At 36.9% G+C, this 277,670-nt stretch overlaps 3 protein-coding genes across 5 annotated transcripts; 1 reads left to right on the forward strand and 2 right to left on the reverse strand.

Annotated features, from left to right (window-relative positions):
* Positions 1 to 61,960: 61,960 nt before the first annotated feature.
* LOC102801403 (mpv17-like protein 2) lies at positions 61,961 to 171,368 on the reverse strand. Of its 3 annotated transcripts, none has more exons than XM_085503021.1 (4): positions 171,064 to 171,368; positions 143,937 to 144,098; positions 143,520 to 143,596; positions 61,961 to 62,336 (listed from the first exon to the last, which is right to left on the reverse strand). In XM_085503021.1, the coding sequence occupies exons 1-4, from the start codon at positions 171,311 to 171,313 to the stop codon at positions 62,157 to 62,159; spliced, it is 669 nt and encodes a 222-aa protein (XP_085359147.1). In that variant the 5' UTR covers positions 171,314 to 171,368; the 3' UTR covers positions 61,961 to 62,156. The 3 variants fall into 3 exon arrangements, with proteins under 3 accessions (XP_085359147.1, XP_085359148.1, XP_006815014.2); XM_085503022.1 differs by lacking the exon at positions 61,961 to 62,336 and adding an exon at positions 71,117 to 71,343; XM_006814951.3 differs by lacking the exon at positions 61,961 to 62,336 and adding an exon at positions 134,854 to 135,197.
* An 11,064-nt stretch (positions 171,369 to 182,432) lies between these two features.
* Positions 182,433 to 206,725, reverse strand: LOC100369811 (ATP-dependent DNA helicase PIF1-like). The gene is made up of 11 exons (XM_085503023.1): positions 206,583 to 206,725; positions 192,673 to 193,210; positions 192,232 to 192,475; positions 191,848 to 191,990; positions 191,482 to 191,607; positions 191,204 to 191,310; positions 190,842 to 190,981; positions 186,525 to 186,631; positions 184,456 to 184,543; positions 184,185 to 184,330; positions 182,433 to 182,708 (listed from the first exon to the last, which is right to left on the reverse strand). The coding sequence occupies exons 2-11, from the start codon at positions 193,198 to 193,200 to the stop codon at positions 182,457 to 182,459; spliced, it is 1,881 nt and encodes a 626-aa protein (XP_085359149.1). The 5' UTR covers positions 193,201 to 193,210; positions 206,583 to 206,725; the 3' UTR covers positions 182,433 to 182,456.
* A 19-nt stretch (positions 206,726 to 206,744) lies between these two features.
* Positions 206,745 to 216,525, forward strand: LOC100370545 (tetratricopeptide repeat protein 33-like). Its single transcript, XM_002732535.4, has 4 exons — positions 206,745 to 207,112; positions 207,224 to 207,305; positions 213,098 to 213,229; positions 213,868 to 216,525. The coding sequence occupies exons 1-4, from the start codon at positions 206,868 to 206,870 to the stop codon at positions 214,057 to 214,059; spliced, it is 651 nt and encodes a 216-aa protein (XP_002732581.1). The 5' UTR covers positions 206,745 to 206,867; the 3' UTR covers positions 214,060 to 216,525.
* The last annotated feature ends 61,145 nt before the right edge of the window (positions 216,526 to 277,670 follow it).

Consider the following 277,670-nt stretch of genomic DNA (forward strand, 5'->3'; position numbering starts at 1 on the left):
CTTTACAGTACTTTGCATTACTTTGCAGTACTTTGCCTCCCCTTTTCTGTACTTGCCACTACTTTGCAGTACTTTGCTGTACTTTGCCACTACTTTGCAGTACTTAGCCACCACCTTGCAGTCCTTTGCTACTACTTTGCAGTACTTTGCCACTACTTTGCAGTACTTTGCAGTACTTTGCCTCCAATTTGCAGTACTTGCCAGTACATTGCAGTACTTTGTCGTACATTGCCACTACATTCCCACACATTGCAGTACTTTGCAGTACTTTGCCACTACTTTGCAGTACTTTGCCACTGCTTTGCAGTACTTTGCCACTACTTTGCAGTACTTTTCTACTACTTTGCAGTATTTAGCCACTAATTTGCCACTACTTTGCATTACTTTGCAGTACTTTACCACGACTTTGCAGTACTTTGCCACTATTTTGCAGCACTTTGCCACTACTTTCAGTACTTTGCAGTACTTTGCCACTACTTTGCTTTACTTTGCCACTACTTTGCCACGACTTTGCAGTACTTTGCAACTACTTTGCAGTACTTTGCCACTGCTTTGCTGTATTTGCCACTACTTTGCAGTACTTTGCTGTACTTTGCGACTACTTTGCAGTACTTAGCCACCACCTTGCAGTACTTTGCTACTACTTTGCAGTACTTTGCCACTACTTTGCAGTACTTTGCCACTACTTTGCACTACTTTGCCACTACTTTGTAGTACTTTGAAGTACTTTGCCACTACTTTGCAGTACTTTGCCACTATTTTGCAGAGCTTTGCAGTACTTTTCCACTACTTTGCCGTACGTTGCAGTACTTTGCAGTACTTTGCCACTGTTTGCAGTGCTTTGCCACTACTTTACAGTACTTTGCATTACTTTGCAGTACTTTGCCTCCCCTTTGCTGTACTTGCCACTACTTTGCAGTACTTTGCTGTACTTTGCCACTACTTTGCAATACTTAGCCACCACCTTGCAGTACTTTGCTACTACTTTGCAGTACTTTGCCACTACTTTGCAGTACTTTGCAGTACTTTGCCTCCAATTTGCAGTACTTGCCAGTCCTTTGCAGTACTTTGTCGTACATTGCCACTACTTTCCCACACATTGCAGTACTTTGCAGTACTTTGTCACTACTTTGCAGTACTTTGCCACTACTTTGCAGTACTTTTCTACTACTTTGCAGTATTTAGCCACTAATTAGCCACTACTTTGCATTACTTTGCAGTACTTTGCCACGACTTTGCAGTACTTTGCCACTACTTTGCCACGACTTTGCAGTACTTTGCAGTAACTTGCCACTACTTTGCAGTACTTTGCCACTACTTTGCAGTACTTTGCCACTACTTTGCAGTACTTTGCCACTGCTTTGCAGTACTTTGGCACTACTTTGCAGTACTTTTCCACTACTTTGCAGTATTTAGCCACTAATTTGCTACTACTTTGCAGTACATTGCCACTACTTTGCAGTACTTTGCAGTACTTTGCCTCCAATTTGCAGTACTTGCCAGTACTTTGCAGTACTTTTCCACTACTTTGCAGTATTTAGCCACTAATTTGCCACTACTTTGCATTACTTTGCAGTACTTTGCCACGACTTTGCAGTACTTTGCCACGATTTTGCAGCACTTTGCCACTACTTTCAGTACTTTGCAGTACTTTGCCACTACTTTGCTTTACTTTGCCACTACTTTGCCACGACTTTGCAGTACTTTGCAGTAACTTGCCACTACTTTGCAGTACTTTGCCACTACTTTGCAGTACTTTGCCACTGCTTTGCAGTACTTTGCCACTACTTTGCAGTACTTTGCCACTACTCTGCAATACTTTGCCACTACTTTGAAGTACTTTGCCACGACTTTGCAGTACCGTGCCACTACTTTGCACTACCTTGCAGCACTATGTGCCACTAATTTGCAGAACGTTGCCACTACTTTGGAGGACTTCGCCACTACCTTCAGTACTTTGCAATAATTTGCCACTATTTTGCAATACTTTGCCACTACTTTGCAGTACTTTACCACTAATTTGCCATTACTTTGCTGTACTTCGGCACTACTTTGCAATACTTTGCCGCTACATTGCAGTGCTTTGCCACTACTTTTCATTACTTTGCCACTACTTTGCAGTACTTTGCATTACTTTTCCACCACTTTGTAGTATTTTGCAGTTCTTTGCCACTAATTTGCAGTACTTTGCCACTACTTTGCAGTACCTTGCCACTACTTTGCACTACATTGCCACTCCTTCGTAGTACTTTGAAGTACTTTGCCACTACTTTGCAGTACTTTGCCACTATTTTGCAGAGCTTTGCAGTACTTTTCCACTACTTTGCCGTACGTTGCAGTACTTTGCAGTACTTTGCCACTGTTTGCAGTGCTTTGCCACTACTTTACAGTACTTTGCATTACTTTGCAGTACTTTGCCTCCCCTTTTCTGTACTTGCCACTACTTTGCAGTACTTTGCTGTACTTTGCCACTACTTTGCAGTACTTAGCCACCACCTTGCAGTCCTTTGCTACTACTTTGCAGTACTTTGCCACTACTTTGCAGTACTTTGCAGTACTTTGCCTCCAATTTGCAGTACTTGCCAGTACATTGCAGTACTTTGTCGTACATTGCCACTACATTCCCACACATTGCAGTACTTTGCAGTACTTTGCCACTACTTTGCAGTACTTTGCCACTGCTTTGCAGTACTTTGCCACTACTTTGCAGTACTTTTCTACTACTTTGCAGTATTTAGCCACTAATTTGCCACTACTTTGCATTACTTTGCAGTACTTTACCACGACTTTGCAGTACTTTGCCACTATTTTGCAGCACTTTGCCACTACTTTCAGTACTTTGCAGTACTTTGCCACTACTTTGCTTTACTTTGCCACTACTTTGCCACGACTTTGCAGTACTTTGCAACTACTTTGCAGTACTTTGCCACTGCTTTGCTGTATTTGCCACTACTTTGCAGTACTTTGCTGTACTTTGCGACTACTTTGCAGTACTTAGCCACCACCTTGCAGTACTTTGCTACTACTTTGCAGTACTTTGCCACTACTTTGCAGTACTTTGCCACTACTTTGCACTACTTTGCCACTACTTTGTAGTACTTTGAAGTACTTTGCCACTACTTTGCAGTACTTTGCCACTATTTTGCAGAGCTTTGCAGTACTTTTCCACTACTTTGCCGTACGTTGCAGTACTTTGCAGTACTTTGCCACTGTTTGCAGTGCTTTGCCACTACTTTACAGTACTTTGCATTACTTTGCAGTACTTTGCCTCCCCTTTGCTGTACTTGCCACTACTTTGCAGTACTTTGCTGTACTTTGCCACTACTTTGCAATACTTAGCCACCACCTTGCAGTACTTTGCTACTACTTTGCAGTACTTTGCCACTACTTTGCAGTACTTTGCAGTACTTTGCCTCCAATTTGCAGTACTTGCCAGTCCTTTGCAGTACTTTGTCGTACATTGCCACTACTTTCCCACACATTGCAGTACTTTGCAGTACTTTGTCACTACTTTGCAGTACTTTGCCACTACTTTGCAGTACTTTTCTACTACTTTGCAGTATTTAGCCACTAATTAGCCACTACTTTGCATTACTTTGCAGTACTTTGCCACGACTTTGCAGTACTTTGCCACTACTTTGCCACGACTTTGCAGTACTTTGCAGTAACTTGCCACTACTTTGCAGTACTTTGCCACTACTTTGCAGTACTTTGCCACTACTTTGCAGTACTTTGCCACTGCTTTGCAGTACTTTGCCACTACTTTGCAGTACTTTTCCACTACTTTGCAGTATTTAGCCACTAATTTGCTACTACTTTGCAGTACATTGCCACTACTTTGCAGTACTTTGCAGTACTTTGCCTCCAATTTGCAGTACTTGCCAGTACTTTGCAGTACTTTTCCACTACTTTGCAGTATTTAGCCACTAATTTGCCACTACTTTGCATTACTTTGCAGTACTTTGCCACGACTTTGCAGTACTTTGCCACGATTTTGCAGCACTTTGCCACTACTTTCAGTACTTTGCAGTACTTTGCCACTACTTTGCTTTACTTTGCCACTACTTTGCCACTACTTTGCAGTACTTTGCAGTAACTTGCCACTACTTTGCAGTACTTTGCCACTACTTTGCAGTACTTTGCCACTGCTTTGCAGTACTTTGCCACTACTTTGCAGTACTTTGCCACTACTTTGCACTACTTTGCCACTACTTTGTAGTACTTTGAAGTACTTTGCCACTATTTTGCAGAGCTTTGCAGTACTTTTCCACTACTTTGCCGTACGTTGCAGTACTTTGCAGTACTTTGCCACTGTTTGCAGTGCTTAGCCACTACTTTACAGTACTTTGCATTACTTTGCAGTACTTTGCCTCCCCTTTGCTGTACTTGCCACTACTTTGCAGTACTTTGCTGTACTTTGCCACTACTTTGCAGTACTTAGCCACCACCTTGCAGTACTTTACTACTACTTTGCAGTACTTTGCCACTACTTTGCAGTACTTTGCAGTACTTTACCTCCAATTTGCAGTACTTGCCAGTACTTTGCAGTACTTTGTCGTACATTGCCACTACTTTCCCACACATTGCAGTACTTTGCAGTACTTTGCCACTACTTTGCAGTACTTTGCCACTGCTTTGCAGTACTTTGCCACTACTTTGCAGTACTTTTCTACTACTTTGCAGTATTTAGCCACTAATTTGCCACTACTTTGCATTACTTTGCAGTACTTTGCCACGACTTTGCAGTACTTTGCCACTACTTTGCCACGAATTTGCAGTACTTTGCAGTAACTTGCCACTACTTTGCAGTACTTTGCCACTACTTTGCAGTACTTTGCCACTGCTTTGCAGTACTTTGCCACTACTTTGCAGTACTTTGCCACTACTCTGCAATACTTTGCCACTACTTTGAAGTACTTTGCTTACGACTTTGCAGTACCGTGCCACTACTTTGCACTACCTTGCAGCACTATGTGCCACTAATTTGCAGAACGTTGCCACTACTTAGGAGGACTTCGCCACTACCTTCAGTACTTTGCAATAATTTGCCACTATTTTGCAGTACTTTGCCACTACTTTGCAGTACTTTACCACTAATTTGCCATTACTTTGCTGTACTTCGGCACTACTTTGCAATACTTTGCCGCTACATTGCAGTGCTTTGCCACTACTTTTCATTACTTTGCCACTACTTTGCAGTACTTTGCATTACTTTTCCACCACTTTGTAGTATTTTGCAGTTCTTTGCCACTAATTTGCAGTACTTTGCCACTAGTTTGCAGTACCTTGCCACTACTTTGCACTACTTTGCCACTCCTTTGTAGTACTTTGAAGTACTTTGCCACTACTTTGCAGTACTTTGCCACTATTTTGCAGAGCTTTGCAGTACTTTTCCACTACTTTGCCGTACGTTGCAGTACTTTGCAGTACTTTGCCACTGTTTGCAGTGCTTTGCCACTACTTTACAGTACTTTGCATTACTTTGCAGTACTTTGCCTCCCCTTTGCTGTATTTGCCACTACTTTGCAGTACTTTGCTGTACTTTGCGACTACTTTGCAGTACTTAGCCACCACCTTGCAGTACTTTGCTACTACTTTGCAGTACTTTGCCACTACTTTGCAGTACTTTGCCACTACTTTGCAGTACTTTGCCACTGCTTTGCAGTACTTTGCCACTACTTTGAAGTACTTTGCTTACGACTTTGCAGTACCGTGCCACTACTTTGCACTACCTTGCAGCACTATGTGCCACTAATTTGCAGAACGTTGCCACTACTTAGGAGGACTTCGCCACTACCTTCAGTACTTTGCAATAATTTGCCACTATTTTGCAGTACTTTGCCACTACTTTGCAGTACTTTACCACTATTTTGCCATTACTTTGCTGTACTTCGGCACTACTTTGCAATACTTTGCCGCTACATTGCAGTGCTTTGCCACTACTTTTCATTACTTTGCCACTACTTTGCAGTACTTTGCATTACTTTTCCACCACTTTGTAGTATTTTGCAGTTCTTTGCCACTAATTTGCAGTACTTTGCCACTAGTTTGCAGTACCTTGCCACTACTTTGCACTACTTTGCCACTCCTTTGTAGTACTTTGAAGTACTTTGCCACTACTTTGCAGTACTTTGCCACTGTTTGCAGTGCTTTGCCACTACTTTACAGTACTTTGCATTACTTTGCAGTACTTTGCCTCCCCTTTGCTGTATTTGCCACTACTTTGCAGTACTTTGCTGTACTTTGCGACTACTTTGCAGTACTTAGCCACCACCTTGCAGTACTTTGCTACTACTTTGCAGTACTTTGCCACTACTTTGCAGAACTTTGCCACTACTTTGCAGTACTTTGCAGTACTTTGCCTTCTATTTGCAGTACTTGCCAGTACTTTGCAGTACTTTGTCGTACATTGCCACTACTTTCCCACACATTGCAGTACTTTGCAGTACTTTGCCACTACTTTGCAGTACTTTGCCACTGCTTTGCAGTACTTTGCCACTACTTTGCAGTACTTTTCCACTACTTTGCAGTATTTAGCCACTAATTTGCTACTACTTTGCAGTACATTGCCACTACTTTGCAGTACTTTGCATTACTTTGCAGTACTTTGCCTCCCCTTTGCTGTACTTGCCACTACTTTGCAGTACTTTGCTGTACTTTGCCACTACTTTGCAGTACTTAGCCACCACCTTGCAGTACTTTGCTACTACTTTGCAGTACTTTGCCACTACTTTGCAGTACTTTGCAGTACTTTACCTCCAATTTGCAGTACTTGCCAGTACTTTGCAGTACTTTGTCGTACATTGCCACTACTTTCCCACACATTGCAGTACTTTGCAGTACTTTGCCACTACTTTGCAGTACTTTGCCACTGCTTTGCAGTACTTTGCCACTACTTTGCAGTACTTTTCTACTACTTTGCAGTATTTAGCCACTAATTTGCCACTACTTTGCATTACTTTGCAGTACTTTGCCACGACTTTGCAGTACTTTGCCACTACTTTGCCACGACTTTGCAGTACTTTGCAGTAACTTGCCACTACTTTGCAGTACTTTGCCACTACTTTGCAGTACTTTGCCACTGCTTTGCAGTACTTTGCCACTACTTTGCAGTACTTTGCCACTACTCTGCAATACTTTGCCACTACTTTGAAGTACTTTGCTTACGACTTTGCAGTACCGTGCCACTACTTTGCACTACCTTGCAGCACTATGTGCCACTAATTTGCAGAACGTTGCCACTACTTAGGAGGACTTCGCCACTACCTTCAGTACTTTGCAATAATTTGCCACTATTTTGCAGTACTTTGCCACTACTTTGCAGTACTTTACCACTAATTTGCCATTACTTTGCTGTACTTCGGCACTACTTTGCAATACTTTGCCGCTACATTGCAGTGCTTTGCCACTACTTTTCATTACTTTGCCACTACTTTGCAGTACTTTGCATTACTTTTCCACCACTTTGTAGTATTTTGCAGTTCTTTGCCACTAATTTGCAGTACTTTGCCACTAGTTTGCAGTACCTTGCCACTACTTTGCACTACTTTGCCACTCCTTTGTAGTACTTTGAAGTACTTTGCCACTACTTTGCAGTACTTTGCCACTATTTTGCAGAGCTTTGCAGTACTTTTCCACTACTTTGCCGTACGTTGCAGTACTTTGCAGTACTTTGCCACTGTTTGCAGTGCTTTGCCACTACTTTACAGTACTTTGCATTACTTTGCAGTACTTTGCCTCCCCTTTGCTGTATTTGCCACTACTTTGCAGTACTTTGCTGTACTTTGCGACTACTTTGCAGTACTTAGCCACCACCTTGCAGTACTTTGCTACTACTTTGCAGTACTTTGCCACTACTTTGCAGTACTTTGCCACTACTTTGCAGTACTTTGCCACTGCTTTGCAGTACTTTGCCACTACTTTGAAGTACTTTGCTTACGACTTTGCAGTACCGTGCCACTACTTTGCACTACCTTGCAGCACTATGTGCCACTAATTTGCAGAACGTTGCCACTACTTAGGAGGACTTCGCCACTACCTTCAGTACTTTGCAATAATTTGCCACTATTTTGCAGTACTTTGCCACTACTTTGCAGTACTTTACCACTATTTTGCCATTACTTTGCTGTACTTCGGCACTACTTTGCAATACTTTGCCGCTACATTGCAGTGCTTTGCCACTACTTTTCATTACTTTGCCACTACTTTGCAGTACTTTGCATTACTTTTCCACCACTTTGTAGTATTTTGCAGTTCTTTGCCACTAATTTGCAGTACTTTGCCACTAGTTTGCAGTACCTTGCCACTACTTTGCACTACTTTGCCACTCCTTTGTAGTACTTTGAAGTACTTTGCCACTACTTTGCAGTACTTTGCCACTGTTTGCAGTGCTTTGCCACTACTTTACAGTACTTTGCATTACTTTGCAGTACTTTGCCTCCCCTTTGCTGTATTTGCCACTACTTTGCAGTACTTTGCTGTACTTTGCGACTACTTTGCAGTACTTAGCCACCACCTTGCAGTACTTTGCTACTACTTTGCAGTACTTTGCCACTACTTTGCAGAACTTTGCCACTACTTTGCAGTACTTTGCAGTACTTTGCCTTCTATTTGCAGTACTTGCCAGTACTTTGCAGTACTTTGTCGTACATTGCCACTACTTTCCCACACATTGCAGTACTTTGCAGTACTTTGCCACTACTTTGCAGTACTTTGCCACTGCTTTGCAGTACTTTGCCACTACTTTGCAGTACTTTTCCACTACTTTGCAGTATTTAGCCACTAATTTGCTACTACTTTGCAGTACATTGCCACTACTTTGCAGTACTTTGCATTACTTTGCAGTACTTTGCCTCCCCTTTGCTGTACTTGCCACTACTTTGCAGTACTTTGCTGTACTTTGCCACTACTTTGCAGTACTTAGCCACCACCTTGCAGTACTTTGCTACTACTTTGCAGTACTTTGCCACTACTTTGCAGTACTTTGCAGTACTTTACCTCCAATTTGCAGTACTTGCCAGTACTTTGCAGTACTTTGTCGTACATTGCCACTACTTTCCCACACATTGCAGTACTTTGCAGTACTTTGCCACTACTTTGCAGTACTTTGCCACTGCTTTGCAGTACTTTGCCACTACTTTGCAGTACTTTTCTACTACTTTGCAGTATTTAGCCACTAATTTGCCACTACTTTGCATTACTTTGCAGTACTTTGCCACGACTTTGCAGTACTTTGCCACTACTTTGCCACGACTTTGCAGTACTTTGCAGTAACTTGCCACTACTTTGCAGTACTTTGCCACTACTTTGCAGTACTTTGCCACTGCTTTGCAGTACTTTGCCACTACTTTGCAGTACTTTGCCACTACTCTGCAATACTTTGCCACTACTTTGAAGTACTTTGCTTACGACTTTGCAGTACCGTGCCACTACTTTGCACTACCTTGCAGCACTATGTGCCACTAATTTGCAGAACGTTGCCACTACTTAGGAGGACTTCGCCACTACCTTCAGTACTTTGCAATAATTTGCCACTATTTTGCAGTACTTTGCCACTACTTTGCAGTACTTTACCACTAATTTGCCATTACTTTGCTGTACTTCGGCACTACTTTGCAATACTTTGCCGCTACATTGCAGTGCTTTGCCACTACTTTTCATTACTTTGCCACTACTTTGCAGTACTTTGCATTACTTTTCCACCACTTTGTAGTATTTTGCAGTTCTTTGCCACTAATTTGCAGTACTTTGCCACTAGTTTGCAGTACCTTGCCACTACTTTGCACTACTTTGCCACTCCTTTGTAGTACTTTGAAGTACTTTGCCACTACTTTGCAGTACTTTGCCACTATTTTGCAGAGCTTTGCAGTACTTTTCCACTACTTTGCCGTACGTTGCAGTACTTTGCAGTACTTTGCCACTGTTTGCAGTGCTTTGCCACTACTTTACAGTACTTTGCATTACTTTGCAGTACTTTGCCTCCCCTTTGCTGTATTTGCCACTACTTTGCAGTACTTTGCTGTACTTTGCGACTACTTTGCAGTACTTAGCCACCACCTTGCAGTACTTTGCTACTACTTTGCAGTACTTTGCCACTACTTTGCAGTACTTTGCCACTACTTTGCAGTACTTTGCCACTGCTTTGCAGTACTTTGCCACTACTTTGCAGTACTTTGCCACTACTCTGCAATACTTTGCCACTACTTTGAAGTACTTTGCTTACGACTTTGCAGTACCGTGCCACTACTTTGCACTACCTTGCAGCACTATGTGCCACTAATTTGCAGAACGTTGCCACTACTTAGGAGGACTTCGCCACTACCTTCAGTACTTTGCAATAATTTGCCACTATTTTGCAGTACTTTGCCACTACTTTGCAGTACTTTACCACTATTTTGCCATTACTTTGCTGTACTTCGGCACTACTTTGCAATACTTTGCCGCTACATTGCAGTGCTTTGCCACTACTTTTCATTACTTTGCCACTACTTTGCAGTACTTTGCATTACTTTTCCACCACTTTGTAGTATTTTGCAGTTCTTTGCCACTAATTTGCAGTACTTTGCCACTAGTTTGCAGTACCTTGCCACTACTTTGCACTACTCTGCCACTCCTTTGTAGTACTTTGAAGTACTTTGCCACTACTTTGCAGTACTTTGCCACTGTTTGCAGTGCTTTGCCACTACTTTACAGTACTTTGCATTACTTTGCAGTACTTTGCCTCCCCTTTGCTGTATTTGCCACTACTTTGCAGTACTTTGCTGTACTTTGCGACTACTTTGCAGTACTTAGCCACCACCTTGCAGTACTTTGCTACTACTTTGCAGTACTTTGCCACTACTTTGCAGAACTTTGCCACTACTTTGCAGTACTTTGCAGTACTTTGCCTTCTATTTGCAGTACTTGCCAGTACTTTGCAGTACTTTGTCGTACATTGCCACTACTTTCCCACACATTGCAGTACTTTGCAGTACTTTGCCACTACTTTGCAGTACTTTGCCACTGCTTTGCAGTACTTTGCCACTACTTTGCAGTACTTTTCCACTACTTTGCAGTATTTAGCCACTAATTTGCTACTACTTTGCAGTACATTGCCACTACTTTGCAGTACTTTGCAGTACTTTGCCTCCAATTTGCAGTACTTGCCAGTACTTTGCAGTACTTTGTCGTACATTGCCACTACTTTCCCACACATTGCAGTACTTTGCATTACTTTGCCACGACTTTGCAGTACCGTGCCACTACTTTGCACTACCTTGCAGCACTATGCCACTAATTTGCAGAAGTTGCCACTACTTTGGAGGACTTCGCCACTACCTTCAGTACTTTGCAATAATTTGCTACTATTTTGCAGTACTTTGCCACTACTTTGCAGTACTTTACCACTAATTTGCCATTACTTTGCTGTACTTCGGCACTACTTTGCAATACTTTGCCGCTACATTGCAGTGCTTTGCCACTACTTTTCATTACTTTGCCACTACTTTGCAGTACTTTGCATTACTTTTCCACCACTTTGTAGTATTTTGCAGTTCTTTGCCACTAATTTGCAGTACTTTGCCACTACTTTGCAGTACCTTGCCACTACTTTGCACTACATTGCCACTACTTTGTAGTACTTTGAAGTACTTTGCCACTACTTTGCAGTACTTTGCCACTATTTTGCAGAGCTTTGCAGTACTTTTCCACAACTTTGCCGTACGTTGCAGTACTTTGCAGTACTTTGCCACTGTTTGCAGTGCTTTGCCACTACTTTACAGTACTTTGCATTACTTTGCAGTACTTTGCCTCCCCTTTGCTGTACTTGCCACTAATTTGCAGTACTTTGCTGTACTTTGCCACTACTTTGCAGTACTTAGCCACCACCTTGCAGTACTTTGCTACTACTTTGCAGTACTTTGCCACTACTTTGCAGTACTTTGCAGTACTTTGCCTCCAATTTGCAGTACTTGCCAGTACTTTGCAGTACTTTGTCGTACATTGCCACTACTTTCCCACACATTGCAGTACTTTGCCACTACTTTGCAGTACTTTGCCACTGCTTTGCAGTACTTTGCCACTACTTTGCAGTACTTTTCCACTACTTTGCAGTATTTAGCCACTAATTTGCCACTACTTTGCATTACTTTGCAGTACTTTGCCACGACTTTGCAGTACTTTGCCACTATTTTGCAGCACTTTGCCACTACTTTCAGTACTTTGCAGTACTTTGCCACTACTTTGCTTTACTTTGCCACTACTTTGCCACTACTTTGCAGTACTTTGCAGTAACTTGCCACTACTTTGCAGTACTTTGCCACTACTTTGCAGTACTTTGCCACTGCTTTGCAGTACTTTGCCACTACTTTGCAGTACTTTGCCACTACATTGCAATACTTTGCCACTACTTTGAAGTACTTTGCCACGACTTTGCAGTACCGTGCCACTACTTTGCACTACCTTGCAGCACTATGTGCCACTAATTTGCAGAACGTTGCCACTACTTTGGAGGACTTCGCCACTACCTTCAGTACTTTGCAATAATTTGCCACTATTTTGCAGTACTTTGCCGTACGTTGCAGTACTTTGCCACTGTTTGCACTGCTTTGCCACTACTTTACAGTACTTTGCATTACTTTGCAGTACTTTGCCTCCCCTTTGCTGTACTTGCCACTATGTTGCAGTACTTTGCTGTACTTTGCGACTACTTTGCAGTACTTAGCCACCACCTTGCAGTACTTTGCTACTACTTTGCAGTACTTAGCCACTACTTTGCAGTACTTTGCCTCCAATTTGCAGTACTTGCCAGTACTTTGCAGTACTTTGTCGTACATTGCCACTACTTTCCCACACATTGCAGTACTTTGCAGTACTTTGCCACTACTTTGCATTACTTTGCCACTGCTTTCAGTACTTTGCAGTACTTTGCCACTACTTTGCTTTATTTTGCCGTTACTTTGCCACAACTTTGCAGTACTTTGCCACTACTTTGCAGTAACCTGCCACTACTTTGCAGTACTTTGCCACTACTTTGCAATACTTTGCCACTACTTTGAAGTACTTTGCATTACTTTTCCACCACTTTGTAGTATTTTGCAGTTCTTTGCCACTAATTTGCAGTACTTCGCAGTACCTTGCCACTACTTTGCACTACTTTGCCACTACTTTGTAGTACTTTGAAGTACTTTGCCACTACATTGCAGTACTTTGCCACTATTTTGCAGAGCTTTGCCACTACTTTGCATTACTTTGCCACTACTTTGCAGTACTTTGACACTACTTTGCAGTACCTTGCAACTACTTTGCAGTACCTTGGCACCACTTTGCAGTACCTTGCCACTACTTTGCAGTAATTTGCAGTACTTTGCCAATACTTTACAGTACTTTGCATTACTTTGCCTCCAATTTGCTGTACTTGCCACTACTTTGCAGTACTTTGCCGTACATTGCCATTACTTTGCAGTACTTTGCCACTACTTTACAGTACTTTGCATTACTTTGCAGTACTTTGCCTCCCTTTGCTGTACTTGCCACTACTTTGCAGTACTTTGCCGTACATTGCCACTACTTTGCAGTACTTTGCCACCACCTTGCAGTACTTTGCCACTACTTTGCCACTACTTTGCAGTACTTTGCCACTACTTTGCAGTACTTTGCAGTTCCTTGCCACAACTTTGCAGTTCTTTGCAGTACTTTGCCACTACTTTGCAGTAATTTGCATTACTTTGCAGTACTTTGCCTCCACTTTGCAGTACTTGCCACTACTTTGCAGTACTTTGTCGTACATTGCAACTACTTTCCCGTACATTGCAGTACTTTGCAGTACTTTGCCACTGTTTGCAGTACATTGCCACTACTTTGCAGAACTTTGCAGTACTTTGGCACTATTTTGTAGTACTTTGCCACTACTTTGCAGTACACTGCAATACTTTGCCACTACTTTGTAGTACTTTGCAGAACTTTGCCACTACTTTGCATTACTTTGCCACTATTTTGCAGAGCTTTGCAGTACTTTTCCACTACTTTACAGTACTTTGCATTACTTTGCCGTACTTTGCCTCCCCTTTGCTGTACTTGCCACTACGTTGCAGTACTTTGCTGTACTTTGCCACTACTTTGCAGTACTTAGCCACCACCTTGCAGTACTTTGCTACTACTTTGCCACTACTTTGCAGTACTTTGCCTTCAATTTGCAGTACTTGCCACTACTTTGCAGTACTTTGTTGTACATTGCCACTACTTTCCCACACATTGCAGTACTTTGCAGTACTTTGCCACTACTTTGCAGTACTTTGCCACTGCTTTGCAGTACTTTGCCACTACTTTGCAGTACTTTTCCACTACTTTGCAGTATTTAGCCACTAATTTGCCACTACTGTGCATTACTTTGCAGTACTTTGCCACGACTTTGCAGTACTTTGCCACTACTTTGCAGTACTTAGCCACCACCTTGCAGTACTTTGCGACTACTTTGCTGTACTTTGCCACTACTTTGCAGTACTTTGCCTCCACTTTGCAGTACTTGCCACTACTTTGCAGTACTTTGTCGTACATTGCCACTACTTTCCCGCACATTGCAGTACTTTGCAGTACTTTGCCACTACTTTGCAGTACTTTGCCACTGCTTTGCAGTACTTTGCCACTACTTTGCACTACTTTGCCACTACTTTGTAGTACTTTGAAGTACTTTGCCACTACTTTGCAGTACTTTGCCACTATTTTGCAGAGCTTTGCAGTACTTTTCCACTACTTTGCCGTACGTTGCAGTACTTTGCAGTACTTTGCCACTGTTTGCAGTGCTTTGCCACTACTTTACAGTACTTTGCATTACTTTGCAGTACTTTGCCTCCCCTTTGCTGTACTTGCCACTACTTTGCAGTACTTTGCTGTACTTTGCCACTACTTTGCAGTACTTAGCCACCACCTTGCAGTACTTTGCTACTACTTTGCAGTACTTTGCCACTACTTTGCCGTACGTTGCAGTACTTTGCAGTACTTTGCCACTGTTTGCAGTGCTTTGCCTCTACTTTACAGTACTTTGCATTACTTTGTAGTACTTTGCCTCCCCTTTGCTGTACTTGCCACTACTTTGCAGTACTTAGCCACCACCTTGTAGTACTTTGCCACTACTTTGCAGTACTTTTCCACTACTTTGCAGTATTTAGCCACTAATTTGCCACTACTTTGCATTACTTTGCAGTACTTTGCCACAACTTTGCAGTACTTAGCCACCACCTTGCAGTACTTTGCTACTACTTTGCAGTACTTTGCCACTACTTTGCCGTACGTTGCAGTACTTTGCAGTACTTTGCCACTGCTTTGCAGTACTTTGCCACTACTTTGCAGTACTTTTCCACTACTTTGCAGTATTTAGCCACTAATTTGCCACTACTTTGCATTAATTTGCAGTACTTTGCCACGACTTTGCTGTACTTTGCCACTATTTCGCAGCACTTTGCCACTACTTTCAGTACTTTGCAGTACTTTGCCACTACTTTGCATTACTTTGTCACTACTTTGCCACTACTTTGCAGTACCTTGCCACTACTTTGCAATACCTTGCCACCACTTTGCAGTAACTTGCCACTACATTGTAGTACTTTGCAGTACTTTGCAATACTTTGCCGTACATTACCACTGCTTTCCCGTACATTGCAGTACTTTGCAGTACTTCGCTACTACTTTGCAGTACTTTGCCACTGCTTTGCAGTACTTTGCCACTACTTTGCAGTACTTTTACACTACTTTGCATTATTTTGTCACTACTTTGCCACTACTTTGCAGTACTTTGCCACCACATTGCCACCACTTTGCAGTACTTTGCCACTACTTTGCAGTACTTTGCCACTACTTTGCAGTACCTTGCCACTACTTTGCAGTACTTTGCCACTACTTTGCAGCACTTTGTCACTACTTTGCAGTACTTCACCACTAATTTGGCACTACTTTGCAGTACTTTGCCACTACTTTGCAGTACTTTACTACTACTTTGCAGTACTTTGCCATTACTTTGCAGTACTTTGCAGTACTTTGCCACTACTTTTCACTACTTTGCAGTATTTTGCCATTACTTTGCAGTACTTTGCCACTACTTTTCAGTACTTCCCCACTACTTTTCAGTACTTTACCACTACTTTGCAGTACTTTGCCACTACTTTGCAGTACTTCGCCACTACTTTGTAGTACTTTGCCACTACTTTGCCACTACTTTGTAGTACTTTGCAGTACTTTGCCACTTCTTTGCCACCACTTTGCAGTACTTTGCCACTAATTTTCCACTATTTTGCAGTACTTTGCCTCTACTGTGAAGTACTTTGCAGTATTTTGCCAACATTTTGTAGTACTTTGCCACCACTTTGCAGTTCTTTGCCACTACTTTGCAGTACTTTGCCACTACTTTGCAGTACTTTGCCACCACTTTGCAGTTCTTTGCCACTACTTTGCAGTACTTTGCCACTACTTTGCAGTACCTTGCCACTACTTTGCAGTACGTTGCCACTGCTTTGCAGTACTTTGCCACTACATTGCAGCACTTTGTCACTACTTTGCAGTACTTCACCACTAATTTGGCACTACTTTGCAGTACTTTGCCACTACTTTGCAGTACTTTACCACTACTTTGCAGTACTTTGCCATTACTTTGCAGTACTTTGCCACTACTTTGCAGTACTTTGCCATTGCTTTTCACAACTTTGCAGTATTTGCCATTACTTTGCAGTACTTTGCCACTACTTTCCAGTACTTCCCCACTACTTTTCAGTACTTTACCACTACTTTGCAGTACTTTGCCACTACTTTGCAGTACTTTGCCACTATTTTGCAGTACTTTTCCACTAGTTTGCAGTACTTTACCTCTACTTTGCAGTACTTTGCCACTACTTTACAGTACTTGCAACTACTTTCCAGTACTCTATCACTACTTTGCAGTACTTTACCACTACTTTGAAGTACTTTGCCACTACTTTGCAGTGCTTTGCCACTACTTTGTAGTACTTTGCCACTAATTTGCCACTACTTTGCCACTACTTTGCAGTACTTTTACACTACTTTACAGTACTTTGCCAGTATTTTACCACTACTTTGTTGTACTTTGCTGTACTTTGCCACTACTTTGCAGTACTTTGCCACTACTTTACAGTACTTGCCACTACTTTCCAGTACTCAACCACTACTTTGCAGTACTTTACTTCAACTTTGCAGTACTTTGCCACTACTTTACAGTACTTGCCACTACTTTCCAGTACTCAACCACTACTTTGCAGTACTTTACTTCTACTTTGCAGTACTTTGCCACTACTTTCCAGTACTCAACCACTACTTTGCAGTACTTTACTTCTACTTTGCCACTACTTTGCAGTACTTTGCCACTACTTTACAGTACTTTGCCACTATTTTACCACTACTTTGTTGTACTTTGCCACTACTTTGCAGTACTTTGGCACTACTTTACAGTACTTGCCACTACTTTGCAGTACTTTGTCTCTACTTTACAGTACTTGCCACTACTTTGTCACTACTTTCCCACTACTTTGCAGTACTTTGCCACTACTTTTCACTACTTTGCAGTACTTTGCCACTACTTTCCAGTACTTTCCCACTACTTTTCAGTACTTTCCCACTACTTTTCAGTACCTTACCACTACTTTGCAGTAATTTGCCACTACTTTGCAGTACTTTGTCACTACTTTGCAGTACTTTGCCACTACGTTGCAGTACTTTGCCTCTACTGTTGCAGTACTTTGCCACTACATTTCAGTACTTTGCCACTACTTTGCAGTACTTTGCCACTACTTTGCAGTACTTTGCAACTATTTTGCAGTACTTTTCCACTAGTTTGCAGTACTTTACCACTACTTTGCAGTACTTTGCCACTACTTTACAGTACTTGCCACTACTTTCCAGTACTCTATCACTACTTTGCAGTACTTTACCACTACTTTGCAGTACTTTGCCTCTACTTTGTAGTACTTTGCCACTACTTTGTAGTACTTTGCCACTACTTTGCAGTACTTTGCCACTACTTTGCAGTACTTTGCCACTACTTTACAGTACTTTGCCACTACTTTACCACTACTTTGCTGTACTTTGCCACTACTTAACAGTACTTTGCCTCTACTTTACAGTACTTGCCAGTACTTCGCCACTATTTTGCAGTACTTTGCTACTACTTTGCAGTGCTTTGCCACTACTTTGTAGTACTTTGCCACTACTTTGCCACTACTTTGCCACTACTTTGCAGTACTTTTACACTACTTTACAGTACTTTGCCAGTATTTTACCACTACTTTGTTGTACTTTGCCACTACTTTGCAGTACTTTGCCACTACTTTACAGTACTTGCCACTACTTTCCAGTACTCAACCACTACTTTGCAGTACTTTACTTCTACTTTGCAGTACTTTGCCACTACTTTCCAGTACTCAACCACTACTTTGCAGTACTTTACTTCTACTTTGCAGTACTTTGCCACTACTTTGCAGTACTTTGCCACTACTTTACAGTACTTTGCCACTATTTTACCACTACTTTGTTGTACTTTGCCACTACTTTGCAGTACTTTGCCACTACTTTACAGTACTTGCCACTACTTTCCAGTACTCAACCACTACTTTGCAGTACTTTACTTCTATTTGCAGTACTTTGCCACTACTTTGCAGTACTTTCCCACTACTTTACAGTACTTTGCCACTACTTTACCACTACTTTGTTGTACTTTGCTGTACTTTGCCACTACTTTGCAGTACTTTGTCTCTACTTTACAGTATTTGCCACTACTTTGTCACTACTTTCCCACTACTTTGCAGTACTTTGCCACTACTTTTCACTACTTTGCAGAACTTTGCCACTACTTTCCATTACTTTCCCACTACTTTTCAGTACTTTCCCACTACTTTTCAGTACTTTACCACTACTTTGCAGTAATTTGCCACTACTTTGCAGTTCTTTGCAGTACTTTGCCTCTACTTTGCAGTACTTTGCCACTACATTTCAGTACTTTGCCACTACTTTGTAGTACTTTGCCACTACTTTGCAGTACTTTGCCACTACTTTGCAGTACTTTGCCACTACTTTACAGTACTTTGCCACTACTTTACCACTACTTTGCTGTACTTTGCCACTACTTTACAGTACTTTGCCTCTACTTTACAGTACTTGCCACTACTTTCCAGTACTTTACCACTACTTTGCAGTACTTTACCACTACTTTGCAGTACTTTGCCACTACTTTGCAGTACTTTACCACTACTTTGCAGTACTTTGCCATTACTTTGCAGTACTTTGCCACTACTTTGCAGTACTTTGCCATTGCTTTTCACAACTTTGCAGTATTTGCCATTACTTTGCAGTACTTTGCCTCTACTTTCCAGTACTTCCCCACTACTTTTCAGTACTTTACCACTACTTTGCAGTACTTTGCCACTACTTTGCAGTACTTTGCCACTATTTTGCAGTACTTTTCCACTAGTTTGCAGTACTTTACCTCTACTTTGCAGTACTTTGCCACTACTTTACAGTACTTGCAACTACTTTCCAGTACTCTATCACTACTTTGCAGTACTTTACCACTACTTTGAAGTACTTTCCCACTACTTTGCAGTGCTTTGCCACTACTTTGTAGTACTTTGCCACTAATTTGCCACTACTTTGCCACTACTTTGCAGTACTTTTACACTACTTTACAGTACTTTGCCAGTATTTTACCACTACTTTGTTGTACTTTGCTGTACTTTGCCACTACTTTGCAGTACTTTGCCACTACTTTACAGTACTTGCCACTACTTTCCAGTACTCAACCACTACTTTGCAGTACTTTACTTCAACTTTGCAGTACTTCGCCACTACTTTACAGTACTTGCCACTACTTTCCAGTACTCAACCACTACTTTGCAGTACTTTACTTCTACTTTGCAGTACTTTGCCACTACTTTCCAGTACTCAACCACTACTTTGCAGTACTTTACTTCTACTTTGCCACTACTTTGCAGTACTTTGCCACTACTTTACAGTACTTTGCCACTATTTTACCACTACTTTGTTGTACTTTGCCACTACTTTGCAGTACTTTGGCACTACTTTACAGTACTTGCCACTACTTTGCAGTACTTTGTCTCTACTTTACAGTACTTGCCACTACTTTGTCACTACTTTCCCACTACTTTGCAGTACTTTGCCACTACTTTTCACTACTTTGCAGTACTTTGCCACTACTTTCCAGTACTTTCCCACTACTTTTCAGTACTTTCCCACTACTTTTCAGTACCTTACCACTACTTTGCAGTAATTTGCCACTACTTTGCAGTACTTTGTCACTACTTTGCAGTACTTTGCCACTACGTTGCAGTACTTTGCCTCTACTGTTGCAGTACTTTGCCACTACATTTCAGTACTTTGCCACTACTTTGCAGTACTTTGCCACTACTTTGCAGTACTTTGCAACTATTTTGCAGTACTTTTCCACTAGTTTGCAGTACTTTACCACTACTTTGCAGTACTTTGCCACTACTTTACAGTACTTGCCACTACTTTCCAGTACTCTATCACTACTTTGCAGTACTTTACCACTACTTTGCAGTACTTTGCCTCTACTTTGTAGTACTTTGCCACTACTTTGTAGTACTTTGCCACTACTTTGCAGTACTTTGCCACTACTTTGCAGTACTTTGCCACTACTTTACAGTACTTTGCCACTACTTTACCACTACTTTGCTGTACTTTGCCACTACTTTACAGTACTTTGCCTCTACTTTACAGTACTTGCCAGTACTTCGCCACTATTTTGCAGTACTTTGCTACTACTTTGCAGTGCTTTGCCACTACTTTGTAGTACTTTGCCACTACTTTGCCACTACTTTGCCACTACTTTGCAGTACTTTTACACTACTTTACAGTACTTTGCCAGTATTTTACCACTACTTTGTTGTACTTTGCCACTACTTTGCAGTACTTTGCCACTACTTTACAGTACTTGCCACTACTTTCCAGTACTCAACCACTACTTTGCAGTACTTTACTTCAACTTTGGAGTACTTTGCCACTACTTTACAGTACTTGCCACTACTTTCCAGTACTCTACCACTACTTTGCAGTACTTTACTTCTACTTTGCAGTACTTTGCCACTACTTTCCAGTACTCAACCACTACTTTGCAGTACTTTACTTCTACTTTGCAGTACTTTGCCACTACTTTGCAGTACTTTGCCACTACTTTACAGTACTTTGCCACTATTTTACCACTACTTTGTTGTACTTTGCCACTACTTTGCAGTACTTTGCCACTACTTTACAGTACTTGCCACTACTTTCCAGTACTCAACCACTACTTTGCAGTACTTTACTTTTATTTGCAGTACTTTGCCACTACTTTGCAGTACTTTCCCACTACTTTACAGTACTTTGCCACTACTTTACCACTACTTTGTTGTACTTTGCTGTACTTTGCCACTACTTTGCAGTACTTTGTCTCTACTTTACAGTATTTGCCACTACTTTGTCACTACTTTCCCACTACTTTGCAGTACTTTGCCACTACTTTTCACTACTTTGCAGTACTTTGCCACTACTTTCCATTACTTTCCCACTACTTTTCAGTACTTTCCCACTACTTTTCAGTACTTTACCACTACTTTGCAGTAATTTGCCACTACTTTGCAGTTCTTTGCAGTACTTTGCCTCTACTTGCAGTACTTTGCCACTACATTTCAGTACTTTGCCACTACTTTGTAGTACTTTGCCACTACTTTGCAGTACTTTGCCACTACTTTGCAGTACTTTGCCACTACTTTACAGTACTTTGCCACTACTTTACCACTACTTTGCTGTACTTTGCCACTACTTTACAGTACTTTGCCTCTACTTTACAGTACTTGCCACTACTTTCCAGTACTTTACCACTACTTTGCAGTACTTTACCACTACTTTGCAGTACTTTGCCACTACTTTGCAGTGCTTTGCCACTACTTTGCCACTACTTTGCCACTACTTTGCCACTACTTTGCCACTACTTTGCCACTACTTTGCAGTACTTTTACACTACTTTACAGTACTTTGCCAGTATTTTACCACTACTTTGTTGTACTTTGCCACTACTTTGCAGTACTTTGCCACTACTTTACAGTACTTGCCACTACTTTCCAGTACTCAACCACTACTTTGCAGTACTTTACTTCAACTTTGCAGTACTTTGCCACTACTTTACAGTACTTGCCACTACTTTCCAGTACTCTACCACTACTTTGCAGTACTTTACTTCTACTTTGCAGTACTTTGCCACTACTTTCCAGTACTCAACCACTACTTTGCAGTACTTTACTTCTACTTTGCAGTACTTTGCCACTACTTTGCCACTACTTTACAGTACTTTGCCACAATTTTACCACTACTTTGTTGTACTTTGCCACTACTTTGCAGTACTTTGCCACTACTTTACAGTACTTGCCACTACTTTCCAGTACTCAACCACTACTTTGCAGTACTTTACTTCTACTTTGCAGTACTTTGCCACTACCTTGCAGTACTTTCCCACTACTTTACAGTACTTTGCCACTACTTTACCACTACTTTGTTGTACTTTGCTGTACTTTGCCACTACTTTGCAGTACTTTGTCTCTACTTTACAGTATTTGCCACTACTTTGTCACTACTTTACCACTATGCAGTACTTTGCCACTACTTTTCACTACTTTGCAGTACTTTGCCACTACTTTCCAGTACTTTCCCACTACTTTTCAGTACTTTCCAACTACTTTTCAGTACTTTACCACTACTTTGCAGTAATTTGCCACTACTTTGCCGTACTTTGCCACTACTTTGCAGTACTTTGCCACTACGTTGCAGTTCTTTGCAGTACTTTGCCTCTACTTTGCAGTACTTTGCCACTACATTTCAGTACTTTGCCACTACTTTGCAGTACTTTGCCACTACTTTGCAGTACTTTTCCACTAGTTTGCAGTACTCTATCACTACTTTGCAGTACTTTGCCACTACTTTGCAGTACTTTGCCATTGCTTTTCACAACTTTGCAGTATTTGCCATTTCTTTGCAGTACTTTGCCACTGCTTTCCAGTACTTCCCCACTACTTTTCAGTACTTTACCACTACTTTGCAGTACTTTGCCACTACTTTGCAGTACTTTGCCACTATTTTGCAGTTCTTCTCCACTAGTTTGCAGTACTTTACCTCTACTTTGCAGTACTTTGCCACTACTTTACAGTACTTGCAACTACTTTCCAGTACTCTATCACTACTTTGCAGTACTTTACCACTACTTTGCAGTACTTTGCCACTACTTTGCAGTGCTTTGCCACTACTTTGTAGTACTTTGCCACTACTTTGCCACTACTTTGCCACTACTTTGCAGTACTTTTACACTACTTTACAGTACTTTGCCAGTATTTTACCACTACTTTGTTGTACTTTGCTGTACTTTGCCACTACTTTGCAGTACTTTGCCACTACTTTACAGTACTTGCCACTACTTTCCAGTACTCAACCACTACTTTGCAGTACTTTACTTCAACTTTGCAGTGCTTTGCCACTACTTTACAGTACTTGCCACTACTTTCCAGTACTCAACCACTACTTTGCAGTACTTTACTTCTACTTTGCAGTACTTTGCCACTACTTTCCAGTACTCAACCACTACTTTGCAGTACTTTACTTCTACTTTGCCACTACTTTGCAGTACTTTGCCACTACTTTACAGTACTTTGCCACTATTTTACCACTACTTTGTTGTACTTTGCCACTACTTTGCAGTACTTTGCCACTACTTTACAGTACTTGCCACTACTTTCCAGTACTCAACCACTACTTTGCAGTACTTTACTTCTACTTTGCAGTACTTTGCCACTACTTTGCAGTACTTTGTCTCTACTTTGCAGTACTTGCCACTACTTTGTCACTACTTTCCCCCTACTTTGCAGTACATTGCCAATACTTTTCACTACTTTGCAGTACTTTGCCACTACTTTCCAGTACTTTCCCACTACTTTTCAGTACTTTCCCACTACTTTTCAGTACCTTACCACTACTTTGCAGTAATTTGCCACTACTTTGCAGTACTTTGTCACTACTTTGCAGTACTTTGCCACTACGTTGCAGTACTTTGCCTCTACTGTTGCAGTACTTTGCCACTACATTTCAGTACTTTGCCACTACTTTGCAGTACTTTGCCACTACTTTGCAGTACTTTGCAACTATTTGCAGTACTTTTCCACTAGTTTGCAGTACTTTACCACTACTTTGCAGTACTTTGCCACTACTTTACAGTACTTGCCACTACTTTCCAGTACTCTATCACTACTTTGCAGTACTTTACCACTACTTTGCAGTACTTTGCCTCTACTTTGTAGTACTTTGCCACTACTTTGTAGTACTTTGCCACTACTTTGCAGTACTTTGCCACTACTTTGCAGTACTTTGCCACTACTTTACAGTACTTTGCCACTACTTTACCACTACTTTGCTGTACTTTGCCACTACTTTACAGTACTTTGCCTCTACTTTACAGTACTTGCCAGTACTTTGCCACTATTTTCCAGTACTTTACCACTACTTTGCAGTACTTTACCACTACTTTGCAGTACTTTGCCACTACTTTGCAGTGCTTTGCCACTACTTTGTAGTACTTTGCCACTACTTTGCCACTACTTTCCCACTACTTTGCAGTACTTTTACACTACTTTACAGTACTTTGCCAGTATTTTACCACTACTTTGTTGTACTTTGCCACTACTTTGCAGTACTTTGCCACTACTTTACAGTACTTGCCACTACTTTCCAGTACTCAACCACTATTTTGCAGTACTTTACTTCAACTTTGCAGTACTTTGCCACTACTTTACAGTACTTGCCACTACTTTCCAGTACTCTACCACTACTTTGCAGTACTTTACTTCTACTTTGCAGTACTTTGCCACTACTTTCCAGTACTCAACCACTACTTTACAGTACTTTACTTCTACTTTGCAGTACTTTGCCACTACTTTGCAGTACTTTGCCACTACTTTACAGTACTTTGCCACTATTTTACCACTACTTTGTTGTACTTTGCCACTACTTTGCAGTACTTTGCCACTACTTTACAGTACTTGCCACTACTTTCTAGTACTCAACCACTACTTTGCAGTACTTTACTTCTACTTTGCAGTACTTTGCCACTACTTTGCAGTACTTTCCCACTACTTTACAGTACTTTGCCACTACTTTACCACTACTTTGTTGTACTTTGCTGTACTTTGCCACTACTTTGCAGTACTTTGTCTCTACATTACAGTATTTGCCACTACTTTGTCACTACTTTACCACTATGCAGTACTTTGCCACTACTTTTCACTACTTTGCAGTACTTTGCCACTACTTTCCAGTACTTTCCCACTACTTTTCAGTACTTTCCCACTACTTTTCAGTACTTTACCACTACTTTGCAGTAATTTGCCACTACTTTGCCGTACTTTGCCACTACTTTGCAGTACTTTGCCACTACGTTGCAGTTCTTTGCAGTACTTTGCCTCTACTTTGCAGTACTTTGCCACTACATTTCAGTACTTTGCCACTACTTTGTAGTACTTTGCCACTACTTTGCAGTACTTTGCCACTACTTTGCAGTACTTTGCCACTACTTTACAGTACTTTGCCACTACTTTACCACTACTTTGCTGTACTTTGCCACTACTTTACAGTACTTTGCCTCTACTTTACAGTACTTGCCACTACTTTCCAGTACTTTACCACTACTTTGCAGTACTTTACCACTACTTTGCAGTACTTTGCCACTACTTTGCAGTGCTTTGCCACTACTTTGTAGTACTTTGCCACTACTTTGCCACTACTTTGCCACTACTTTGCAGTACTTTTACACTACTTTACAGTACTTTGCCAGTATTTTACCACTACTTTGTTGTACTTTGCCACTACTTTGCAGTACTTTGCCACTACTTTACAGTACTTGCCACTACTTTCCAGTACTCAACCACTACTTTGCAGTACTTTACTTCAACTTTGCAGTACTTTGCCACTACTTTACAGTACTTGCCACTACTTTCCAGTACTCTACCACTACTTTGCAGTACTTTACTTCTACTTTGCAGTACTTTGCCACTACTTTCCAGTACTCAACCACTACTTTGCAGTACTTTACTTCTACTTTGCAGTACTTTGCCACTACTTTGCCACTACTTTACAGTACTTTGCCACTATTTTACCACTACTTTGTTGTACTTTGCCACTACTTTGCAGTACTTTGCCACTACTTTACAGTACTTGCCACTACTTTCCAGTACTCAACCACTACTTTGCAGTACTTTACTTCTACTTTGCAGTACTTTGCCACTACTTTGCAGTACTTTCCCACTACTTTACAGTACTTTGCCACTACTTTACCACTACTTTGTTGTACTTTGCTGTACTTTGCCACTACGTTGCAGTACTTTGTCTCTACTTTACAGTATTTGCCACTACTTTGTCACTACTTTACCACTATGCAGTACTTTGCCACTACTTTTCACTACTTTGCAGTACTTTGCCACTACTTTCCAGTACTTTCCCACTACTTTTCAGTACTTTCCAACTACTTTTCAGTACTTTACCACTACTTTGCAGTAATTTGCCACTACTCTGCCGTACTTTGCCACTACTTTGCAGTACTTTGCCACTACGTTGCAGTTCTTTGCAGTACTTTGCCTCTACTTTGCAGTACTTTGCCACTACATTTCAGTACTTTGCCACTACTTTGCAGTACTTTGCCACTACTTTGCAGTACTTTGCAACTATTTTGCAGTACTTTTCCACTAGTTTGCAGTACTTTACCACTACTTTGCAGTACTTTGCCACTACTTTACAGTACTTGCCACTACTTTCCAGTACTCTATCACTACTTTGCAGTACTTTACCACTACTTTGCAGTACTTTGCCACTACTTTGTAGTACTTTGCCACTACTTTGTAGTACTTTGCCACTACTTTGCAGTGCTTTGCCACTACTTTGCAGTACTTTGCCACTACTTTACCACTACTTTGCTGTACTTTGCCACTACTTTGCAGTACACTGCCTCTACTTTACAGTACTTGCCACTACTTTCCAGTACTTTACCACTACTTTGCAGTACTTTTCACTACTTTGCAGTACTTTGCCATTACTTTGCACTACTTTGGCACTACTTACCAGTACTTTCCCACTACTTTTCAGTACTTTCCCACTACTTTTCAGTACTTTACCACTACTTTGCAGTACTTTGCCACTACTTTTCCACTACTTTGCAGTACTTTTCACTACTTTGCAGTACTTTGCCATTACTTTGCACTACTTTGGCACTACTTACCAGTACTTTCCAACTACTTTTCAGTACTTTCCCACTACTTTTCAGTACTTTACCACTACTTTGCAGTACTTTGCCACTACTTTTCCACTACTTTGCAGTACTTTCCCACTACTTTGCAGTACTTTCCCACTACTTTTCAGTACTTTACCACTACTTTGCAGTACTTTGCCACTACTTTGCAGTATTTTGCCAACATTTTGTAGTACTTTGCCACTACTTTGCAGTACTTTGCTACTACTTTGCGATACTTTGCCACATCTTTCCAGTACTTTTCCACTACTTTGCCACTACTTTGCAGTACTTTCCCACTACTTTTCAGTACGTAGCCACTACTTTGCAGTATTTTGCCACTACTTTGCCACCACTTTGCAGTTCTTTGCCACTACTTTGCAGTACTTTGCCACTACTTTGCAGTACCTTGCCACTGCTTTGCAGTACTTTGCCACTACTTTGCAGCACTTTGTCACTACTTTGCAGTACTTCACCACTAATTTGGCACTACTTTGCAGTACTTTGCCACTACACTGCTTTACTTTACCACTACTTTGCAGTACTTTGCCACTACGCTGCAGTTCTTTGCAGTACTTTGCCCCTACTTTGCAGTACTTTGCCACTGCTTTGCAGTACTTTGCCACTACTTTGCAGTACTTTTCCACTACTTTGCAGTATTTAGCCACTAATTTGCTACTACTTTGCAGTACTTAGCCACCACCTTGCAGTACTTTGCTACTACTTTGCAGTACTTTGCCACTACTTTGCAGTACTTTGCCACTACTTTGCACTACTTTGCCACTACTTTGTAGTACTTTGAAGTACTTTGCCACTACTTTGCAGTACTTTGCCACTATTTTGCAGAGCTTTGCAGTACTTTTCCACTACTTTGCCGTACGTTGCAGTACTTTGCAGTACTTTGCCACTGTTTGCAGTGCTTTGCCACTACTTTACAGTACTTTGCATTACTTTGCAGTACTTTGCCTCCCCTTTGCTGTACTTGCCACTACTTTGCAGTACTTTGCTGTACTTTGCCACTACTTTGCAATACTTAGCCACCACCTTGCAGTACTTTGCTACTACTTTGCAGTACTTTGCCACTACTTTGCAGTACTTTGCAGTACTTTGCCTCCAATTTGCAGTACTTGCCAGTACTTTGCAGTACTTTGTCGTACATTGCCACTACTTTCCCACACATTGCAGTACTTTGCAGTACTTTGTCACTACTTTGCAGTACTTTGCCACTACTTTGCAGTACTTTTCTACTACTTTGCAGTATTTAGCCACTAATTAGCCACTACTTTGCATTACTTTGCAGTACTTTGCCACGACTTTGCAGTACTTTGCCACTACTTTGCCACGACTTTGCAGTACTTTGCAGTAACTTGCCACTACTTTGCAGTACTTTGCCACTACTTTGCAGTACTTTGCCACTACTTTGCAGTACTTTGCCACTGCTTTGCAGTACTTTGCCACTACTTTGCAGTACTTTTCCACTACTTTGCAGTATTTAGCCACTAATTTGCTACTACTTTGCAGTACATTGCCACTACTTTGCAGTACTTTGCAGTACTTTGCCTCCAATTTGCAGTACTTGCCAGTACTTTGCAGTACTTTTCCACTACTTTGCAGTATTTAGCCACTAATTTGCCACTACTTTGCATTACTTTGCAGTACTTTGCCACGACTTTGCAGTACTTTGCCACGATTTTGCAGCACTTTGCCACTACTTTCAGTACTTTGCAGTACTTTGCCACTACTTTGCTTTACTTTGCCACTACTTTGCCACTACTTTGCAGTACTTTGCAGTAACTTGCCACTACGTTGCAGTACTTTGCCACTACTTTGCAGTACTTTGCCACTGCTTTGCAGTACTTTGCCACTACTTTGCAGTACTTTGCCACTACTTTGCACTACTTTGCCACTACTTTGTAGTACTTTGAAGTACTTTTCCACTATTTTGCAGAGCTTTGCAGTAATTTTCCACTACTTTGCCGTACGTTGCAGTACTTTGCAGTACTTTGCCACTGTTTGCAGTGCTTAGCCACTACTTTACAGTACTTTGCATTACTTTGCAGTACTTTGCCTCCCCTTTGCTGTACTTGCCACTACTTTGCAGTACTTTGCTGTACTTTGCCACTACTTTGCAGTACTTAGCCACCACCTTGCAGTACTTTGCTACTACTTTGCAGTACTTTGCCACTACTTTGCAGTACTTTGCAGTACTTTACCTCCAATTTGCAGTACTTGCCAGTACTTTGCAGTACTTTGTCGTACATTGCCACTACTTTCCCACACATTGCAGTACTTTGCAGTACTTTGCCACTACTTTGCAGTACTTTGCCACTGCTTTGCAGTACTTTGCCACTACTTTGCAGTACTTTTCTACTACTTTGCAGTATTTAGCCACTAATTTGCCACTACTTTGCATTACTTTGCAGTACTTTGCCACGACTTTGCAGTACTTTGCCACTACTTTGCCACGACTTTGCAGTACTTTGCAGTAACTTGCCACTACTTTGCAGTACTTTGCCACTACTTTGCAGTACTTTGCCACTGCTTTGCAGTACTTTGCCACTACTTTGCAGTACTTTGCCACTACTCTGCAATACTTTGCCACTACTTTGAAGTACTTTGCTTACGACTTTGCAGTACCGTGCCACTACTTTGCACTACCTTGCAGCACTATGTGCCACTAATTTGCAGAACGTTGCCACTACTTAGGAGGACTTCGCCACTACCTTCAGTACTTTGCAATAATTTGCTACTATTTTGCAGTACTTTGCCACTACTTTGCAGTACTTTACCACTAATTTGCCATTACTTTGCTGTACTTCGGCACTACTTTGCAATACTTTGCCGCTACATTGCAGTGCTTTGCCACTACTTTTCATTACTTTGCCACTACTTTGCAGTACTTTGCATTACTTTTCCACCACTTTGTAGTATTTTGCAGTTCTTTGCCACTAATTTGCAGTACTTTGCCACTACTTTGCAGTACCTTGCCACTACTTTGCACTACATTGCCACTACTTTGTAGTACTTTGAAGTACTTTGCCACTACTTTGCAGTACTTTGCCACTATTTTGCAGAGCTTTGCAGTACTTTTCCACAACTTTGCCGTACGTTGCAGTACTTTGCAGTACTTTGCCACTGTTTGCAGTGCTTTGCCACTACTTTACAGTACTTTGCATTACTTTGCAGTACTTTGCCTCCCCTTTGCTGTACTTGCCACTAATTTGCAGTACTTTGCTGTACTTTGCCACTACTTTGCAGTACTTAGCCACCACCTTGCAGTACTTTGCTACTACTTTGCAGTACTTTGCCACTACTTTGCAGTACTTTGCAGTACTTTGCCTCCAATTTGCAGTACTTGCCAGTACTTTGCAGTACTTTGTCGTACATTGCCACTACTTTCCCACACATTGCAGTACTTTGCCACTACTTTGCAGTACTTTGCCACTGCTTTGCAGTACTTTGCCACTACTTTGCAGTACTTTTCCACTACTTTGCAGTATTTAGCCACTAATTTGCCACTACTTTGCATTACTTTGCAGTACTTTGCCACGACTTTGCAGTACTTTGCCACTATTTTGCAGCACTTTGCCACTACTTTCAGTACTTTGCAGTACTTTGCCACTACTTTGCTTTACTTTGCCACTACTTTGCCACTACTTTGCAGTACTTTGCAGTAACTTGCCACTACTTTGCAGTACTTTGCCACTACTTTGCAGTACTTTGCCACTGCTTTGCAGTACTTTGCCACTACTTTGCAGTACTTTGCCACTACATTGCAATACTTTGCCACTACTTTGAAGTACTTTGCTACGACTTTGCAGTACCGTGCCACTACTTTGCACTACCTTGCAGCACTATGTGCCACTAATTTGCAGAACGTTGCCACTACTTTGGAGGACTTCGCCACTACCTTCAGTACTTTGCAATAATTTGCCACTATTTTGCAGTACTTTGCCACTACTTTGCAGTACTTTGCCACTAATTTGCCATTACTTTGCTGTACTTCGGCACTACTTTGCAATACTTTGCCGCTACATTGCAGTGCTTTGCCACTACTTTTCATTACTTTGCCACTACTTTGCAGTACTTTGCATTACTTTTCCACCACTTTGTAGTATTTTGCAGTTCTTTGCCACTAATTTGCAGTACTTTGCCACTACTTTGCAGTACCTTGCCACTACTTTGCACTACTTTGCCACTACTTTGTAATACTTTGAAGTACATTGCCACTACTTTGCAGTACTTTGCCACTATTTTGCAGAGCTTTGCAGTACTTTTCCACTACTTTGCCGTACGTTGCAGTACTTTGCCACTGTTTGCACTGCTTTGCCACTACTTTACAGTACTTTGCATTACTTTGCAGTACTTTGCCTCCCCTTTGCTGTACTTGCCACTACGTTGCAGTACTTTGCTGTACTTTGCCACTACTTTGCAGTACTTAGCCACCACCTTGCAGTACTTTGCTACTACTTTGCAGTACTTAGCCACTACTTTGCAGTACTTTGCCTCCAATTTGCAGTACTTGCCAGTACTTTGCAGTACTTTGTCGTACATTGCCACTACTTTCCCACACATTGCAGTACTTTGCAGTACTTTGCCACTACTTTGCAGTACTTTGCCACTGCTTTCAGTACTTTGCAGTACTTTGCCACTACTTTGCTTTATTTTGCCGTTACTTTGCCACAACTTTGCAGTACTTTGCCACTACTTTGCAGTAACCTGCCACTACTTTGCAGTACTTTGCCACTACTTTGCAATACTTTGCCACTACTTTGAAGTACTTTGCATTACTTTTCCACCACTTTGTAGTATTTTGCAGTTCTTTGCCACTAATTTGCAGTACTTCGCAGTACCTTGCCACTACTTTGCACTACTTTGCCACTACTTTGTAGTACTTTGAAGTACTTTGCCACTACATTGCAGTACTTTGCCACTATTTTGCAGAGCTTTGCCACTACTTTGCATTACTTTGCCACTACTTTGCAGTACTTTGACACTACTTTGCAGTACCTTGCAACTACTTTGCAGTACCTTGGCACCACTTTGCAGTACCTTGCCACTACTTTGCAGTAATTTGCAGTACTTTGCCAATACTTTACAGTACTTTGCATTACTTTGCCTCCAATTTGCTGTACTTGCCACTACTTTGCAGTACTTTGCCGTACATTGCCATTACTTTGCAGTACTTTGCCACTACTTTACAGTACTTTGCATTACTTTGCAGTACTTTGCCTCCCTTTGCTGTACTTGCCACTACTTTGCAGTACTTTGCCGTACATTGCCACTACTTTGCAGTACTTTGCCACCACCTTGCAGTACTTTGCCACTACTTTGCCACTACTTTGCCACTACTTTGCCACTACTTTGCAGTACTTTGCAGTTCCTTGCCACTACTTTGCAGTTCTTTGCAGTACTTTGCCACTACTTTGCAGTAATTTGCATTACTTTGCAGTACTTTGCCTCCACTTTGCAGTACATGCCACTACTTTGCAGTACTTTGTCGTACATTGCAACTACTGTCCCGTACATTGCAGTACTTTGCAGTACTTTGCCACTGTTTGCAGTACATTGCCACTACTTTGCAGAACTTTGCAGGACTTTGGCACTATTTTGTAGTACTTTGCCACTACTTTGCAGTACACTGCAATACTTTGCCACTACTTTGTAGTACTTTGCAGAACTTTGCCACTACTTTGCATTACTTTGCCACTATTTTGCAGAGCTTTGCAGTACTTTTCCACTACTTTACAGTACTTTGCATTACTTTGCCGTACTTTGCCTCCCCTTTGCTGTACTTGCCACTACGTTGCAGTACTTTGCTGTACTTTGCCTCTACTTTGCAGTACTTAGCCACCACCTTGCAGTACTTTGCTACTACTTTGCCACTACTTTGCAGTACTTTGCCTTCAATTTGCAGTACTTGCCACTACTTTGCAGTACTTTGTTGTACATTGCCACTACTTTCCCACACATTGCAGTACTTTGCAGTACTTTGCCACTACTTTGCAGTACTTTGCCACTGCTTTGCAGTACTTTGCCACTACTTTGCAGTACTTTTCCACTACTTTGCAGTATTTAGCCACTAATTTGCCACTACTGTGCATTACTTTGCAGTACTTTGCCACGACTTTGCAGTACTTTGCCACTACTTTGCAGTACTTAGCCACCACCTTGCAGTACTTTGCGACTACTTTGCTGTACTTTGCCACTACTTTGCAGTACTTTGCCTCCACTTTGCAGTACTTGCCACTACTTTGCAGTACTTTGTCGTACATTGCCACTACTTTCCCGCACATTGCAGTACTTTGCAGTACTTTGCCACTACTTTGCAGTACTTTGCCACTGCTTTGCAGTACTTTGCCACTACTTTGCACTACTTTGCCACTACTTTGTAGTACTTTGAAGTACTTTGCCACTACTTTGCAGTACTTTGCCACTATTTTGCAGAGCTTTGCAGTACTTTTCCACTACTTTGCCGTACGTTGCAGTACTTTGCAGTACTTTGCCACTGTTTGCAGTGCTTTGCCACTACTTTACAGTACTTTGCATTACTTTGCAGTACTTTGCCTCCCCTTTGCTGTACTTGCCACTACTTTGCAGTACTTTGCTGTACTTTGCCACTACTTTGCAGTACTTAGCCACCACCTTGCAGTACTTTGCTACTACTTTGCAGTACTTTGCCACTACTTTGCCGTACGTTGCAGTACTTTGCAGTACTTTGCCACTGTTTGCAGTGCTTTGCCTCTACTTTACAGTACTTTGCATTACTTTGTAGTACTTTGCCTCCCCTTTGCTGTACTTGCCACTACTTTGCAGTACTTAGCCACCACCTTGTAGTACTTTGCCACTACTTTGCAGTACTTTTCCACTACTTTGCAGTATTTAGCCGCTAATTTGCCACTACTTTGCATTACTTTGCAGTACTTTGCCACAACTTTGCAGTACTTAGCCACCACCTTGCAGTACTTTGCTACTACTTTGCAGTACTTTGCCACTACTTTGCCGTACGTTGCAGTACTTTGCAGTACTTTGCCACTGCTTTGCAGTACTTTGCCACTACTTTGCAGTACTTTTCCACTACTTTGCAGTATTTAGCCACTAATTTGCCACTACTTTGCATTAATTTGCAGTACTTTGCCACGACTTTGCAGTACTTTGCCACTATTTCGCAGCACTTTGCCACTACTTTCAGTACTTTGCAGTACTTTGCCACTACTTTGCATTACTTTGTCACTACTTTGCCACTACTTTGCAGTACCTTGCCACTACTTTGCAATACCGTGCCACCACTTTGCAGTAACTTGCCACTACATTGTAGTACTTTGCAGTACTTTGCAATACTTTGCCGTACATTACCACTGCTTTCCCGTACATTGCAGTACTTTGCAGTACTTCGCTACTACTTTGCAGTACTTTGCCACTGCTTTGCAGTACTTTGCCACTACTTTGCAGTACTTTTACACTACTTTGCATTATTGTGTCACTACTTTGCCACTACTTTGCAGTACTTTGCCACCACATTGCCACCACTTTGCAGTACTTTGCCACTACTTTGCAGTACTTTGCCACTACTTTGCAGTACCTTGCCACTACTTTGCAGTACTTTGCCACTACTTTGCAGCACTTTGTCACTACTTTGCAGTACTTCACCACTAATTTGGCACTACTTTGCAGTACTTTGCCACTACTTTGCAGTACTTTACTACTACTTTGCAGTACTTTGCCATTACTTTGCAGTACTTTGCAGTACTTTGCCACTACTTTTCACTACTTTGCAGTATTTTGCCATTACTTTGCAGTACTTTGCCACTACTTTTCAGTACTTCCCCACTACTTTTCAGTACTTTACCACTACTTTGCAGTACTTTGCCACTACTTTGCAGTACTTCGCCAATACTTTGTAGTACTTTACCACTACTTTGCCACTACTTTGTAGTACTTTGCAGTACTTTGCCACTTCTTTGCCACCACTTTGCAGTACTTTGCCACTAATTTTCCACTATTTTGCAGTACTTTGCCTCTACTGTGAAGTACTTTGCAGTATTTTGCCAACATTTTGTAGTACTTTGCCACCACTTTGCAGTTCTTTGCCACTACTTTGCAGTACTTTGCCACTACTTTGCAGTACTTTGCCACCACTTTGCAGTTCTTTGCCACTACTTTGCAGTACTTTGCCACTACTTTGCAGTACCTTGCCACTACTTTGCAGTACGTTGCCACTGCTTTGCAGTACTTTGCCACTACTTTGCAGCACTTTGTCACTACTTTGCAGTACTTCACCACTAATTTGGCACTACTTTGCAGTACTTTGCCACTACTTTGCAGTACTTTACCACTACTTTGCAGTACTTTGCCATTACTTTGCAGTACTTTGCCACTACTTTGCAGTACTTTGCCATTGCTTTTCACAACTTTGCAGTATTTGCCATTACTTTGCAGTACTTTGCCACTACTTTCCAGTACTTCCCCACTACTTTTCAGTACTTTACCACTACTTTGCAGTACTTTGCCACTACTTTGCAGTACTTTGCCACTATTTTGCAGTACTTTTCCACTAGTTTGCAGTACTTTACCTCTACTTTTCAGTACTTTGCCACTACTTTACAGTACTTGCAACTACTTTCCAGTACTCTGTCACTACTTTGCAGTACTTTACCACTACTTTGCAGTACTTTTCCACTACTTTGCAGTGCTTTGCCACTACTTTGTAGTACTTTGCCACTAATTTGCCACTACTTTGCCACTACTTTGCAGTACTTTTACACTACTTTACAGTACTTTGCCAGTATTTTACCACTACTTTGTTGTACTTTGCTGTACTTTGCCACTACTTTGCAGTACTTTGCCACTACTTTACAGTACTTGCCACTACTTTCCAGTACTCAACCACTACTTTGCAGTACTTTACTTCAACTTTGCAGTACTTTGCCACTACTTTACAGTACTTGCCACTACTTTCCAGTACTCAACCACTACTTTGCAGTACTTTACTTCTACTTTGCAGTACTTTGCCACTACTTTCCAGTACTCAACCACTACTTTGCAGTACTTTACTTCTACTTTGCCACTACTTTGCAGTACTTTGCCACTACTTTACAGTACTTTGCCACTATTTTACCACTACTTTGTTGTACTTTGCCACTACTTTGCAGTACTTTGGCACTACTTTACAGTACTTGCCACTACTTTGCAGTACTTTGTCTCTACTTTACAGTACTTGCCACTACTTTGTCACTACTTTCCCACTACTTTGCAGTACTTTGCCACTACTTTTCACTACTTTGCAGTACTTTGCCACTACTTTCCATTACTTTCCCACTACTTTTCAGTACTTTCCCACTACTTTTCAGTACCTTACCACTACTTTGCAGTAATTTGCCACTACTTTGCAGTACTTTGTCACTACTTTGCAGTACTTTGCCACTACGTTGCAGTACTTTGCCTCTACTGTTGCAGTACTTTGCCACTACATTTCAGTACTTTGCCACTACTTTGCAGTACTTTGCCACTACTTTGCAGTACTTTGCAACTATTTTGCAGTACTTTTCCACTAGTTTGCAGTACTTTACCACTACTTTGCAGTACTTTGCCACTACTTTACAGTACTTGCCACTACTTTCCAGTACTCTATCACTACTTTGCAGTACTTTACCACTACTTTGCAGTACTTTGCCTCTACTTTGTAGTACTTTGCCACTACTTTGTAGTACTTTGCCACTACTTTGCAGTACTTTGCCACTACTTTGCAGTACTTTGCCACTACTTTACAGTACTTTGCCACTACTTTACCACTACTTTGCTGTACTTTGCCACTACTTTACAGTACTTTGCCTCTACTTTACAGTACTTGCCAGTACTTTGCCACTATTTTCCAGTACTTTACCACTACTTTGCAGTACTTTACCACTACTTTGCAGTACTTTGCTACTACTTTGCAGTGTTTTGCCACTACTTTGTAGTACTTTGCCACTACTTTGCCACTACTTTGCAGTACTTTTACACTACTTTACAGTACTTTGCCAGTATTTTACCACTACTTTGTTGTACTTTGCCACTACTTTGCAGTACTTTGCCACTACTTTACAGTACTTGCCACTACTTTCCAGTACTCAACCACTACTTTGCAGTACTTTACTTCAACTTTGGAGTACTTTGCCACTACTTTACAGTACTTGCCACTACTTTCCAGTACTCTACCACTACTTTGCAGTACTTTACTTCTACTTTGCAGTACTTTGCCACTACTTTCCAGTACTCAACCACTACTTTGCAGTACTTTACTTCTACTTTGCAGTACTTTGCCACTACTTTGCAGTACTTGCCACTACTTTCCAGTACTCAACCACTACTTTGCAGTACTTTACTTCTACTTTGCAGTACTTTGCCACTACTTTCCAGTACTCAACCACTACTTTGCAGTACTTTACTTCTACTTTGCCACTACTTTGCAGTACTTTGCCACTACTTTACAGTACTTTGCCACTATTTTAGCACTACTTTGTTGTACTTTGCCACTACTTTGCAGTACTTTGGCACTACTTTACAGTACTTGCCACTACTTTGCAGTACTTTGTCTCTACTTTACAGTACTTGCCACTACTTTGTCACTACTTTCCCACTACTTTGCAGTACTTTGCCACTACTTTTCACTACTTTGCAGTACTTTGCCACTACTTTCCATTACTTTCCCACTACTTTTCAGTACTTTCCCACTACTTTTCAGTACCTTACCACTACTTTGCAGTAATTTGCTACTACTTTGCAGTACTTTGTCACTACTTTGCAGTACTTTGCCACTACGTTGCAGTACTTTGCCTCTACTGTTGCAGTACTTTGCCACTACATTTCAGTACTTTGCCACTACTTTGCAGTACTTTGCCACTACTTTGCAGTACTTTGCAACTATTTTGCAGTACTTTTCCACTAGTTTGCAGTACTTTACCACTACTTTGCAGTACTTTGCCACTACTTTACAGTACTTGCCACTACTTTCCAGTACTTTGTCACTACTTTGCAGTACTTTGCCACTACGTTGCAGTACTTTGCCTCTACTGTTGCAGTACTTTGCCACTACATTTCAGTACTTTGCCACTACTTTGCAGTACTTTGCCACTACTTTGCAGTACTTTGCAACTATTTTGCAGTACTTTTCCACTAGTTTGCAGTACTTTACCACTACTTTGCAGTACTTTGCCACTACTTTACAGTACTTGCCACTACTTTCCAGTACTCTATCACTACTTTGCAGTACTTTACCACTACTTTGCAGTACTTTGCCTCTACTTTGTAGTACTTTGCCACTACTGTGTAGTACTTTGCCACTACTTTGCAGTACTTTGCCACTACTTTGCAGTACTTTGCCACTACTTTACAGTACTTTGCCACTACTTTACCACTACTTTGCTGTACTTTGCCACTACTTTACAGTACTTTGCCTCTACTTTACAGTACTTGCCAGTACTTTGCCACTATTTTCCAGTACTTTACCACTACTTTGCAGTACTTTACCACTACTTTGCAGTACTTTGCTACTACTTTGCAGTGTTTTGCCACTACTTTGTAGTACTTTGCCACTACTTTGCCACTACTTTGCAGTACTTTTACACTACTTTACAGTACTTTGCCAGTATTTTACCACTACTTTGTTGTACTTTGCCACTACTTTGCAGTACTTTGCCACTACTTTACAGTACTTGCCACTACTTTCCAGTACTCAACCACTACTTTGCAGTACTTTACTTCAACTTTGGAGTACTTTGCCACTACTTTACAGTACTTGCCACTACTTTCCAGTACTCTACCACTACTTTGCAGTACTTTACTTCTACTTTGCAGTACTTTGCCACTACTTTCCAGTACTCAACCACTACTTTGCAGTACTTTACTTCTACTTTGCAGTACTTTGCCACTACTTTGCAGTACTTGCCACTACTTTCCAGTACTCAACCACTACTTTGCAGTACTTTACTTCTACTTTGCAGTACTTTGCCACTACTTTCCAGTACTCAACCACTACTTTGCAGTACTTTACTTCTACTTTGCCACTACTTTGCAGTACTTTGCCACTACTTTACAGTACTTTGCCACTATTTTAGCACTACTTTGTTGTACTTTGCCACTACTTTGCAGTACTTTGGCACTACTTTACAGTACTTGCCACTACTTTGCAGTACTTTGTCTCTACTTTACAGTACTTGCCACTACTTTGTCACTACTTTCCCACTACTTTGCAGTACTTTGCCACTACTTTTCACTACTTTGCAGTACTTTGCCACTACTTTCCATTACTTTCCCACTACTTTTCAGTACTTTCCCACTACTTTTCAGTACCTTACCACTACTTTGCAGTAATTTGCCACTACTTTGCAGTACTTTGTCACTACTTTGCAGTACTTTGCCACTACGTTGCAGTACTTTGCCTCTACTGTTGCAGTACTTTGCCACTACATTTCAGTACTTTGCCACTACTTTGCAGTACTTTGCCACTACTTTGCAGTACTTTGCAACTATTTTGCAGTACTTTTCCACTAGTTTGCAGTACTTTACCACTACTTTGCAGTACTTTGCCACTACTTTACAGTACTTGCCACTACTTTCCAGTACTTTGTCACTACTTTGCAGTACTTTGCCACTACGTTGCAGTACTTTGCCTCTACTGTTGCAGTACTTTGCCACTACATTTCAGTACTTTGCCACTACTTTGCAGTACTTTGCCTCTACTTTGTAGTACTTTGCCACTACTTTGTAGTACTTTGCCACTACTTTGCAGTACTTTGCCACTACTTTGCAGTACTTTGCCACTACTTTACAGTACTTTGCCACTACTTTACCACTACTTTGCTGTACTTTGCCACTACTTTACAGTACTTTGCCTCTACTTTACAGTACTTGCCAGTACTTTGCCACTATTTTCCAGTACTTTACCACTACTTTGCAGTACTTTACCACTACTTTGCAGTACTTTGCTACTACTTTGCAGTGTTTTGCCACTACTTTGTAGTACTTTGCCACTACTTTGCCACTACTTTGCCACTACTTTGCAGTACTTTTACACTACTTTACAGTACTTTGCCAGTATTTTACCACTACTTTGTTGTACTTTGCCACTACTTTGCAGTACTTTGCCACTACTTTACAGTACTTGCCACTACTTTCCAGTACTCAACCACTACTTTGCAGTACTTTACTTCAACTTTGGAGTACTTTGCCACTACTTTACAGTACTTGCCACTACTTTCCAGTACTCTACCACTACTTTGCAGTACTTTACTTCTACTTTGCAGTACTTTGCCACTACTTTCCAGTACTCAACCACTACTTTGCAGTACTTTACTTCTACTTTGCAGTACTTTGCCACTACTTTGCAGTACTTTGCCACTACTTTACAGTACTTTGCCACTATTTTACCACTACTTTGTTGTACTTTGCCACTACTTTGCAGTACTTTGCCACTACTTTACAGTACTTGCCACTACTTTCCAGTACTCAACCACTACTTTGCAGTACTTTACTTCTATTTGCAGTACTTTGCCACTACTTTGCAGTACTTTCCCACTACTTTACAGTACTTTGCCACTACTTTACCACTACTTTGTTGTACTTTGCTGTACTTTGCCACTACTTTGCAGTACTTTCCCACTACTTTACAGTACTTTGCCACTACTTTACCACTACTTTGTTGTACTTTGCTGTACTTTGCCACTACTTTGCAGTACTTTGTCTCTACTTTACAGTATTTGCCACTACTTTGTCACTACTTTATCACTATGCAGTACTTTGCCACTACTTTTCACTACTTTGCAGTACTTTGCCACTACTTTCCAGTACTTTCCCACTACTTTTCAGTACTTTCCCACTACTTTTCAGTACTTTACCACTACTTTGCAGTAATTTGCCACTACTTTGCAGTTCTTTGCAGTACTTTGCCTCTACTTTGCAGTACTTTGCCACTACATTTCAGTACTTTGCCACTACTTTGTAGTACTTTGCCACTACTTTGCAGTACTTTGCCACTACTTTGCAGTACTTTGCCACTACTTTACAGTACTTTGCCACTACTTTACCACTACTTTGCTGTACTTTGCCACTACTTTACAGTACTTTGCCTCTACTTTACAGTACTTGCCACTACTTTCCAGTACTTTACCACTACTTTGCAGTACTTTACCACTACTTTGCAGTACTTTGCCACTACTTTGCAGTGCTTTGCCACTACTTTGTAGTACTTTGCCACTACTTTGCCACTACTTTGCCACTACTTTGCCACTACTTTGCAGTACTTTTACACTACTTTACAGTACTTTGCCAGTATTTTACCACTACTTTGTTGTACTTTGCCACTACTTTGCAGTACTTTGCCACTACTTTACAGTACTTGCCACTACTTTCCAGTACTCAACCACTACTTTGCAGTACTTTACTTCAACTTTGCAGTACTTTGCCACTACTTTACAGTACTTGCCACTACTTTCCAGTACTCTACCACTACTTTGCAGTACTTTACTTCTACTTTGCAGTACTTTGCCACTACTTTCCAGTACTCAACCACTACTTTGCAGTACTTTACTTCTACTTTGCAGTACTTTGCCACTACTTTGCCACTACTTTACAGTACTTTGCCACTATTTTACCACTACTTTGTTGTACTTTGCCACTACTTTGCAGTACTTTGCCACTACTTTACAGTACTTGCCACTACTTTCCAGTACTCAACCACTACTTTGCAGTACTTTACTTCTACTTTGCAGTACTTTGCCACTACCTTGCAGTACTTTCCCACTACTTTACAGTACTTTGCCACTACTTTACCACTACTTTGTTGTACTTTGCTGTACTTTGCCACTACTTTGCAGTACTTTGTCTCTACTTTACAGTATTTGCCACTACTTTGTCACTACTTTACCACTATGCAGTACTTTGCCACTACTTTTCACTACTTTGCAGTACTTTGCCACTACTTTCCAGTACTTTCCCACTACTTTTCAGTACTTTCCAACTACTTTTCAGTACTTTACCACTACTTTGCAGTAATTTGCCACTACTTTGCCGTACTTTGCCACTACTTTGCAGTACTTTGCCACTACGTTGCAGTTCTTTGCAGTACTTTGCCTCTACTTTGCAGTACTTTGCCACTACATTTCAGTACTTTGCCACTACTTTGCAGGACTTTGCCACTACTTTGCAGTACTTTTCCACTAGTTTGCAGTACTTTACCACTACTTTGCAGTACTTTGCCACTACTTTACAGTACTTGCCGCTACTTTCCAGTACTCTATCACTACTTTGCAGTACTTTGCCACTACTTTGCAGTACTTTGCCATTGCTTTTCACAACTTTGCAGTATTTGCCATTTCTTTGCAGTACTTTGCCACTACTTTCCAGTACTTCCCCACTACTTTTCAGTACTTTACCACTACTTTGCAGTACTTTGCCACTACTTTGCAGTACTTTGCCACTATTTTGCAGTACTTTTCCACTAGTTTGCAGTACTTTACCTCTACTTTGCAGTACTTTGCCACTACTTTACAGTACTTGCAACTACTTTCCAGTACTCTATCACTACTTTGCAGTACTTTACCACTACTTTGCAGTACTTTGCCACTACTTTGCAGTGCTTTGCCACTACTTTGTAGTACTTTGCCACTACTTTGCCACTACTTTGCCACTACTTTGCAGTACTTTTACACTACTTTACAGTCCTTTGCCAGTATTTTACCACTACTTTGTTGTACTTTGCTGTACTTTGCCACTACTTTGCAGTACTTTGCCACTACTTTACAGTACTTGCCACTACTTTCCAGTACTCAACCACTACTTTGCAGTACTTTACTTCAACTTTGCAGTACTTTGCCACTACTTTACAGTACTTGCCACTACTTTCCAGTACTCAACCACTACTTTGCAGTACTTTACTTCTACTTTGCAGTACTTTGCCACTACTTTCCAGTACTCAACCACTACTTTGCAGTACTTTACTTCTACTTTGCCACTACTTTGCAGTACTTTGCCACTACTTTACAGTACTTTGCCACTATTTTACCACTACTTTGTTGTACTTTGCCACTACTTTGCAGTACTTTGCCACTACTTTACAGTACTTGCCACTACTTTCCAGTACTCAACCACTACTTTGCAGTACTTTACTTCTACTTTGCAGTACTTTGCCACTACTTTGCAGTACTTTGTCTCTACTTTGCAGTACTTGCCACTACTTTGTCACTACTTTCCCCCTACTTTGCAGTACATTGCCAATACTTTTCACTACTTTGCAGTACTTTGCCACTACTTTCCAGTACTTTCCCACTACTTTTCAGTACTTTCCCACTACTTTTCAGTACCTTACCACTACTTTGCAGTAATTTGCCACTACTTTGCAGTACTTTGTCACTACTTTGCAGTACTTTGCCACTACGTTGCAGTACTTTCCCTCTACTGTTGCAGTACTTTGCCACTACATTTCAGTACTTTGCCACTACTTTGCAGTACTTTGCCACTACTTTGCAGTACTTTGCAACTATTTGCAGTACTTTTCCACTAGTTTGCAGTAATTTACCACTACTTTGCAGTACTTTGCCACTACTTTACAGTACTTGCCACTACTTTCCAGTACTCTATCACTACTTTGCAGTACTTTACCACTACTTTGCAGTACTTTGCCTCTACTTTGTAGTACTTTGCCACTACTTTGTAGTACTTTGCCACTACTTTGCAGTACTTTGCCACTACTTTGCAGTACTTTGCCACTACTTTACAGTACTTTGCCACTACTTTACCACTACTTTGCTGTACTTTGCCACTACTTTACAGTACTTTGCCTCTACTTTACAGTACTTGCCAGTACTTTGCCACTATTTTCCAGTACTTTACCACTACTTTGCAGTACTTTACCACTACTTTGCAGTACTTTGCCACTACTTTGCAGTGCTTTGCCACTACTTTGTAGTACTTTGCCACTACTTTGCCACTACTTTCCCACTACTTTGCAGTACTTTCACACTACTTTACAGTACTTTGCCAGTATTTTACCACTACTTTGTTGTACTTTGCCACTACTTTGCAGTACTTTGCCACTACTTTACAGCACTTGCCACTACTTTCCAGTACTCAACCACTACTTTGCAGTACTTTACTTCAACTTTGCAGTACTTTGCCACTACTGTACAGTACTTGCCACTACTTTCCAGTACTCTACCACTACTTTGCAGTACTTTACTTCTACTTTGCAGTACTTTGCCACTACTTTCCAGTACTCAACCACTACTTTGCAGTACTTTACTTCTACTTTGCAGTACTTTGCCACTACTTTGCAGTACTTTGCCACTACTTTACAGTACTTTGCCACTATTTTACCACTACTTTGTTGTACTTTGCCACTACTTTGCAGTACTTTGCCACTACTTTACAGTACTTGCCACTACTTTCCAGTACTCAACCACTACTTTGCAGTACTTTACTTCTACTTTGCAGTACTTTGCCACTACTTTGCAGTACTTTGCCACTACTTTACAGTACTTTGCCACTACTTTACCACTACTTTGTTGTACTTTGCTGTACTTTGCCACTACTTTGCAGTACTTTGTCTCTACATTACAGTATTTGCCACTACTTTGTCACTACTTTACCACTATGCAGTACTTTGCCACTACTTTTCACTACTTTGCAGTACTTTGCCACTACTTTCCAGTACTTTCCCACTACTTTTCAGTACTTTCCCACTACTTTTCAGTACTTTACCACTACTTTGCAGTAATTTGCCACTACTTTGCCGTACTTTGCCACTACTTTGCAGTACTTTGCCACTACGTTGCAGTTCTTTGCAGTACTTTGCCTCTACTTTGCAGTACTTTGCCACTACATTTCAGTACTTTGCCACTACTTTGTAGTACTTTGCCACTACTTTGCAGTACTTTGCCACTACTTTGCAGTACTTTGCCACTACTTTACAGTACTTTGCCACTACTTTACCACTACTTTGCTGTACTTTGCCACTACTTTACAGTACTTTGCCTCTACTTTACAGTACTTGCCACTACTTTCCAGTACTTTACCACTACTTTGCAGTACTTTACCACTACTTTGCAGTACTTTGCCACTACTTTGCAGTGCTTTGCCACTACTTTGTAGTACTTTGCCACTACTTTGCCACTACTTTGCCACTACTTTGCAGTACTTTTACACTACTTTACAGTACTTTGCCAGTATTTTACCACTACTTTGTTGTACTTTGCCACTACTTTGCAGTACTTTGCCACTACTTTACAGTACTTGCCACTACTTTCCAGTACTCAACCACTACTTTGCAGTACTTTACTTCAACTTTGCAGTACTTTGCCACTACTTTACAGTACTTGCCACTACTTTCCAGTACTCTACCACTACTTTGCAGTACTTTACTTCTACTTTGCAGTACTTTGCCACTACTTTCCAGTACTCAACCACTACTTTGCAGTACTTTACTTCTACTTTGCAGTACTTTGCCACTACTTTGCCACTACTTTACAGTACTTTGCCACTATTTTACCACTACTTTGTTGTACTTTGCCACTACTTTGCAGTACTTTGCCACTACTTTACAGTACTTGCCACTACTTTCCAGTACTCAACCACTACTTTGCAGTACTTTACTTCTACTTTGCAGTACTTTGCCACTACTTTGCAGTACTTTCCCACTACTTTACAGTACTTTGCCACTACTTTACCACTACTTTGTTGTACTTTGCTGTACTTTGCCACTACTTTGCAGTACTTTGTCTCTACTTTACAGTATTTGCCACTACTTTGTCACTACTTTACCACTATGCAGTACTTTGCCACTACTTTTCACTACTTTGCAGTACTTTGCCACTACTTTCCAGTACTTTCCCACTACTTTTCAGTACTTTCCAACTACTTTTCAGTACTTTACCACTACTTTGCAGTAATTTGCCACTACTTTGCCGTACTTTGCCACTACTTTGCAGTACTTTGCCACTACGTTGCAGTTCTTTGCAGTACTTTGCCTCTACTTTGCAGTACTTTGCCACTACATTTCAGTACTTTGCCACTACTTTGCAGTACTTTGCCACTACTTTGCAGTACTTTGCAACTATTTTGCAGTACTTTTCCACTAGTTTGCAGTACTTTACCACTACTTTGCAGTACTTTGCCACTACTTTACAGTACTTGCCACTACTTTCCAGTACTCTATCACTACTTTGCAGTACTTTACCACTACTTTGCAGTACTTTGCCACTACTTTGTAGTACTTTGCCACTACTTTGTAGTACTTTGCCACTACTTTGCAGTACTTTGCCACTACTTTGCAGTACTTTGCCACTACTTTACCACTACTTTGCTGTACTTTGCCACTACTTTGCAGTACACTGCCTCTACTTTACAGTACTTGCCACTACTTTCCAGTACTTTACCACTACTTTGCAGTACTTTTCACTACTTTGCAGTACTTTGCCACTACTTTTCCACTACTTTGCAGTACTTTCCCACTACTTTTCAGTACTTTCCCACTACTTTTCAGTACTTTCCCACTACTTTTCAGTACTTTACCACTACTTTGCAGTACTTTGCCACTACTTTTCCACTACTTTGCAGTACTTTTCACTACTTTGCAGTACTTTGCCATTACTTTGCACTACTTTGGCACTACTTACCAGTACTTTCCCACTACTTTTCAGTACTTTCCCACTACTTTTCAGTACTTTACCACTACTTTGCAGTACTTTGCCACTACTTTTCCACTACTTTGCAGTACTTTCCCACTACTTTGCAGTACTTTCCCACTACTTTTCAGTACTTTACCACTACTTTGCAGTACTTTGCCACTACTTTGCAGTATTTTGCCAACATTTTGTAGTACTTTGCCACTACTTTGCAGTACTTTGCTACTACTTTGCGATACTTTGCCACATCTTTCCAGTACTTTTCCACTACTTTGCCACTACTTTGCAGTACTTTCCCACTACTTTTCAGTACGTAGCCACTACTTTGCAGTATTTTGCCACTACTTTGCCACCACTTTGCAGTTCTTTGCCACTACTTTGCAGTACTTTGCCACTACTTTGCAGTACCTTGCCACTGCTTTGCAGTACTTTGCCACTACTTTGCAGCACTTTGTCACTACTTTGCAGTACTTCACCACTAATTTGGCACTACTTTGCAGTACTTTGCCACTACACTGCTTTACTTTACCACTACTTTGCAGTACTTTGCCACTACGCTGCAGTTCTTTGCAGTACTTTGCCCCTACTTTGCAGTACTTTGCCACTACATTTCAGTACTTTGCCACTACTTTACAGTACTTGCCACTACTTTACAGTACTATACCACTACTTTGCAGTACTTTGCAGTATTTGGCCATTACTTTGCCCTCGGGTTTAACAGTTTGCACAACTTTCCCACTACTTTTCCCTCTCGATTCTCACCTTGCACCACTATATCTCTACTTTGCACTCATCTCAGATTCACGCTTTGCGCCACTTTTCCACTACTTTACACTCTAGTTTAGTACTTTGCACCACTTTCCCAATACTCTTCACCTTAGATTCACACTTTACTCCTAAGATTACCATTTTGCACCACTTCCCCCATTACTTTGCACTCTAGTTTCACACTTTGCACAATTTTCCTACTACTTTGTTTTTAGATTAACACTTTGCACCACTTTCTCAATACATTGCACTCTATTTTCCCACTTTGCATACTTTCTCTATAAACCTTGCTCTTTAAATTTACGCTTTGCACAACTTTCCCACTATTTTGCCCCTTCGATTCACACTTTTCACTACTTTTCTCTTCAGATTAACATTTGTTATCACTTTCCCACTATTCCACAACATTCCACTCGTTTTACACTTTGCTCAACTATTCCACTTCTGTACAATATTTCAAGACTTTCCACCACTATTCTACCAGTTTCCACTCTAGTTTTGCACTTTCCAGACGAGTTTCGCGCTTTGTACCTATATTCCACCACTTTCCACTTAAATTTCTCTCTTTGCCACTGTTCCAGCATTTTGCACTCTAGTTTCGCGCTTTGAACTACTATTTCACCACTCTCAACAGTAGTTTTACACTTCACACCACTATTCCAGCACGTCACTATAGTGTCACATTTTGCACCACTTTACATATTAGTTTCGTACTTTACACTACTATTTCACAAACGTGCACTTTAGTTTCGCACTTGCATTGCACGTCAATTCTATTTTTCATTTCACTTTCACACTTTGCACCACTATTCCAATTTGAACTTTATTTTTCTTACTTTGCACCACTATCTCACAACTTTTCCCTCAAGTGTCCTACTTTGTACTCTAGTTTCGGACTGGTGTCCACTCTTTCCTACTTTGCAATACCATTTCATAAATTTGCACTCCAATTTCACATTTCCATTTTGAATCTCAATTCCACTTTGTAGCACTATTTCACCATTTTCCACACTAGTTTCGCACTATGCACCTAAATTCCACTCAGTTTTGTACTTTGTATGTCAATTCCATTTTCCACACTAGTTTCGCACTATGCACCTTAATTCCACTCAGTTATGTACTTTGTATGTCAATTCCATTTTCCACAGTAGTTTCACACTATGCACCTTAATTCCACTCAGTTATGTACTTTGTATGTCAATTCCATTTTCCACACTAGTTTCACACTATGCACCTTAATTCCACTCAGTTATGTACTTTGTATGTCAATTCCATTTTCCACACTAGTTTCGCACTATGCACCTTAATTCCACTCAGTTATGTACTTTGTATGTCAATTCCATTTTCCACACTAGTTTCACACTATGCACCTTAATTCCACTCAGTTATGTACTTTGTATGTCAATTCCATTTTCCACACTAGTTTCACACTATGCACCTTAATTCCACTCAGTTATGTACTTTGTATGTCAATTCCATTTTCCACACTAGTTTCGCACTATGCACCTAAATTCCACTCAGTTATGTACTTTGTATGTCAATTCCATTTTCCACACTAGTTTCGCACTTTGCACCTAAATTCCACTCAGTTATGTACTTTGTATGTCAATTCCATTTTCCACACTAGTTTCGCACTTTGCACCTAAATTCCACTTAGTTATGTACTTTGTATGTCAATTCCATTTTCCACACTAGTTTCACACTTTGCACCTAAATTCCACTCAGTTATGTACTTTGTATGTCAATTCCATTTTCCACACTAGTTTCACACTTTGCACCTAAATTCCACTCAGTTATGTACTTTGTATGTCAATTCCATTTTCCACACTAGTTTCACACTATGCACCTAAATTCCACTCAGTTATGTACTTTGTATGTCAATTCCATTTTCCACACTAGTTTCACACTTTGCACCTAAATTCCACTCAGTTATGTACTTTGTATGTCAATTCCATTTTCCACACTAGTTTCACACTATGCGCCTAAATTCCACTCAGTTATGTACTTTGTATGTCAATTCCATTTTCCACACTAGTTTCGCACTATGCACCTAAATTCCACTCAGTTATGTACTTTGTATGTCAATTCCATTTTCCACACTAGTTTCACACTTTGCACCTAAATTCCACTCAGTTATGTACTTTGTATGTCAATTCCATTTTCCACACTAGTTTCACACTATGCGCCTAAATTCCACTCAGTTATGTACTTTGTATGTCAATTCCATTTTCCACACTAGTTTCACACTATGCGCCTAAATTCCACTCAGTTATGTACTTTGTATGTCAATTCCATTTTCCACACTAGTTTCGCACTTTGCACCTAAATTCCACTCAGTTATGTACTTTGTATGTCAATTCCATTTTCCACACTAGTTTCACACTATGCGCCTAAATTCCACTCAGTTATGTACTTTGTATGTCAATTCCATTTTCCACACCAGTTTCACACTTTGCGCCTAAATTCCACTCAGTTATGTACTTTGTATGTCAATTCCATTTTCCACACTAGTTTCGCACTTTGCACCTAAATTCCACTCAGTTATGTACTTTGTATGTCAATTCCATTTTCCACACTAGTTTCACACTATGCGCCTAAATTCCACTCAGTTATGTACTTTGTATGTCAATTCCATTTTCCACACTAGTTTCACACTATGCGCCTAAATTCCACTCAGTTATGTACTTTGTATGTCAATTCCATTTTCCACACTAGTTTCGCACTTTGCACCTAAATTCCACTCAGTTATGTACTTTGTATGTCAATTCCATTTTCCACACTAGTTTCGCACTTTGCACCTAAATTCCACTCAGTTATGTACTTTGTATGTCAATTCCATTTTCCACATTAGTTTCGCACTTTGCGCCTAAATTCCACTCAGTTATGTACTTTGTATGTCAATTCCATTTTCCACACTAGTTTCGCACTTTGCGCCTAAATTCCACTCAGTTATGTACTTTGTATGTCAATTCCATTTTCCACACTAGTTTCGCACTTTGCACCTAAATTCCACTCAGTTATGTACTTTGTATGTCAATTCCATTTTCCACACTAGTTTCGCACTTTGCGCCTAAATTCCACTCAGTTATGTACTTTGTATGTCAATTCCATTTTCCACACTAGTTTCGCACTTTGCACCTAAATTCCACTCAGTTATGTACTTTGTATGTCAATTCCATTTTCCACACTAGTTTCGCACTTTGCGCCTAAATTCCACTCAGTTATGTACTTTGTATGTCAATTCCATTTTCCACACTAGTTTCGCACTTTGCACCTAAATTCCACTCAGTTATGTACTTTGTATGTCAATTCCATTTTCCACACTAGTTTCGCACTTTGCGCCTAAATTCCACTCAGTTATGTACTTTGTATGTCAATTCCATTTTCCACACTAGTTTCGCACTTTGCACCTAAATTCCACTCAGTTATGTACTTTGTATGTCAATTCCATTTTCCACACTAGTTTCGCACTTTGCGCCTAAATTCCACTCAGTTATGTACTTTGTATGTCAATTCCATTTTCCACACTAGTTTCGCACTTTGCGCCTAAATTCCACTCAGTTATGTACTTTGTATGTCAATTCCATTTTCCACACTAGTTTCACACTTTGCGCCTAAATTCCACTCAGTTATGTACTTTGTATGTCAATTCCATTTTTCACACTAGTTTCGCACTTTGTACCTAAATTCCACTCAGTTATGTACTTTGTATGTCAATTCCATTTTCCACACTAGTTTCGCACTTTGCACCTAAATTCCACTCAGTTATGTACTTTGTATGTCAATTCCATTTTCCACACTAGTTTCGCACTTTGCGCCTAAATTCCACTCAGTTATGTACTTTGTATGTCAATTCCATTTTCCACACTAGTTTCGCACTTTGCACCTAAATTCCACTCAGTTATGTACTTTGTATGTCAATTCCATTTTCCACACTAGTTTCGCACTTTGCACCTAAATTCCACTCAGTTATGTACTTTGTATGTCAATTCCATTTTCCACACTAGTTTCGCACTTTGCGCCTAAATTCCACTCAGTTATGTACTTTGTATGTCAATTCCATTTTCCACACTAGTTTCGCACTTTGCACCTAAATTCCACTCAGTTATGTACTTTGTATGTCAATTCCATTTTCCACACTAGTTTCGCACTTTGCACCTAAATTCCACTCAGTTATGTACTTTGTATGTCAATTCCATTTTCCACACTAGTTTCGCACTTTGCACCTAAATTCCACTCAGTTATGTACTTTGTATGTCAATTCCATTTTCCACACTAGTTTCGCACTTTGCACCTAAATTCCACTCAGTTATGTACTTTGTATGTCAATTCCATTTTCCACACTAGTTTCGCACTTTGCGCCTAAATTCCACTCAGTTATGTACTTTGTATGTCAATTCCATTTTCGACACTAGTTTCGCACTTTGCGCCTAAATTCCACTCAGTTATGTACTTTGTATGTCAATTCCATTTTCCACACTAGTTTCGCACTTTGCGCCTAAATTCCACTCAGTTTTGTACTTTGTATGTCAATTCCATTTTCCACACTAGTTTCGCACTTTGCGCCTAAATTCCACTCAGTTATGTACTTTGTATGTCAATTCCATTTTCGACACTAGTTTCGCACTTTGCGCCTAAATTCCACTCAGTTATGTACTTTGTATGTCAATTCCATTTTCCACACTAGTTTCGCACTTTGCGCCTAAATTCCACTCAGTTTTGTACTTTGTATGTCAATTCCATTTTCCACACTAGTTTCGCACTTTGCGCCTAAATTCCACTCAGTTTTGTACTTTGTATGTCAATTCCATTTTCCACTCCAGTTTCACACTTTGCACCACTATTCCAATTTGAACTATATTTGTCTTTAATTTCACTATAATTTCACATTTTGCACCTGTTTTTTTTCACGCCAGTATCACACTTTCCACATCAGTTTTACTTTGCACTCGAGTTTCACAACTTTTTACCTCAGCTCCACTTTTTACTCTAGTTGGGCACTTTGCACCACTATTCCACCACTTTCTACTCGTTTCACACTTTGCTCCACTATTTCATCACTTTCTACTCTAGTTTCACACATTGCATCTCCAATCCACAGTCAGCTGGCGCATACGTGATAATAAAATAAATACGATATTTACTGTATGGGGGCGCCATCTTGAATACAGCATAAAACTAAATAAAAGACAAGTTGTGAAACACGCTTTTCAGATTCCTACAAATCAGGACAAAAATACCAATCTTTCACAGAATGTCGCTACAATTCCATTTTCACCCTAGTTTCGCACACATTAAACTTTTATTCCACCACAAACCACTATCATTTCACAATTTGCCCCTGTTCCACGATTTTCCACTCCACTTTCCATTCTAGTTTTGCAATTTGCACTATAATTTCGCACTATGCACCTTAATTCCACTCAGTTTTGTACTTTGTACATCAATTCCATTTTTCACTCCAGTTTCACACTTTGCACCACTATTCCAATTTGAACTATATTTGTCTTACTTTGCACCACTATTCTACAAATTTGCATTCTAATTGTGCACTTTGCGACTCAATTCCAATATCAACTCCAGTTTCGGACTTCTCACTCTGCACCTCAATTTCCCACTATGCACCACTATTTCATAATTTTCCCCACTATTTTCACACTTTGCAGGACTATTTCGCCACTTTTGTTTTGCACTTATATTCCATTTTCCACTCATTTCATACTTTGCACCTCTGCTCAAATTTTCAACACTATTTCACCACTTTCCACATTACTTTTACACTTTGCATCGCTAATCACTGGCTACCCTAGTTTCTCACTTTACACCTCAATTCCACAACTTTCCATTCCAGTTTCCCACTTTGCACGTCAATACCATTTCTCACTCCAGTATAACACTTTGCACTCCAGTTTCTTAGTTTTCACCACTATTCCAGAAATTTGCACTCTAATTCCGCACTTTGCTCCTCTAGTCCACTATAATTTCATACATTGCACCTAAATCCCACTTTTCATTCTACTTTCACACATTGTCCCATTATTCCACTTCTGTACAATACAGTTTCGTACTTTGGACTACTATTCCACCATTTGCCTCCACAGATTCACAATTTTCCCCTCAATTCCATGACTTCCCACTCCAGTTTTGTACTTTGCATGTCAATACCAATTTTCACACTTTACACCACTATTCAACTTTCCACTCCAGTTTCTTAGTTTACCACTTTTCCAGAAATTTGCAATTTAAATTCGCACTCTGCACTTCAATGCCACTTTTTCCTCTAGTTTCACCACCATTATTTCACTCTATGCACCACTATTTAACAACTTTATTCTCTAGTTGTGCACTTTGCACCACTATTTCATATATTTGCACTCTAAATTCGCACTGTTCACCTCAATTGCACCACTTTCCACTCTACTTTGCAGCTAAATTCCACTTTTCACTCCAGTTCCACACTTTGAACCACTATTGCACCATTTTCCATCGTAGTTTCACACTTTGCACCACATTTCCACCACTTTGCACACTGGATTTGCACTTTTCACCACTATTCCACTTCTGTACAATCTAATTTCACATTTTGCATCAATATTTCACCACTTTCAATTCTCGTTCCACAGTTGGAGCGGAAAACACACTTTATTTTAAAATACACACATCTTTAATATAGACACCATTTTAAAATACAGACATCATTTTTAAACACATATCATTGGAAAAATACACATTGTTTTACAACACACATCATTTTGAAAATATACACCATTTACAAATATACACACCCAATATTTTTTTGAGATATAAAAAATAAGTACTCCATCATTTTTACATTCTAAAACACAAATAATTTTACAGAGTTTTTAATTATATGTATGTTATATTATTATACATATGTCACTGTTACAGCATGCCGTAATTTTGCGGCATTTTACGGGGTATATTCATCCTACCTTATTAGAAAATACAAATTCCAAATACAGAATGATTACATGCGTAAACGTCCTCTAATAATAAAAACAAACATGGCTGCCACCAGGGTTTGACTAGACTCCAAACAATTATAAGAGGACAATTCATGCCACATTTCAATAGTGAAAGAAACAAATGATCTAAAACAAGTCATTGTCAATGACACGTCCCCGTTCCGTTCATATTTGAGTGACATATACATTCAAAGCAGATCATGACCGAAATGCACCTGCATATGTACAACACATTGTGCTAAATCTGAACAAAATCCATCCATGCATGACTGAGATCCGGTTCTGGAATTGTGAAAATACGTGATTTTGATGCATTTTCGGCCTTAAAATGGCCATCATTTCGCTATTGTTAAGCAGATCATGAAACAAAGGCACATATCTATTTGTGACATGATGTACCATGTGTGTGTGAAGTTTGAACTTGATCAATCCAGACATGTCTTGGATACGGATCCAGAACTGAATTCTTTAACAAAATGGCCGCCAGTCGGCCATTTCGAACTTGATCCGAAAAAAAAAAGATGTGCATCAAGGTCCTATTATGTTTAATGTATGTACCAAATTTGAACAAAATCCATCCATGCATAACTGAGATACGGGTCCGGAATGGTGAAAATGTGCGATTTCAATGCATTTTCGGCCTTAAAGTGGCCGCCATTTGGCTATCGTTAATGAGATCATGATACAAATGCACATACATATTTGTGACATGATGTACCTTGTGTGTGTGAAGTTTGAACTCGATCAATCCAAGCATGTCTCGGATACGGATCCAGAACTGAATTCTTTAAAACAAAATGGCCGCCAGTCGGCTATTTCGAACTTGATCCGGAAAAAAAAATGACGTGCATCAAGGTCCTATTATGTTTAATGTATGTACCAAGTTTGAATGAAATCCGTCCATGCATAACTGAGATCCGGGTCCGGAATGGTGAAAATGTGCGATTTCAATGCAGTTTCGGCCTTAAAGCGGCCGCCATTTGGCTATCGTTAATGAGATCATGAAACAAATACACATACATATTTGTGACATGATGTACCTTGTGTGTGTGAAGTTTGAACTTGATCAATCCAGACATGTCTCGGATACGGATCCAGAACTGAATTCTTTAAAACAAAATGGCCGCCAGTCGGCTATTTCGAACTTGATCCGAAAAAAAAAATGACGTGCATCAAGGTCCTATTATGTTTAATGTATGTACCAAATTTGAATGAAATCCGTCCATGCATAACTGAGATCCGGGTCCGGAATGGTGAAAATGTGCGATTTCAATGCATTTTCGGCCTTAAAGCGGCCGCCATTTGGCTATCGTTAATGAGATCATGAAACAAATGCACATACATATTTGTGACATGATGTACCTTGTGTGTGTGAAGTTTGAACTCGATCAATCCAAGCATGTCTCAGATACGGATCCAGAACTGAATTCTTTAAAACAAAATGGCCGCCAGTCGGCCATTTCGAACCCGATCCAAAAAAAAAAATGACGTGCATCAAGGTCCTATTATGTTTAATGTATGTACCAAATTTGAACAAAATCCGTCCATGCATAACTGAGATCCGGGTCCGGAATGGTGAAAATGTGCGATTTTGATGCATTTTCGGCCTTAAAATGGCCGCTATTCGGCTATCGTTAATCGGATCATGAAAAAAATGCATGTGCATATGTCCCATATAATGTGTGATGTATGAGTGAAGTTTGAACTCAATCGGTCCATGCATGTTCGAGATACAGGTGATCACGGACGCACGGACGCACGGACGGACGGACGCACACAGGGCAAAACATAAGTCCCCGTTTTCGGACTGCGTCCGAACGGGGACTAATAAAAGTTGTATTGGAGATACTTTGAAACACAGTATCACCATAGGTATGCATTACACACAACCACTACCCGGTATTATTTCGAAATTAACCTCCATGTATTGTACTTTCACAACTATGAGGATAGTCAATACTTTTTGTAAATTGTGTTTTGGCAGTGCTTCTACGTTTCAAAATTGTAATATAACATGTTAAATACATTATAAATTTCCATATAGTTTTATCACAGGCAGTAAGAATTTTGAGGATTTGATTTAGACATCAAGATTTTTGTGAAATACAATTTGTTACATCCATCAGCAAATATTCATAGAATAAGGACTAAATTACAGTTAGGAGATTAGTATGCACTCACTCACTATTAATCTTCATTCCTGTGTGACATTTCTTTCATATGCACATATTTATGTCATATCATATGCAAAGGAAAGTCTTCAAACGTTACATAAATTTTGAACGTAGGAACAAATGAAGTATAGCTGACCATAGAGTGACACATGCTATTTTTTTCTATTGTGAAAGCTACAGGTCTAGTAATCAAGCATACAAGAATATCTTCCACAGTACATATTGCAATACTGTTTTGACAAGACAATAAAATGTGGTATTTCAAAAATCAAAAAGTGCATTATCTAATTCATTACAAAACTAATCTCAGCATAAAAATACATCATTATTGCACAAATATTGCTAAATATGTAAAATAAAGTTACGATTGCTGAGAATTATGCCAGGTAGTCAAGGTGACTTTCACAATAATTTGGCTACCTTCAGGTAAGAGACTCCTCAAGTGGCAGCAAAGAACACAATGAACAAAAAAAACTTATTCAAAGTGCATCTATCATACTGCTAATTTATTCAAAGCAACATATGTAATTGGTTCAAAGCATTTTAAAGATTAACAGCCTCCTGCAACATAATTTAGTGCATTCAAAATTTTTTGACAAATTTTGTAAATGTTAATACAATCATTCACTCAAGTAGTTAATCTGTAAGGGCCTACAAGTGGTAAATTCTTCAATATCTACATACAGGATATACAAGTGATATAATATAAATTATTTGTAATAATTTCATCGATAATTAGTTCCCACAATTTACAAATAAAAATATTCCAATTATCATCCCACTATGTTATAGGAAATTTAGGAAAAATTATTAAACTGATCTGTTATTCAAAGATTCTCTTAAAGTTACTAAGCATGCTACTATAACAACCTATACATCATCTGAAAATTTAGATATGGACGAACACAGTAGTGTCTGAGGGATTACCTGATGTACGGCAAGTACTTTTTCTGAGTATATTGAAAACTTGAAAAGTACATGTGAAAGGTAAGCTCGACAATAGCTTCATGGCTTTTACTTTATTCACTTTTATTTTCTAGCTATTACCAATAACTACATAGATGCTACTGACAATCTGTTGTTTGTACCCCGCCTAGTCATTCAGTCGTGGATAAAGCAGATAAAGAAAAACAGAGACATGATCTTCAGCCCACAATATTACGAACATTACAGGACTTTCACGTTACTGAAAGGGTTAAAAAAAAGTTGAAATAGTAAAAAAACAAGCAGCCTGTCGGCTGAGATGGCTCCGCTGTTAGCAATGCACATTTCAATTAAAAAACTGAAGACATCATTAGAAAATGAACAATATGAATAGTATCAAAGCAATCGGACTTACAGTTTTTAACAAGAAGTCGAAAATATCACTTTTTACCAAAAATTACAAAAATATTCACCAAAATAAATTAATTAGAGAATTGAAGATATCATCACAAAATGAACAAATCTGAGAGAGGTCCACATGTAGTACCTATATATGTAATATCAAAGCAATCGGACTTACAGTTTTCAACAAGAAGTCGAAAATATCACTTTTTACCAAAAATGACAAAAATATTCACCAAAATTAGAGAACTGAAGATATCATCACAAAATGAACAAATCTGAGAAAGGTCTACATGTAGTATCTATATATGTAATATCAAAGCAATTGAACTATTGGTTTTTAACAAGAAGTCGAAAATATCACTTTTTACCAAAAATTACAAAAATATTCACCAAAATTAGAGAATTGAAGATATCATCACAAAATGAACAAATCTGAGAGAGGTCCACATGTAGTACCTATATATGTAATATCAAAGCAATCGAACTTGCAGTTTTTAACAAGAAGTCGAAAATATCACTTTTTACCAAAAATGACAAAAATATTCACCAAAATTAGAGAATTGAAGATATCATCACGAAATGAACAAATCTGAGAGAGGTCCACATGTAGTACCTATATATGTAGTATCAAAGCAATTGGACTTGCGGTTTTTAACAAGAAGTCGAAAATATCACTTTTTACCAAAAATGACAAAAATATTCACCAAAATTAGAGAATTAAAGATATCATTACAAAATGAACAAATCTGAGAGAGGTCCACATGTAGTACCTATATATGTAATATCAAAGCAATCGAACTTGCAGTTTTTAACAAGAAGTCGAAAATATCACTTTTTACCAAAAATGACAAAAATATTCACCAAAATTAGAGAATTGAAGATATCATCACGAAATGAACAAATCTGAGAGAGGTCCACATGTAGTACCTATATATGTAGTATCAAAGCAATTGGACTTGCGGTTTTTAACAAGAAGTCGAAAATATCACTTTTTACCAAAAATGACAAAAATATTCACCAAAATTAGAGAATTAAAGATATCATTACAAAATGAACAAATCTGAGAGAGGTCCACATGTAGTACCTATATATGTAATATCAAAGCAATTGCACTTGCGGTTTTTTACAAGAAGTCGAAAATATCACTTTTTACCAAAAATGACAAAAATATTCACCAAAATTAGAAAATTGAAGATATCAACATGAAATGAACAAACCTAAGAGAGGTCTACCCAAGGTACATATACATGTACACCAAGTATCAAAGCATTCAGGCTTGTAGTTTTCAAGAAGTCGAAAAAGTAAAACATTGACACGGATGACGACGGACAATCACTCATATGATAAGCTCCGCTCGACAAAGTCGACAGCGGAGCTAAAAAAGTAGAATAGCAAAATTGGTTATCAGGTAATCCCTCAGACAAACATCGGACACCATATGTACTACCGATTTGTCTACATTTAAAGCCTTCAGGTGATACATAGATTTGTTATGTCTACATTTAAAGCATTCAGGCGATACATTGTTATGTCTACATTTAAAGCTCTCAGGTGATACGTACATTGATATGTCTACATTCAAAGCTTTCAGGTGATACATACATTGTTATGTCTACATTTAAAGCTCTCAGGTGATACGTACATTGATATGTCTACATTCAAAGCTTTCAGGTGATACATACATTGTTATGTCTACATTTAAAGCTCTCAGGTGATACGTACATTGATATGTCTACATTTAAAGCTTTCAGGTGATACATAGATAGTTATGTTTACATTTAAAGCTTTCAGATGATACATAGATTGTTATGTCTACATTTAAAGCTTACAGGTGATACATACATTGTTATGTCTACATTTAAAGCATTCGGGTGATACATACATTGTTATGTCTACATTTAAAGCTTTCAGGTGATACATAGATTGTTATGTCTACATTTAAAGCTTACAGGTGATACATACATTGTTATGTCTACATTTAAAGCATTCGGGTGATACATACATTGATATGTCTACATTCAAAGCTTTCAGGTGATACATACATTGTTATGTCTACATTTAAAGCTTACAGGTAATACATACATTGTTATGTCTACATTTAAAGCTTTCAGGTGATACATAGATTGTTATGTCTACATTTAAAGCATTCGGGTGATACATACATTGTTATGTCTACATTTAAAGCTTTCAGGTGATACATAGATTGTTATGTCTACATTTAGAGCTTACAGGTGATACATACATTGTTATGTCTACATTTAAAGCTTTCAGGTGATACATACATTGATATGTCTACATTCAAAGCTTTCAGGTGATACATACATTGTTATGTATACATTCACAGCTTTCAGGTGATACATACATTGTTGTGTATACATTCACAGCTTTCAGGTGATACATACATTGTTATGTCTACATTTAAAGCTTACAGGTGATACATAGATTGTTGTGTTTACATTTAAAGCCTTCAGATGATACATAGATTGTTATGTCTACATTTAAAGCTTACAGGTGATACATACATTATTATGTCTACATTCAAAGCTTTCAGGTGATACATACATTGTTATGTCTACATTTAAAGCATTCGGGTGATACATACATTGATATGTCTACATTCAAAGCTTTCAGGTGATACATACATTGTTATGTCTACATTTAAAGCTTACAGGTAATACATACATTGTTATGTCTACATTTAAAGTTTTCAGGTGATACATAGATTGTTATGTCTACATTTAAAGCATTCGGGTGATACATACATTGTTATGTCTACATTTAAAGCTTTCAGGTGATACATAGATTGTTATGTCTACATTTAGAGCTTACAGGTGATACATACATTGTTATGTCTACATTTAAAGCTTTCAGGTGATACATACATTGATATGTCTACATTCAAAGCTTTCAGGTGATACATACATTGTTATGTATACATTCACAGCTTTCAGGTGATACATACATTGTTGTGTATACATTCACAGCTTTCAGGTGATACATTGTTATGTCTACATTTAAAGCTTACAGGTGATACATAGATTGTTGTGTTTACATTTAAAGCCTTCAGATGATACATAGATTGTTATGTCTACATTTAAAGCTTACAGGTGATACATACATTATTATGTCTACATTTAAAGCTTTCAGGTGATACATAGATTGTTATAGTTACCTGCTTAGTAACTTTAAGAGAATCCCATGTCTGAATCACAGATTAATTTTTAACTCATTTTACCTCTGTTGCTACATTAAAGTGGTTGAAAGTTACATTTTAAATATGGTACAAACTACCACAAACTTGTCTCACTTTGTGCAGAATGGTACATATGTATGTAAACCATACAGATTTAGTTTTTGGTCCGTTTTACTAAAATTTCTCAGCTCCATAATATCCTTTACATTGAAAATGATTTGCATGTCATTTCAATTGAAAAAACAAGGATACAATGTACAGTGTTATGTGTTAACCAGTAACAATGTAACATTTTAACAAATTTTTTCTGCAGATTTTCGTATAACTTGCCACTACTTTGAATTTACTATGTAGAAAATGATGGGTTTTCAGTGTAAGGACATAGTATTGGCAAATGACATGCAATAGTAAAAACTGATTTAACCCCCCCCCCCCAAAAAAAAAAATTGTTCTAAATGTAAAATAGATATTTCGTTTCAGCTGCTTAAAAAGAATAAAAACTTACACCAGAGGGCGGTGTTAAGCTTACCATATCTGGTCAAATACATTGAATAGCAAGACACAGTTAGGGACTGTGAGCAGGATTAATGATTCTGGTTAAAAATGTGAAGAAGAAATTTGATTTTGATTGATTAAAAATTAAAAGTAAAAGCACTATTCCAATGACAGTTATAAAATTGTAGCAGAAATGTGAACATCGCCCTCTAGTTTTAAGAAAATAGATCAGCACCTTAGTAACTGAATAAATTAGTAGGCAGATATCTCTTGAGGTATCTTTGGTCTCTTGTTCTTTGTTTCATTGTGTTTCATATATGACAGGAATGTGTCCCAACCTAAGCTCACAAAATTCACATAAATAACTCGAAACCGACTTGGTATGAATAGAAAATTGATGCTCTGAGCTGCTGGCCATACACACCAATCTGTCTGTAAAGAGAAAAAGACAACATTGTTAATGAAATGTAACATCCATATAAGGAATTACAGCAAGATTACTACTACCATTTCCTTTTTTATAATTTGTTATATAAATAATAGCATTTGTGAAGACAAATTTATACCAAAGTGATAATACCATTGTACTTTGGAATACTGTGATTTGCGTTGTTTTTTTATGATTGCCGAAGCAACTAGTTTTATTATTATTTGTCTGTCCAAGGACAAACCATTAGTTTTAACCTCTGAAATCCTTCTCTAGAACACGAATTAATGCATCTTGTTAAAGTAAATGTAGCATGATAGTTTTTTGGAATTTTTTCGTTTGTTTTTGTTCAAAACAAGGGATTCTCCTAAAATCTGCTAAAAAACCACTGTTCAACTGAAATATCAACGAAAATCACATATTCCTATCATGACAATGTTTCAACTCTTGGAAAACAAGTAAGTTATTCACTTATGAACCGCAGCATGGCCGGTCTGATTGCGCTACCGTACCATACTAAGCAATACATTTGTGTTTGTTTTTATTTGAAACTTTATGTTAAATAAATGCATATTACATTGAATATACTGAGTAATTTTTTATCATGTGAACAGATTTTTTGATTGACTGTAATTTGTCAACATTTCGTGACGCCTATTTTAGTAAGGCCTTTCACTCTTCCGTGATGCCTAAATTCAAGAGATTGTACGGTGTATTGTTTGTTTTGTGTATGTGTTGAAAAAAAATGACCACGCTATTTAGTAATTGCAATATGTACGTAATATAAACCGTACCCCAAACATGAGCTTTTGATCCCAATTTTTAAATTGATGCATTGTAATATAAACCGCAGTTTATATAAGGATTTTAATGGTAAATGTTTTCACAATGAACATATTTACAATCAAAGAAAGCTTAGAAAGAACTCCCATGTGCTGAGAGTATTGGAGACACATTAAATATAATTCGAAATTACTTAGCTGAAAACTAATTATGCAAATCAGAAAATTAAATATGACCAGATTTGAGTGTAAAACTAATGAGGTCTGCGCAATGTAACAGAACCAAAAAATTATGAATTATTATGCTTATTAGGGAATTAATATGAACAGATTTTTACCCCAAACTAATTAGGTTTGTACATTGTCCTAGAGCATCTTTGTACTAAGTTTCATTGAAATGGAATAATTAACACCGCGAAAACTCCAAAATTTCGACCCCTCTAAAAATTTGACCGCCTATTTATTTGCCGGGTTTCGGTGTTTTATTTACCTCCAAATTTTCGACTCCACTAAAAATTGCCGACTCATTCTTATTCGAAAATTGCGACCAGTTTTAGTTTTCCCCCAAACGAAAAAAAAAACGATGTGAGCGTTCAAACGGGACCTTCCTCAAAGGCATGAATCCGGGTTTCTGGACTGAGAGATTTTTATTTTATTGGTAACGAAAATATATTCTAAATAAACGAAGTTTCAAATAAAAACGAACACAAAAATCTCGGCATGCTGCGTTTCTGAATTGTTGATTATTACTGTACTCAGTAGTGATTATAATAATGTACACAAAATAAATTTGTTGAATGGTTATGAAATACAAATAAAAGTCAACTTAGTTTCATCGTAAGCGAATGATTCCGGTCTCGTATAAACGTTTGATGCTGTAGGATATCCGCCATGTTCTCTTAGGTCAAATAGGTCAAATCGCTAATTAACCAATCAAAAAGCTGGATGATGCGAAAACGGCATGATTTTTTTTAAATAAAAAAATTAGTTGTTTTTAAAAAATAAACTGGTTATCTGAAGAATAATTTAACATTGTTCACAGTGATAACAGCTCATTCTCGAAAGGAAGCTTACCCGCTCACGCTAGTCACGATAAAAATCATACACGTGTACTCTTGAATAGACAGACGTCAATGACTACGGTAAAACTTAGACTCTATTTTAGCCGGCAGGATTGATTGAAATGTCCGAAAAATGACGCCAAAATACACCTTAAAAGTCCCATTTTATTTTCTTAAATCCCATTATATTTTTTAATCCAAGGGCGAATTTACGGCAGAATTTGGTCCCTCAAATCACCGGTACGGTGCTCAAATAAGGGACACGTGAGCTTTGATTCTAACCGGATACATTGCACTGGGTCGGGGAGATCGTTTGCTAAACTTCCATGTATCTTTTGTCCAATGGGTACCTGTACTTCGAACATTCACAAGTTTTCCTGGGTAGTGCGAGACAGCTTTGTCTTTTGACCTATTAGTTTTGTGCTGACCTCTTCTCCACGTCTTGATGTTTTGTTTTGCTTGTCATAATACTCACTGATTGATGACTTTGTTTAGATTTTGAGTTACAACTCGGCCACGACCTTTGCTTTTACCGTGAAACATGAGGAAGTTTACGTCAATTGACGGACATTGCATTTTTTAAAAACTAATGAAGCACACTGTCTATCATCCCCATTTTTTTTTGCTGATTTCTATTCTGAAAAATTCGACCGTCCGAAAATGCACCTTAATTTTGACTCTAAAAACACGTCACATTTCTAACACAAATTATTTAAAACCAGTCGAAATTTTGGAGTTTTTACGGTACTTTAGATATCAGTGTGAAAGATTAAAATTGGTTAATTATGCAAATTAGGTAATTAATATGTACAGATTTTAACCCACAATTATTCAGGTCTGTCTATTGTCCTACAGCATCCATGTACATTCATTGATATGTGATGTATAGTACCTGAGATATCAGTGTGAAAGTTGGTTAATTATGCAAATTAGGTGATTAATATGCACAAATATTTACCGGAAACTAATTGGGTCTGCATAATTCTAGATTCATTGAAATATGATGATTAGTACTTTAGATATCAGTAGAAAAGCTGAAAATTAATTATGCAAATTAGGTAATTAATATGCACAATTATTTACCCTAAAACTAATCAGGTCTCTGCATAGTCCTAAAGGATCTATGTACCAAGTTTCATTGAAATGCGATGATTAGTACTTGAGATACCCGTGGAAAAGCTGAAAATTAACTAATTATGCAAATTAGGTGATTAATATGCACAAATATTTATCGAAAACAATCAATCTCTGCATAGTCCTTGAGTATGTAAGTACCAAGTTTCATTGAAATGTAATGCTAACTACTTATATCAAATGCTGAAAATTAATTAATTATGCAAATTAGGTAATTAATATGTACTGATATTACCATAAAAACTATCAGGTCTGTGCAGTGTCGTATGACATCTATGTACCAAGTTTCATTGAAATGTGATGATTAGTACTTGAGATATCAGTGGAAAAACCGAAAATTGACTAATCATTATGCAAATTAGGTAATTAGTATCCACGGATTATTACCAAAAACTAATCAAAACCTAGCATTAGTTCAGAGCATCTATGTACCAAGTTTCATCAAAATCCAATGAGTGGTTGTTTAGATATCAGTGGAACAGTCATGGAACCACTAAAAAATAGCTAATTATCATGCAAATTAGGTAATTAATATGCACGGATTTTTACCAAAAATTAATCAAATCTGCGCATATGTTCAGAGCATCTATGTACCAAGTTTCATCAAAATCCAATGAGTGGTTCTTTAGATATCAGTGGAACAGTCATAGAACAGCTAAAAATTAGCTAATTATCATGCAAATTAGGTAATTAACGAGCATGGATTTTTACCAAAACCTAATCAAATCTGCGCATTGGCCCAGAGCATCTATGCACCAAGTTTCATCAAAAACCAATGTATGGTTCTTGAGATAGCAGTGGAACAGTCGGACACACATACACACATACACACATACACACATACACACATACACACATACAGACACACTAACTGCAAAGACTCCCATTTTGTGCTTCGCACATGGGAGTCAAAAACCTTGTGTTGTTAACGAATGGAACATTATGTTTAGCATATAGCGGTTTCCAGAAGAGAGAGATCGACATGTCTGGTAGCTTGATTTTGACAAGTTTGGAAAACATTAACATCAGGATTGTGGAGAACTCTGTAGCAATAGATGTTGGCACTTCAACTAACTTTATCGACCACTATATACAAGGGATTGTGCATTACGCCATTGATCACAGTGACCAGCAACACCAGACAGGACATATTTCATATCTAACAAAACCCTATTTATGACACGAGACCTAATATATGTTAAAGCTTATTTATTGGCGGGGTGGGGGGGGGGGGGCTGGACCAAAACCACAGAGCTGTCTGCCAATACAATATTGACCTACGGTCCTGGTGCGGCCCCCATAATGCGACTGCAAAGATATAGAAAAAATACATGACTGATAGAAAAATACACAACTGATTAGGAATAAATTCAAAACAACAGAGTTAGTACAAAGAACGTATAAAGGTTATAGCAAGCTGTGCTGCTGTGAAATTAATAATGAGATGACAAAGGCAGCGTGACTTGATGTTTGAAACATCCAGAGCAATGTGATTGTTTATTGCGATGTTGATACCGCATGAAGTTATTTAATTGATTATAGGTAGTTTCAGCTTGGCAACTACCCAGTAATGATGACAAGGTTACTAGAGAGTTATTAAAATATATACTTGAAAAAACTGTCTGGAGATATCTTATGGCTATATGAGCAAACAGCAATAGCGAAGTACCCATAATGGAACTAATGAAATGGAATGACACCCAAGATATAAATATAAATGAAATATGGTAGTATATTATTTAAATTAAGTCAATAAGCAAAGTAATATAGATAACTGATGTATTACAATAAAATATAAATTAAAAGAAACAAATGAGGTAGAAAGTCAAACCCAATACCCAGATTAAGTGCTATAAGCTAGGGCGGATTGTGCTCCGTAGATGGAGTCATCTGCCTCTCGGATATACCTGTTGTCGGTATCTGAGGTCCAGCGATCTAGAGTTTTAATCATATGGTCCTGAATTCCCGCATGTGCTGCTGATGAGGCTGCACCAATGCGGAAAGAGTGACCTGAGTACTTACGGGCTGCAATATACTGCCCCATGGCAATAACTGGACAAAAACGGTTATTCTTAAAAAGTGTGAGAACTGTCCCTTTTCGTAACGGATCTGTTTTTGATGTTTTTAACTTCAGAAGAACTTTATCCGAAGTACAAAAACACACCACACCTCAAAAAGCCGATAAAGGCCACTGATGTGAATATTTCTTTGCTTAGAACTGAACACATTTTAGCAACAATGTTTGCAGTAAATGGGAGACAGGGCTGTCGATGTTGGCCCATTTCGATCTCGGCCGCCTTTGGCCCCGTGTCTGCTGTTGATGTTTGGATGGTCGAACTACGATGATTTGGTCTATTCATTTCATATATGCATATATAGGAATTCCAGGCTAAATTAGTCGGTAAATTAAAGCCCATGTCTTTCAATTTTAGTTTTAGCTTAGCATTAGTCCAATTAGCGGGGTTACTATAGTCCAGATTCCTCCTAGTTCGGGATGTTCTAGCCACTGGACGTCCTCTCTTCGGGCGGTTGGGCAGTTGCATTTCCAACACTACAGAAGTAGTCACGATTTCTGTCCTGTTCTCCTCAGCCGTGCATTTCTACTCTGCATTCGAGTACCCATAGTGCGTAGATTATTCATAATTAACTTTCTAGAGGTGTTTGATTGACAATTATGAACAAGAGTTGGCAGAGCCATCTCGATGCTGGGAAAATAAAGCGTATTTAAAGGTGTGTTTTGGAGCAATAGATTGGCGAACAGACAGAAAAGCAATTTCAATGACTTCGACTTTGTTTTAATGAAAACTGGAAGTATACATGAGGGTACGTGTTATTATTTATTTTGGAAACTCAATTTTTAACTGAAGGAATTAAACTAAATTAAATAATCATGTTTGTTTATTTTGAACCTTAGAAATGACTACTTTTCAATGTTTAATAGACCATTTTTCGTTCACTGCGAGAATCATTATGCGTTAAATTGAACGTAAAAACAGGACAAACAAAGGTCATAGCATCGTAGTGGCGTCAAACTTCGCGTGGGATTCTACAAATGCGAAAGTATTTTGGGGGACATTTCCATGCTTAATAATGTGCTGTCCACATTTGATGATAGGCAATTTCGATTAAGTAAGGGTATTCGGAAGCAATATTCCACTGTTGAAGATCGGCTGGTCGATGTGAGCTACGAAATAAAGAAATTAGAGTCCAAAATCAAATCGTTTGATTTTTGCGGTAGACGTTCGACGCGCGTCTTTCATGCATCTCGAGAGATCTCGCAATTGTGCGGAAAATCACCTAGTGTACTTAGCGTATGTTACTATGATAATCAACCAATTCGAAAAAAACAGTTGACAATGACTAAATGCATGGCCACAGCCAAATCGCTGTTTAATTGAAATAACAAAAATCAAAGAAAACAGAGAACTCTAAGACAGGAAGAGAAACACGAGCAATGTAGTCGAACAACATGCATTACGGCAGAAATGTTTGTTTCACCTCGATCAATACAGTATTACCCAACAATGCACTATTCCCATAAGCGTGGGTACATGTATGTGGAAGTTCATAGCCGAGCGTACTGCAGTCAAGAACAAGGTAAGAAATTACGTGACAAGACCATCCCGATTTGCCGTCGATTTTCGGGTTCGGGTGCGTTTTATACAAGAAGATCGATACGCACTACACCACCGAGTGTAGTAGACATAATCCCAATGGCAATAGGATGTTCGAAGGAAGCTAATACAGTTGATTTATAACAGTGAAGTAAATGGAAATCACTTTTCAGTTCTAGTTGAGGCACAAAAGTTAGTAAACAAGAGACGGTGGCAACTCCATGTTGTGGCAAATTACAAACTACTACAGTTTACAAACACCACGGTCAGTCACACAAAGTCCCCCAAATTCAAAAAGGATTTTTAAATGCGCTGGGGAACACGAGACGAACAATTGTGCATACATAGATGACGACTCCATGTGAAAATGGCAATTTAAACTTTGCTTGCAGATTCTCCTGGGGCAGATTTACATAATACTACAGTTCGATAACATGGCCAGTCAGACAAAATCCATCAAAAGGGAACTGCAATTGTATAATGCCAAAACAGTAATATGATTTCACAAATTTCAAAATACATTCACTTTTATCAATGTCCACTGTACACCAGTAAATGTTTTCTCGTTCGCAAGAACACAAAGCCTAAACTATTAGAAATTTGTAACACATAATTCGAGTGATGGTATGACAAAATAACTCATCATTTGTAAATTCAATCCATCGAAAAAGTATTAAAAAAAAATTTGTTCATAAACAATTTTTATTATGTAAATACACTTTGAAAAGAAACAAGATTCATAAACATATTCTCAGTACAAATTACACAATACTTATTTTCTAAAGGAGTTCCTTCACAGCATAAACTATTGGAATCCATGCACACGTGTGAGTACTTCGGTGACACATTTTATAGCTACGCCCAAAATAGTCCATCATTTATTGCGCAACTGTGACCAAACGACATCATTCTGTAACATCCACACATTTTCATAAAATCTCCATGCACTTTTTGACCTTTCATAAGTAAAATACACTACAATTTACTTCAGAAAAACAATTTTTTGGTACATTCCTACATTCTTGCATACTAATGAGGGGTTCCAAGCTGAACAATTTTCTTGGACTAATAACAAAGCTGGTCAATCCTTTCCCAGCAATAAAACTGATAATGTTTGACTCAATGAGAATCCAAGCAAGTCTATCTGAATGCACCGCTTAAGACAATGGCGAGAGATCTCGTGGTATAAATACTGTAAAATGATACTCACTTAACATACATCTAAACTTGATAATATATGTTGATTATGGTCCACTCTTCCTCAACGTACAAGTACATAAGTGTCATTTTAGTCAAAGATGAGAAAATTGAATAAGAATGTGCCTTGTCGTTTTTTCACTTAAAAATGTATTTTGTGCTTAGAAACATAAAAAATAATTTTAGGGGGGTGGGGTAAAAATTTATTCATTTGGCTTTTCCGAGACAATTTATAACTTGTTAAACATATAATGCGATGTGCACTTGTAAACAATTATTACCCGTCCCTGTACCAACTTTGAATAAAACTGGATGACACATATCTGAGAAAAAGCTGGTAACAGCTAGAAAAAGCTTGTTTTTTTTTTAGATTTTTGAGGGCAAAAATTGCCTCCAAGTCATAAAAATTTATCCAATCAAACAGGTCATGAATGACACTGCCTTCACTTGTTGTCATTTGAAAGTTGCAACATATAATTTGTCCAGTTTTTTGGCATGGACATAAATTGGCAAACATGATTCTATGGCATTTTCAAGTTTATAGCACTCTCCATTCCGGTCTCAGCAAGAACACCAGAGAGCAACAAACAAGTACAACAGGTAAAATGACATGCAAGTATGCAAATCAGATCGGCAAATATGTTTAAGAGTCAGTGTTGTGTCTGTTTGGATAAACTTCCTTGTACAACAGCTGTATTCCTTATACAAGAACACTGTCAATCACAGAACTGTTCCAGCGAAAAACTTCTGATATTTTAGTCAGTAACAGGGCAAAGATACCGTTTGTCATACAAGTACTAGCACCAGATGAGGAACTGAGAAACTGCAATGATCCTTGGTGTACATTACCTGTGTCAACAACTTTACTTCCCATGTACTTCATGTACAGATCTACATGTAGTTTATGGCCCTGAATTAGTTTCAATATCTCTAAATAAGGAAAAGAGTACTTCTTATATGACAATGATACAAATAAAGTGCAAGAATCCAGAAAAAATATTATCAAGTTTTTATTATCATACATTAATATTAACAAATCGTGTGAAATTGAACTTTTATGTACAGAGAAACACATATTTATGCTTTGGTTGACAGCACTTCACAAAGAAAAAAATGACCTGCAAAACTTTATACAATTGTCAGACATGCAGCGAATAGTATGCTTTTGTAATATATGCAGTTTCAGTGGCTTTGCATTCCAAGAAAAAAATTCTGGCTCTGCACCTGAAAAAAACAAAAAAACATTTAGTCAATAGTAAGCAGATGTTGTAGCATATGTGCTTCCATTAGCAGTCATATTTAATTAAAAAAAGATATTTGTGTACCGTCTTTTCAGTACGAAAAAATATTACTTGATATATTCATACCAGCCAGAAAGAAATTGCAGTTTACACTGAGCAATTAGGAATATACATGGACAACAATTAATGCATGTCGAGCAATATACTGTTTGAAAGGCTGCAAGATGTAATGAAATAGCAACCAATCACTACTCGAGTCAGACTGGCTGGGAAACTGCACAATACATACAAAAATGTATGCAAATGATATATGAGCAGCTCCACCAAATATAAAAATATTCTTTCCATAGTTATGACTCTAATGTGAATGTGATTTTCCACTCCTTAGCAATAGTAGTTAGAGTATTGTATTGTACTGTATCGTACAAGTTTATTGTGATTCTATATGTGTTTGTAATATTATTTAGCTTTATTTAGCATTCTGTTTAGTTGGTTAAATTTACTGTATCTTAATGTAGTTTATTTTATTTTTATACGACCATAGAACAACTCACTGTAGTTTGTTTTAATGTTGAATAAAAATTAAAATCAGTAACTGTATAGTGGTGACATATTGCGGGAAATTGTTGCAAGGACATTAATTTTCTCGATTTGCGCGCCATCGTGCGTCGATAAAAAAATGCATGGAATGGTCGGCAGTATCGATCAAGTTTGTCTAGTGTGACATTCGTGGCTGGCGAAAAGCAAGATGCCGTATAATCGTTTAAATAGGCGTCAAGGAGGAGTGAAAGGCCCTAATTTGGTTCTACAATAGGCGTCATGAAATGTTGGAAAATTACAGTCAATCAAAAGAACTGTTCACATGACAACAAATGATCATGGTACAGTAGCTTACTTGTTCGAAGTGTTGTAATTGTTGATTAGTACTCAGTAGTGATTATATTAACGTACAAAAAATAAATTTGTTGAATTGTTATGAAATGCAAGTAAAATTAAACTTAGTTTTATCGTAAGCAAATGTTTTCGGTTACATGTTAACGCCCGAAGCGATACGATATCCGCCATGTTATCCTTCGCACGAGGCGTGTTTATTGACCAGATAGGTCAAGTCGCTAATCAACCAATCAAAATGCTGGATGGTGCCAATGTGCTCAAATTACAATGAAGCATTTAAATATGAAAGTTCAGCGACCTCATAGTGAAAGCAACACGGAAGATATTTACCGATGTTTCAGTGTGATCTTTTGGCTTCGTTTTTCATGGTGAAAAAGGCATGATTTTTTTTTTAATCGGGCAGATTTAGAAAAATAAATAAACGTACCGTCCCAAATAAGAATGTGCCGGGTGGAATTTTTCTGGGAACAAAATAAACGTACCGTTACGTTTATTTGGGACATTTAGCGTTGTGGGCAAGCTCTCCTGAGTAGCGACATATTTTTCACTTTGCCTATGGTGTGATCAGTGGATTACGTGAATAAACCAACATGTGGTCGCAAATCGTACTAGGATAAACGAAAACACTAGCTTCCTATAGTAATTCTGCATGAGTTTTATAAGTTCCCAATCGATACTAAAAATATAACCTACCGGAATAAATCTTTCTATTTGTATGTACAAGTTCTCGTCAGATCGCGTGCAGACGACGAAGTGCAAAACTAGCAAAAACAAACTAGCAGACCGCGATAACAGTGCAACTTTATACGTTTATTGCGTAACGATTCCTTCCAACAGTTCACTAACAGGTAGGTAAATACAAGATTCAAATCTCCACGTTTGCTGTATAAGCGAAGTGATAAACCGTCTAAATCGAAGAGAAACCATAAAACTACTAGTCCAGTCTTGTAAACAAACTGTCGAGTTCTAGAACAGCTGCCAATAGGAGCACCCCCTAACTAAATGTGATTTCACACTAACTACGCTATATTTGGAACACTTAGGTATAGTAAAAAAATACAATTCAAGAAACGTATAACGCAAAACCAGACAACTGTCATAGTCCTTTAAATTGGCGGCTACACAACACTTTCAATGAGTACATGCCGACCCAACTAAACTTGTTTATGGCTGTTTATGAACAGCGAGAACGCATCTCATAGAACAATAGCTGTGGAAGTCATAAACAAATGTAAATGTTGTGGAAACCAAGCATGGCGATAATGATTTTGAGCGAGGCAGAGTCTGGCAAGCGTCTCAGAGCAGCATTGCGCCGACACCACCACGACATTTGAATCCCGGTGAGAGTACTGCAAACCTTTTAAATCACGATGTAAACTTTCAATTTACACAATACATAATCAGTTCTACAACAATAATAGAAAGGCAGTTTTTCTGGCGAAGCTCTCGCCAGGTTAGCAAAAGTTTCTCACGATCACCAAACCCGAGACACAAACGATAATACAAAGTGTATAAATACCATAACAAGCACAGTTTCTTACCTTTGAAATTGACGAGACACAATTTTGTCCATATAAGCGCAAATAAAGATACAATTCCTGGATACAATATCCTCACACAAAAACGACTGTGATTTCCACCGAGACAAGAACTGCGTTTGCGTCATCAAAACTCGGATTAAACTCGGGTAATTTTGGGAAAAGTCGAATTTTCCAGCAGTTTTGAAGGAAAAATGTTAAAAATAAAAAAAAAAACAGTGAAACTTTGAAGAATCGAAAAAAATAACTTGATGTGCATAATAGCACCATCAATTCCTGTCTCTGTACCAACTCTGAACTGAATTGGATCACACTTGTGTGAGAAAAAGCTGGTAACAAGAAAATGTGCACACACAGATGCACAGACATGACCCAATACCCCCCCCCCCCCGCCCGGATCGCAGATCCGGCGGGAACTAAAAATTGGTAGCTCCTCAATATGTAGTGTGAAATTTATGTACCATACTTCCCCTAGTATAAGCCCAGGGGGCCCGAACATGTAAAATCGGGTAATTTAGGGGGTGGGCTTATACTCGAGGACCACCTCAGAAAAGATAAGTTTTTCGGGGGTATAATTGTAACCATTTTCCCAACCACTAAAAATTATCCAAATTACATTTTTCATTCATAGCGTCGGTCTCGGAGGAATATTACGTCTTTTTGATTTCCACAACACTTTTTAAAAGGAAGAAACAAACGTGTTCATAAAAATACAGTTTACATAATTTATGGTGCAAAATGGGTAGGGTCTGTGGGAAAACAGTCGAAGGCAAAACTTTATCGTTAATATCTTCATTGTGGAATGTTTTCGATCATACGCAAACTCTCGATACAATGCAATTTCCACCATGGTGTCTTTCATGATGATTTGACCTGAACAACTTCCTTTGACCTAACAGGTCACGTCTGTCGTTAACAAATCAAAATGCTGTGTCGTACAGACAAAGTTTTCCGAATATTGACGAAGTCATTTTTTTAACGCAATGCGGAAGTGAATTACCTCGATGTTAAAATGTGATCTGATTTCGACAAAAAACATTGATTTTTATCCCTAAAGCTGTTGATTCTCAATTTTCGAAAGGTAAACTAAGGGTGGAAGAAGTAATTCAACTTTTCACGGTCGCCAACAAGTCATGTCGAAGAATAGGTTGCTTGTTCACATCCCATCCACGATAGTCTCAATGAACACGATCATTCAGAAAAGTAAAACGATGTTCAATGATCAGGTTTCACAACTTGACGATCACATTTTTGGCATTTCTGAAACCACTACTCAAAAGAAATATGGATTGGTTCAGTATTATTTAATTTGAGTTTTCTCGTAAAAGCAGGAACCAAACTATCGTACCAATCACGATTATTATTCAATGAAATAAAATTTTTACATGCATATATAAATGTCATTGACGCCCGGTAAAAACACCCTGGGCCTATACTCGGGGATGCCCTCAACCTGTTAAATGTCTAAAAAACAGAGGGTGGGCTTATACTCGGGGAGGGGCTTATGCTACGATAACAATTACTACGTTCACGTTACAGGATCTTGGCACGTGTCAAAATTTTTAATCTGTTGTGTTTGCAGAGAGATTACAGCAATTGCGTTCACGTTATTTGGGACCCACATAGAACTGACTCGGCTCGTGCCAAAATCATGCCCTCATTCTTCGATCTGTTGGCCCAAACATGGAAAATGATACGCACATGATGATAATAATAATTGTTATAGTGAAATTATATTCATTTGCTGCTATGGTGTTTATCACGAGCCAAGCATCTATCGGGACCGAGATCAAGTTCACACTACAGCTCAGAATTAGCAGTTATTATTCCTGTAAACATCAAACAACCAGAGATCATTGCGCAATTGTAGAGATAAGCACAGGGCTCTGCATATATAATTGAAATCATGTTGGGCCAGTAATTATCCTATATAACCTTTCAGGGCAATTGTATAACATAGTAGTTACATCTGAAAATTAGTACCATTCATCTGATTGGTCTAAGTAAACTTTTGACATCATTAATATCTCAAAGACTAACTGTTGTGCTAATGGACCACAGCTTTAATGTATATAAATATATCAAATTTATAAAAACAGCAAATACCATTTGAGAAAACCACCCAATGGGTCATTAATATTTTTTACATTAATACATGTAACTGTATTGTAGTATATTTTAGATATCTATGTTTATTTTAACACCTTTATTACATTTTATAAACCAAAATAGATATGTAATTCATTCTATTAGGCTGTAATAAAGAATTATCTAATCTTATCTTCTAAGTAACATAAATAGAGGCAGCCATGTCATACTGAATATTCCTGCTCAGAATTCAACAGCCTTGACATCTTATATGAGCTGATCCCAATGTAAGAAACAACCTAATTACAGTCACTATTGGTTCACTCACATGAGAAGGGTTAGGGCTAATAATATAATAATAATAATAATAACTTTATTGCATCCTTAGAAATACAATGTTTCTATCAGTTAATAGTGATAAAGATTAGTTGTGATAACTACTACTACAAAAAAAAAAGTTAGTTGTTAATAGGATAAAGCAAGTGTTACATATCAAATGGCATTTTCATTCCTTGATTGAAATGCGTTATGAATATAATTGCCAATCTTTTTTATTATTACATCATCTTTTGAAGTCATCAAGAACTTAAATTTCTGGAGATCATCCTGTGTTTCTGCTGGAAATGTAATGTCTTGAATGATTTGTTGGCGTATTACTTTATACTGTATTGTGGACATATCATGACAAAGTGCAGTTCATCTTCTATTTTATTCTGTGTACATTGTTTGCAAATTCTATTTTCTATCAGTATTTTTGGTTGCATATGCCTCCCTTTTTCTATTGCTAAATTGTGATTACTAGTTCAAAATTTTGTCATTAAAATTCTTTGCTTCAAATTCAACACATACAAGTATTTTTCAAAATTATAAGAGTCTTTGAATTTTTCATAAGTTCTCAGTTTTGTTTTTTCAGTTATATTTTTTCTCCAGAAATTTATGTATTTTTGTTTGACAACTTTGCCAATTTGCTGTATATATTTTGTTAACAAATCATTCTGTTGTTCTTGTGAAAAATTCATGTTGTTCATCATTTTTTGTATTGAAGAATACCATTGTAAATTGGATTTCTTTTGTTCAAGGTATGCTTGTTTTGTGATATTATTGCCTGGTAATTTACTGATATGAGTCCAGTATTTTATTAAATTGATCCGAATGTCTACTATGACTATGACACATGTGCCAATAAGTAGGGTTTTCAGTGTTGTCATGACCTTGATCTGAATCAGTGACAGAAATGGACCACAGTCTGGTTTAATTTTGTTTGGTTTTATGAAAAATTAATGCAGAAATCTTGAAAAAAGTGGTCAGAAATGTTGTTGTACAGTAAATCTTTAAACTGTAAAAATTGCATTCCATTATAAAGAGCCATCGTACAGTGTATAATATGCTGTACTACTTACACACGTGTATAATGCTGGACTGCTTACACACGTGTATAATGCTGTACTGCTTACACTCATACAGTGTATAATATGCTGTACTGCTTACACTCATACAGTGTATAATGCTGCACTGCTTACACATGTAGTGTATAATGCTGTACTGTTTACACTCATACAGTGTATAATGCTGTACTGCTTACACATGTAGCGTATAATGCTGTACTGCTTACACTCATACAGTGTATAATGCTGCACTGCTTACACATGTAGTGTATAATGCTGTACTGTTTACACTCATACAGTGTATAATGCTGTACTGCTTACACACGTAGTGTATAATGCTGTAATGCTTACACACGTAGTGTATAATGCTGCACTGCTTACACACGTAGTGTATAATGCTGTACTGCTTACACACGTAGTGTATATAATGTGGTACTGCTTACACTCATACAGTGTATAATATGCTGTACTGCTTACACATGTAGTGTATAATGCTGCACTGCTTACACTCATACAGTGTATAATGCTGTACTGCTTACACACGTAGTGTATAATGCTGTACTGCTTACACATGTAGTGTATAATGCTGTACTGTTTACACTCATACAGTGTATAATGCTGTACTGCTTACACATGTAGCGTATAATGCTGTACTGCTTACACTCATACAGTGTATAATGCTGCACTGCTTACACATGTAGTGTATAATGCTGTACTGTTTACACTCATACAGTGTATAATGCTGTACTGCTTACACACGTAGTGTATAATGCTGTAATGCTTACACACGTAGTGTATAATGCTGCACTGCTTACACACGTAGTGTATAATGCTGTACTGCTTACACACGTAGTGTATATAATGTGGTACTGCTTACACTCATACAGTGTATAATATGCTGTACTGCTTACACATGTAGTGTATAATGCTGCACTGCTTACACTCATACAGTGTATAATGCTGTACTGCTTACACACGTAGTGTATAATGCTGTACTGCTTACACACGTAGTGTATAATGCTGTACTGCTTACACACGTAGTGTATAATGCTGTACTGCTTACACACGTAGTGTATAATGCTGTACTGCTTACACATGTAGTGTATAATGCTGTACTGCTTACACACGAGGGGTATAATGCTGTACTGCTTACACACTTAGTGTATAATGCTGTACTGCTTACACACGTAGTGTATAATGCTGTACTGCTTACACACATAGTGTATAATGCTGTACTGCTTACACACGTAGTGTATAATGCTGTACTGCTTACACACGTAGTGTATAATGCTGTACTGCTTACACACGTAGTGTATAACGCTGTACTGCTTACACACGTGGGGTATAATGCTGTACTGCTTACACACGTGGGGTATAATGCTGTACTGCTTACACACGTGGGGTATAATGCTGTACTGCTTACACACATGGTGTATAATGCTGTACTGCTTACACACATGGTGTATAATGCTGTACTGCTTACACACGTAGTGTATAATGCTGTACTGCTTACACACGTAGTGTATAATGCTGTACTGCTTACACTCATACAGCGTATAATATGCTGTACTGCTTACACATGTGGTGTATAATGCTGTACTGCTTACACATGTGGTATATAATGCTGTACTGCTTACACACGTAGTGTATAATGCTGTACTGCTTACACACGTAGTGTATAATGATGTACTGCTTACACACGTAGTGTATAATGCTGTACTGCTTACACACGTAGTGTATAATGCTGTACTGCTTACACACGTAGTGTATAATGCTGTACTGCTTACACACGTAGTGTATAATGCTGTACTGCTTACACACGTAGTGTATAATGTTGTACTGCTTACACACGTAGTGTATAATGCTGTACTGCTTACACACGTAGTGTATAATGCTGTACTGCTTACACACGTAGTGTATAATGCTGTACTGCTTACACACGTAGTGTATAATGCTGTACTGCTTACACACGTGGGGTATAATGCTGTACTGCTTACACACGTAGTGTATAATGCTGTACTGCTTACACACGTAGTGTATAATGCTGTACTGCTTACACACGTAGTGTATAATGCTGTACTGCTTACACTCATACAGTGTATAATATGCTGTACTGCTTACCCTCATACAGTGTATAATATGCTGTACTGCTTACACTCATACAGTGTATAATATGCTGTACTGCTTACACTCATACAGTGTATAATATGCTGTACTGCTTACACACATACAGTGTATAATGCTGTACTGCTTACACACGTAGTGTATAATGCTGTACTGCTTACACTCATACAGCGTATAATATGCTGTACTGTTTACACATACAGTGTATAATATGCTGTACTGCTTACACACGTAGTGTATAATGCTGCACTGCTTACACACGTAGTGTATAATGCTGCACTGCTTACACACGTAGTGTATAATGCTGTACTGCTTACACACGTAGTGTATAATGCTGTACTGCTTACGCATGTGGTGTATAATGCTGTACTGCTTACACTCATATAGAGTATAATATGCTGTACTACTTACACACATACAGTGTACGTATAATGCTGTACTGCTTACACACGTAGTGTGTAATGCTGCACTGCTTACACACGTAGTATATAATGCTGTACTGCTTACACACGTGTATAAACTATAATGCTGTACTGTTTAAACTCATACAGTGTATAATATGCTGTACTGCTTACACTCATACAGTGTATAATGCTGCACTGCTTACACATGTAGTGTATAATGCTGTACTGTTTACACTCATACAGTGTATAATGCTGTACTGCTTACACACGTAGTGTATAATGCTGTAATGCTTACACACGTAATGTATAATGCTGCACTGCTTACACACGTAGTGTATATAATGCTGTAATGCTGACACTCATACAGTGTATAATATGCTGTACTGCTTACACATGTAGTTTATAATGCTGTACTGCTTACACACGTAGTGTATAATGCTGCACTGCTTACACACGTAGTGTATAATGCTGTACTGCTTACACTCATACAGTGTATAATATGCTGTACTGCTTACACTCATACAGTGTATAATATGCTGTACTGCTTACACATGTAGTGTATAATGCTGCACTGCTTACGCACGTAGTGTATAATGCTGTACTGCTTACGCACGTAGTGTATAATGCTGTACTGCTTACACACGTAGTGTATAATGCTGTACTGCTTAAACTCATACAGTGTATAATATGCTGTACTGCTTACACTCATACAGTGTATAATGCTGCACTGCTTACACATGTAGTGTATAATGCTGTACTGTTTACACTCATACAGTGTATAATGCTGTACTGCTTACACACGTAGTGTATAATGCTGTACTGCTTACACACGTAGTGTATAATGCTGTAATGCTTACACACGTAGTGTATAATGCTGCACTGCTTACACTCATACAGTGTATAATATGCTGTACTGCTTACACACGTAGTGTATAATGCTGTACTGCTTACACATGTGGTGTATAATGCTGTACTGCTTAAACTCATACAGTGTATAATATGCTGTACTGCTTACACTCATACAGTGTATAATGCTGTACTGCTTACACACGTGGGGTATAATGCTGTACTGCTTACACACGTAGTGTATAATGCTGTACTGCTTACACACATAGTGTATAATGCTGTACTGCTTACACACGTAGTGTATAATGCTGTACTGCTTACACACGTAGTGTATAATGCTGTACTGCTTACACACGTGGGGTATAATGCTGTACTGCTTACACACGTGGGGTATAATGCTGTACTGCTTACACACGTGGGGTATAATGCTGTACTGCTTACACACATGGTGTATAATGCTGTACTGCTTACACACATACAGTGTATAATGCTGTACTGCTTACACACGTAGTGTATAATGCTGTACTGCTTACACACGTAGTGTATAATGCTGTACTGCTTACTCATACAGCGTATAATATGCTGTACTGCTTACACATGTGGTGTATAATGCTGTACTGCTTACACATGTGGTATATAATGCTGTACTGCTTACACACTTAGTGTATAATGCTGTACTGCTTACACACGTAGTGTATAATGCTGTACTGCTTACACACGTAGTGTATAATGCTGTACTGCTTACACACGTAGTGTATAATGCTGTACTGCTTACACACGTAGTGTATAATGCTGTACTGCTTACACACGTAGTGTATAATGCTGTACTGCTTACACACGTAATGTATAATGCTGTACTGCTTACACACGTAGTGTATAATGCTGTACTGCTTACACACGTAGTGTATAATGCTGTACTGCTTACACACGTGGGGTATAATGCTGTACTGCTTACACACATGGTGTATAATGCTGTACAGCTTACACTCATACAGTGTATAATATGCTGTACTGCTTACCCTCATACAGTGTATAATATGCTGTACTGCTTACACTCATACAGTGTATAATATGCTGTACTGCTTACACTTATACAGTGTATAATATGCTGTACTGCTTACACACATACAGTGTATAATGCTGTACTGCTTACACACGTAGTGTATAATGCTGTACTGCTTACACTCATACAGCGTATAATATGCTGTACTGTTTACACATACAGTGTATAATATGCTGTACTGCTTACACACGTAGTGTATAATGCTGCACTGCTTACACTCATATAGAGTATAATATGCTGTACTACTTACACACATACAGTGTACGTATAATGCTGTACTGCTTACACACGTAGTGTGTAATGCTGCACTGCTTACACACGTAGTGTGTAATGCTGCACTGCTTACACACGTAGTATATAATGCTGTACTGCTTACACACGTGTATAATGCTGTACTGTTTAAACTCATACAGTGTATAATATGCTGTACTGCTTACACACGTAGTGTATAATGCTGTACTGCTTACACTCATACAGCGTATAATATGCTGTACTGTTTACACATACAGTGTATAATATGCTGTACTGCTTACACACGTAGTGTATAATGCTGTACTGCTTACACTCATATAGAGTATAATATGCTGTACTACTTACACACATACAGTGTACGTATAATGCTGTACTGCTTACACACGTAGTGTGTAATGCTGCACTGCTTACACACGTAGTGTGTAATGCTGCACTGCTTACACACGTAGTATATAATGCTGTACTGCTTACACACGTGTATAATGCTGTACTGTTTAAACTCATACAGTGTATAATATGCTGTACTGCTTACACTCATACAGTGTATAATGCTGCACTGCTTACACATGTAGTGTATAATGCTGTACTGTTTACACTCATACAGTGTATAATGCTGTACTGCTTACACACGTAGTGTATAATGCTGTAATGCTTACACACGTAGTGTATAATGCTGCACTGCTTACACACGTAGTGTATATAATGCTGTACTGCTGACACTCATACAGTGTATAATATGCTGTATAATGCTGTACTGCTTACACATGTAGTGTATAATGTTGTACTGCTTACACACGTAGTGTATCATGCTGTACTGCTTACACACGTAGTGTATAATGCTGCACTGCTTACACTCATACAGTGTATAATATGCTGTACTGCTTACACTCATACAGTGTATAATATGCTGTACTGCTTACACATGTAGTGTATAATGCTGCACTGCTTACGCACGTAGTGTATAATGCTGTACTGCTTACGCACGTAGTGTATAATGCTGTACTGCTTACACACGTAGTGTATAATGCTGTACTGCTTAAACTCATACAGTGTATAATATGCTGTACTGCTTACACTCATACAGTGTATAATGCTGCACTGCTTACACATGTAGTGTATAATGCTGTACTGTTTACACTCATACAGTGTATAATGCTGTACTGCTTACACACGTAGTGTATAATGCTGTACTGCTTACACACGTAGTGTATAATGCTGTAATGCTTACACACGTAGTGTATAATGCTGCACTGCTTACACTCATACAGTGTATAATATGCTGTACTGCTTACACACGTAGTGTATAATGCTGTACTGCTTACACATGTGGTGTATAATGCTGTACTGCTTACACTCATATAGAGTATAATATGCTGTACTACTTACACACATACAGTGTACGTATAATGCTGTACTGCTTACACACGTGTATAATGCTGTACTGCTTAAACTCATACAGTGTATAATATGCTGTACTGCTTACACTCATACAGTGTATAATGCTGCACTGCTTACACATGTAGTGTATAATGCTGTACTGTTTACACTCATACAGTGTATAATGCTGTACTGCTTACACACGTAGTGTATAATGCTGTAATGCTTACACACGTAGTGTATAATGCTGCACTGCTTACACACGTAGTGTATAAAGCTGTACTGCTTACACACGTAGTGTATATAATGCTGTACTGCTTACACTCATACAGTGTATAATGCTGCACTGCTTACACATGTAGTGTATAATGCTGCACTGCTTAAACTCATACAGTGTATAATGCTGCACTGCTTACACACGTAGTGTATAATGCTGTACTGCTTACACACGTAGTGTATAATGCTGTACTGCTTACACACGTAGTGTATAATGCTGTACTGCTTACACATGTAGTGTATAATGCTGTACTGCTTACACACGTAGTGTATAATGCTGCACTGCTTACACACGTAGTGTATAATGCTGTACTGCTTACACTCATACAGTGTATAATATGCTGTACTGCTTACACATGTAGTGTATAATGCTGCACTGCTTACGCACGTAGTGTATAATGCTGTACTGCTTACACACGTAGTGTATAATGCTGTACTGCTTACACACGTGGGGTATAATGCTGTACTGCTTACACACATGGTGTATAATGCTGTACTGCTTACACTCATACAGTGTATAATATGCTGTACTGCTTACACTCATACAGTGTATAATATGCTGTACTGCTTACACACATACAGTGTATAATGCTGTACTGCTTACACACGTAGTGTATAATGCTGTACTGCTTACACTCATACAGCGTATAATATGCTGTACTGTTTACACTCATACAGTGTATAATATGCTGTACTGCTTACACACGTAGTGTATAATGCTGTAATGCTTACACACGTAGTGTATAATGCTGTAATGCTTACACACGTAGTGTATAATGCTGCACTGCTTACACACGTAGTGTATAAAGCTGTACTGCTTACACACGTAGTGTATATAATGCTGTACTGCTTACACTCATACAGTGTATAATATGCGGTACTGCTTACATATGTAGTGTATAATGCTGCACTGCTTACACATGTAGCGTATAATGCTGTACTGTTTACACTCAGTGTATAATGCTGTACTGCTTACATACGTAGTGTATAATGCTGTAATGCTTACACACGTAGTGTATAATGCTGCACTGCTTACACACATAGTGTATAATGCTGTACTGCTTACGCACGTAGTGTATAATGCTGTACTGCTTACACACGTAGTGTATAATGCTGTACTGCTTAAACTCATACAGTGTATAATATGCTGTACTGCTTACACTCAGACAGTGTATAATGCTGCACTGCTTACACATGTAGTGTATAATGCTGTACTGTTTACACACGTAGTGTATAATGCTGTACTGCTTACACACGTAGTGTGTATAATGCTGTAATGCTTATACACGTAGTGTATAATGCTGCACTGCTTACACACGTAGTGTATAATGCTGTACTGCTTACACACGTAGTGTATGTAATGCTGTACTGCTTACACTCATACAGTGTATAATATGCTGTACTGCTTACACATGTAGTGTATAATGCTGTACTGCTTACACTCATACAGTGTATAATGCTGTACTGCTTACGCACGTAGTGTATAATGCTGTACTGCTTACACACGTAGTGTATAATGCTGTACTGCTTAAACTCATACAGTGTATAATATGCTGTACTGCTTACACTCATACAGTGTATAATGCTGCACTGCTTACACATGTAGTGTATAATGCTGCACTGCTTACACACGTAGTGTATAATGCTGTACTGCTTACACACGTAGTGTATAATGCTGTAATGCTTACACACGTAGTGTATAATGCTGCACTGCTTACACACGTAGTGTATAATGCTGTACTGCTTACACTCATACAGTGTATAATATGCTGTACTGCTTACACATGTAGTGTATAATGCTGTACTGCTTACACTCATACAGTGTATAATGCTGTACTGCTTACACACGTAGTGTATAATGCTGCACTGCTTACACACGTAGTGTATAATGCTGTACTGCTTACACACGTAGTGTATAATGCTGTACTGCTTACACTCATACAGTGTATAATATGCTGTACTGCTTACACTCATACAGTGTATAATATGCTGTACTGCTTACACTCATACAGTGTATAATATGCTGTACTGCTTACACACGTAGTGTATAATGCTGCACTGCTTACACACGTAGTGTATAATGCTGTACTGCTTACACACGTAGTGTATAATGCTGTACTGCTTACACATGTGGTGTATAATGCTGTACTGCTTACACTCATATAGAGTATAATATGCTGTACTACTTACACACATACAGTGTACGTATAATGCTGTACTGCTTACACACGTAGTGTGTAATGCTGCACTGCTTACACATGTAGTATATAATGCTGTACTGCTTACACACGTGTATAATGCTGTACTGCTTAAACTCATACAGTGTATAATATGCTGTACTGCTTACACTCATACAGTGTATAATGCTGCACTGCTTACACATGTAGTGTATAATGCTGTACTGTATACACTCATACAGTGTATAATGCTGTACTGCTTACACAGGTAGTGTATAATGCTGTAATGCTTACACACGTAGTGTATAATGCTGCACTGCTTACACACGTAGTGTATAATGCTGTACTGCTTACACACGTAGTGTATATAATGCTGTACTGCTTACACTCATACAGTGTATATAATATGCTGTACTGCTTACACTCATACAGTGTATAATATGCTGTACTGCTTACACATGTAGTGTATAATGCTGCACTGCTTACGCACGTAGTGTATAATGCTGTACTGCTTACGCACGTAGTGTATAATGCTGTACTGCTTACGCACGTAGTGTATAATGCTGTACTGCTTAAACTCATACAGTGTATAATATGCTGTACTGCTTACACTCATACAGTGCATAATGCTGCACTGCTTACACATGTAGTGTATAATGCTGTACTGCTTACACACGTAGTGTATAATGCTGTAATGCTTACACACGTAGTGTATAATGCTGTAATGCTTACACACGTAGTGTATAATGCTGCACTGCTTACACACGTAGTGTATAATGCTGTACTGCTTACACTCATACAGCGTATAATATGCTGTACTGCTTACACATGTGGTGTATAATGCTGTACTGCTTACACTCATACAGTGTATAATGCTGTACTGCTTACACACGTAGTGTATAATGCTGCACTGCTTACACACGTAGTGTATAATGCTGCACTGCTTACACACGTAGTGTATAATGCTGTACTGCTTACACTCATACAGTGTATAATATGCTGTACTGCTTACACTCATACAGTGTATAATATGCTGTACTGCTTACACTCATACAGTGTATAATATGCTGTACTGCTTACACACGTAGTGTATAATGCTGCACTGCTTACACACGTAGTGTATAATGCTGTACTGCTTACACACGTAGTGTATAATGCTGTACTGCTTACACATGTGGTGTATAATGCTGTACTGCTTACACTCATATAGAGTATAATATGCTGTACTACTTACACACATACAGTGTACGTATAATGCTGTACTGCTTACACACGTAGTGTGTAATGCTGCACTGCTTACACACGTAGTATATAATGCTGTACTGCTTACACATGTGTATAATGCTGTACTGCTTAAACTCATACAGTGTATAATGCTGCACTGCTTACACATGTAGTGTATAATGCTGTACTGTTTACACTCATACAGTGTATAATGCTGTAATGCTTACACACGTAGTGTATAATGCTGCACTGCTTACACACGTAGTGTATAAAGCTGTACTGCTTACACACGTAGTGTATATAATGCTGTACTGCTTACACTCATACAGTGTATAATATGCTGTACTGCTTACACATGTAGTGTATAATGCTGTACTGCTTACACACATGGTGTATAATGCTGTACTGCTTACACACATACAGTGTATAATGCTGTACTGCTTACACACGTAGTGTATAATGCTGTACTGCTTACACACGTAGTGTATAATGCTGTACTGCTTACTCATACAGCGTATAATATGCTGTACTGCTTACACATGTGGTGTATAATGCTGTACTGCTTACACATGTGGTATATAATGCTGTACTGCTTACACACTTAGTGTATAATGCTGTACTGCTTACACACGTAGTGTATAATGCTGTACTGCTTACACACGTAGTGTATAATGCTGTACTGCTTACACACGTAGTGTATAATGCTGTACTGCTTACACACGTAGTGTATAATGCTGTACTGCTTACACACGTAGTGTATAATGCTGTACTGCTTACACACGTAGTGTATAATGCTGTACTGCTTACACACGTAATGTATAATGCTGTACTGCTTACACACGTAGTGTATAATGCTGTACTGCTTACACACGTAGTGTATAATGCTGTACTGCTTACACACGTGGGGTATAATGCTGTACTGCTTACACACATGGTGTATAATGCTGTACAGCTTACACTCATACAGTGTATAATATGCTGTACTGCTTACCCTCATACAGTGTATAATATGCTGTACTGCTTACACTCATACAGTGTATAATATGCTGTACTGCTTACACTTATACAGTGTATAATATGCTGTACTGCTTACACACATACAGTGTATAATGCTGTACTGCTTACACACGTAGTGTATAATGCTGTACTGCTTACACTCATACAGCGTATAATATGCTGTACTGTTTACACATACAGTGTATAATATGCTGTACTGCTTACACACGTAGTGTATAATGCTGCACTGCTTACACTCATATAGAGTATAATATGCTGTACTACTTACACACATACAGTGTACGTATAATGCTGTACTGCTTACACACGTAGTGTGTAATGCTGCACTGCTTACACACGTAGTGTGTAATGCTGCACTGCTTACACACGTAGTATATAATGCTGTACTGCTTACACACGTGTATAATGCTGTACTGTTTAAACTCATACAGTGTATAATATGCTGTACTGCTTACACACGTAGTGTATAATGCTGTACTGCTTACACTCATACAGCGTATAATATGCTGTACTGTTTACACATACAGTGTATAATATGCTGTACTGCTTACACACGTAGTGTATAATGCTGTACTGCTTACACTCATATAGAGTATAATATGCTGTACTACTTACACACATACAGTGTACGTATAATGCTGTACTGCTTACACACGTAGTGTGTAATGCTGCACTGCTTACACACGTAGTGTGTAATGCTGCACTGCTTACACACGTAGTATATAATGCTGTACTGCTTACACACGTGTATAATGCTGTACTGTTTAAACTCATACAGTGTATAATATGCTGTACTGCTTACACTCATACAGTGTATAATGCTGCACTGCTTACACATGTAGTGTATAATGCTGTACTGTTTACACTCATACAGTGTATAATGCTGTACTGCTTACACACGTAGTGTATAATGCTGTAATGCTTACACACGTAGTGTATAATGCTGCACTGCTTACACACGTAGTGTATATAATGCTGTACTGCTGACACTCATACAGTGTATAATATGCTGTATAATGCTGTACTGCTTACACATGTAGTGTATAATGTTGTACTGCTTACACACGTAGTGTATCATGCTGTACTGCTTACACACGTAGTGTATAATGCTGCACTGCTTACACTCATACAGTGTATAATATGCTGTACTGCTTACACTCATACAGTGTATAATATGCTGTACTGCTTACACATGTAGTGTATAATGCTGCACTGCTTACGCACGTAGTGTATAATGCTGTACTGCTTACGCACGTAGTGTATAATGCTGTACTGCTTACACACGTAGTGTATAATGCTGTACTGCTTAAACTCATACAGTGTATAATATGCTGTACTGCTTACACTCATACAGTGTATAATGCTGCACTGCTTACACATGTAGTGTATAATGCTGTACTGTTTACACTCATACAGTGTATAATGCTGTACTGCTTACACACGTAGTGTATAATGCTGTACTGCTTACACACGTAGTGTATAATGCTGTAATGCTTACACACGTAGTGTATAATGCTGCACTGCTTACACTCATACAGTGTATAATATGCTGTACTGCTTACACACGTAGTGTATAATGCTGTACTGCTTACACATGTGGTGTATAATGCTGTACTGCTTACACTCATATAGAGTATAATATGCTGTACTACTTACACACATACAGTGTACGTATAATGCTGTACTGCTTACACACGTGTATAATGCTGTACTGCTTAAACTCATACAGTGTATAATATGCTGTACTGCTTACACTCATACAGTGTATAATGCTGCACTGCTTACACATGTAGTGTATAATGCTGTACTGTTTACACTCATACAGTGTATAATGCTGTACTGCTTACACACGTAGTGTATAATGCTGTAATGCTTACACACGTAGTGTATAATGCTGCACTGCTTACACACGTAGTGTATAAAGCTGTACTGCTTACACACGTAGTGTATATAATGCTGTACTGCTTACACTCATACAGTGTATAATGCTGCACTGCTTACACATGTAGTGTATAATGCTGCACTGCTTAAACTCATACAGTGTATAATGCTGCACTGCTTACACACGTAGTGTATAATGCTGTACTGCTTACACACGTAGTGTATAATGCTGTACTGCTTACACACGTAGTGTATAATGCTGTACTGCTTACACATGTAGTGTATAATGCTGTACTGCTTACACACGTAGTGTATAATGCTGCACTGCTTACACACGTAGTGTATAATGCTGCACTGCTTACACTCATACAGTGTATAATATGCTGTACTGCTTACACATGTAGTGTATAATGCTGCACTGCTTACGCACGTAGTGTATAATGCTGTACTGCTTACACACGTAGTGTATAATGCTGTACTGCTTACACACGTGGGGTATAATGCTGTACTGCTTACACACATGGTGTATAATGCTGTACTGCTTACACTCATACAGTGTATAATATGCTGTACTGCTTACACTCATACAGTGTATAATATGCTGTACTGCTTACACACATACAGTGTATAATGCTGTACTGCTTACACACGTAGTGTATAATGCTGTACTGCTTACACTCATACAGCGTATAATATGCTGTACTGTTTACACTCATACAGTGTATAATATGCTGTACTGCTTACACACGTAGTGTATAATGCTGTAATGCTTACACACGTAGTGTATAATGCTGTAATGCTTACACACGTAGTGTATAATGCTGCACTGCTTACACACGTAGTGTATAAAGCTGTACTGCTTACACACGTAGTGTATATAATGCTGTACTGCTTACACTCATACAGTGTATAATATGCGGTACTGCTTACATATGTAGTGTATAATGCTGCACTGCTTACACATGTAGCGTATAATGCTGTACTGTTTACACTCAGTGTATAATGCTGTACTGCTTACATACGTAGTGTATAATGCTGTAATGCTTACACACGTAGTGTATAATGCTGCACTGCTTACACACATAGTGTATAATGCTGTACTGCTTACGCACGTAGTGTATAATGCTGTACTGCTTACACACGTAGTGTATAATGCTGTACTGCTTAAACTCATACAGTGTATAATATGCTGTACTGCTTACACTCAGACAGTGTATAATGCTGCACTGCTTACACATGTAGTGTATAATGCTGTACTGTTTACACACGTAGTGTATAATGCTGTACTGCTTACACACGTAGTGTGTATAATGCTGTAATGCTTATACACGTAGTGTATAATGCTGCACTGCTTACACACGTAGTGTATAATGCTGTACTGCTTACACACGTAGTGTATGTAATGCTGTACTGCTTACACTCATACAGTGTATAATATGCTGTACTGCTTACACATGTAGTGTATAATGCTGTACTGCTTACACTCATACAGTGTATAATGCTGTACTGCTTACGCACGTAGTGTATAATGCTGTACTGCTTACACACGTAGTGTATAATGCTGTACTGCTTAAACTCATACAGTGTATAATATGCTGTACTGCTTACACTCATACAGTGTATAATGCTGCACTGCTTACACATGTAGTGTATAATGCTGCACTGCTTACACACGTAGTGTATAATGCTGTACTGCTTACACACGTAGTGTATAATGCTGTAATGCTTACACACGTAGTGTATAATGCTGCACTGCTTACACACGTAGTGTATAATGCTGTACTGCTTACACTCATACAGTGTATAATATGCTGTACTGCTTACACATGTAGTGTATAATGCTGTACTGCTTACACTCATACAGTGTATAATGCTGTACTGCTTACACACGTAGTGTATAATGCTGCACTGCTTACACACGTAGTGTATAATGCTGTACTGCTTACACACGTAGTGTATAATGCTGTACTGCTTACACTCATACAGTGTATAATATGCTGTACTGCTTACACTCATACAGTGTATAATATGCTGTACTGCTTACACTCATACAGTGTATAATATGCTGTACTGCTTACACACGTAGTGTATAATGCTGCACTGCTTACACACGTAGTGTATAATGCTGTACTGCTTACACACGTAGTGTATAATGCTGTACTGCTTACACATGTGGTGTATAATGCTGTACTGCTTACACTCATATAGAGTATAATATGCTGTACTACTTACACACATACAGTGTACGTATAATGCTGTACTGCTTACACACGTAGTGTGTAATGCTGCACTGCTTACACATGTAGTATATAATGCTGTACTGCTTACACACGTGTATAATGCTGTACTGCTTAAACTCATACAGTGTATAATATGCTGTACTGCTTACACTCATACAGTGTATAATGCTGCACTGCTTACACATGTAGTGTATAATGCTGTACTGTTTACACTCATACAGTGTATAATGCTGTACTGCTTACACAGGTAGTGTATAATGCTGTAATGCTTACACACGTAGTGTATAATGCTGCACTGCTTACACACGTAGTGTATAATGCTGTACTGCTTACACACGTAGTGTATATAATGCTGTACTGCTTACACTCATACAGTGTATATAATATGCTGTACTGCTTACACTCATACAGTGTATAATATGCTGTACTGCTTACACATGTAGTGTATAATGCTGCACTGCTTACGCACGTAGTGTATAATGCTGTACTGCTTACGCACGTAGTGTATAATGCTGTACTGCTTACGCACGTAGTGTATAATGCTGTACTGCTTAAACTCATACAGTGTATAATATGCTGTACTGCTTACACTCATACAGTGCATAATGCTGCACTGCTTACACATGTAGTGTATAATGCTGTACTGCTTACACACGTAGTGTATAATGCTGTAATGCTTACACACGTAGTGTATAATGCTGTAATGCTTACACACGTAGTGTATAATGCTGCACTGCTTACACACGTAGTGTATAATGCTGTACTGCTTACACTCATACAGCGTATAATATGCTGTACTGCTTACACATGTGGTGTATAATGCTGTACTGCTTACACTCATACAGTGTATAATGCTGTACTGCTTACACACGTAGTGTATAATGCTGCACTGCTTACACACGTAGTGTATAATGCTGCACTGCTTACACACGTAGTGTATAATGCTGTACTGCTTACACTCATACAGTGTATAATATGCTGTACTGCTTACACTCATACAGTGTATAATATGCTGTACTGCTTACACTCATACAGTGTATAATATGCTGTACTGCTTACACACGTAGTGTATAATGCTGCACTGCTTACACACGTAGTGTATAATGCTGTACTGCTTACACACGTAGTGTATAATGCTGTACTGCTTACACATGTGGTGTATAATGCTGTACTGCTTACACTCATATAGAGTATAATATGCTGTACTACTTACACACATACAGTGTACGTATAATGCTGTACTGCTTACACACGTAGTGTGTAATGCTGCACTGCTTACACACGTAGTATATAATGCTGTACTGCTTACACATGTGTATAATGCTGTACTGCTTAAACTCATACAGTGTATAATGCTGCACTGCTTACACATGTAGTGTATAATGCTGTACTGTTTACACTCATACAGTGTATAATGCTGTAATGCTTACACACGTAGTGTATAATGCTGCACTGCTTACACACGTAGTGTATAAAGCTGTACTGCTTACACACGTAGTGTATATAATGCTGTACTGCTTACACTCATACAGTGTATAATATGCTGTACTGCTTACACATGTAGTGTATAATGCTGCACTGCTTACACTCATAGTGTATAATGCTGCACTGCTTACACACGTAGTGTATAATGCTGCACTGCTTACATACGTAGTGTATAATGCTGCACTGCTTACACACGTAGTGTATAATGCTGTACTGCCTACACTCATACAGTGTATAATATGCTGTACTGCTTACACATGTAGTGTATAATGCTGCACTGCTTACGCACATAGTGTATAATGCTGTACTGCTTACGCACGTAGTGTATAATGCTGTACTGCATAAACTCATACAGTGTATAATATGCTGTACTGCTTACACTCATACAGTGTATAATGCTGCACTGCTTACACATGTAGTGTATAATGCTGTACTGTTTACACTCATAGTGTATAATGCTGTAATGCTTACACACGTAGTGTATAATGCTGCACTGCTTACACACGTAGTGTATAATGCTGTACTGCTTAAACTCATACAGTGTATAATATGCTGTACTGCTTACACTCATACAGTGTATAATGCTGCACTGCTTACACACGTAGTGTATAATGCTGTAATGCTTACACACGTAGTGTATAATGCTGCACTGCTTACACACGTAGTGTATAATGCTGTACTGCTTACACACGTAGTGTATAATGCTGTACTGCTTAAACTCATACAGTGTACAATATGCTGTACTGCTTACACTCATACAGTGTATAATGCTGCACTGCTTACACATGTAGTGTATAATGCTGTACTGTTTACACTCATAGTGTATAATGCTGTACTGCTTACACACGTAGTGTATAATACTGTAATGCTTACACACGTGTATAATGCTGCACTGCTTACACAAGTAGTGTATAATGCTGTACTGTTTACACACGTAGTGTATAATGCTGTAATGCTTACACACGTAGTGTATAATGCTGCACTGCTTACACATGTAGTGTATAATGCTGTACTGTTTACACACGTAGTGTATAATGCTGTAATGCTTACACACGTAGTGTATAATGCTGCACTGCTTACACACGTAGTGTATAATGCTGTACTGCTTACACACGTAGTGTATAATGCTGTACTGCTTAAACTCATACAGTGTACAATATGCTGTACTGCTTACACTCATACAGTGTATAATGCTGCACTGCTTACACATGTAGTGTATAATGCTGTACTGTTTACACTCATAGTGTATAATGCTGTACTGCTTACACACGTAGTGTATAATACTGTAATGCTTACACACGTGTATAATGCTGCACTGCTTACACAAGTAGTGTATAATGCTGTACTGCTTACACTCATACAGCGTATAATATGCTGTACTGCTTACACATGTGGTGTATAATGCTGTACTGCTTACACTCATACAGTGTATAATGCTGTACTGCTTACACACGTAGTGTATAATGCTGCACTGCTTACACACGTAGTGTATAATGCTGCACTGCTTACACACGTAGTGTATAATGCTGTACTGCTTACACTCATACAGTGTATAATATGCTGTACTGCTTACACTCATACAGTGTATAATATGCTGTACTGCTTACACTCATACAGTGTATAATATGCTGTACTGCTTACACACGTAGTGTATAATGCTGCACTGCTTACACACGTAGTGTATAATGCTGTACTGCTTACACACGTAGTGTATAATGCTGTACTGCTTACACATGTGGTGTATAATGCTGTACTGCTTACACTCATATAGAGTATAATATGCTGTACTACTTACACACATACAGTGTACGTATAATGCTGTACTGCTTACACACGTAGTGTGTAATGCTGCACTGCTTACACATGTGTATAATGCTGTACTGCTTAAACTCATACAGTGTATAATATGCTGTACTGCTTACACTCATACAGTGTATAATGCTGCACTGCTTACACATGTAGTGTATAATGCTGTACTGTTTACACTCATACAGTGTATAATGCTGTAATGCTTACACACGTAGTGTATAATGCTGCATTGCTTACACACGTAGTGTATATAATGCTGTACTGCTTACACTCATACAGCGTATAATATGCTGTACTGCTTACACATGTGGTGTATAATGCTGTACTGCTTACACATGTGGTATATAATGCTGTACTGCTTACACACTTAGTGTATAATGCTGTACTGCTTACACACGTAGTGTATAATGCTGTACTGCTTACACACGTAGTGTATAATGCTGTACTGCTTACACACGTAGTGTATAATGCTGTACTGCTTACACACGTAGTGTATAATGCTGTACTGCTTACACACGTAGTGTATAATGCTGTACTGCTTACACACGTAGTGTATAATGCTGTACTGCTTACACACGTAATGTATAATGCTGTACTGCTTACACACGTAGTGTATAATGCTGTACTGCTTACACACGTAGTGTATAATGCTGTACTGCTTACACACGTGGGGTATAATGCTGTACTGCTTACACACATGGTGTATAATGCTGTACAGCTTACACTCATACAGTGTATAATATGCTGTACTGCTTACCCTCATACAGTGTATAATATGCTGTACTGCTTACACTCATACAGTGTATAATATGCTGTACTGCTTACACTTATACAGTGTATAATATGCTGTACTGCTTACACACATACAGTGTATAATGCTGTACTGCTTACACACGTAGTGTATAATGCTGTACTGCTTACACTCATACAGCGTATAATATGCTGTACTGTTTACACATACAGTGTATAATATGCTGTACTGCTTACACACGTAGTGTATAATGCTGCACTGCTTACACTCATATAGAGTATAATATGCTGTACTACTTACACACATACAGTGTACGTATAATGCTGTACTGCTTACACACGTAGTGTGTAATGCTGCACTGCTTACACACGTAGTGTGTAATGCTGCACTGCTTACACACGTAGTATATAATGCTGTACTGCTTACACACGTGTATAATGCTGTACTGTTTAAACTCATACAGTGTATAATATGCTGTACTGCTTACACACGTAGTGTATAATGCTGTACTGCTTACACTCATACAGCGTATAATATGCTGTACTGTTTACACATACAGTGTATAATATGCTGTACTGCTTACACACGTAGTGTATAATGCTGTACTGCTTACACTCATATAGAGTATAATATGCTGTACTACTTACACACATACAGTGTACGTATAATGCTGTACTGCTTACACACGTAGTGTGTAATGCTGCACTGCTTACACACGTAGTGTGTAATGCTGCACTGCTTACACACGTAGTATATAATGCTGTACTGCTTACACACGTGTATAATGCTGTACTGTTTAAACTCATACAGTGTATAATATGCTGTACTGCTTACACTCATACAGTGTATAATGCTGCACTGCTTACACATGTAGTGTATAATGCTGTACTGTTTACACTCATACAGTGTATAATGCTGTACTGCTTACACACGTAGTGTATAATGCTGTAATGCTTACACACGTAGTGTATAATGCTGCACTGCTTACACACGTAGTGTATATAATGCTGTACTGCTGACACTCATACAGTGTATAATATGCTGTATAATGCTGTACTGCTTACACATGTAGTGTATAATGTTGTACTGCTTACACACGTAGTGTATCATGCTGTACTGCTTACACACGTAGTGTATAATGCTGCACTGCTTACACTCATACAGTGTATAATATGCTGTACTGCTTACACTCATACAGTGTATAATATGCTGTACTGCTTACACATGTAGTGTATAATGCTGCACTGCTTACGCACGTAGTGTATAATGCTGTACTGCTTACGCACGTAGTGTATAATGCTGTACTGCTTACACACGTAGTGTATAATGCTGTACTGCTTAAACTCATACAGTGTATAATATGCTGTACTGCTTACACTCATACAGTGTATAATGCTGCACTGCTTACACATGTAGTGTATAATGCTGTACTGTTTACACTCATACAGTGTATAATGCTGTACTGCTTACACACGTAGTGTATAATGCTGTACTGCTTACACACGTAGTGTATAATGCTGTAATGCTTACACACGTAGTGTATAATGCTGCACTGCTTACACTCATACAGTGTATAATATGCTGTACTGCTTACACACGTAGTGTATAATGCTGTACTGCTTACACATGTGGTGTATAATGCTGTACTGCTTACACTCATATAGAGTATAATATGCTGTACTACTTACACACATACAGTGTACGTATAATGCTGTACTGCTTACACACGTGTATAATGCTGTACTGCTTAAACTCATACAGTGTATAATATGCTGTACTGCTTACACTCATACAGTGTATAATGCTGCACTGCTTACACATGTAGTGTATAATGCTGTACTGTTTACACTCATACAGTGTATAATGCTGTACTGCTTACACACGTAGTGTATAATGCTGTAATGCTTACACACGTAGTGTATAATGCTGCACTGCTTACACACGTAGTGTATAAAGCTGTACTGCTTACACACGTAGTGTATATAATGCTGTACTGCTTACACTCATACAGTGTATAATGCTGCACTGCTTACACATGTAGTGTATAATGCTGCACTGCTTAAACTCATACAGTGTATAATGCTGCACTGCTTACACACGTAGTGTATAATGCTGTACTGCTTACACACGTAGTGTATAATGCTGTACTGCTTACACACGTAGTGTATAATGCTGTACTGCTTACACATGTAGTGTATAATGCTGTACTGCTTACACACGTAGTGTATAATGCTGCACTGCTTACACACGTAGTGTATAATGCTGCACTGCTTACACTCATACAGTGTATAATATGCTGTACTGCTTACACATGTAGTGTATAATGCTGCACTGCTTACGCACGTAGTGTATAATGCTGTACTGCTTACACACGTAGTGTATAATGCTGTACTGCTTACACACGTGGGGTATAATGCTGTACTGCTTACACACATGGTGTATAATGCTGTACTGCTTACACTCATACAGTGTATAATATGCTGTACTGCTTACACTCATACAGTGTATAATATGCTGTACTGCTTACACACATACAGTGTATAATGCTGTACTGCTTACACACGTAGTGTATAATGCTGTACTGCTTACACTCATACAGCGTATAATATGCTGTACTGTTTACACTCATACAGTGTATAATATGCTGTACTGCTTACACACGTAGTGTATAATGCTGTAATGCTTACACACGTAGTGTATAATGCTGTAATGCTTACACACGTAGTGTATAATGCTGCACTGCTTACACACGTAGTGTATAAAGCTGTACTGCTTACACACGTAGTGTATATAATGCTGTACTGCTTACACTCATACAGTGTATAATATGCGGTACTGCTTACATATGTAGTGTATAATGCTGCACTGCTTACACATGTAGCGTATAATGCTGTACTGTTTACACTCAGTGTATAATGCTGTACTGCTTACATACGTAGTGTATAATGCTGTAATGCTTACACACGTAGTGTATAATGCTGCACTGCTTACACACATAGTGTATAATGCTGTACTGCTTACGCACGTAGTGTATAATGCTGTACTGCTTACACACGTAGTGTATAATGCTGTACTGCTTAAACTCATACAGTGTATAATATGCTGTACTGCTTACACTCAGACAGTGTATAATGCTGCACTGCTTACACATGTAGTGTATAATGCTGTACTGTTTACACACGTAGTGTATAATGCTGTACTGCTTACACACGTAGTGTGTATAATGCTGTAATGCTTATACACGTAGTGTATAATGCTGCACTGCTTACACACGTAGTGTATAATGCTGTACTGCTTACACACGTAGTGTATGTAATGCTGTACTGCTTACACTCATACAGTGTATAATATGCTGTACTGCTTACACATGTAGTGTATAATGCTGTACTGCTTACACTCATACAGTGTATAATGCTGTACTGCTTACGCACGTAGTGTATAATGCTGTACTGCTTACACACGTAGTGTATAATGCTGTACTGCTTAAACTCATACAGTGTATAATATGCTGTACTGCTTACACTCATACAGTGTATAATGCTGCACTGCTTACACATGTAGTGTATAATGCTGCACTGCTTACACACGTAGTGTATAATGCTGTACTGCTTACACACGTAGTGTATAATGCTGTAATGCTTACACACGTAGTGTATAATGCTGCACTGCTTACACACGTAGTGTATAATGCTGTACTGCTTACACTCATACAGTGTATAATATGCTGTACTGCTTACACATGTAGTGTATAATGCTGTACTGCTTACACTCATACAGTGTATAATGCTGTACTGCTTACACACGTAGTGTATAATGCTGCACTGCTTACACACGTAGTGTATAATGCTGTACTGCTTACACACGTAGTGTATAATGCTGTACTGCTTACACTCATACAGTGTATAATATGCTGTACTGCTTACACTCATACAGTGTATAATATGCTGTACTGCTTACACTCATACAGTGTATAATATGCTGTACTGCTTACACACGTAGTGTATAATGCTGCACTGCTTACACACGTAGTGTATAATGCTGTACTGCTTACACACGTAGTGTATAATGCTGTACTGCTTACACATGTGGTGTATAATGCTGTACTGCTTACACTCATATAGAGTATAATATGCTGTACTACTTACACACATACAGTGTACGTATAATGCTGTACTGCTTACACACGTAGTGTGTAATGCTGCACTGCTTACACATGTAGTATATAATGCTGTACTGCTTACACACGTGTATAATGCTGTACTGCTTAAACTCATACAGTGTATAATATGCTGTACTGCTTACACTCATACAGTGTATAATGCTGCACTGCTTACACATGTAGTGTATAATGCTGTACTGTTTACACTCATACAGTGTATAATGCTGTACTGCTTACACAGGTAGTGTATAATGCTGTAATGCTTACACACGTAGTGTATAATGCTGCACTGCTTACACACGTAGTGTATAATGCTGTACTGCTTACACACGTAGTGTATATAATGCTGTACTGCTTACACTCATACAGTGTATATAATATGCTGTACTGCTTACACTCATACAGTGTATAATATGCTGTACTGCTTACACATGTAGTGTATAATGCTGCACTGCTTACGCACGTAGTGTATAATGCTGTACTGCTTACGCACGTAGTGTATAATGCTGTACTGCTTACGCACGTAGTGTATAATGCTGTACTGCTTAAACTCATACAGTGTATAATATGCTGTACTGCTTACACTCATACAGTGCATAATGCTGCACTGCTTACACATGTAGTGTATAATGCTGTACTGCTTACACACGTAGTGTATAATGCTGTAATGCTTACACACGTAGTGTATAATGCTGTAATGCTTACACACGTAGTGTATAATGCTGCACTGCTTACACACGTAGTGTATAATGCTGTACTGCTTACACTCATACAGCGTATAATATGCTGTACTGCTTACACATGTGGTGTATAATGCTGTACTGCTTACACTCATACAGTGTATAATGCTGTACTGCTTACACACGTAGTGTATAATGCTGCACTGCTTACACACGTAGTGTATAATGCTGCACTGCTTACACACGTAGTGTATAATGCTGTACTGCTTACACTCATACAGTGTATAATATGCTGTACTGCTTACACTCATACAGTGTATAATATGCTGTACTGCTTACACTCATACAGTGTATAATATGCTGTACTGCTTACACACGTAGTGTATAATGCTGCACTGCTTACACACGTAGTGTATAATGCTGTACTGCTTACACACGTAGTGTATAATGCTGTACTGCTTACACATGTGGTGTATAATGCTGTACTGCTTACACTCATATAGAGTATAATATGCTGTACTACTTACACACATACAGTGTACGTATAATGCTGTACTGCTTACACACGTAGTGTGTAATGCTGCACTGCTTACACACGTAGTATATAATGCTGTACTGCTTACACATGTGTATAATGCTGTACTGCTTAAACTCATACAGTGTATAATGCTGCACTGCTTACACATGTAGTGTATAATGCTGTACTGTTTACACTCATACAGTGTATAATGCTGTAATGCTTACACACGTAGTGTATAATGCTGCACTGCTTACACACGTAGTGTATAAAGCTGTACTGCTTACACACGTAGTGTATATAATGCTGTACTGCTTACACTCATACAGTGTATAATATGCTGTACTGCTTACACATGTAGTGTATAATGCTGCACTGCTTACACTCATAGTGTATAATGCTGCACTGCTTACACACGTAGTGTATAATGCTGCACTGCTTACATACGTAGTGTATAATGCTGCACTGCTTACACACGTAGTGTATAATGCTGTACTGCCTACACTCATACAGTGTATAATATGCTGTACTGCTTACACATGTAGTGTATAATGCTGCACTGCTTACGCACATAGTGTATAATGCTGTACTGCTTACGCACGTAGTGTATAATGCTGTACTGCATAAACTCATACAGTGTATAATATGCTGTACTGCTTACACTCATACAGTGTATAATGCTGCACTGCTTACACATGTAGTGTATAATGCTGTACTGTTTACACTCATAGTGTATAATGCTGTAATGCTTACACACGTAGTGTATAATGCTGCACTGCTTACACACGTAGTGTATAATGCTGTACTGCTTAAACTCATACAGTGTATAATATGCTGTACTGCTTACACTCATACAGTGTATAATGCTGCACTGCTTACACACGTAGTGTATAATGCTGTAATGCTTACACACGTAGTGTATAATGCTGCACTGCTTACACACGTAGTGTATAATGCTGTACTGCTTACACACGTAGTGTATAATGCTGTACTGCTTAAACTCATACAGTGTACAATATGCTGTACTGCTTACACTCATACAGTGTATAATGCTGCACTGCTTACACATGTAGTGTATAATGCTGTACTGTTTACACTCATAGTGTATAATGCTGTACTGCTTACACACGTAGTGTATAATACTGTAATGCTTACACACGTGTATAATGCTGCACTGCTTACACAAGTAGTGTATAATGCTGTACTGTTTACACACGTAGTGTATAATGCTGTAATGCTTACACACGTAGTGTATAATGCTGCACTGCTTACACATGTAGTGTATAATGCTGTACTGTTTACACACGTAGTGTATAATGCTGTAATGCTTACACACGTAGTGTATAATGCTGCACTGCTTACACACGTAGTGTATAATGCTGTACTGCTTACACACGTAGTGTATAATGCTGTACTGCTTAAACTCATACAGTGTACAATATGCTGTACTGCTTACACTCATACAGTGTATAATGCTGCACTGCTTACACATGTAGTGTATAATGCTGTACTGTTTACACTCATAGTGTATAATGCTGTACTGCTTACACACGTAGTGTATAATACTGTAATGCTTACACACGTGTATAATGCTGCACTGCTTACACAAGTAGTGTATAATGCTGTACTGCTTACACTCATACAGCGTATAATATGCTGTACTGCTTACACATGTGGTGTATAATGCTGTACTGCTTACACTCATACAGTGTATAATGCTGTACTGCTTACACACGTAGTGTATAATGCTGCACTGCTTACACACGTAGTGTATAATGCTGCACTGCTTACACACGTAGTGTATAATGCTGTACTGCTTACACTCATACAGTGTATAATATGCTGTACTGCTTACACTCATACAGTGTATAATATGCTGTACTGCTTACACTCATACAGTGTATAATATGCTGTACTGCTTACACACGTAGTGTATAATGCTGCACTGCTTACACACGTAGTGTATAATGCTGTACTGCTTACACACGTAGTGTATAATGCTGTACTGCTTACACATGTGGTGTATAATGCTGTACTGCTTACACTCATATAGAGTATAATATGCTGTACTACTTACACACATACAGTGTACGTATAATGCTGTACTGCTTACACACGTAGTGTGTAATGCTGCACTGCTTACACATGTGTATAATGCTGTACTGCTTAAACTCATACAGTGTATAATATGCTGTACTGCTTACACTCATACAGTGTATAATGCTGCACTGCTTACACATGTAGTGTATAATGCTGTACTGTTTACACTCATACAGTGTATAATGCTGTAATGCTTACACACGTAGTGTATAATGCTGCATTGCTTACACACGTAGTGTATATAATGCTGTACTGCTTACACTCATACAGTGTATAATATGCTGTACTGCTTACACATGTAGTGTATAATGCTGCACTGCTTACACTCATAGTGTATAATGCTGCACTGCTTACACACGTAGTGTATAATGCTGCACTGCTTACACACGTAGTGTATAATGCTGTACTGCCTACACTCATACAGTGTATAATATGCTGTACTGCTTACACATGTAGTGTATAATGCTGCACTGCTTACGCACATAGTGTATAATGCTGTACTGCTTACGCACGTAGTGTATAATGCTGTACTGCTTACACACGTAGTGTATAATGCTGTACTGCATAAACTCATACAGTGTATAATATGCTGTACTGCTTACACTCATACAGTGTATAATGCTGCACTGCTTACACATGTAGTGTATAATGCTGTACTGTTTACACTCATAGTGTATAATGCTGTAATGCTTACACACGTAGTGTATAATGCTGCACTGCTTACACACGTAGTGTATAATGCTGTACTGCTTACGCACGTAGTGTATAATGCTGTACTGCTTACACACGTGGTGTATAATGCTGTACTGCTTAAACTCATACAGTGTATAATATGCTGTACTGCTTACACTCATACAGTGTATAATGCTGCACTGCTTACACATGTAGTGTATAATGCTGTACTGTTTACACACGTAGTGTATAATGCTGTAATGCTTACACACGTAGTGTATAATGCTGCACTGCTTACACACGTAGTGTATAATGCTGTACTGCTTACACACGTAGTGTATATAATGCTGTACTGCTTACACTCATACAGTGTATAATATGCTGTACTGCTTACACTCATACAGTGTATAATATGCTGTACTGCTTACACTCATACAGTGTATAATATGCTGTACTGCTTACACACGTAGTGTATAATGCTGCACTGCTTACACACGTAGTGTATAATGCTGTACTGCTTACACACGTAGTGTATAATGCTGTACTGCTTACACTCATACAGTGTATAATATGCTGTATAATGCTGTACTGCTTACACATGTAGTGTATAATGTTGTACTGCTTACACACGTAGTGTATCATGCTGTACTGCTTACACACATTCAAGAGATGGGTTCATTGCCAATAGTGCTAGCAAATTTATTGACAGCATATTATTTTACTATAAGTAATTTTACTGAGACTTTAGTCTTTTATGTATTTTCTTTTGTCTCGTGGGTGTTCTTGTGTTTTATTACCTTGCCCGTACCATCAAAGATGGAAGGGAAAGGTATATTAAGGGAAAAATGTTGTCCGTCGTTGTCGTCGTCGTCGTTGTAGTCGTCGTCAATAATTGTTATTGTGTGCATGATAACTTTACTAATTCTATTCCAAACTTCATCAAACTTGGTCACCTTGTTCATCAGTATAAAGTCTTCCCTGAGTTTGAACAACAGATGTCCTGTATGAAAATATCATGCAAAAATTGAGGAAAACTGATAAAATATTTTGACTGTTTCTACTTGACTGATCACTGGTGATACACATCAAAGGTCACTGATCTCAGTGGAAATATGCATTGTTGTATGTGTTCAATGAAGCAAATGATTTATCTTGTAATAATATCCTTGGTAATGTATCCCTTACTGGGTTTCAAAACCAACTCATGGAGAGATTGCACAGTCTGATACACATTTGCAAACCTACCAATGAATCTTTACAGAAAACAAGATGTCAGAAAATCAATATAAGCACTCCTATGAACTGGGTGCCAAACTTTGATCAAGATCTGAAGCTAATAGAATATCTGTTTAGTTCAAAGTTATCAAATCAAAAACAATACATAAAAAATACATAAAAAGCAAAACATTTCATCCACATTTTAAAAAGAAAATTGTTCTAAAATATATGTATTCTGTATTTGACAAACAGTTCATTCGACAAATGAAAACTCACAGGAATATGTTTCAGCTATTAGAACAGAATGATAGAGTTTTTATAATACTAGTTTAAAAACGCACTTCAAAGATTGCAGTGTTTGAAGATGTAGATTCTCAGGAGGCAACAGTACTGTTGACTTCTCCCTCCACTGGACACCAACTAACTATTTAAGTTGATTTGCATACAAAGCAGAGCTTGCAACATGATAGCTATTCATAAAGGGTTTTTTTTTTTTACTTTTCATATAATACAGTAGTCACACAATGAGGCAGTTCATATTTGTCTCAGTGAATCATTAATTTTTTACAGACACCTGTACAAAATACTTGGACTAAAGCCAGCTAAAATTTTCTGTTATCTTGCATGTTTTATGAATCTATTCACATCTAAATGCAGCACTTTTTTTTCAATGAGACATTTGTTTTTATACTAAAATATCTGAATTACTTTGAAGAAAGCTGGAAATTATGTCCCTTAAAATAATTAAACAAATAAGGCACCAATGTTTTTGTAAGATATTTACATCTTTTAAGGACATTCGGTAGACTGATTCCCCACTGTTGGTTCAACCCCAAAACTTGTTTGTATTCATAATTAATTATGACAATGCATATTTATATTGAAACAAACTATGATAAAGAGAATTATATTATATAACAAAGGGCAAGGTCACCAGAGTTCAACTATGTTTATATTTAATGTCTTTTAACCACAGATAATGTAACAAAATACATTATTTAGTGTCAAATAAAATATACTATACTACAATAAGAAACAAGGGGCAGAGCTTCTATTCTGGGGTATAACTTTATAATAATAATAATATTTATTCAACCTTTGTATCGGCAGCATGAAAACAGTAATACATATATTTAAATTACATTCATCATTTCTTTTCTATATTGCCATAAATCAGTTACATATTTCCTAATTAAAGCTGATGAGGTATTTCCCACATTTTCATTTATGTTCCATAGTGTATCACCAAAAAGGAAATTGAACCTATAATTCAACCCCCCTGAAAGAAAACTATTCATTAGTGATGAAGATTCAACATTGTTTCTCAGTGAGGTTTATAATGCTAAATAAAATTCCTTTCTAATATGATTAGATGACGTACAAAGATAAAGAAAGTGGTAAATGTCTTCTTTGCCCTGATTGCAGACTCCACAAATTCCATTACCCCTGTAATTTTTCCATCCCATTTTGTTACCTTCAAGATCTAAAGAGTTTGACCTAGTTTTAAAGACAAGGGAGATACCATGATGATCATAAGGATCCATTATGTAATTTTCTTTTTTAATGTTTCTTTTAATCCAACAGTAGTGTTTTAATGATTTCATCTTTTCTAAATTTTGTGTAAACATGTTTATTTCATTTTCTTTACTGATTTTGATAAAACTTCTTATCCATTTTGGATTTGGGGGTATTTCATTTACATAGATATGATCCATGCCATTAGTCACTAGAATGTTTTCTACATATTTAGGCCAATTCCAAGCCAGTTTAACTTTGTTTTTATACTGAGTATTCATTTCTTTAAAAACTATTTTAGTCCATCTATTGTTTTTCATTTTCTGAAGTCTATCCAGGTATTGAATCCGCACTTTATCTTGGATGTAATTCAAGTCTTCCCATCCTAAGTCCCCCAACACTGCAGTTCCTGCCACATTTCTGTTTACTTTGAATAAAAATTTCCCAAATTGGTACTGAATACTTTGTAATTTCTTTTTAAACTCTCTGCTATCCTGAAACCATATTCCACACCCATAATTCATTGATGGCATGATTATGCTATGCCATAACACATCACCATACTCAAATCGATTAAAACTGTTGTGTTGGTTAATTATTGATTTGCCATATGCTAAGATTGTCATTCCTTTTTTATAAACTTCAGTAAATTGTGTATGATCATTCAATGTTTTTGATATGGTTATGCCTAAATATTTGTACGTTTTACTTTCTTTTAATGTCAAGTTTCCTAGTTTCCAAATTGTGTCCTTTTTGTGGAGTTTCTTGCCAAAATACATTATCTGTGACTTGGATTGGTTATAACTGAGTTTCCATTTACTAGCGAACTGAGCTGCTATATCAAGCATACTTTGAAATTCACTTGCATCATTTGCTATTAAAGCTACATCATCTGCCCAAAAAAGCCCTGGAATTATTTGTGTTCCTATCCTCACCCCTAGTTTTGATTCAAATAACATTTTTGCAAATTCATTTATATAAATTGAGAAGAGTAGGGGGCTTAAAACGCATCCTTGTTTTACACCTTCACTGGTTTCAAAGTATTCAGTCTCAATATCATTAAAATTGACCTTATTAAAAACATTCTCATACATGTCATCTATAATATTCCATAATTGTCCTTGTATTCCTGCTTTCCACAAGGATACTCGCAAACCATCCCTCCAAACTCTATCAAACGCTTTTGAGAAATCAAGAAATGCTACATAAGTAGATATACTATAATGTCTTAAGTCACTACCTATAGAAATGCAAATTTAGATCTTCATTACTTAGCACTTGGTGCCCATTTAAAATTAGCAGGCGAGACGAAAATCACAAAATGGACCAGACAGAAGCCAGTGCTGTGATCACGCATCTCTATATAAAGGGAATGACTCCTAAAGAAATCCACGAAGACATGGTCACAACACTTGGTGAGGACTCCCCTTCTTATTCCACTGTAAAGAAGTGGATTGCTAACTTTAAGGTAGAGATGCAGTTTATTTGGCTTGCTTTTTAATTGAGTAATTGGACAATGAAGATGGTATTATATATCCAACATGTTATATATTTTCTGAAAGCTTATTATACAAATTTTGTAAAACTTGTCTTTATTTTAATTATCCAGAATGCGTTTTTAATTTTGGGTCAAAAATATGTCTTTTTGGACAAAAGTGGTTTTAAAAAAAATAGCTTAAAAACTTCAAGTCCGTTTGTGGGTAAAATTACATCACTGGATACCTTGGTATACTACTAATTCAAATGCGTCCACTCATCTCTCTAACGGCTTTCATGTTTTGATGGGGTCGGTAAAAACACGTGGCAATGGCCAGTAAATATGACGTCATCTCATGAATTATTAAACAGGGAGCGGTCCTAGGAAGGTGACCTTTTATCATGATCAAAACATCATGGCTTCTCTTCGATGTATTTTCAATAAAAAATCTACGAGTATTTCAGAGCCTATGGTTTACCGTGAAGAGTACAAAGTAGGATATTAAATTATTTATCCTCGATGATTTTTATGTAGTATTGAGAACCAACTCCAGGAAGCGAACGCAGCATAATGAATAATCGCGTAATCCTAGAATCGAAACGCGAGGCACAGAAGTTTTGTTCATCGTTTCAAACATATTTGTTAAAAGAAATATTTGAATTCTGTTCGTTTTTTAAGGAGGCAATTTTTTATTTTTTCCGATTTTGGTAACGCCTTATTCAGGGATTTTCTAAGACAGTCGCAGACAATCAGCGCACGGATGTATGTACAAAACATGCTGTTGTACTACCGGAGACGGTCGCCTGCAAGAAGAGAGCTCCAGCTCCTAACGTAAAAGTTTTAAAATTTCGACCGGTTTTAAATAATTAGTGTTGGAAATCTGACATGTTTTAAGAGTGCAAAATTAAGGTGCATTTTCGAGCGGTCGTTTTTTTCTGAATAGAAATCGGCAAATTAAAAAAATAGGAGTGCTAAACAGTGTGCTTCGTTAGTTTAAAAAAAATGGAGTGTCCGTCAAATTTACGTAAACTTCCCCATTTTTCACGGAAAAAGCAAAGGTCGTGGCAGAGTTGCAGGCTAAAAAACTTAAAAATCAAAACAAAATCATCAATTAGTAAGTATTATGACAAGGAAAACAAAACATCAGACGCGGAGAAGAAGCGGTCAGCGCGTCAAAAGAGTTGTTAATGTATCAAGTTACCGCTCTCTGTGATTTATTTTTCATTGAAATTATTTGCTTGTTTTCAATTAATTTTAGCGTACCTCTGCAATTTATTTTAGCATTGTCAGTTGTTTGCTTCATTGAATTAAACGGAGTTCGTCCGGTTGCAAACAAAGCTGTCTCGCACCACCTAGCAAAACTTGCGAATGATCGAAGTACAGGTACCCATTGGACAAAAGATACACGAAAGTTTGTATCTCCCCGACCCAGTGCAATATATCCGGTTAAAATCAAAGCTCACGTGTCCCTTATTTGAGGGACCAGATTCTGTCGTAAATTCGGGATGGGATTTAGAAAAAAATAAAATGGGACTTTTAAGGTGTATTTTGGCGTCATTTTCGGACATTTCAATCATTCCTGATGCTAGCTGTGGAATCATAGCCCTATGTTGCCGACCGCATTATTTACGTGAACTGACTCTGGCCGGCCCATAGGGCTATGGGGCCTTGTGCGACTGAATACCGGTTAAAATCCACATGCCAAATTTGGTCGTCGCGAAAATCACATTTTAAGACCTTCGAAAGTACTCGCTATGTTTATTTACTTCCAAACAATGACCAGAACCTATTTGCGCTGTGAAATGATGACGGTGGTCATAAAAAATTGACTTTATTTATCGTACACAGAGTCGCAGAAAAATAACAAGACGAAAGACGCCATTTTGGACTACAGAGTTACGCGAGACCTATAGCAAATTACGCGAGACCTATAATTTTGTACCACGTGACCGAAATCAGTAGATAAATTGCGTTTATGCAACTAGTTTCTATTATTAAACAAAAATCATACAATTATAAATACTGTATGTGATTGCTTTGTTGGAACAATTAGAATAACGGGAAGAGTGAGTTTTATTCTTCCACCACTGTATCACATGACCGCCAAACGAGATTACATTTATTCTGCGCTAGGGAGTGTGGGATGTCAATGGCTGTCGTTTTCTCGTAATTTGCTTGGTTTCCGCGGTAATTGTAAAATATCACAAATTATTGCTTATTTATAAACACAAATTGCAAACAAAAGTTTGTATGTTATTTATCCAGCTATCAATTCACAATAAAGGTATGTCACACCATCGTAATCGAAAGCAAAAGCGATTAATTTACGTATTTCTGTTTTTAAACGGTTATAGATCCCGTAGCTCTATGTTCGACGTACAACAACAAAATTAAAAAAAAGACGTCCAAATGAAATTGTTAGGGCGAAATTCGATTGTAGGTCGCACCAAAGAGCTACGGAACCGCAGCTATCCTGATGCCTAAAATAGAGTCTAAGTTTTACCGTAGTCATTGACGATGAGTATGATGTTTATTGTGACTAGCGTGAATGGGTAAGCTTCGTTTCGACAATGAGCAGTTATCACTGTAAACAATGTTAAATTATTCTTCACATGCTCAGTTTATTTTTTGAGAACAATTATTTAAAAATAAAATCTCTCAGTCAATCAGAAACTCGGATTCACGCCTTCAGGGAAAGTCACGTTTGGACGCTCACATCGATTTTGTTTTTCGTTCGGTGGGCTGATGCCTTCAGTGTAGCTTTTGCCTCTTCCGACATAGAAATCATTTGAATCTTCTTTCTACCTCTCTTTCTTTTCACACCACGCATAATGTAATGATAAAAACTAAGAAAAAACGCTGAGGAAATATAATGTTTGGTTTGCTAGCGAGCGATAACTGATAATTGCACATGCGCGTGAATTGAATGAACTATGACCCGTACAATCCGATTTGCATATTGTCAATCAAAAGTCCTGTTATTTGATTACTCGTGCAAATTAGGCAATTGGACATAAACATTGCCACGTGTGAGTGTTTTTAATTTTTAACCAGAAAATAAACAGCAATTTTAACGGTGTTCCAATAAAAATTCATTGGTCAAATTTTCACAGAATGTTCTTTAGATAAAAATCTATATAAAAAACGAAAAAAAATATTTTTCATTGAAATTCACAAATAAACTGCATCTCTACCTTAAGCGAGGCAAGGAGAGCACGAAAGATGACCCAAGGTCTGGATGTCCAAAATCTGCCACCACGGACAATTAGGCCATCCATAGCATGGTAATGAATGACAAATGTGTCACTATCAGACATATTGGGCATTCACTAGGCATCAGTTATGGTGCAGTTCAAAATGTTTTGTTGAACATCTTGGAAATGAGCAAGCTGTCTGCAAGGTGGGTTCCCCGAAAGTTGAACAGATTGGAAGTTTCAGGGACGCTTTTGACCATTTTCCAGTCAAATCCTGGCAACTTCCTCAAGAGATTTGTGACCCAAGAGAGACATGAGTTCACCACTTTGATCCAGAATCAAAAGAGCAGAGCAAACAATGGACACAAGGGTTCACAGCCGCCTAAGACGTTCAAGCGAGTGGCATCAGTCAACAAGGTGATGATGGCCTCTGTGTTCTGGGACAGCAATGGAGTCATCATGATTGTCTACTCAATCAATGGAGAGTACTATGCTTCAGAACTGTGACAGTTAAGAGCAGCAATCAAAATCAAAGAGAAAAGGAGAGGAAAGCTTTTATCTGGTGTGCTGTTGCTCCAGGACAATGCACCTGTCCACACAGCACAGGTGGCAATGGCAGCAGCAACCAAATGTGGCTATGAACTCTTACCTCACCCTTCCTACTCACCTGAATTGGCACTGTTAGACTTCTACCTGTTTCCTAAACTAAAGTCCCACTTGCGTGGTCACCGTTTTGAGACTGATGATAACGTCATCCAGGCTGTTGAGGCCTATCTAAAAGATCAAGATGAAACCTTCTTCCAGCAGGGAATAGGAAAACTGGAACATCGATGGATAAAGTGCATTGAATTTAGAGGGGACTATGTTGAAAAATAGCGCAAGAAAAATTTTCCTTCTATAACGTTTTATGAGAAAGGCCAAGAACTTATTGATTACCCCTCGTACATGTATGTGTTCCATCATTAACTCTTGACACTTTAAGTCAGTAACACAATTTGTTATTTTACAGGAAAATATTATTTTTAGACTGACTTTTAACTTAAAATTTATGCTTGGATGAGGAGTAGTGAGTGAAGTGTTGGTAAAGAGAAATAACGATGATGGGAAGATTTCCTGTTATGTATTCAAATGTAAATTTATTCTCAATTTACAGATCTTAAATATACTGAGAAATAGTGAGTGGCATACACAGCACTGAACACCAGCTGTGTCTCATAAAATTATTTTTTTCATTCCTCACTGTGTTAGTTTCCTTTGAACTAATAATATTTTATTGCTGCTAAATTTAATCAGTCATTTCTATATCTTCAGCAGAATCTGATTTTAAAGTTACCTAATGTTGTGCTGCATGCATGATTCATTACAGTAGATGGAACAGATTGTACTACATAATTTGTTTATATTTAAAACATGGAATGGTTTCCACTTCTGTAAATTCAATACTCGAGAGTGTGAATTACATATCACAAAGCATATTTGTTTTCTTTTGATATTTGTTCATTTATGCTATGGTAGAATAAAGTGTGCTTCCATCATGATTTTTCTTGAAAATTTACTCTAAAATTCTGACAAAAAGCATTAAAAAACATTTTGACATGTGCCATGACTTGAAACATGAAATTGTTGGTAATTTCAATGGAGCATGATGTACATGTACCCGGTACATGTAGAATGTGGGTTGATGTCACCATTTATAAACTTATTTTTGTATGTTTGTGAATCTTTATTCGACCGAAGTCTCAACATTAACCCTTGGCAGATTTCGCCACAATTTACTGTATGTCGCACGCCCTCAAACGATTATAAGATTCACTCGGGCTCATTTGCATTACCCAATCAGAACTCACGATATAAATGACGCATACTTGGTAAATTTATATTATAGAAATCAACGAACAATGAACAAGCTTACTGACCATCAAAAGAAAGCGCTTAGTGCTGTATCTGAGGGAAATGATGTGTTTGTTCATGGTTACAAGAACTAGAACTAGTAACCGTGGTTTGTTGCGACGAAGACCAGATCGGGCAAGTCGATAGGTTATCAGTTTCGATAGTTTAATAAAGCACGATTTGCACAAATGTTTAGAAATTCCATCGTCTTCATTCAATTGCCCACAAGCAATTTTCAACGTTGTAATAAAACATTTTGAAAATGTGTCAACAAACTTTTTGTTCTTGACTAGCAGTGAATTAGTGCAAAGCCTGCAAGCCACCATTGTTTTAATCTGTGATGACCCCAGACGTTCAAATTTATGATACAACAACCCTGATTGGTAGTGCCAGCTCCTTGGCGCATCCAATCAAATGACTCAATTTAACTGCTGTGAAATACAGGTTTTCCTAACATGATCATGCAGGGGTTCGTGGGCCGATTATGAATGGCCGGCTTTAGCAAAACCGTGCGCTTCAGACGATGATGTTTGTGTTAACTTAATAATTTAGGCAATAATATGAGGTTATTACAAGGATACCACAAAGTATGCAGAAAGGTAGTACGATGACCTTAATGGTATGTAGCAAAGGTTGATGCATTGCTCATTACTTTGTGGTATTGCGGTGTGGAACGTTTGTGTTCAATGATGTGAAAAACATATACACGTACCAAATAGTTAGTGGTTTTCAAGAAATCGTCAAGTGACCTCACGGCCAAACCTCACAGCCAAAATAGCTTTGTTGTCTTTGTATTGTGTCTTTCTCAAAACAGCAAGTTGATAATGTTCTGTACGATGAAATATTAACTATTTGCCATGGTTATTGTTCCCACAATCTTCTTCCCATATCACAACTATACTTATTACTAGTATGCAGAAATCAGACAGAGGTCCACCCATGGTGCCTACATACCAAGTATCAAAGCAATTGAGCTGGTAGTTTCCAAAACAAAGTCGTAATAGCATTTTTTTATTAAAAATTACAACAACGTTCAATTTTACATCACATAGTGGCATGGCAGAATCAACTGCTATGTGGTAGGGGTGTGAAAATTGTTCTGATATCTCACACCCAAGATTTTTTACTATGATTGATTGCCAGGGCTTGAACTTCATAGAGGCACTGAAGGCCCTTGCTTTGATGCACAATACATTTGCCTTGGTGCACATTAATTCTAAATTTTGGCCTGGAAAATGGTTGCCATTTCAACTCAAAAATTCAAGCTCAGACATTATACATTGAGCAGTGCATGCAAGAAAACTAGGTACCCTTGAAGTTAAGAAAATAACTGGGTCACATCAATCTGTGATGACCTCAAGGCACAGAATGAAGTTAAAACAGGGGGAAAAACTATATAAAAAATACATCAGTGTCATAATAAATTGGGAGTAATTGAATGAAAGAATTAAGTTAATAGAAAGCTTGACTTCTATAAATAAAATAGCAATTGTACCCAAGTAAACAAGTCATTGTCAATGACACGTCCCCGTTCCGTTCATATTTGAGTGACATATACATTCAAAGCAGATCATGACCGAAATGCACCTGCATATGTACAACACATTGTACTAAATCTGAACAAAATCCATCCATGCATGACTGAGATCTGGTTCCGGAATTGTGAAAATACGTGATTTTAATGCATTTTCGGTCTTAAAATGGCCATCATTCAGCTATTGTTAAGCGGATCATGAAACAAATGCACATATCTATTTGTGACATGATGCACCATGTGTGTGTGAAGTTTGAACTTGATCAATCCAGACATGTCTTGGATACGGATCCAGAACTGAATTCTTTAAGAAAATGGCCGCCAGTCGGCCATTTCGAACTTGTTCCGAAAAAAAAAAAATGACGTGCATCAAGGTCCTATTATGTTTAATGTAAGTACCAAATTTGAACGAAATCCGTCCATGCATAACTGAGATCTGGGTCCGGAATGGTGAAAATGTGCGATTTCAATGCATTTTCGGCCTTAAAGCGGCCGCCATTTGGCTATCGTTAATGGGATCATGAAACAAATGCACATACATATTTGTGACATGATGTACCTTGTGTGTGTGAAGTTTGAACTTGATCAATCCAGACATGTCTCGGATACGGATCCAGAACTGAATTCTTTAAAACAAAATGGCCGCCAGTCGGCCATTTCGAACTTGATCCGAAAAAAAAAATGACGTGCATCAAGGTCCTATTATGTTTAATGTATGTACCAAATTTGAACGAAATCCGTCCATGCATAACTGAGATCCGGGTCCGGAATGGTGAAAATGTGCGATTTTGATGCATTTTCGGCCTTAAAATGGCCGCTATTCGGCTATCGTTAATCGGATCATGAAAAAAATGCATGTGCATATGTCCCATATAATGTGTGATGTATGAGTGAAGTTTGAACATAATCGGTCCATGCATGTTCGAGATACAGGTGATCACGGACGGACGGACGCACGGACGGACGCACGGACGGACGCACACAGGGCAAAACATAAGTCCCCGTTTTCGGACTGCGTCCGAACGGGGACTAAAAAAGGCAGTCTTAAAATATGTCAATTGCTAGCATATATGCATAATGAAAAAGTAAAGTGAAACCCCTATCTAAGGGACTGACAAAAGTGATGGAAGTATTCTATTATAAACAAATGCTTTCTTGTAAAAGGCCATGTTTTAGTGCATTAGGAAAATTAAATAGAATGACAAGTAGTGAATATTTTGACAGATATAAGTTTCCATTAGAACAATGCAGTACTGCCATGGCAACAAGTAAATGTGATTGTTTTTTCCCCACACTGAAGACTTGTGTTATATACTAGGAGTAATGCATATACTGACATGAGGTACTAAAAGCAGCTAAAGTATTCAGAATTACACTGAAGACTATAGTGTTATATAAAACATGTTTTTTTCGCGAGCATGTCTTTATAGCGAATTTAGCGAGAGGACTGATTCGCTAATTCAAGATGACTTTAATATGAATTCAAAATGGCCGCCAAACAACGTGTTTTTTTTTTCTCCACACACACTTTGTAAACAACACAAAAAAAAACGTACTGACATGATAGATACACTTTATTGAAAAGTGAATTAACACACAAAATAAACGTACTCATTGTGGTCATTATTTCAATGAAAATAAATAAATAAAAGTGATACTAATATATTATTACGTAAATTAGTAGTACTTAGTCATTTTTGAGTCCCAATATAAAAGGTCAATGTTCTGGATGTAATGAAGTAACGATACCTGCTTTTTCAAATCCCTGTTGAATCAGATTTTTATCATGAATGAATGAACTTTGTTGTTGTTGTTCCCATGTAAAAAAGAGTAGGTTACATAGGGTGTTTGCAACAATAAAGAATTTTTGTTAAAAAGATAATTTTTTGAAAATAACTAGAATGAATGTACTTAAAATTCACAAATAAATAAATATGTATGTATAAAAAATAAATACACAAATAAATTATTAAAGAAATCTAATCTCTAATTTTGGTCACAGCTAAAATAAAGTTTGATATCTCTTGTTGAACTAATTTTATATCTTGATGTGAAAGTAAATATGTGAAACAAGAAATGTTATTGTCAGCCGGAACTTTAATTTTATGTAAAAGGAAATGGATCTCATCTTCAATGCAATTATTACAAAATTTACAAAGTCTGCTATTTATTGGTACTTTAGGGATAGAATGTCTGCCTTTTTCAATAGCTAAACTATGATCGCTAACCCTGAATTTAGTGAACATTTTTCTATTTTCACCATTCAAATTAAGTAAATAAGGCTCCAAATTGTACTTTGTTTTAAATTTTGAATATGTTCTTGTTCACATACCTGCTTTGTAAATTTGATTGTAAAATTTTACAAATTGTTGCTGTTTGTGTTTTGAGGATTTTTCTTTTCAGAAGAAAATCTAATGATGCTTCTTGTAATATGGTTTTAAGATTAATGAACCAACTATTTGATATAGATGACTTTTTCTATTCATAGAATGCTTGCTTAGTTAGATTATCATCTGGTAATTCTACGATATGCAGCCAATATTTTATTATTTGTTTTTTGATGTCAATTAAAAGAGGATATTGCCCCAATTCTGCTCTTGCTGCTAGATTACATCAGGTCTTGTTAATCTGCAAGATTTGCTTACAAAACTTCAAATAAATTTTTTCTATCGTGTTTTTTTCCCCATTTGTTGTCGTTGATGAAACTTTGTCCCCATACCTCTGATCCATATAGAAGGATGGGTTTTAAATAAATGTAAAGAAAGTTTAATATTTTTATTATCCAATAGTATTTTGTTCATAGCAAAAAGTGCTTTTTCAGCTTTCTCTGCTATATTTGCTGTTGCCTCATTGAAATTACCATTTGAACTGAAAATAATCCCTAAATAAATATACTGTTTATTACATTTAAGGTAGCGAGACTATTATTTGTGTTGAAAATTACGATTTTCACATTTATTTATTAATTGATGAAATACACTATAAACTTTCATGTGGTAAAGTCAACATAACATAGAATGTCATGTAAATTGGTTAAAATGTAGATTTTCTGAAGGGAAGCAAGGCAGCCTCAGTAGTGTTTTCCAAAATCAACAACACAGGTTTAATCTGTGTGCCTATAAGTTTCAAAGATAAACTCAAGACAAAGCAATGTTAGGATGTGTTATCAGTAGCTATCTGAAACACAATGAGTGTTTCCAAACATTTGAGTGGTTTGTCTCCGCCCCTGTTTGTTTCACAGATTAGTCATTTGCATATGAATGTGTCAGACACAAGGTCACACAGCCACTGAAAAAAAATCATTGATTTTGGTGTTTTCATATGCCGGATTTATCGAATTATAGCTATCCCACTCCTTTATTAGCTCCGCTGTCGACTTTGTCGAGCGGAGCTTATCATACGAGTGATCGTCCGTCGTCGTCGTCGTTCGTGTCAATGTTTTACTTTTTCGACTTCTCCTTGAAAACTACAAGCCTGAATGCTTTGATACTTGGTGTATATGCACCTTGGGTAGACCTCTCTTAGGTTTGTTCATTTCATGTTGATATCTTCAATTCTCTAATTTTGGTGAATATTTTTGTCATTTTTGGTAAAAAGTGATATTTTCGACTTCTTGTTAAAAACCGCAAGTCCAATTGCTTTGATACTACATATATAGGTACTACATGTGGACCTCTCTCAGATTTGTTCATTTCGTGATGATATCTTCAATTCTCTAATTTTGGTGAATATTTTTGTCATTTTTGATAAAAAGTGATATTTTCGACTTCTTGTTAAAAATCAATAGTTCAATTGCTTTGATATTACATATATAGATACTACATGTAGACCTTTCTCAGATTTGTTCATTTTGTGATGATATCTTCAATTCTCTAATTAATTTATTTTGGTGAATATTTTTGTAATTTTTGGTAAAAAGTGATATTTTCGACTTCTTGTTAAAAACTGCAAGTCCGATTGCTTTGATACTATTCATATTGTTCATTTTCTAATGATGTCTTCAGTTCTTTAATTGAAATGTGCATTGCTAACAGCGGAGCTATCTCAACGGATAGGCTGCTTGTTTTTTTGGTTTCCAGTAGCTTTACACATTTGGATGTCCTTACACATGTTAAACAAGCTTGAAAATCTGTGCTGTTACTTCATGGACGTTTTCTAGAAGTTTATGTTTTTCAAAATACAAGGTCTTTAACAAAAAATAACGTATACTTATTGTCGTCGGATTAATATCAAATTTTCACAGCTTTAAGGTGACAGTGAGAGGAACTTGAATGTGTGCAGACAAACTATTTCGATTATTTACCAACGAGTTGTGGTTTGAGTTGGGGCAATGCGACTAAAACAGTAATTGAAATTCAGCACACTATTGTTTAAAACATGTTGCTTGAATAAAACTGACCAGACACATTCATTTTACCAGACTATTGAACAACTAGGAAAAGTGAAAAAATACTTCTTATCGCCAGCATAAAAGCGTAATTATTTTTTTTACAGAAAAAGTAATTTTTCACCTTTGATTGAGTAACGCGTTGTAGAATGCAGATACAGGCATGCAAAATACACTTGTGAATAGCTTGAAGAATGGCGATTCTAAAAATATATACTTTCCTGGGTCTATTTGTAGTCATTTAGTCACAATTAGAAGATGAAAACAAGTATGCAAATAATAGTCCCGCTACCTTAATGCATTGGTTGCCAATAGTAAAAAAGTATCTTTTTTGCAGTGGTGATTTATTGAAAATAACAATTTCAGTTTAAGATATGTTTATTTTAAGTTGCCAATTTGAGCAATATTGTTCAAGTTCATTCAAACTTTGTTGAAGTTCATCTGATGTAGTGGAAATGAGAGTCATGTCATCTGCATATATTAATGAGTTTACTGGTGTATTATTCAATGTTGGTGGTTCTGAGTTTGTTTTGCCAAGGCGGTCTTTAATATCATTAATGAAAATATTAAATAATGTTGGACTAATCACACAGCCTTGTTTATTTATTATGCTACAAAACAGTTTACCAATACAACTAGATACAGATATTCCTCTGTAGTTTTGGGGATCATGATTGTCACCTAATTTTATATAAATGTGTAATTATACTGGTATTCCAAATATCCGGAAATATTGAAGATTCATGAATTATATTAAATAATTTAACTAGAGGATCAATTAAGAAATTACAACTGTATTTCAAAAGTTCAATACATAAACCATCCAAGCCTGCTGCTTTTTTAGTTTTTTGCATTTTCAATGCATTAACAATGTCTTTTTGCGCAATTGTTTTCAAATCTTAATAATTCATTTTTAACACTATCATGAAACGTATTTAAGTTCATGTTATCTGAATTCATATTATTATAGTACTCAATCCATTCAGTGCCCGAGACATGGTTAATATTTGTCTTGTCTTGTCAATTTTGCAGTTGCTACAAGATCGTTTTTTGTTAATTTACAATCACAATCAAACCATCTATGATTTTTATTTCTAGTTTTGTCTGTACTTTTAAATGTTTGCTTCTTAAAGATTCCAGTGGCAGCATGGTTGATAATATCATTAAATGAAGAAGTGACTTGGTTAATGTTCTCCTGTGTTTTACTGTAAGTAGTCTTATTAAAGTTATTAATTAGAAATTGGGTATCAGTCGATTTAAGTTTCATGTGATAGTTGAAAACAGATAACTTATTCCATTTCCATTTTGAAGGGGGCAGGTTTAAATTGTTATTTCTGTCACTCTTTTGTTCCAAATAACCAACTTTGAGTAATGTGGATATTTGACAATTATTTGACAAATTATTAACATGAAAGTATTCAAATTCTGACATAATATCATTGGAGGCAATAGCATAGTCTACTGTACTATTCCCATTCCAGTGATAACAAGAAAATTTTCCACATATATCACCAGGTAATCTGCCATTTAAGATACAAATATGGCAACTTTTACAAATATCAATCAAATGTTTTCCAAAATTATTTTCCTTGTTATCCATATTACATCTATTTGTATCAGAATCTACAAAATAGTTTGAAGAAACTGGGATATGAATGGAAGTATCATTTTTGACATAATCAGGAAGAAGACCAGTTCGGGCATTAATATCACCCATAATTAGAACTGAACCATTAGAACTATAGCCAGTTATCATTTTTTCCGAATGATCAAAAAAAGACTGACTGATTAATTGAATTTTCTGGTGGATTATATATAAAACAAATATACAAACCTTTGTCAATATCAAAGAACTGTTTTTCCAATTTACACCAAATCATATCAGCACTGTTAGAATTAATAATTTTTTTGCCTTTTTTTATTGATTTTTTGATGAGGATTGAAACCCCGCCTCTCTTATTATTCTTTCGTACAACTGAGTAATCATAGTAACCAGATAAATTTAACATATTCTTGTTCCCAGTAGTAAGCCATGTTTCTCCAAGACCTATGATGTCATGATGATTTTTGAGGAAATCTGTATCCTGAAGTTTATTTATAATACCCTGGACATTCCAGTAAGAAATAGAAATGGATTTTGTTTACATTTGCAGGGGATCATAAATTTGTTAATTTAGTTACTATTTATTTAAAACAAATTATTGTACTGGGTAGAGTGATGTGTTCCTGATATCTTTGCTCTTTCTTCACTGTAGTATTGAGGAAATTTTTTATTTACAGAGCGGTGTATTCTATTTATTCCCAGTTTTGGACCAATAACATCTTTCTGACTAATAGAGCTGTACCTCTATCATTAAGATGAACTTCATCAGATAGAAATATTTCTATTGTGTATAAATACCAATTTAGTATTTCCATCACACATGGTTTGCTGTCTTGCGTTTATATTGTTAGCTATGATATTAAAGTTTACTTTATTTCTTCGCGGTAGTATTTCGTTGACACAGATTCAGTTAGACGATTGTACTCTTTCATTATGGCATCTGGAGAAATATTACTATCAATGTCATTTGTGCCAACATGTAAGACAACATTTGTTGTATTTGAAGATTTGACTGACATAATATAGTCTGTAACTTGTGGAACGATGCTGCCTCTAAGGGTTCTCGCATGCGTATTTCTGTATACTCTGGATGGCTTTATATTTTGCAGAATCGAGTCACCGACAATAAGAGTTTCCATCTTAGAATGGGACTTTATCTTTGGTGATCTCCACTGATTTGTGTTACTTGCTTGAGTGGTTATGGTGTTATTGACTTGATTTGATTCCTCATTATTAGTCTCATTTATTAGTGGAGTGAAGGGATTTGTTGAAACTAGTGGTGGTGGATTATGGTTGTTCAAAGATTGTTGTTTATTGTCCTCTGCTTCTTTTATTTTAGCTTCAAGATTCTCATTTTCTTTAGTTAATTTGTTTATCTTCGTTTCTGCTAATAATAGTTCCTCTTGTACTCTTTCTTTGTCTTTTTCTGATTTCTTGAGATGTACTTTATATTCACTAGACAGTTTAATAACTTCATCAGTCTTGGCTTGGGTGTGTTGTATCATTTCTTTCATGTTTAGGATATTGGTGTCTAGCAGATTGATTTTTATGTCTTCTTTTAGTTCATTGGAGCTGTCGGGTGATGTCGACTGAGTAGATTTCTTGAACATATCTTGGGTTTTCTCTGACAATTGCAGTAGTTTGTTCATTTGCTTGTTTTGTTGGTTAAGATTCGATTCAACAGAATTCATCCTATCCATCAACTCCCTGGCATTGCATTTATTTCGTATTATTCAACAGTATTTATCTTCAATTTGTTGAATTGTATCGCTGGCTTACTCTGACATGTTTTAGGTTTGTGTTAGTTTGTGGCATTTAAATGTCTAGAAATGATACTTATTCTTGCTTGATTTTATTCATTCTTGTTTTATATGTATTATCAAATTACTGTCTTTCTTAATTGATTTACTTGATTAAGCATTGTAATGTTCGTTAGAAGTTATACGCATTTCAACATGTTTTACTAGTGTGTTTACCTCAACTTAACATTGAACTCTACGGCAAAGAAACACACTTCCTGTTAATGTATGCCATTATTAATTGATGATTACATTATTGGTCAGTTTATAAAGGGATTATCTTTCAGCCAATCATTGTCTTAGTACAGGATTAGGAAAGTTTAACTTTTGGATTACTGACCATGCCTTAAATAAGTCCCTTTTAGCACCTTGTGTTAGACCATAGACCCTTGAGGGTCTATGGTTAGACTGGACCCAAGCAAGTGCCAGTATACTATGCTTATTGCTGTTCCTGTAACTTTGTTTTTAGCTAGTTGTAAACTCTATGTAGTACTGTTCCAGTAATAAAGATATCCTGCTGTGAGTATCTCAAATGGTTAATTTGTATCCAGTTCCTTATGACTTCATGGTTGTGATATATGATCTCACAAATCAGTGTTGACTACAACGATCCCCCCACAAATTGTTTTGAACATGTTGGTCAGTGTGGTTGCCATTTCATTGGTATGCTGTAATGCATTATTTGATTTTATTGATATTGGAGTTGAACAATTATTTGGACAGTATCTTCTTGGGATTATGGATGGAGTGTTTTCCTTTAGGGTGGATTTAGTAGATTTTTGGTTGAATTAGTTGAATTATTCAAACAGTTCTGTGATAATGTTGCTATTGGTTTACTGCTAATACTGGTAGTGGGTGAAGGATTTGTTTCTATATCTGGGATTATAGCCTCTACTGCGGAATTATCAGCTTGTGTATCTTCTAGTACATCCTTCATAGATGTCAATGCTGAGTCCAGGTTATGAATTAACCAATCTAGTTAATTCCCTTGAAACATTATGATGCCTGTTGTAAGGTATACATTGACATTGAGATGTTGCTGATTTTCAATTTTAAATTTGTACTGGCGATGGTCTTTGCAATCAATGATTGATTCAGGTTGCATATTTGATAACACCTCACTCCATGCATTTGAGAAAGAACCCACTGAACAACTAGATGAATTGAATTTCAGTCGTAATGGTGACTGTTTAGATTTGCCCCCATTCTACGATGATGTTCAGTTTATGTTTCTCCACAACATTACGAATCCAGGCTTTGTTGAAGTCAAGTTTATCTGATATTGAATGTAACTTGTCACTTTCATCAGAAAAAGTTTTCATACTGCAGCTTACCGTTTGTGTCAGTCAAATTTACTTGTGACATCCCGTTTCGGTCTAAGAGTACCATCCAATTCAACCATCTTATTCTTATTGTGAACAGAATCAAATTACACTTGACAGTTTTTCTTTGTTTTTATGGAGGTGATAACTGCGCATTTGTTTTGGCCAGAAACAGACAAATATTGTGAAAACAGTAAATCAACAATGACAAGAGCCTAAGGGATTCACTAAATCAACATTTCGCTATTACGTCATTTTACCACAATTCACTAAAATTGCATGTCGCTTTTACTACATGTTTTATAGTAGTAATAACGCATACACTGTCATGAGATGTCACATACCACCTGTTGACCAAATGAAAACTGGCATTATTTAAAGTTGAGATGCTGTGTAATGATAATAATAATAATAATGTGAGGTTTACAAGGATACCGCAAAGTATGCACAGAGACAGTGCAACAGAAGTATCAACCTAGGCGCAGCAGAGGTTGATGCGACAATGTATATTTTGATATTGCAGAAGGTAATAATCAAAACAAAAAAAACATTAGCGATCGTGACCGTAACAATACATACATGCAGCTATGAATATTTCAATAAGAGAATTGAAGATATCATCACAAAATGAACAAATCAGAGATTGGTCCACCTAAGGTATATGTATAGTACATATACCGTACATGTATGTGTAATATCAAAGCAATAAATCAAATGACGAAAGTATTCATCAAAATTGAAGTTATTATCATCACCAAATGAAAAATGTAAGAGAGGTCCACCAGAGGTACAATGTACTTATATGTACCAAGTATAATATCAAATCAATCATAGTTGAAAATATCACTTTTTACCAAAAATGACAAAAATATTAATCACAAGCCATGCATGGCACAGTCCCCGTTAGTTATCAAATTTAAGATATATAGTTATAGTAATATAGCTGGAATATAACCATGTCAGGAATATGATTTTTTAACATTAAAATGATTGACATTTGTATCTGATGGTCAAACAAATACTTGTCCATATTGAGAGATATTGCTCTGGAACAGCATTCAAAATCAGCCATTTTGAATACATGTACATATACATGTATAACATGATGTATAACAAATACCGGTATATAAAATTTGAATATAATCCGTCAAAGCATTTAAGAGATATGGCTCTCAAAGCCCAATCATTAAAACAAAATGGCCGCCAGACAGCCATTTTGAATCTGATCTGAAAAATAAATGATGTGCATCAGGAACCCAGAATGTCTAATATATGTATCAAGTTTGAACGAAATCCATCCATAAATGCCATAAATGCTTGATATTTGATGATTTTTTAGCACAAAAATGGCCGCATTTCGGCCATCTTGAATCAGATCGTGAAACAAATTGACGTGCATATGTATAATATCATGTACGATGTATGTATGAAGTTTGATTGTGATTGGTCCAGGCATTTCTAAGATACAGGTCCGGACGCACGCACAGACCCACGGACGCACAGACACACGGGGGTCAAAACATAAGTGCCCGTTTTTGGACTACGTTCGAATGGGGACTAAAAATTAGAGAATTAAGACATCATGAAATGAATTAATATGAGAGAAGTTCACCTGAGGTACCTATATATATATAATATCAAAGCAATTGGACTCTGTATTTTCAATAAGTCAAAAATATCACTTTTTACCAAAAATGACAAAATTATTCATCAAAATTATAAAATCAATAATATATCATCACAAAATGAACAAATCTGAGAGAGGTCAATACAAACCAAGTATCAAGGCAATCAGACTTGCAATTTTCAAAAAGAAGACAAAAAAACAAGCCATGCATTGCACCGTGCTCATCAGTACCGGGTAATCAAATTTAAGATATACACGTATAGTTTTGTTTATAGTAATATACATGTAGTTGGAACATAAACATGTCAAAGATATGGATCCAGAAGCTAATGTTTGATTATGATGATTTTTTTTAACATTAAAATGATTGACATTCAATCATCTTGTATCTGATCTTCACATGAGTACTTGTCCATATTGAAAGATATTCCTCTGGAACAGCATTAATTAAAACAAAATGGACACCAGTCAGCATTTTGAATCCGATCTGGGAAACAAAATGATGTCCATCAAGGAGCAACAATAACTAATGTATCTACCAAGTTTGAACAAAATCCATCCATAAAAAAACCAAGATCCGGAATGCCAAAAATGCTTGATTTTTGATAATTTTTAGAACACATTTTAAAAAAACACATTTGGTCATTTTGAATCAGATCATCAAACCAATATATCTGTATATCTAAGACATCATGTATAATGAATATACTGTAAAAAAAGCAACATACTAATTCAGCGGGTTGTGGTAAAATGATGTAATAGCAAAATGTTGATTTAGCGAATCTCTCTTGTCTTTGTTGATTTCCTGTTTTCACAATACTTGTCTGTCGCCTGCCAAAACAGTTGCGCAGTTATCACCTCCATAAAACCAAAGAAAAAGTCCAATGTATGTTCCAAGTTTGAACACAATCTATCTGTAAACAGCCGAGATCTGGTTCCAGAATGCCCGAAATGCTTTACTTCAATGATTGTTCAGCACAAAAATGGCTGACATTCGACCATCTTGAATCAGTTCAAGAAACAAATTGATAATTAACAAATTGTATAATACTACGTATGATGTAAGTGTAAAGTTTGAATGTAATCGGTCCAGCCATGTTTAAGATATAGGTCTAAACACACGTACAGTACTCATTCCGCCCAACCTCCCGCTTTTATCGCTTTTTTTCCGACCGCTTATCGCTTAATTTCCGACCGCTCGCTGCTTTCCGACCGGAAACCGACCGCTTTTTTTCCGCTCGCTCGCGTTCGCTTTTGTTCGCTCGCTCGCTCGCTTTTGTTCGCTCGCTCGCTCCTTCTATGACTGGCTTCAGAAACACCGTCCGCTTGCCAACCGACCGCTGGAGTAACAATGATCGTACATTGTATGTATAAACTTAAGTTTTTATTCCTAATAAATTTAGGTTTTAATGACGATTCAAAATACAACGCCTATTGCTTCTCTGTTTTGGAAAAAAGACGCCTTCAAATCACTTGACACATTGTAACGTTTGCTAGGCAAGTCGAACTGTGACCTGTATTTACATATTTACGTCCTTGTGTGTGTAGTTCAAGCAGCTATATGACTGGTCAATCGCGATATTATTGAGTACTAGTATTTGTGTGTTGTGTGTGTGTGTTTCTGTGTGATTTTGACTAAATTTATTCCGAACGGCGCTCAAAATAATTTGACACTTTGTTATTTGCGACGCAACTCACATTATGACTCTTACTCAATTTGCACAAGTAATACGAATGCTGTAGTTCAGAAAATCTATTGGTTAACTTTTGATGTGTCTGGGTGCGCAAAACAAAACTGCACATATAATTATCACATAGCTGAATTTCTACAAATCAATTGGACTTAAACTACTAGTATAATGACTGTGACGATTAATCGCTTGTCTGATTACATGCGACGACGAATTATTGGATTGGCAGCAGCCGGACGAAAAATGAAAGAGATCTCGGAACAGTTAATTTGTTGAGGAAAACAAAACAAACGCAGCCAGTGATACATTTTGAAAACAAAAATACAAAATAAACGCAATCAGAGGCGCCGACCACGCGCGTTGGAAATAAATAAAACATCTGTTTTAGTATGTTGTGACAGTCTCACCAAACTCTTTTACTCGCGCAATATAATTATGTTATTTCCCAAAGCACTTATATTTAATACATTGACGAAAAACACCGCAAGAAAAATGTAAATCAGGATTTTGTAATTACTAGTAACTCTACTCGAACGCAATGTTGATCACTGTAAAAGTGGATAAATTCGAACCGTCATCAAATTCAAAATTCAAGCGATCTCGTTGAATGTCAAAAATAAACTCGATGTTTAGAAAGACAAAAACAACAACATATTAGAGTGCAAAAAAGCTAGCAGCAAAGAACGAGAAGTGCATGTGGGAAAGCGATGAGTGAATTAGAGAAAAATTATGCTGATGTGAGAACAAGCCATATACCCGCGGAGTACTCGCTAAAACATCGAAAAAATGTGCCATTTCAAAGAGCACCCTTACAAATAATGTCTGCGATTGTGTGAACATGATAACGTGCAAACAAGGAACAGAGCTCGTGGTCCACCAAGGAAACTTAGCGATGACGCAGTTTTAGATGTATACGGCTGTTGAAAACAGAGACTCCTTCGATCTCATATAAGCAGGTTCACGTGGATGTATCATTTTCAACTTTTACCAACAACGCTATGATAATAAAGACATTGTGAAATTCTTTTGTTTTTATGTAGAAAAATACAGTAATTTTACCAAGTAAAATCATATTTATTAAAATTGTTGTTCATACATGAGTTGTCGAACACACTACATAGTTTGTAATTTCATCCAGCTCCTTTCAGTCACGATTCAAGACAAATAAAAGGCACAAATATAGATAATATAGCAAATTATTTTTTTCTGTAATATTCGTGTGTAATCAGTAATTATGGAATACATTTCGTTATGAATTATTCTTAATATCAATTTCTAAATTATCTTGTCAAAATCAGTTTTTTTTTCAGGGTTTTTCCCCCAAAACGAAAGAATTTCATAATGTCGGAAACGAGAAGTTTTTTTTTTGTTATTATTATTATTTATTGGGAACGGAAAGTCTTTATCGTAGTGCTTCGCCTCGGTTGACAATGAGCTCTTCGGGTCGCTAAAACTGTATGTGCACCTCTGTTGGGGTGAACATTTGTATTATTATACTGAATAAATCTTAGAACAGAAATGGTGGCACTCAATCATGGCAATCTTCCAGGTCATCGTTAGAAAGATTTTCGGAGGCAAATTTAATCTTGAAGGATTGCAGGAAATTGACCCTTAACGATTCATATTTATGAATTAATCGGGATTCAGGTACCATAGTGTTTGTAACAGAAAAAAAAAAGGTTTTCGCGGGGAATTTTTCATGCAAACATTGTGAATGGTTCCCCGACACTGATTCCTTTTTAACTTTCAATTTTTCCAAGACGCGGCAAACCCTGCTCATGACCGGAGACGTCGTCGAGATGCAGGTGCGATTCCTCTTAGCAACGCGTTCTATTTATTTCCTAAGCGTGTGGTCGGCGCCTTTGATTGCGTTTATTTTGTTTTTTTATTCACGTAATCTATCACTGGCAGCGTTTGTTTTGTCGCGTCTCACAACTTAATGTCCAAGCTGACTTTGTTTTGGCTGTAAGTGAACTACGTACAGCTCATGAAAGTATTTCGCCCAGAGTTCGCAAAAAAAGGAATACCCTGCAAACTTTGAATCCTTTATTTTATAACGAGACATTGGGCGCAAAAATAAAAACATAATTGTAATTCAACAAGTTTATGTAACGTGTTAGTCCGCTTGCCAGCCGCCTAGTTAAAAAACGCGATCTCCATTGATGTCGGCTTCGACAACTTCGGACAAGTAAGATGGGCGCTGGCCGACATTACATTTGCAAGTATTGTATTTGTTTGACAAATTTTACACTGCTGTCATTCTATAACAATCGATTGGTCGTTTTTTTCACAGTCTTACTATTCCTGCAGATATTCTTCAATTGTTATAGGTGCCATAGATTTACATATCTACAACTTGACCCGCGTTAAACCCAAACCATGCGTGCATGACAACCGTCACCCTATACACGGTTACTCAATGAATACCATACTCTACAGTAGACATTTTTAGCTCTCCACCAAAAATTGAATGGTTTTATTTCATATTAGTTGTGTCTGTGTCAGTCTCGTATTTGATTTCACATGTTTGGTTCGATCTTGTTTATGGTGGAAATTATTGCTACGCGTATGTATTATTACCAATTTTATATGGCCGTGTGATCCACCGTATTTTTTCAACGGTCGTTCTATAAAATTTTGATTGTATTTATTCTTATTTTAACATCATAAAAACAAAAATGACACACTTGTACATGAAACAGTAGGTAATGAACTGTAAATGCGGGCGGTTGCTCTGTCAGGCGAGCGAGCGAGCGAGCGATTGCGCGAGCGGATACTTCCGGATTTGCGCGGTCGAAAAAAAAGCGGAAATTGCGCGGTCGAATTGAACAAAGCGAGCGAAAAAAAAGCGATCGAAATCCGGAAGCGGGCGGGAGGCTGGGCGAAATGAGTACTGTATGCACAGAGGTCAATCCATATTTCCATAGACTAAAAAGTTGATGCAGATGCCGAAAGACATTCAGTAATAAGATAAGCTTCGCTCAACGAAGTCAAGAGTAAAAAAAAAATGCATAAATTTTCTCATCACAAGACTATGACCATATTATTTATACTGCTGTTATGTGATCAGAATTCACAATAAAACGCTATTTGTCATTGATAACATTCAGCTCCATGGACAATGTGAGGACATCATTATATATACTGTCCCAGATTGTCAGACACAGACAAAGTGATTTGATAATTAAAATAAAGAAGTCCACATAAGTGAAACAGAATTAGATTTACTGGTAAATGTAAATCTATTTAAGTCTGAATCAGACAACTGCCAAACTTCATTTTACTGAGTAAGTTCAACAAATTAATAGTTCCAGAGAGCAGGGATATGTAGGAAAGATGTATTCTGACGTAATCAACCAAACAATACATTTTACTGTACAACTGCATTTCATTATGACAAACATGCAATCAAAGGTCTTTCAAATGTTGTTTATTACATTTCTGCTTGATTCCTTCACATATTCAAATTAAATGGTAAAATATAATACAAGATTATACAATGTATCATGCTACCCAAGTACAGACAGTATTCTTGTGATATTAAACATTATTATTAAAACGTCTTTTCCTGTTTAATGATTTTTTGGGAAATGTCAGTTCACATCACTAATTTTCACTGTTTCACATATAGACGAAAAGAAAGTGTTTTAAAGCAATATAAACATGAACATCTATTAAATTCTATTATTTTCACTGATGCTCTTCAACTTGAATTCTAAAAGCTTGTACTGTAATTTTTTCAGGATTGAATCACTATAAAATGCAGAATAGAACCAAACTCTGTGAAGCAACTTGAATTATTGTGGTTTGGTACTGTATTGCACACATCTGAGTTTATTTTATTTGGCCTTAGGATAAGGATAAACATATGTTAATTACATAATTCAAGTTTCAGTCAACATTTTAACAACCTGAATGAGATACTGCATTTTCTGATAGTGTATAGCAATAACACATATCTAAATATGAACAAAGCTATGTTTCTTATAATCTCTAAATGAAACCAAGGTGAAATTTTAAAATCAAGATAAATTTTACCACCTTTATTTTATTTATTCTATTAAAAAAAATGATTTCAGCATATAGTCAGGAACCAGAAAGTGGAAAATTTTTAAAAAGGTATGAAAAACTAAAATGTGTAATTCTCGGCTTTTATGCCAGTGATCAAGAAGACTTGATTCTTTTTTAAATAGAAATATACATGTTTTTGTGAGTAACAATATATAAGATAAGAATATGGGTTAGTTGCATGATTCTGTATTCTCCAAACTTAATCAATTTAATAGATGCTGCATACTATACAGAAATTGGAGACAGTAATAGCAGCTGTAATGACAATAATGAGACAAAAATTGGCTGAGACAGTTGCTCGGCAACAGTAGATATGCAATCGCTATCACAAAGTCCTGTATAAGTAACAAGGTTTATGGCTATTTTCCCATTTTTTATGATGCATATAAATCATGTATGTGGTATGAAAATGTTAATATTACAATTTCTGTTATCCCCAAATCAGTATGCAAATTGCAGTTTATCTTTTAAAAGATTCTTTATTAGGATATACATTGTACTTCATTCATTAAAAATATTATCGTCTTTCATGCTATAACATGTGTTATAGATTGTCGCATTCCCAACATTCACAGAAACTTGATATAGTGTATTGTTAAGAAAAGCCATGTTTTTTTCTCAAAAGAGCAATACATATATTATTGACATTTCATTACATTGTGAGTGGCTATGAGTTGTACTATTTACAATTTTTTTCATGTTTTATGTATAGGTAGTTTCTGGGCTTTTGTTTATTTCAATAATCGTCAATAATATGTCAAACACCTACATAAATAGTAATCTTGAAAGAATGCATTAAATAAATACCCCACAAATGTGTAACTACTCATCTATGTGAATTATCTGTTATCAAGATGCAAAAATGCAGAGAAAAATTAGCATTATGATAATTATTATATACAGATTTGTACCAACAAATTCATTACATACATCTTGCATTTGGCATTTTGTTAAATCGTTTCTAAATTTTAATGAATTTGTTTTTTTGTGATATTAGTTAAAGAAAGGAATAAAGAAATATGTGCAAATAGAAAGCTATTAAAACAAATATATTGTTCAACCATAAATTGCATTATCCAATGGTAGAAAAAATCTTTTATACAAGTCATCAATATGCACAGTTTGTTAGAAAGACACTGAATGCTCCCTGTGGCTATATGACATGACTTTAATGATGCTATATTTTGACATTTTGATGCTCAATGACAAACACAATACTATAGCTTTGAGGTAGAACTGCATACGGGGTAAGATATCCAGTTAAAGGGCAACTTTGCAGTACATGTGAACAAAATGAGTACCCAACTCAAGGATTGCACAATTACAATAAGTATGTTTTAAGGCAATAAGCCAACAAATTAGACAAAAACAGTATAGTGAATGATTAAACAGAAAATGGAGCAGAAGAAGCACTAAAGACTTTTCATAGCATTTAAATTAGCTTTGTTAGCTTGTATACAACAAAATGAATCATGACTCCTAGAAATGTACTCTGCTATCTCCCTTAGATATACATGTATATATAAAACCAAACCTGGCTTATTTTTTGCAGAAATTGTATTGTCACAAGAAACATGTGCATAAAACAAGCAATTCACACATTTTGATTTTTGTGGACTCCATCATTAAAACAATAAAAAATATGTACTTTCCAACACTAAAATAGAAGTACAAGTGTACACAAAAGTCATAATTGTATAAAATTGAAGCATAGAATGCATATTTCCACATTGTGAAGTAATACAGAAAAGATCACATATTTTGACTATGCACATGGCAGATTCTGAAATATAACATTTGTGCCACTTAATTTAATTATTTAAAATTTAATTCATCAATTTAAAACATTTTGATTTCCCTAATTTCAGTAATGAATCATTTTTGTTCTGTTTTTTTTCCATTATGCAGTAATTCAAAATAAATGAATCTAAAAAAAAAAAAATGAAATACCCTAAGAAAAAAAGGGTTTTACTTATTTATCTGTTTTTATAATCGCCTGAAGGGGTGGAAAAGACAGCATCAAATCTATTTAGAAGTTTGGTTTCATTATTTGAGTACTGCTATTAGGAATGACATCTGTACGATGTGTGACGGCATACTGCATGGAAAACACATTTATTAGGGATTGACTATTTGATACTCAGTCAGGGAAGAAGAGAGAAAAAAGGAAAGGGTAAGCAAGAAAAGGAGAGGAAAAGGGGAGAAAGAGAAGATGTGCGCCCACCCCCCTGTTTTCACAAAAGTTACATGTTGGGGACATCCTCGGTTAAACGCCCAAGGTGATTTTTAGCCAAGAACGGGGTCAACAATAAAGTTTTATTCGTCAAAAACGAACGAGTTTGATTTATTTAAATAGTGTGTTTGTTACGGTAGTTCTCTTTTTGGAGTGTGTGGTGGCCCTGAAAAGGGCAGTTTTGTTTGTGTTTTTACGTAAAAACTCATTGGAACTTAACGACGCAAGATGAACCACGTAGCATCTCTTCATTCACGATGAATCCAATATTGCAACAATCCATACCTTGGTGAGTGGTTTGAAGCACTTAGCTTTGGTTTCAAAACGTAGAATTTCGCTGACTGTGAATCCATAACGGGAGCTAGCACTTTTGAGACATCACGTCATAAACTTGCTACTTTCTTTCCATCCTTCATCACAGCTATGGCATTACGATGTAGTCATGTGGATTATTTTTGGGACGTTGACGAAAAAACATTTTGCCGACCTCAAGTCCATTACGATAACCATAATGAGGCATGCCGATGATGGGAACTTGTTGCATCATCGTTATTTTTGTAATTTTGTCATGTGTGTGGGTGCGTGAATAAATCATGTTAATGAGGTCGACCAGAGTTTATTTTCAGTCTGTTTTTTATGTATCGCCATTTGGATATGTTTGTAAACATTTCACATCAGTAATAAAAGGTTTATTTGTTTCATAACCCTGTCTGCTAATCTTCAGTAATTACGATGCGATGTATCAATACGTGCGTGAACAAAATTATGCTAATGAGGTCATCGCCATCTTGGATTACAAGCGGTAGTTTTTCCCGGCCGTTTCGACTTGCACTGATCACGGCTACTAAAAAGGTAACCGTGCATTGATTACAATACTTACCATACTTTGTAGCCAATTTAATACAACTTCATTCGCTGACATAAAACAAGTTTTATTCTTGAAATTCGACCCTGTATCTTAGTATTTCCACAGTTCTTGACCAAGTGCTCACGTTTATAAATCAAGAAATAAGTACGTGTACAAAGTGTACGAAAGCATTCCTTTATTTGACCTTATCATACGATCACAAAAACAACTTTTTTAAATCTTATTTGGGGTGGTCCTCGGGTAAGCGCCCACCCCCAATTTTTCCCGATTTTGTACATACTTTATTTAACATTACAATATCTCCATTTACACTTAAAATTACATTGTAATACAATTGGGACCGAATACGAAAATATGAGTTGTATACTTGTGTAATTCCCACACAAAAATCTTGATTTTCCGGCACTCAGACATAACATCATTTAATTTCCTTTTTCAACAACATTATTCTGAAACACAAACAAAGCAAGAAATGTTACAAAAGTAAGTTCATTCAAATACAATTTGTCTCGAACAACCAACACAGGGAAGAACAAAATTCAAATTTGCCAGCAAGTTCAAAATGGTCGGCCTCTGCCTCGCGTAGCAACCATCTTTCTGATTGATAAGCTTGGATAATCATAGTTTGCTGAGTAAAATCTTTGTCTGAATCATATATATTAATATACAACCTGTATAGATTATACAAATATTCGACCACTTACCATGCGAAGAATGAAAAAAAACACAGCAACAGTTACATGTACATCCACGAGTTTTATAGATGCAGGAAAGCCAGTGGACTGAGCATGCTCAGTACTGAGCTTATGGTCCATACCATTTTTTGGATAAGGGTGCAAAGATAAAAACAGTATTTATTTGCAATTAAATGACGCTATAATAACGTTTTCATCAGAAAAATAATAATATTATTTAACAATTACATCTTTAAAATATAATAGAGTGTGATTGACTTAACTCGTTGTTTTTAGAAATTATGTGCCTACACAGCTAAGTAAACAGTGAATAGATGCTAATAAATTACGTTATAATAACGTTTTGGAATATTATACTATGAAATAAAACATGATTTCAATATAAGTCGTTACAAAACACTAATATAACAGTTTTGTGAAAATTATGATTTGAACGTAATACAATTATGCTATAATAACGTTTCTGTTTGAGAGCAGTATATAGAATTGCATTATCAATGTTTTAAAATAGTTCATATTGAGCCTCATTTTATTACGTTATCATAGCGTTTGAAATAAAAATATCATAAATAAGTTATATAAAAACATTGGCGGAGAATTATTTAATGATAGTCCAATACTAACATTTTATAACATTGTAGAAAATTACGTTATAATGATGTAATTATAAAATGTTTCGATGTCATGTTTTTTCAGATCGTTTTTATGACGTCTCAAAAATACGTTGTATAACTATAGTTGTAAACATCATAACGACGTTTTCAAAAAACGTACTTTCAACATAACAAAAAATAACAGTATAATTACGTAATTAATTACATTATATTAATGTTTCATGTGATAACGCTATAATTACGTTTTCAATCAACAACTGTGTACAATGTTTTTGTTTATGTATAGAAGTATTAAAATATTAACATTATTTTTAGTTGGAATTCAAAGATGAAACATGTTTTTATTTAGTTTCTCTCAAAAAACTAATTGATAGTGAATTTAAAAAAGTCCACGGAGTTGACCCTTATTAAAACGATTAATTATATTTGTACATGAAATATTGTCACTGCTATATTCACTAAAATGTGCGAAAATGCCAAAAACACAACATTCTACCTTAATCTACAGGAATTTACTTTTTTTAGATCACACTAATATTGATTTTGAAATATCAAAACTAAAATACTTGAATTCGACGACAATCTCTATTTATATCAAAGCCACTGACCTGAGGTGACCCTATATACCGGTACGCATCATAGACTCAAGACTCTATTTCAGTTTTAGTGGTAGGATGTTTCTGTAGATGTCGCCGTTTAGCTTTTCTTACTCTTGGATATGTTGGCTTCATATCCGTATTTACATATTTGCAAAATTCTATTGCGTTTTTTCACAAACCTCGCGCAAACCACCGGTATCTCTAACTTTAACACCAAAAAACGTGCTTGAAATTTGTGATTTTCGGAAAGAAAAAAAAAACTTAATGCAAAAAATAGAAAGTTTTTGATCGCATGAATGACTGTAAGATGACAATTAAAATTTTATTCACGTTAGTTAAATTATTAGCCCCTGCTAATAATAGGAAAATACAAGTCAAGAGCTTTCTAAACATATATAGATTGTATGGTTTCTTGTAAAATTTATTCCGATTATAGGTGTTTACATTTTTCAAAAAAACTATTCTGCTACCTTAATTAGTTCTAATATAAACACATGCACCATAAAAGTAAACTAACTGCATTTATTGTATGCTGGATCATTAAAATAGGATTTATTAAGACAATAAATACACCAGTTATTGACAGAGACACAGGCTCTACTAGTGGAAATAATAATTAGTCTCTCTCAAGATTTACTAAATATCGATGTTGAAGTATTAGGAGTACTTTAATATCACTACAAGTTTAACAATTCTTCATACACATTTCAGTAGTATGTACAAAATACTCTTTATTTTCTAGGCTATTCACAGCAGATTTTCTTAGCTTAATCTATATTTACACATGTCACAATTTCAATCATTGTTTTTAATCAATAAGTTTGAGCTTGTTGCCAACAATTCCAAGAGAATATAATGCTACAGGAAAAATATTCTGTTGGTCAGTTTTACAATGTTGGAATATGTAACATAGTATATTCACTGATTATTTTGAGTTTTACAATCCAGAATCAGGTCCCCACTAAAAATAGATGATGGGAACATGTGGCATTTGGTGACTAATCTCCACAAGCTCATTTCAGTAATCAAATGAACACATCTGATCAAGTTTATATCATACGGATGATGTTATTTTGTACTGGCACCTATCTAAGATGTACACACATTATTGAAATGAGAATAGTCAGAATGCTTGGATATTTTTTTTACGCAGCTTCAATATATTTTTCTATGCCCATAATTATGAATGCAACAATTCCCTACAGTTTATTTTGTAATGCCAAAGATTCTCTACCAAAAACTAAACAGAAAATACACATTTCTTTTACAAAAGAGCAGTATAATATTATGCCTTGAGTAACAGCAACATTTTTCATATTTATGTCAAAATGGGATATACACAAACATTATTTGGATTTATTTACAAATCAATTTTATCTGGTTAATTCTATTTTATCTGGTTCAGTTCATTCATATTTTACAGCTCTATATCACCCACTGTATTATAAAACCCAGGTTTATCCCATTTTTTGAGCTCTGTGATAAGTTTTCTACTCTACAGTTGTTAAAATGCTTAATCCAAACTCAATTCAAATCAAGGAATATTTTAGCACCATTACAAGACGCTTTGCAATGAGCGTCTTTTGTGGTCAATAATATTTACGAACATTTTTTTTCACTATTGACGATCCGTTCCACTAGGATTGCCCTTGAAATCAATTTTGTGTAGCGTCGTGCCAAATGTATCTCCTCCTACGAATTTAGGATAAAACTCCTCAGACATAGCTCATTCTACTCAGCTTGAGTGTGGGCACAAAGTTACTATTTGAAATTTTGATATCTTTTTTTCATTACCGACAAATTTGACTTTTCTGTGAATTTTTTGGCTGGGCCGTTTGGTTCAAACTTGGTAGGCAAGTCATACCTTTACTCTAGTTAGGTTGTAAAATCTGAAAACAAATTCTGGCCCACTGTTTCCATGGCAACTGCCAAAAAACTGATTTGTTTAATACCTTCGCGCCAAATGTGTCTCAACCTACAATTCTAGGATAAAGTAGCTCATTCTACTCAGCTTGAGTGTGGGCATAAATTTACTGGTTGTTTTATGTCTATTTTCATTAATACCAAGAAACTTGACCTCAAAGTCGGAGTAACTTTTCACCTGTGGCTTTTAACTGCTCTGTGGGTTTTTTGGCTTGGTTGAATTTGTTCATACTTGACAGGCAGGTCGTACTATCACTAATTGAAAAAAAATCTCACTCACAACAGCCAAAAACTGATTTTTTAATACTTTCGCCCCAAATTTATTACCTCCTACCAGTTTTGTATTATAGCAGTGTTCATATGATCATGTTTTATTTATTTTGGCTAGGAGATCACCAGCGCCAACATGATTGTTACACTGTATCAACTATAAACTATAAATGAACTGTAAATGCTGCCTTCGATCTAGAAAATACTATCGCAAAACGGTTGGAAGTAATAAATTTAACAGCAGAATACCGTCCTAGCAATAAAATAAAGTGACTTCTAAAGACTGAATGTTTTTTTGCAAACTTCGTATACGGGGCCTGGTTTTAGTTATAAATCGACGTTAGTTTCATGTTCATGTCATACCACGGCAACAGCCGAAAACATGATGTTGCTTGTTTTTGAGCGGAACGGGTCGCCAACCGGATTGTTTTATAAACTGGCTTGGTAATTCCCACCACCAATTAGACCATGTCACAGCATTTTGGCTACTTTTCCAACAAAGTAAAATCACTCGATAATTTTGTTTACTTTACAAAATGTAATGTAAAGTAAACAAAATTATCGAGTGATTTTACTTTGTTGGAAAAGTAGCCAAAATGCTGTGACATGGTACTATGATTAACATTTTAAATTTTGATAATTTTAATGCATACATGTACACTCACAAAAATACCCCCAAAATAAGAGAATTTAGTATATAGCCTTGACAAAGGCTATATTTTTCCTTGTCTTAATATTGCATTTTTTTTCTATCTGTGTAACTTCATGTGGTAATCCTGATAAGATTAAATTCAGTTCACAACTAATGGTTTTGCAATATTATATATAGGCTGTGAAATTGTCCATAGAGGCTGCAAATTAATAAATATTGTATCCACTGACATTTATTTTGTATTTACATTTGCCATGAGTTCCACAGTATCTTTTTCTGGTGTGGCTACAGTGACTGTGTAGTGTTTTTGTTTTGTCGATTGTTGTCAGTTGTTCGTTTTGTGTTCTTGGAATTTTGTACAAAAATCAACAACGGTTAAATAGGTATGTTATTTCCATTTTGCAGTATATCATAGACAGTACTTGTATACTTTGTTATCCAGCATAAATATTGGATTGTGCGGAAGCATGAGATTGTAAAATGTAAATTTCGTTCATTAATGTTGTAAGATGACTTGCATATTGACTATGTCCCGGCCTGTTTACTTACTTGTTGTCAGTGTCTGAGTGGTATATACAAAATACGACCAAGTAAACGTCAGAATATTAAAAAATCAGTTGCCCATGCCAAGAGAGTCGTAGAACCAAAACAATCTGTCAGCAGTCGCCGTCCACAGCAGCGATATGATTTTACACATCGAAATTGAGAATCGCAGGTGTACACATATTGCATAGAAATGAACACTAAATACATCTATCCCGGCCAGCATTTCCTGGCATAACTGGCATTTCCATCTATTTGCTTCTATTTCCACTATCCTAAAACGCTCAAGTGAATGTTGTCAAATTCACGAGTGTGCGTACATACAGTGGCGTAAACATTGCTACAATCAATGACGCGCTGAACAGAAAGTCAATTCTGGGCTAGTACCATTGTCAAATTCTGGGGAGTAGAGGACTATTTATATGGGAGACGTTACAATAAGGAACTATTAAAATCGTTCAATTTGCATATCAAAATTCTTTATTGGAACAGAACATGTTCTATATTCACCAAAAAACAAAGTTGTTATTTTTCTAGACACACACCAGACTTGAAACAATAGAAATCGTCCGATTCAAGCGACCTGCGTTCTTGAAAATCGAGTCTTATTGCCCTTGCATTTCCGAGCAAAAAATGTTGAGGCCAAATCTTCCATGAATTTTTCATAATTTAGCTAATTCAATCCAGCGGTTAGATAGGGTATTTATTAGAGACGCCCGGAGAACCAAAATTTGGGATGTGAATCACTCCGGCGACAAAAAAATCGGCGAAAATAGCCAAGGGGGTGAGGGACTGCATTTCAAAAACATGTTTCATATATAGGGTATATAATCATGACAACCGGACAGGGCGAAGCATCTACACAAATGTATACCACCTCCCCACATAGCATAATACATTGGCAATACATGCCAGCATTTTGTGGTACCACATCATTCTGTAAACACAATACACTGAAATAAACCAATTCTGGAACTACCGGTATATATAATATTTTTTTTTTTACATACTCAAGCATTGATTGGACATTGCAACACTAATAATGGCTGCATGGTGTAACTATGGGTGTCTGGACAAAAAGTACCCCTGACAAGTCACATGTTCTTTACACAACTGAAGACTATATATATAGAATTACTGTTTGTAACAACTTTGTATAGCAAGGGTTGAAGTAATTACACTTATAGATGTCAGGCAGTTAATGATACTACACTGTATCAATATTAGTATGTGCCATATTGCTGGCAGGTGACTGTTTTTTATGAATTCAATGCTGGCACATACAATTTTCAAAGTGAAATTATTCAAAACAAATTCAAAAGATTTGAATATACTGTATTTACTCTTTTAGAATTTATTTGATTACGTAAATGACAGGTGTGTCTATGATCATCATGGCTTATGTCAATAATACTACATTAGTAATAAACAAGCCATGCATAGCACAGTCCCCGTTAGTTATCAAATTTAAGATATATAGTTTTGTTTATAGTAATATAGCTGGAATATAACCATGTCAGGAATATGATTTTTTAACATTAAACAAATTGACATTTGTATCTGATCGTCAAACAAGTACTTGTTCATATTGAGAGATATTGCTCTGGAACAGCATTCAAAATCATCCATTTTGAATACATGTATATATATAAATGATGTATAATGAATATATAAAATTTAAATATAATAAGTCAAAGCATTTAAGAGATATGGCTCTAGAAGCCCAATCATTAAAACAAAATGACCACCAGTCAGCCATTTTGAATCCAATTTGAAAAATAAAATGACGAGCATCAGGAACCCGTAATGTCTAATGTATGTACCAAGTTTGAACGAAATCCACCCATAAATGCTTGATATTTGATGATTTTTTAGCACAACAAATGACCACCACTGTCTATCTATGACATGATGTATAATGAATATTTAAAAATTAATAATCAGTAAAAGCAAGTCAGAGATATGGCCCGAGATCCACATTCATGAATACAAAATGGCCGCCAGTCGGCCATTTGAAATCTTATCTGAAAAACAAAATTATTTGCATCAAGGTCCCATAATGTCTAATGTGTATATACCAAGTTTGAACAAAATCCATCTGTAAATAGCAGTGAAATGATTGATTTTTAGAATATTTTAGCACAAAAATGGCCGCCATTCGGCCATCTTGAATCAGATCATAAAACAAAATGATGTGCATCAAGGTCCTATAAAGTTTAATGTATATACCAAGTTCGAACAAAATACATCTGTAAACAGCCAAGAAATGCTTGATTTTGATGATTTTTAGCACAAAAATGGTCGCCATTCGACCATCTTGAATCAGATCGTAAAACAAATTGACGTGCATATGCATAATATCATGTATGATGTATGTGTGAAGTTTGATTGTGATTGGTCCAGGCATTTCTAAGATACAGGTCCGGACACACGCACACACGCATGCACAGACACACGGAGGTCAAAACATAAGTCCCCGTTTTCGGAGTGCGTCCGAACGGGGACTAACAAGCCATGCATGGCACAGTCCCAGTTAGTTATCAAAATTAAGATATATAGTTTTGTTTATAGTAATATAGCTTGAATATAACCATGTCAGGAATATGATTTTTTAACCATAAAAAAGATTGACATCTGATCGTCTAATAAGTACTTGTCCATATTGAGAGATATTGCTCTGGAGCAGCATTCAATATCAGCCATTTTCAAAACATGTATATATAACATGATGTATAACGCATATATAAAATTTGAATATAATCAGTCAAAGCATTTAAAAGATATGGCTCTAGAAGCCCAATCATTAAAACAAAATGACCGCCAGTCAGCCATTTTTAATCCAATCTGAAAAATAAAATGACGTGCATCAGGAACCTGTAATGTCTAATGTATGTACCAAGTTTGAACGAAATCCATCCATAAATGCCAGAAATGCTTGATATTTAATGATTTTTTTAGCACAATAATGACCACCATTCGGCCATTTTGAATAGGATCGTCAAACCAATATATCTGTTTATCCATGACATGATGTATAATGAATATTTAAAATTTGAATATAATCAGTCAAAACAAGTCGGAGATATGGGTCTAGAAGCCCATTCATTAAAACAAAATGGCCGCCAGTCGGCCATTTTGAATCTTACCTGAAAAACAAAATTATTTGCATCAAGGTCCCATAATGTCTAATGTATATACCAAGTTTGAACAAAATCCATTTGTAAACAGCCAAGAAATGCTTGATTTTGATGATTTTTAGCACAAAAATGGCTGCCATTCGGCCATCTTGAATCAGATCGTGAAACAAATTGACGTGCATATGTACCGGTATAATATCATGTATGATGTATGTGTGAAGTTTGATTGTGATTGGTACAGGCACACACAGACGCACGCACGCACACACGAACACACGGAGGTCAAAACATAAGTCCCCGTTTTCGGACTGCGTCCGAACGGGGACTAATTAACTCACCATGTAAACCCTGAGAAACTTCTCTGTAAATACATTCACACTGCGCTCTAATTTTTCACCTTCTAGAGCTCCCATCCCTGATAAACAACATATTAAGGCATTGTTTAACATTAATAATAATTAAGAACTGTAACCATAAAGGGAACAATAAGAAACGTGGTGCACAACAATTTTCCCAATGTGTGCAATCACCTATCTGGCTGTCTCGTACAGGTAAAATCTATAACTATAAACATCTACATATATATAAATCTTCCAGTCAAGTTGGTATTTATTTATCTATCTTAGCTCTGACCTAAAGACACTGCAGTATCCAAGCAAGCATGTCATGACGGAGCACTTAAAAGCTATTAAACTATTAATTTAAAAAGAGTCAGGAGTGTGTCCAAGATAAGAGAATAATGGATTGCTACTTACCGATAAAATATGATGCTGCAAAGAATGGGGATGCTACTGTTTGATCTAGAAGAATCTTTCGTATTACAACTGCAATTGTTTTGGCTGGTAGAAGTCTGTCTAAGAACCCATACCAGTAATGATTGAATGGACCCAGTACTAAACCTATTGAAAACATACGAGCTGAAACAAATAACACAAATATGTCATTGTCAATGGCATGTCTTTTCAAAATGACATGTACTAGGTTTGAATCAAGATGTACTGTTCACACAATAAGCTTTAGTGTTATCCTGCTTGTTTTGTAATAGTACAGCCAACTACATGTATAATGTTATATTAGATTTGATTACAAATTCATAACACACAGTAGCATAGTCACCTGCACTAGCATACCCAACTTTACAAGACAACACAACACACAGTGGCACTGTACATGTAGCTCGTCTTATAAACCCAAGTTTGTTCAATAAAAAAAATGTTTTGTTATTTTCAGGATTTTGCAGTACTTCAATCAGGCGAGCAGGCGAGCAGAAAATCTGACTCACCTGCCCCATGGTCAATAAACTTTTTTTATAGTGAATTTTATTCACAAAATATAAAATACCCATTTCCTAACAAATATTATAAATTAAAATAAAATATGAAACAAATTTATTAAAAGTTATGTTTGAAAGTGAATATGATTCAGGATGAGCTAGTTCTGAAAATAAATTATTTCAGTGAGACAGTTAATCAGTTTTTCTCGAGGATTATTAGCAGATCTCAAAAAATATTTTATCTAATATTTCATGAAAGCAGTCTGTTTAACATGAATGTAATTAGTAATGTTGATGCAAACACATACAGGTAAAATATTTGAATACAGAGGCAAAACTTGAGAACTTAAATTAATGAAAATACTGCATTTGCTCTATTGATAGAGCATGTGCTTACATAAATGTTTTTGGTTAAGTCAGGTTATATTTTTCATAACAGTAAATTTAATTTGTTTGGATTATATATCTTCTCTAATAAAATAACCAATTTCAAGATGGCAGCATTCTATTGCCCACTCATGCAGAAAAGTTTTGTTTTCTTTATTATTGATAGTATTATTGAATTTTCATCACAGTGAAGATAATTGAGTTAGTTACTCATTTAATCGATTAACCTTAATGGTTGCCATGATTCTGCTTGACCATCAACACCAAGTCCTATAGCACTATGCCTCAGACACAATCGTGTACACAGCAATGGATGCTAACCAGCATGTTTTGAGTTTAACAAGAGATAATATGACATAGCCTACATTCAAGACAAAGTACATGTAGTGTGTGAATTAACAGGAACAAGTTACTTTCTAATTTGGCTAGAACAATAGGAGTGGATCAAGACAAGACAAATTTTGTGACCTAAAATGACCATTTTTCACCCAAAATCCCCCTGAAACATGCTTGAACCACAAAGTTTTGTTCCTTTGAAGTAAGTATATATTCTATATTTAAATGAAATCGGCCAATGCAAAGCTTAAACATTGAAAAACATGTAATTGTATTACAGAGTCCCTTAAGTATAAGAAATATAAAATGGCCACCAGTTAGCCACTTTTAGTCCGATCTGACAATTAAAGTATTGTGCATTAAGGTCTCATAATGTCTTTGGACTAAGTTTGAACAAAATCCATCCATACATAACTGGGATTCTGTTCCAGGGTGGCAAAAATGCTTGATTTTGATTAATTTTTAACATTAAAATAACCGCAATTTGGCCATCATGGATCGGATAACCAAATGAATTAATATGCACATACATGTATGCAATATGATGTATATGTAAAGTTTGATCAGTCAGGACATGTTGAAGATACAGTTGTATAGCTCTGGAACTGCATTTATTAAAACAAAATGACAATTTTGAATCTGATCCAAAAAACAGACGTGCATCAAGGTCACATATTGTCCAAAATGTACATAATACATGTATGACCAAAATCGTCGTTAAATTCACGTTTAAAAACGTTTTTGACCTTTGTGAATTGATGATAACAAACAATCATGGTAGATTGGCCCCGACTTTCTGTCGATCGGAAAGGCAAGGGAGATACATGTAAGACTCGATTTTCATAGATGCAGATCGTTTAGAACGGACGGTTACTTTTGTTTCAGGTTCGTTGTTGTTTTGGGTGAATATAGAACATGTTCAAGCCCAAAATTGTAGCATTATAATGTTCACGTTGCTGTACGTTAAAACACACTCTCGAACTTGACAACATTCACTTACGAACCACTAAGATTGTTGATTCGATTGCTGACCGGGATAGTCATTTAATGTTCATTTCTATGCAATATAAAATCATATCGATGCTGTGGGCGGCGAAGGCTGACAGATTGTTTTGGTTCTTTGGCCGGCTCTCATGGCACAGGCAACTGACATTAGCTGACTTTTTTTTACTATTTTGACATGTTCTGGGCTGTATATAACAGTTAGACACTGACAAGTAAGTAGGTTGGTACTCGTAAACAGCGTGGGACATAGTCAATATAGGAGTCTGAATCAGTTAGAAAATAGCGTCATCGCACAGTATTCCATTAATGACTGAAGTTCACATAACAATCTTATGCCTACAAATCATCCCATAATTATTGACAAGTTGTTACTAGCTTATACTAAAACAAGTTGGCGATCGGCTCCGCTCGAAAACAAACAACATGTTTTTGGCTGTCGATATCAAAACCGCCTTGGCTTAATTATTTGCTTGGGGACGGCCGCTTAGGTAGTGCTTAGCAACTTGCAGCACATGAACCTGAAAAAGTTAGGTAATCAAATTCACAGGAAGTTGACAATCGCTAATAGTGCTAAATCGCCAGTTGTGAACTTTATCAGAATTCCCATATGAAGTTACACATCATTCTAGCAAGGAAAAATATTGATTACTTTTATATATTAAAATATGAAATAATATTTCATTTTTGTTAGAATATCTTCATTTATTAATATGTTTTATTAATATATTTATTTATATGGGGTGGGTTTTGCCAAGCAAGTTTATAAAATTATAAACAAATATTTTCGTAAATAACACTGACCGAGAAATACGCCTTTTGAAAAGTATTACTGATGGGATATTTTATATTGCAATTTCTTTCAATTTGAATTAGTTGTATTACAATGCATTAGTAATAATGTAAATATATACATGTATATATATATACATTCCTTTATTTCATTGTTGAGACATACAGTTTTGTAATAAAATAAAATAAAATAAATTCAATTTAGAATGTGAATAGTCATCAGTGTTACTCCCTTCGTAAGGGGCTTGAACTTCGGCAAGAGTTATACCCGGTACCAGCATATAGGGACACAAAAAACAAATTTGAACATGATAATTAAGTGACTAGTCAGAACAGATAGAAATGGCACTATATATGGATAGAAATGGCACTATATATGGATAGAAATGGCACTATATATGGATAGAAATGGCACTATATATGGATAGAAATGGCACTATATATATGGATAGAAATGACACTATATATGGATAAAAATGGCACTATATATGGATAGAAATGGCACTATATATGTCTCAATTATTAATTAAATTAACAAACAATTACATGTACATTAAGTAGCAACAAAAGACAAATTTCATTGGTGTTCAGAACTTAAAGAAGGTAATATCTTGTCATACAAGAAGACAGCTCATCAATCTGAAAACAGATTTTAAAACCTAGACTACAAAAATCAGTTGAATGTAAGCATAGAAATTGTCTTTCTTGTTACTGTAGAAATATGTTTTTATATATATTTTTTCTTGTGAATTCTAATCATGTGTCAGATATATAAACATGATGGCAGTTAAAACAGTGCTTAATCTCAAGGTATATTGTGTTAAAGAAGGAAGCTCTTGGGAATGTAATTAGAGTTGATATATATCATGTAGTACTCTCCATGGAAGCAACATATGTTGCAGTAATTACTAAATGGAGTCTCTAAGATCTAAATAAATCAATGCATGCAGGGGGAAAATATTGATTAAAAACACAGTAAATTTAAGTTACCAACAATGCAGTACTGAGTTTAGGTTTTTGAGAAAGGTCATTTTCTGTTTAACAGGTTATGTAGGCAAGCTCAGGACTGTTTAAACTAACAGTTGACTGAGATTATTTTAATAGCGAAGATAGCACAGAAGATACAGTGGAAATGATTATTACAAGTATTTCATACAAGCATACAAGCAGCAGGAGTACTAATGTAACGAAATGTAAGGTACGTACCCCATCTGGGAATGCACATGTACATGTACCTCAGACATTTTTGAAATATTTATTGATAAGTCGACAACAATTTCATAAAATAATTAATACAAAACCATTTAATAAGTTCAAATATGATTGAATACATCAATAAATGGAAAATATAAAAAGCGACTGGTTTTAATCAAAATAGGATAAATAATATGAGGTTATTACAGTACCAGAATACTACAAAGCATACATTTAGACAGTATGTGATTGTATCATTGTCATTTTCACATGCTGCCGTCAGCAGCTTCAGTTTCCAAACTTCACTACCATTTTGCACAGATCTGTGATTGTATCATTGTCATCAATATTTCAAATTATTATTTAAATTTATTTATGTTAGCCCAGACTTTTTTTTATTCCTTGTTTTGCGAGTTTTTATAAGGCAATTTTTTTGAGGCTGAAAAAAATAAAATTATTTTTTTTTTCCATTAGATTTGTGTAATTCTCAAAGAATTGTAAGTGAGATCATTGATCGGAGGGAAGAAATAAAATGTTATTCCATGTATAACCTTGTTTCTCATCTGAGCGAGACTTCGGTACTTTGATCATGATACTCCCACGAAAATTTTTTTAGCATTTTTTTGCGCTTACAAGTCAGCGGGCGCAAGAAATTACGCTGAAATAAAATTAAATTTTTATTTCATTTTCGGCTCCTGTTCATTCGGCGGGTTTGCGAGACAAGGGATAATAAAAGTCTGGCCTTACTAAAATGGAAGGCAGATATTCAATTCCTAAGAAACCTACAAACAAAAAAATATGCAATAACTGACACAAATTCAATTGAAGATGAAGAACATTTTTCTATTGCCCAAAACATAACACACACAGGGGGGAAACTTCATCCAAAAAATTATGATACTACTTTCATCCAAAAATAAAATTATAAAACTCACATATTTACTCTCAAGCAAAGATCCTGGCATAATTATATAACTTGCCAAATATATTTATCCAACTCAATGATTTATTTAACATTTAAATCCTAGCTACGTACTTTTTTTTTGCTATATGTAAACCTTTTATTTAGTTATTATTATTATGAGATAAATTTAGCTAAATGTTGAGTTATGCTTGGATCATACTGTGTTCAATAGCCAAAAATTACAGAGGAATTTGTTTTGGAGTTATCTCAAGTCATCGTATTACATGTGAGATTATCTGTTCAATAATTGAAGATGTACTATATTATAAAATCCATTTTCTAAGATTACTGGAGATGCACACCAGACTCTTGTTTCTTGTGTTTACTGCATAAAAGCAAACATTAAACAATATACATGTACAGGTTGGTTGTGTTTAGTGCGCACTGAAGTGGAAGTCAAACAGTAATAAGTAGTAGTTATTGAAGTGAAACCAAATAATAATTTACCTAGTCAATAAATATGCGAGTTTTTGATTAGTATAACTCATGAATGCCATAATTTTCAGATTTGATTTTTTGGCCAGTTGTAAAGCAAGTTCTACATGTATAATTCTTTTATCAAATGATGTAACACATGCAAACAAGGTTTTGTTCATATAATTTTCTTTTATTTGATGGCTAGCATAAAAAAATATATCCACAAAAAAATAGAGAAATAAAAATATCATTATGAAAGGAACAAATCTAATGGAGGTATCAAGTATCAAAGCAATGATTGAGCTGGTAGTTTAATGTAAGCAAATTTGACATGATTGTCAGGTAAATTAAAAGTTTTCATATTCAATTTTACTGAAGAGTGTCTTCCTGGTTTCTCTATAAAAAGTGTAGTTTATTATGTAGGGTACTCATCCTCCATTGCATTTGTATCACATATGTTATCATCTAAACAAGTCGCTTCGTGATGAGCGTCTTTTGCGGTCAGTAATATTTACGGACATTTTTGTTCATTTTTGACGATCCACTCCGCTAGGATTGCCCTTAAAATCAATTTTGTGTGTCTGTGTGTGCGATTTCCAGTGTTTTCACGTATTAATTCTTCTGTGATTGTTTTGGCTTGGCCTATTTCCCTCAAACTTGGCAGGCAGGTCACACCATCACCCTAGTTATTAGGTAAAATCTGAAGAGAAAAACCACCGTTGCCATAGTAACAGCCAAAAAACTGGATAGCTTCGTGCCAAATGTATCTCCTACAAATTCAGGATAAATCAATTTTGTGTGTCTGTATGTGTGATTTCCAGTGTTTTCACATATTAATTCTTCTGTGAACTAGTCCATAGAGGCTGCAAATTAATAAATATTGTATTCACTGACATTTATTTTGTATTTACATTTGCACAGTATCTTTTTCTTACTGGTGTGCCTACAGTGTACAGTGACTGTGAAGTATTTTTGTTTTGTCGATTGTTGTCAGTTGTTTGTTTTGTGTTCTTGTAATTTTGTAAAAAAAAATCAACAACGGTTAAATAGATATGTTATTTCCATTTTGCAGTATATCGTAGACAGTACTTGTATACTTTGCTATCCAGCATAAATATCAGATTGTTCGGAAGAATGATATTGTAAATTTCGTTCATTAATGTTGTAAGATGACGCTTTCTCCGGGCCTTCAGAGTTCCATGTTGACTATGTCCTGGTCCCTTACTCACTTGTTGTCAGTGTCTGAGTGGTATATACAAAATACGACCAAGTAAACGTCAGAATATATAAAAACAGAAACCTAAAAATCAGTTGCCCATGCCAAGAGAGCCGCAAAACCAAAACAATCTGTTGCCGTCCACAGCAGCGATATGATTTTACACATCGAAATGGAGAATCCCATGTGTAGACATATTATATAGACACACACTGAAATAGACACTTAATACATCTATCCCGGCCAGCAATCGAATCATCAATCTTCATGAGTGATGTAACTGGCATTTCCATCTATTTGCTTCTATTCCCACTATCCTAAAACGCTCAAGTGAATGTTGTCAAATTCGCGAGTGTGCGTATTTTCGTACAGTGACGTAAACATTGCTACAATCAAAGACGCGCTGAGCAGAAAGTCCATTCTGGGCTTGTACCATTGTCAAATTTCGGGGAGTAGAGGACTATTTATATGGGAGACGTTACAATAAGGAACTATTAAAATTGTTCGATTTGCATATCAAAATCCTTTATTGGAACAGAGCATGTTCTATATTCACCAAAAACAAAGTTGTTATGTTTCTAGACACACAACGGACTCGAAACAATAGAAACTGTCCAATCCGAGCGACCTGGATTCTTGAAAATCGAGTCTTATCGCCCTTGCATTTCCGAGCAAAAAAACGTTGAGGCCAAAAACGACCGATTTTTGCCCAATCTTCTATAAATTTTTCATAATTTAGCTAATTCAGTCAAGCGGTTAGATGGGGTATTTAATAGAGACGCCAAGAGAACCAAAATTTGGGATGTGAATCACTCCGGCGACTAAAAATCAGCGAAAATGTCCAAGGGGGCGAGGGACTGCATTTCAAAAACATATTTTATATATAGGGTACCTATATAATAATAATCTGCTAATAATAGATATAATCTGCTACTGTGTTTTTTGAGTGTACAAATAATTTGTCTGCCAGAAATAATCCACTAGTTTGACCTTATTCAAACACAAATTATTAAAGGCTACACTATTGGTCCTTTTCTGAAACCCCCATATAAGGTATTTTTTATAAACCCACTCGGGGTAGCTAAGGGGATATATTCTCTGAAAAAATAACTTACACATGTAGTAGACTTGTCTGCATCGCATGACAAACCAGGCATTTCACGTCTCAATGAAGTGAGTTGGTAAGTGATTCATACATGTACATGTGCAAGTTTGATATGATGAATGCATTTGGACAAATCTCTTGGCATCTATTCATCTGGAATTTGCATGGTAACAAATGGAATGGCTGCTATTATTTCTTTGTTAGAATAGTTTTTGCCATGCTGTCTATTGCAATTTGCAGGATTGCCAAGCATAAGTATGGTGTACTTTTTGTCATGTACTTGTTAAATATGTTAAATGATTTATTTTTAACTGCATGTGGATGCCAATGCATTCAATATCAGCTATGTTTTATATTAAAGCATATAACTGTGAATTCCACACAACAACAGGAGTATCTTGCTATTTTGCCCAATGCTAGAAATATGATGAGAAAGAATTGTTCATGCTTCTCCAAGAAAACTGTAACTTAAAAAGATTTATTATCATAGTTGGTACACCTTCATTTTGCTGCTAGGGTTATTTTGGCTGGAAGGTCATTTTTCTCCCACATGCTGCTGTATTGGAGGGTATGTACATTTTGCATTATCAAGATCGTTGGTTTTGAAACAAATGACTGGCAGAATTAGATAAGGGAACAGCAAGATGAATTATCAATGGCTCTTCTTGAGCTGTACCCTATTGTTGTGATGGCAATGCTTTCGGGTTTCAATGGTTCTCCCCAACAAATTTGTTTTGATTGTGACAATCTTTTTGCAGTACCTATCATCAGGAAGGAAGGAGCATTCTCTTGTTTCTAGGTTCTAAACACACCCATGCGAAGGTTAAAATTAACAGATACACAGCATAATTTCACTGTTTAGCCCGTGATTCCCTGGAGCTAAGGCGTCTTTGACTCTAAAAACATCTAAAACAGATCCCTTTCGTAATACCTAGGGGTATAACTCTTGCTAGCAATTTTTACATTTACGTCTGTTAAGCCACTATTTTTGTATTTGCCACTATTTTGGTACCCTCGAAAATTAAAACCAATGTTTTCTTGCTTTTTGTTATTATTTGTCTCCACAAATCAATAAATCTCATAATCCTGAATAATTATGGACAGTTTGTATATTATTTGAAGTAATTTGTCATGTTTAATTTAACGTTTCTTTGCTTGCTTTCTTTCCCGACCGAATTGTCATCTTTTTTACTCGGTCACAGTGACACTAACTTAGGGGTATTAAAGTCAGCTGTCCTAGCAGCCATAGTTAAACACGTCGTACTTATAAAAATTAATTGTATACATGTAGCATATACGTCGCCATTTGGAATGGTGTTAGTGCATCGAAACTGTTCGGCAAAGCTGCTAGGTAAGTATATGACAAAGGAGTCATGAGTGTGGAGTGAGGTCAGTGGTAGAGATAACAGCTCAGTACAACTTGTATTTGGTCAATTATAGCCACTCAACGATTTGTGAATTTACGACATCATTATGCCATTGGAACTTCGTTCAAAATCGAAAATTCATTCACCTGCAGCCGGTGACTTTTATTGACAAAGAAGTAACTAATGTAAAGTCCAGGCTTGCCGAGCTTGGGGAATTCATATTGGAAATTGAACAACAGTTACTGTCATAAGGTTCGTTATGGTATACATGTTGGGTTAAATTTAGGGTTTGGAGAAAAGGTATATTATAATACAGCCAGAGGTAGGATTATTTCACAGCCGAGCTAGTAGACTTTGAAACACTTACACACCCCAAAACTCCATTCATAAAGAGACGCGTGCCATACGTGTGCCGGCTATTGATTACAAACACCGGTAAGTGACTACCAAGAATGATAGCACCAGTGTATTGTGTAAGCAGATTCCAACTATGTTCAGTTGCCATGACAATGATTCCAGGTGGGGGACGTTATAAAAGGTCAAGGTAGACGCAGCCGCGGGGGGAGAACATTAAGAACTGAGGCAGCGACAGCAACCAGAGCCAGCCTTGTGTTATGAGTGAACGGGGAGAGTTAGTTCATCCCCACGTGGTGTGCAAGCTACTCGCCTAGTCGACGGACGTTGTGTAGATACAGTGGAAGACTGGACTCCTTTTCTACGTGCTGTTCCATGGAACTTTTGTTTCGACACGAATCCTACAAGGTATCCTACGAGAAACTAGGCCTGAGTATCGAACTGAATCTACATGTAGCAACGTTTCTACTATAACCCAACAGAAGCCGGTAATTATCACGCTCATTACACGCACATTAGGCTAGGGACCATTGGCTGTGTTTTGAATGTATTTTGGTAACTATTTGGCTAATTTAGTGGTTAAATTATTGTATTCTTATTTGAAATTGTAACAGTATTAGTTTAATTGTATTTTGTGACAGCCCGTTTCCTGCTTCAACGTTTCGCGCGCCCGTCGGCGCAGTTAAGTAGCGGCGTCGTTCCATACGTAAAAGATGCATTGCCTATTGTGAATCATCATGGTTTCGGGTTGAGTAAACTGGTTATTCACGGGACGCCACTGCTTTATCCTGCCCTGACATGCGTGTTAATTTTTCCTATTGTACAGCGACTTATATCTTTGTTACGTTAATTCATATCAGCGAATTCTGTGTATCATAAACGGTTGTACAATTAAACCATTCTTTACGATATTATTGTGCATTTCATTGTGTGCGAGTGGGTCTGGTGCTATAATAAGTTGTACAGGGGACAATCCAGGCATTAGCTGGCTTACTTTCGATATTTCAATCCGTAGGGTGTCAAAGAACCCACAACACGAGGTGAAGGCATGCCTCTTATCACTTTGTGGTCGGATGCTAGCCTACCCCGTGACAGTTACCTAATAAATAATGAATATATTGAATTGATTAAAAATTATTTACAAAACTGGGAGAAGGAATAACCCAAACAATCCCCAAGACCTATGGGAGTTTATGAAATTTAAATAAAAACTAATTCTATTTTATTTGGGAAACGCATGGCAAGAAAACGACGAGAGTCGAGGAATTTACTTGAAGCCAAGCTGGAATCTCTTGAAGTTAAAAGTTGAAATCGCAAACGTTCGTAGAGATTTGGATTTGGAGTACGAATATTTGGCTAGGGGGCCCTCATATGCACACGTGTAAATTGGTATGAACTAGGGGGAAAAGAACACAAAATATTTTTTAAGTTTGGAAAAGCACAACGCAAAAAAGTCCCAGATTACCCAACTATTTGATACGTCGGGAAATTTAACAACAGACCACCATGCTATTCAAACCCAGATTCGTAATTTCTTTTCCAGTCTTTACACTACACAAAGCCACCCCAGAGACTACGAAATGACTCATCTTCTTTTCCAGCTCAATGACATTCCCAGACTCTGGAACAATGACAAGGAACTTTGTCTTACGTTGCAGGAAGCGTTCAACGCCCTTAAAAGTATGAATAAAAATAAAACCCCTGGAAATGATGGCCTAACGGTTGAGTTCTATTTGACATTTTGGCAGTGACTTGGTTCTTATGTAATTAACTCTCTAAATTCGGCCACAGAACTTAGTTACATGTCCAGTAGTCAACGTCAAGGAGTTATTACCCTCATTGAGAAAAAGGACAAAGATAAGAGGTAGAGTATCTGTCTAACTGGAGACCAATTACCCTGCTTAACACTGACTACAAAATTGCTGCTAGAACCCTTGCCAAAAGATTAGAACAAGTAGACAAGTTAATTGGGGAATCACAAACCGCATTTATTAAAAATAGATCAATTGGGGAATATGTTCGTGTAATTGAGGGTGTGATGAACTACACGAAAGATAATAACGATACTGGCATACTTCTTGCTGTCGATTTTCAAAACGCCTTTGACAGCCTAGAGTGGAATTATATGATCCAATGTTTTAAAATATTTAATTTTGGTCCTTCCGTCCTACGTTGGGTACAATGCTTTTATATAGATCCAGTGAGCTGTGTAATGAACAGGGGTGAATCAACTGGATTTTTCGGCCTTTCTAGGGGGGTTAGACAAAGGGACCCCCTATCCCCAATACTTTTTATTTTGTCTCTGGAGCTTTTATTACTTAATCAGAAACACAGTGACGGGATTAAAGGGATATCTATGCCTATGCCGACGATCTTACCTGCTTTGTTGCAGATGTAAAATCGGGCAAAAATCTTCTCTCTCTTTTTAACAAATTTGCACTGGTTTCAGGGTTAAAGGTCAATTATGACAAAACTGAAGGTATTTGGTTGGGCAGATGGCGCTTCCGTCAAGACAGACCGTTCAGGGTGAAATGGCCTATGTCTCCTATCAAAATTGTGGGTGTTTTCTTTTCCTATGATGCTAAAGCAGCATATGAAATAAACGTAAATATACCAATAAAGTGCTTAAATAGTGTGTTGCAATGCTGGTCTAGACGAAGTTTGACAATTATTGGCAAAATTCAGACTATTAAAACTTTTGTTATTCCAAAATTACTATTAATTTTCAACCATATTACAATTCTACAACGGGATATTAAACTCATAAATATTAAAATATATACATTCAATGGCAAGGACACGATAGAGTAGCACGCAGCACACTGATAGGAGACATAAGCCAAGGAGGTTTGGGTATGATTGATATACATGCAATGCAAAAAGCCATTAATGTTGGGTGTGTAAAACGATACCTATCTCCTAAATTTCACCCTTGGAAATTATTTTTTACCAATTACCTGGAATATGTGGGAGGAGATTTCATTTTTAAATGTAATTTTTCTGTTGACTTACTCAATGTTATACTCCCATTACTCTATTACACTTTACTAAAACAGTGGATTGAAGTCGGGCCTAATAAAAACATCTCGCATGAATATGAAATCATATGGAATAACAAAAATATCCTCATTCAAAATAAAAGTATCTTTTACAGAGCGTTTTTTAATGCAGGAATAATTTGTATTGCAGATATATTTGACACAAATGGGAAAATTAAAAATTGGGCTAATCTCCAAGCACTAGGGCTCAATTATGTTCAGCTACTTCAGTGGTATGGCATTATCTCTGCACTGCCATTAGACTGGAGGAATAGCCATGCAATTTGTGTACGTCCAGAGCCTCCTATTAGTCTAGTCACCGGTGAACAAATAATTGTACTTGAAAATACCACCCAAAAACAATTACGTAAACTGTTCACCTCCCATGTTTTTACAACACCCAAAAGTCAACTCTTTCTTAATACTTTGTGTAATCTGGATAACAAGGATTGGGAATTTCATTATTCCATGCCTTTTTTGGTAACTCTATGCAGCAAACTACGGGAGTTTCAGTGGAAATTAAACCACAACACAAACGAAATTTTATTCCATATGAATTCACCATTAGTATCGTCAGATTTATGCTCATTTTGTCATGGTACCATGAGAACCTAGTGCATCTTTTTGTTGAATGCGAGTCTATTAAAGTCCTCTGGACATCAATTTTTAATCTATGGGGAACAAAACTAGGATGCCCAAGAACATTGTCAGCAAAACAGATTATATTAGGAGACAAGTACTGCTTCCCTCTACTAAACCATATAATTGTAATTGTTAAAAGAAATATCTATACGTGTAAATTAAAAAAGGAACTACCATGCTTTAATCTCCTAAAATCTGAATAAAGGATAGTTTAAAAAAAAAAAAAAAAGTATATGATGATTACATACTGATATTGAAAATGTGTTTTTACTAGCAAGCTATCGCACTATGACTTGTTGAGAGTGCCTGCTCAGACTGCTGCGGCGTCTTGAGTCGTCCATTTGATTCTATCACTTCATCATGTTGTGCTCATCAATTCCAATTTTGAATGTGTTAGTGCATCGATTTCTTAAAACAGTGATTTATAGACATGTATAAAGTTCATCTGACTCAAAAAGTGGTAGTTTAAACTTCATGTACATGTGTAGCATGAATTTAAATAATCTATATGCTACGAAAGCCGAGAAGGGCCTTCCTACTTCACAGTTCCAACTTCCGAGTTCCGACTGCTAACTTCCGAGTTCCAACTTCTAACGTCCGAGTTATTATTGTTGCAAACCGCAGGAGCAAAAAAGTACAGTCATCTGTTGGAACCGTGAAGTAGGAAGGCCCTTCTCAGCTTTCGTAATATGCCAACGTTGAGCAAGCCGACAACAACAGAGCCACCGAGCGATAATTTAAAAAAAATAAATAAATAAAATATCACATCTATTTGCCGTTTTGTGTTTTCTCCCATTTGAGATGCATTTCTGTAAAATATTCCGTATATCAAATTACAATTACAAAAGCCTTATGCTTCAAATTAGCAAACTCACAAATTAAAAATTATTTGCCCTCGGCTTTCTAGAATTTGCTGGTATTGTCAAGTGGTAGCATCCGTTTTGGAAAATCCATATTGTAGCAGCTATTTATTTTCTTGAAATTAAAATGTTTTAATATTTTAAAGCAAGAATTACAGTAATTAATGAGGGGTCGGTGTTAGTAATTTATATCCATAACCTGAATGTTATTCTTGTATAGAACATGTCAGTAACTTTCTTATTTTATCGTATTTTTTTCTGTATAACATGCTTGATAGAACAATTTGTATAATACATTACCACATATTTGCTATTTCACTTGCGTAAATGACAAAAGTGTGTCAGTAGTCAATAAAACAGCCTAGACAATACTATAGACATTTAGAAAAGACATACAATCTTGCTATTAATCTCATTATACACTTGTTATTAATCTCACTAATAACAACCATTCATGATTATTTCAATCTTTGTATTACATTTTAATTTGTTTAATAAGTTTTACAATACAAAAACCATCTTTATTATTGCTGCATTGTGAATATAAATGTTGCTCCAGAATGTGAAATTGGAATTCCTACTGAATTTTGGGACGCCATCAATTTACTGAAATGCTTGTGCTAATTTCATTTCCAAATACTTGCTGTGATAGACGAATGTTTAAACTATCATTTATACATGTACTATAAGTGAATAAATAATATTACTAACAAAATCCTTTGAAAATCAAAAAATTACCATTTAATCTATTGGTATCTAACTACCTTGGCCTGACTCACTGCACTGATGACCAATGGGACAATTGTTTCATATAGGGAAGAAATGTGTTAACTCCATATTGGATTTTGCAAAGAATTGTGAGATAGAAAATTGAACTGAACAATATAACCAATTTTTAAAAATAACTTGCTCACTTCTTGAAAAAAGAAGAGCTAAAAAGCTGATTTTAATATAGGGCTCTATGGAAAAGATGTGAGCACCCCCCCCCCCCCAATGCCCTCTAGAATTCAATTTTCTATCCCACAACCCTTTGCAAAATCAAATATGGAGTTAAAGGGGATCTGATACTATAAATAGGGGCAAGACGGCCACCGAAACTATTATGCTAATCCAAACCAAGCAGCTCACATCGTGGCGGGGGCTTCGGTAAATGTGTCATTTACGATGTTTGAAGATCAAGCTGCAATTCCAAATACATTTCTACGGGGGCATGAATATGTACGCTAGCGATTATACTCATATGGTTGGGCTTTTGATGTATAAAAGTTGTTGTTTTCAATTGAAACGTGCCGCGACAAGTAAAAATCATGCGTTTAAAATGGCGACTAATGTATGCAAATTGCCTGACGATCACAGTTTGAGTAAACGAGCATAATAAGCATTCATTTACTTACTCATAATTAGGAATAGGTATTATTAATCGCAGAGAACATCACCTGACTCACTGCACTAACTATAAAACTAATAATAAAGTATCATTATTCCCTTAGAAACTAACCTGACTCACTGCACTAACAACCAATAAGACATTTGTTACTCATAATTAGGAATAGGTAGTATTAATCGCAGAGAACCTAACCTGACTCACTGCACTAACTATAAAACTAATAATAAGGTATAATTATTCCCTTAGAAACTAACCTGACTCACTGCACTAACTATAAAACTAATAATAAGGTATAATTATTTCCTTAGAACAACCAATAAGACATTTGTTACTCATAATTAGGAATAGGTATTATTAATCGCAGAGAACCTAACCCGACTCACTGCACTAACTATAAAACTAATAATAAGGTATAATTATTTACTTAGAACAACCAATAAGACATTTGTTACTCATAATTAGGAATAGGTATTATTAATCGCAGAGAACCTAACCTGACTCACTGCACTAACTATAAAACTAATAATAAGGTATAATTATGGTACCCAGACGTGTGACGCTGCAAAAAGTTCTTTTACTAGAATATTAATAATTTGACCATCGCAAGTAACAGCAACAATGTGACAAACAAGTCTTATAAATCACAAATGCTGCATATGTCTGGAAGATGTAGTGATTTGGTACACAGCTCTTATTTGCAGTTCTTGATACTTGGTGGTGACACTAATTACCAAAAATAAAAAGTGAAATTAAGTCCCATTGGAAAGAAAACTGTAAATAAATCTAAACAAAAATTATTCAACTGCAGAAGAGATCGCCGAGGATAAAAAACGAACCCTGACCTCAGGAAATACTTCATTCATAGAGTGCCCTAGTACCAAAGAACACTGTTCTAACTAAGCCAACATCATGCATGTTGTGACATCACAATCAAGGTATGCTAGGTTAACAAGGAGGATTCTGATCGAAGTAACACAAATGGTGGGGAAGAGTGCATGCTTTTCCGTGATGTTTGAAAACAACATCTTGTTACCGATTTTGATGTAATGTCTAAGATCAGACTGACAACGCTATTGTTGAGAGGTGTCAATCTGCCTACTGGTAATCCCAGGCGAATGTGTGTCTCGGCTACGCTGGTGGCTCACGCTTTGCCAAATTTATTTTTATTACACCAGATTTATTTTCACTGCTATTTAGTTTGACCTGCAACTGAATTTTGTATTTCATGTTATATTTTTACCCAGACCTGTTTTATGAATGTCTGTGGGCCTGCGAGAATCAATGTAAGGTAAAATATGAAACTTCGGTCTGAACTTTCGCATCATTTCCTGTTGAAACACCATAGTTCCTCGCTAAGTGACTTCGTGGACATTTTCTTTTCAACCCCAGTTGTTTATAAGATTAAAACTTTAACTCGAGACACATGTTAGATCAAAAGAAATATCTGCATTGCCAGTCTGTTTATTAGTGGTTCTAAGATAATCGCCATTTTAATTAACAAAACATTCTAAATTTCTTCAATGCAAGAATCTTACAATTCAGCAGACAAGGTTAAGTAAGGTGATTATAGCATTACACATAAGGTATACACAACTAAATTATATATTCCACTATTTTGGTACCATCCCTTTAGTGAAGTACCGGTATATCAGTTCCCAACAACTAAATTATATGTGCCACTATTTTGGTACCATCCCTATAGTAAAGTATAGCAGTTCCTGACAACTAAATTATATATTCCACTATTTTGGTACCATCCCTTCAGTGTAGTTTATCGTTTCCGAACAACTAAATTATATGTGCCACTATTTTGGTACCATCCCTATAGTGAAGTATAGCAGTTCCCGACAACTAAATTATATATGCCACTATTTTGGTACCATCCCTATAGTAAAGAATAACAGCTCCCAACAACTAAATAATATTTGCCACTACAGTCAAACCTGTCTATAAAGGACAGTCAGTGGACTGAGCCAAACTGTCCTTTATAGACAGGTGGTCTTTATATGGAGGTGGCCTAATTTATTCATTCAAACATGAATATTAATTCGGACGGGAATTTTAAGGGAGATCATAGGCAAAACAGAAAAACAAACCTACACATTGTACAATGAATACCGGTAGATCTTTTTTAATAAAAGTCACTAATTTTCATCTGGATAATTACACAGCTTTACTTTTTTACTACAAATTATATCATGTAAATTCACTAAAACCAAGTGATTCTGCCCATGGATTCATTGGTGCATTTAATGCATAAGAACGATTGTCAACGATCGGCCACATTGGCGTTTCAGCTCGGACTTTTACACTCTCGCCATGCAGTCTTATTCCCCAGTCTCTTAATACACATATTCCATCACAGGCGGTAATCAGTCCCATCGTTAGTATTGTCGATTGTACACTGTGACAAAATGCACAGGCAAAGTTGCCGTGTTTGAAAAAACAAACAAACAAGCATTAAAAATGAAGAAGCATTGGTAATAAACAAAATTTACCAAACTCATAACGATTGCTCCAACTCTCTGTGTTGAATCAGAAAGTTAAACGAACCGAAAATGAAACACGATGATCGTACATGCAATTTTACAGTTATTTGTTGCAAGCATCAACAGGTCAAAACTGCCCAAACGAAACAAATTTTCTCGATTGCGAATTATTGATATTACAGTTTATAAAAAAAAAAAGAGAATCAAAATAGAAAACATCTTTCGTTGAGAATAACCCTGAGATGACCCCTCAGTAACAATACGTTCTGCCAAATTTTTTATGAGCTAGCTTCATAAGCATAATTTATAACAACAAACATCATGGCGGCCAAAATACATGTAGGTCGGGATTTTGCAATCCCACGATGAAAACGAAATAAACCAATGTTTTATTCATTATTTTGTTTGGATATTTCATGTCGACAAGGTAAATAAAACATCTCTCATTTAATAAAACTGGTTCATTTTTCTTGTTTTCGAGACGAGAGGAATTCGCTCTTTATGTGCGAGACAGTCCACAGAAGTGCCGCTGGCCAGCTGGGGATCGATAGTATAGTACCATTTCAAACTTTGAATGAAACTGTTTTAATTTGTTGTTAAAATCATTCCAGTTTCCAGATGTTACATTCAGATGATATTCAACTTATTTTTTTTTACTTTTTCGCAACTTCACAGACTATGTTGTGATAGTCACCCCTGTCTATTAGCCCTAAAGATTGCATACTCGATAATCCGAGCGTAACATATGGCCATTTTCCTGTTAGCGATTCGCAAGTAGCTCTTGTCTTTTTGCAGAGACCATCTGATGGAAATATTGGTGGTCGTTATACAAAGGTTAAAGTGTGAATAGGTCTACAATAGGGTGGTCGCTGGTCGCGTTGGACAGGTGGTTGCTATATCCAGTGTCTTTAACGTGTAAATTGCGAAGGGACTGTACGGTCGCTATGAGCAGGTGGCCGCTCTGCACAGGTGGTCGTTAGCACAGGTTTGACTGTATTTTGTTACCATCCTTATAATAGTTAAGTATAGCAGTTCGGCGCTTCGCAGATCCCGACAACTAGATTATACATGCTACTATTTTGGTATTTGGTATATTTTTTTTATTCTCGTGCCAAGCGTTGTTATTTTTACCATCCACCCCAGGGTTCTCCACGGTTTGAAAATTAAACAGGGCGCGCCAATGTGAAGTGGGCATGGCACGTGTAACGTGCATCATTGGCAAGGATGTTGAAAAATGGAAACCAAAAAATCTATTAATCTACATATTATTACATATGCATAATATATATTTATTATTACAAAATGAATAGGAATTTTGAAGAGCTATATAAAGTAAACGTCAGCACGTACAATCAGCTGATTTTAGCTGCACGATTCCTCAAGCGGTGACATCAGTTGTTTACAAGTAATGATTGCGTCCAGAAAAAGGTGTAACAAGTTTGTTAATTTATTTTCTCAAATAGATACATACATGCTTTATTTAATTTTTAGCAAAAATTTATATTTATGATTTATATTTATTTGGACGAAGCAAAATAAAATGTATGTTGCACAAACGATCGTAATTGGTTCATTAAAAAACTTGCATGAATGGCACCAAAAACCAAGGTGATCAAACGAAATAAAATGTACACAATAGAAGATTTTCGATCTGCAGTTAACAGTTACTATCAAAAATAATAGAATTAGGTATAAAAAAAACAAAATACATACTTAAAAGAATAATTTTCATTCGAATCGAAAGTTTGTTGATGTCTGCTTCGTTGAAAACAGCTATGACCCGGAAACAGTTCATTCTACTATGTGCACCCTGATACTATGTAACGATGCTTTTGATTGGCCAAGGCACGCATTGACGCGAAAAACAACCAATCAGAATATTTGTTTCAAAGGAACACAAGTAAATTTATTTCCTCCATTTATGATGCTAGTTGAAAGCATGGCCGTTTTACCGGGGTTTTTAAATCGTGATTTAAAGAAAATTCAACTTTAAATAGTGACATTTAAATATAAACATTTACATGTCCAAGCAAGCATTCGTGTGGACTTCTTGGTGATCAGCAATGTCGGTTATGGTACGTCGGCTGCGCTGGTCGTTTACCGATCATGCAAGTGCATAGCTGCCCGGTTGCTGCCTTTGTTCCACTCAGCGGTGACGATGTTGCCGCTACCAAGTCACGGCATGAACTTTGTTTTAACCATAGACCTTATGTTTAACGAATGGTTTTACCGATAACGATTTTATATATTTGACGTCACCCTGGCAGTAAAAATATGGGTACGGTAATACACTTTTCTAGGCCACATGTTCATTTTTAATCGTGTTGAAAAAACCTGCAACTTTTTGTTTGGTGGTGTTATCACCTCACGGTGACCTGCTACAATAACAAACCGGAATTTTCACAGTTGCACCTTAAAACAATGAACCAGTTACCCTGAGCACGGTGAATCATCTTCGTAAGACAATGTGTTGGCCTGTTTTGTAAACAATTCTTTGTCTGGGAGCATGCAGGGTGCACAGGAAATATAACAGGGCGCTGACAATTTAAACAGGGCGCCAATTTCAGATAACAGGGCGCGGCGTAAAAACCCCTCGTGGAGAACCCTGCACCCATGTACAAAAAAGTTCAAAGTATTTTGGTTACTAATGGCGGCCTTTATTGTCGAAAGTAGTTATTGACCGCTTGCTCATTAGTAGTATTCAATGGGCTTTACTGGCACCTCCTAGGCCGCTCATTATTGACACGGTACCAAAATAGTAGCGAATACCAAAATAGTGGTTTAACATACATCATCTATTGGTTAAATCACAGAATCCTTTATACATTTTTGAAGACTGCTAACCTTTATCATGCATTATTTATGATTTACTTTTTGATGTTAACTCTACTGCAGCTCTTGCTGCGCCAACGTCTAACCAAAGAATCACATCCCTGCTGTGTTTCATCATGCAGCCCTCGCTGCCTTGGTATCTGCAGCTCTTGCTGTGTCTACCGTACATGTTACCTTTATTTAGTTGCAAATTTCAGCACTTTGGATTACTGTATCTTATCTGCTCTGCTACCTTATCTGCTTGCTTTGAAGGAGCAACCTTAACAGGTTACTTTAATCCTGTTTTATTTGTCTGCGAGTCTTGTCCACAGTGTGCCCCGTTTTGTCAAAGAAAACATAATGTCATATACTGTAAATTAAGTCTATGTCATAAATGCATGTTTAATGTATAGTGTTGAACAGTATTTTTGACACGGCTAAATCACACAGCTGGTCACATGACCCTGACGTGACTTCATTGCCCGATCCGATATGAAAACCAAAATGATGTGCATCAAGGTCCCATTATTTTTACTGTATGTTCCATTAAGCTTCAAATTTATTCGCTCATACACAACCAAGATCAGGTGCCAGAATAGCAGAAATACTTGATTTTGAGGAATAGCGTAGTATGAACATGCATATGTATTCAAAGATTGGTTATTCTGGTAAATGTGCCTAAGGATTGGTTATTCTGGTAAATGTGCCTAAGGATTGGTTATTCTGGTAAATGTGGTTAGGGATTGGTTATTCTGGTAAATGTGCCTAAGGATTGGTTATTCTGGTAAATGTGCCTAAGGATTGGTTATTCTGGTAAATGTGCCTAAGGATTGGTTATTCTGGTAAATGTGCCTAAGGATTGGTTATTCTGGTAAATGTGCCTAAGGATTGGTTATTCTAGTAAATGTGTCTAGGATTGGTTATTCTGGTAAATGTGCCTAAGGATTGGTTATTCTGGTAAATGTGTCTAGGATTGGTTATTCTGGTAAATGTGCCTAAGGATTGGTTATTCTGGTAAATGTGCCTCAGGATTGGTTATTCTGGTAAATGTGTCTAGGATTGGTTATTCTGGTAAATGTGCCTAAGGATTGGTTATTCTGGTAAATGTGTCTAGGATTGATTATTCTGGTAAATGTGCCTAAGGATTGGAGTTTCTGGTAAATGTGCCTAAGGATTGGTTATTCTGGTAAATGTGCCTAAGGATTGGTTATTCTGGTAAATGTGCCTAAGGATTGGTTATTCTAGTAAATGTGTCTAGGATTGGTTATTCTGGTAAATGTGCCTAAGGATTGGTTATTCTGGTAAATGTGCCTAAGGATTGGTTATTCTGGTAAATGTGCCTAGGGATTGGTTATTCTGGTAAATGTGCCCAAGGATTGGTTATTCTGGTAAATGTGCCTAAGGATTGGTTATTCTGGTAAATGTGCCTAAGGATTGGTTATTCTGGTAAATGTGCCTAAGGATTGGTTATTCTGGTAAATGTGCCTAAGGATTGGTTATTCTGGTAAATGTGTCTAGGATTGGTTATTCTGGTAAATGTGCCTAAGGATTGGTTATTCTGGTAAATGTGCCTAAGGATTGGTTATTCTGGTAAATGTGTCTAGGATTGGTTATTCTGGTAAATGTGCCTAAGGATTGGTTATTCTGGTAAATGTGCCTAGGATTGGTTATTCTGGTAAATGTGCCTCAGGATTGGTTATTCTGGTAAATGTGCCTAAGGATTGGTTATTCTGGTAAATGTGTCTAGGATTGGTTATTCTGGTAAATGTGCCTAAGGATTGGTTATTCTGGTAAATGTGCCTAAGGATTGGTTATTCTGGTAAATGTGTCTAGGATTGGTTATTCTGGTAAATGTGTCTAGGATTGGTTATTCTGGTAAATGTGCCTAAGGATTGGTTATTCTGGTAAATGTGCCTAAGGATTGGTTATTCTGGTAAATGTGCCTAAGGATTGGTTATTCTGGTAAATGTGCCTAAGGATTGGTTATTCTGGTAAATGTGCCTAAGGATTGGTTATTCTGGTAAATGTGCCTAGGATTGGTTATTCTGGTAAATGTGCCTCAGGATTGGTTATTCTGGTAAATGTGCCTAAGGACTGGTTATTCTGGTAAATGTGTCTAGGATTGGTTATTCTGGTAAATGTGCCTAAGGATTGGTTATTCTGGTAAATGTGCCTAAGGATTGGTTATTCTGGTAAATGTGCCTAAGGATTGGTTATTCTGGTAAATGTGCCTAAGGATTGGTTATTCTAGTAAATGTGTCTAGGATTGGTTATTCTGGTAAATGTGCCTAAGGATTGGTTATTCTGGTAAATGTGCCTAGGGATTGGTTATTCTGGTAAATGTGCCTAAGGATTGGTTATTCTGGTAAATGTGTATAGGATTGGTTATTCTGGTAAATGTGCCTAAGGATTGGTTATTCTGGTAAATGTGCCTAAGGATTGGTTATTCTGGTAAATGTGCCTAAGGATTGGTTATTCTGGTAAATGTGCCTAGGGATTGGTTATTCTGGTAAATGTGCCTAAGGATTGGTTATTCTGGTAAATGTGTATAGGATTGGTTATTCTGGTAAATGTGCCTAAGGATTGGTTATTCTGGTAAATGTGTATAGGATTGGTTATTCTGGTAAATGTGCCTAAGGATTGGTTATTCTGGTAAATGTGCCTAAGGATTGGTTATTCTAGTAAATGCGTCTAGGATTGGTTATTCTGGTAAATGTGCCTAAGGATTGGTTATTCTGGTAAATGTGCCTAAGGATTGGTTATTCTGGTAAATGTGCCCAAGGATTGGTTATTCTGGTAAATGTGCCTAAGGATTGGTTATTCTGGTAAATGTGTATAGGATTGGTTATTCTGGTAAATGTGCCTAAGGATTGGTTATTCTGGTAAATGTGGTTAGGGATTGGTTATTCTGGTAAATGTGTCTAAGGATTGGTTATTCTGGTAAATGTGTATCATTGTAAATAAAACAATTTGAAGTACAACCTTGCATTTGAAGGGAATGATCATTAAAATTTGATGGCATAAATACTTAAAATTTGGCCATCTTGTCTTTGTCTTGTATGATATGATATATAATTTATGTGTGAATTTTCAGTGTGATTGGTACAGACATTCAGATATCCAAGATACAGGTGTGGATGCATGGACTTTAGGAATATACATTCGAGCAGAAACTAAACACATATTGTGCCAGACATTTCAAATTACTAGTTTTATCATGGACGCAAGAATTGTTAATTACAACAATACTAGACATACCTCATCTCTGATAACATTACAGGCAAAAACATAGTGAATTACGTAGGTTGAAAAGTACTTGACACTCATGAATTGTGCAAGAAATATGACAGTTGTTAGCATATAGTGAATCAATAATAGCAGTCTATACAATATATGCATGTATTTGTAAACACTAGTCTCACTGTGTGCTTGATGGATCAATACTGTCATGAATTTAGGGAAACAATTACTACATGGTTATATACTAGAAAGCAAATACATATACAGTATATATATTCTATAGCATGTGACAAAATATGAATGGAGTATTGAACAATAACAAACTGTTAGGTTGGAGCCGAGCCGAGCCAAGCTGTTATATCGCTACAAGTATGTGACGTATCGCACACGATTCATGCTCTGACCCTTCATCAGAACAAAAGGGTTTTTACGTCATGTGTACCCAGTCATTTATGCCAACATAAAAGTATCCAATACAGTCAACAACTTTAATATATGTCCACCTAAATGTATGGAATGTCAACAGGGTTTTATGCGTACAAGCCAATGCACAATAAAGTTCATTCTACTTTGTATTATGCTATAAGTAGAAGTATCATTAAAGATGCTCTTCCTACATGACAATGTCATCCTCACAAATGTCATTAAATTATATTATTGAAAATATTAAAGGAGTGACAGCAAATAAACACTTAAAAAGGGTCATAACCTTTAACCACTTGAGATTATCAGCTCTTACGCTATCATCACATTCAGGTGAAACGTCAAAAACAAATTTGCAATTTCAAAATGTTTGAATAGTTGCCCCAAATTATACAAACTTTCAACAACTTTTAAGAACAAAAGCAGGATATATAGAAGCAGCTAGTGTTGTACAATTATAACTAAGTGTACCAAATATCATACTGAGATTATCGGATCACCTGAGTTTTTACATGACAGGTATTTGTCAGATGGCCAAAGAAATCGGCATTGAATGGTAACAGAACAAACACTAGTCCAAAACAATCTGGTACAAAACAACATGACACAAATTAATAAGTGTGTGAATTATTAATGTATGTTATTCAGGTAAAGGTCCTTGACAGCAAGTCAACTTTAGTCAAACCTGTACACAGTGTTACTAGCCTATATATGTGTTGAAGGTTAAAAAGACCAAAGAGTTTACAAAGCTTCAGGTTCTACCAAAGCAGAGCTGGTCTCGATATTTTATCATGCAAATTGATTTAGCAACAGCATTGCACTATAATCGAATAATGTAAACAGTTATTCATGGACACATTGATGAGTATCAATAAAACTAAAAAACTAAGACAAAGTAAGTATTATGTGTTAAATAAAGAATAAAACTATAGGTACAATTACATGGTCAGATACCAATGACAGTATTACACAAATCGTTTTGCTGTGTATAATTTAGTTTAACAATTAACACAATATTTTACATTTATAAGAATTTTACTGTTCGGATGTATCGAGGAATCATTTCAGTTACCTAACAGCTTGAAAATACTGGGGCCAGTTTAGAATATCTACCACTACTATGCTACTACTACAAAAGTGTACAAATTAGAATGTATGAATTTAACGATTTGTCAATATAATACTGCAGATCCATGGCATTTATTTTGTATCGGTCTTACAACTTACAAGTAATCAGTTGGTCTCCGCAAGCAATGAGAAATTATGTACATTTGATTCCAAATTAGAAATACATAGAAATGTACAAAATGTTGCAATGAAAGAATTGAAAGTGAGAATCATAATGGCTTTCACAAACAATGCACAGGAACACTCCTCATGTAACATTCGATTTCATTTCTAAAAATGTTGCCAATCTAAGCAACTGTTAATCTTCTTGAGATTGAGCATTTATTTAATGGGAAATGAAATAAGCTTGATACTAGCACAGCAGTACAGCTAATAATGCAGGCATATTGTGCACAATAAATTGTAAACTATATTGTACCATTGGTGCCAATTGAAAGCATGTTAGCACATCCTTGGCACATTGGCAAGCAAGTGAAACAACAGATACCCTTATCACCTCAAAATTAAAAAAATTCTCAAAGCATCCAATTGTATGACACACTGTCTGATTTAAACAATTTGGTCACCAATTATTCTACAGTACGGGCAGGTACTGGGTAAGCAATGTGTAGATATGGTACACTGCATTGTGCAAACACACTTGTTGATTATAACAAGCAGGAGTAGGCAGTACCAGCATTAGTACTGAGTAAACAATAGATATGGTACATTGCCAATACAATGTTGATAAGGATTAATCTCATAAAACGTGTGTGATAATCCAGATACAAGCACCATATAGTGAATTATGTTTAATTTCCATCATCAAATTAAGACCAAAATAAATTGAAGTACAAAAAATGAATAATAAAACCAAAACACTTAACAATTATACCACATTCTACCAAGCTGTAAAATACTTTATTTTCGCTGAAGGAATGATTTAGTGAAAATAAAATCCAGCAAATATATCTTTTTTCCCCTATTTTACATTCAACTTGTCAAAAATCAGTAAAAACAAAACACCCAAAAATAGAGTTTTGTTTGTCAACATTGCTACATGTAACACAACAATTAGTACAAAATGACATATCAAAGCAAGATGGTAGAGTGCACAAGCATTATTTCATGAACACTGTAAAGTAAGGAAATGGAATGTTTAACTACTAGTAAGGGGAAGGAACAATTCATAGGGAAAATAAAACAAAAAAACAATAATTTGACATGGCTCAGTCTTTGAGAATGCATAATATTATCAATCAAGGATTGTCCATTCACATCTATAGATACGTACAGTGAGAAAAACGCCACATCTATGACGTGCGTAAGTACGGCCAGCAATAGTGACTTGTGGTGTATTATTAGAATTATACATGTAGGTATACACCGTAAACCGAGACACTAATTGCCGGTAGACTGCACTTGATATTGTTATTCAGCTCCATATACATTTTTGTGATACATGTTAAAACACTAACCTGTTCGTCCCCAGTCGTGGCGAAGTGTCACTGTATTACGACTACCTTCAGCGGTCTGACCATGAATTTGTCCGGATGCAATCAAAGACGCTCGTTGAGACCGGTGTTGTTGTCTTATGTAATTCCTTTCACGGCACTGTTGAATGTAATCACCGAATGCAAGCAGACCGCCAAACGTTAAAGTGTTGGAAAATAACAAATATTTAGGAGAAAAAAGTTTATCAAAAGTAGTTCGCATTACGGACAGCATAGTACTCTCGTAGTTAAGGTGTCGTTACCTGACGATCATCGACACGACTGTATGAATTGAATGAACCTAGTCGTGAACAGTCAGACAACAATTCAACCACTGCCGCGAGAGTCAAGTCATAGATAAATAGCGCATGCGTATATATGACACCTACCTAACTTAGTTAGCAGTACACTCATACCACCCAGGTTAGTAGAAATACTCAATTAAGCTTTTCATACCAGTAGTAGATTGTTACTTTTTGTTGTTGACAAAATAGGTTATTTCTCTCACCGTTTTAATTAAACCTGTGTATTCACACAGGTTTAATACAAATGTACCTTAGTTTCGCAAAACATTTGGAAACGTAAAACGTCCATAAAAACTACAAAATGTTCACATACGAACACTGGTAACACTCAGGCTGGCATTTGGCCTTCATAGAAAAAGTTCGACAAATAATTGTAAAAGTAACGACAAATATTACTCTACATTTGTATTATGCAATGTATTATATATACTGTAGACGACAGTCGGAAATATTAAGAATGTCGTAACTCTCTCAAAAAAAATTACCAATTTGAACAGAAAGAAACAGCTTTTGAGAATTCGATCGATCCTCACTGATTCCATTTCTGATTAGAACACGGAAGCGACGGTTGTCTTTTTCAAACACGTAAAGTACTTTATTTTCATTTGAAATTTATTTTCGCTATTTTTTGCTGAAAGGGTATTTCAGTGAAAATAAAACCCAATAACCTTTTCCTCAATATTTTTCATTTAACTCCATACAAAACAACCAAAATGTCTTTTCAGCGAAAATAAATTACATGTAACTCATAATTTTGATCTTTATTTACTTGTATATTTTATAAAAACCATTTCCCCAAGTCAACAGTTTTGCAAATTTGATAAATAACTGTTGGAAACGATGCCAAACACAAAAAAGTGGACCCGTGAACACACTGGCGTGAAGGAGCCGTATCGGCGCTTTCCGTGAAAGGTCCAGAATCGCTTGAATGCCCCGGGATTATCATTTAACTCTGTCGAAACGATCCCAATAAATCACAGAAACTTCTGTCGGTTTCAGCACTGATTGGATGTCTCCATGACTTCAGTATATTACCGTGGAAACTCGCATGCGCAAACTGATCCGCACATAAGGCCCACTCACAGTCCTTCAGATCGATTAACTAGCCTATTATTCGTAGATTTTCCAGTCTTCCAAACTTACCTGGCCCTACTGCGAACAAAGGCAGTAAAAACTGACCTTAGACCAGTTGTGACGTCACATAGCAGCCGAACCGTTGAAATTAAGTTTATCAAAACAACCATGAAAGTAAAAAGGCGTCCATAATAAAACTTGATAGAATTCAATCACTGCTCTTGAACTCTTTCAACTTGTACATTTGTGTTCATACATGCATTCGGGTGGGGGGGGGGGGTATTTTCGTTCAACGTAATTGCAATATTTTTTTGTTCGTACAACGTAAATTGAAAAAATAAATTCCGTAATTCTGTAATCACAGGCTAGGCGTACAACGTAATCAATCAAATATTTTTTCGTACACTTTAAAAACGTGTCATTTTTTTAGTATGTACAAGAATTTTCTAGGTTTTCTTTTTTAATCTTTTTTCTTTTTTCCGTAAAATGTAAAATAACCTTTGTTTTCTTTGTAAACTGTAAACATTCAATTTTCACTGTAAACTTTAAAAACGTCTTTTTTCCTTGTAAATTGTAGAAAGCCCGTAAAACTGTACCAGCTGCCCCCTTGCTCCCCCTCATTCAGCTCTACAAGCGTGAACTGAAGTTTGCCATGATTGAGTGCCACAATTTCTGTTTTAAGATTTATTCGTTGGGGTGTACATTTGTATAATGTTGTATTCATCAGAATATCTTAATAAATATTACACAATATGCTATTTTAGCAATTGAGAGTATACATCGATGATTCTTGGATGTTATGTGTCATGGATGTCATAAAAAACAATAATGTTCTCATCAGGTACTTTGAATCTCGAGTTGATCACTAAAATGGATTTACATTTACATTTATTCGTTACACATTGATTGTTTTTGTTGACCTGACAACATTGTATTGGCTGTTTGTAAATTTTAAATTCTTTGCATCTTTTCAATAGTCCAGTGAGTGGAAGCTTTTATTAATATATTTAATGCAGCATGACTCAATTACCCCTTTGGGGCTCTGAATTTTAAAATAATAGCTCGTTTGTGAATCTTGAACTTGAAACATACTTTCCATCAGATAATCACCAGCATGCAAAGTATTAACAAATGTTTTGAAAAAGCAATGAGTTTATTGAGGTTTGGTAACAATCACATTAAAATAGCAACGTTCAGTTTTGGAATTTGGAAAAATTATAATGTGACAAGAGTAAAAAAAACGTCTCATGTCATGCTGAGTACCCCCCCCCCCCAAAAAAATCAGCTATGGAATGGCCCAACGTGTTTTTTTGTTGTTTTTTTTCGGGGGGGGTGTTTTTGTTGGGGTTGGGCGTTTGAAAACCTAGTAAGACATGGACATTTCGGGAAAACGTGTTTACCAAAACATAACCAGCATGAATAAAATTATGTGTAAAAAAGCGGGAAATTACAACAACAAAAATTACACACATTATGTCCGCCCCTATATTTTGAAATGGTCGACCCCGTATTTACAACATCGACGTTTTGGCTCTGATGGACGGTGCATGTACCTCGGGCACTACATTTATTCGATACCATGCTGTCAGTGACAGTCTGGGTGTACACTATGTACATCGAGCCTCGGCCAGATGCACCGTGGAGCTAGACCACATTTGTACGTTCTGGAAGGACCTGATTGATGATTGAAAGCAAAAAGAATAGGTATATTTGAACATTAAACGATCACATAGTAGCTAGCGTACAGTGGAAATGAACTGGGCGAATAGCCACTTCATTCATAAAATCCAAAACATACATACAAAATAATTAAATGTTCGGATAAACATCATGTAAAAATATAATGTTGTATGGCAAAAATCGGATTATCTGCAACCTAAATTGTGACCCGACCCGACCTGCGTAATGTACCTACCGCACGCACACTCTGGGTGAATCTATATAACAGTAGGGGACGGTTGTCATACTTAAGTTGGACGGCGTTTTCGCTTTCAAATACTATTACACCAGGGAAAGTGTTCTATTTTCTTCGTGTAATGAGGTGTTCATATACTATTCTTTATGGACTGGATACGGCTTTTGCGACCCGAGGTCGTGCGGCGGAAGCGCCCGAGCTTGCGAGGGCGCGTAAGCCGTACGATCGAGGGCAGCAAAAGCCGTATTCAGTCCATAAAGGTTTTATCATATACCTTATATGAAAAAAAAGTCTTTAGTTATGTTATTTTTCGCTCGTCTGGCCCAAAAGAAAACCTATTCGATTTCATCGGGGTTTCGATACGGGCCTTTTTACTGGTGCGGATTTATACAATGGATTCTAAATGACGCAAACGCGTCAACATCTCTCAAGCAATAGACCGGTACCGCATGACAGGGATCTATAGACAAACTAATGTCACCAAATATATCCACAAATTACGTTTTAATGAGACAGCAAATGAACATAAATTTATAACAATATTTTAACGGTAATAAACACGAACTCATTATAAACTTTTTTTCTTAAGAATGGACACTACAGTCCAGCTAAGTTGGTCATTTACTGACTGTCCGACAACGGACGATTTCTTGGAGCTGATGTTGTAGCCACAGGTAAAGACGGGTAAAGACACGCTAATTTCACAGTTGTTAAAAACCTTAGTCGGTGAACGAGAAAAAATTGCTTGACAAGAAGCAGTTTGGTTTACATATACCTTATATGAATATTATTATTACAATATTCCAGATTCTGGCGTAACCAAGAATATCTGAAATGCGCCGACGATCTTCCGTTGAGATGGCATCGGTGTCGCTGGGTGTATCCCGCGACACCGATGCTAGCTGAATGCGAGTATCGTAGTGCTGTAAACTTGACACGTTTTTGTGACCAGTTATATTTATGATTGGTTGTGGTGGAATGCCGGCTTTCGTCAGGTTAATAATGAGTCCAACTTGTGTTTTCGGTATATTTTCCATCCACAGAATAATATCGTCAGCCATTATCGAAGCGCAGACGCAAATTACGCGCGTTGTTTATAAACAGAAAGTAGTTCCAGGAAATAGACGCGTTTATGGTAAACGGGGCCCGGGCGTGATATGGAAAATTATTGCACGGCTCGCGCATCGGGATTCCCATAGCGTTACGAGGCCGGGCAATACGAGGTATATGATAAAAGGGATTGTCTACGCAAAAACGATGAATGAAGTTGTCGGAGTAATTTCTTAATCATTTATCTGTAAAGCATTAAAATTGAAACATGCAATATTTGTTAATCGCTTTATTAATTACGTTTAATACTGTATTCAATAATACTGTATTCTGACTTATACATTGTTGCAAAATACGGATTTTGAAGAGACACGACGCCATGAATGCGAACGTGATAGAAACCACCGCAGTGTGCTCTGTTGTATATCAAGGGCATACTGCCAGTTCTGCATTATTCTTACAACTTGTGTTATATCGTTGATATCGAGTACGCACAGAACTGTGAATTTGCCGAAAATTGAATTACCAACATTTCGGGCAATGTATTGGAATGGATCACATTCTATGACACATACAAGTCTACAATTCATGGCGATGAAACACTTGGAGACATTCAACGATTCGCATATCTCAAGGGGGTATTACGATATAGATATTCTAATTGGCTTAGAATATTTTTGGGAGATGGTCGGAGACCGTGTCATTCGAGGGTCTGGACCAGTAGCTGTGAATTCTATTTTTGGGTATATTTTGTCTGGGCCTAAAAACAATGGCCAACCTAACTCAAATGCTCAAGTTTTGCATGTAATCACTGATACTCGGTATGCGGAGAATGCTATAGCCTCATATTGGGACTTAGAAACTATTGGCATATCAGCTGAAGAATGTTGACAGACATGACAAACACATTGACTATGAAACATACAAAACCACACACTTACGACTTGGTGGTGGTCATTATGTAGCTAAGTTGCCATGGAAACAAGAACATGATGCACTACCTGTCAACTATGAGGTCACTCTGAACCGCACACGCAACATAGTACGACGCTTAGGAACGACGTCAAAAGATCGATGTCGGATAAAAAACTTAATTCCTTTAGTTTTTTTCCAAACCCCCTACCCCCCACTGAAACTTAATTGATAAATATATTGGTCATGGCGTCAGACTACATTCACCATTAAATACAAAATGATAATCGAACAGTAGTATTGCATAGCAGTTGGTTGTCGGGTGGGTATAAAAAGATTTTACAAATGCACCTAAATTGACGCACAGATTTACACTCGAAACAAACCATTTTTCTGTGTTTTTTCCTTTTTCGGTTATTTCTGTCCATGATTGGATAGAAAAAAACGAACTACAAATACTCCAAGATTATTTTAACTTCATTAAAAAATAAAATCGTTTTTGTAGGATGGAAACTTTTTGAGGTCAAAACCCCCCACCCCCAAACTAAAGGAAATAAGTTTTTTTATCCGACATCGAACTTTTGACGTCGTCCCTTACCTAGTGACATACTTACTGTGTATGTTAGACTAATTCGTTCCTACCACACGATCAAGTGGCTAAACAGAGCTCCACCAATTCGCATTGTGTGTCAGGCTATTAGCCAGGAATTTGCAACTGCCAGTCCAAAACAATTCAACTTCATGAAAATGTAGATGGGTTTTCAATATATTTTGGTAAAATTATCAAAGAACAATAGAAAAAAAACAAAAAATGGGGAAAAGTTGCCAGTCCAAAATCAAAGTTGTCAGTCCGTTTGGTGGGTGGACTGGTAGCTGGCTAACACCCTGTTGTGTGTGATTGTAGTTGTAGAAAGTCAGCTAAATCACCCAGTCTAAACGACTGCCTAGATAAAGGCCCTCCCATGTTGAATGACTTGACATCAATATTGATTAAATTTCGTTCAAACCCTTTGCTATCACTAGCGACATAGAAAAAGCCTTCCTTACAGGTGAAACTAGAACCTGAGGAGAGGAAATTCACCAAGTTGTTGTGGCTCTCAGATTAAAGCGATACAGAGAGTGAATTCGATACACATCAGTTTAAATCTGTTCTTTTGGGGGCGACACCCTCCCCCTTATTCTTAATGCTGTTGTAAGAGCTCATTTGGATACTTACAACACTTCGGTCATTTCCAGGGATTTACAAAACAATATTTATGTTGACGATGTCATTGCTGGTGTAAACAACACCAATGAGTCTATTGATTACTATACACATGCAAATGAGATGACGTCAGGTGGTTTCAATTTGAGAAGTTGGTCAACCAATGACAACACACTAAGAGAGATTGCCACCAACGACAACAAACATTCTGAAGATGTAGAAGTGGGAATGCTTTGAATGAGATGGAATACTGAGACTGATGTACTTTCATATAAACACGTAGATATGCCACCTGTGAATCAATTACTTACAAAGAGATATGTTGTAAGTGCCACAGCCAGCATTCATGACCCCATTGGTTTGCCGTCACCAGTTCACATTCAGGCAAAATTGTTTATTCAATCTATTTGGCGATCCAAAATTGAATGGGATATATCTCTTGATGATACTTGCCTTACTAAGTGGAAAGGTATTGCGAGTGAGCTGCATCACCTGACTGACATTACTATAAATAGAAGTTATTTTGGTGGGAACTCCATGCATGCATGCAAACAAGCAAACCTATCAACTACACTCATTTCAGTCATTTGCCGATGACAGGAAATCTGCATATGGAGCTGTGATATATCAGATGTATGGAAACACTGGTATAGTTGCTTCTAAGAACCGTGTATCACCCACCACAGCGATCACCTTGCCTCGACTTGAACTTTTAGCATGCTTGATTGGTACAAGACTATGCAAATTTGTTTACAACCATTTGAAGCCAAAACTGAACATTGATTCGTGTACATTATGGAGTGATGGCTGTCATGGATCACAAGTGACAAACCACAACCTGTTTTCATTCGAAACAGAACCAAGGAGATAAATTAGTTTAACCAGAGTTACAGATACGTGCCGACAAAGCAGAATCCGGCTGACCTACTGACTAGAGGAATATCAACGAAAGAGCTGAAGTGCAGCAAAAAGTGGTGGAATGGTCCAGAGTTCCTGGCAAATACTGCATATTGGCCACAAATCACATACAACATGCATTCTAATGTGACAAATACTGAAAACACACTTCTACCTATTTCTGACTCTGATGGAGCAGTTAACAACATACCTGACTTTGATACAAATACCACTACATCCATTATTTATATCAGACACTGTATGACCATAGCATTCCCTACCCACACACTGACGACGCCCCGACTATGACAACTTGTATGCATATGGGTCCGGGAAAAATTGATGCACGTGGCAAGATAAAGGATTTTGCCAAAAGTCTGTTGTAATAACAACCTGAGCCAGACTGTACTTTGTATACGTGTTATGAACATTACAATTTTGATAACCCTTATATGGGACAATAATTTCTAATCATAGATAATGTATCAATTTGACTCATTACATCGTGGGCGCCCAAGTATGTCTGAGTATTTTCTGAATCATTTATCTGTGGAGCATTGTAATTGAAACATGCAATACTTGTTAATCGCTTTATTCATTACGTTTTATACAAGTAATAATACTGTATTCTGACTTGTACATTGTTGCAAAATACGGATTCTGAAGTGAGACGACGACGACATGAATGCGAACGTGGTAGAAACCACCGCAGTGTGCTCTTTTGTTTCAATTTTTATATTTATCCAATTAGATGCTTTCCCACTAATTTTCTTACACGGTCAAAAGTTTATTGATGTATATCAAGGGCATACTGCCAGTTCTGTGTCATTCTTACAATTTGTGTTATATCGAGTTGCAAGTCTCCGGATTGCCAGCGGGTTTTCAGTTAGTGAATAAATTCAGTTAATAAAGTTTTCATGAAGTAGTTCTTCTGTGGTGAATGGTGCTGGTTGCGTAGCAGATAATTTTGCATACTATATTTCATTATATTGCCATAACCGCAACATATCGTCCGCCACAGAAGTCGAATTTTATTCGCGGTTGGTTTAATCGCAGTCCCTCTATCTAGAGGGACTGTGGTTTAATGTTACCCCAACGAATCATTTGGATGTGAACATTTATTTTCTCCATGATTTGTAGGCAACTGTTTCTCAACTTGTCCTTTTATATTTAGTTTCAATCAGTGGTCAAGATGGCTACCCCCATATAGTAAATATCGGTGTGGCAATCTCATTTATCATATTATCGCTTTACACCAGCTGACTGTGGTCATTCTCAGGCTAACCAGGGTAACTACTTCCACATTATCACGCCTCGCCAAGAAAATTATTCAGGGGAATCCAGAAATGTTCTCTAATGCAATATAGACTCACCCAGAGTGGACTTCTGAGACTTGCTGTAAAACTTCTGAGGTTTCACTGCAACACCACAGGGTTCATCAAGATCATGATGGCTACTCATAACCATTAATTATGCAAATGATGTGGTGTATAGACTAAAAGCATGAATTCTGAATTAAGTAATTTTATTTTTCTAAAACAAATAAAAAATAAATAGCTATTTCACATAAAAGCAGTCTTAGTTTGTACTCTCAGAAAAATATATACACATTATATTAATACTAACCATGGCAGTGGATACATTTCGAACAAATTATTCATTCAGAAACATGCTAATGAGTAGTACGATTTACAAGCAGTCTACTAGTTCCTGGAATAGAATGCACTCTGATATAGGGACTTGTCTTTACCTAGAATGCACTATGATTGAGGAAATAGGGACGTTGTCTTTGCCTAGAACGCACTCTGGTTAAGGAAATGGGGACATTGTCTTTGCCTAGAATGCACTCTGGTTAAGGAAATAGGGACATTGTCTTTGCCTAGAATGCACTCTGGTTGAGGAAATAGGGACGTTTTCTTTGCCTAGAACGCACTCTGGTTGAGGAAATAGGGACGTTGTCTTTGCCTAGAGCGCACTCTGGTTAAGGAAATGGGGACATTGTCTTTGCCTAGAATGCACTCTGGTTAAGGAAATAGGGACATTGTCTTTGCCTAGAATGCACTCTGGTTGAGGAAATAGGGATGTTTTCTTTGCCTAGAACGCACTCTGGTTGAGGAAATAGGGACATTGTCTTTACCTAGAATGCACTCTGATTGAGGAAATAGGGACATTGTCTTTACCTAGAATGCACTCTGATTGAGGAAATGGGGACATTGTCTTTACCTAGAATGCACTCTGGTTAAGGAAATAGGGACATTGTCTTTGCCTAGAATGCACTCTGGTTGAGGAAATAGGGACATTGTCTTTACCTAGAATGCACTCTGATTGAGGAAAAAGGGACATTGTCTTTACCTAGAATGCACTCTGATTGAGGAAATGGGGACATTGTCTTTACCTAGAATGCACTCTGGTTAAGGAAATAGGGACATTGTCTTTGCCAAGAATGCACTCTGGTTGAGGAAATAGGGACATTGTCTTTACCTAGAATGCACTCTGATTGAGGAAATAGTGATGTTGTCTTTATCTAGAATGCACTCTGGTTAAGGAAATAGGGACATTGTCTTTGCCTAGAACACAATCTGGTTGAGGAAATAGGGACATTGTCTTTACCTAGAATGCACTCTGAGGAAATGGGGACATTGTCTTTACCTAGAATGCACTCTGGTTAAGGAAATAGGGACATTGTCTTTGCCTAGAATGCACTCTGGTTGAGGAAATAGGGACATTGTCTTTACATAGAATGCACTCTGATTGAGGAAATAGGGACGTTGTCTTTACCTAGAATGCACTCTGGTTAAGTAAATAGGGACATTGTCTTTGCCTAGAACACACTCTGGTTGAGGAAATAGGGACATTGTCTTTACATAGAATGCACTCTGATTGAGGAAATAGGGACGTTGTCTTTACCTAGAATGCACTCTGGTTAAGTAAATAGGGACATTGTCTTTGCCTAGAACACACTCTGGTTGAGGAAATAGGGACATTGTCTTTACCTAGAATGCATTCTGATTGAGGAAATAGGGACATTGTCTTTGCCTAGAACACACTCTGGTTGAGGAAATAGAGACATTGTCTTTGCCTAGAATGCACTCTGATTGAGGAAATAGGGACGTTTGTCTTTGCCTAGAACACACTTTGGTTGAGGAAATAGGGATGTTGTCTTTGCCTAGAATGCACTCTGATTGAGGAAATAGGGACGTTTGTCTTTGCCTAGAACACACTTTGGTTGAGGAAATAGGGACATTGTCTTTACCTAGAATGCACTCTGATTGAGGAAATAGGGACGTTTGTCTTTGCCTAGAACACACTTTGGTTGAGGAAATAGGGATGTTGTCTTTGCCTAGAACACACTCTGGTTGAGGAAATAGGGACGTTGTCTTTGCCTAGAATGCACTCTGGTTAAGGAAATAGGGACGTTGTCTTTGCCTAGAATGCACTCTGGTTGAGGAAATAGGGACATTGTCTTTACCTAGAATGCACTCTGATTGAGGAAATAGGGACATTGTCTTTACCTAGAATGCACTCTGGTTGAGGAAATAGGGACGTTGTCTTTGCCTAGAATGCACTCTGGTTAAGGAAATAGGGACGTTGTCTTTGCCTAGAATGCACTCTGGTTAAGGAAATAGGGACATTGTCTTTGCCTAGAATGCACTCTGGTTGAGGAAATAGGGATGTTTTCTTTGCCTAGAACGCACTCTGGTTGAGGAAATAGGGACATTGTCTTTACCTAGAATGCACTCTGATTGAGGAAATAGTGACGTCTTTGCCTAGAACACACTCTGGCTGAGGAAATAGGGATGTTGCCTTTGCCTAGAACACACTCTGGTTGAGGAAATAGGGACGTTGTCTTTGCCTAGAACGCTGAATCACTTTGGGTGAAACTTGCTATTGTTAATTAATGGCAAGATTAGAATTCTGTTAGTTAGTTTCATTGTTGTCTTTCATTATCAGCCTTAATGAAAGGCATGTCTTCAGTTTTAATGTCCAGACAAGTTGGTAATTGACATAACTGGCTGATAGTTTAATAACAATATTGTGAGTTTTCTTTGTCATAACCACTGTAACAATTCAAATTACTCTGCTTCAACAATTTGGTTTCCACTCGCAATTTTTGGTAGAATTTCAACACTTCAGAATCAGCATGAACACAACTTTTTTCAAAGTCAATAACTCTGAGTCCTTCCAAATTTCTTGCTCTTGACAATGCTACATATGCCTGACCACATTCAAAGACTCTAGATAGTGATATCTCAACACAGTCAAGTGACAGACCCTGAAATCAGTAAAAAAAATCAAAGAATGTTATGTGCTGAGGGTATTTTGGGGTATCTGAAAGAGAATTAGAAATTAGTTAAAAATATAAATTAAAAGCCTTTAAAACAAGAGGCCTTGTGACTAAAATAGATATGATTTTTGCGATGTGCTGTGACATACTTTACACACAACACTTGCACTTCAGGAGTCGGGTAAGACGTAACACAGTTGCGTGCGTGTGTGTGTGCGTGCGTGCGTGCATGCATACATACATACATGTACGTTCTATTACAGAACTTCATTCAGACTACATGTATAACACAACATGATCATACCACACTGTCAACAATCGTGCATGTGTCAACCTAATAAAAGTCAACAAAGTAAATTCCCACAATTCAGTTGATAGTCTGGCAGCCAATTGTATACAATCTGGATGTATATCCGATTGTAAGCCATCTCTGGAAGTCTTTGTAAAGACACCACTTCTGATCTTGTAAAAACCAAGGTGCTTTCTCCTACACAACTCAGCCTAGCACAAAGGGGGCATTAATAATAAAAATTTGAAGGGTAGTGTTCGTTGCGCCGCACTGTGTTCCGATATAGGACTCATAGCAGCATATACAATGCAGGTAAAATACATTGTTTACATAATCGAACATCATTCTTTAAGAGCACTAAAGACATTTAACATAAGCATTAAAATTTAATGATTAAATATGCAAAAATCTGGGTGTACCTCCGAAACTGGACTAAGGTCTCATGCCACTAATTAACCAATGGCTGCCCGTAGCCCTCAATTTAAATGCCTAGCAAGAACCAATGACATTTTTAAATATTTTTTTTCTCAGGTGCTCCCTGTTTGAGGGCGTAATCACCTGGGTCAGAGGTGAGACCAACATGTGGTCTTTTGTTTACTACTTAGCGGCTGTGTACCTGTGGGTTTATTCTGTGTGTATTTAGATGTTCTAATCTTGGTGTTTTTCCAGTGATTTCTCTTGGTGCAATCCAAGTACATTAGGTGTGTCTTGTTTATCTGAGATTTGCAAGAGTTTGAGCTGGCCAACATGTTAGTTTTTTTCATATGGTTGAATACTGGCATGTTGATTTCCCATTTTTGAGCCATATTTTCAACTTTCGTCATTTTTATATAGCAATCTCGTCATATGTTAACATTGTCGTCTATGGAAATTCAATTAGTGGCATGAGCCCACTAGTGGAGAGTGAATAATAAAGTTCATGACACCATCGGTCACAACAGGCAAAATATTTGTTTTAATCATGTGACCAATTATGATTGCCAATAAAACAAACTCATTTTTTTTAACCTAATTATTACAAGCTATAAGCTTTTTCACCATTCTAAGTAAATTGGTGGACAAACTGTTTAAACATGTATAAAAGTGATATTTAGTGAATATTGTGATGTGACTGTCCATGAATATCTATCTTTCTGGTGTTCCCTTTATAGAAATTACATTGTATGTACATTTACCTGGCTTTTGTGAATTGAAATAGCCCATGCCAACTGCAGCGGTAATTGACGTCTCATTAGAAATGCACCACCTCCTAACTTTATTGTCCATCTTTCTGGAGTAATTGTTTGTTCTACACCATTTAAAAACCTAATAATTGGAAGACCTATAGAAGAACATAAAATAGCAACTATTAAATGTATTATTGAGTGCAGATAAGTAAGCAAAAAATGTAACATGCAGCTTTGCGATGGTACTATAAATAAAGTCATAATCATAAATTATTCTTACCCTTTTCCGCATTGTTGAATCCAATCACTACTCCTCTAGCACCGTTTACCAGGCCTCGTTGAACTGCAAGATTTTTGGTAAGCATTACCTAACATGTGATTAGAATAAATATAATATAATAAATGTTTGAATAAATAAACTGGATTATAATTCCATCCACACCTTGAACTGTTCTCCCCAATGACAGTGGCCAATAAAATGACAAAAATGTTTCATGAGACAGCTCATTGGATATTTATATCCCACCCTGATATCTAAAGGGCTATCAATGGTCAATGCATGTATAAACTCAAAATTGGGACATCATCTCCAAAGATGCCAAAATACTTGGCGATGACTTTTTAACTGTTTGAAAAATGATAAATATTATGGTTTCCACTATATACCAATAATTTCAACAGCGTGCGTTTTGATGTTTGAATTGCATATACGAACTTCGCCGATTAATTTCCCAGATTGTAACAGTTGCAAAATTCTCATAAAATGTATAAAAATCTACTGATAGAATTACTTCCAAAGTTAGTAAAAATGTAATCAATGTTTAGCATAGTACTATAGACTGTATTCAAGGAATACCCTTCCTCTATGCATTGCAACTCAAATATATTTATGTCAACAAATAGCTGCACAACCATATTGTGGATAGATGGGATGAACTGCACCTCCAATTCATGAGTGTGTGATCTCCGGAGAGAATACCCAACATTTTCACATATTTAGATTTGAATTATTCTGTGTAATGGTTAAACTATACCATTCGTCCAGTAACAAATGTTTTGTTAATGACGTATACAATGCCTGAAATTTTAGCATGCAGAGAATGCTGGGAAATATACATCATCTTGACGTAACGATGTAGATTCATAATTTCAGAGAAAGTATGCAATGATTAGGTATACTGCACAATGTTGGGTTTCAGGAGGATTTCATTTTGGATTCCAACGTCAATTTATCCATTCATGAGGTGTTCTTATTGTTTATTTACAACCAAGTTTCCCTACAATACCAGTAGTTGCCAAATGACATAGCAAGGGATTGAAAGATGCAATGGGCCATTCCAGTTTATATCTGCACCCCCTCTGTTGATGAGGACGGATTTCCAGCACTGTATGATGGGGAAAATACCCCGGATTTCCAACTATATATGGAGAAACAGAATATGGAAATCCAGACGAGTATGGAAAAAAAAATTCTGGAAATCCAGGCAGTTATGGCTACTAAATAAAATATGGCCTAGCTTATCTCACCACATACCGGTTGATGAGGTTGGATTTCCAACACTATGACTAAAAAAACTTGGAATTCTGACTGTATTGGGCCAGTATGAAATAGATAATGATGGTGGGACGAATGAGCTCATCAACACCGTGAATCAGGACTAGTTTTGATTAACAGATATAAAATTTTGAACTTGGTAAATTAGCATATGATGAGAGTTATATTTGGAATCCCTTCTCTGTATGGTGTCACAAAGGAACTCATCAACACCATAAGTAGGAACTATAGTTTTGGATTTCCATTACTGTATGGTGAATGGTGATTTGGAAATAAAACTTTGTATGACTTATACACCCATGGAAATTATACTTTGTATGAAGTAAACACACAAACTCATCAACAGGGGGGGTGCAGATATAAACTGGAATGGCCCAATGATATATCTTCACAGTTAGTCATGATATCCTTCCTTTTTATAAAATATGGTTAAAACCTGAGGTACACTATTATCCCATCAGTTTCCTAAAGCTTATAAAATAAGCATATTGATTTCAGAATACAAACTAGTTCAGTTATTTTTAATATGTGCCCCACCAAAAAACTAACACGGTATATACCAGACAGTGAGTGAGTGTGCATCAAATCATAAACAGACAGCGAGTTACTGCATTACTCATGTTACTGCATTAAGATAGTTGAACAGGTGCCACAATGAAACAGCTGTCCAACTGTTCTTTATCACATTTGTTCTTGCTTAAAATTTGAACCCATTTGCTTCACCAGATTTTTGTATATTTTGTAAGTTTTTATCCGATACCTATTCAAAATTGTTACAAACAAGTTGTACTTACTTGAGTGCCTCTTTTCAGGGTTATTTTCGCTTTGACGGAACACTGGTTATTTATCAATTTCACTAATGCTGGATCACTGTCAAGTGCATTAAAAATGCGAGTCTCACCTGAGAAATCAATAACATGGGAAGATATAAAAATTTATTATTTGACACTAAAAGATTTGGAACACATGTGACATCCAGATATGAAAACCACTACGTTGTCTTTTTATGCAAACATGTGTGACTGTTTGACTAACAAAACGAATTGGCAGCAAACAAAAAATTCTACTGCTCCCAAAACAAGTAATTTTATGCCCCAAAACAAGTAATTTCATGCCCCAAAACAAGTAATTTCATGCCCCAAAACAAGTAATTTCATGCCCCAAAACAAGTAATTTCATGCCCCAAAACAAGTAATTTCATGCCCCACAACAAGTAATTTCATGCCCCAAAACAAGTAATTTCATGCCCCAAAACAAGTAATTTCATGCCCCAAAACAAGTAATTTCATGCCCCAAAACAAGTAATTTCATACCCCAAAACAAGTAATTTCATGCCCCAAAACAAGTAATTTCATGCCCCAAAACAAGTAATTTCATGCCCCAAAACAAGTAATTTCATGCCCCAAAACAAGTAATTTCATGCCCCAAAACAAGTAATTTCATGCCCCAAAACAAGTAATTTCATGCCCCAAAACAAGTAATTTCATGCCCCAAAACAAGTAATTTTATGCCCCAAAACAAGTAATTTCATGCCCCAAAACAAGTAATTTCATACCCCAAAACAAGTAATTTCATGCCCCAAAACAAGTAATTTCATGCCCCAAAACAAGTAATTTCATGCCCCAAAACAAGTAATTTCATGCCCCAAAACAAGTAATTTCATGCCCCAAAACAAGTAATTTCATGCCCCAAAACAAGTAATTTCATGCCCCAAAACAAGTAATTTCATGCCCCAAAACAAGTAATTTCATGCCCCAAAACAAGTAATTTCATGCCCCAAAACAAGTAATTTCATGCCCCAAAACAAGTAATTTCATGCCCCAAAACAAGTAATTTTATGCCCCAAAACAAGTAATTTCATGCCCCAAAACAAGTAATTTCATGCCCCAAAACAAGTAATTTCATACCCCAAAACAAGTAATTTCATGCCCCAAAACAAGTAATTTCATGCCCCAAAACAAGTAATTTCATGCCCCAAAACAAGTAATTTCATGCCCCAAAACAAGTAATTTCATGCCCCAAAACAAGTAATTTCATGCCCCAAAACAAGTAATTTCATGCCCCAAAACAAGTAAATTTATGCCCCAAAACAAGTAATTTCATGCCCCAAAACAAGTAATTTCATGCCCCAAAACAAGTAATTTCATGCCCCAAAACAAGTAATTTCATGCCCCAAAACAAGTAATTTCATGCCCCAAAACAAGTAATTTCATGCCCCAAAACAAGTAATTTCATGCCCCAAAACAAGTAATTTCATGCCCCAAAACAAGTAATTTCATGCCCCAAAACAAGTAATTTCATGCCCCAAAACAAGTAATTTTATGCCCCAAAACAAGTAATTTCATGCCCCAAAACAAGTAATTTCATACCCCAAAACAAGTAATTTCATGCCCCAAAACAAGTAATTTCATGCCCCAAAACAAGTAATTTCATGCCCCAAAACAAGTAATTTCATGCCCCAAAACAAGTAATTTCATGCCCCAAAACAAGTAATTTCATGCCCCAAAACAAGTAATTTTATGCCCCAAAACAAGTAATTTCATGCCCCAAAACAAGTAATTTCATGCCCCAAAACAAGTAATTTCATGCCCCAAAACAAGTAATTTCATGCCCCAAAACAAGTAATTTCATGCCCCAAAACAAGTAATTTCATGCCCCAAAACAAGTAATTTCATGCCCCAAAACAAGTAATTTCATGCCCCAAAACAAGTAATTTCATGCCCCAAAACAAGTAATTTCATGCCCCAAAACAAGTAATTTCATGCCCCAAAACAAGTAATTTCATGCCCCAAAACAAGTAATTTCATGCCCCAAAACAAGTAATTTCATGCCCCAAAACAAGTAATTTCATGCCCCAAAACAAGTAATTTCATGCCCCAAAACAAGTAATTTCATGCCCCAAAACAAGTAATTTCATGCCCCAAAACAAGTAATTTCATACCCCAAAACAAGTAATTTCATGCCCCAAAACAAGTAATTTCATGCCCCAAAACAAGTAATTTCATGCCCCAAAACAAGTAATTTCATGCCCCAAAACAAGTAATTTCATGCCCCAAAACAAGTAATTTCATGCCCCAAAACAAGTAATTTCATGCCCCAAAACAAGTAATTTCATGCCCCAAAACAAGTAATTTTATGCCCCAAAACAAGTAATTTCATACCCCAAAACAAGTAATTTCATGCCCCAAAACAAGTAATTTCATGCCCCAAAACAAGTAATTTCATGCCCCAAAACAAGTAATTTCATGCCCCAAAACAAGTAATTTCATGCCCCAAAACAAGTAATTTCATGCCCCAAAACAAGTAATTTCATGCCCCAAAACAAGTAATTTCATGCCCCAAAACAAGTAATTTCATGCCCCAAAACAAGTAATTTCATGCCCCAAAACAAGTAATTTCATGCCCCAAAACAAGTAATTTCATGCCCCAAAACAAGTAATTTCATGCCCCAAAACAAGTAATTTCATGCCCCAAAACAAGTAATTTTATGCCCCAAAACAAGTAATTTCATGCCCCAAAACAAGTAATTTCATGCCCCAAAACAAGTAATTTCATACCCCAAAACAAGTAATTTCATGCCCCAAAACAAGTAATTTCATGCCCCAAAACAAGTAATTTCATGCCCCAAAACAAGTAATTTCATGCCCCAAAACAAGTAATTTCATGCCCCAAAACAAGTAATTTCATGCCCCAAAACAAGTAATTTCATGCCCCAAAACAAGTAAATTTATGCCCCAAAACAAGTAATTTCATGCCCCAAAACAAGTAATTTCATGCCCCAAAACAAGTAATTTCATGCCCCAAAACAAGTAATTTCATGCCCCAAAACAAGTAATTTCATGCCCCAAAACAAGTAAATTTATGCCCCAAAACAAGTAATTTCATGCCCCAAAACAAGTAATTTCATGCCCCAAAACAAGTAATTTCATGCCCCAAAACAAGTAATTTCATGCCCCAAAACAAGTAATTTCATGCCCCAAAACAAGTAATTTCATGCCCCAAAACAAGTAATTTCATGCCCCAAAACAAGTAATTTCATGCCCCAAAACAAGTAATTTCATGCCCCAAAACAAGTAATTTCATGCCCCAAAACAAGTAATTTTATGCCCCAAAACAAGTAATTTCATGCCCCAAAACAAGTAATTTTATGCCCCAAAACAAGTAATTTCATGCCCCAAAACAAGTAATTTCATGCCCCAAAACAAGTAATTTCATGCCCCAAAACAAGTAATTTCATGCCCCAAAACAAGTAATTTCATGCCCCAAAACAAGTAATTTCATGCCCCAAAACAAGTAATTTCATGCCCCAAAACAAGTAATTTCATGCCCCAAAACAAGTAATTTCATGCCCCAAAACAAGTAATTTCATGCCCCAAAACAAGTAATTTCATGCCCCAAAACAAGTAATTTCATGCCCCAAAACAAGTAATTTCATGCCCCAAAACAAGTAATTTCATGCCCCAAAACAAGTAATTTCATGCCCCAAAACAAGTAATTTCATGCCCCAAAACAAGTAATTTCATGCCCCAAAACAAGTAATTTCATGCCCCAAAACAAGTAATTTCATGCCCCAAAACAAGTAATTTCATGCCCCAAAACAAGTAATTTCATGCCCCAAAACAAGTAATTTCATGCCCCAAAACAAGTAATTTCATGCCCCAAAACAAGTAATTTCATGCCCCAAAACAAGTAATTTCATGCCCCAAAACAAGTAATTTCATGCCCCAAAACAAGTAATTTCATGCCCCAAAACAAGTAATTTCATGCCCCAAAACAAGTAATTTCATGCCCCAAAACAAGTAATTTCATGCCCCAAAACAAGTAATTTCATGCCCCAAAACAAGTAATTTCATGCCCCAAAACAAGCATCAAAACACTTCTAAGTAGTAGTGCCTTAACTCAAATGGCAATCAGTTAATAATGATAGACTAATGGTTTTCATATAAATGAAATTAACAGAAGAATCGTCATACATTGTATAACAGCCATAATTGCCTAATTGTTTCAAAAAAATAAGATGTAATATTTGCAGTTTTCTCATCAATGATCATAACAAATTATACACAAAAATTACTGCATTCAAGATAAAAAGCAAAAGATGGAGATATTACCTGATAGTTTCTCTAATTGCACTACATTAATTTGTTCCACATCTTCTTTATGTGTGCACAGTCTTGTTGCTAGGATACCAGCTGTTTCTATCTTATTGCTGTTGGTTGATACAAGCTTCTCACACATTTCTTTTGGACATCTAAAGACAAATTTTAAATGTTAATCAGGAACCCATTGGTACACCACAAAACAGCAAATAATCTCTTCGACAATTTATGATATTTACATGGAATTTTGTTGTTGTTATTCCTCAACAGGCAAAGACTTGCAGTCTCAGCTCTTGTATAGATTGAATTGAAAGACAGGAGTATGGCAGACAAAAATCCACTAAATCCAATGAAAACTTGTTTCTGGTTCTTACCTTCCAATTCGTATGTGCTGTAGTATGTTAATAAATTCTATGTCTGTCTGTCTTCTGACCTCTGTTAGTTCAAAGGTCATCTGAATACAGTTGTGCCAAGCTGAAGACTACAAATTAAAATAACAGACTAGAGTAAGAAATATACACTACAAAACATGACAATAAAAAAAAATATTTACTCAAGCTGGGCTGCTGTGCCTCAGTTAATGTTTTCACTGCAACATTTACTCAAAGTGTAAAATGAATATGAAGGTGGTGCTTAGATAGATGAAATTTACCTGAAAACAAAATAGTCTCTTTTGACCCGACTTTGTGACTGGTGGTAGTTGTAAAAAATCTCCACACAATATTAGTTGAATGCCCCCAAATGGCAGGTCTTTACCACGGATCACCCTGGCTACATGCTATATAAAAAGGAAATGAAATTCATTTCAGAATGAAACATCATTTCTTCATAAGTCATGTATTGAATCAAATTGTAAATTCATTTAAAACAAATGGTGTGATTACCAAGTTTATTTTACAATCCTGAGGGTGAATTACGTGCTGCAACACAAAAATACTATGATAATACTCAGCAAAGTGTAATGAACTGAATGTTGCTCTAAATATTTTAAAAATAAATTAAACTTTTTTTTAAATACCTCTATTTTGGTGAAAAAATCAGCATCTAACATGGATACTTCATCTACAATTAAATGTTTACACCTTTTCCATTGTTTTGTTCTGGCTGGTCTTGAAGCCAACTCTATGCAAGTTTCTAATGACTGTGTCCCAGAACCAATACCTAAAACAAAATAATCAATTATAAAACTTATTAAGTTCCAAAGAAAATTGTCAAAGGAATCTTTATACAAGTGCATATACGAGAGTTGTATGTTCAGCAGCAGATGTCATTTATATTAAATTGTTGTATGTATCAGATCACCACATCAAAGACAGAAATATTGACAAATAAACTTGGCGAGCATGCTACACTTTTTCAAGAAGAGTATGAAGTAATTGAAGTTCTGACAGCAAATTATTACCTGCAAATTGATGTAATGTTATTCCATTAATATGACAGGCAGCAACACCAGTACTAGCGGTGGCAAACGTAGAATCTGGTGGCAGTGTTCCAATGATCCTCTTTAACAAGAATGATTTACCAGTTCCGGCACTGCCAGTAAAAAAGATGTTTTGTCCGCTCAAAACTGCTTTTAAAATTCGGTTCTGTTCATGTGAAAGGCGGATTGGGTTTGAGACAGTCAATTTTTTCCTTGCAACCGAATCCTATAGTGAAATGAGAACATTGTACATGTATCAATGTAGTTATATGTCATTGCATGGCAGTAATTATTTTAGTTTGTACGTATACTTATTAACATGATTTTGTTATTTTTGGAAGATTTTACTCCCATAGATTTATGATTTTATTGGCTGTGTTTAATCAAATAGAGACATTGATTTAATGGATAGGGAATACTTACTTCTTGTGAATGCATTCTATTCCTTTTAATACCTTTCTTAGCGATTGCACTTGGTGTGGTAGCTGTTCCGTTTGATTCAGCTTTTTTACTCCTGATATTATTGATTGTATGTAGGTTCTTATCAGTCAGTGGGCTAATGTTATCAAACGAACTTGACTTATCAGAAAACATTCTTTGACGATCAGTCACCTTTGCCACCATTGATTTATTTATTTCTAACTTCATTGAGAGACACTTTAGAAACCTGATCAGCTGATCGGGAGGACAATTTGCAAGCATAAAACGTACTCTATGTTGCTGTAAATGTATTGTTGCTTTTCCTTCTTTCACAAAGCGAGTGTGTAACTGTAGTTCCTGTACACGATATTTCAAGCTTACTTTGCCGACTTCAACATTAAGGACGATATCTCGGAATTCATTTCGGCCCATTATGAGGCGAGTGTTTCGATGAACTGTACGCTTTGACACTGCGCCAGCGGTTGTCATGGTTTCCAAGGTAACTGAGCACTTCAATTCACTCATATCCATTGTATCTAAACTAGAAATAAAAATATGAATACAGTTTATTATTGTTATGATTTATGAGTTGAGGATATCACGGAATTACACCCAGGGTATTGTGATATATGACAATTGCTAAAGTATATTTAAATATTCAGAGATTTTTGAAGATTGTACGATAAAGTATTCTGATTGGTTAATTACTGACTAGACCTGTCAGATTAAAGTCAATGCAGAAATGCATCCTAATGGAAATTGCTTTGTATCAAGAGTTTGCATACAATCGAAAACATTTGACAACAAAGATAATGATGAAGATCTTGACTTTGACAGTTCGCAGAGATTATTACATTTTACATAATAAATTCAAGTGGTGGGCAAATAGTATTGTAATAAATTGTGTACTTTTTGTAAACATTTTTGACTCTTCATTGTAAAAGTATTGTGGAGATCAATGACGACAACTCATTTTGTGATTTTATTTTCCCCAAAGGAAGGTAATATTCCCCCTAATCCAGTGAACGAAAATCGCTATTTGGATAATTTTTCAAGAGGGTGACATAGTCACTTATTTTTTTAGTGGTACTTGTGTCGGTAAGCGTTTCTTGGAACCTCTCATCCATAACTCCAAGCTAACCCTGGCCCTCCAGTACTAATCCATTTTATTTGTATATACACTTCTATTGGTCACCTATAATTATTTGGAAGGGCATAATGAATTACATTTGGAGGGCTAAATGTTAGGGTTAGGGTTCTGATTAGGGGTGAGGGGGCGTTAAGGAACTTTTTCTTTTGGGTTATACCGTTATGCCACCCCTTACTTTTCCTGATTTTAAGTATGGATACTCTGAGCTTATGCCTAGAAGTACAGTATATACATAGTCCTACGAGTTGTAAAGTTCAAGAAATATTAAAGTTTGAACATGAATTAACAGTCATAGCATGTCAGAAATATGGCTGTGGAACTGTATTCATTAAAACAAAATGGCCACCAGTTAACTATTTGAGTCCAATGTGCATCATAGTGCCATAATGACCAATGACATAGAACCTGTTTATATTATATTAATCTACATGTATAAGACCAGTGTACTCCACAATGCAAAATTGTTGGTGGGTGTCCTAATTTAGGCGAGGGTTCTCCGAACCCACCTATTCACATAGTTCATACCCACCATAGACTCCGGTCAGTCAAAATGACTATTTTGAACTGGAGGCATTAATCAGCGATTCTGCCGGTGACGGAGAGATAGAATCTAGGTCAGGGGAAGCCCCATGACCTCAAGATTCTTTTACCCCTTACGTCACGAACCCATGTGACCGAGGCCACATGGAAACGCCATAGGTAGCCGTCCATCATTCTGGTTCCTTTCTCTCCACCTCGAGGACTTAGACCAACGCGACGGAAAGAGTGGGGAGGTTGGGGGGGGGACCCGGAGTCTATGGTGTGTATGAACTATGTGAATAGGCTGGTTCGGAGAACCCTCGCCTAAATTCACTATGTTCAATTACCCACCATAGACTACGGTCAGCCAAAATGACTATTTTGAACTGTAGGCAGAGTCAGACACCAATAGGTGGCGGGTTTTTCCGAGCAAACAGAAAAAAAGGAAAAGTCCGGGATGAAAACAAACTCAAAAAACCTAAGTTAAGACCCAAGAAGGGTGGTGTCTTACCATGCCTGTGCTGTCCCCGAAGCAAGAAACCAATGCTGCTGTTGTGACAGGGTTCGGTGCGCCCGAGAAAGCTAGACCCAAGCCGAATTCGGGGGTGATAAGCTTGAAGTAGGACCGAAACAGTTCGCATGAGGGCGTAGGTCGAAAGAAGCGAAACCTGGGAGCTTCCAGGGAGTGCTAGAGGTACAGACAATCTGCCCGCAAGAATGCCGAGACTGACTTATCGCCTATGCGCAGGGGCCCCTGCAGTCGTACGGGCTGGGTCAGCAAACAAAGCCTGACCCGTTACGACGGGGCCTAACCTGAAGAGACCCTGCTCAATAGATTGGGCGTCTCTTAGGTAGTAGTTGATGAAGACGTTCTGCGTTCTCCAGAAGCCTGCCGTCAAAATGTGTTCGAGAGGGGCGCCTGACGCTAGCGCTAGTGAGTTAGCAATCGCACGGACCTCATGTGCTCGTACTTGGTGTCTCTGCAAGGTCTGTGTTGAGGAGGATAGTGTATTATAGACCTCCAGTACAGTCGCAGTAATCCACCTGGAGATGGAAGTCGGGGAAGCCGGCTTATCTTGTTTGCCAGGGCCGTAACACAAAAACATGTGTTTGGTTCCCTGTCTGGAAAACCTGGTACGGTTCTCGTAGCAACTCAGCGCTCGGACCGGGCAGAGAAGCAATTCCTCCTGAGATTCCGGACCGACAATATTTGACAGCCGGGGGATGACGATCAGTTGAGGATCGTGTCCTGGGATTTGGTTCTTGGCGAGAAACCCGATACGTGTCTTTAGTACAACTTGATCGTCCATAAAGGTGGCACAACCGTCCGCAAAGAACAGTGCGCCTAGCTCTGACAGGCGCCTGCCTGAGGCGAGGGTCAGTAGGAAGACTGTTTTCCACGTCAAAAACTTGAGTGGTGCTGAAATGAGTGACTCAAAGGGAGGTCTGCTTAGGACTGATAAAACAACCGACAGGTCCCAATCGGGCGGTTCCCTTGAACGGGCCCTGGGCCTCTGATTATGGAAAGCAGTAAACAGTCTCCTAATAATGGGACAATCGGCTAAACTTGACCCCAAAGAGTTTTCTATGGCAGGGGACAAGGCTGACCTGTAGCCAACGATCGCTGCGTAGGACAGACCCACTTCGTCAAACAAGTGTACAAAGAAGTCTGCTACCTGGCCAATAGAGGGATGGTATGGATCAATCTCCCTTCCACTACACCAACCGGTGTATGCTCGCCAGTTCGAGTCGTAGGCAGCGTTGGTGGAATCCCTGTTCGCCCTGGCCAGGACGTTGGCAGCCCGCTTAGATAGACCTTTCGTCTGCGCGAGTCTACTGAGAGCCTCCATGCGTGTAAGTGGTACACTGCTGGGCTTGTTGGTAGTGTGCCGTCCGGCTGGGACAGCAAGTACGGTATGTCCGGCAGTACTACCGGTGTTTGGACTATCATTTCCAGCAGGAGCGGAAACCAGGCCTTGGTCGGCCAATTGGGCGCCACCAGAGTTAATATGCAGGTGGGCTCTTGTCGAAGTTTCTCCAGTACCCGATGAATTAGCGGGAAGGGAGGAAAGGCGTACGCATCCATGTGGGACCAGGGGATCGATAAGGCGTCCACGGCCCACGCTCCTGGTGTCGGCAGGAGTGTTACGTATGTCGGGAGCTTGGCGTTCCGCGAACAGGTCTATCTTTGGACCGTCCCACAGCCGAAACAGTCTGGAGGCTACCCACTGGGGGATCTGCCACTCCGTGTTCTGGAGACTGAGGCGCCTCGAAAGGGTGTCTGCCAGACAGTTTCTCACCCCTGGAAGGTGGTGTGCGGTTAGCTCCACATATTGTATTCCAGGCACCAAAGGAGAATTTGCTCTGCTAGGGCCGACAACGATGGGGAACGCGTCCCCCCTCCTTGTTGATGTAGGAGACCACCGCTGTGTCTGCGCGGAGCAGGACTCTGTGGTCTCGAACTTCGGGTCGAAAGTGTGAAAGTGCTAGGTGCACTGCTTTCAGCTCGAACCAGTTGATATGGTGGTCCCAAACCCATTGCGGGGGCCATATTCATTGGGCTTATTTGTCCAATAGATGCGCTCCCCAACCTTGGAGGGAGGCGTCTGTTACCAGAGTCATGGTTGTGACGAGTGGGTCCAAGGGGACCCCCTGTCTGAAGTTGGTCAGTGACGACCACCAGGACAGGGTTTCCTTTACTTGGTCCGGGATCAAAACCCGTCTGCTTAGTTCCCGTAGGTGAGCTCGGTATTCCAATAACAAGCGTTGGACCGGGCGGCTGCATAGTGCGGCCTGGGGAACTACCCTTCGAACAGAGGTCATCATTCCGATGAGCCGCATTAGTTCTCGGATAGACACTGAAGATACGCTGATTAGGCGTTCTGCTAGGTTGCTTAGCGCTAGGCAACGCGCTTGAGATGGGTGAACCAGGCCTACTTCGGTGTCGAACTCCATGCCCAGAAACACCAACTGTTGCGTAGGGTCGGGATGGGACTTTTTGTGATTTACTAAAAAGCCCAACTGGTGAAGTAAATCCTGTGTAAGCCTTACATGCCTGGCTAATAACCCCTTGTCTGGGTTGTGTATCAACCAGTCGTCTAGGTACGGATTGATGTGTACCGACATTTGGTGGAGCAGCAGCACTACCTGATTCATCACTCTGGTGAATACGTAGGGCGCTGTGGATAACCCGAAGGGGAGCACCCGAAATTCGAATACGCCCAGATGAGCGAATCAAAGGAGAGGGCAACTCGCTGGGTGCATCCGTATGTGCAGGTAAGCGTCGCATAAGTCTAAAGAGGCTAGCCAGTCGAGCCGGTGGATGGAGAGTAGGACACTGGATGGTGTCTCCATGCGGAACCGATCGAGAAGCACATTAAGTCTACTTAGGTCCAGAACCGGACGCCAGCCGCCTGTAGATTTTGGTACTACGAATACATTTGAGTAGAAGCCTGGACTTAGTGCCGGCTGAACTATTCTGTGTATGGCGCCCTTTCTTAGCAAACTGTCTACTTCCTGTCTCATTGCTTCCGCCTTGCGGGGATCCCCTGGTAGTGCCCCCAACGGGGGTGGGGGGCACACTGACAGGGGCTGAAGAGATGTCAGTTGTATTCTGTAACCGCATGTGACCACCTAGAGCGTCCAGGGATCGGTTACCCGCTGCCTCCAAGCCAGAATGCACCGGCGCAATCTGCGTGCGTCCGGGATCTGTGGCCATGGGTTCGGCGGTTGCAAGAGGGGGGGGGGGGTTCTCCTCTACCGTGAGGTAAGCCTCCTCGTAGATCACTGGGGTTACTAAGCTTTAGCCTGATTTCTTGCCGAACGCGTCAAACATGCTTACCCTGCTGTCAGGGATGATGACCACCCGAGGAGGAGCTACCACCTGGTCCTCTCTTTTGTGGAGGCGCGCCGCTACCCTTCCCTCCCGCGGATGGGTACGAGCGCTTGCCTCCTGGCTGACTCTATTTAGCGGAGCTAGTCCTAGGGCGTTGTGCTTTCTGTGCTTGGGGCGCCAACTGGCTAGCGGATTTGAATTGGACCATTTGGTTTGTTACACCCCGAAGCTCTGCGACTTTCCCCACTATCTCCCCATCAAAGAGGGTGGAGGATCTCCTGTCTGCGTAACTGAGGCGGTGGCGTACCCCCTGACTCAGTTCGCCGGTGAAAACACACGCGTCTAAAACCGCGTCTCGCTGCACAGTAGTAGCCCCGGCCAAGAGAGCCATATGACACTGGAGGATATCGCACATAGCCGTACAGTGGCCTACCATTAACTGTGTCGCCTGCTCTAGGAGGCAAGTGCGTTCTGCATCTGAGGTCTCAGAGTCCTGGGCGCGCACAAGAATGCGCTCCAGTGTGGCGCCCACAAATTCAAGGATAGTCTCAGAATGGGTCGATGAGAATGACCATGGAACGCGGCCATCCCCCTTCACCCGGCTGGCAAAACAGAAGTTTGTGGTACCAGGGTCCGGGGAAGGAGCCTTGGGGTCCGGTCGGGGACTTCTGGTTTCGTCCCACGAATTGGGGTCCGAATCAGAGATTGCCCCGATGGGGTAGTGTTTAGTCCAGCAAAAGGAGTTATGCAAAAGATTACGCCAGCCCGGGGCTTTCGGCGTTACTTCCTCCACGGCTGACCAATGACCGCCTCTCAACACCGTCTGCACGCTGTCCCCCACGCTCAGCACTCGGCTGGACCAGGGGAGACGTGCGGATGGGGTCGATCTGGATCCCGGCGCCTGTGATCCCATCAGCGTAGAAGCGACCGTAAGCGGCTACTTTAGGATCGAGGGTGGGGGAATATACATAGCGTCACCTGGGCTGATAATATTCCGCATCACCCCAACGGCGTGGCTCATTACGCAATGTGGACTCTGAATCGACACCCCCACTATCGGGCCCTTTGCTTGGTATCCCGGTATGAGAACCGATAACCGAGCGCGAGGACTGGTCATTCATGCCAACGCACAACTCACTCATACCCATGCCGGTAGCACTTGCCGCGCGACCTTTTCGCGAACTAGCGACGCGGTCAGTCTCTGCTATTTTGACAAGCTGCTGAAACGATTCCCAGGCTTCCGAACCCCAGTGATTACACATATTCTCTGGGCAGACACCGAACCCCGAACACACGTGAAACAACGATAACACTTTGAATGTGGGTTCCATTCCTGCAATAACTGCGTACACCGAGTACAAATCCGCCTCATAAACTGAGGAGACAATACCGGCGGTGAGCCTCTGGCATTGCCAGTGCATCTGTCCATTTCTAAATACATTAAAAATAAAAGACGACATGCATGAGGGAAAAGAATTACAGTTGTAAAAGGTGCCGCCATGAAATCAACATGTGACTACATAGTGGCGCCAGGTTTGATTTCTTTGTTGTGGAAAAGCATAACACACAAAGGGGAAAACGACACGAGGGTAAAAAGACAAGAAAAACTTATCCTACCAGCTAGAATGTCGGATGCCGCGGCTGCGGCGACGACCCACGCTAGAAACCCGGACAGGAAAAAGTAACAAAGCCAGGCAGAGCCGCTCAGAATCATTCCCCGACGAGGCGGAGAGAATTGAAGAGTGATGGACGGCTACCTATGGCGTTGCCATGTGGCCTCGGTCACGTAACGTAAGGGGTAAAAGAATCTTGGGGTCATGGGGCTTCCCCTGACCTAGATTCTATCTCTCCGTCACCGACAGAATCGCTGATTAATGCCTACAGTTCAAAATAGTCATTTTGACTGACCGGAGTCTATGGTGGGTAATTGAACGTAGTGAATTTGCATATACTTTGTATACAATATTCTAGTATTTACACATTCAGGTATTCACTATTTTTTTTTATTTAATTGAAACATGTTTACAAATTACAATACAAACAAGTTCATATTATAATTAACATTCATGGCAATCAATATCAATATACCGTATTATGCAATGTTTTGATAATATTTCAGGATTTGTCCATGGAGCCACAGTCACTCTACTAGGATGGTTAGGAAGCGCCATGTCGTTCTATTGTAACTACCTTGTCTCCATAAACATTGAAACAAAAGACTTTTTAAAGAGGTGTTAACGAGCTAAGAAGTCATTAGCATAAAACTGGCGACGGAAAAATTATGAGACAGTGCGAGAGTTGCATCATTTTTACCCACAAAGCATTGCAATACATGGCACTTTACCCTTTCACCGAAGAGCAGTCTCAAACCCGGAAATAAACACGCTTTGTATATACATATTTTACCCTGTCTCGACTGAATCAAAAAGCAGTGCGAACATGCTGAAATAAACCGTTCATAAAATTGTCACAAAGCCAGTGTTCTCCCCACATAGAACAAAGCATGGCGGTACCGCCATGCTTGGCGACCCGGCCGCCACGCTTGGGCTCGGACCGCCATGCTTACAACTTCACCGCCATGCTAATAGGATGCATTGTTTACATCCTTTTGACCCGCTCACACGTAGCATTGCATAAATTATCACCGTCTACGCCACGGCGGTTTGAACTTGCCGAGACGAATTAAACAGTCCCATTGTTAAACACGTGTGAAGTACAGACGCTGTCAATGGGGAACAAATTGTCACTCAAGTTGCAAACACCGAGATCTATACGACTAAACATGTAAAGGAAAAATAGGTGATGCCGCCCGGCTAAAACGTACAATCACCGCTAGCACAGCACAGAAACGGAAGCGTGTAGAAACACGGAAACGGCGTGAGGCTGGTTTTGATGAATCGTGGAAAAAGACATTTCCCTGGTTAAGGTCAAATGTTCAGGTAAGATTTCGTAATTTTAGAAATAAAATGCCAGTGTGTGTATGTTTTGCCGATCGTAAGAACACCGAACATGGTAGGCCTACACCGATTTCAATCAACATCTTAGACACGAGGCTGGTATAGACACGACATGAAAAAAAAAACATCACTCGTTACTGTCAACTTTTTTTAGATTATTTATGGATATCTTCATAGATTAATGGGTACGCGCATGTTATAATTTGTCCAAGCAAAAAAAAAAAATCGAATTTTGTAATCTTCCGGTCACATGTTGACCTGTGTAGGTATTTCCAAGATGGCGGCCTGTCAACGTCTTGCGAACGACAGCTGCTATCATCACGCGCTATGATCGATGGAATCCCGATTTGTATACATAATTCTATCACAGGGAGCCCAGGAACTATAATCAACTGTAATACACAGTCTCTATGGGGGGGGGGGGGGGGGGTATCGGCTGGTATCTAGTGTAAGAAATAGACAAGGGATGAAGGCTCCAGCCAGCTCACATTTTTTAAACTCGAAAAAACAGACGAAAAGAATGAAAAATAAAATATAAAAAAAATACCAGGTTGAAGAATATTAGTTGCTCCTTCGAATTTCGCCAAAGCCTTACCTTCATTTTACCGATATCTGCAGAATAAATAAAGAAAACTACACAAATTGACTCCATTTAGGAATTCCTAACGGTTAGTCCGAACGCATGACACCGTTGGAGGCGTGGCCTGTTCAGCATTTGTCAACAACCAATCACAATCCTCATTGTTTTTTTTTATTATTTTTCATTTTTTCCCACTAGGAATGTTGTGCAGTTAATGCTCAAAGCACGTCTATGACGAGTTTAACTACAGTAAGGCAGCCACTGTTTGGAGCACAACAAAGTCAGAAGGATTAGTTTAGACTAAGTTTTATGGAACAGTTCACATTAAATGACGATCTTGTCAAATTATGGTATATTATGTAAAGTATTATGTAATTTAAATAAAGTCTCTCATACATTTTAATACTGTCTTGTATGTTTGTTTTTGTGAGAGTGAATCCTGAAAAATATGCAAATTAGCATGCAAATTAGTATGCAAATTAGCATGCAAATTAGACCGCCATGCTTGCCTCTGAGCCTGGGGAGAACACTGAAAGCAAAATCATAACAAAAAAATATTCAAACGAAACTAAATTTGGCTCATAGCACTGATACAGCTGAACGGGATATGTATCAGTCGTCAAATAAAGCGAATGGAGGAATATGAAAACACAACAATCAAAAATCTTTCGTCAAATTACTTCCATTGAAACCATGCAATAAAGCAACATGGCGACCACCTCCATAGACTACGAAAACATGCAAAATTTCACCATAAAGTGACTATTAAAACACACAAAAATAGCGAGAATGGACAAAGGAATATTGTAAAGGTTTGCAGACATCAATGTTTTTAGCGATAAAATTGTTTTTAAACTGACGTTTATTTTACGGACCGAAAGACTGTTAGAGATTGAGACAAAGACTGTCAATAAAACATCGTTTTTCTCGAGTAAAGCATCTTCAAGATTGCAAAAGAACGCTCATCTGTAAAATACAATATCACTCCTAGTCATAGTTCAGTTGAGATTGTAGTTTGATGTAAAAATAAAGCACAATTTCAAAAATTCACGGTCGTCTCGAGCAGCATCGAACGCAATGAATAATGGAGAAAAATAGTGCCCACCGATGACAATTACGTCATAGTTTTGAGACCAGCGTAGGTTCTCAGAAGTTGAAGTCCTAGTAGAGTGACTGTGATGGAGGCAAATAAAAGATTTGTGAAAATAAAACATTTTTTTTTTATTTTTGTCATCAGTACAATACATCATCACTCACCCATGTTGACAGACGGTACAAGACATTTACACATGTACAGTTTTTTAAGGTCAGCTATGATGCGTTGCGTTGCGTTTTCACACAAAGTTGTGGAATTCAAGTAAAATGTACGTTTATTAATTTGTCCCCAATTTTCCAACTATTCCCCTTGTTGATTTCAATAAATAAAATTTCAGTGACGCAAGTTTACAAAAAAATACAAGAATTTAATTGTAGCCATTTTGTATGAAGCAACAATTAATTAACTGAAAAAACAAAACTGAGAACTTATGAAAAATTCAAAGACTCTTATAATTTTGAAAAATACTTGGATGTGAATTTCAATGACAAAATTTCAAACTAGTAATCACAATTTAGCAATAGAAAAAGAAGCATATGCAACCAAAAATAGCTATTGAAAATAGAATTTGCAAACAATGTAAACAGAATGAAATAGAAGATGAACTGCCCTTTGTTATGATATGCTCACAATATAAAGTAATAAGTCAACAAATCATACAAGACATTACATTTCCACAAGAAACACAGGATGATCTCCAGAAATTTAATTTTAATGACTTCAAAAGATGATGTAATAATAAAAAAGATTGGCAACTACAGTATATTCATAACTCATTTCGATCAAGAAATAAAAATGCCATTTGATATGTAACACTTGCTTTATCCCAACAACTAACAACTAACTTTTTTTGTAGTAGTAAACTTGTCGTCTCGATCTCTCTATTCCGGATTTCTACCCGCAACCGACTCAACTCACGTGCCCATGCGCACAATCAGCTCATTATGGAAAGTTTGGGCAGTCTGTTAGAAAATGACACAGCCCTGGCTACTGCATCACTGAAATCGACAACTATTGCCGCCCATGCAGCGTTCAGTATTTTATGTTTCACCCGAGATGACTCCGGCAGTCTGTACTTTGTTAGAAAATGACACACGCGGTGGTCAGTCAGTTCGCCCCAATGCACATTCGCCCCAGACCAGTTCGCCCCAAAGTCGGTTCGCCCCAAGTTTACTGGTGTTCGTTTTCGCGGTTATGCGTGCAAGGAAATGTGGTTTTGAAATATTTTAAAAATTATACTTAAGTAAAAACCACATCGAAGGAGGCTGATCGCCGCGATTGTAGCATATCGCCCGAAGAGTCGAACCGGTGTCGTGCCATATGCGTCGTGATAGCGATACTTTGCCTTTTTTTGCCATGCGCTGTGATAGTGATTTTTTGCCCCTTTTTCGATTGACTTATCTCCCCTGGCTTGCCTTACAAACATGAATGAACCAACCAGTCAATCGGTGTTGTGTGGTTTCGGCGTTCCAGTTTTAACGCACGGATTAAAAATACGTTAAAAATATAGTCGTTACCTGTTCGTTATTTTAAGAACTTCGATGTTATGTATTTTATAATCGTTACATTATCGTACATTTAAGAACTTTGATGTTATGTATTTTATTGTCGTTACCTGTTCGTTATTGTAAGAACTTCGATGTTATGTATTTTATAATCGTTACATTATCGTACACTTAAGAACTTCGATGTTATGTATTCTCGTACTTTCGAACAACCAATAAAGTTAGAACGTAAAAGCACTGTTTGATAGGAACATCATGAAGCTCACTGGTTTCAGATACAATATACTAGCCAAGCCGACACAACCCCTATTGCTCAATAGAATAATCCAAGATGGCGATGTTTGAGAAACGGTTCGTTGAAGATCGATTCGACCTTTCGATAAACCACAGTCCCTCTATCACTATGATAGAGGGACTGTGGATAAACTATTCAAAGCTCGTCCAGTTTACGGATCTCATAGAAGCCTGAACGGAAAGATTACTGGCTGCTTTGACCTGTGAACGCCAATTATAAAATCTATCGGGTCGGAGAGTGTCGTACGGACTAATAGGTCAAACGAGTCTGCGATCATAGCACACGGCACAGCACGGGTTCGGGTGATATGCTACAATCATGAATCGCGGCGATCAGCGTCCTTCGATGTGGCTTTACTTTAGTATAATTTTTAAAATATTTCAAAACCACATTTCCTTGCACGCATAACCGCGAAAACGAACACCAGTAAACTTGGGGCGAACTGACTGTGGGGCGAACTGGTCTGGGGCGAATGTGCATTGGGGCGAACTGACTGTGAATCACACACGCAGCCCATTACAAACACCCATTCACAAACCCAGTAACACATAATCCAGACGAGTTCGACCGCTACGAAACTCTGTCGCAGTTAAATCGACTATTGTCTATTTCAACGGCCCATTTCTTACCTTAGTAAATTGTAAAAATATACATTAGAGACATTAAGATGCGCATACGAGAACGGATACGTCACTGCTTTGTGCATGACCTCCGCGCGAACCAATGACGTCATCGGTTGCCTGGTCGTTCGGCAGTCGTTTTGAACGTGATCAAGGTGACTGACTCGTAGTTGATTTCCGAGAGCTTTTCTCGCTGTCAATTTTGAATAATTTCCATTGACATTGATAACACGTTTTATATTAGAGTGTTTTTGAATACTTATGATGAAATAAGAAATATTGGATGCATTTTAGCTGACATTTATACCCAATGAAAACGCATGATATTGTTCTGCGAAAGAGGATTCGGCAAACAGGCCTAGGACCTCAGCAGAGTGGATGGAAATAGTGAGAGCTCTGTCAAATGTCTGTGAACTAACTACTAATTCTGATTCCGGACGTGAAATGACATAACAAATTTTATTAGGTAGTTATTGTTGCCCAATGAGAGACGGATTGACATGGTTCTGGTTTCAGTTACGTTCCCGTTGTGGGCGCTTGAACTTAATCGTTTTCTGACACCCGAGAACGTAACGCAAACGAAATTAGAACACCACGTTACGTTCCCGTTACGTACGCAAATCTTAAACTCTCTATTAATAAACATTCTTTCCAGTCGCTAAGTTTATTTCATTCAAAACAGAACAATTCACGAGTATTCCAACAGATTCTACAGATGAGAACAGAAATCGAGTGTTGCTGACACAGTTATCATCACTGACTTGATTTGTAGTTGCATTTAGCCCTGAGTACAGCCCTGTAGGTTGGCCTCTTTCCGCTGATCATTCGGACCCCACAGTCCTGAGAAGTCGCATTGACCGAGGATTCGACACCCGCCTACAAATTTATGGCGGAGAACCGCTCTGCAGTTTTCATGATTGTAACCAGCTAAAACATCTATCTCCCGATCTAGCGATCACAAATACCTTTTTTGTGGCCGAAAAATGAACCTACAGTACCGTTGGCGAAAGCTAGTTAAGGTATTTAGAATAGATAGACGTATCGACTGCTTATTTTTTAACTGCAAAGCTGAATGCCTATTAAATCGCCCGATACATTCCTTCAAATAGTGTCGAATTCCCGGTCTATGCGACTTCTCAGGACTGTGGAGGCCGAACGATCAGCGGAAGTAGGCCAACCCACAGGATTGTACTCGGGGCTATAGTTGCATTCAAAGTGGGGATTTAACCTGGCGCTGGTAATCTGCATCTCCCTTAATCTGTCATAAAAAATAAAATAGAGTTCCCGCAAATGGCAACGAAATAAGCATTCCTGTCTTAAAAATGTGTATTCTGAATTCCAAACAAAAACCCTTACCTTTTAACGCAGCAAGTGCCAGCAAGTAGCAAGAACAAAGGGATCCAAATGAAAATTTCAAATGCGGCTCTCAACTAATTTATGCAATGACCAATCAGAATTTGTTTTATCAAACAAAGTGAGTCTCAACCAATCACCGAAGGGTTCATAAAATTACAATAAGGTCGCAGATATCTATTTCCGGGTCATACGATCAGCTGGACGACCAAACAAGTTCAAGAAGGAAGTGTTGTTGTTTAAATTTATTACATCATTAAGAAGTGAAGTCATGATTGTTTTCAAAATATGACTTATTTTGGATGGAAAAGAAAAATTGGCACTGCTGTTAAAAAGAATTGTACTCAAATATTTCAAGATAAAACGGGTGTCAGTGAGAATGATTCTGACGACGAAATGATTGGATCTGGAGAAATCGATTGGCTTCAGTTGTCGAGGATAAAAAAGAAATCGAAAACCATACAATTAGAAGACGGCAATGTTAAAAGTGAGAGACTAAAACATGAAGGGTCATTACTTGCTGAAGCTGGGAGGTGGGTACGCAGTTTATGTTTGTTCTTCAATCGACGATTGATCAATTTGATATCAAAACTCGAAAATACATGTTACATGTCCATCCTAACCTTCGGTATTTAAATTTGTAGGTACTGGGAGGCACTAAGAAAATGGGATGAAGCCATTGAGCTGACACCAACAAATGCCATCTTGTATGAGATAAAGGCACAGGTTCGTGATAATAATAATAATAATAAATCTATTACATTTATAGTAATAATTTCCATTGGTTATTATTATTATTACAATGTATTATTATTATTAAGTTTTCTCTTAAACTCGTAATATATTTAAATATCTGGACATCACTTTTTAATTCTTCTGAAACATTGATATTTTGAAATAACTTTTGTCTTACTTTTTGGTATCTTAGAACTGTTCTTCTCTTTCAATTTCGTTCTAGGAACATTGCTTATTTGTATTATTTCTAAGGATGGTATATCTACTCTTCTCTATTTCTAAGGATGTTTCAGTTGGGTATATCTACTCTTCTCTATTTCTAAGGATGTTTCAGTTGGGTATATCTACTCTTCTCTATTTCTAAGGATGTTTCAGTTGGGTATATCTACTCTTCTCTATTTCTAAGGATGTTTCAGTTGGGTATATCTACTCTTCTCTATTTCTAAGGATGTTTCAGTTGGGTATATCTACTCTTCTCTATTTCTAAGGATGTTTCAGTTGGGTATATCTACTCTTCTCTATTTCTAAGGATGTTTCAGTTGGGTATATCTACTCTTCTCTATTTCTAAGGATGTTTCAGTTGAGTATATCTACTCTTCTCTATTTCTAAGGATGTTTCCGTTAGGTATATCTACTCTTCTCTATTTCTAAGGATGTTTCAGTTGGGTATATCTACTCTTCTTTATTTCTAAGGATGTTTCAGTTGGGTATATCTACTCTTCTCTATTTCTAAGGATGTTTCAGTTGGGTTTATCTACTCTTCTCTATTTCTAAGGATGTTTCAGTTGGGTATATCTACTCTTCTCTATTTCTAAGGATGTTTCAGTTGAGTATATCTACTCTTCTCTATTTCTAAGGATGTTTCCGTTAGGTATATCTACTCTTCTCTATTTCTAAGGATGTTTCAGTTGGGTATATCTACTCTTCTCTATTTCTAAGGATGTTTCAGTTGAGTATATCTACTCTTCTCTATTTCTAAGGATGTTTCAGTTGGGTATATCTACTCTTCTCTATTTCTAAGGATGTTTCAGTTGAGTATATCTACTCTTCTCTATTTCTAAGGATGTTTCCGTTAGGTATATCTACTCTTCTCTATTTCTAAGGATGTTTCAGTTGGGTATATCTACTCTTCTCTATTTCTAAGGATGTTTCAGTTGGGTATTATATCTACTCTTCTCTATTTCTGATACATGACTGCTTATGTCTATGATTACATCAGAGCAAAAATAGTTTAAAGTGTATAAACATTATATATGATACCGGTAATAATAATAAATTTTATTACACTGTAATGAAATTACCAATTCATTTTTGGCTGAAAGTAATAAAAGGAAAGGTAAGTAAAAAACAGAACGTTAAAATAACATAAGATCAGGCAGTAAAAATTAATGCAGTTTGTGTTTTTCAAAACACACTTTCAGATACCGTGTCACATGTCTAATTAGTTTAGGAGGGTTAATGAACTTATTGATATTGTTTTCAGACTTAATTTCTTATTGTTATTTGTTGCACTCAACTTCCAGAACTCTACATACCTTTGTTGAATAATTGAGGTTATTACGAGAATACTCAGACAGTACGTAGATACTCCAGCTGTACTGTCTTCGTGCATACTTTGAGGTATTCTCATAATAACCTTATTATTATACATCTTATCCTTCTAAGGATACTCCATGGGAATGCTAAATTTCAAAATGTTTAGAACAGAATCAGCAAACTTCTTTGTGTTGAATCCGGTCAAACTCTGGTGGCAGCCATGTTTGTTTTTATTACATGCGTAATCATTCCTTATTTGGAATTCGCATTTCTTAATATGGTAAGATGAAAATACCCTGTAAAATACCACAAATTTACGGCACGCTGTAACTTATGGCATTACGGTAACAGATGTATAATTATATTTCATACATGTTTTATTTTACTGGCTGGCATTTTTTGAGGTGTTACAGACAGTATTTTCAGAAACCATGTTTTTCACTAATATGAACCAATGTAAATTTAGTTGTTTTTGCTCTTGAAAGGCTTGTTCTTCAATATTGTTGTCTGGTAAATCACTAATATGATACTAGATTTTATTTTATTTTAATTATAGGAATTTCCTAAATATCATGCAGCATTTGGGGAGAATTTATTCACACCTAGCATTCTTTTGCAAAATTTCACCAAAATGTATGAATTGACATAACTTATGTTTTGTTCATCAAATTGAAATAACTCTCTTACATTGTTTCTTTTTTTGAAAATCACAATATATATATATCAAGATATAGTCAGAAATAACCTCAAACACTATTAGAATACTGTGGGGGAAATGAATAAGGGTCTAGGGAAGAAAATGAAAAACATTTCCATATTCAGACCTGACTATGTAGAGAATGAATTCATTAAAAATGGTAGGAAATCATTAGTACAATCTTTTGTAGTTCTATTTCAAATCCCAGATGTATGGCAAAATAGAGTTGTAAAACCAATTCATAAAAAAAAGGCCTGAAACAACATTAAACTCTTTTGTGTCAAAAGTATATCCTAAAATAGTAGAAACAAAACTATATACCCGGTATATGAAATATTTACTAGGTGAAATTCAAGGTGTTTTTAGGAAAGAAAGGTATTGCTTTGGTGTAGAAAACAAATAAAAAATCAACTTATGTTGCCTCCCTTGATTTTCTAAGGCCCTTGATAGAGTCTGGAGAGATGGGTTACAAGTTTCTCTACAGAATGCAGGAAGTTATGGAATATAATTGATGATATGTATGACAATGTTCTAAACAAAATTAATTTTAATAATATTGAAACAGATTATTTCAAAACTAATGAAGGTGTCTCAATTTACAAAAATGAATTTGCCAAAGTGCTATACAAATCTAAACTGTGGGTAATGATTGGAACACAATTAATACCTGGTCTATTCTGGGCAGATGACATAGTCCTCATAGCAAATAACGCAGTTGAACTGCAAAATATGTTAGATATTGCATCATAATTTTCAGAGCAATGGAAATTAACTTTAACCAATCTAAATCCCAGATAATCAATTTTGAAAAGAAGCTACAGAAAGGAACAATTTGAAAATTAGGAAATTTGACACTTGAAGAAACTATTAAAAATATATAAATACTTAGGCATCAATATTTAAAAATCATTAAAAGGTCATTCACATTTTATGAAAACTTATAAAAAAGCAATGACAATATTAGCATACAGTAAATCAATCATAAACCAACATAACAGTTATAATAGGTTTGAATATGGTGATGTTCTGTGGTAAAATATAATCATGTCGTCAATTGGATCAGGCATACACAATGGATCTAGTGTATGGCTGTTAGAAAGTACAGTGAATTTGGCAAGTTTCTTTAAAGTTAATAGGAATGTAGCATGCCCAGCAATATTGGGAGATTTAAGATGGTAAGACATCAACTAGATTCATGATGAATTGTGAATACAGTATTGGACTGATTACAATGATTGATATTACCAAGTGGACCAAAATAGTTTTCTCTAAATTACATGATTCATATCAGAACAAGGCTTGCTTGGAGCTGGCCAAAATATATCAACAATATTCTAATTCACAATGGTGTGGATGACGTTTATGGCCTAAAAAGACCACAGAATTTTAGTTGGATTAAAATTTTCTATAAAATTAATGAAGAAAAGGAAGCAGTTTTGTTGAAACTATCCAAGATATGAAATCCCTAAAGCACTATAGCTGGATTAAACACAACAATAAAATGGAAAATTATAATAAAGAATCTCTATGATCATCATGGCATCTCCCTCTTCTTTAAGGTGAGGTCAAACACAATAGATTTGGAAAGAAATAAAACAGGATAGGAAAATTATAATCAGAGTATGTAATCTTTGTAATGTTGGAAGGGAAGATATTTATTACTTCCATTTCTTTGCAAATCATCTAACCACTTGAGAAGTAAATTCTATTCAGCACTGACCAATGCAGTGGAAAGTGGTCGAGAACTAACTTTTGTAGATGGATTTTTCTCAAAAGGTGAAATTAATTTCAAACTTTAATTTTTCTCTCCAGTGATGCTTCAATAAGAATTTTGGAAATAATACGTCAAAAGAAATCAGAAACTTTCACACCTATCTATGGAAATGAGAAACTGAACAATTTACATGCATGAATGCTTTTATATTTTTATTTATTTGTTGTTGTTGTTGTTGTTCTTGCCATTTCAAAGCTAATAAAATATTATTATTACTCAGATAAATTATTTAGTGCATTTTGAAAACCTTATTGTGTCGATAAAAAACAATACTAGGTCATCTTCATAAAATAGAAAGTTAATTTTATAATTATTTAATGTTACCTGGTTTATCGAATCCGTTTAATGTATCATTCAAGTCATTCACGTTTACATTTTAAAAAGCAGTACATCATTGTCTTGTACCCTTTACTTGTATTAAATATTGGAGACTTTTTATTGCCAAAGCGAATACATGTCTTGTTATACACTGTACAGATTTTTAGTGTCTTTGATAATATATAAAATAAATCGTCTCTCCGAATAGTATCTATAGTCGTAATATGGAAATCCACAAAGCATGTATAAAGTTTACCAAGTTTGTAGCAACATTTGATCAGCAGTCTGATAACCTTTTCTAAACCTATCCTGATTGTTTATATTAAGGTATTAGACAATATTCTCTGAAAAATACACATATAAACCTATTATTGACTGAATAACAGAACACCTGCACAGCTGGAAATTATTATTAGTTCCTGTTCAGACACATTATGTCATAGATATACAGATATATTGGTTTATTGATTCAATTCAAAATGACTGAATGGTGGCCATTTTAGTGCTAAAAAATCATCAAAAATCAAGCAATACTGCCATTCCGGAACTGGATCTTGGTTGTGTATGAATGGAATGGTTTTATGAATGCGGTTCTAGTGCCATATCTTTGACATGCTTTGATATTTTATATATTCATTATACATCATGTCGTGGATATACAGATGTACCGTTTTGATCATCTGTTTCAAAATGGCCGACCGGTGGCCATTTTGTTTCAATTAATGCTGTTCCAGAGCAATATTTCTCAATATAAACAAGTACTTGTACTATATTACTACCCGGTATAAACAAAACTGTATAACTTAGATTTGATAACTAACAGGGACTGTGCCATGCATGGCTTGTTCCAATTAATTTGTTTAAAGTATTTGACACATTCAGTATTTAGTTTTAAATTTAGGTTTGCTAGCTGCAACTAGCCTGATAATGGCTATGTGTATTAAAACTTTACTACAAGACCATATGATGTATATCATTCACAATCTCCAATTGCATTATCCCTAGCAAAGTTGCCAGCGGTTTTATGATTTCAACACTTACAATCTTTAGCAAACCATTTTCACAAGGGGTGTTTGTTGTAAAAAAAAACAGTTTAACAATATACAAGAAAATTATATTTAAACTTTGTTTTAATTTTCCATTTCACCCATGTAACACTTAGGTGTAACACTTGTATCGTGTTGAGAAAAGAAGTCTGAAGTAAGACCACACATGTTGGCTAAATATGATGTTTGAATGGTCTTACATATTCAAATAATGTGACCTGTATAGATTTGAAACTATATTTAATAGTAGGGCCATATGTATCTTACATTATCTGTCTTCACCAATACATAGACCTTTCTTTTATTACAGCTTTGTACTGTATATAGGAACAAGTACAGATAGGCCAACCTCAAACTTTATAAATGTCATGCACATTACTGTACATTTAATATTATATCTTGATTGATACAGGCACTTATGGAACTAAATGAAGTATTTCCAGCAGTTCAAATGGCAGAGAAAGCAGTCATGTTATCTCCAACTTGGTGGGTAGCATACCAAACACTTGGCAGAACACAACTGGGATTGGGTGAATTGCAAATGGTAGGTTTTGAGAGGTAATTTATTGAATAGTAAAACTTGGAGAAAGCAAAAGGGTTTGTCAAATATGTGATGTTTGGTCCTGAAAAACTACGATAGACAAGGGCATAGAAAATAGAAAGTGTCTGTCAAAAAATGTAACCACAGATTTGCAAGTGATTTTATGTTGATTATTTCTTTATGTTATTTTGTAATTTTCATTCAAAGTTGGACAGGTTCATTGAATTTTTTTACCAAATGAAATGTTGTATCTGTCTAAAATGGAGTGCTTTCTAATATGGCAGATAGACAGGTGGCTTGCAAAAAGCCTGATGCACAATAATGGGGGGGGGGGGGCGTGTTTGTCTCATATATCGCTAAATTTACTTTTGAACCGTGCCAATATTCACATTACCGGTATAATGAAGAATGAAAAAGAAATTGATATACTAAATTGTTGTCAATAACCTCTACCTATTTTATTGACAAATCCAATCCAAATCACATAATGGTTCTCAAAATGTTCAAAGGTATAACTTTGTTCAAAATCAAACATTGTCCCCACTGAAATACCAAGGCTGACTTCACTTTCAAACTGTTTGATGTTATTGATATAACACATCAGACAGTTTTTTCATTAATGTTTTTTTTTGTTACATTAGGCTATTATTAGTTTTTCAAAAGCCCTGCATCTAAATCCAAGTGAAAGAGAATTATGGGAGATGGACTTAAAATGGGTTTGTGATTTGCAAAAGACAAAAGAGAGAAATAACCTAGATAATAAAGAGGACCATAATGATGAAGAAGAAAAGGAGACTGTTATAATATCAAATAATGCTGTAAAAGCAAGATGATTGTTGGATAACATGAGAACAAACTTTGAATCGATATGCCTAATGATATTAATAGACTTCTCTTATTTATTCAAGTTATTATTTTTAGTACCCAATTCACTAAATTTGTTAAGTGTCCTTTCCTGTTTCCCCAATGTTGTTTTACTAGTTTGTACAAATGCAATATTTATGAATGAATAGGTGATTTTCTGTTCAACTGCGAGATCTCGCGAGATGCATGAAAGACGCGTGTCGAACGTATGCCGCAAAAATCAAACGATTTGATTTTGAGCTCAAATTTCTTTATTTCGCAGCTCACATCGATCGGCAGATCTTTGGCAGAGAAATATAACTTTCGATAACACTCACTTAATCGAAATTGTCTATCATCAAATGTGGACAGCACATTATTAAGCATGGAAATGTCCCCCAAAATATTTTCGCGTTTGTCAAATCCCACGCAATGTTTGACGCCACTACGACGCTATGACCTTTGTTTGTCCTGTTTTTACATTCAATTTCACGCATAACGTGTGATTCTCGCAGTGAATGGAAAATGGTCTGTTGTTCTACTCCTCTAGTGGGATGAACTGTTATTGGTCAGATTCAACTGCCATTTTGAGTTTCTGAATATACCTTAAACCTGAAACTATTATAGTACATATAGATAGATAAATAACAGCTTTATTACAACCGTGTAGACAATTTTACATTTCTAATTTGGTGTTTAAAATGTAATAAAGTTAATAATGAATTAACTAAAAAGTAAATAAGCAAAAGTGGAGTAAATAAAAAGTTAAATATGTGTGATTGATAGTATTCTTTTGTTGTTCATTTACTGTTACTCAAGTACACATAGAGGGCTATAATATTGTCTTTATCTTTTGATTGTAGGATATGTTTAAACTGTTTTTCTTTATCCGAATTCAGGAAATTTGCATTTACACTGTTGATAGTGTGAAACATTGTGTTTCTTTGTTTTGTGTATATTCAACTTCGTTACAATGGGAGCATAACCTGTCTTCCACTGGTGTTTTTGGTTCAGTATAACAACCTTTTTCAATGGCAAGTTTATATGCATCAAATTGTGTTTGTATTTGTTGATATCAACTGGTATGAATATACATGTATGTGGACATGCTCATTTTATTCTACGTACTTTATAATTTCAAGGAAGTTAAATAATTGATGTCATTTTTGCTATACTAATAAGCATTCTACTGTTAATGATCAATGGTCTTGAAAGAGAAAAATCAAGGGAAATTTTTTTTCATCAGTTTATCAAATATTATATTGTATACTGTTTTTCATACATTCATGCAATTTAATCCATAAAGTTCAATGGTCTATCTCCAATACTATGGAGCACATACAAATTCTGAGACCAAGTTTCAAAAATCATTATAAAACAACAGTGATAAATTCAAACTCATAGAAAGAATCAACAACGAGGAACAGCCAATCCTGCATAAAAACCCTATTTTTAGGAGGTTCTCAGGAATGTTCATTACTTAATCCCCTGAGCAAATATTATCACGAAAAATACATGATCATTTTCTCCTCAGCTTTCTGAAAACATTCATTGTCATATCTGCATGCTTAATAATAAGTAGGGAAAGTCATAATCACAATTAAACTATTATACATTTTCTCCTCTCTATACCTTAATAGTATCTCTGTCAATAAACTGTTATATTATGTATATATTTTTGAAACCTCTATGCTAGAAGATTGTTATCAAATAGAATACGCAGTTGATGCAATGCATGTACAATGTGTATGAATAGAGAAAAGTAATGAAACTTGCTTAACAAAATATCGCTATTATAAACAAAAGTGAAGGCAAAAACTTACACTTTTCAAACACTTATCTAATAAAAGATTACTCTTCTGATCAAAATGAAGCAGAAATCAGTTTCAAATTTAAAGAGCTTAATTTGGCATTTTTGCTGACCTGTGATTGCCAGTAAACTTGACAATAATGACACATCGTCTTATTTATGCACAAGTCTTGATAGTGTGACAAAATTAGCCATACATAGAAACAAAAAAAAACACATATCTAGCTTATGTGAGTAATGGGTCAACCATATAAAATCATGAAGGGGTGGCTAGAAGAGGGCGACCAGTGCATTTGATGTGGTATTTTATTCTATACATTTTTATTTTTCATGATTTTTTTATGTGTGTCAAGCTTGCAATTTCAAAACATTTTTACTGTCACCCTCTCTCCCATGATTTTGAATGGTCGCCCCCAAATTGAATGAAAACTACAACCACAGTGCTGCATATCATATCGAACATATGTTGATGTATTGATCATCATTGACAAGAAACAACAAAACTGAAGACATTGTATCATATTAAATGAGTAAAGAGCCTCAATTTACTGGTAAAAATACTGACTACATAGCATCAGTCCCTTATTAATTTTACCAATTGTACAATTTTTTGATCTGAATAAATACATATCTAGTTGACAGATTATAGACTTATCCAAATTGAAAGATAAACTATGTGACTAAGTTTGCTGGTAATTTCTGCTCATAATATTCTGTACACAATATTAATAGTGCATGTATCTGCTTATGATCTGGATCTAAAATTTCAATAGAACTGGGTCTTTGTAAATCTATCAAATTCACCATTCACTTGCTGATGACAGTGTAATCATAGAAGTATACTGTATTGATGATGGCAATGTAATTATAGAAGTCTACTTTATTGCTGATGGCAGTGTAATCATATCAGTCTACTGTATTGCTGTTGGTAGTGTAATCATAGAAGTCTACTGTATTGCTGTTGGTAGTGTAGTCATAGAAGTCTACTGTATTACTGATGGTAGTGTAATCATAGAAGTCAACTGTATTGATGATGGCAATGTAATCATAGAAGTCTACTGTATTGTTGATGGTAGTGTAATCATAGAAGTCAACTGTATTGATGATGGCAATGTAATCATAGAAGTCAACTGTGTAATCATAGAAGTCTACTGTATTGCTGTTGGTAGTGTAATCATAGAAGTCTACTGTATTGGTGATGGCAGTGTAATCATAGAAGTCAACTGTATTGATGATAGCAATGTAATCATAGAAGTCTACTGTATTGCTGTTGGTGGTGTAATCATAGAAGTCTACTGTATTGGTGTTGGTAGTGTAATCATAGAAGTATACTGTATTGCTGATGGCAGTGTAATCATAGAAGTCTACTGTATTGCTGTTGGTAGTGTAATCATAGAAGTCTACTGTATTGCTGTTGGTAGTGTAATCATAGAAGTCTACTGTATTGCTGTTGGTAGTGTAATCATAGAAGTCAACTGTATTGCTGATGGCAGTGTAATCATAGAAGTCTACTGTATTGCTGATGGCAGTGTAATCATAGAAGTCTACTGTATTGCTGTTGGCAGTGTAATCATAGAAGTCTACTGTATTGCTGATGGCAGTGTAATCATAGAAGTCTACTGCATTGCTGTTGGTAGTGTAATCATATAAGTCTACTGTATTGCTGTTGGTAGTGTATTCATATAAGTTTACTGTATTACTGATGGTAGTGTAATCATAGAAGTCAACTGTATTGATGATGGTAGTGTAATCATAGAAGTCTACTGTATTGCTGTTGGTGGTGTAATCATAGAAGTCTACTGTATTGCTGTTGGTAGTGTAATCATAGAAGTCTACTGTATTGCTGTTGGTAGTGTAATCATAGAAGTCTACTGTATTGCTGATGGCAGTGTAATCATAGAAGTCTACTGTATTGCTGTTGGTAGTGTAATCATAGAAGTCTACTGTATTGCTGTTGGTAGTGTAATCATAGAAGTCAACTGTATTGATGATGGCAATGTAATCATAGAATTCTACTGTATTGCTGATGGTGGTGTAATCATAGAAGTCTACTGTATTGCTGTTGGTAGTGTAATCATAGAAGTCTACTGTATTGCTGATGGTAGTGTAATCATAGAAGTATACTGTATTGCTGATGGCAGTGTAATCATAGAAGTATACTGTATTGCTGATGGCAGTGTAATCATAGAAGTCTACTGTATTGCTGATGGTGGTGTAATCATAGAAGTCTACTGTATTGCTGTTGGTAGTGTAATCATAGAAGTCTACTGTATTGCTGTTGGTAGTGTAATCATAGAAGTCTACTGTATTGCTGTTGGTGGTGTAATCATAGAAGTCTACTGTATTGATGATGGCAATGTAATCATAGAAGTCTACTGTATTGCTGTTGGTAGTGTAATCATAGAAGTCTACTGTATTGTTGATGGCAGTGTAATCATAGAAGTCAACTGTATTGATGATAGCAATGTAATCATAGAAGTCTACTGTATTGCTGTTGGTAGTGTAATCATAGAAGTCTACTGTATTGCTGTTGGTAGTGTAATCATAGAAGTCTACTGTATTGCTGTTGGTAGTGTAATCATAGAAGTCTACTGTATTGCTGTTGGTAGTGTAATCATAGAAGTCTACTGTATTGCTGATGGCAGTGTAATCATAGAAGTCTACTGTATTGTTGTTGGTAGTGTAATCACAGAAGTCTACTGTATTGCTGTTGGTAGTGTAATCATAGAAGTCTACTGTATTGCTGTTGGTAGTGTAATCATAGAAGTCTACTGTATTGCTGTTGGTAGTGTAATCATAGAAGTCTACTGTATTGCTGATGGCAGTGTAATCATAGAAGTCTACTGTATTGCTGTTGGTAGTGTAATCATAGAAGTCTACTGTATTGCTGATGGTAGTGTAATCATAGAAGTCTACTGTATTGCTGATGGCAGTGTAATCATAGAAGTCATCTGTATTGTTGATAGAAGTGTAATAGAAGTCAACTGTATTGATTATCGTAGTGTAATCATAGAAGTCTACTGTATTGTTGTTGGTAGTGTAATCATAGAAGTCAACTGTATTGCTGATGGTAGTGTAATCAAAGAAGTATACTGTATTGCTGATGGTAGTGTAATCATAGAAGTATACTGTATTGCTGATGGCAGTGTAATCATAGAAGACTACTGTATTGCTGATGGTGGTGTAATCATAGAAGTCTACTGTATTGCTGATGGTAGTGTAATCATAGAAGTCTACTGTATTGCTGATGGCAGTGTAATCATAGAAGTCTACTGTATTGCTGATAGTAGTGTAATCTTAGAAGTATACTGTATTGCTGATGGCAGTGTAATCATAGAAGTCTACTGTATTGCTGTTGGTAGTGTAATCATAGAAGTCTACTGTATTGCTGTTGGTAGTGTAATCATAGAAGTCTACTGTATTGCTGTTGGTAGTATAATCATAGAAGTCTACTGTATTGCTGATGGCAGTGTAATCATAGAAGTCTACTGTATTGCTGTTGGTAGTGTAATCATAGAAGTCTACTGTATTGTTGATGGCAGTGTAATCATAGAAGTCTACTGTATTATTGATGGCAGTGTAATCATAGAAGTCAACTGTATTGATGATGGCAATGTAATCATAGAAGTCGACTGTATTGATGGCAATGTAATCATAGAAGTATACTGTATTGCTGTTGGTAGTGTAATCATAGAAGTCTACTGTATTGTTGATGGCAGAGTAATCATAGAAGTCAACTGTATTGATGATAGCAATGTAATCATAGAAGTCTACTGTATTGCTGTTGGTGGTGTAATCATAGACGTCTACTGTATTGCTGTTGGTAGTGTAATCGTAGAAGTCTACTGTATTGCTGTTGGTAGTGTAATCATAGAAGTCTACTGTATTGCTCTTGGTAGTGTAATCATAGAAGTATACTGTATTGCTGATGGCAGTGTAATCATAGAAGTCTACTGTATTGCTGTTGGTAGTGTAATCATAGAAGTCTACTGTATTGCTGATGGCAGTGTATTCATATAAGTCTACTGTATTACTGATGGTAGTGTAATCATAGAAGTCAACTGTATTGATGATGGCATTGTAATCATAGAAGTCTACTGTATTGCTGTTGGTAGTGTAATCATAGAAGTCTACTGTATTGCTGATGGCAGTGTAATCATAGAAGTCATCTGTATTGTTGATGGTAGTGTAATCAAAGAAGTCTACTGTATTGATGATGGTAGTGTAATCATAGAAGTCTACTGTATTGCTGTTGGTAGTGTATTCATATAAGTCTACTGTATTACTGATGGTAGTGTATTCATATAAGTCTACTGTATTACTGATGGTAGTGTAATCATAGAAGTCAACTGTATTGATGATGGCATTGTAATCATAGAAGTCTACTGTATTGCTGTTGGTAGTGTAATCATAGAAGTCTACTGTATTGCTGATGGCAGTGTACTCATAGCAGTCATCTGTATTGTTGTTGGTAGTGTAATCATAGAAGTCTACTGTATTGCTGATGGCAGTGTAATCATAGAAGTCATCTGTATTGTTGATAGAAGTGTAATAGAAGTCAACTGTATTGATTATCGTAGTGTAATCATAGAAGTCTACTGTATTGTTGTTGGTAGTGTAATCATAGAAGTCAACTGTATTGCTGATGGTAGTGTAATCAAAGAAGTATACTGTATTGCTGATGGTAGTGTAATCATAGAAGTATACTGTATTGCTGATGGCAGTGTAATCATAGAAGTCTACTGTATTGCTGATGGTGGTGTAATCATAGAAGTATACTGTATTGCTGATGGCAGTGTAATCATAGAAGTCTACTGTATTGCTGTTGGTAGTGTAATCATAGAAGTCTACTGTATTGCTGTTGGTAGTGTAATCATAGAAGTCTACTGTATTGCTGTTGGTAGTATAATCATAGAAGTCTACTGTATTGCTGATGGCAGTGTAATCATAGAAGTCTACTGTATTGCTGTTGGTAGTGTAATCATAGAAGTCTACTGTATTGTTGATGGCAGTGTAATCATAGAAGTCTACTGTATTATTGATGGCAGTGTAATCATAGAAGTCAACTGTATTGATGATGGCAATGTAATCATAGAAGTCGACTGTATTGATGATGGCAATGTAATCATAGAAGTCTACTGTATTGCTGTTGGTAGTGTAATCATAGAAGTCTACTGTATTGCTGATGGCAGTGTAATCATAGAAGTCATCTGTATTGTTGATGGTAGTGTAATCATAGAAGTCAACTGTATTGATGATGGTAGTGTAATCATAGAAGTCTACTGTATTGCTGTTGGTAGTGTAATCATAGAAGTCTACTGTATTGCTGTTGGTAGTGTATTCATATAAGTCTACTGTATTACTGATGGTAGTGTAATCATAGAAGTCAACTGTATTGATGATGGAAATGTAATCATAGAAGTCTACTGTATTGTTGTTGGTAGTGTAATCATAGAAGTCTACTGTATTGCTGTTGGTAGTGTAATCATAGAAGTCTACTGTATTGTTGATGGCAGTGTAATCATAGAAGTCAACTGTATTGATGATAGCAATGTAATCATAGAAGTCTACTGTATTGCTGTTGGTGGTGTAATCATAGAAGTCTACTGTATTGCTGTTGGTAGTGTAATCATAGAAGTCTACTGTATTGCTGTTGGTAGTGTAATCATAGAAGTCTACTGTATAGCTGTTGGTAGTGTAATCATAGAAGTCTACTGTATTGATGATGGTAGTGTAATCATAGAAGTCTACTGTATTGCTGTTGGTAGTGTAATCATAGAAGTCTAGTGTATTGCTGTTGGTAGTGTATTCATATAAGTCTACTGTATTACTGATGGTAGTGTAATCATAGAAGTCAACTGTATTGATGATGGCATTGTAATCATAGAAGTCTACTGTATTGCTGTTGGTAGTGTAATCATAGAAGTCTACTGTATTGCTGATGGCAGTGTAATCATAGAAGTCATCTGTATTGTTGATGGTAGTGTAATCATAGAAGTCAACTGTATTGATGATGGTAGTGTAATCATAGAAGTCTACTGTATTGCTGTTGGTAGTGTAATCATAGAAGTCTACTGTATTGCTGTTGGTAGTGTATTCATATAAGTCTACTGTATTACTGATGGTAGTGTAATCATAGAAGTCTACTGTATTGCTGATGGCAGTGTAATCATAGAAGTCTACTGTATTGTTGTTGGTAGTGTAATCACAGAAGTCTACTGTATTGCTGTTGGTAGTGTAATCATAGAAGTCTACTGTATTGCTGTTGGTAGTGTAATCATAGAAGTCTACTGTATTGCTGTTGGTAGTGTAATCATAGAAGTCTACTGTATTGCTGATGGTAGTGTAATCATAGAAGTCTACTGTATTGCTGATGGCAGTGTAATCATAGAAGTCTACTGTATAGCTGTTGGTAGTGTAATCATAGAAGTCTACTGTATTACTGATGGCAGTGTAATCATAGAAGTCTACTGTATTGCTGTTGGTAGTGTATTCATATAAGTCTACTGTATTGCTGTTGGTAGTGTAATCATAGAAGTCTACTGTATTGCTGTTGGTAGTGTAATCATAGAAGTCTACTGTATTGTTGATGGCAGTGTAATCATAGAAGTCAACTGTATTGATGATAGCAATGTAATCATAGAAGTCTACTGTATTGCTGTTGGTGGTGTAATCATAGAAGTCTACTGTATTGCTGTTGGTAGTGTAATCATAGAAGTCTACTGTATTGCTGTTGGTAGTGTAATCATAGAAGTCTACTGTATAGCTGTTGGTAGTGTAATCATAGAAGTCTACTGTATTGATGATGGTAGTGTAATCATAGAAGTCTACTGTATTGCTGTTGGTAGTGTAATCATAGAAGTCTACTGTATTGCTGTTGGTAGTGTATTCATATAAGTCTACTGTATTACTGATGGTAGTGTAATCATAGAAGTCAACTGTATTGATGATGGCATTGTAATCATAGAAGTCTACTGTATTGCTGTTGGTAGTGTAATCATAGAAGTCTACTGTATTGCTGATGGCAGTGTAATCATAGAAGTCATCTGTATTGTTGATGGCATTGTAATCATAGAAGTCTACTGTATTGCTGTTGGTAGTGTAATCATAGAAGTCTACTGTATTGCTGATGGCAGTGTAATCATAGAAGTCATCTGTATTGTTGATGGTAGTGTAATCATAGAAGTCAACTGTATTGATGATGGTAGTGTAATCATAGAAGTCTACTGTATTGCTGTTGGTAGTGTAATCATAGAAGTCTACTGTATTGCTGTTGGTAGTGTATTCATATAAGTCTACTGTATTACTGATGGTAGTGTAATCATAGAAGTCAACTCTATTGATGATGGAAATGTAATCATAGAAGTCTACTGTATTGTTGTTGGTAGTGTAATCATAGAAGTCTACTGTATTGCTGATGGCAGTGTAATCGTAGAAGTCATCTGTATTGTTGATGGTAGTGTAATAGAAGTCAACTGTATTGATTATCGTAGTGTAATCATAGAAGTATACTGTATTGCTGATGGTAGTGTAATCAAAGAAGTATACTGTATTGCTGATGGTAGTGTAATCATAGAAGTATACTGTATTGCTGATGGCAGTGTAATCATAGAAGTCTACTGTATTGCTGATGGTGGTGTAATCATAGATGTCCACTGTATTGCTGTTGGTAGTGTAATCATAGAAGTCTACTGTATTGCTGTTGGTAGTGTAATCATAGAAGTCTACTGTATTGCTGTTGGTGGTGTAATCATAGAAGTCTACTGTATTGCTGTTGGTAGTGTAATCATAGAAGTCTACTGTATTGCTGTTGGTAGTGTAATCATAGAAGTCTACTGTATTGCTGTTGGTAGTGTAATCATAGAAGTCAACTGTATTGCTGACGGCAGTGTAATCATAGAAGTCTACTGTATTGCTGATGGCAGTGTAATCATAGAAGTCTACTGTATTGCTGTTGGCAGTGTAATCATAGAAGTCTACTGTATTGCTGATGGCAGTGTAATCATTGAAGTTTACTGCATTGCTGTTGGTAGTGTAATCATATAAGTCTACTGTATTGCTGTTGGTAGTGTATTCATATAAGTTTACTGTATTACTGATGGTAGTGTAATCATGGAAGTCAACTGTATTGATGATGGTAGTGTAATCATAGAAGTCTACTGTATTGCTGTTGGTGGTGTAATCATAGAAGTCTACTGTATTGCTGTTGGTAGTGTAATCATAGAAGTCTACTGTATTGCTGTTGGTAGTGTAATCATAGAAGTCTACTGTATTGCTGTTGGTAGTGTATTCATATAAGTCTACTGTATTACTGATGGTAGTGTAATCATAGAAGTCAACTGTATTGATGATGGCATTGTAATCATAGAAGTCTACTGTATTGCTGTTGGTAGTGTAATCATAGAAGTCTACTGTATTGCTGATGGCAGTGTAATCATAGAAGTCATCTGTATTGTTGATGGTAGTGTAATCATAGAAGTCAACTGTATTGATGATGGTAGTGTAATCATAGAAGTCTACTGTATTGCTGTTGGTAGTGTAATCATATAAGTCTACTGTATTGCTGTTGGTAGTGTATTCATATAAGTCTACTGTATTACTGATGGTAGTGTAATCATAGAAGTCAACTGTATTGATGATGGAAATGTAATCATAGAAGTCTACTGTATTGTTGCTGGTAGTGTAATCACAGAAGTCTACTGTATTGCTGTTGGTAGTGTAATCATAGAAGTCTACTGTATTGCTGTTGGTAGTGTAATCATAGAAGTCTACTGTATTGCTGTTGGTAGTGTAATCATAGAAGTCTACTGTATTGCTGATGGTAGTGTAATCATAGAAGTCTACTGTATTGCTGATGGCAGTGTAATCATAGAAGTCTACTGTATAGCTGTTGGTAGTGTAATCATAGAAGTTTACTGTATTGCTGATGGCAGTGTAATCATAGAAGTCTACTGTATTGCTGTTGGTAGTGTATTCATATAAGTCTACTGTATTGCTGTTGGTAGTGTAATCATAGAAGTCTACTGTATTGCTGTTGGTAGTGTAATCATAGAAGTCTACTGTATTGTTGATGGCAGTGTAATCATAGAAGTCAACTGTATTGATGATAGCAATGTAATCATAGAAGTCTACTGTATTGCTGTTGGTGGTGTAATCATAGAAGTCTACTGTATTGCTGTTGGTAGTGTAATCATAGAAGTCTACTGTATTGCTGTTGGTAGTGTAATCATAGAAGTCTACTGTATAGCTGTTGGTAGTGTAATCATAGAAGTCTACTGTATTGATGATGGTAGTGTAATCATAGAAGTCTACTGTATTGCTGTTGGTAGTGTAATCATAGAAGTCTACTGTATTGCTGTTGGTAGTGTATTCATATAAGTCTACTGTATTACTGATGGTAGTGTAATCATAGAAGTCAACTGTATTGATGATGGCATTGTAATCATAGAAGTTTACTGTATTGCTGTTGGTAGTGTAATCATAGAAGTCTACTGTATTGCTGATGGCAGTGTAATCATAGAAGTCATCTGTATTGTTGATGGTAGTGTAATCATAGAAGTCAACTGTATTGATGATGGTAGTGTAATCATAGAAGTCTACTGTATTGCTGTTGGTAGTGTAATCATAGAAGTCTACTGTATTGCTGTTGGTAGTGTATTCATATAAGTCTACTGTATTACTGATGGTAGTGTAATCATAGAAGTCAACTGTATTGATGATGGAAATGTAATCATAGAAGTCTACTGTATTGTTGTTGGTAGTGTAATCATAGAAGTCTACTGTATTGCTGTTGGTAGTGTAATCATAGAAGTCTACTGTATTGTTGATGGCAGTGTAATCATAGAAGTCAACTGTATTGATGATAGCAATGTAATCATAGAAGTCTACTGTATTGCTGTTGGTGGTGTAATCATAGAAGTCTACTGTATTGCTGTTGGTAGTGTAATCATAGAAGTCTACTGTATTGCTGTTGGTAGTGTAATCATAGAAGTCTACTGTATAGCTGTTGGTAGTGTAATCATAGAAGTCTACTGTATTGATGATGGTAGTGTAATCATAGAAGTCTACTGTATTGCTGTTGGTAGTGTAATCATAGAAGTCTAGTGTATTGCTGTTGGTAGTGTATTCATATAAGTCTACTGTATTACTGATGGTAGTGTAATCATAGAAGTCAACTGTATTGATGATGGCATTGTAATCATAGAAGTCTACTGTATTGCTGTTGGTAGTGTAATCATAGAAGTCTACTGTATTGCTGATGGCAGTGTAATCATAGAAGTCATCTGTATTGTTGATGGTAGTGTAATCATAGAAGTCAACTGTATTGATGATGGTAGTGTAATCATAGAAGTCTACTGTATTGCTGTTGGTAGTGTAATCATAGAAGTCTACTGTATTGCTGTTGGTAGTGTATTCATATAAGTCTACTGTATTACTGATGGTAGTGTAATCATAGAAGTCTACTGTATTGCTTATGGCAGTGTAATCATAGAAGTCTACTGTATTGTTGTTGGTAGTGTAATCACAGAAGTCTACTGTATTGCTGTTGGTAGTGTAATCATAGAAGTCTACTGTATTGCTGTTGGTAGTGTAATCATAGAAGTCTACTGTATTGCTGTTGGTAGTGTAATCATAGAAGTCTACTGTATTGCTGATGGTAGTGTAATCATAGAAGTCTACTGTATTGCTGATGGCAGTGTAATCATAGAAGTCTACTGTATAGCTGTTGGTAGTGTAATCATAGAAGTCTACTGTATTACTGATGGCAGTGTAATCATAGAAGTCTACTGTATTGCTGTTGGTAGTGTATTCATATAAGTCTACTGTATTGCTGTTGGTAGTGTAATCATAGAAGTCTACTGTATTGCTGTTGGTAGTGTAATCATAGAAGTCTACTGTATTGTTGATGGCAGTGTAATCATAGAAGTCAACTGTATTGATGATAGCAATGTAATCATAGAAGTCTACTGTATTGCTGTTGGTGGTGTAATCATAGAAGTCTACTGTATTGCTGTTGGTAGTGTAATCATAGAAGTCTACTGTATTGCTGTTGGTAGTGTAATCATAGAAGTCTACTGTATAGCTGTTGGTAGTGTAATCATAGAAGTCTACTGTATTGATGATGGTAGTGTAATCATAGAAGTCTACTGTATTGCTGTTGGTAGTGTAATCATAGAAGTCTACTGTATTGCTGTTGGTAGTGTATTCATATAAGTCTACTGTATTATTGATGGTAGTGTAATCATAGAAGTCAACTGTATTGATGATGGCATTGTAATCATAGAAGTCTACTGTATTGCTGTTGGTAGTGTAATCATAGAAGTCTACTGTATTGCTGATGGCAGTGTAATCATAGAAGTCATCTGTATTGTTGATGGTAGTGTAATCATAGAAGTCAACTGTATTGATGATGGTAGTGTAATCATAGAAGTCTACTGTATTGCTGTTGGTAGTGTAATCATAGAAGTCTACTGTATTGCTGTTGGTAGTGTATTCATATAAGTCTACTATATTACTGATGGTAGTGTAATCATAGAAGTCAACTGTATTGATGATGGAAATGTAATCATAGAAGTCTACTGTATTGTTGTTGGTAGTGTAATCATAGAAGTCTACTGTATTGCTGATGGCAGTGTAATCGTAGAAGTCATCTGTATTGTTGATGGTAGTGTAATAGAAGTCAACTGTATTGATTATCGTAGTGTAATCATAGAAGTATACTGTATTGCTGATGGTAGTGTAATCAAAGAAGTATACTGTATTGCTGATGGTAGTGTAATCATAGAAGTATACTGTATTGCTGATGGCAGTGTAATCATAGAAGTCTACTGTATTGCTGATGGTGGTGTAATCATAGATGTCCACTGTATTGCTGTTGGTAGTGTAATCATAGAAGTCTACTGTATTGCTGTTGGTAGTGTAATCATAGAAGTCTACTGTATTGCTGTTGGTGGTGTAATCATAGAAGTCTACTGTATTGCTGTTGGTAGTGTAATCATAGAAGTCTACTGTATTGCTGTTGGTAGTGTAATCATAGAAGTCTACTGTATTGCTGTTGGTAGTGTAATCATAGAAGTCAACTGTATTGCTGACGGCAGTGTAATCATAGAAGTCTACTGTATTGCTGATGGCAGTGTAATCATAGAAGTCTACTGTATTGCTGTTGGCAGTGTAATCATAGAAGTCTACTGTATTGCTGATGGCAGTGTAATCATTGAAGTTTACTGCATTGCTGTTGGTAGTGTAATCATATAAGTCTACTGTATTGCTGTTGGTAGTGTATTCATATAAGTTTACTGTATTACTGATGGTAGTGTAATCATGGAAGTCAACTGTATTGATGATGGTAGTGTAATCATAGAAGTCTACTGTATTGCTGTTGGTGGTGTAATCATAGAAGTCTACTGTATTGCTGTTGGTAGTGTAATCATAGAAGTCTACTGTATTGCTGATAGTAGTGTAATCTTAGAAGAATACTGTATTGCTGATGGCAGTGTAATCATAGAAGTCTACTGTATTGCTGTTGGTAGTGTAATCATAGAAGTCTACTGTATTGCTGTTGGTAGTGTAATCATAGAAGTCTACTGTATTGCTGTTGGTAGTATAATCATAGAAGTCTACTGTATTGCTGATGGCAGTGTAATTATAGAAGTCTACTGTATTGCTGTTGGTAGTGTAATCATAGAAGTCTACTGTATTGTTGATGGCAGTGTAATCATAGAAGTCTACTGTATTATTGATGGCAGTGTAATCATAGAAGTCAACTGTATTGATGATGGCAATGTAATCATATAAGTCGACTGTATTGATGATGGCAATGTAATCATAGAAGTCTACTGTATTGCTGTTGGTAGTGTAATCATAGAAGTCTACTGTATTGTTGATGGCAGTGTAATCATAGAAGTCAACTGTATTGATGATAGCAATGTAATCATAGAAGTCTACTGTATTGCTGTTGGTGGTGTAATCATAGACGTCTACTGTATTGCTGTTGGTAGTGTAATCGTAGAAGTCTACTGTATTGCTGTTGGTAGTGTAATCATAGAAGTCTACTGTATTGCTGTTGGTAGTGTAATCATAGAAGTCTACTGTATTGCTGATGACAGTGTAATCATAGAAGTCTACTGTATTCCTGTTGGTAGTGTAATCATAGAAGTCTACTGTATTGCTGTTGGTAGTGTAATAATAGAAGTATACTGTATTGCTGTTGGTAGTGTAATCATAGAAGTCAACTGTATTGATGATGGCATTGTAATCATAGAAGTCTACTGTATTGCTGTTGGTAGTGTAATCATAGAAGTCTACTGTATTGCTGATGGCAGTGTAATCATAGAAGTCATCTGTATTGTTGATGGTAGTGTAATCATAGAATTCAACTGTATTGATGATGGTAGTGTAATCATAGAAGTCTACTGTATTGCTGTTGGTAGTGTAATCATAGAAGTCTACTGTATTGCTGTTGGCAGTGTAATCATAGAAGTCTACTGTATTGCTGTTGGTAGTGTATTCATATAAGTCTACTGTATTACTGATGGTAGTGTAATCATAGAAGTCAACTGTATTGATGATGGCATTGTAATCATAGAAGTCTACTGTATTGCTGTTGGTAGTGTAATCATAGAAGTCTACTGTATTGCTGATGGCAGTGTAATCATAGAAGTCATCTGTATTGTTGATGGTAGTGTAATCATAGAAGTCTACTGTATTGATGATGGTAGTGTAATCATAGAAGTCTACTGTATTGCTGTTGGTAGTGTAATCATAGAAGTCTACTGTATTGCTGTTGGTAGTGTATTCATATAAGTCTACTGTATTACTGATGGTAGTGTAATCATAGAAGTCAACTGTATTGATGATGGCATTGTAATCATAGAAGTCTACTGAATTGCTGTTGGTAGTGTAATCATAGAAGTCTACTGTATTGCTGATGGCAGTGTACTCATAGCAGTCATCTGTATTGTTGATGGTAGTGTAATCATAGAAGTCAACTGTATTGATGATGGTAGTGTAATCATAGAAGTCTACTGTATTGCTGTTGGTAGTGTAATCATAGAAGTCTACTGTATTGCTGTTGGTAGTGTATTCATATAAGTCTACTGTATTACTGATGGTAGTGTAATCATAGAAGTCAACTGTATTGATGATGGAAATGTAATCATAGAAGTCTACTGTATTGTTGTTAGTAGTGTAATCATAGAAGTCTACTGTATTGCTGATGGCAGTGTAATCGTAGAAGTCATCTGTATTGTTGATGGTAGTGTAATAGAAGTCAACTGTATTGATTATCGTAGTGTAATCATAGAAGTATACTGTATTGCTGATGGTAGTGTAATCAAAGAAGTATACTGTATTGCTGATGGTAGTGTAATCATAGAAGTATACTGTATTGCTGATGGCAGTGTAATCATAGAAGTCTACTGTATTGCTGATGGTGGTGTAATCATAGATGTCCACTGTATTGCTGTTGGTAGTGTAATCATAGAAGTCTACTGTATTGCTGTTGGTAGTGTAATCATAGAAGTCTACTGTATTGCTGTTGGTGGTGTAATCATAGAAGTCTACTGTATTGCTGTTGGTAGTGTAATCATAGAAGTCTACTGTATTGCTGTTGGTAGTGTAATCATAGAAGTCTACTGTATTGCTGTTGGTAGTGTAATCATAGAAGTCAACTGTATTGCTGACGGCAGTGTAATCATAGAAGTCTACTGTATTGCTGATGGCAGTGTAATCATAGAAGTCTACTGTATTGCTGTTGGCAGTGTAATCATAGAAGTCTACTGTATTGCTGATGGCAGTGTAATCATTGAAGTTTACTGCATTGCTGTTGGTAGTGTAATCATATAAGTCTACTGTATTGCTGTTGGTAGTGTATTCATATAAGTTTACTGTATTACTGATGGTAGTGTAATCATGGAAGTCAACTGTATTGATGATGGTAGTGTAATCATAGAAGTCTACTGTATTGCTGTTGGTGGTGTAATCATAGAAGTCTACTGTATTGCTGTTGGTAGTGTAATCATAGAAGTCTACTGTATTGCTGATAGTAGTGTAATCTTAGAAGAATACTGTATTGCTGATGGCAGTGTAATCATAGAAGTCTACTGTATTGCTGTTGGTAGTGTAATCATAGAAGTCTACTGTATTGCTGTTGGTAGTGTAATCATAGAAGTCTACTGTATTGCTGTTGGTAGTATAATCATAGAAGTCTACTGTATTGCTGATGGCAGTGTAATTATAGAAGTCTACTGTATTGCTGTTGGTAGTGTAATCATAGAAGTCTACTGTATTGTTGATGGCAGTGTAATCATAGAAGTCTACTGTATTATTGATGGCAGTGTAATCATAGAAGTCAACTGTATTGATGATGGCAATGTAATCATAGAAGTCGACTGTATTGATGATGGCAATGTAATCATAGAAGTCTACTGTATTGCTGTTGGTAGTGTAATCATAGAAGTCTACTGTATTGTTGATGGCAGTGTAATCATAGAAGTCAACTGTATTGATGATAGCAATGTAATCATAGAAGTCTACTGTATTGCTGTTGGTGGTGTAATCATAGACGTCTACTGTATTGCTGTTGGTAGTGTAATCGTAGAAGTCTACTGTATTGCTGTTGGTAGTGTAATCATAGAAGTCTACTGTATTGCTGTTGGTAGTGTAATCATAGAAGTCTACTGTATTGCTGATGACAGTGTAATCATAGAAGTCTACTGTATTCCTGTTGGTAGTGTAATCATAGAAGTCTACTGTATTGCTGTTGGTAGTGTAATAATAGAAGTATACTGTATTGCTGTTGGTAGTGTAATCATAGAAGTCAACTGTATTGATGATGGCATTGTAATCATAGAAGTCTACTGTATTGCTGTTGGTAGTGTAATCATAGAAGTCTACTGTATTGCTGATGGCAGTGTAATCATAGAAGTCATCTGTATTGTTGATGGTAGTGTAATCATAGAATTCAACTGTATTGATGATGGTAGTGTAATCATAGAAGTCTACTGTATTGCTGTTGGTAGTGTAATCATAGAAGTCTACTGTATTGCTGTTGGCAGTGTAATCATAGAAGTCTACTGTATTGCTGTTGGTAGTGTATTCATATAAGTCTACTGTATTACTGATGGTAGTGTAATCATAGAAGTCAACTGTATTGATGATGGCATTGTAATCATAGAAGTCTACTGTATTGCTGTTGGTAGTGTAATCATAGAAGTCTACTGTATTGCTGATGGCAGTGTAATCATAGAAGTCATCTGTATTGTTGATGGTAGTGTAATCATAGAAGTCTACTGTATTGATGATGGTAGTGTAATCATAGAAGTCTACTGTATTGCTGTTGGTAGTGTAATCATAGAAGTCTACTGTATTGCTGTTGGTAGTGTATTCATATAAGTCTACTGTATTACTGATGGTAGTGTAATCATAGAAGTCAACTGTATTGATGATGGCATTGTAATCATAGAAGTCTACTGAATTGCTGTTGGTAGTGTAATCATAGAAGTCTACTGTATTGCTGATGGCAGTGTACTCATAGCAGTCATCTGTATTGTTGATGGTAGTGTAATCATAGAAGTCAACTGTATTGATGATGGTAGTGTAATCATAGAAGTCTACTGTATTGCTGTTGGTAGTGTAATCATAGAAGTCTACTGTATTGCTGTTGGTAGTGTATTCATATAAGTCTACTGTATTACTGATGGTAGTGTAATCATAGAAGTCAACTGTATTGATGATGGCATTGTAATCATAGAAGTCTACTGTATTGCTGTTGGTAGTGTAATCATAGAAGTCTACTGTATTGCTGATGGCAGTGTACTCATAGCAGTCATCTGTATTGTTGATGGTAGTGTAATCATAGAAGTCAACTGTATTGATGATGGTAGTGTAATCATAGAAGTCTACTGTATTGCTGTTGGTAGTGTAATCATAGAAGTCTACTGTATTGCTGTTGGTAGTGTAATCATAGAAGTCTACTGTATTGCTGTTGGTAGTGTAATCATAGAAGTCAACTGTATTGCTGACAGCAGTGTAATCATAGAAGTCTACTGTATTGCTGATGGCAGTGTAATCATAGAAGTCTACTGTATTGCTGTTGGCAGTGTAATCATAGAAGTCTACTGTATTGCTGATGGCAGTGTAATCATTGAAGTTTACTGCATTGCTGTTGGTAGTGTAATCATATAAGTCTACTGTATTGCTGTTGGTAGTGTATTCATATAAGTTTACTGTATTACTGATGGTAGTGTAATCATAGAAGTCAACTGTATTGATGATGGTAGTGTAATCATAGAAGTCTACTGTATTGCTGTTGGTGGTGTAATCATAGAAGTCTACTGTATTGCTGTTGGTAGTGTAATCATAAAAGTCTACTGTATTGCTGATAGTAGTGTAATCTTAGAAGAATACTGTATTGCTGATGGCAGTGTAATCATAGAAGTCTACTGTATTGCTGTTGGTAGTGTAATCATAGAAGTCTACTGTATTGCTGTTGGTAGTGTAATCATAGAAGTCTACTGTATTGCTGTTGGTAGTATAATCATAGAAGTCTACTGTATTGCTGATGGCAGTGTAATCATAGAAGTCTACTGTATTGCTGTTGGTAGTGTAATCATAGAAGTCTACTGTATTGTTGATGGCAGTGTAATCATAGAAGTCTACTGTATTATTGATGGCAGTGTAATCATAGAAGTCAACTGTATTGATGATGGCAATGTAATCATAGAAGTCGACTGTATTGATGATGGCAATGTAATCATAGAAGTCTACTGTATTGCTGTTGGTAGTGTAATCATAGAAGTCTACTATATTTTTGATGGCAGTGTAATCATAGAAGTCAACTGTATTGATGATAGCAATGTAATCATAGAAGTCTACTGTATTGCTGTTGGTGGTGTAATCATAGACGTCTACTGTATTGCTGTTGGTAGTGTAATCGTAGAAGTCTACTGTATTGCTGTTGGTAGTGTAATCATAGAAGTCTACTGTATTGCTGTTGGTAGTGTAATCATAGAAGTCTACTGTATTGCTGATGACAGTGTAATCATAGAAGTCTACTGTATTCCTGTTGGTAGTGTAATCATAGAAGTCTACTGTATTGCTGTTGGTAGTGTAATAATAGAAATATACTGTATTGCTGTTGGTAGTGTAATCATAGAAGTCAACTCTATTAATGATGGCATTGTAATCATAGAAGTCTACTGTATTGCTGTTGGTAGTGTAATCATAGGAGTCTACTGTATTGCTGTTGGTAGTGTAATCATAGAAGTCTACTGTATTGCTGATGGCAGTGTAATCATAGAAGTCTACTGTATTGTTGTTGGTAGTGTAATCACAGAAGTCTACTGTATTGCTGTTGGTAGTGTAATCATAGAAGTCTACTGTATTGCTGTTGGTAGTGTAATCATAGAAGTCTACTGTATTGCTGTTGGTAGTGTAATCATAGAAGTCTACTGTATTGCTGATGGCAGTGTAATCATAGAAGTCTACTGTATTGCTGTTGGTAGTGTAATCATAGAAGTCTACTGTATTGCTGATGGCAGTGTAATCATAGAAGTCTACTGTATTGCTGTTGGTAGTGTAATCATAGAAGTCTACTGTATTGCTGATGGCAGTGTAATCATAGAAGTCTACTGTATTGCTGTTGGTAGTGTATTCATATAAGTCTACTGTATTACTGATGGTAGTGTAATCATAGACGTCAACTGTATTGATGATGGCATTGTAATCATAGAAGTCTACTGTATTGCTGTTGGTAGTGTAATCATAGAAGTCTACTGTATTGCTGATGGCAGTGTAATCATAGAAGTCATCTGTATTGTTGATGGTAGTGTAATCATAGAAGTCTACTGTATTGATGATGGTAGTGTAATCATAGAAATCTACTGTATTGCTGTTGGTAGTGTAATCATAGAAGTCTACTGTATTGCTGTTGGTAGTGTATTCATATAAGTCTACTGTATTACTGATGGTAGTGTAATCATAGAAGTCAACTGTATTGATGATGGCATTGTAATCATAGAAGTCTACTGTATTGCTGTTGGTAGTGTAATCATAGAAGTCTACTGTATTGCTGATGGCAGTGTACTCATAGCAGTCATCTGTATTGTTGATGGTAGTGTAATCATAGAAGTCAACTGTATTGATGATGGTAGTGTAATCATAGAAGTCTACTGTATTGCTGTTGGTAGTGTATTCATATAAGTCTACTGTATTACTGATGGTAGTGTAATCATAGAAGTCAAATGTATTGATGATGGCAATGTAATCATAGAAGTCTACTGTATTGTTGTTGGTAGTGTAATCATAGAAGTCTACTGTATTGCTGATGGCAGTGTAATCGTAGAAGTCATCTGTATTGTTGATAGAAGTGTAATAGAAGTCAACTGTATTGATTATCGTAGTGTAATCATAGAAGTCTACTGTATTGTTGTTGGTAGTGTAATCATAGAAGTCAACTGTATTGCTGATGGTAGTGTAATCAAAAAAGTATACTGTATTGCTGATGGTAGTGTAATCATAGAAGTATACTGTATTGCTGATGGCAGTGTAATCATAGAAGTCTACTGTATTGCTGATGGTGGTGTAATCATAGAAGTCTACTGTATTGCTGATGGTAGTGTAATCATAGAAGTCTACTGTATTGCTGATGGCAGTGTAATCATAGAAGTCTACTGTATTGCTGATAGTAGTGTAATCTTAGAAGTATACTGTATTGCTGATGGCAGTGTAATCATAGAAGTCTACTGTATTGCTGTTGGTAGTGTAATCATAGAAGTCTACTGTATTGCTGTTGGTAGTGTAATCATAGAAGTCTACTGTATTGCTGATGGTGGTGTAATCATAGAAGTCTACTGTATTGTTGATGGCAGTGTAATCATAGAAGTCAACTGTATTGATGATAGCAATGTAATCATAGAAGTCTACTGTATTGCTGTTGGTAGTGTAATCATAGAAGTCTACTGTATTGCTGTTGGTAGTGTAATCATACAAGTCTACTGTATTGCTGTTGGTAGTGTAATCATAGAAGTCTACTGTATTGCTGTTGGTAGTGTAATCATAGAAGTCTACTGTATGGCTGTTGGTAGTGTAATCATAGAAGTCTACTGTATTGCTGTTGGTAGTGTAATCATAGAAGTCTACTGTATTGCTGATGGCAGTGTAATCATAGAAGTCTACTGTATTGTTGTTGGTAGTGTAATCACAGAAGTCTACTGTATTGCTGTTGGTAGTGTAATCATAGAAGTCTACTGTATTGCTGTTGGTAGTGTAATCATAGAAGTCTACTGTATTGCTGTTGGTAGTGTAATCATAGAAGTCTACTGTATTGCTGATGGCAGTGTAATCATAGAAGTCTACTGTATTGCTGTTGGTAGTGTAATCATAGAAGTCTACTGTATTGCTGATGGTAGTGTAATCATAGAAGTCTACTGTATTGCTGATGGCAGTGTAATCATAGAAGTCTACTGTATTGCTGTTGGTAGTGTAATCATAGAAGTCTACTGTATTGCTGATGGCAATGTAATCATAGAAGTCTACTGTATTGCTGTTGGTAGTGTATTCATATAAGTCTACTGTATTACTGATGGTAGTGTAATCATAGAAGTCAACTGTATTGATGATGGCATTGTAATCATAGAAGTCTACTGTATTGCTGTTGGTAGTGTAATCATAGAAGTCTACTGTATTGCTGATGGAAGTGTAATCATAGAAGTCATCTGTATTGTTGATGGTAGTGTAATCATAGAAGTCAACTGTATTGCTGATGGCAGTGTAATCATAGAAGTCTACTGTATTGCTGATGGCAGTGTAATCATAGAAGTCTACTGTATTGCTGTTGGCAGTGTAATCATAGAAGTCTACTGTATTGCTGATGGCAGTGTAATCATAGAAGTCTACTGCATTGCTGTTGGTAGTGTAATCATATAAGTCTACTGTATTGCTGTTGGTAGTGTATTCATATAAGTTTACTGTATTACTGATGGTAGTGTAATCATAGAAGTCAACTGTATTGATGACGGTAGTGTAATCATAGAAGTCTACTGTATTGCTGTTGGTGGTGTAATCATAGAAGTCTACTGTATTGCTGTTGGTAGTGTAATCATAGAAGTCTACTGTATTGTTGATGGCAGTGTAATCATAGAAGTCAACTGTATTGATGATAGCAATATAATCATAGAAGTCTACTGTATTGCTGTTGGTAGTGTAATCATAGAAGTCTACTGTATTGCTGTTGGTAGTGTAATCATACAAGTCTACTGTATTGCTGTTGGTAGTGTAATCATAGAAGTCTACTGTATTGCTGTTGGTGGTGTAATCATAGAAGTCTACTGTATTGCTGTTGGTAGTGTAATCATAGAAGTCTACTGTATTGCTGTTGGTAGTGTAATCATAGAAGTCTACTGTATTGCTGATGGCAGTGTAATCATAGAAGTCTACTGTATTGCTGTTGGTAGTGTAATCATAGAAGTCTACTGTATTGCTGTTGGTAGTGTAATCATAGAAGTCAACTGTATTGATGATGGCAATGTAATCATAGAATTCTACTGTATTGCTGATGGTGGTGTAATCATAGAAGTCTACTGTATTGCTGTTGGTAGTGTAATCATAGATGTCTACTGTATTGCTGATGGTAGTGTAATCATAGAAGTATACTGTATTGCTGATGGCAGTATAATCATAGAAGTCTACTGTATTGCTGATGGTGGTGTAATCATAGAAGTCTACTGTATTGCTGTTGGTAGTGTAATCATAGAAGTCTACTGTATTGCTGTTGGTAGTGTAATCATACAAGTCTACTGTATTGCTGTTGGTAGTGTAATCATAGAAGTCTACTGTATTGCTGTTGGTAGTGTAATCATAGAAGTCTACTGTATGGCTGTTGGTAGTGTAATCATAGAAGTCTACTGTATTGCTGTTGGTAGTGTAATCATAGAAGTCTACTGTATTGCTGATGGCAGTGTAATCATAGAAGTCTACTGTATTGTTGTTGGTAGTGTAATCACAGAAGTCTACTGTATTGCTGTTGGTAGTGTAATCATAGAAGTCTACTGTATTGCTGTTGGTAGTGTAATCATAGAAGTCTACTGTATTGCTGTTGGTAGTGTAATCATAGAAGTCTACTGTATTGCTGATGGCAGTGTAATCATAGAAGTCTACTGTATTGCTGTTGGTAGTGTAATCATAGAAGTCTACTGTATTGCTGATGGTAGTGTAATCATAGAAGTCTACTGTATTGCTGATGGCAGTGTAATCATAGAAGTCTACTGTATTGCTGTTGGTAGTGTAATCATAGAAGTCTACTGTATTGCTGATGGCAATGTAATCATAGAAGTCTACTGTATTGCTGTTGGTAGTGTATTCATATAAGTCTACTGTATTACTGATGGTAGTGTAATCATAGAAGTCAACTGTATTGATGATGGCATTGTAATCATAGAAGTCTACTGTATTGCTGTTGGTAGTGTAATCATAGAAGTCTACTGTATTGCTGATGGAAGTGTAATCATAGAAGTCATCTGTATTGTTGATGGTAGTGTAATCATAGAAGTCAACTGTATTGCTGATGGCAGTGTAATCATAGAAGTCTACTGTATTGCTGATGGCAGTGTAATCATAGAAGTCTACTGTATTGCTGTTGGCAGTGTAATCATAGAAGTCTACTGTATTGCTGATGGCAGTGTAATCATAGAAGTCTACTGCATTGCTGTTGGTAGTGTAATCATATAAGTCTACTGTATTGCTGTTGGTAGTGTATTCATATAAGTTTACTGTATTACTGATGGTAGTGTAATCATAGAAGTCAACTGTATTGATGACGGTAGTGTAATCATAGAAGTCTACTGTATTGCTGTTGGTGGTGTAATCATAGAAGTCTACTGTATTGCTGTTGGTAGTGTAATCATAGAAGTCTACTGTATTGTTGATGGCAGTGTAATCATAGAAGTCAACTGTATTGATGATAGCAATATAATCATAGAAGTCTACTGTATTGCTGTTGGTAGTGTAATCATAGAAGTCTACTGTATTGCTGTTGGTAGTGTAATCATACAAGTCTACTGTATTGCTGTTGGTAGTGTAATCATAGAAGTCTACTGTATTGCTGTTGGTGGTGTAATCATAGAAGTCTACTGTATTGCTGTTGGTAGTGTAATCATAGAAGTCTACTGTATTGCTGTTGGTAGTGTAATCATAGAAGTCTACTGTATTGCTGATGGCAGTGTAATCATAGAAGTCTACTGTATTGCTGTTGGTAGTGTAATCATAGAAGTCTACTGTATTGCTGTTGGTAGTGTAATCATAGAAGTCAACTGTATTGATGATGGCAATGTAATCATAGAATTCTACTGTATTGCTGATGGTGGTGTAATCATAGAAGTCTACTGTATTGCTGTTGGTAGTGTAATCATAGATGTCTACTGTATTGCTGATGGTAGTGTAATCATAGAAGTATACTGTATTGCTGATGGCAGTATAATCATAGAAGTCTACTGTATTGCTGATGGTGGTGTAATCATAGAAGTCTACTGTATTGCTGTTGGTAGTGTAATCATAGAAGTCTACTGTATTGCTGTTGGTAGTGTAATCATAGAAGTCTACTGTATTGTTGTTGGTGGTGTAATCATAGAAGTCTACTGTATTGATGATGGCAATGTAATCATAGAAGTCTACTGTATTGCTGTTGGTAGTGTAATCATAGAAGTCTACTGTATTGTTGATGGCAGTGTAATCATAGAAGTCAACTGTATTGATGATAGCAATGTAATCATAGAAGTCTACTGTATTGCTGTTGGTAGTGTAATCATAGAAGTCTACTGTATTGCTGTTGGTAGTGTAATCATACAAGTCTACTGTATTGCTGTTGGTAGTGTAATCATAGAAGTCTACTGTATTGCTGTTGGTAGTGTAATCATAGAAGTCTACTGTATTGCTGTTGGTAGTGTAATCATAGAAGTCTACTGTATTGCTGTTGGTAGTGTAATCATAGAAGTCTACTGTATTGCTGATGGCAGTGTAATCATAGAAGTCTACTGTATTGTTGTTGGTAGTGTAATCATAGAAGTCTACTGTATTGCTGTTGGTGGTGTAATCATAGACGTCTACTGTAATGCTGTTGGTAGTGTAATTGTAGAAGTCTACTGTATTGCTGTTGGTAGTGTAATCATAGAAGTCTACTGTATTGCTGTTGGTAGTGTAATCATAGAAGTATACTGTATTGCTGATGGCAGTGTAATCATAGAAGTCTACTGTATTGCTGTTGGTAGTGTAATCATAGAAGTCTACTGTATTGCTGTTGGTAGTGTAATCATAGAAGTCTACTATATTGCTGTTGGTAGTGTAATCGTAGAAGTCTACTGTATTGCTGTTGGTAGTGTAATCATAGAAGTCTACTGTATTGCTGTTTTTAGTGTAATCATAGAAGTATACTGTATTGCTGATGGCAGTGTAATCATAGAAGTCTACTGTATTGCTGTTGGTAGTGTAATCATAGAAGTCTACTGTATTGCTGTTGGTAGTGTAATCATAGAAGTCTACTGTATTGCTGTTGGTAGTGTAATCATAGAAGTCAACTGTATTGATGATAGCAATGTAATCATAGAAGTCTACTGTATTGCAGTTGGTGGTGTAATCATAGAAGTCTACTATATTGCTGTTGGTAGTGTAATCATAGAAGTATACTGTATTGCTGATGGCAGTGTAATCATAGAAGTCTACTGTATTGCTGTTGGTAGTGTAATCATAGAAGTCTACTGTATTGCTGTTGGTAGTGTAATCATAGAAGTCTACTGTATTGCTGTTGGTAGTGTAATCATAGAAGTCAACTGTATTGCTGATGGCAGTGTAATCATAGAAGTCTACTGTATTGCTGATGGCAGTGTAATCATAGAAGTCTACTGTATTGCTGTTGGCAGTGTAATCATAGAAGTCTACTGTATTGCTGATGGCAGTGTAATCATAGAAGTCTACTGCATTGCTGTTGGTAGTGTAATCATATAAGTCTACTGTATTGCTGTTGGTAGTGTATTCATATAAGTTTACTGTATTACTGATGGTAGTGTAATTATAGAAGTCAACTGTATTGATGATGGTAGTGTAATCATAGAAGTCTACTGTATTGCTGTTGGTGGTGTAATCATAGAAGTCTACTGTATTGCTGTTGGTAGTGTAATCATAGAAGTCTACTGTATTGCTGTTGGTAGTGTAATCATAGAAGTCTACTGTATTGCTGATGGCAGTGTAATCATAGAAGTCTACTGTATTGCTGTTGGTAGTGTAATCATAGAAGTCTACTGTATTGCTGTTGGTAGTGTAATCATAGAAGTCAACTGTATTGATGATGGCAATGTAATCATAGAATTCTACTGTATTGCTGATGGTGGTGTAATCATAGAAGTCTACTGTATTGTTGATGGCAGTGTAATCATAGAAGTCAACTGTATTAATGATAGCAATGTAATCATAGAAGTCTACTGTATTGCTGTTGGTAGTGTAATCATACAAGTCTACTGTATTGCTGTTGGTAGTGTAATCATACAAGTCTACTGTATTGCTGTTGGTAGTGTAATCATAGAAGTCTACTGTATTGCTGTTGGTAGTGTAATCATAGAAGTCTACTGTATGGCTGTTGGTAGTGTAATCATAGAAGTCTACTGTATTGCTGTTGGTAGTGTAATCATAGAAGTCTACTGTATTGCTGATGGCAGTGTAATCATAGAAGTCTACTGTATTGTTGTTGGTAGTGTAATCACAGAAGTCTACTGTATTGCTGTTGGTAGTGTAATCATAGAAGTCTACTGTATTGCTGTTGGTAGTGTAATCATAGAAGTCTACTGTATTGCTGTTGGTAGTGTAATCATAGAAGTCTACTGTATTGCTGATGGCAGTGTAATCATAGAAGTCTACTGTATTGCTGTTGGTAGTGTAATCATAGAAGTCTACTGTATTGCTGATGGTAGTGTAATCATAGAAGTCTACTGTATTGCTGATGGCAGTGTAATCATAGAAGTCTACTGTATTGCTGTTGGTAGTGTAATCATAGAAGTCTACTGTATTGCTGATGGCAATGTAATCATAGAAGTCTACTGTATTGCTGTTGGTAGTGTATTCATATAAGTCTACTGTATTACTGATGGTAGTGTAATCATAGAAGTCAACTGTATTGATGATGGCATTGTAATCATAGAAGTCTACTGTATTGCTGTTGGTAGTGTAATCATAGAAGTCTACTGTATTGCTGATGGAAGTGTAATCATAGAAGTCATCTGTATTGTTGATGGTAGTGTAATCATAGAAGTCAACTGTATTGCTGATGGCAGTGTAATCATAGAAGTCTACTGTATTGCTGATGGCAGTGTAATCATAGAAGTCTACTGTATTGCTGTTGGCAGTGTAATCATAGAAGTCTACTGTATTGCTGATGGCAGTGTAATCATAGAAGTCTACTGCATTGCTGTTGGTAGTGTAATCATATAAGTCTACTGTATTGCTGTTGGTAGTGTATTCATATAAGTTTACTGTATTACTGATGGTAGTGTAATCATAGAAGTCAACTGTATTGATGACGGTAGTGTAATCATAGAAGTCTACTGTATTGCTGTTGGTGGTGTAATCATAGAAGTCTACTGTATTGCTGTTGGTAGTGTAATCATAGAAGTCTACTGTATTGTTGATGGCAGTGTAATCATAGAAGTCAACTGTATTGATGATAGCAATGTAATCATAGAAGTCTACTGTATTGCTGTTGGTAGTGTAATCATAGAAGTCTACTGTATTGCTGTTGGTAGTGTAATCATACAAGTCTACTGTATTGCTGTTGGTAGTGTAATCATAGAAGTCTACTGTATTGCTGTTGGTGGTGTAATCATAGAAGTCTACTGTATTGCTGTTGGTAGTGTAATCATAGAAGTCTACTGTATTGCTGTTGGTAGTGTAATCATAGAAGTCTACTGTATTGCTGATGGCAGTGTAATCATAGAAGTCTACTGTATTGCTGTTGGTAGTGTAATCATAGAAGTCTACTGTATTGCTGTTGGTAGTGTAATCATAGAAGTCAACTGTATTGATGATGGCAATGTAATCATAGAATTCTACTGTATTGCTGATGGTGGTGTAATCATAGAAGTCTACTGTATTGCTGTTGGTAGTGTAATCATAGATGTCTACTGTATTGCTGATGGTAGTGTAATCATAGAAGTATACTGTATTGCTGATGGCAGTGTAATCATAGAAGTCTACTGTATTGCTGATGGTGGTGTAATCATAGAAGTCTACTGTATTGCTGTTGGTAGTGTAATCATAGAAGTCTACTGTATTGCTGTTGGTAGTGTAATCATAGAAGTCTACTGTATTGCTGTTGGTGGTGTAATCATAGAAGTCTACTGTATTGATGATGGCAATGTAATCATAGAAGTCTACTGTATTGCTGTTGGTAGTGTAATCATAGAAGTCTACTGTATTGTTGATGGCAGTGTAATCATAGAAGTCAACTGTATTGATGATAGCAATGTAATCATAGAAGTCTACTGTATTGCTGTTGGTAGTGTAATCATAGAAGTCTACTGTATTGCTGTTGGTAGTGTAATCATACAAGTCTACTGTATTGCTGTTGGTAGTGTAATCATAGAAGTCTACTGTATTGCTGTTGGTAGTGTAATCATAGAAGTCTACTGTATTGCTGTTGGTAGTGTAATCATAGAAGTCTACTGTATTGCTGTTGGTAGTGTAATCATAGAAGTCTACTGTGTTGCTGATGGCAGTGTAATCATAGAAGTCTACTGTATTGTTGTTGGTAGTGTAATCATAGAAGTCTACTGTATTGCTGTTGGTAGTGTAATCATAGAAGTCTACTGTATTGCTGTTGGTAGTGTAATCATAGAAGTCTACTGTATTGCTGTTGGTAGTGTAATCATAGAAGTCTACTGTATTGCTGATGGCAGTGTAATCATAGAAGTCTACTGTATTGCTGTTGGTAGTGTAATCATAGAAGTCTACTGTATTGCTGATGGTAGTGTAATCATAGAAGTCTACTGTATTGCTGATGGCAGTGTAATCATAGAAGTCTACTGTATTGCTGTTGGTAGTGTAATCATAGAAGTCTACTGTATTGCTGATGGCAGTGTAATCATAAAAGTCTACTGTATTGCTGTTGGTAGTGTATTCATATAAGTCTACTGTATTACTGATGGTAGTGTAATCATAGAAGTCAACTGTATTGATGATGGCATTGTAATCATAGAAGTCTACTGTATTGCTGTTGGTAGTGTAATCATAGAAGTCTACTGTATTGCTGATGGCAGTGTAATCATAGAAGTCATCTGTATTGTTGATGGTAGTGTAATCATAGAAGTCAACTGTATTGATGATGGTAGTGTAATCATAGAAGTCTACTGTATTGCTGTTGGTAGTGTAATCATAGAAGTCTACTGTATTGCTGTTGGTAGTGTATTCATATAAGTCTACTGTATTACTGATGGTAGTGTAATCATAGAAGTCAACTGTATTGATGATGGCAATGTAATCATAGAAGTCTACTGTATTGTTGTTGGTAGTGTAATCATAGAATTCTACTGTATTGCTGATGGCAGTGTAATCGTAGAAGTCATCTGTATTGTTGATGGTAGTGTAATAGAAGTCAACTGTATTGATTACCGCAGTGTAATCATAGAAGTATACTGTATTGCTGATGGTAGTGTAATCAAAGAAGTATACTATATTGCTGATGGTAGTGTAATCATAGAAGTCTACTGTATTGCTGTTGGTAGTGTAATCATAGAAGTCAACTGTATTGATGATGGCAATGTAATCATAGAATTCTACTGTATTGCTGATGGTTGTGTAATCATAGAAGTCTACTGTATTGCTGTTGGTAGTGTAATCATAGAAGTCTACTGTATTGCTGATGGTAGTGTAATCATAGAAGTATACTGTATTGCTGATGGCAGTGTAATCATAGAAGTCTACTGTATTGCTGATGGTGGTGTAATCATAGAAGTCTACTGTATTGCTGTTGGTAGTGTAATCATAGAAGTCTACTGTATTGCTGTTGGTAGTGTAATCATAGAAGTCTACTGTATTGCTGATGGTGGTGTAATCATAGAAGTCTACTGTATTGATGATGGCAATGTAATCATAGAAGTCTACTGTATTGCTGTTGGTAGTGTAATCATAGAAGTCTACTGTATTGTTGATGGCAGTGTAATCATAGAAGTCAACTGTATTGATGATAGCAATGTAATCATAGAAGTCTACTGTATTGCTGTTGGTAGTGTAATCATAGAAGTCTACTGTATTGCTGTTGGTAGTGTAATCATACAAGTCTACTGTATTGCTGTTGGTAGTGTAATCATAGAAGTCTACTGTATTGCTGTTGGTAGTGTAATCATAGAAGTCTACTGTATTGCTGTTGGTAGTGTAATCATAGAAGTCTACTGTATTGCTGTTGGTAGTGTAATCATAGAAGTCTACTGTATTGCTGATGGCAGTGTAATCATAGAAGTCTACTGTATTGTTGTTGGTAGTGTAATCACAGAAGTCTACTGTATTGCTGTTGGTAGTGTAATCATAGAAATCTACTGTATTGCTGTTGGTAGTGTAATCATAGAAGTCTACTGTATTGCTGTTGGTAGTGTAATCATAGAAGTCTACTGTATTGCTGATGGCAGTGTAATCATAGAAGTCTACTGTATTGCTGTTGGTAGTGTAATCATAGAAGTCTACTGTATTGCTGATGGTAGTGTAATCATAGAAGTCTACTGTATTGCTGATGGCAGTGTAATCATAGAAGTCTACTGTATTGCTGTTGGTAGTGTAATCATAGAAGTCTACTGTATTGCTGATGGCAGTGTAATCATAGAAGTCTACTGTATTGCTGTTGGTAGTGTATTCATATAAGTCTACTGTATTACTGATGGTAGTGTAATCATAGAAGTCAACTGTATTGATGATGGCATTGTAATCATAGAAGTCTACTGTATTGCTGTTGGTAGTGTAATCATAGAAGTCTACTGTATTGCTGATGGAAGTGTAATCATAGAAGTCATCTGTATTGTTGATGGTAGTGTAATCATAGAAGTCAACTCTATTGATGATGGTAGTGTAATCATAGAAGTCTACTGTATTGCTGTTGGTAGTGTAATCATAGAAGTCTACTGTATTGCTGTTGGTAGTGTATTCATATAAGTCTACTGTATTACTGATGGTAGTGTAATCATAGAAGTCAACTGTATTGATGATGGCATTGTAATCATAGAAGTCTACTGTATTGCTGTTGGTAGTGTAATCATAGAAGTCTACTGTATTGCTGATGGCAGTGTAATCATAGAAGTCATCTGTATTGTTGATGGTAGTGTAATCATAGAAGTCAACTGTATTGATGATGGTAGTGTAATCATAGAAGTCTACTGTATTGCTGTTTGTAGTGTAATCATAGAAGTCTACTGTATTGCTGTTGGTAGTGTATTCATATAAGTCTACTGTATTACTGATGGTAGTGTAATCATAGAAGTCAACTGTATTGATGATGGCAATGTAATCATAGAAGTCTACTGTATTGTTGTTGGTAGTGTAATCATAGAATTCTACTGAATTGCTGATGGCAGTGTAATCGTAGAAGTCATCTGTATTGTTGATGGTAGTGTAATAGAAGTCAACTGTATTGATTACCGTAGTGTAATCATAGAAGTATACTGTATTGCTGATGGTAGTGTAATCAAAGAAGTATACTATATTGCTGATGGTAGTGTAATCATAGAAGTATACTGTATTGCTGATGGCAGTGTAATCATAGAAGTCTACTGTATTGCTGATGGTGGTATAATCATAGAAGTCTACTGTATTGCTGTTGGTAGTGTAATCATAGAAGTCTACTGTATTGCTGTTGGTAGTGTAATCATAGAAGTCTACTGTATTGCTGTTGGTGGTGTAATCATAGAAGTCTACTGTATTGATGATGGCAATGTAATCATAGAAGTCTACTGTATTGCTGTTGGTAGTGTAATCATAGATGTCTACTGTATTGTTGATGGCAGTGTAATCATAGAAGTCAACTGTATTGATGATAGCAATGTAATCATAGAAGTCTACTGTATTGCTGTTGGTAGTGTAATCATAGAAGTCTACTGTATTGCTGTTGGTAGTGTAATCATACAAGTCTACTGTATTGCTGTTGGTAGTGTAATCATACAAGTCTACTGTATTGCTGTTGGTAGTGTAATCATAGAAGTCTACTGTATTGCTGTTGGTAGTGTAATCATAGAAGTCTACTGTATTGCTGTTGGTAGTGTAATCATAGAAGTCTACTGTATTGCTGATGGCAGTGTAATCATAGAAGTCTACTGTATTGTTGTTGGTAGTGTAATCACAGAAGTCTACTGTATTGCTGTTGGTAGTGTAATCATAGAAGTCTACTGTATTGCTGTTGGTAGTGTAATCATAGAAGTCTACTGTATTGCTGTTGGTAGTGTATTCATATAAGTCTACTGTATTACTGATGGTAGTGTAATCATAGAAGTCAACTGTATTGATGATGGCAATGTAATCATAGAAGTCTACTGTATTGTTGTTGGTAGTGTAATCATAGAATTCTACTGAATTGCTGATGGCAGTGTAATCGTAGAAGTCATCTGTATTGTTGATGGTAGTGTAATAGAAGTCAACTGTATTGATTACCGTAGTGTAATCATAGAAGTATACTGTATTGCTGATGGTAGTGTAATCAAAGAAGTATACTATATTGCTGATGGTAGTGTAATCATAGAAGTATACTGTATTGCTGATGGCAGTGTAATCATAGAAGTCTACTGTATTGCTGATGGTGGTATAATCATAGAAGTCTACTGTATTGCTGTTGGTAGTGTAATCATAGAAGTCTACTGTATTGCTGTTGGTAGTGTAATCATAGAAGTCTACTGTATTGCTGTTGGTGGTGTAATCATAGAAGTCTACTGTATTGATGATGGCAATGTAATCATAGAAGTCTACTGTATTGCTGTTGGTAGTGTAATCATAGAAGTCTACTGTATTGTTGATGGCAGTGTAATCATAGAAGTCAACTGTATTGATGATAGCAATGTAATCATAGAAGTCTACTGTATTGCTGTTGGTAGTGTAATCATACAAGTCTACTGTATTGCTGTTGGTAGTGTAATCATAGAAGTCTACTGTATTGCTGTTGGTAGTGTAATCATAGAAGTCTACTGTATTGCTGTTGGTAGTGTAATCATAGAAGTCTACTGTATTGCTGTTGGTAGTGTAATCATAGAGGTCTACTGTATTGCTGATGGCAGTGTAATCATAGAAGTCTACTGTATTGTTGTTGGTAGTGTAATCACAGAAGTCTACTGTATTGCTGTTGGTAGTGTAATCATAGAAGTCTACTGTATTGCTGTTGGTAGTGTAATCATAGAAGTCTACTGTATTGCTGTTGGTAGTGTATTCATATAAGTCTACTGTATTACTGATGGTAGTGTAATCATAGAAGTCAACTGTATTGATGATGGCAATGTAATCATAGAAGTCTACTGTATTGTTGTTGGTAGTGTAATCATAGAATTCTACTGAATTGCTGATGGCAGTGTAATCGTAGAAGTCATCTGTATTGTTGATGGTAGTGTAATAGAAGTCAACTGTATTGATTACCGTAGTGTAATCATAGAAGTATACTGTATTGCTGATGGTAGTGTAATCAAAGAAGTATACTATATTGCTGATGGTAGTGTAATCATAGAAGTATACTGTATTGCTGATGGCAGTGTAATCATAGAAGTCTACTGTATTGCTGATGGTGGTATAATCATAGAAGTCTACTGTATTGCTGTTGGTAGTGTAATCATAGAAGTCTACTGTATTGCTGTTGGTAGTGTAATCATAGAAGTCTACTGTATTGCTGTTGGTGGTGTAATCATAGAAGTCTACTGTATTGATGATGGCAATGTAATCATAGAAGTCTACTGTATTGCTGTTGGTAGTGTAATCATAGAAGTCTACTGTATTGTTGATGGCAGTGTAATCATAGAAGTCAACTGTATTGATGATAGCAATGTAATCATAGAAGTCTACTGTATTGCTGTTGGTAGTGTAATCATAGAAGTCTACTGTATTGCTGTTGGTAGTGTAATCATACAAGTCTACTGTATTGCTGTTGGTAGTGTAATCATAGAAGTCTACTGTATTGCTGTTGGTAGTGTAATCATAGAAGTCTACTGTATTGCTGTTGGTAGTGTAATCATAGAAGTCTACTGTATTGCTGTTGGTAGTGTAATCATAGAAGTCTACTGTATTGCCGATGGCAGTGTAATCATAGAAGTCTACTGTATTGTTGTTGGTAGTGTAATCACAGAAGTCTACTGTATTGCTGTTGGTAGTGTAATCATAGAAGTCTACTGTATTGCTGTTGGTAGTGTAATCATAGAAGTCTACTGTATTGCTGTTGGTAGTGTAATCATAGAAGTCTACTGTATTGCTGATGGCAGTGTAATCATAGAAGTCTACTGTATTGCTGTTGGTAGTGTAATCATAGAAGTCTACTGTATTGCTGATGGTAGTGTAATCATATAAGTCTACTGTATTGCTGATGGCAGTGTAATCATAGAAGTCTACTGTATTGCTGTTGGTAGTGTAATCATAGAAGTCTACTGTATTGCTGATGGCAGTGTAATCATAGAAGTCTACTGTATTGCTGTTGGTAGTGTATTCATATAAGTCTACTGTATTACTGATGGTAGTGTAATCATAGAAGTCAACTGTATTGATGATGGCATTGTAATCATAGAAGTCTACTGTATTGCTGTTGGTAGTGTAATCATAGAAGTCTACTGTATTGCTGATGGAAGTGTAATCATAGAAGTCATCTGTATTGTTGATGGTAGTGTAATCATAGAAGTCAACTGTATTGATGATGGTAGTGTAATCATAGAAGTCTACTGTATTTCTGTTGGTAGTGTAATCATAGAAGTCTACTGTATTGCTGTTGGTAGTGTATTCATATAAGTCTACTGTATTACTGATGGTAGTGTAATCATAGAAGTCAACTGTATTGATGATGGCATTGTAATCATAGAAGTCTACTGTATTGCTGTTGGTAGTGTAATCATAGAAGTCTACTGTATTGCTGATGGCAGTGTAATCATAGAAGTCATCTGTATTGTTGATGGTAGTGTAATCATAGAAGTCAACTGTATTGATGATGGTAGTGTAATCGTAGAAGTCATCTGTATTGTTGATGGTAGTGTAATAGAAGTCAACTGTATTGATTACCGTAGTGTAATCATAGAAGTATACTGTATTGCTGATGGTAGTGTAATCATAGAAGTATACTGTATTGCTGATGGCAGTGTAATCATAGAAGTCTACTGTATTGCTGTTGGTAGTGTAATCACAGAAGTCTACTGTATTGCTGTTGGTAGTGTAATCATAGAAGTCAACTGTATTGCTGATGGCAGTGTAATCATAGAAGTCTACTGTATTGCTGATGGCAGTGTAATCATAGAAGTCTACTGTATTGCTGTTGGCAGTGTAATCATAGAAGTCTACAGTATTGCTGATGGCAGTGTAATCATAGAAGTCTACTGCATTGCTGTTGGTAGTGTAATCATATAAGTCTACTGTATTGCTGTTGGTAGTGTATTCATATAAGTTTACTGTATTACTGATGGTAGTGTAATCATAGAAGTCAACTGTATTGATGATGGTAGTGTAATCATAGAAGTCTACTGTATTGCTGTTGGTGGTGTAATCATAGAAGTCTACTGTATTGCTGTTGGCAGTGTAATCATAGAAGTCTACTGTATTGTTGTTGGTAGTGTAATCACAGAAGTCTACTGTATTGCTGTTGGTAGTGTAATCATAGAAGTCTACTGTATTGCTGTTGGTAGTGTAATCATAGAAGTCTACTGTATTGCTGTTGGTAGTGTATTCATATAAGTCTACTGTATTACTGATGGTAGTGTAATCATAGAAGTCAACTGTATTGATGATGGCAATGTAATCATAGAAGTCTACTGTATTGTTGTTGGTAGTGTAATCATAGAATTCTACTGAATTGCTGATGGCAGTGGAATCGTAGAAGTCATCTGTATTGTTGATGGTAGTGTAATAGAAGTCAACTGTATTGATTACCGTAGTGTAATCATAGAAGTATACTGTATTGCTGATGGTAGTGTAATCAAACAAGTATACTATATTGCTGATGGTAGTGTAATCATAGAAGTATACTGTATTGCTGATGGCAGTGTAATCATAGAAGTCTACTGTATTGCTGATGGTGGTATAATCATAGAAGTCTACTGTATTGCTGTTGGTAGTGTAATCTTAGAAGTCTACTGTATTGCTGTTGGTAGTGTAATCATAGAAGTCTACTGTATTGCTGTTGGTAGTGTAATCATAGAAGTCTACTGTATTGCAGATGGCAGTGTAATCATAGAAGTCTACTGTATTGTTGTTGGTAGTGTAATCACAGAAGTCTACTTTATTGCTGTTGGTAGTGTAATCATAGAAGTCTACTGTATTGCTGTTGGTAGTGTAATCATAGAAGTCTACTGTATTGCTGATGGCAGTGTAATCATAGAAGTCTACTGTATTGCTGTTGGTAGTGTATTCATATAAGTCTACTGTATTACTGATGGTAGTGTAATCATAGAAGTCAACTGTATTGATGATGGCATTGTAATCATAGAAGTCTACTGTATTGCTGTTGGTAGTGTAATCATAGAAGTCTACTGTATTGCTGATGGAAGTGTAATCATAGAAGTCATCTGTATTGTTGATGGTAGTGTAATCATAGAAGTCAACTGTATTGATGATGGTAGTGTAATCATAGAAGTCTACTGTATTTCTGTTGGTAGTGTAATCATAGAAGTCTACTGTATTGCTGTTGGTAGTGTATTCATATAAGTCTACTGTATTACTGATGGTAGTGTAATCATAGAAGTCAACTGTATTGATGATGGCATTGTAATCATAGAAGTCTACTGTATTGCTGTTGGTAGTGTAATCATAGAAGTCTACTGTATTGCTGATGGCAGTGTAATCATAGAAGTCATCTGTATTGTTGATGGTAGTGTAATCATAGAAGTCAACTGTATTGATGATGGTAGTGTAATCGTAGAAGTCATCTGTATTGTTGATGGTAGTGTAATAGAAGTCAACTGTATTGATTACCGTAGTGTAATCATAGAAGTATACTGTATTGCTGATGGTAGTGTAATCATAGAAGTATACTGTATTGCTGATGGCAGTGTAATCATAGAAGTCTACTGTATTGCTGTTGGTAGTGTAATCACAGAAGTCTACTGTATTGCTGTTGATAGTGTAATCATAGAAGTCAACTGTATTGCTGATGGCAGTGTAATCATAGAAGTCTACTGTATTGCTGATGGCAGTGTAATCATAGAAGTCTACTGTATTGCTGTTGGCAGTGTAATCATAGAAGTCTACAGTATTGCTGATGGCAGTGTAATCATAGAAGTCTACTGCATTGCTGTTGGTAGTGTAATCATATAAGTCTACTGTATTGCTGTTGGTAGTGTATTCATATAAGTTTACTGTATTACTGATGGTAGTGTAATCATAGAAGTCAACTGTATTGATGATGGTAGTGTAATCATAGAAGTCTACTGTATTGCTGTTGGTGGTGTAATCATAGAAGTCTACTGTATTGCTGTTGGCAGTGTAATCATAGAAGTCTACTGTATTGTTGTTGGTAGTGTAATCACAGAAGTCTACTGTATTGCTGTTGGTAGTGTAATCATAGAAGTCTACTGTATTGCTGTTGGTAGTGTAATCATAGAAGTCTACTGTATTGCTGTTGGTAGTGTATTCATATAAGTCTACTGTATTACTGATGGTAGTGTAATCATAGAAGTCAACTGTATTGATGATGGCAATGTAATCATAGAAGTCTACTGTATTGTTGTTGGTAGTGTAATCATAGAATTCTACTGAATTGCTGATGGCAGTGGAATCGTAGAAGTCATCTGTATTGTTGATGGTAGTGTAATAGAAGTCAACTGTATTGATTACCGTAGTGTAATCATAGAAGTATACTGTATTGCTGATGGTAGTGTAATCAAACAAGTATACTATATTGCTGATGGTAGTGTAATCATAGAAGTATACTGTATTGCTGATGGCAGTGTAATCATAGAAGTCTACTGTATTGCTGATGGTGGTATAATCATAGAAGTCTACTGTATTGCTGTTGGTAGTGTAATCATAGAAGTCTACTGTATTGCTGTTGGTAGTGTAATCATAGAAGTCTACTGTATTGCTGTTGGTAGTGTAATCATAGAAGTCTACTGTATTGCAGATGGCAGTGTAATCATAGAAGTCTACTGTATTGTTGTTGGTAGTGTAATCACAGAAGTCTACTGTATTGCTGTTGGTAGTGTAATCATAGAAGTCTACTGTATTGCTGTTGGTAGTGTAATCATAGAAGTCTACTGTATTGCTGTTGGTAGTGTAATCATAGAAGTCTACTGTATTGCTGATGGCAGTGTAATCATAGAAGTCTACTGTATTGCTGTTGGTAGTGTAATCATAGAAGTCTACTGTATTGCTGATGGTAGTGTAATCATAGAAGTCTACTGTATTGCTGATGGCAGTGTAATCATAGAAGTCTACTGTATTGCTGTTGGTAGTGTAATCATAGAAGTCTACTGTATTGCTGATGGCAGTGTAATCATAGAAGTCTACTGTATTGCTGTTGGTAGTGTATTCATATAAGTCTACTGTATTACTGATGGTAGTGTAATCATAGAAGTCAACTGTATTGATGATGGCATTGTAATCATAGAAGTCTACTGTATTGCTGTTGGTAGTGTAATCATAGAAGTCAACTGTATTGCTGATGGAAGTGTAATCATAGAAGTCATCTGTATTGTTGATGGTAGTGTAATCATAGAAGTCAACTGTATTGATGATGGTAGTGTAATCATAGAAGTCTACTGTATTTATGTTGGTAGTGTAATCATAGAAGTCTACTGTATTGCTGTTGGTAGTGTATTCATATAAGTCTACTGTATTACTGATGGTAGTGTAATCATAGAAGTCAACTGTATTGATGATGGCATTGTAATCATAGAAGTCTACTGTATTGCTGTTGGTAGTGTAATCATAGAAGTCTACTGTATTGCTGATGGCAGTGTAATCATAGAAGTCATCTGTATTGTTGATGGTAGTGTAATCATAGAAGTCAACTGTATTGATGATGGTAGTGTAATCATAGAAGTCTACTGTATTGCTGTTGGTAGTGTAATCATAGAAGTCTACTGTATTGCTGTTGGTAGTGTAATCATAGAAGTCAACTTTATTGATGATGGCAATGTAATCATAGAATTCTACTGTATTGCTGATGGTGGTGTAATCATAGAAGTCTACTGTATTGCTGTTGGTAGTGTAATCATAGAAGTCTACTGTATTGCTGTTGGTAGTGTAATCATAGAAGTCTACTGTATTGCTGTTGGTAGTGTAATCATAGAAGTCTACTGTATTGCTGTTGGTGGTGTAATCATAGAAGTCTACTGTATTGATGATGGCAATGTAATCATAGAAGTCTACTGTATTGCTGATGGCAGTGTAATCATAGAAGTCTACTGTATTGCTGTTGGTAGTGTAATCATAGAAGTCTACTGTATTGCTGTTGGTAGTGTAATCATAGAAGTCAACTGTATTGATGATGGCAATGTAATCATAGAATTCTACTGTATTGCTGATGGTGGTGTAATCATAGAAGTCTACTGTATTGCTGTTGGTAGTGTAATCATAGAAGTCTACTGTATTGCTGTTGGTAGTGTAATCATAGAAGTCTACTGTATTGCTGTTGGTAGTGTAATCATAGAAGTCTACTGTATTGCTGTTGGTGGTGTAATCATAGAAGTCTACTGTATTGATGATGGCAATGTAATCATAGAAGTCTACTGTATTGTTGATGGTAGTGTAATCATAGAAGTATACTGTATTGCTGATGGCAGTGTAATCATAGAAGTCTACTGTATTGCTGATGGTGGTGTAATCATAGAAGTCTACTGTATTGCTGTTGGTAGTGTAATCATAGAAGTCTACTGTATTGCTGTTGGTAGTGTAATCATAGAAGTCTACTGTATTGCTGTTGGTGGTGTAATCATAGAAGTCTACTGTATTGATGATGGCAATGTAATCATAGAAGTCTACTGTATTGCTGTTGGTAGTGTAATCATAGAAGTCTACTGTATTGTTGATGGCAGTGTAATCATAGAAGTCAACTGTATTGATGATAGCAATGTAATCATAGAAGTATACTGTATTGCTGTTGGTAGTGTAATCATAGAAGTCTACTGTATTGCTGTTGGTAGTGTAATCATACAAGTCTGCTGTATTGCTGTTGGTAGTGTAATCATAGAAGTCTACTGTATTGCTGTTGGTAGTGTAATCATAGAAGTCTACTGTATTGCTGTTGGTAGTGTAATCATAGAAGTCTACTGTATTGCTGTTGGTAGTGTAATCATAGAAGTCTACTGTATTGCTGATGGCAGTGTAATCATAGAAGTCTACTGTATTGTTGTTGGTAGTGTAATCACAGAAGTCTACTGTATTGCTGTTGGTAGTGTAATCATAGAAGTCTACTGTATTGCTGTTGGTAGTGTAATCATAGAAGTCTACTGTATTGCTGTTGGTAGTGTAATCATAGAAGTCTACTGTATTGCTGTTGGTAGTGTAATCATAGAAGTCTACTGTATTGCTGTTGGTAGTGTAATCATAGAAGTCTACTGTATTGCTGATGGCAGTGTAATCATATAAGTCTACTGTATTGCTGTTGGTAGTGTAATCATAGAAGTCTACTGTATTGATGATGGTAGTGTAATCATAGAAGTCTACTGTATTGCTGATGGCAGTGTAATCATAGAAGTCTACTGTATTGCTGTTGGTAGTGTAATCATAGAAGTCTACTGTATTGCTGATGGCAGTGTAATCATAGAAGTCTACTGTATTGCTGTTGGTAGTGTATTCATATAAGTCTACTGTATTACTGATGGTAGTGTAATCATAGAAGTCAACTGTATTGATGATGGCATTGTAATCATAGAAGTCTACTGTATTGTTGTTGGTAGTGTAATCACAGAAGTCTACTGTATTGCTGTTGGTAGTGTAATCATAGAAGTCTACTGTATTGCTGTTGGTAGTGTAATCATAGAAGTCTACTGTATTGCTGTTGGTAGTGTAATCATAGAAGTCTACTGTATTGCTGATGGCAGTGTAATCATAGAAGTCTACTGTATTGCTGTTGGTAGTGTAATCATAGAAGTCTACTGTATTGCTGATGGTAGTGTAATCATAGAAGTCTACTGTATTGCTGATGGCAGTGTAATCATAGAAGTCTACTGTATTGCTGTTGGTAGTGTAATCATAGAAGTCTACTGTATTGCTGATGGCAGTGTAATCATAGAAGTCTACTGTATTGCTGTTGGTAGTGTATTCATATAAGTCTACTGTATTACTGATGGTAGTGTAATCATAGAAGTCAACTGTATTGATGATGGCATTGTAATCATAGAAGTCTACTGTATTGCTGTTGGTAGTGTAATCATAGAAGTCAACTGTATTGCTGATGGAAGTGTAATCATAGAAGTCATCTGTATTGTTGATGGTAGTGTAATCATAGAAGTCAACTGTATTGATGATGGTAGTGTAATCATAGAAGTCTACTGTATTTATGTTGGTAGTGTAATCATAGAAGTCTACTGTATTGCTGTTGGTAGTGTATTCATATAAGTCTACTGTATTACTGATGGTAGTGTAATCATAGAAGTCAACTGTATTGATGATGGCATTGTAATCATAGAAGTCTACTGTATTGCTGTTGGTAGTGTAATCATAGAAGTCTACTGTATTGCTGATGGCAGTGTAATCATAGAAGTCATCTGTATTGTTGATGGTAGTGTAATCATAGAAGTCAACTGTATTGATGATGGTAGTGTAATCATAGAAGTCTACTGTATTGCTGTTGGTAGTGTAATCATAGAAGTCTACTGTATTGCTGTTGGTAGTGTAATCATAGAAGTCAACTTTATTGATGATGGCAATGTAATCATAGAATTCTACTGTATTGCTGATGGTGGTGTAATCATAGAAGTCTACTGTATTGCTGTTGGTAGTGTAATCATAGAAGTCTACTGTATTGCTGTTGGTAGTGTAATCATAGAAGTCTACTGTATTGCTGTTGGTAGTGTAATCATAGAAGTCTACTGTATTGCTGTTGGTGGTGTAATCATAGAAGTCTACTGTATTGATGATGGCAATGTAATCATAGAAGTCTACTGTATTGCTGATGGCAGTGTAATCATAGAAGTCTACTGTATTGCTGTTGGTAGTGTAATCATAGAAGTCTACTGTATTGCTGTTGGTAGTGTAATCATAGAAGTCAACTGTATTGATGATGGCAATGTAATCATAGAATTCTACTGTATTGCTGATGGTGGTGTAATCATAGAAGTCTACTGTATTGCTGTTGGTAGTGTAATCATAGAAGTCTACTGTATTGCTGTTGGTAGTGTAATCATAGAAGTCTACTGTATTGCTGTTGGTAGTGTAATCATAGAAGTCTACTGTATTGCTGTTGGTGGTGTAATCATAGAAGTCTACTGTATTGATGATGGCAATGTAATCATAGAAGTCTACTGTATTGTTGATGGTAGTGTAATCATAGAAGTATACTGTATTGCTGATGGCAGTGTAATCATAGAAGTCTACTGTATTGCTGATGGTGGTGTAATCATAGAAGTCTACTGTATTGCTGTTGGTAGTGTAATCATAGAAGTCTACTGTATTGCTGTTGGTAGTGTAATCATAGAAGTCTACTGTATTGCTGTTGGTGGTGTAATCATAGAAGTCTACTGTATTGATGATGGCAATGTAATCATAGAAGTCTACTGTATTGCTGTTGGTAGTGTAATCATAGAAGTCTACTGTATTGTTGATGGCAGTGTAATCATAGAAGTCAACTGTATTGATGATAGCAATGTAATCATAGAAGTCTACTGTATTGCTGTTGGTAGTGTAATCATAGAAGTCTACTGTATTGCTGTTGGTAGTGTAATCATACAAGTCTGCTGTATTGCTGTTGGTAGTGTAATCATAGAAGTCTACTGTATTGCTGTTGGTAGTGTAATCATAGAAGTCTACTGTATTGCTGTTGGTAGTGTAATCATAGAAGTCTACTGTATTGCTGTTGGTAGTGTAATCATAGAAGTCTACTGTATTGCTGATGGCAGTGTAATCATAGAAGTCTACTGTATTGTTGTTGGTAGTGTAATCACAGAAGTCTACTGTATTGCTGTTGGTAGTGTAATCATAGAAGTCTACTGTATTGCTGTTGGTAGTGTAATCATAGAAGTCTACTGTATTGCTGTTGGTAGTGTAATCATAGAAGTCTACTGTATTGCTGTTGGTAGTGTAATCATAGAAGTCTACTGTATTGCTGTTGGTAGTGTAATCATAGAAGTCTACTGTATTGCTGATGGCAGTGTAATCATAGAAGTCTACTGTATTGCTGTTGGTAGTGTAATCATAGAAGTCTACTGTATTGATGATGGTAGTGTAATCATAGAAGTCTACTGTATTGCTGATGGCAGTGTAATCATAGAAGTCTACTGTATTGCTGTTGGTAGTGTAATCATAGAAGTCTACTGTATTGCTGATGGCAGTGTAATCATAGAAGTCTACTGTATTGCTGTTGGTAGTGTATTCATATAAGTCTACTGTATTACTGATGGTAGTGTAATCATAGAAGTCAACTGTATTGATGATGGCATTGTAATCATAGAAGTCTACTGTATTGCTGTTGGTAGTGTAATCATAGAAGTCTACTGTATTGCTGATGGAAGTGTAATCATAGAAGTCATCTGTATTGTTGATGGTAGTGTAATCATAGAAGTCTACTGTATTGCTGATGGCAGTGTAATCATAGAAGTCTACTGTATTGCTGTTGGTAGTGTAATCATAGAAGTCTACTGTATTGCTGATGGCAGTGTAATCATAGAAGTCTACTGTATTGTTGTTGGTAGTGTAATCACAGAAGTCTACTGTATTGCTGTTGGTAGTGTAATCATAGAAGTCTACTGTATTGCTGTTGGTAGTGTAATCATAGAAGTCTACTGTATTGCTGTTGGTAGTGTAATCATAGAAGTCTACTGTATTGCTGTTGGTAGTGTAATCATAGAAGTCTACTGTATTGCTGTTGGTAGTGTAATCATAGAAGTCTACTGTATTGCTGATGGCAGTGTAATCATAGAAGTCTACTGTATTGCTGTTGGTAGTGTAATCATAGAAGTCTACTGTATTGATGATGGTAGTGTAATCATAGAAGTCTACTGTATTGCTGATGGCAGTGTAATCATAGAAGTCTACTGTATTGCTGTTGGTAGTGTAATCATAGAAGTCTACTGTATTGCTGATGGCAGTGTAATCATAGAAGTCTACTGTATTGCTGTTGGTAGTGTATTCATATAAGTCTACTGTATTACTGATGGTAGTGTAATCATAGAAGTCTACTGTATTGCTGTTGGTAGTGTAATCATAGAAGTCTACTGTATTGATGATGGTAGTGTAATCATAGAAGTCTACTGTATTGCTGATGGCAGTGTAATCATAGAAGTCTACTGTATTGCTGTTGGTAGTGTAATCATAGAAGTCTACTGTATTGCTGTTGGTAGTGTAATCATAGAAGTCTACTGTATTGATGATGGTAGTGTAATCATAGAAGTCTACTGTATTGCTGATGGCAGTGTAATCATAGAAGTCTACTGTATTGCTGTTGGTAGTGTAATCATAGAAGTCTACTGTATTGCTGATGGCAGTGTAATCATAGAAGTCTACTGTATTGCTGTTGGTAGTGTATTCATATAAGTCTACTGTATTACTGATGGTAGTGTAATCATAGAAGTCAACTGTATTGATGATGGCATTGTAATCATAGAAGTCTACTGTATTGCTGTTGGTAGTGTAATCATAGAAGTCTACTGTATTGCTGATGGAAGTGTAATCATAGAAGTCATCTGTATTGTTGGTGGTAGTGTAATCATAGAAGTCAACTGTATTGATGATGGTAGTGTAATCATAGAAGTCTACTGTATTGCTGTTGGTAGTGTAATCATAGAAGTCTACTGTATTGCTGATGGCAGTGTAATCATAGAAGTCATCTGTATTGTTGATGGTAGTGTAATCATAGAAGTCAACTGTATTGATGATGGTAGTGTAATCATAGAAGTCTACTGTATTGCTGTTGGTAGTGTAATCATAGAAGTCTACTGTATTGCTGTTGGTAGTGTATTCATATAAGTCTACTGTATTACTGATGGTAGTGTAATCATAGAAGTGAACTGTATTGATGATGGCAATGTAATCATAGAAGTCTACTGTATTGTTGTTGGTAGTGTAATCATAGAAGTCTACTGTATTGCTGATGGCAGTGTAATCGTAGAAGTCATCTGTATTGTTGATGGTAGTGTAATAGAAGTCAACTGTATTGATTATCGTAGTGTAATCATAGAAGTATACTGTATTGCTGATGGTGGTGTAATCATAGAAGTCTACTGTTTTGCTGATGGTAGTGTAATCATAGAAGTCTACTGTATTGCTGATGGCAGTGTAATCATAGAAGTCTACTGTATTGCTGATAGTAGTGTAATCTTAGAAGAATACTGTATTGCTGATGGCAGTGTAATCATAGAAGTCTACTGTATTGCTGTTGGTAGTGTAATCATAGAAGTCTACTGTATTGCTGTTGGTAGTGTAATCATAGAAGTCTACTGTATTGCTGTTGGTAGTATAATCATAGAAGTCTACTGTATAGCTGATGGCAGTGTAATCATAGAAGTCTACTGTATTGCTGTTGGTAGTGTAATCATAGAAGTCTACTGTATTGTTGATGGCAGTGTAATCATAGAAGTCAACTGTATTGATGATAGCAATGTAATCATAGAAGTCTACTGTATTGCTGTTGGTGGTGTAATCATAGACGTCTACTGTATTGCTGTTGGTAGTGTAATCGTAGAAGTCTACTGTATTGCTGTTGGTAGTGTAATCATAGAAGTCTACTGTATTGCTCTTGGTAGTGTAATCATAGAAGTCTACTGTATTGCTGATGACAGTGTAATCATAGAAGTCTACTGTATTCCTGTTGGTAGTGTAATCATAGAAGTCTACTGTATTGCTGTTGGTAGTGTAATCATAGAAGTATACTGTATTGCTGTTGGTAGTGTAATCATAGAAGTCAACTGTATTGATGATGGCATTGTAATCATAGAAGTCTACTGTATTGCTGTTGGTAGTGTAATCATAGAAGTCTACTGTATTGCTGATGGCAGTGTAATCATAGAAGTCATCTGTATTGTTGATGGTAGTGTAATCATAGAAGTCAACTGTATTGATGATGGTAGTGTAATCATAGAAGTCTACTGTATTGCTGTTGGTAGTGTAATCATAGAAGTCTACTGTATTGCTGTTGGTGGTGTAATCATAGAAGTCTACTGTATTGATGATGGCAATGTAATCATAGAAGTCTACTGTATTGCTGATGGCAGTGTAATCATAGAAGTCTACTGTATTGCTGTTGGTAGTGTAATCATAGAAGTCTACTGTATTGCTGTTGGTAGTGTAATCATAGAAGTCAACTGTATTGATGATGGCAATGTAATCATAGAATTCTACTGTATTGCTGATGGTGGTGTAATCATAGAAGTCTACTGTATTGCTGTTGGTAGTGTAATCATAGAAGTCTACTGTATTGCTGTTGGTAGTGTAATCATAGAAGTCTACTGTATTGCTGTTGGTAGTGTAATCATAGAAGTCTACTGTATTGCTGTTGGTGGTGTAATCATAGAAGTCTACTGTATTGATGATGGCAATGTAATCATAGAAGTCTACTGTATTGTTGATGGTAGTGTAATCATAGAAGTATACTGTATTGCTGATGGCAGTGTTATCATAGAAGTCTACTGTATTGCTGATGGTGGTGTAATCATAGAAGTCTACTGTATTGCTGTTGGTAGTGTAATCATAGAAGTCTACTGTATTGCTGTTGGTAGTGTAATCATAGAAGTCTACTGTATTGCTGTTGGTGGTGTAATCATAGAAGTCTACTGTATTGATGATGGCAATGTAATCATAGAAGTCTACTGTATTGCTGTTGGTAGTGTAATCATAGAAGTCTACTGTATTGTTGATGGCAGTGTAATCATAGAAGTCAACTGTATTGATGATAGCAATGTAATCATAGAAGTCTACTGTATTGCTGTTGGTAGTGTAATCATAGAAGTCTACTGTATTGCTGTTGGTAGTGTAATCATACAAGTCTGCTGTATTGCTGTTGGTAGTGTAATCATAGAAGTCTACTGTATTGCTGTTGGTAGTGTAATCATAGAAGTCTACTGTATTGCTGTTGGTAGTGTAATCATAGAAGTCTACTGTATTGCTGTTGGTAGTGTAATCATAGAAGTCTACTGTATTGCTGATGGCAGTGTAATCATAGAAGTCTACTGTATTGTTGTTGGTAGTGTAATCACAGAAGTCTACTGTATTGCTGTTGGTAGTGTAATCATAGAAGTCTACTGTATTGCTGTTGGTAGTGTAATCATAGAAGTCTACTGTATTGCTGTTGGTAGTGTAATCATAGAAGTCTACTGTATTGCTGTTGGTAGTGTAATCATAGAAGTCTACTGTATTGCTGTTGGTAGTGTAATCATAGAAGTCTACTGTATTGCTGATGGCAGTGTAATCATAGAAGTCTACTGTATTGCTGTTGGTAGTGTAATCATAGAAGTCTACTGTATTGATGATGGTAGTGTAATCATAGAAGTCTACTGTATTGCTGATGGCAGTGTAATCATAGAAGTCTACTGTATTGCTGTTGGTAGTGTAATCATAGAAGTCTACTGTATTGCTGATGGCAGTGTAATCATAGAAGTCTACTGTATTGCTGTTGGTAGTGTAATCATAGAAGTCTACTGTATTGCTGATGGAAGTGTAATCATAGAAGTCATCTGTATTGTTGATGGTAGTGTAATCATAGAAGTCAACTGTATTGATGATGGTAGTGTAATCATAGAAGTCAACTGTATTGCTGACGGCAGTGTAATCATAGAAGTCTACTGTATTGCTGTTGGTAGTGTATTCATATAAGTCTACTGTATTACTGATGGTAGTGTAATCATAGAAGTCAACTGTATTGATGATGGCATTGTAATCATAGAAGTCTACTGTATTGCTGTTGGTAGTGTAATCATAGAAGTCTACTGTATTGCTGATGGCAGTGTAATCATAGAAGTCATCTGTATTGTTGATGGTAGTGTAATCATAGAAGTCAACTGTATTGATGATGGTAGTGTAATCATAGAAGTCTACTGTATTGCTGTTGGTAGTGTAATCATAGAAGTCTACTGTATTGCTGTTGGTAGTGTATTCATATAAGTCTACTGTATTACTGATGGTAGTGTAATCATAGAAGTCAACTGTATTGATGATGGCAATGTAATCATAGAAGTCTACTGTATTGTTGTTGGTAGTGTAATCATAGAAGTCTACTGTATTGCTGATGGCAGTGTAATCGTAGAAGTCATCTGTATTGTTGATGGTAGTGTAATAGAAGTCAACTGTATTGATTATCGTAGTGTAATCATAGAAGTATACTGTATTGCTGATGGTGGTGTAATCATAGAAGTCTACTGTTTTGCTGATGGTAGTGTAATCATAGAAGTCTACTGTATTGCTGATGGCAGTGTAATCATAGAAGTCTACTGTATTGCTGATAGTAGTGTAATCTTAGAAGAATACTGTATTGCTGATGGCAGTGTAATCATAGAAGTCTACTGTATTGCTGTTGGTAGTGTAATCATAGAAGTCTACTGTATTGCTGTTGGTAGTGTAATCATAGAAGTCTACTGTATTGCTGTTGGTAGTATAATCATAGAAGTCTACTGTATTGCTGATGGCAGTGTAATCATAGAAGTCTACTGTATTGCTGTTGGTAGTGTAATCATAGAAGTCGACTGTATTGTTGATGGCAGTGTAATCATAGAAGTCAACTGTATTGATGATAGCAATGTAATCATAGAAGTCTACTGTATTGCTGTTGGTGGTGTAATCATAGACGTCTACTGTATTGCTGTTGGTAGTGTAATCGTAGAAGTCTACTGTATTGCTGTTGGTAGTGTAATCATAGAAGTCTACTGTATTGCTGTTGGTAGTGTAATCATAGAAGTCTACTGTATTGCTGATGACAGTGTAATCATAGAAGTCTACTGTATTCCTGTTGGTAGTGTAATCATAGAAGTCTACTGTATTGCTGTTGGTAGTGTAATCATAGAAGTATACTGTATTGCTGTTGGTAGTGTAATCATAGAAGTCAACTGTATTGATGATGGCATTGTAATCATAGAAGTCTACTGTATTGCTGTTGGTAGTGTAATCATAGAAGTCTACTGTATTGCTGATGGCAGTGTAATCATAGAAGTCTACTGTATTGCTGATGGAAGTGTAATCATAGAAGTCATCTGTATTGCTGTTGGTAGTGTAATCATAGAAGTCTACTGTATTGCTGATGGCAGTGTAATCATAGAAGTCTACTGTATTGCTGTTGGTAGTGTAATCATAGAAGTCTACTGTATTGATGATGGTAGTGTAATCATAGAAGTCTACTGTATTGCTGATGGCAGTGTAATCATAGAAGTCTACTGTATTGCTGTTGGTAGTGTAATCATAGAAGTCTACTGTATTGCTGATGGCAGTGTAATCATAGAAGTCTACTGTATTGCTGTTGGTAGTGTATTCATATAAGTCTACTGTATTACTGATGGTAGTGTAATCATAGAAGTCAACTGTATTGATGATGGCATTGTAATCATAGAAGTCTACTGTATTGCTGTTGGTAGTGTAATCATAGAAGTCTACTGTATTGCTGATGGAAGTGTAATCATAGAAGTCATCTGTATTGTTGATGGTAGTGTAATCATAGAAGTCTACTGTATTGCTGATGGCAGTGTAATCATAGAAGTCTACTGTATTGCTGTTGGTAGTGTAATCATAGAAGTCTACTGTATTGCTGATGGCAGTGTAATCATAGAAGTCTACTGTATTGTTGTTGGTAGTGTAATCACAGAAGTCTACTGTATTGCTGTTGGTAGTGTAATCATAGAAGTCTACTGTATTGCTGTTGGTAGTGTAATCATAGAAGTCTACTGTATTGCTGTTGGTAGTGTAATCATAGAAGTCTACTGTATTGCTGTTGGTAGTGTAATCATAGAAGTCTACTGTATTGCTGTTGGTAGTGTAATCATAGAAGTCTACTGTATTGCTGATGGCAGTGTAATCATAGAAGTCTACTGTATTGCTGTTGGTAGTGTAATCATAGAAGTCTACTGTATTGATGATGGTAGTGTAATCATAGAAGTCTACTGTATTGCTGATGGCAGTGTAATCATAGAAGTCTACTGTATTGCTGTTGGTAGTGTAATCATAGAAGTCTACTGTATTGCTGATGGCAGTGTAATCATAGAAGTCTACTGTATTGCTGTTGGTAGTGTATTCATATAAGTCTACTGTATTACTGATGGTAGTGTAATCATAGAAGTCAACTGTATTGATGATGGCATTGTAATCATAGAAGTCTACTGTATTGCTGTTGGTAGTGTAATCATAGAAGTCTACTGTATTGCTGATGGAAGTGTAATCATAGAAGTCATCTGTATTGTTGATGGTAGTGTAATCATAGAAGTCAACTGTATTGATGATGGTAGTGTAATCATAGAAGTCTACTGTATTGCTGTTGGTAGTGTAATCATAGAAGTCTACTGTATTGCTGTTGGTAGTGTAATCATAGAAGTCTACTGTATTGCTGTTGGTAGTGTAATCATAGAAGTCTACTGTATTGCTGTTGGTAGTGTAATCATAGAAGTCTACTGTATTGCTGATGGCAGTGTAATCATAGAAGTCTACTGTATTGCTGTTGGTAGTGTAATCATAGAAGTCTACTGTATTGATGATGGTAGTGTAATCATAGAAGTCTACTGTATTGCTGATGGCAGTGTAATCATAGAAGTCTACTGTATTGCTGTTGGTAGTGTAATCATAGAAGTCTACTGTATTGTTGTTGGTAGTGTAATCATAGAAGTCTACTGTATTGATGATGGTAGTGTAATCATAGAAGTCTACTGTATTGCTGATGGCAGTGTAATCATAGAAGTCTACTGTATTGCTGTTGGTAGTGTAATCATAGAAGTCTACTGTATTGCTGATGGCAGTGTAATCATAGAAGTCTACTGTATTGCTGTTGGTAGTGTATTCATATAAGTCTACTGTATTACTGATGGTAGTGTAATCATAGAAGTCAACTGTATTGATGATGGCATTGTAATCATAGAAGTCTACTGTATTGCTGTTGGTAGTGTAATCATAGAAGTCTACTGTATTGCTGATGGAAGTGTAATCATAGAAGTCATCTGTATTGTTGATGGTAGTGTAATCATAGAAGTCAACTGTATTGATGATGGTAGTGTAATCATAGAAGTCTACTGTATTGCTGTTGGTAGTGTAATCATAGAAGTCTACTGTATTGCTGATGGCAGTGTAATCATAGAAGTCATCTGTATTGTTGATGGTAGTGTAATCATAGAAGTCATCTGTATTGATGATGGTAGTGTAATCATAGAAGTCTACTGTATTGCTGTTGGTAGTGTAATCATAGAAGTCTACTGTATTGCTGTTGGTAGTGTATTCATATAAGTCTACTGTATTACTGATGGTAGTGTAATCATAGAAGTCAACTGTATTGATGATGGCAATGTAATCATAGAAGTCTACTGTATTGTTGTTGGTAGTGTAATCATAGAAGTCTACTGTATTGCTGATGGCAGTGTAATCGTAGAAGTCATCTGTATTGTTGATGGTAGTGTAATAGAAGTCAACTGTATTGATTATCGTAGTGTAATCATAGAAGTATACTGTATTGCTGATGGTGGTGTAATCATAGAAGTCTACTGTTTTGCTGATGGTAGTGTAATCATAGAAGTCTACTGTATTGCTGATGGCAGTGTAATCATAGAAGTCTACTGTATTGCTGATAGTAGTGTAATCTTAGAAGAATACTGTATTGCTGATGGCAGTGTAATCATAGAAGTCTACTGTATTGCTGTTGGTAGTGTAATCATAGAAGTCTACTGTATTGCTGTTGGTAGTGTAATCATAGAAGTCTACTGTATTGCTGTTGGTAGTATAATCATAGAAGTCTACTGTATAGCTGATGGCAGTGTAATCATAGAAGTCTACTGTATTGCTGTTGGTAGTGTAATCATAGAAGTCTACTGTATTGTTGATGGCAGTGTAATCATAGAAGTCAACTGTATTGATGATAGCAATGTAATCATAGAAGTCTACTGTATTGCTGTTGGTGGTGTAATCATAGACGTCTACTGTATTGCTGTTGGTAGTGTAATCGTAGAAGTCTACTGTATTGCTGTTGGTAGTGTAATCATAGAAGTCTACTGTATTGCTGTTGGTAGTGTAATCATAGAAGTCTACTGTATTGCTGATGACAGTGTAATCATAGAAGTCTACTGTATTCCTGTTGGTAGTGTAATCATAGAAGTCTACTGTATTGCTGTTGGTAGTGTAATCATAGAAGTATACTGTATTGCTGTTGGTAGTGTAATCATAGAAGTCAACTGTATTGATGATGGCATTGTAATCATAGAAGTCTACTGTATTGCTGTTGGTAGTGTAATCATAGAAGTCTACTGTATTGCTGATGGCAGTGTAATCATAGAAGTCATCTGTATTGTTGATGGTAGTGTAATCATAGAAGTCAACTGTATTGATGATGGTAGTGTAATCATAGAAGTCTACTGTATTGCTGTTGGTAGTGTAATCATAGAAGTCTACTGTATTGCTGTTGGTGGTGTAATCATAGAAGTCTACTGTATTGATGATGGCAATGTAATCATAGAAGTCTACTGTATTGCTGATGGCAGTGTAATCATAGAAGTCTACTGTATTGCTGTTGGTAGTGTAATCATAGAAGTCTACTGTATTGCTGTTGGTAGTGTAATCATAGAAGTCAACTGTATTGATGATGGCAATGTAATCATAGAATTCTACTGTATTGCTGATGGTGGTGTAATCATAGAAGTCTACTGTATTGCTGTTGGTAGTGTAATCATAGAAGTCTACTGTATTGCTGTTGGTAGTGTAATCATAGAAGTCTACTGTATTGCTGTTGGTAGTGTAATCATAGAAGTCTACTGTATTGCTGTTGGTGGTGTAATCATAGAAGTCTACTGTATTGATGATGGCAATGTAATCATAGAAGTCTACTGTATTGTTGATGGTAGTGTAATCATAGAAGTATACTGTATTGCTGATGGCAGTGTTATCATAGAAGTCTACTGTATTGCTGATGGTAGTGTAATCATAGAAGTCTACTGTATTGCTGTTGGTAGTGTAATCATAGAAGTCTACTGTATTGCTGTTGGTAGTGTAATCATAGAAGTCTACTGTATTGCTGCTGGTGGTGTAATCATAGAAGTCTACTGTATTGATGATGGCAATGTAATCATAGAAGTCTACTGTATTGCTGTTGGTAGTGTAATCATAGAAGTCTACTGTATTGTTGATGGCAGTGTAATCATAGAAGTCAACTGTATTGATGATAGCAATGTAATCATAGAAGTCTACTGTATTGCTGTTGGTAGTGTAATCATAGAAGTCTACTGTATTGCTGTTGGTAGTGTAATCATACAAGTCTGCTGTATTGCTGTTGGTAGTGTAATCATAGAAGTCTACTGTATTGCTGTTGGTAGTGTAATCATAGAAGTCTACTGTATTGCTGTTGGTAGTGTAATCATAGAAGTCTACTGTATTGCTGTTGGTAGTGTAATCATAGAAGTCTACTGTATTGCTGATGGCAGTGTAATCATAGAAGTCTACTGTATTGTTGTTGGTAGTGTAATCACAGAAGTCTACTGTATTGCTGTTGGTAGTGTAATCATAGAAGTCTACTGTATTGCTGTTGGTAGTGTAATCATAGAAGTCTACTGTATTGCTGTTGGTAGTGTAATCATAGAAGTCTACTGTATTGCTGTTGGTAGTGTAATCATAGAAGTCTACTGTATTGCTGTTGGTAGTGTAATCATAGAAGTCTACTGTATTGCTGATGGCAGTGTAATCATAGAAGTCTACTGTATTGCTGTTGGTAGTGTAATCATAGAAGTCTACTGTATTGATGATGGTAGTGTAATCATAGAAGTCTACTGTATTGCTGATGGCAGTGTAATCATAGAAGTCTACTGTATTGCTGTTGGTAGTGTAATCATAGAAGTCTACTGTATTGCTGATGGCAGTGTAATCATAGAAGTCTACTGTATTGCTGTTGGTAGTGTAATCATAGAAGTCTACTGTATTGCTGATGGAAGTGTAATCATAGAAGTCATCTGTATTGTTGATGGTAGTGTAATCATAGAAGTCAACTGTATTGATGATGGTAGTGTAATCATAGAAGTCAACTGTATTGCTGACGGCAGTGTAATCATAGAAGTCTACTGTATTGCTGTTGGTAGTGTATACATATAAGTCTACTGTATTACTGATGGTAGGGTAATCATAGAAGTCAACTGTATTGATGATGGCATTGTAATCATAGAAGTCTACTGTATTGCTGTTGGTAGTGTAATCATAGAAGTCTACTGTATTGCTGATGGCAGTGTAATCATAGAAGTCATCTGTATTGTTGATGGTAGTGTAATCATAGAAGTCAACTGTATTGATGATGGTAGTGTAATCATAGAAGTCTACTGTATTGCTGTTGGTAGTGTAATCATAGAAGTCTACTGTATTGCTGTTGGTAGTGTATTCATATAAGTCTACTGTATTACTGATGGTAGTGTAATCATAGAAGTCAACTGTATTGATGATGGCAATGTAATCATAGAAGTCTACTGTATTGTTGTTGGTAGTGTAATCATAGAAGTCTACTGTATTGCTGATGGCAGTGTAATCGTAGAAGTCATCTGTATTGTTGATGGTAGTGTAATAGAAGTCAACTGTATTGATTATCGTAGTGTAATCATAGAAGTATACTGTATTGCTGATGGTGGTGTAATCATAGAAGTCTACTGTTTTGCTGATGGTAGTGTAATCATAGAAGTCTACTGTATTGCTGATGGCAGTGTAATCATAGAAGTCTACTGTATTGCTGATAGTAGTGTAATCTTAGAAGAATACTGTATTGCTGATGGCAGTGTAATCATAGAAGTCTACTGTATTGCTGTTGGTAGTGTAATCATAGAAGTCTACTGTATTGCTGTTGGTAGTGTAATCATAGAAGTCTACTGTATTGCTGTTGGTAGTATAATCATAGAAGTCTACTGTATTGCTGATGGCAGTGTAATCATAGAAGTCTACTGTATTGCTGTTGGTAGTGTAATCATAGAAGTCTACTGTATTGTTGATGGCAGTGTAATCATAGAAGTCAACTGTATTGATGATAGCAATGTAATCATAGAAGTCTACTGTATTGCTGTTGGTGGTGTAATCATAGACGTCTACTGTATTGCTGTTGGTAGTGTAATCGTAGAAGTCTACTGTATTGCTGTTGGTAGTGTAATCATAGAAGTCTACTGTATTGCTGTTGGTAGTGTAATCATAGAAGTCTACTGTATTGCTGATGACAGTGTAATCATAGAAGTCTACTGTATTCCTGTTGGTAGTGTAATCATAGAAGTCTACTGTATTGCTGTTGGTAGTGTAATCATAGAAGTATACTGTATTGCTGTTGGTAGTGTAATCATAGAAGTCAACTGTATTGATGATGGCATTGTAATCATAGAAGTCTACTGTATTGCTGTTGGTAGTGTAATCATAGAAGTCTACTGTATTGCTGATGGCAGTGTAATCATAGAAGTCATCTGTATTGTTGATGGTAGTGTAATCATAGAAGTCAACTGTATTGATGATGGTAGTGTAATCATAGAAGTCTACTGTATTGCTGTTGGTAGTGTAATCATAGAAGTCTACTGTATTGCTGTTGGTAGTGTATTCATATAAGTCTACTGTATTACTGATGGTAGTGTAATCATAGAAGTCAACTGTATTGATGATGGCAATGTAACCATAGAAGTCTACTGTATTGTTGTTGGTAGTGTAATCATAGAAGTCTACGGTATTGCTGATGGCAGTGTAATCGTAGAAGTCATCTGTATTGTTGATGGTAGTGTAATAGAAGTCAACTGTATTGATTATCGTAGTGTAATCATAGAAGTATACTGTATTGCTGATGACAGTGTAATCATAGAAGTCTACTGTATTCCTGTTGGTAGTGTAATCATAGAAGTCTACTGTATTGCTGTTGGTAGTGTAATCATAGAAGTATACTGTATTGCTGTTGGTAGTGTAATCATAGAAGTCTACCGTATTGCTGTTGGTAGTGTAATCATAGAAGTCTACTGTATTGCTGATGGCAGTGTAATCATAGAAGTCTACTGTATTGCTGTTGGTAGTGTAATCATGGAAGTCTACTGTATTGCTGTTGGTAGTGTAATCATAGAAGTCTACTGTATTGCTGTTGGTAGTGTAATCATAGAAGTCTACTGTATTGCTGATGGCAGTGTATTCATATAGGTCTACTGTATTACTGATGGTAGTGTAATCATAGAAGTCAACTGTATTGATGATGGCAGTGTAATCATAGAAGTCTACTGTATTGCTGTTGGTAGTGTAATCATAGAAGTCTACTGTATTGCTGTTGGTAGTGTAATCATAGAAGTCAACTCTATTGATGATGGCAGTGTAATCATAGAAGTCTACTGTATTGCTGTTGGTAGTGTAATCATAGAAGTCTACCGTATTGCTGTTGGTAGTGTAATCATAGAAGTCTACTGTATTGCTGATGGCAGTGTAATCATAGAAGTCTACTGTATTGCTGTTGGTAGTGTAATCATGGAAGTCTACTGTATTGCTGTTGGTAGTGTAATCATAGAAGTCTACTGTATTGCTGTTGGTAGTGTAATCATAGAAGTCTACTGTATTGCTGATGGCAGTGTATTCATATAGGTCTACTGTATTACTGATGGTAGTGTAATCATAGAAGTCAACTGTATTGATGATGGCAGTGTAATCATAGAAGTCTACTGTATTGCTGTTGGTAGTGTAATCATAGAAGTCTACTGTATTGCTGATGGCAGTGTAATCATAGAAGTCAACTCTATAGATGAAGGCAATGTAATCATAGAAGTCAACTGTATTGATGATCGTAGTCTAAATCAACTGTATTGATGATCGTAGTGTAATCATAGAATTCTACTGTATTGCTGATGGCAGTGTAATCATAGAAGTCTACTGTATTGCTGTTGGTAGTGTAATCATAGAAGTCTACTGTATTGCTGTTGGTAGTGTATTCATATAAGTCTACTGTATTACTGATGGTAGTGTAATCATAGAAGTCAACTGTATTGATGATGGCAATGTAATCATAGAAGTCTACTGTATTGCTGTTGGTAGTGTATTCATATAAGTCTACAGTATTGCTGATGGTAGTGTAATCATAGAAGTCTACTGTATTGTTGATGGTAGTGTAATCATAGAAGTCAACTGTATTGATTATCGTAGTGTAATCAAAGAAGTATACTGTATTGCTGATGGTAGTGTACTCATAGAAGTATACTGTATTGTTGTTGGTAGTGTAATCATAGAAGTCTACTGTATTACTGATGGCAGTGTAATCATAGAAGTCATCTGTATTGTTGATGGTAGTGTAATCATAGAAGTCAACTGTATTGATTATCGTAGTGTAATCAAAGAAGTATACTGTATTGCTGATGGTAGTGTACTCATAGACGTATACTGTATTGCTGATGGCAGTGTAATCATAGAAGTCTACTGTATTGCTGATGGTGGTGTAATCATAGAAGTCCACTGTATTGCTGATGGTAGTGTAATAATAGAAGTCTACTGTATTGCTGATGGCAGTGTAATCATAGAAGTCTACTGTATTGCTGATGGCAGTGTAATCATAGAAGTCTACTGTATTGCTGATGGTGGTGTAATCATAGAAGTCCACTGTATTGCTGATGGTAGTGTAATAATAGAAGTCTACTGTATTGCTGATGGCAGTGTAATCATAGAAGTCTACTGTATTGCTGATGGTGGTGTAATCTTAGAAGTCCACTGTATTGCTGATGGTAGTGCAATCATAGAAGTCTACTGTATTGCTGATGGCAGTGTAATCATAGAAGTCTACTGTATTGCTGATAGTAGTGTAATCTTAGAAGTATACTGTATTGCTGATGGCAGTGTAATGATTGAAGTCTACGGTATTGCTGTTGGTAGTGTAATCATAGAAGTCTACTGTATTGCTGTTGGTAGTGTAATCATAGAAGTCTACTGTATTGCTGTTGGTAGTGTAATCATAGAAGTCTACTGTATTGCTGATGGCAGTGTAATCATAGAAGTCTACTGTATTGCTGTTGGTAGTGTAATCATAGAAGTCTATTGTATTGCTGATGGCAGTGTAATCATAGAAGTCTACTGTATTGCTGTTGGTAGTGTAATCATAGAAGTCTACTGTATTGCTGTTGGTAGTGTATTCATATAAGTCTACTGTAATACTGATGGTAGTGTAATCATAGAAGTCAACTGTATTGATGATGGCAATGTAATCATAGAAGTCTACTGTATTGCTGTTGGTAGTGTAATCATAGAAGTCAACTCTATTGATGATGGCAGTGTAATCATAGAAGTCTACTGTATTGCTGTTGGTAGTGTAATCATAGAAGTCTACCGTATTGCTGTTGGTAGTGTAATCATAGAAGTCTACTGTATTGCTGATGGCAGTGTAATCATAGAAGTCTACTGTATTGCTGTTGGTAGTGTAATCATGGAAGTCTACTGTATTGCTGTTGGTAGTGTAATCATAGAAGTCTACTGTATTGCTGTTGGTAGTGTAATCATAGAAGTCTACTGTATTGCTGATGGCAGTGTATTCATATAGGTCTACTGTATTACTGATGGTAGTGTAATCATAGAAGTCAACTGTATTGATGATGGCAGTGTAATCATAGAAGTCTACTGTATTGCTGTTGGTAGTGTAATCATAGAAGTCTACTGTATTGCTGTTGGTAGTGTAATCATAGAAGTCAACTCTATTGATGATGGCAGTGTAATCATAGAAGTCTACTGTATTGCTGTTGGTAGTGTAATCATAGAAGTCTACCGTATTGCTGTTGGTAGTGTAATCATAGAAGTCTACTGTATTGCTGATGGCAGTGTAATCATAGAAGTCTACTGTATTGCTGTTGGTAGTGTAATCATGGAAGTCTACTGTATTGCTGTTGGTAGTGTAATCATAGAAGTCTACTGTATTGCTGTTGGTAGTGTAATCATAGAAGTCTACTGTATTGCTGATGGCAGTGTATTCATATAGGTCTACTGTATTACTGATGGTAGTGTAATCATAGAAGTCAACTGTATTGATGATGGCAGTGTAATCATAGAAGTCTACTGTATTGCTGTTGGTAGTGTAATCATAGAAGTCTACTGTATTGCTGATGGCAGTGTAATCATAGAAGTCAACTCTATAGATGAAGGCAATGTAATCATAGAAGTCAACTGTATTGATGATCGTAGTCTAAATCAACTGTATTGATGATCGTAGTGTAATCATAGAATTCTACTGTATTGCTGATGGCAGTGTAATCATAGAAGTCTACTGTATTGCTGTTGGTAGTGTAATCATAGAAGTCTACTGTATTGCTGTTGGTAGTGTATTCATATAAGTCTACTGTATTACTGATGGTAGTGTAATCATAGAAGTCAACTGTATTGATGATGGCAATGTAATCATAGAAGTCTACTGTATTGCTGTTGGTAGTGTATTCATATAAGTCTACAGTATTGCTGATGGTAGTGTAATCATAGAAGTCTACTGTATTGTTGATGGTAGTGTAATCATAGAAGTCAACTGTATTGATTATCGTAGTGTAATCAAAGAAGTATACTGTATTGCTGATGGTAGTGTACTCATAGAAGTATACTGTATTGTTGTTGGTAGTGTAATCATAGAAGTCTACTGTATTACTGATGGCAGTGTAATCATAGAAGTCATCTGTATTGTTGATGGTAGTGTAATCATAGAAGTCAACTGTATTGATTATCGTAGTGTAATCAAAGAAGTATACTGTATTGCTGATGGTAGTGTACTCATAGACGTATACTGTATTGCTGATGGCAGTGTAATCATAGAAGTCTACTGTATTGCTGATGGTGGTGTAATCATAGAAGTCCACTGTATTGCTGATGGTAGTGTAATAATAGAAGTCTACTGTATTGCTGATGGCAGTGTAATCATAGAAGTCTACTGTATTGCTGATGGCAGTGTAATCATAGAAGTCTACTGTATTGCTGATGGTGGTGTAATCATAGAAGTCCACTGTATTGCTGATGGTAGTGTAATAATAGAAGTCTACTGTATTGCTGATGGCAGTGTAATCATAGAAGTCTACTGTATTGCTGATGGTGGTGTAATCTTAGAAGTCCACTGTATTGCTGATGGTAGTGCAATCATAGAAGTCTACTGTATTGCTGATGGCAGTGTAATCATAGAAGTCTACTGTATTGCTGATAGTAGTGTAATCTTAGAAGTATACTGTATTGCTGATGGCAGTGTAATGATTGAAGTCTACGGTATTGCTGTTGGTAGTGTAATCATAGAAGTCTACTGTATTGCTGTTGGTAGTGTAATCATAGAAGTCTACTGTATTGCTGTTGGTAGTGTAATCATAGAAGTCTACTGTATTGCTGATGGCAGTGTAATCATAGAAGTCTACTGTATTGCTGTTGGTAGTGTAATCATAGAAGTCTATTGTATTGCTGATGGCAGTGTAATCATAGAAGTCTACTGTATTGCTGTTGGTAGTGTAATCATAGAAGTCTACTGTATTGCTGTTGGTAGTGTATTCATATAAGTCTACTGTAATACTGATGGTAGTGTAATCATAGAAGTCAACTGTATTGATGATGGCAATGTAATCATAGAAGTCTACTGTATTGCTGTTGGTAGTGTAATCATAGAAGTCAACTCTATTGATGATGGCAGTGTAATCATAGAAGTCTACTGTATTGCTGTTGGTAGTGTAATCATAGAAGTCTACCGTATTGCTGTTGGTAGTGTAATCATAGAAGTCTACTGTATTGCTGATGGCAGTGTAATCATAGAAGTCTACTGTATTGCTGTTGGTAGTGTAATCATGGAAGTCTACTGTATTGCTGTTGGTAGTGTAATCATAGAAGTCTACTGTATTGCTGTTGGTAGTGTAATCATAGAAGTCTACTGTATTGCTGATGGCAGTGTATTCATATAGGTCTACTGTATTACTGATGGTAGTGTAATCATAGAAGTCAACTGTATTGATGATGGCAGTGTAATCATAGAAGTCTACTGTATTGCTGTTGGTAGTGTAATCATAGAAGTCTACTGTATTGCTGATGGCAGTGTAATCATAGAAGTCAACTCTATAGATGAAGGCAATGTAATCATAGAAGTCAACTGTATTGATGATCGTAGTCTAAATCAACTGTATTGATGATCGTAGTGTAATCATAGAATTCTACTGTATTGCTGATGGCAGTGTAATCATAGAAGTCTACTGTATTGCTGTTGGTAGTGTAATCATAGAAGTCTACTGTATTGCTGTTGGTAGTGTATTCATATAAGTCTACTGTATTACTGATGGTAGTGTAATCATAGAAGTCAACTGTATTGATGATGGCAATGTAATCATAGAAGTCTACTGTATTGCTGTTGGTAGTGTATTCATATAAGTCTACAGTATTGCTGATGGTAGTGTAATCATAGAAGTCTACTGTATTGTTGTTGGTAGTGTAATCATAGAAGTCTACTGTATTACTGATGGCAGTGTAATCATAGAAGTCATCTGTATTGTTGATGGTAGTGTAATCATAGAAGTCAACTGTATTGATTATCGTAGTGTAATCAAAGAAGTATACTGTATTGCTGATGGTAGTGTACTCATAGAAGTATACTGTATTGCTGATGGCAGTGTAATCATAGAAGTCTACTGTATTGCTGATGGTGGTGTAATCATAGAAGTCCACTGTATTGCTGATGGTAGTGTAATAATAGAAGTCTACTGTATTGCTGATGGCAGTGTAATCATAGAAGTCTACTGTATTGCTGATGGCAGTGTAATCATAGAAGTCTACTGTATTGCTGATGGTGGTGTAATCATAGAAGTCCACTGTATTGCTGATGGTAGTGTAATAATAGAAGTCTACTGTATTGCTGATGGCAGTGTAATCATAGAAGTCTACTGTATTGCTGATGGCAGTGTAATCATAGAAGTCTACTGTATTGCTGTTGGTAGTGTAATCATAGAAGTCTACTGTATTGCTGATGGCAGTGTAATCATAGAAGTCCACTGTATTGCTGATGGTGGTGTAATCTTAGAAGTCCACTGTATTGCTGATGGTAGTGCAATCATAGAAGTCTACTGTATTGCTGATGGCAGTGTAATCATAGAAGTCTACTGTATTGCTGATAGTAGTGTAATCTTAGAAGTATACTGTATTGCTGATGGCAGTGTAATGATTGAAGTCTACGGTATTGCTGTTGGTAGTGTAATCATAGAAGTCTACTGTATTGCTGTTGGTAGTGTAATCATAGAAGTCTACTGTATTGCTGTTGGTAGTGTAATCATAGAAGTCTACTGTATTGCTGATGGCAGTGTAATCATAGAAGTCTACTGTATTGCTGTTGGTAGTGTAATCATA

Source organism: Saccoglossus kowalevskii, chromosome 9 (genome assembly GCF_978046115.1).
Source record: "Saccoglossus kowalevskii chromosome 9, keSacKowa6.1, whole genome shotgun sequence".
Taxonomy (NCBI): Eukaryota; Metazoa; Hemichordata; class Enteropneusta; family Harrimaniidae; genus Saccoglossus; species Saccoglossus kowalevskii.

Coding starts and splice junctions, on each gene's coding strand:
- LOC102801403 (XM_085503021.1), bottom strand. CDS start 171,313: ATGCTGTCCGTAATGCGAACTACTTTTGATAAACTTTTTTCTCCTAAA. Junction 144,099..171,063: donor CCACGACTGGGGACGAACAG/GTTAGTGTTTTA, acceptor TATTTGTTTCAG/CTCGTATGTTTTCAATAGGT. Junction 143,597..143,936: donor TGCAGCATCATATTTTATCG/GTAAGTAGCAAT, acceptor GTTGTTTATCAG/GGATGGGAGCTCTAGAAGGT.
- LOC100369811 (XM_085503023.1), bottom strand. CDS start 193,200: ATGGATATGAGTGAATTGAAGTGCTCAGTTACCTTGGAAACCATGACA. Junction 191,991..192,231: donor AACATTACATCAATTTGCAG/GTAATAATTTGC, acceptor ATTTTGTTTTAG/GTATTGGTTCTGGGACACAG. Junction 191,608..191,847: donor ATTTTTTCACCAAAATAGAG/GTATTTAAAAAA, acceptor CTTTTTATATAG/CATGTAGCCAGGGTGATCCG.
- LOC100370545 (XM_002732535.4), top strand. CDS start 206,868: ATGACTTATTTTGGATGGAAAAGAAAAATTGGCACTGCTGTTAAAAAG. Junction 207,113..207,223: donor TTACTTGCTGAAGCTGGGAG/GTGGGTACGCAG, acceptor TTAAATTTGTAG/GTACTGGGAGGCACTAAGAA. Junction 207,306..213,097: donor TGTATGAGATAAAGGCACAG/GTTCGTGATAAT, acceptor TGATTGATACAG/GCACTTATGGAACTAAATGA.